The sequence below is a fragment of the Metopolophium dirhodum genome, chromosome 1 (assembly GCF_019925205.1).
Source record: "Metopolophium dirhodum isolate CAU chromosome 1, ASM1992520v1, whole genome shotgun sequence".
Lineage (NCBI taxonomy): Eukaryota > Metazoa > Arthropoda > Insecta > Hemiptera > Aphididae > Metopolophium > Metopolophium dirhodum.
The window spans coordinates 91,898,070-92,186,427 of record NC_083560.1 but is presented as its reverse complement, the minus strand read 5'-3'; the positions used below and the strand labels follow the sequence as shown (position 1 = coordinate 92,186,427).

Genomic DNA, 288,358 nt, shown 5'->3' with positions numbered 1-288,358 from the left:
CCTTATTTTTCCCATACATTAACTGCATAAGCTTGTAGACTTATCATCGTCAACTGTAAACTAAATATATAAAATTAATATTATTACATAATGTACAATATTATTTATCAAATTAGTAATTAAACACATTCTAAAAGCCAAAGTAAAAAACATTGACATTTGAGTCAATGGTGTCACATTAGATTTTAGACTAAGTAACCATAAATTAATAGGTTTCAGATTAGAGTCAATTCAAAAACGGCAACGACTATAATGTGGTTTAAAATAATGAATAATACCTACAATCAGAGTTACCCCACAAAATGTTAATAATAAAGTAAATGACTTGACACTATGTAAAATAATATTTTAAAAAACATTTATATTTCTTGAAATAATGATCATTAAATGATAAATGAATCACTCTGTATATAAGATTTAGTGTTTATATTTCAGATAAGTCATAAGTGTTTGCACCAATGGGTTAATAGGCCTAAGGATGTTGTGACATAATATAACAAACTGGTAATTTTATTTATTTATTAAATATTATACTCAAAAAAGTTAAAATGGTATTATATATTTTTATGTCAAAGAACAGTCACTCATTGCCTTATCCAAAATATATCAATGTTGATCAAATGAAATATGTAAGAAATACCATATTATTATAATTAACCTTTTTAATTTTTTTAATTTCAATTTCGAGATCTAGGTATATAATCTTATTATTTAAGTTAAAAATAATTTGAGAAAGGGTTTCTTAAAATTGTATAGTTACTGAAAATGGCAAAATTAAAAAACACAGGAACATAATGGTACATGTGGAGTAGTGAAAGGGTTAAAATGAATATAAACAGACTTATAAAAATTGGTCTACATACCACTGTATCGAGATAATCTACAATATATTGGCAGCGTCCGGCACGTTCCACTTGTTTGCGGCATGTCCTTATTTTTCCCATACATTAACTGCATAAGCTTGTAGACTTATCATCGTCAACTGTAAACTAAATATATAAAATTAATATTATTACATAATGTACAATATTATTTATCAAATTAGTAATTAAACACATTCTAAAAGCCAAAGTAAAAAACATTGACATTTGAGTCAATGGTGTCACATTAGATTTTAGACTAAGTAACCATAAATTAATAGGTTTCAGATTAGAGTCAATTCAAAAACGGCAACGACTATAATGTGGTTTAAAATAATGAATAATACCTACAATCAGAGTTACCCCACAAAATGTTAATAATAAAGTAAATGACTTGACACTATGTAAAATAATATTTTAAAAAACATTTATATTTCTTGAAATAATGATCGTTAAATGATAAATGAATCACTCTGTATATAAGATTTAGTGTTTATATTTCAGATAACTCATAAGTGTTTGCACCAATGGGTTAATAGGCCTAAGGATGTTGTGACATAATATAACAAACTGGTAATTTTATTTATTTATTAAATATTATACTCAAAAAAGTTAAAATGGTATTATATATTTTTATGTCAAAGAACAGTCACTCATTGCCTTATCCAAAATATATCAATGTTGATCAAATGAAATATGTAAGAAATACCATATTATTATAATTAACCTTTTTAATTTTTTAATTTCAATTTCGAGATCTAGGTATATAATCTAATTATTTAAGTTAAAAATAATTTGAGAAAGGGTTTCTTAAAATTGTATGGTTACTGAAAATGGCAAAATTAAAAAACACAGGAACATAATGGTACATGTGGAGTAGTGAAAGGGTTAAAATGAATATAAACAGACTTATAAAAATTGGTCTACATACCACTGTATCGAGATAATCTACAATATATTGGCAGCGTCCGGCACGTTCCACTTGTTTGCGGCAGGTCCTTATTTTTCCCATACATTAACTGCATAAGCTTGTAGACTTATCATCGTCAACTGTAAACTAAATATATAAAATTAATATTATTACATAATGTACAATATTATTTATCAAATTAGTAATTAAACACATTCTAAAAGCCAAAGTAAAAAACATTGACATTTGAGTCAATGGTGTCACATTAGATTTTAGACTAAGTAACCATAAATTAATAGGTTTCAGATTAGAGTCAATTCAAAAACGGCAACGACTATAATGTGGTTTAAAATAATGAATAATACCTACAATCAGAGTTACCCCACAAAATGTTAATAATAAAGTAAATGACTTGACACTATGTAAAATAATATTTTAAAAAACATTTATATTTCTTGAAATAATGATCGTTAAATGATAAATGAATCACTCTGTATATAAGATTTAGTGTTTATATTTCAGATAAGTCATAAGTGTTTGCACCAATGGGTTAATAGGCCTAAGGATGTTGTGACATAATATAACAAACTGGTAATTTTATTTATTTATTAAATATTATACTCAAAAAAGTTAAAATGGTATTATATATTTTTATGTCAAAGAACAGTCACTCATTGCCTTATCCAAAATATATCAATGTTGATCAAATGAAATATGTAAGAAATACCATATTATTATAATTAACCTTTTTAATTTTTTTAATTTCAATTTCGAGATCTAGGTATATAATCTTATTATTTAAGTTAAAAATAATTTGAGAAAGGGTTTCTTAAAATTGTATAGTTACTGAAAATGGCAAAATTAAAAAACACAGGAACATAATGGTACATGTGGAGTAGTGAAAGGGTTAAAATGAATATAAACAGACTTATAAAAATTGGTCTACATACCACTGTATCGAGATAATCTACAATATATTGGCAGCGTCCGGCACGTTCCACTTGTTTGCGGCAGGTCCTTATTTTTCCCATACATTAACTGCATAAGCTTGTAGACTTATCATCGTCAACTGTAAACTAAATATATAAAATTAATATTATTACATAATGTACAATATTATTTATCAAATTAGTAATTAAACACATTCTAAAAGCCAAAGTAAAAAACATTGACATTTGAGTCAATGGTGTCACATTAGATTTTAGACTAAGTAACCATAAATTAATAGGTTTCAGATTAGAGTCAATTCAAAAACGGCAACGACTATAATGTGGTTTAAAATAATGAATAATACCTACAATCAGAGTTACCCCACAAAATGTTAATAATAAAGTAAATGACTTGACACTATGTAAAATAATATTTTAAAAAACATTTATATTTCTTGAAATAATGATCGTTAAATGATAAATGAATCACTCTGTATATAAGATTTAGTGTTTATATTTCAGATAAGTCATAAGTGTTTGCACCAATGGGTTAATAGGCCTAAGGATGTTGTGACATAATATAACAAACTGGTAATTTTATTTATTTATTAAATATTATACTCAAAAAAGTTAAAATGGTATTATATATTTTTATGTCAAAGAACAGTCACTCATTGCCTTATCCAAAATATATCAATGTTGATCAAATGAAATATGTAAGAAATACCATATTATTATAATTAACCTTTTTAATTTTTTTAATTTCAATTTCGAGATCTAGGTATATAATCTTATTATTTAAGTTAAAAATAATTTGAGAAAGGGTTTCTTAAAATTGTATAGTTACTGAAAATGGCAAAATTAAAAAACACAGGAACATAATGGTACATGTGGAGTAGTGAAAGGGTTAAAATGAATATAAACAGACTTATAAAAATTGGTCTACATACCACTGTATCGAGATAATCTACAATATATTGGCAGCGTCCGGCACGTTCCACTTGTTTGCGGCAGGTCCTTATTTTTCCCATACATTAACTGCATAAGCTTGTAGACTTATCATCGTCAACTGTAAACTAAATATATAAAATTAATATTATTACATAATGTACAATATTATTTATCAAATTAGTAATTAAACACATTCTAAAAGCCAAAGTAAAAAACATTGACATTTGAGTCAATGGTGTCACATTAGATTTTAGACTAAGTAACCATAAATTAATAGGTTTCAGATTAGAGTCAATTCAAAAACGGCAACGACTATAATGTGGTTTAAAATAATGAATAATACCTACAATCAGAGTTACCCCACAAAATGTTAATAATAAAGTAAATGACTTGACACTATGTAAAATAATATTTTAAAAAACATTTATATTTCTTGAAATAATGATCGTTAAATGATAAATGAATCACTCTGTATATAAGATTTAGTGTTTATATTTCAGATAAGTCATAAGTGTTTGCACCAATGGGTTAATAGGCCTAAGGATGTTGTGACATAATATAACAAACTGGTAATTTTATTTATTTATTAAATATTATACTCAAAAAAGTTAAAATGGTATTATATATTTTTATGTCAAAGAACAGTCACTCATTGCCTTATCCAAAATATATCAATGTTGATCAAATGAAATATGTAAGAAATACCATATTATTATAATTAACCTTTTTAATTTTTTTAATTTCAATTTCGAGATCTAGGTATATAATCTAATTATTTAAGTTAAAAATAATTTGAGGAAGGGTTTCTTAAAATTGTATGGTTACTGAAAATGGCAAAATTAAAAAACACAGGAACATAATGGTACATGTGGAGTAGTGAAAGGGTTAAAATGAATATAAACAGACTTATAAAAATTGGTCTACATACCACTGTATCGAGATAATCTACAATATATTGGCAGCGTCCGGCACGTTCCACTTGTTTGCGGCAGGTCCTTATTTTTCCCATACATTAACTGCATAAGCTTGTAGACTTATCATCGTCAACTGTAAACTAAATATATAAAATTAATATTATTACATAATGTACAATATTATTTATCAAATTAGTAATTAAACACATTCTAAAAGCCGAAGTAAAAAACATTGACATTTGAGTCAATGGTGTCACATTAGATTTTAGACTAAGTAACCATAAATTAATAGGTTTCAGATTAGAGTCAATTCAAAAACGGCAACGACTATAATGTGGTTTAAAATAATGAATAATACCTACAATCAGAGTTACCCCACAAAATGTTAATAATAAAGTAAATGACTTGACACTATGTAAAATAATATTTTAAAAAACATTTATATTTCTTGAAATAATGATCGTTGAATGATAAATGAATCACTCTGTATATAAGATTTAGTGTTTATATTTCAGATAAGTCATAAGTGTTTGCACCAATGGGTGAATAGGCCTAAGGATGTTGTGACATAAAATAACAAACTGGTAATTTTATTTATTTATTAAATATTATACTCAAAAAAGTTAAAATGGTATTATATATTTTTATGTCAAAGAACAGTCACTCATTGCCTTATCCAAAATATATCAATGTTGATCAAATGAAATATGTAAGAAATACCATATTATTATAATTAACCTTTTTAATTTTTTTAATTTCAATTTCGAGATCTAGGTATATAATCTAATTATTTAAGTTAAAAATAATTTGAGGAAGGGTTTCTTAAAATTGTATGGTTACTGAAAATGGCAAAATTAAAAAACACAGGAACATAATGGTACATGTGGAGTAGTGAAAGGGTTAAAATGAATATAAACAGACTTATAAAAATTGGTCTACATACCACTGTATCGAGATAATCTACAATATATTGGCAGCGTCCGGCACGTTCCACTTGTTTGCGGCAGGTCCTTATTTTTCCCATACATTAACTGCATAAGCTTGTAGACTTATCATCGTCAACTGTAAACTAAATATATAAAATTAATATTATTACATAATGTACAATATTATTTATCAAATTAGTGATTAAACACATTCTAAAAGCCAAAGTAAAAAACATTGACATTTGAGTCAATGGTGTCACATTAGATTTTAGACTAAGTAACCATAAATTAATAGGTTTCAGATTAGAGTCAATTCAAAAACGGCAACGACTATAATGTGGTTTAAAATAATGAATAATACCTACAATCAGAGTTACCCCACAAAATGTTAATAATAAAGTAAATGACTTGACACTATGTAAAATAAAATTTTAAAAAACATTTATATTTCTTGAAATAATGATCGTTGAATGATAAATGAATCACTCTGTATATAAGATTTAGTGTTTATATTTCAGATAAGTCATAAGTGTTTGCACCAATGGGTGAATAGGCCTAAGGATGTTGTGACATAATATAACAAACTGGTAATTTTATTTATTTATTAAATATTATACTCAAAAAAGTTAAAATGGTATTATATATTTTTATGTCAAAGAACAGTCACTCATTGCCTTATCCAAAATATATCAATGTTGATCAAATGAAATATGTAAGAAATACCATATTATTATAATTAACCTTTTTAATTTTTTTAATTTCAATTTCGAGATCTAGGTATATAATCTAATTATTTAAGTTAAAAATAATTTGAGAAAGGGTTTCTTAAAATTGTATGGTTACTGAAAATGGCAAAATTAAAAAACACAGGAACATAATGGTACATGTGGAGTAGTGAAAGGGTTAAAATGAATATAAACAGACTTATAAAAATTGGTCTACATACCACTGTATCGAGATAATCTACAATATATTGGCAGCGTCCGGCACGTTCCACTTGTTTGCGGCAGGTCCTTATTTTTCCCATACATTAACTGCATAAGCTTGTAGACTTATCATCGTCAACTGTAAACTAAATATATAAAATTAATATTATTACATAATGTACAATATTATTTATCAAATTAGTAATTAAACACATTCTAAAAGCCAAAGTAAAAAACATTGACATTTGAGTCAATGGTGTCACATTAGATTTTAGACTAAGTAACCATAAATTAATAGGTTTCAGATTAGAGTCAATTCAAAAACGGCAACGACTATAATGTGGTTTAAAATAATGAATAATACCTACAATCAGAGTTACCCCACAAAATGTTAATAATAAAGTAAATGACTTGACACTATGTAAAATAATATTTTAAAAAACATTTATATTTCTTGAAATAATGATCGTTAAATGATAAATGAATCACTCTGTATATAAGATTTAGTGTTTATATTTCAGATAAGTCATAAGTGTTTGCACCAATGGGTTAATAGGCCTAAGGATGTTGTGACATAATATAACAAACTGGTAATTTTATTAATTTATTAAATATTATACTCAAAAAAGTTAAAATGGTATTATATATTTTTATGTCAAAGAACAGTCACTCATTGCCTTATCCAAAATATATCAATGTTGATCAAATGAAATATGTAAGAAATACCATATTATTATAATTAACCTTTTTAATTTTTTTAATTTCAATTTCGAGATCTAGGTATATAATCAAATTATTTAATTTAAAAATAATTTGAGAAAGGGTTTCTTAAAATTGTATGGTTACTGAAAATGGCAAAATTAAAAAACACAGGAACATAATGGTACATGTGGAGTAGTGAAAGGGTTAAAATGAATATAAACAGACTTATAAAAATTGGTCTACATACCACTGTATCGAGATAATCTACAATATATTGGCAGCGTCCGGCACGTTCCACTTGTTTGCGGCAGGTCCTTATTTTTCCCATACATTAACTGCATAAGCTTGTAGACTTATCATCGTCAACTGTAAACTAAATATATAAAATTAATATTATTACATAATGTACAATATTATTTATCAAATTAGTGATTAAACACATTCTAAAAGCCAAAGTAAAAAACATTGACATTTGAGTCAATGGTGTCACATTAGATTTTAGACTAAGTAACCATAAATTAATAGGTTTCAGATTAGAGTCAATTCAAAAACGGCAACGACTATAATGTGGTTTAAAATAATGAATAATACCTACAATCAGAGTTACCCCACAAAATGTTAATAATAAAGTAAATGACTTGACACTATGTAAAATAATATTTTAAAAAACATTTATATTTCTTGAAATAATGATCGTTGAATGATAAATGAATCACTCTGTATATAAGATTTAGTGTTTATATTTCAGATAAGTCATAAGTGTTTGCACCAATGGGTTAATAGGCCTAAGGATGTTGTGACATAATATAACAAACTGGTAATTTTATTTATTTATTAAATATTATACTCAAAAAAGTTAAAATGGTATTATATATTTTTATGTCAAAGAACAGTCACTCATTGCCTTATCCAAAATATATCAATGTTGATCAAATTAAATATGTAAGAAATACCATATTATTATAATTAACCTTTTTAATTTTTTTAATTTCAATTTCGAGATCTAGGTATATAATCTAATTATTTAAGTTAAAAATAATTTGAGAAAGGGTTTCTTAAAATTGTATGGTTACTGAAAATGGCAAAATTAAAAAACACAGGAACATAATGGTACATGTGGAGTAGTGAAAGGGTTAAAATGAATATAAACAGACTTATAAAAATTGGTCTACATACCACTGTATCGAGATAATCTACAATATATTGGCAGCGTCCGGCACGTTCCACTTGTTTGCGGCAGGTCCTTATTTTTCCCATACATTAACTGCATAAGCTTGTAGATTTATCATCGTCAACTGTAAACTAAATATATAAAATTAATATTATTACATAATGTACAATATTATTTATCAAATTAGTGATTAAACACATTCTAAAAGCCAAAGTAAAAAACATTGACATTTGAGTCAATGGTGTCACATTAGATTTTAGACTAAGTAACCATAAATTAATAGGTTTCAGATTAGAGTCAATTCAAAAACGGCAACGACTATAATGTGGTTTAAAATAATGAATAATACCTACAATCAGAGTTACCCCACAAAATGTTAATAATAAAGTAAATGACTTGACACTATGTAAAATAATATTTTAAAAAACATTTATATTTCTTGAAATAATGATCGTTAAATGATAAATGAATCACTCTGTATATAAGATTTAGTGTTTATATTTCAGATAAGTCATAAGTGTTTGCACCAATGGGTTAATAGGCCTAAGGATGTTGTGACATAATATAACAAACTGGTAATTTTATTTATTTATTAAATATTATACTCAAAAAAGTTAAAATGGTATTATATATTTTTATGTCAAAGAACAGTCACTCATTGCCTTATCCAAAATATATCAATGTTGATCAAATGAAATATGTAAGAAATACCATATTATTATAATTAACCTTTTTAATTTTTTTAATTTCAATTTCGAGATCTAGGTATAAAATCTAATTATTTAAGTTAAAAATAATTTGAGAAAGGGTTTCTTAAAATTGTATGGTTACTGAAAATGGCAAAATTAAAAAACACAGGAACATAATGGTACATGTGGAGTAGTGAAAGGGTTAAAATGAATATAAACAGACTTATAAAAATTGGTCTACATACCACTGTATCGAGATAATCTACAATATATTGGCAGCGTCCGGCACGTTCCACTTGTTTGCGGCAGGTCCTTATTTTTCCCATACATTAACTGCATAAGCTTGTAGACTTATCATCGTCAACTGTAAACTAAATATATAAAATTAATATTATTACATAATGTACAATATTATTTATCAAATTAGTAATTAAACACATTCTAAAAGCCAAAGTAAAAAACATTGACATTTGAGTCAATGGTGTCACATTAGATTTTAGACTAAGTAACCATAAATTAATAGGTTTCAGATTAGAGTCAATTCAAAAACGGCAACGACTATAATGTGGTTTAAAATAATGAATAATACCTACAATCAGAGTTACCCCACAAAATGTTTATAATAAAGTAAATGACTTGACACTATGTAAAATAATATTTTAAAAAACATTTATATTTCTTGAAATAATGATCGTTGAATGATAAATGAATCACTCTGTATATAAGATTTAGTGTTTATATTTCAGATAAGTCATAAGTGTTTGCACCAATGGGTGAATAGGCCTAAGGATGTTGTGACAGAATATAACAAACTGGTAATTTTATTTATTTATTAAATATTATACTCAAAAAAGTTAAAATGGTATTATATATTTTTATGTCAAAGAACAGTCACTCATTGCCTTATCCAAAATATATCAATGTTGATCAAATGAAATATGTAAGAAATACCATATTATTATAATTAACCTTTTTAATTTTTTTAATTTCAATTTCGAGATCTAGGTATATAATCTTATTATTTAAGTTAAAAATAATTTGAGAAAGGGTTTCTTAAAATTGTATAGTTACTGAAAATGGCAAAATTAAAAAACACAGGAACATAATGGTACATGTGGAGTAGTGAAAGGGTTAAAATGAATATAAACAGACTTATAAAAATTTGTCTACATACCACTGTATCGAGATAATCTACAATATATTGGCAGCGTCCGGCACGTTCCACTTGTTTGCGGCAGGTCCTTATTTTTCCCATACATTAACTGCATAAGCTTGTAGACTTATCATCGTCAACTGTAAATTAAATATATAAAATTAATATTATTACATAATGTACAATATTTTTTATCAAATTAGTAATTAAACACATTCTAAAAGCCAAAGTAAAAAACATTGACATTTGAGTCAATGGTGTCACATTAGATTTTAGACTAAGTAACCATAAATTAATAGGTTTCAGATTAGAGTCAATTCAAAAACGGCAACGACTATAATGTGGTTTAAAATAATGAATAATACCTACAATCAGAGTTACCCCACAAAATGTTAATAATAAAGTAAATGACTTGACACTATGTAAAATAAAATTTTAAAAAACATTTATATTTCTTGAAATAATGATCGTTGAATGATAAATGAATCACTCTGTATATAAGATTTAGTGTTTATATTTCAGATAAGTCATAAGTGTTTGCACCAATGGGTGAATAGGCCTAAGGATGTTGTGACATAATATAACAAACTGGTAATTTTATTTATTTATTAAATATTATACTCAAAAAAGTTAAAATGGTATTATATATTTTTATGTCAAAGAACAGTCACTCATTGCCTTATCCAATATATATCAATGTTGATCTAATGAAATATGTAAGAAATACCATATTATTATAATAAACCTTTTTAATTTTTTTAATTTCAATTTCGAGATCTAGGTATATGATCTAATTATTTAAGTTTAAAATAATTTGAGAAAGGGTTTCTTAAAATTGTATGGTTACTGAAAATGGCAAAATTAAAAAACACAGGAACATAATGGTACATGTGGAGTAGTGAAAGGGTTAAAATGAATATAAACAGACTTATAAAAATTGGTCTACATACCACTGTATCGAGATAATCTACAATATATTGGCAGCGTCCGGCACGTTCCACTTGTTTGCGGCAGGTCCTTATTTTTCCCATACATTAACTGCATAAGCTTGTAGACTTATCATCGTCAACTGTAAACTAAATATATAAAATTAATATTATTACATAATGTACAATATTATTTATCAAATTAGTATTTAAACACATTCTAAAAGCCAAAGTAAAAAACATTGACATTTGAGTCAATGGTGTCACATTAGATTTTAGACTAAGTAACCATAAATTAATAGGTTTCAGATTAGAGTCAATTCAAAAACGGCAACGACTATAATGTGGTTTAAAATAATGAATAATACCTACAATCAGAGTTACCCCACAAAATGTTAATAATAAAGTAAATGACTTGACACTATGTAAAATAATATTTTAAAAAACATTTATATTTCTTGAAATAATGATCGTTAAATGATAAATGAATCACTCTGTATATAAGATTTAGTGTTTATATTTCAGATAAGTCATAAGTGTTTGCACCAATGGGTTAATAGGCCTAAGGATGTTGTGACATAATATAACAAACTGGTAATTTTATTTATTTATTAAATATTATACTCAAAAAAGTTAAAATGGTATTATATATTTTTATGTCAAAGAACAGTCACTCATTGCCTTATCCAAAATATATCAATGTTGATCAAATGAAATATGTAAGAAATACCATATTATTATAATTAACCTTTTTAATTTTTTTAATTTCAATTTCGAGATCTAGGTATATAATCTAATTATTTAAGTTAAAAATAATTTGAGAAAGGGTTTCTTAAAATTGTATGGTTACTAAAAATGGCAAAATTAAAAAACACAGGAACATAATGGTACATGTGGAGTAGTGAAAGGGTTAAAATGAATATAAACAGACTTATAAAAATTGGTCTACATACCACTGTATCGAGATAATCTACAATATATTGGCAGCGTCCGGCACGTTCCAGTTATTTGCGGCAGGTCCTTATTTTTCCCATACATTAACTGCATAAGCTTGTAGATTTATCATCGTCAACTGTAAACTAAATATATAAAATTAATATTATTACATAATGTACAATATTATTTATCAAATTAGTGATTAAACACATTCTAAAAGCCAAAGTAAAAAACATTGACATTTGAGTCAATGGTGTCACATTAGATTTTAGACTAAGTAACCATAAATTAATAGGTTTCAGATTAGAGTCAATTCAAAAACGGCAACGACTATAATGTGGTTTAAAATGATGAATAATACCTACAGTCAGAGTTACCCCACAAAATGTTAATAATAAAGTAAATGACTTGACACTATGTAAAATAATATTTTAAAAAACATTTATATTTCTTGAAATAATGATCGTTGAATGATAAATGAATCACTCTGTATATAAGATTTAGTGTTTATATTTCAGATAAGTCATAAGTGTTTGCACCAATGGGTGAATAGGCCTAAGGATGTTGTGACAGAATATAACAAACTGGTAATTTTATTTATTTATTAAATATTATACTCAAAAAAGTGAAAATGGTATTATATATTTTTATGTCAAAGAACAGTCACTCATTGCCTTATCCAAAATATATCAATGTTGATCAAATGAAATATGTAAGAAATACCATATTATTATAATTAACCTTTTTAATTTTTTTAATTTCAATTTCGAGATCTAGGTATATAATCTTATTATTTAAGTTAAAAATAATTTGAGAAAGGGTTTCTTAAAATTGTATAGTTACTGAAAATGGCAAAATTAAAAAACACAGGAACATAATGGTACATGTGGAGTAGTGAAAGGGTTAAAATGAATATAAACAGACTTATAAAAATTGGTCTACATACCACTGTATCGAGATAATCTACAATATATTGGCAGCGTCCGGCACGTTCCACTTGTTTGCGGCAGGTCCTTATTTTTCCCATACATTAACTGCATAAGCTTGTAGATTTATCATCGTCAACTGTAAACTAAATATATAAAATTAATATTATTACATAATGTACAATATTATTTATCAAATTAGTGATTAAACACATTCTAAAAGCCAAAGTAAAAAACATTGACATTTGAGTCAATGGTGTCACATTAGATTTTAGACTAAGTAACCATAAATTAATAGGTTTCAGATTAGAGTCAATTCAAAAACGGCAACGACTATAATGTGGTTTAAAATAATGAATAATACCTACAATCAGAGTTACCCCACAAAATGTTAATAATAAAGTAAATGACTTGACACTATGTAAAATAAAATTTTAAAAAACATTTATATTTCTTGAAATAATGATCGTTGAATGATAAATGAATCACTCTGTATATAAGATTTAGTGTTTATATTTCAGATAAGTCATAAGTGTTTGCACCAATGGGTGAATAGGCCTAAGGATGTTGTGACATAATATAACAAACTGGTAATTTTATTTATTTATTAAATATTATACTCAAAAAAGTTAAAATGGTATTATATATTTTTATGTCAAAGAACAGTCACTCATTGCCTTATCCAATATATATCAATGTTGATCTAATGAAATATGTAAGAAATACCATATTATTATAATAAACCTTTTTAATTTTTTTAATTTCAATTTCGAGATCTAGGTATATGATCTAATTATTTAAGTTTAAAATAATTTGAGAAAGGGTTTCTTAAAATTGTATGGTTACTGAAAATGGCAAAATTAAAAAACACAGGAACATAATGGTACATGTGGAGTAGTGAAAGGGTTAAAATGAATATAAACAGACTTATAAAAATTGGTCTACATACCACTGTATCGAGATAATCTACAATATATTGGCAGCGTCCGGCACGTTCCACTTGTTTGCGGCAGGTCCTTATTTTTCCCATACATTAACTGCATAAGCTTGTAGACTTATCATCGTCAACTGTAAACTAAATATATAAAATTAATATTATTACATAATGTACAATATTATTTATCAAATTAGTAATTAAACACATTCTAAAAGCCAAAGTAAAAAACATTGACATTTGAGTCAATGGTGTCACATTAGATTTTAGACTAAGTAACCATAAATTAATAGGTTTCAGATTAGAGTCAATTCAAAAACGGCAACGACTATAATGTGGTTTAAAATAATGAATAATACCTACAATCAGAGTTACCCCACAAAATGTTAATAATAAAGTAAATGACTTGACACTGTAAAATAATATTTTAAAAAACATTTATATTTCTTGAAATAATGATCGTTAAATGATAAATGAATCGCTCTGTATATAAGATTTAGTGTTTATATTTCAGATAAGTCATAAGTGTTTGCACCAATGGGTTAATAGGCCTAAGGATGTTGTGACATAATATAACAAACTGGTAATTTTATTTATTTATTAAATATTATACTCAAAAAAGTTAAAATGGTATTATATATTTTTATGTCAAAGAACAGTCACTCATTGCCTTATCCAAAATATATCAATGTTGATCAAATGAAATATGTAAGAAATACCATATTATTATAATAAACCTTTTTAATTTTTTTAATTTCAATTTCGAGATCTAGGTATATGATCTAATTATTTAAGTTAAAAATAATTTGAGAAAGGGTTTCTTAAAATTGTATGGTTACTGAAAATGGCAAAATTAAAAAACACAGGAACATAATGGTACATGTGGAGTAGTGAAAGGGTTAAAATGAATATAAACAGACTTATAAAAATTGGTCTACATACCACTGTATCGAGATAATCTACAATATATTGGCAGCGTCCGGCACGTTCCACTTGTTTGCGGCAGGTCCTTATTTTTCCCATACATTAACTGCATAAGCTTGTAGACTTATCATCGTCAACTGTAAACTAAATATATAAAATTAATATTATTACATAATGTACAATATTATTTATCAAATTAGTAATTAAACACATTCTAAAAGCCAAAGTAAAAAACATTGACATTTGAGTCAATGGTGTCACATTAGATTTTAGACTAAGTAACCATAAATTAATAGGTTTCAGATTAGAGTCAATTCAAAAACGGCAACGACTATAATGTGGTTTAAAATAATGAATAATACCTGCAATCAGAGTTACCCCACAAAATGTTAATAATAAAGTAAATGACTTGACACTATGTAAAATAATATTTTAAAAAACATTTATATTTCTTGAAATAATGATCGTTGAATGATAAATGAATCACTCTGTATATAAGATTTAGTGTTTATATTTCAGATAAGTCATAAGTGTTTGCACCAATGGGTGAATAGGCCTAAGGATGTTGTGACAGAATATAACAAACTGGTAATTTTATTTATTTATTAAATATTATACTCAAAAAAGTGAAAATGGTATTATATATTTTTATGTCAAAGAACAGTCACTCATTGCCTTATCCAAAATATATCAATGTTGATCAAATGAAATATGTAAGAAATACCATATTATTATAATTAACCTTTTTAATTTTTTTAATTTCAATTTCGAGATCTAGGTATATAATCTTATTATTTAAGTTAAAAATAATTTGAGAAAGGGTTTCTTAAAATTGTATAGTTACTGAAAATGGCAAAATTAAAAAACACAGGAACATAATGGTACATGTGGAGTAGTGAAAGGGTTAAAATGAATATAAACAGACTTATAAAAATTGGTCTACATACCACTGTATCGAGATAATCTACAATATATTGGCAGCGTCCGGCACGTTCCACTTGTTTGCGGCAGGTCCTTATTTTTCCCATACATTAACTGCATAAGCTTGTAGATTTATCATCGTCAACTGTAAACTAAATATATAAAATTAATATTATTACATAATGTACAATATTATTTATCAAATTAGTGATTAAACACATTCTAAAAGCCAAAGTAAAAAACATTGACATTTGAGTCAATGGTGTCACATTAGATTTTAGACTAAGTAACCATAAATTAATAGGTTTCAGATTAGAGTCAATTCAAAAACGGCAACGACTATAATGTGGTTTAAAATAATGAATAATACCTACAATCAGAGTTACCCCACAAAATGTTAATAATAAAGTAAATGACTTGACACTATGTAAAATAAAATTTTAAAAAACATTTATATTTCTTGAAATAATGATCGTTGAATGATAAATGAATCACTCTGTATATAAGATTTAGTGTTTATATTTCAGATAAGTCATAAGTGTTTGCACCAATGGGTGAATAGGCCTAAGGATGTTGTGACATAATATAACAAACTGGTAATTTTATTTATTTATTAAATATTATACTCAAAAAAGTTAAAATTGTATTATATATTTTTATGTCAAAGAACAGTCACTCATTGCCTTATCCAATATATATCAATGTTGATCTAATGAAATATGTAAGAAATACCATATTATTATAATAAACCTTTTTAATTTTTTTAATTTCAATTTCGAGATCTAGGTATATGATCTAATTATTTAAGTTTAAAATAATTTGAGAAAGGGTTTCTTAAAATTGTATGGTTACTGAAAATGGCAAAATTAAAAAACACAGGAACATAATGGTACATGTGGAGTAGTGAAAGGGTTAAAATGAATATAAACAGACTTATAAAAATTGGTCTACATACCACTGTATCGAGATAATCTACAATATATTGGCAGCGTCCGGCACGTTCCACTTGTTTGCGGCAGGTCCTTATTTTTCCCATACATTAACTGCATAAGCTTGTAGACTTATCATCGTCAACTGTAAACTAAATATATAAAATTAATATTATTACATAATGTACAATATTATTTATCAAATTAGTATTTAAACACATTCTAAAAGCCAAAGTAAAAAAACATTGACATTTGAGTCAATGGTGTCACATTAGATTTTAGACTAAGTAACCATAAATTAATAGGTTTCAGATTAGAGTCAATTCAAAAACGGCAACGACTATAATGTGGTTTAAAATAATGAATAATACCTACAATCAGAGTTACCCCACAAAATGTTAATAATAAAGTAAATGACTTGACACTATGTAAAATAATATTTTAAAAAACATTTATATTTCTTGAAATAATGATCGTTAAATGATAAATGAATCACTCTGTATATAAGATTTGGTGTTTATATTTCAGATAAGTCATAAGTGTTTGCACCAATGGGTTAATAGGCCTAAGGATGTTGTGACATAATATAACAAACTGGTAATTTTATTTATTTATTAAATATTATACTCAAAAAAAGTTAAAATGGTATTATATATTTTTATGTCAAAGAACAGTCACTCATTGCCTTATCCAAAATATATCAATGTTGATCAAATGAAATATGTAAGAAATACCATATTATTATAATTAACCTTTTTAATTTTTTTAATTTCAATTTCGAGATCTAGGTATATAATCTAATTATTTAAGTTAAAAATAATTTGATAAAGGGTTTCTTAAAATTGTATGGTTACTGAAAATGGCAAAATTAAAAAACACAGGAACATAATGGTACATGTGGAGTAGTGAAAGGGTTAAAATGAATATAAACAGACTTATAAAAATTGGTCTACATACCACTGTATCGAGATAATCTACAATATATTGGCAGCGTCCGGCAAGTTCCACTTGTTTGCGGCCGGTACTTAGTTTTCCCATACATTAACTGCATAAGCTTGTAGATTTATCATCGTCAACTGTAAACTAAATATATAAAATTAATATTATTACATAATGTACAATATTATTTATCAAATTAGTGATTAAACACATTCTAAAAGCCAAAGTAAAAAACATTGACATTTGAGTCAATGGTGTCACATTAGATTTTAGACTAAGTAACCATAAATTAATAGGTTTCAGATTAGAGTCAATTCAAAAACGGCAACGACTATAATGTGGTTTAAAATTATGAATAATACCTACAATCAGAGTTACCCCACAAAATGTTAATAATAAAGTAAATGACTTGACACTATGTAAAATAATATTTTAAAAAACATTTATATTTCTTGAAATAATGATCGTTAAATGATAAATGAATCACTCTGTATATAAGATTTAGTGTTTATATTTCAGATAAGTCATAAGTGTTTGCACCAATGGGTTAATAGGCCTAAGGATGTTGTGACATAATATAACAAACTGGTAATTTTATTTATTTATTAAATATTATACTCAAAAAAGTTAAAATTGTATTATATATTTTTATGTCAAAGAACAGTCACTCATTGCCTTATCCAAAATATATCAATGTTGATCAAATGAAATATGTAAGAAATACCATATTATTATAATTAACCTTTTTAATTTTTTTAATTTCAATTTCGAGATCTAGGTATATAATCTAATTATTTAAGTTAAAAATAATTTGATAAAGGGTTTCTTAAAATTGTATGGTTACTGAAAATGGCAAAATTAAAAAACACAGGAACATAATGGTACATGTGGAGTAGTGAAAGGGTTAAAATGAATATAAACAGACTTATAAAAATTGGTCTACATACCACTGTATCGAGATAATCTACAATATATTGGCAGCGTCCGGCAAGTTCCACTTGTTTGCGGCCGGTACTTAGTTTTCCCATACATTAACTGCATAAGCTTGTAGATTTATCATCGTCAACTGTAAACTAAATATATAAAATTAATATTATTACATAATGTACAATATTATTTATCAAATTAGTGATTAAACACATTCTAAAAGCCAAAGTAAAAAACATTGACATTTGAGTCAATGGTGTCACATTAGATTTTAGACTAAGTAACCATAAATTAATAGGTTTCAGATTAGAGTCAATTCAAAAACGGCAACGACTATAATGTGGTTTAAAATAATGAATAATACCTACAATCAGAGTTACCCCACAAAATGTTAATAATAAAGTAAATGACTTGACACTATGTAAAATAATATTTTAAAAAACATTTATATTTCTTGAAATAATGATCGTTAAATGATAAATGAATCACTCTGTATATAAGATTTAGTGTTTATATTTCAGATAAGTCATAAGTGTTTGCACCAATGGGTTAATAGGCCTAAGGATGTTGTGACATAATATAACAAACTGGTAATTTTATTTATTTATTAAATATTATACTCAAAAAAGTTAAAATGGTATTATATATTTTTATGTCAAAGAACAGTCACTCATTGCCTTATCCAATTTATATCAATGTTGATCTAATGAAATATGTAAGAAATACCATATTATTATAATAAACCTTTTTAATTTTTTTAATTTCAATTTCGAGATCTAGGTATATGATCTAATTATTTAAGTTAAAAATAATTTGAGAAAGGGTTTCTTAAAATTGTATGGTTACTGAAAATGGCAAAATTAAAAAACACAGGAACATAATGGTACATGTGGAGTAGTGAAAGGGTTAAAATGAATATAAACAGACTTATAAAAATTGGTCTACATACCACTGTATCGAGATAATCTACAATATATTGGCAGCGTCCGGCACGTTCCACTTGTTTGCGGCAGGTCCTTATTTTTCCCATACATTAACTGCATAAGCTTGTAGACTTATCATCGTCAACTGTAAACTAAATATATAAAATTAATATTATTACATAATGTACAATATTATTTATCAAATTAGTATTTAAAACACATTCTAAAAGCCAAAGTAAAAAACATTGACATTTGAGTCAATGGTGTCACATTAGATTTTAGACTAAGTAACCATAAATTAATAGGTTTCAGATTAGAGTCAATTCAAAAACGGCAACGACTATAATGTGGTTTAAAATGATGAATAATACCTACAATCAGAGTTACCCCGCAAAATGTTAATAATAAAGTAAATGACTTGACACTATGTAAAATAATATTTTAAAAAACATTTATATTTCTTGAAATAATGATCGTTAAATGATAAATGAATCACTCTGTATATAAGATTTGGTGTTTATATTTCAGATAAGTCATAAGTGTTTGCACCAATGGGTTAATAGGCCTAAGGATGTTGTGACATAATATAACAAACTGGTAATTTTATTTATTTATTAAATATTATACTCAAAAAAGTTAAAATGGTATTATATATTTTTATGTCAAAGAACAGTCACTCATTGCCTTATCCAAAATATATCAATGTTGATCAAATGAAATATGTAAGAAATACCATATTATTATAATTAACCTTTTTAATTTTTTTAATTTCAATTTCGAGATCTAGGTATATAATCTAATTATTTAAGTTAAAAATAATTTGATAAAGGGTTTCTTAAAATTGTATGGTTACTGAAAATGGCAAAATTAAAAAACACAGGAACATAATGGTACATGTGGAGTAGTGAAAGGGTTAAAATGAATATAAACAGACTTATAAAAATTGGTCTACATACCACTGTATCGAGATAATCTACAATATATTGGCAGCGTCCGGCAAGTTCCACTTGTTTGCGGCCGGTACTTAGTTTTCCCATACATTAACTGCATAAGCTTGTAGATTTATCATCGTCAACTGTAAACTAAATATATAAAATTAATATTATTACATAATGTACAATATTATTTATCAAATTAGTGATTAAACACATTCTAAAAGCCAAAGTAAAAAACATTGACATTTGAGTCAATGGTGTCACATTAGATTTTAGACTAAGTAACCATAAATTAATAGGTTTCAGATTAGAGTCAATTCAAAAACGGCAACGACTATAATGTGGTTTAAAATGATGAATAATACCTACAATCAGAGTTACCCCACAAAATGTTAATAATAAAGTAAATGACTTGACACTATGTAAAATAATATTTTAAAAAACATTTATATTTCTTGAAATAATGATCGTTAAATGATAAATGAAGCACTCTGTATATAAGATTTAGTGTTTATATTTCAGATAAGTCATAAGTGTTTGCACCAATGGGTTAATAGGCCTAAGGATGTTGTGACATAATATAACAAACTGGTAATTTTATTTATTTATTAAATATTATACTCAAAAAAGTTAAAATGGTATTATATATTTTTATGTCAAAGAACAGTCACTCATTGCCTTATCCAAAATATATCAATGTTGATCAAATGAAATATGTAAGAAATACCATATTATTATAATTAACCTTTTTAATTTTTTTAATTTCAATTTCGAGATCTAGGTATATAATCTAATTATTTAAGTTAAAAATAATTTGAGAAAGGGTTTCTTAAAATTGTATGGTTACTGAAAATGGCAAAATTAAAAAACACAGGAACATAATGGTACATGTGGAGTAGTGAAAGGGTTAAAATGAATATAAACAGACTTATAAAAATTGGTCTACATACCACTGTATCGAGATAATCTACAATATATTGGCAGCGTCCGGCAAGTTCCACTTGTTTGCGGCCGGTACTTAGTTTTCCCATACATTAACTGCATAAGCTTGTAGATTTATCATCGTCAACTGTAAACTAAATATATAAAATTAATATTATTACATAATGTACAATATTATTTATCAAATTAGTGATTAAACACATTCTAAAAGCCAAAGTAAAAAACATTGACATTTGAGTCAATGGTGTCACATTAGATTTTAGACTAAGTAACCATAAATTAATAGGTTTCAGATTAGAGTCAATTCAAAAACGGCAACGACTATAATGTGGTTTAAAATGATGAATAATACCTACAATCAGAGTTACCCCGCAAAATGTTAATAATAAAGTAAATGACTTGACACTATGTAAAATAATATTTTAAAAAACATTTATATTTCTTGAAATAATGATCGTTAAATGATAAATGAATCACTCTGTATATTAGATTTGGTGTTTATATTTCAGATAAGTCATAAGTGTTTGCACCAATGGGTTAATAGGCCTAAGGATGTTGTGACATAATATAACAAACTGGTAATTTTATTTATTTATTAAATATTATACTCAAAAAAGTTAAAATGGTATTATATATTTTTATGTCAAAGAACAGTCACTCATTGCCTTATCCAAAATATATCAATGTTGATCAAATGAAATATGTAAGAAATACCATATTATTATAATTAACCTTTTTAATTTTTTTAATTTCAATTTCGAGATCTAGGTATATAATCTAATTATTTAAGTTAAAAATAATTTGAGAAAGGGTTTCTTAAAATTGTATGGTTACTGAAAATGGCAAAATTAAAAAACACAGGAACATAATGGTACATGTGGAGTAGTGAAAGGGTTAAAATGAATATAAACAGACTTATAAAAATTGGTCTACATACCACTGTATCGAGATAATCTACAATATATTGGCAGCGTCCGGCAAGTTCCACTTGTTTGCGGCCGGTACTTAGTTTTCCCATACATTAACTGCATAAGCTTGTAGATTTATCATCGTCAACTGTAAACTAAATATATAAAATTAATATTATTACATAATGTACAATATTATTTATCAAATTAGTGATTAAACACATTCTAAAAGCCAAAGTAAAAAACATTGACATTTGAGTCAATGGTGTCACATTAGATTTTAGACTAAGTAACCATAAATTAATAGGTTTCAGATTAGAGTCAATTCAAAAACGGCAACGACTATAATGTGGTTTAAAATGATGAATAATACCTACAATCAGAGTTACCCCGCAAAATGTTAATAATAAAGTAAATGACTTGACACTATGTAAAATAATATTTTAAAAAACATTTATATTTCTTGAAATAATGATCGTTAAATGATAAATGAATCACTCTGTATATAAGATTTAGTGTTTATATTTCAGATAAGTCATAAGTGTTTGCACCAATGGGTTAATAGGCCTAAGGATGTTGTGACATAATATAACAAACTGGTAATTTTATTTATTTATTAAATATTATACTCAAAAAAGTTAAAATGGTATTATATATTTTTATGTCAAAGAACAGTCACTCATTGCCTTATCCAATATATATCAATGTTGATCTAATGAAATATGTAAGAAATACCATATTATTATAATAAACCTTTTTAATTTTTTTAATTTCAATTTCGAGATCTAGGTATATGATCTAATTGTTTAAGTTAAAAATAATTTGAGAAAGGGTTTCTTAAAATTGTATGGTTACTGAAAATGGCAAAATTAAAAAACACAGGAACATAATGGTACATGTGGAGTAGTGAAAGGGTTAAAATGAATATAAACAGACTTATAAAAATTGGTCTACATACCACTGTATCGAGATAATCTACAATATATTGGCAGCGTCCGGCACGTTCCACTTGTTTGCGGCAGGTCCTTATTTTTCCCATACATTAACTGCATAAGCTTGTAGACTTATCATCGTCAACTGTAAACTAAATATATAAAATTAATATTATTACATAATGTACAATATTATTTATCAAATTAGTATTTAAACACATTCTAAAAGCCAAAGTAAAAAACATTGACATTTGAGTCAATGGTGTCACATTAGATTTTAGACTAAGTAACCATAAATTAATAGGTTTCAGATTAGAGTCAATTCAAAAACGGCAACGACTATAATGTGGTTTAAAATTATGAATAATACCTACAATCAGAGTTACCCCACAAAATGTTAATAATAAAGTAAATGACTTGACACTATGTAAAATAATATTTTAAAAAACATTTATATTTCTTGAAATAATGATCGTTAAATGATAAATGAATCACTCTGTATATAAGATTTAGTGTTTATATTTCAGATAAGTCATAAGTGTTTGCACCAATGGGTTAATAGGCCTAAGGATGTTGTGACATAATATAACAAACTGGTAATTTTATTTATTTATTAAATATTATACTCAAAAAAGTTAAAATGGTATTATATATTTTTATGTCAAAGAACAGTCACTCATTGCCTTATCCAATATATATCAATGTTGATCTAATGAAATATGTAAGAAATACCATATTATTATAATAAACCTTTTTAATTTTTTTAATTTCAATTTCGAGATCTAGGTATATGATCTAATTATTTAAGTTAAAAATAATTTGAGAAAGGGTTTCTTAAAATTGTATGGTTACTGAAAATGGCAAAATTAAAAAACACAGGAACATAATGGTACATGTGGAGTAGTGAAAGGGTTAAAATGAATATAAACAGACTTATAAAAATTGGTCTACATACCACTGTATCGAGATAATCTACAATATATTGGCAGCGTCCGGCACGTTCCACTTGTTTGCGGCAGGTCCTTATTTTTCCCATACATTAACTGCATAAGCTTGTAGACTTATCATCGTCAACTGTAAACTAAATATATAAAATTAATATTATTACATAATGTACAATATTATTTATCAAATTAGTATTTAAACACATTCTAAAAGCCAAAGTAAAAAACATTGACATTTGAGTCAATGGTGTCACATTAGATTTTAGACTAAGTAACCATAAATTAATAGGTTTCAGATTAGAGTCAATTCAAAAACGGCAACGACTATAATGTGGTTTAAAATTATGAATAATACCTACAATCAGAGTTACCCCACAAAATGTTAATAATAAAGTAAATGACTTGACACTATGTAAAATAATATTTTAAAAAACATTTATATTTCTTGAAATAATGATCGTTAAATGATAAATGAATCACTCTGTATATAAGATTTAGTGTTTATATTTCAGATAAGTCATAAGTGTTTGCACCAATGGGTTAATAGGCCTAAGGATGTTGTGACATAATATAACAAACTGGTAATTTTATTTATTTATTAAATATTATACTCAAAAAAGTTAAAATGGTATTATATATTTTTATGTCAAAGAACAGTCACTCATTGCCTTATCCAAAATATATCAATGTTGATCAAATGAAATATGTAAGAAATACCATATTATTATAATTAACCTTTTTAATTTTTTTAATTTCAATTTCGAGATCTAGGTATATAATCTAATTATTTAAGTTAAAAATAATTTGATAAAGGGTTTCTTAAAATTGTATGGTTACTGAAAATGGCAAAATTAAAAAACACAGGAACATAATGGTACATGTGGAGTAGTGAAAGGGTTAAAATGAATATAAACAGACTTATAAAAATTGGTCTACATACCACTGTATCGAGATAATCTACAATATATTGGCAGCGTCCGGCAAGTTCCACTTGTTTGCGGCCGGTACTTAGTTTTCCCATACATTAACTGCATAAGCTTGTAGATTTATCATCGTCAACTGTAAACTAAATATATAAAATTAATATTATTACATAATGTACAATATTATTTATCAAATTAGTGATTAAACACATTCTAAAAGCCAAAGTAAAAAACATTGACATTTGAGTCAATGGTGTCACATTAGATTTTAGACTAAGTAACCATAAATTAATAGGTTTCAGATTAGAGTCAATTCAAAAACGGCAACGACTATAATGTGGTTTAAAATGATGAATAATACCTACAATCAGAGTTACCCCACAAAATGTTAATAATAAAGTAAATGACTTGACACTATGTAAAATAATATTTTAAAAAACATTTATATTTCTTGAAATAATGATCGTTAAATGATAAATGAAGCACTCTGTATATAAGATTTAGTGTTTATATTTCAGATAAGTCATAAGTGTTTGCACCAATGGGTTAATAGGCCTAAGGATGTTGTGACATAATATAACAAACTGGTAATTTTATTTATTTATTAAATATTATACTCAAAAAAGTTAAAATGGTATTATATATTTTTATGTCAAAGAACAGTCACTCATTGCCTTATCCAATATATATCAATGTTGATCTAATGAAATATGTAAGAAATACCATATTATTATAATAAACCTTTTTAATTTTTTTAATTTCAATTTCGAGATCTAGGTATATGATCTAATTATTTAAGTTAAAAATAATTTGAGAAAGGGTTTCTTAAAATTGTATGGTTACTGAAAATGGCAAAATTAAAAAACACAGGAACATAATGGTACATGTGGAGTAGTGAAAGGGTTAAAATGAATATAAACAGACTTATAAAAATTGGTCTACATACCACTGTATCGAGATAATCTACAATATATTGGCAGCGTCCGGCACGTTCCACTTGTTTGCGGCAGGTCCTTATTTTTCCCATACATTAACTGCATAAGCTTGTAGACTTATCATCGTCAACTGTAAACTAAATATATAAAATTAATATTATTACATAATGTACAATATTATTTATCAAATTAGTATTTAAACACATTCTAAAAGCCAAAGTAAAAAACATTGACATTTGAGTCAATGGTGTCACATTAGATTTTAGACTAAGTAACCATAAATTAATAGGTTTCAGATTAGAGTCAATTCAAAAACGGCAACGACTATAATGTGGTTTAAAATGATGAATAATACCTACAATCAGAGTTACCCCACAAAATGTTAATAATAAAGTAAATGACTTGACACTATGTAAAATAATATTTTAAAAAACATTTATATTTCTTGAAATAATGATCGTTAAATGATAAATGAATCACTCTGTATATAAGATTTAGTGTTTATATTTCAGATAAGTCATAAGTGTTTGCACCAATGGGTTAATAGGCCTAAGGATGTTGTGACATAATATAACAAACTGGTAATTTTATTTATTTATTAAATATTATACTCAAAAAAGTTAAAATGGTATTATATATTTTTATGTCAAAGAACAGTCACTCATTGCCTTATCCAAAATATATCAATGTTGATCAAATGAAATATGTAAGAAATACCATATTATTATAATTAACCTTTTTAATTTTTTTAATTTCAATTTCGAGATCTAGGTATATAATCTAATTATTTAAGTTAAAAATAATTTGAGAAAGGGTTTCTTAAAATTGTATGGTTACTGAAAATGGCAAAATTAAAAAACACAGGAACATAATGGTACATGTGGAGTAGTGAAAGGGTTAAAATGAATATAAACAGACTTATAAAAATTGGTCTACATACCACTGTATCGAGATAATCTACAATATATTGGCAGCGTCCGGCAAGTTCCACTTGTTTGCGGCCGGTACTTAGTTTTCCCATACATTAACTGCATAAGCTTGTAGATTTATCATCGTCAACTGTAAACTAAATATATAAAATTAATATTATTACATAATGTACAATATTATTTATCAAATTAGTGATTAAACACATTCTAAAAGCCAAAGTAAAAAACATTGACATTTGAGTCAATGGTGTCACATTAGATTTTAGACTAAGTAACCATAAATTAATAGGTTTCAGATTAGAGTCAATTCAAAAACGGCAACGACTATAATGTGGTTTAAAATGATGAATAATACCTACAATCAGAGTTACCCCCGCAAAATGTTAATAATAAAGTAAATGACTTGACACTATGTAAAATAATATTTTAAAAAACATTTATATTTCTTGAAATAATGATCGTTAAATGATAAATGAATCACTCTGTATATTAGATTTGGTGTTTATATTTCAGATAAGTCATAAGTGTTTGCACCAATGGGTTAATAGGCCTAAGGATGTTGTGACATAATATAACAAACTGGTAATTTTATTTATTTATTAAATATTATACTCAAAAAAGTTAAAATGGTATTATATATTTTTATGTCAAAGAACAGTCACTCATTGCCTTATCCAAAATATATCAATGTTGATCAAATGAAATATGTAAGAAATACCATATTATTATAATTAACCTTTTTAATTTTTTTAATTTCAATTTCGAGATCTAGGTATATAATCTAATTATTTAAGTTAAAAATAATTTGAGAAAGGGTTTCTTAAAATTGTATGGTTACTGAAAATGGCAAAATTAAAAAACACAGGAACATAATGGTACATGTGGAGTAGTGAAAGGGTTAAAATGAATATAAACAGACTTATAAAAATTGGTCTACATACCACTGTATCGAGATAATCTACAATATATTGGCAGCGTCCGGCAAGTTCCACTTGTTTGCGGCCGGTACTTAGTTTTCCCATACATTAACTGCATAAGCTTGTAGATTTATCATCGTCAACTGTAAACTAAATATATAAAATTAATATTATTACATAATGTACAATATTATTTATCAAATTAGTGATTAAACACATTCTAAAAGCCAAAGTAAAAAACATTGACATTTGAGTCAATGGTGTCACATTAGATTTTAGACTAAGTAACCATAAATTAATAGGTTTCAGATTAGAGTCAATTCAAAAACGGCAACGACTATAATGTGGTTTAAAATGATGAATAATACCTACAATCAGAGTTACCCCGCAAAATGTTAATAATAAAGTAAATGACTTGACACTATGTAAAATAATATTTTAAAAAACATTTATATTTCTTGAAATAATGATCGTTAAATGATAAATGAATCACTCTGTATATAAGATTTAGTGTTTATATTTCAGATAAGTCATAAGTGTTTGCACCAATGGGTTAATAGGCCTAAGGATGTTGTGACATAATATAACAAACTGGTAATTTTATTTATTTATTAAATATTATACTCAAAAAAGTTAAAATGGTATTATATATTTTTATGTCAAAGAACAGTCACTCATTGCCTTATCCAATATATATCAATGTTGATCTAATGAAATATGTAAGAAATACCATATTATTATAATAAACCTTTTTAATTTTTTTAATTTCAATTTCGAGATCTAGGTATATGATCTAATTGTTTAAGTTAAAAATAATTTGAGAAAGGGTTTCTTAAAATTGTATGGTTACTGAAAATGGCAAAATTAAAAAACACAGGAACATAATGGTACATGTGGAGTAGTGAAAGGGTTAAAATGAATATAAACAGACTTATAAAAATTGGTCTACATACCACTGTATCGAGATAATCTACAATATATTGGCAGCGTCCGGCACGTTCCACTTGTTTGCGGCAGGTCCTTATTTTTCCCATACATTAACTGCATAAGCTTGTAGACTTATCATCGTCAACTGTAAACTAAATATATAAAATTAATATTATTACATAATGTACAATATTATTTATCAAATTAGTATTTAAACACATTCTAAAAAGCCAAAGTAAAAAACATTGACATTTGAGTCAATGGTGTCACATTAGATTTTAGACTAAGTAACCATAAATTAATAGGTTTCAGATTAGAGTCAATTCAAAAACGGCAACGACTATAATGTGGTTTAAAATTATGAATAATACCTACAATCAGAGTTACCCCACAAAATGTTAATAATAAAGTAAATGACTTGACACTATGTAAAATAATATTTTAAAAAACATTTATATTTCTTGAAATAATGATCGTTAAATGATAAATGAATCACTCTGTATATAAGATTTAGTGTTTATATTTCAGATAAGTCATAAGTGTTTGCACCAATGGGTTAATAGGCCTAAGGATGTTGTGACATAATATAACAAACTGGTAATTTTATTTATTTATTAAATATTATACTCAAAAAAGTTAAAATGGTATTATATATTTTTATGTCAAAGAACAGTCACTCATTGCCTTATCCAATATATATCAATGTTGATCTAATGAAATATGTAAGAAATACCATATTATTATAATAAACCTTTTTAATTTTTTTAATTTCAATTTCGAGATCTAGGTATATGATCTAATTATTTAAGTTAAAAATAATTTGAGAAAGGGTTTCTTAAAATTGTATGGTTACTGAAAATGGCAAAATTAAAAAACACAGGAACATAATGGTACATGTGGAGTAGTGAAAGGGTTAAAATGAATATAAACAGACTTATAAAAATTGGTCTACATACCACTGTATCGAGATAATCTACAATATATTGGCAGCGTCCGGCACGTTCCACTTGTTTGCGGCAGGTCCTTATTTTTCCCATACATTAACTGCATAAGCTTGTAGACTTATCATCGTCAACTGTAAACTAAATATATAAAATTAATATTATTACATAATGTACAATATTATTTATCAAATTAGTATTTAAACACATTCTAAAAGCCAAAGTAAAAAACATTGACATTTGAGTCAATGGTGTCACATTAGATTTTAGACTAAGTAACCATAAATTAATAGGTTTCAGATTAGAGTCAATTCAAAAACGGCAACGACTATAATGTGGTTTAAAATTATGAATAATACCTACAATCAGAGTTACCCCACAAAATGTTAATAATAAAGTAAATGACTTGACACTATGTAAAATAATATTTTAAAAAACATTTATATTTCTTGAAATAATGATCGTTAAATGATAAATGAATCACTCTGTATATAAGATTTAGTGTTTATATTTCAGATAAGTCATAAGTGTTTGCACCAATGGGTTAATAGGCCTAAGGATGTTGTGACATAATATAACAAACTGGTAATTTTATTTATTTATTAAATATTATACTCAAAAAAGTTAAAATGGTATTATATATTTTTATGTCAAAGAACAGTCACTCATTGCCTTATCCAAAATATATCAATGTTGATCAAATGAAATATGTAAGAAATACCATATTATTATAATTAACCTTTTTAATTTTTTTAATTTCAATTTCGAGATCTAGGTATATAATCTAATTATTTAAGTTAAAAATAATTTGATAAAGGGTTTCTTAAAATTGTATGGTTACTGAAAATGGCAAAATTAAAAAACACAGGAACATAATGGTACATGTGGAGTAGTGAAAGGGTTAAAATGAATATAAACAGACTTATAAAAATTGGTCTACATACCACTGTATCGAGATAATCTACAATATATTGGCAGCGTCCGGCAAGTTCCACTTGTTTGCGGCCGGTACTTAGTTTTCCCATACATTAACTGCATAAGCTTGTAGATTTATCATCGTCAACTGTAAACTAAATATATAAAATTAATATTATTACATAATGTACAATATTATTTATCAAATTAGTGATTAAACACATTCTAAAAGCCAAAGTAAAAAACATTGACATTTGAGTCAATGGTGTCACATTAGATTTTAGACTAAGTAACCATAAATTAATAGGTTTCAGATTAGAGTCAATTCAAAAACGGCAACGACTATAATGTGGTTTAAAATAATGAATAATACCTACAATCAGAGTTACCCCACAAAATGTTAATAATAAAGTAAATGACTTGACACTATGTAAAATAATATTTTAAAAAACATTTATATTTCTTGAAATAATGATCGTTAAATGATAAATGAAGCACTCTGTATATAAGATTTAGTGTTTATATTTCAGATAAGTCATAAGTGTTTGCACCAATGGGTTAATAGGCCTAAGGATGTTGTGACATAATATAACAAACTGGTAATTTTATTTATTTATTAAATATTATACTCAAAAAAGTTAAAATGGTATTATATATTTTTATGTCAAAGAACAGTCACTCATTGCCTTATCCAAAATATATCAATGTTGATCAAATGAAATATGTAAGAAATACCATATTATTATAATTAACCTTTTTAATTTTTTTAATTTCAATTTCGAGATCTAGGTATATAATCTAATTATTTAAGTTAAAAATAATTTGAGAAAGGGTTTCTTAAAATTGTATGGTTACTGAAAATGGCAAAATTAAAAAACACAGGAACATAATGGTACATGTGGAGTAGTGAAAGGGTTAAAATGAATATAAACAGACTTATAAAAATTGGTCTACATACCACTGTATCGAGATAATCTACAATATATTGGCAGCGTCCGGCAAGTTCCACTTGTTTGCGGCCGGTACTTAGTTTTCCCATACATTAACTGCATAAGCTTGTAGATTTATCATCGTCAACTGTAAACTAAATATATAAAATTAATATTATTACATAATGTACAATATTATTTATCAAATTAGTGATTAAACACATTCTAAAAGCCAAAGTAAAAAACATTGACATTTGAGTCAATGGTGTCACATTAGATTTTAGACTAAGTAACCATAAATTAATAGGTTTCAGATTAGAGTCAATTCAAAAACGGCAACGACTATAATGTGGTTTAAAATGATGAATAATACCTACAATCAGAGTTACCCCGCAAAATGTTAATAATAAAGTAAATGACTTGACACTATGTAAAATAATATTTTAAAAAACATTTATATTTCTTGAAATAATGATCGTTAAATGATAAATGAATCACTCTGTATATAAGATTTAGTGTTTATATTTCAGATAAGTCATAAGTGTTTGCACCAATGGGTTAATAGGCCTAAGGATGTTGTGACATAATATAACAAACTGGTAATTTTATTTATTTATTAAATATTATACTCAAAAAAGTTAAAATGGTATTATATATTTTTATGTCAAAGAACAGTCACTCATTGCCTTATCCAATATATATCAATGTTGATCTAATGAAATATGTAAGAAATACCATATTATTATAATAAACCTTTTTAATTTTTTTAATTTCAATTTCGAGATCTAGGTATATGATCTAATTGTTTAAGTTAAAAATAATTTGAGAAAGGGTTTCTTAAAATTGTATTGGTTACCCCCCTGAACAATGGCAAAATTAAAAAACACAGGAACATAATGGTACATGTGGAGTAGTGAAAGGGTTAAAATGAATATAAACAGACTTATAAAAATTGGTCTACATACCACTGTATCGAGATAATCTACAATATATTGGCAGCGTCCGGCACGTTCCACTTGTTTGCGGCAGGTCCTTATTTTTCCCATACATTAACTGCATAAGCTTGTAGACTTATCATCGTCAACTGTAAACTAAATATATAAAATTAATATTATTACATAATGTACAATATTATTTATCAAATTAGTATTTAAACACATTCTAAAAGCCAAAGTAAAAAACATTGACATTTGAGTCAATGGTGTCACATTAGATTTTAGACTAAGTAACCATAAATTAATAGGTTTCAGATTAGAGTCAATTCAAAAACGGCAACGACTATAATGTGGTTTAAAATTATGAATAATACCTACAATCAGAGTTACCCCACAAAATGTTAATAATAAAGTAAATGACTTGACACTATGTAAAATAATATTTTAAAAAACATTTATATTTCTTGAAATAATGATCGTTAAATGATAAATGAATCACTCTGTATATAAGATTTAGTGTTTATATTTCAGATAAGTCATAAGTGTTTGCACCAATGGGTTAATAGGCCTAAGGATGTAAATATAACAAACTGTTAATTTTATTTATTTATTAAATATTATACTCAAAAAAGTTAAAATGGTATTATATATTTTTACGTCAAAGAACAGTCACTCGTTGCCTTATCCAAAATATATCAATGTTGATCTAATGAAATATGTAAGAAATACCATATTATTATAATTAAACTTTTTAATTTTTTTAATTTCAATTTCGAAATCTAGGTATATGATTTAATTATTTAAGTTTAAAATAATTTGAGAAAGGGTTTCTTAAAATTGTATGGTAACTGAAAATGGCAAAATTAAAAAACACAGGAACATAATGGTACATGTGGAGTAGTGAAAGGGTTAAAATGAATATAAACAGACTTATAAAAATTGGTCTACATACCACTGTATCGAGATAATCTACAATATATTGGCAGCGTCCGGCATGTTCCACTTGTTTCCGGCAGGTCCTTAGTTTTCCCATACATTTACTGCATAAGCTTGTAGACTTATCATCGTCAACTGTTAACTAAATATATAAAATTAATATTATTACATAATTTACAATATTATTTATAAAATTAGTAATTAAACACATTCTAAAAGCCAAAGTAAAAAACATTGACATTTGAGTCAATGGTGTCACATTAGATTTTAGACTAAGTAACCATAAATTAATAGGTTTCAGATTAGAGTCAATTCAAAAACGGCAACGACTATAATGTGGTTTAAAATAATGAACAATACCTACAATTAGAGTTACCTCTCAAATTGTTAATAATAAAGTAAATTACTTGACACTATGTAAAATAATATTTTAAAAAACATTTATATTTCTTGAAATAATGATCGTTGAATGATAAATGAATCACTCTGAATATAAGATTTAGTGTTTATATTCAAGATAAATCATTAGTGTTTGCACGAATGGGTGAATAGGCCTAAGGATGTTGTGACATAATATAACAAACTGTTATTTTTATTTATTTATTAAATATTATACTCAAAAAAGTTAAAATGGTATTATATATTTTTACGTCAAAGAACAGTCACTCGTTGCCTTATCCAAAATATACCAATGTTGATCTAATGAAATATGTAAGAAATACCATATTATTATAATTAAACTTTTTAATTTTTTTAATTTCAATTTCGAAATCTAGGTATATGATCTAATTATTTAAGTTTAAAAAAATTTGAGAAAGGGTTTCTTAAAATTGTATGGTTACTGAAAATGGCAAAATTAAAAAACACAGGAACATAATGGTACATGTGGAGTAGTGAAAGGGTTAAAATGAATATAAACAGACTTATAAAAATTGGTCTACATACCACTGTATCGAGATAATCTACAATATATTGGCAGCGTCCGGCAAGTTCCACTTGTTTGCGGCCGGTACTTAGTTTTCGCATACATTTCCTGCATAAGCTTGTAGACTTATCATCGTCAACTGTTAACTAAATATAAAATTAATATTATTACATAATGTACAATATTATATTTTATAAAATTAGTAATTAAACACATTCTAAAAGCCAAAGTAAAAAACATTGACATTTGAGTCAATGGTGTCACATTAGATTTTAGACTAAGTAACCATAAATTAATAGGTTTCAGATTAGAGTCAATTCAAAAACGGCAACGACTATAATGTGGTTTAAAATAATGAACAATACCTACAATTAGAGTTACCTATCAAATTGTTAATAATAAAGTAAATTACTTGACACTATGTAAAATAATATTTTAAAAAACATTTATATTTCTTGAAATAATGATCGTTGAATGATAAATGAATCACTCTGAATATAAGATTTAGTGTTTATATTCAAGATAAATCATTAGTGTTTGCACGAATGGGTGAATAGGCCTAAGGATGTTGTGACATAATATAACAAACTGTTAATTTTATTTATTTATTAAATATTATACTCAAAAAAGTTAAAATGGTATTATATATTTTTACGTCAAAGAACAGTCACTCGTTGCCTTATCCAAAATATATCAATGTTGATCTAATGAAATATGTAAGAAATACCATATTATTATAATTAAACTTTTTAATTTTTTTAATTTCAATTTCGAAATCTAGGTATATGATTTAATTATTTAAGTTTAAAATAATTTGAGAAAGGGTTTCTTAAAATTGTATGGTAACTGAAAATGGCAAAATTAAAAAACACAGGAACATAATGGTACATGTGGAGTAGTGAAAGGGTTAAAATGAATATAAACAGACTTATAAAAATTGGTCTACATACCACTGTATCGAGATAATCTACAATATATTGGCAGCGTCCGGCATGTTCCACTTGTTTCCGGCAGGTCCTTAGTTTTCCCATACATTTACTGCATAAGCTTGTAGACTTATCATCGTCAACTGTTAACTAAATATATAAAATTAATATTATTACATAATTTACAATATTATTTATAAAATTAGTAATTAAACACATTCTAAAAGCCAAAGTAAAAAACATTGACATTTGAGTCAATGGTGTCACATTAGATTTTAGACTAAGTAACCATAAATTAATAGGTTTCAGATTAGAGTCAATTCAAAAACGGCAACGACTATAATGTGGTTTAAAATAATGAACAATACCTACAATTAGAGTTACCTCTCAAATTGTTAATAATAAAGTAAATTACTTGACACTATGTAAAATAATATTTTAAAAAACATTTATATTTCTTGAAATAATGATCGTTGAATGATAAATGAATCACTCTGAATATAAGATTTAGTGTTTATATTCAAGATAAATCATTAGTGTTTGCACGAATGGGTGAATAGGCCTAAGGATGTTGTGACATAATATAACAAACTGTTATTTTTATTTATTTATTAAATATTATACTCAAAAAAGTTAAAATGGTATTATATATTTTTACGTCAAATAACAGTCACTCATTGCCTTATCCAAAATATACCAATGTTGATCTAATGAAATATGTAAGAAATACCATATTATTATAATTAAACTTTTTAATTTTTTTAATTTCAATTTCGAAATCTAGGTATATGATCTAATTATTTAAGTTTAAAATAATTTGAGAAAGGGTTTCTTAAAATTGTATGGTTACTGAAAATGGCAAAATTAAAAAACACAGGAACATAATGGTACATGTGGAGTAGTGAAAGGGTTAAAATGAATATAAACAGACTTATAAAAATTGGTCTACATACCTATGTATCGAGATAATCTACAATATATTGGCAGCGTCCATCAAGTTCCACTTGTTTGCGGCAGGTACTTAGTTTTCGCATACATTTCCTGCATAAGCTTGTAGACTTATCATCGTCAACTGTTAACTAAATATAAAATTAATATTATTACATAATGTACAATATTATATTTTATAAAATTAGTAATTAAACACATTCTAAAAGCCAAAGTAAAAAACATTGACATTTGAGTCAATGGTGTCACATTAGATTTTAGACTAAGTAACCATAAATTAATAGGTTTCAGATTAGAGTCAATTCAAAAACGGCAACGACTATAATGTGGTTTAAAATAATGAACAATACCTACAATTAGAGTTACCTCTCAAATTGTTAATAATAAAGTAAATTACTTGACACTATGTAAAATAATATTTTAAAAAACATTTATATTTCTTGAAATAATGATCGTTGAATGATAAATGAATCACTCTGAATATAAGATTTAGTGTTTATATTCAAGATAAATCATTAGTGTTTGCACGAATGGGTGAATAGGCCTAAGGATGTTGTGACATAATATAACAAACTGTTAATTTTATTTATTTATTAAATATTATACTCAAAAAAGTTAAAATGGTATTATATATTTTTACGTCAAAGAACAGTCACTCGTTGCCTTATCCAAAATATATCAATGTTGATCTAATGAAATATGTAAGAAATACCATATTATTATAATTAAACTTTTTAATTTTTTTAATTTCAATTTCGAAATCTAGGTATATGATTTAATTATTTAAGTTTAAAATAATTTGAGAAAGGGTTTCTTAAAATTGTATGGTAACTGAAAATGGCAAAATTAAAAAACACAGGAACATAATGGTACATGTGGAGTAGTGAAAGGGTTAAAATGAATATAAACAGACTTATAAAAATTGGTCTACATACCACTGTATCGAGATAATCTACAATATATTGGCAGCGTCCGGCATGTTCCACTTGTTTCCGGCAGGTCCTTAGTTTTCCCATACATTTACTGCATAAGCTTGTAGACTTATCATCGTCAACTGTTAACTAAATATATAAAATTAATATTATTACATAATTTACAATATTATTTATAAAATTAGTAATTAAACACATTCTAAAAGCCAAAGTAAAAAACATTGACATTTGAGTCAATGGTGTCACATTAGATTTTAGACTAAGTAACCATAAATTAATAGGTTTCAGATTAGAGTCAATTCAAAAATGGCAACGACTATAATGTGGTTTAAAATAATGAACAATACCTACAATTAGAGTTACCTCTCAAATTGTTAATAATAAAGTAAATTACTTGACACTATGTAAAATAATATTTTAAAAAACATTTATATTTCTTGAAATAATGATCGTTGAATGATAAATGAATCACTCTGAATATAAGATTTAGTGTTTATATTCAAGATAAATCATTAGTGTTTGCACGAATGGGTGAATAGGCCTAAGGATGTTGTGACATAATATAACAAACTGTTAATTTTATTTATTTATTAAATATTATACTCAAAAAAGTTAAAATGGTATTATATATTTTTACGTCAAAGAACAGTCACTCGTTGCCTTATCCAAAATATATCAATGTTGATCTAATGAAATATGTAAGAAATACCATATTATTATAATTAAACTTTTTAATTTTTTTAATTTCAATTTCGAAATCTAGGTATATGATTTAATTATTTAAGTTTAAAATAATTTGAGAAAGGGTTTCTTAAAATTGTATGGTAACTGAAAATGGCAAAATTAAAAAACACAGGAACATAATGGTACATGTGGAGTAGTGAAAGGGTTAAAATGAATATAAACAGACTTATAAAAATTGGTCTACATACCACTGTATCGAGATAATCTACAATATATTGGCAGCGTCCGGCATGTTCCACTTGTTTCCGGCAGGTCCTTAGTTTTCCCATACATTTACTGCATAAGCTTGTAGACTTATCATCGTCAACTGTTAACTAAATATATAAAATTAATATTATTACATAATTTACAATATTATTTATAAAATTAGTAATTAAACACATTCTAAAAGCCAAAGTAAAAAACATTGACATTTGAGTCAATGGTGTCACATTAGATTTTAGACTAAGTAACCATAAATTAATAGGTTTCAGATTAGAGTCAATTCAAAAACGGCAACGACTATAATGTGGTTTAAAATAATGAACAATACCTACAATTAGAGTTACCTCTCAAATTGTTAATAATAAAGTAAATTACTTGACACTATGTAAAATAATATTTTAAAAAACATTTATATTTCTTGAAATAATGATCGTTGAATGATAAATGAATCACTCTGAATATAAGATTTAGTGTTTATATTCAAGATAAATCATTAGTGTTTGCACGAATGGGTGAATAGGCCTAAGGATGTTGTGACATAATATAACAAACTGTTATTTTTATTTATTTATTAAATATTATACTCAAAAAAGTTAAAATGGTATTATATATTTTTACGTCAAAGAACAGTCACTCATTGCCTTATCCAAAATATACCAATGTTGATCTAATGAAATATGTAAGAAATACCATATTATTATAATTAAACTTTTTAATTTTTTTAATTTCAATTTCGAAATCTAGGTATATGATTTAATTATTTAAGTTTAAAATAATTTGAGAAAGGGTTTCTTAAAATTGTATGGTAACTGAAAATGGCAAAATTAAAAAACACAGGAACATAATGGTACATGTGGAGTAGTGAAAGGGTTAAAATGAATATAAACAGACTTATAAAAATTGGTCTACATACCACTGTATCGAGATAATCTACAATATATTGGCAGCGTCCGGCAAGTTCCACTTGTTTGCGGCCGGTACTTAGTTTTCGCATACATTTCCTGCATAAGCTTGTAGACTTATCATCGTCAACTGTTAACTAAATATAAAATTAATATTATTACATAATGTACAATATTATATTTTATAAAATTAGTAATTAAACACATTCTAAAAGCCAAAGTAAAAAACATTGACATTTGAGTCAATGGTGTCACATTAGATTTTAGACTAAGTAACCATAAATTAATAGGTTTCAGATTAGAGTCAATTCAAAAACGGCAACGACTATAATGTGGTTTAAAATAATGAACAATACCTACAATTAGAGTTACCTCTCAAATTGTTAATAATAAAGTAAATTACTTGACACTATGTAAAATAATATTTTAAAAAACATTTATATTTCTTGAAATAATGATCGTTGAATGATAAATGAATCACTCTGAATATAAGATTTAGTGTTTATATTCAAGATAAATCATTAGTGTTTGCACGAATGGGTGAATAGGCCTAAGGATGTTGTGACATAATATAACAAACTGTTAATTTTATTTATTTATTAAATATTATACTCAAAAAAGTTAAAATGGTATTATATATTTTTACGTCAAAGAACAGTCACTCGTTGCCTTATCCAAAATATATCAATGTTGATCTAATGAAATATGTAAGAAATACCATATTATTATAATTAAACTTTTTAATTTTTTTAATTTCAATTTCGAAATCTAGGTATATGATTTAATTATTTAAGTTTAAAATAATTTGAGAAAGGGTTTCTTAAAATTGTATGGTAACTGAAAATGGCAAAATTAAAAAACACAGGAACATAATGGTACATGTGGAGTAGTGAAAGGGTTAAAATGAATATAAACAGACTTATAAAAATTGGTCTACATACCACTGTATCGAGATAATCTACAATATATTGGCAGCGTCCGGCATGTTCCACTTGTTTCCGGCAGGTCCTTAGTTTTCCCATACATTTACTGCATAAGCTTGTAGACTTATCATCGTCAACTGTTAACTAAATATATAAAATTAATATTATTACATAATTTACAATATTATTTATAAAATTAGTAATTAAACACATTCTAAAAGCCAAAGTAAAAAACATTGACATTTGAGTCAATGGTGTCACATTAGATTTTAGACTAAGTAACCATAAATTAATAGGTTTCAGATTAGAGTCAATTCAAAAACGGCAACGACTATAATGTGGTTTAAAATAATGAACAATACCTACAATTAGAGTTACCTCTCAAATTGTTAATAATAAAGTAAATTACTTGACACTATGTAAAATAATATTTTAAAAAACATTTATATTTCTTGAAATAATGATCGTTGAATGATAAATGAATCACTCTGAATATAAGATTTAGTGTTTATATTCAAGATAAATCATTAGTGTTTGCACGAATGGGTGAATAGGCCTAAGGATGTTGTGACATAATATAACAAACTGTTATTTTTATTTATTTATTAAATATTATACTCAAAAAAGTTAAAATGGTATTATATATTTTTACGTCAAAGAACAGTCACTCATTGCCTTATCCAAAATATACCAATGTTGATCTAATGAAATATGTAAGAAATACCATATTATTATAATTAAACTTTTTAATTTTTTTAATTTCAATTTCGAAATCTAGGTATATGATTTAATTATTTAAGTTTAAAATAATTTGAGAAAGGGTTTCTTAAAATTGTATGGTAACTGAAAATGGCAAAATTAAAAAACACAGGAACATAATGGTACATGTGGAGTAGTGAAAGGGTTAAAATGAATATAAACAGACTTATAAAAATTGGTCTACATACCACTGTATCGAGATAATCTACAATATATTGGCAGCGTCCGGCAAGTTCCACTTGTTTGCGGCCGGTACTTAGTTTTCGCATACATTTCCTGCATAAGCTTGTAGACTTATCATCGTCAACTGTTAACTAAATATAAAATTAATATTATTACATAATGTACAATATTATATTTTATAAAATTAGTAATTAAACACATTCTAAAAGCCAAAGTAAAAAACATTGACATTTGAGTCAATGGTGTCACATTAGATTTTAGACTAAGTAACCATAAATTAATAGGTTTCAGATTAGAGTCAATTCAAAAACGGCAACGACTATAATGTGGTTTAAAATAATGAACAATACCTACAATTAGAGTTACCTCTCAAATTGTTAATAATAAAGTAAATTACTTGACACTATGTAAAATAATATTTTAAAAAACATTTATATTTCTTGAAATAATGATCGTTGAATGATAAATGAATCACTCTGAATATAAGATTTAGTGTTTATATTCAAGATAAATCATTAGTGTTTGCACGAATGGGTGAATAGGCCTAAGGATGTTGTGACATAATATAACAAACTGTTAATTTTATTTATTTATTAAATATTATACTCAAAAAAGTTAAAATGGTATTATATATTTTTACGTCAAAGAACAGTCACTCGTTGCCTTATCCAAAATATATCAATGTTGATCTAATGAAATATGTAAGAAATACCATATTATTATAATTAAACTTTTTAATTTTTTTAATTTCAATTTCGAAATCTAGGTATATGATTTAATTATTTAAGTTTAAAATAATTTGAGAAAGGGTTTCTTAAAATTGTATGGTAACTGAAAATGGCAAAATTAAAAAACACAGGAACATAATGGTACATGTGGAGTAGTGAAAGGGTTAAAATGAATATAAACAGACTTATAAAAATTGGTCTACATACCACTGTATCGAGATAATCTACAATATATTGGCAGCGTCCGGCATGTTCCACTTGTTTCCGGCAGGTCCTTAGTTTTCCCATACATTTACTGCATAAGCTTGTAGACTTATCATCGTCAACTGTTAACTAAATATATAAAATTAATATTATTACATAATTTACAATATTATTTATAAAATTAGTAATTAAACACATTCTAAAAGCCAAAGTAAAAAACATTGACATTTGAGTCAATGGTGTCACATTAGATTTTAGACTAAGTAACCATAAATTAATAGGTTTCAGATTAGAGTCAATTCAAAAACGGCAACGACTATAATGTGGTTTAAAATAATGAACAATACCTACAATTAGAGTTACCTCTCAAATTGTTAATAATAAAGTAAATTACTTGACACTATGTAAAATAATATTTTAAAAAACATTTATATTTCTTGAAATAATGATCGTTGAATGATAAATGAATCACTCTGAATATAAGATTTAGTGTTTATATTCAAGATAAATCATTAGTGTTTGCACGAATGGGTGAATAGGCCTAAGGATGTTGTGACATAATATAACAAACTGTTATTTTTATTTATTTATTAAATATTATACTCAAAAAAGTTAAAATGGTATTATATATTTTTACGTCAAATAACAGTCACTCATTGCCTTATCCAAAATATACCAATGTTGATCTAATGAAATATGTAAGAAATACCATATTATTATAATTAAACTTTTTAATTTTTTTAATTTCAATTTCGAAATCTAGGTATATGATCTAATTATTTAAGTTTAAAATAATTTGAGAAAGGGTTTCTTAAAATTGTATGGTTACTGAAAATGGCAAAATTAAAAAACACAGGAACATAATGGTACATGTGGAGTAGTGAAAGGGTTAAAATGAATATAAACAGACTTATAAAAATTGGTCTACATACCACTGTATCGAGATAATCTACAATATATTGGCAGCGTCCGGCAAGTTCCACTTGTTTGCGGCCGGTACTTAGTTTTCGCATACATTTCCTGCATAAGCTTGTAGACTTATCATCGTCAACCGTTAACTAAATATAAAATTAATATTATTACATAATGTACAATATTATATTTTATAAAATTAGTAATTAAACACATTCTAAAAGCCAAAGTAAAAAACATTGACATTTGAGTCAATGGTGTCACATTAGATTTTAGACTAAGTAACCATAAATTAATAGGTTTCAGATTAGAGTCAATTCAAAAACGGCAACGACTATAATGTGGTTTAAAATAATGAACAATACCTACAATTAGAGTTACCTCTCAAATTGTTAATAATAAAGTAAATTACTTGACACTATGTAAAATAATATTTTAAAAAACATTTATATTTCTTGAAATAATGATCGTTGAATGATAAATGAATCACTCTGAATATAAGATTTAGTGTTTATATTCAAGATAAATCATTAGTGTTTGCACGAATGGGTGAATAGGCCTAAGGATGTTGTGACATAATATAACAAACTGTTAATTTTATTTATTTATTAAATATTATACTCAAAAAAGTTAAAATGGTATTATATATTTTTACGTCAAAGAACAGTCACTCGTTGCCTTATCCAAAATATATCAATGTTGATCTAATGAAATATGTAAGAAATACCATATTATTATAATTAAACTTTTTAATTTTTTTAATTTCAATTTCGAAATCTAGGTATATGATTTAATTATTTAAGTTTAAAATAATTTGAGAAAGGGTTTCTTAAAATTGTATGGTAACTGAAAATGGCAAAATTAAAAAACACAGGAACATAATGGTACATGTGGAGTAGTGAAAGGGTTAAAATGAATATAAACAGACTTATAAAAATTGGTCTACATACCACTGTATCGAGATAATCTACAATATATTGGCAGCGTCCGGCATGTTCCACTTGTTTCCGGCAGGTCCTTAGTTTTCCCATACATTTACTGCATAAGCTTGTAGACTTATCATCGTCAACTGTTAACTAAATATATAAAATTAATATTATTACATAATTTACAATATTATTTATAAAATTAGTAATTAAACACATTCTAAAAGCCAAAGTAAAAAACATTGACATTTGAGTCAATGGTGTCACATTAGATTTTAGACTAAGTAACCATAAATTAATAGGTTTCAGATTAGAGTCAATTCAAAAACGGCAACGACTATAATGTGGTTTAAAATAATGAACAATACCTACAATTAGAGTTACCTCTCAAATTGTTAATAATAAAGTAAATTACTTGACACTATGTAAAATAATATTTTAAAAAACATTTATATTTCTTGAAATAATGATCGTTGAATGATAAATGAATCACTCTGAATATAAGATTTAGTGTTTATATTCAAGATAAATCATTAGTGTTTGCACGAATGGGTGAATAGGCCTAAGGATGTTGTGACATAATATAACAAACTGTTATTTTTATTTATTTATTAAATATTATACTCAAAAAAGTTAAAATGGTATTATATATTTTTACGTCAAAGAACAGTCACTCATTGCCTTATCCAAAATATACCAATGTTGATCTAATGAAATATGTAAGAAATACCATATTATTATAATTAAACTTTTTAATTTTTTTAATTTCAATTTCGAAATCTAGGTATATGATCTAATTATTTAAGTTTAAAATAATTTGAGAAAGGGTTTCTTAAAATTGTATGGTTACTGAAAATGGCAAAATTAAAAAACACAGGAACATAATGGTACATGTGGAGTAGTGAAAGGGTTAAAATGAATATAAACAGACTTATAAAAATTGGTCTACATACCACTGTATCGAGATAATCTACAATATATTGGCAGCGTCCGGCAAGTTCCACTTGTTTGCGGCCGGTACTTAGTTTTCGCATACATTTCCTGCATAAGCTTGTAGACTTATCATCGTCAACCGTTAACTAAATATAAAATTAATATTATTACATAATGTACAATATTATATTTTATAAAATTAGTAATTAAACACATTCTAAAAGCCAAAGTAAAAAACATTGACATTTGAGTCAATGGTGTCACATTAGATTTTAGACTAAGTAACCATAAATTAATAGGTTTCAGATTAGAGTCAATTCAAAAACGGCAACGACTATAATGTGGTTTAAAATAATGAACAATACCTACAATTAGAGTTACCTCTCAAATTGTTAATAATAAAGTAAATTACTTGACACTATGTAAAATAATATTTTAAAAAACATTTATATTTCTTGAAATAATGATCGTTGAATGATAAATGAATCACTCTGAATATAAGATTTAGTGTTTATATTCAAGATAAATCATTAGTGTTTGCACGAATGGGTGAATAGGCCTAAGGATGTTGTGACATAATATAACAAACTGTTAATTTTATTTATTTATTAAATATTATACTCAAAAAAGTTAAAATGGTCTTATATATTTTTACGTCAAAGAACAGTCACTCGTTGCCTTATCCAAAATATATCAATGTTGATCTAATGAAATATGTAAGAAATACCATATTATTATAATTAAACTTTTTAATTTTTTTAATTTCAATTTCGAAATCTAGGTATATGATTTAATTATTTAAGTTTAAAATAATTTGAGAAAGGGTTTCTTAAAATTGTATGGTAACTGAAAATGGCAAAATTAAAAAACACAGGAACATAATGGTACATGTGGAGTAGTGAAAGGGTTAAAATGAATATAAACAGACTTATAAAAATTGGTCTACATACCACTGTATCGAGATAATCTACAATATATTGGCAGCGTCCGGCATGTTCCACTTGTTTCCGGCAGGTCCTTAGTTTTCCCATACATTTACTGCATAAGCTTGTAGACTTATCATCGTCAACTGTTAACTAAATATATAAAATTAATATTATTACATAATTTACAATATTATTTATAAAATTAGTAATTAAACACATTCTAAAAGCCAAAGTAAAAAACATTGACATTTGAGTCAATGGTGTCACATTAGATTTTAGACTAAGTAACCATAAATTAATAGGTTTCAGATTAGAGTCAATTCAAAAACGGCAACGACTATAATGTGGTTTAAAATAATGAACAATACCTACAATTAGAGTTACCTCTCAAATTGTTAATAATAAAGTAAATTACTTGACACTATGTAAAATAATATTTTAAAAAACATTTATATTTCTTGAAATAATGATCGTTGAATGATAAATGAATCACTCTGAATATAAGATTTAGTGTTTATATTCAAGATAAATCATTAGTGTTTGCACGAATGGGTGAATAGGCCTAAGGATGTTGTGACATAATATAACAAACTGTTATTTTTATTTATTTATTAAATATTATACTCAAAAAAGTTAAAATGGTATTATATATTTTTACGTCAAATAACAGTCACTCATTGCCTTATCCAAAATATACCAATGTTGATCTAATGAAATATGTAAGAAATACCATATTATTATAATTAAACTTTTTAATTTTTTTAATTTCAATTTCGAAATCTAGGTATATGATCTAATTATTTAAGTTTAAAATAATTTGAGAAAGGGTTTCTTAAAATTGTATGGTTACTGAAAATGGCAAAATTAAAAAACACAGGAACATAATGGTACATGTGGAGTAGTGAAAGGGTTAAAATGAATATAAACAGACTTATAAAAATTGGTCTACATACCACTGTATCGAGATAATCTACAATATATTGGCAGCGTCCGGCAAGTTCCACTTGTTTGCGGCCGGTACTTAGTTTTCGCATACATTTCCTGCATAAGCTTGTAGACTTATCATCGTCAACTGTTAACTAAATATAAAATTAATATTATTACATAATGTACAATATTATATTTTATAAAATTAGTAATTAAACACATTCTAAAAGCCAAAGTAAAAAACATTGACATTTGAGTCAATGGTGTCACATTAGATTTTAGACTAAGTAACCATAAATTAATAGGTTTCAGATTAGAGTCAATTCAAAAACGGCAACGACTATAATGTGGTTTAAAATAATGAACAATACCTACAATTAGAGTTACCTCTCAAATTGTTAATAATAAAGTAAATTACTTGACACTATGTAAAATAATATTTTAAAAAACATTTATATTTCTTGAAATAATGATCGTTGAATGATAAATGAATCACTCTGAATATAAGATTTAGTGTTTATATTCAAGATAAATCATTAGTGTTTGCACGAATGGGTGAATAGGCCTAAGGATGTTGTGACATAATATAACAAACTGTTAATTTTATTTATTTATTAAATATTATACTCAAAAAAGTTAAAATGGTATTATATATTTTTACGTCAAAGAACAGTCACTCGTTGCCTTATCCAAAATATATCAATGTTGATCTAATGAAATATGTAAGAAATACCATATTATTATAATTAAACTTTTTAATTTTTTTAATTTCAATTTCGAAATCTAGGTATATGATTTAATTATTTAAGTTTAAAATAATTTGAGAAAGGGTTTCTTAAAATTGTATGGTAACTGAAAATGGCAAAATTAAAAAACACAGGAACATAATGGTACATGTGGAGTAGTGAAAGGGTTAAAATGAATATAAACAGACTTATAAAAATTGGTCTACATACCACTGTATCGAGATAATCTACAATATATTGGCAGCGTCCGGCATGTTCCACTTGTTTCCGGCAGGTCCTTAGTTTTCCCATACATTTACTGCATAAGCTTGTAGACTTATCATCGTCAACTGTTAACTAAATATATAAAATTAATATTATTACATAATTTACAATATTATTTATAAAATTAGTAATTAAACACATTCTAAAAGCCAAAGTAAAAAACATTGACATTTGAGTCAATGGTGTCACATTAGATTTTAGACTAAGTAACCATAAATTAATAGGTTTCAGATTAGAGTCAATTCAAAAACGGCAACGACTATAATGTGGTTTAAAATAATGAACAATACCTACAATTAGAGTTACCTCTCAAATTGTTAATAATAAAGTAAATTACTTGACACTATGTAAAATAATATTTTAAAAAACATTTATATTTCTTGAAATAATGATCGTTGAATGATAAATGAATCACTCTGAATATAAGATTTAGTGTTTATATTCAAGATAAATCATTAGTGTTTGCACGAATGGGTGAATAGGCCTAAGGATGTTGTGACATAATATAACAAACTGTTATTTTTATTTATTTATTAAATATTATACTCAAAAAAGTTAAAATGGTATTATATATTTTTACGTCAAATAACAGTCACTCATTGCCTTATCCAAAATATACCAATGTTGATCTAATGAAATATGTAAGAAATACCATATTATTATAATTAAACTTTTTAATTTTTTTAATTTCAATTTCGAAATCTAGGTATATTATTTAATTATTTAAGTTTAAAATAATTTGAGAAAGGGTTTCTTAAAATTGTATGGTTACTGAAAATGGCAAAATTAAAAAACACAGGAACATAATGGTACATGTGGAGTAGTGAAAGGGTTAAAATGAATATAAACAGACTTATAAAAATTGGTCTACATACCACTGTATCGAGATAATCTACAATATATTGGCAGCGTCCGGCATGTTCCACTTGTTTCCGGCAGGTCCTTAGTTTTCCCATACATTTACTGCATAAGCTTGTAGACTTATCATCGTCAACTGTTAACTAAATATATAAAATTAATATTATTACATAATTTACAATATTATTTATAAAATTAGTAATTAAACACATTCTAAAAGCCAAAGTAAAAAACATTGACATTTGAGTCAATGGTGTCACATTAGATTTTAGACTAAGTAACCATAAATTAATAGGTTTCAGATTAGAGTCAATTCAAAAACGGCAACGACTATAATGTGGTTTAAAATAATGAACAATACCTACAATTAGAGTTACCTCTCAAATTGTTAATAATAAAGTAAATTACTTGACACTATGTAAAATAATATTTTAAAAAACATTTATATTTCTTGAAATAATGATCGTTGAATGATAAATGAATCACTCTGAATATAAGATTTAGTGTTTATATTCAAGATAAATCATTAGTGTTTGCACGAATGGGTGAATAGGCCTAAGGATGTTGTGACATAATATAACAAACTGTTATTTTTATTTATTTATTAAATATTATACTCAAAAAAGTTAAAATGGTATTATATATTTTTACGTCAAATAACAGTCACTCATTGCCTTATCCAAAATATACCAATGTTGATCTAATGAAATATGTAAGAAATACCATATTATTATAATTAAACTTTTTAATTTTTTTAATTTCAATTTCGAAATCTAGGTATATGATCTAATTATTTAAGTTTAAAATAATTTGAGAAAGGGTTTCTTAAAATTGTATGGTTACTGAAAATGGCAAAATTAAAAAACACAGGAACATAATGGTACATGTGGAGTAGTGAAAGGGTTAAAATGAATATAAACAGACTTATAAAAATTGGTCTACATACCACTGTATCGAGATAATCTACAATATATTGGCAGCGTCCGGCAAGTTCCACTTGTTTGCGGCCGGTACTTAGTTTTCGCATACATTTCCTGCATAAGCTTGTAGACTTATCATCGTCAACTGTTAACTAAATATAAAATTAATATTATTACATAATGTACAATATTATATTTTATAAAATTAGTAATTAAACACATTCTAAAAGCCAAAGTAAAAAACATTGACATTTGAGTCAATGGTGTCACATTAGATTTTAGACTAAGTAACCATAAATTAATAGGTTTCAGATTAGAGTCAATTCAAAAACGGCAACGACTATAATGTGGTTTAAAATAATGAACAATACCTACAATTAGAGTTACCTCTCAAATTGTTAATAATAAAGTAAATTACTTGACACTATGTAAAATAATATTTTAAAAAACATTTATATTTCTTGAAATAATGATCGTTGAATGATAAATGAATCACTCTGAATATAAGATTTAGTGTTTATATTCAAGATAAATCATTAGTGTTTGCACGAATGGGTGAATAGGCCTAAGGATGTTGTGACATAATATAACAAACTGTTATTTTTATTTATTTATTAAATATTATACTCAAAAAAGTTAAAATGGTATTATATATTTTTACGTCAAAGAACAGTCACTCATTGCCTTATCCAAAATATACCAATGTTGATCTAATGAAATATGTAAGAAATACCATATTATTATAATTAAACTTTTTAATTTTTTTAATTTCAATTTCGAGAGCTAGGTATATGATCTAATTATTTAAGTTTAAAATAATTTGAGAAAGGGTTTCTTAAAATTGTATGGTTACTGAAAATGGCAAAATTAAAAAACACAGGAACATAATGGTACATGTGGAGTAGTGAAAGGGTTAAAATGAATATAAACAGACTTATAAAAATTGGTCTACATACCACTGTATCGAGATAATCTACAATATATTGGCAGCGTCCGGCAAGTTCCACTTGTTTGCGGCCGGTACTTAGTTTTCGCATACATTTCCTGCATAAGCTTGTAGACTTATCATCGTCAACTGTTAACTAAATATAAAATTAATATTATTACATAATGTACAATATTATATTTTATAAAATTAGTAATTAAACACATTCTAAAAGCCAAAGTAAAAAACATTGACATTTGAGTCAATGGTGTCACATTAGATTTTAGACTAAGTAACCATAAATTAATAGGTTTCAGATTAGAGTCAATTCAAAAACGGCAACGACTATAATGTGGTTTAAAATAATGAACAATACCTACAATTAGAGTTACCTCTCAAATTGTTAATAATAAAGTAAATTACTTGACACTATGTAAAATAATATTTTAAAAAACATTTATATTTCTTGAAATAATGATCGTTGAATGATAAATGAATCACTCTGAATATAAGATTTAGTGTTTATATTCAAGATAAATCATTAGTGTTTGCACGAATGGGTGAATAGGCCTAAGGATGTTGTGACATAATATAACAAACTGTTATTTTTATTTATTTATTAAATATTATACTCAAAAAAGTTAAAATGGTATTATATATTTTTACGTCAAAGAACAGTCACTCATTGCCTTATCCAAAATATACCAATGTTGATCTAATGAAATATGTAAGAAATACCATATTATTATAATTAAACTTTTTAATTTTTTTAATTTCAATTTCGAGAGCTAGGTATATGATCTAATTATTTAAGTTTAAAATAATTTGAGAAAGGGTTTCTTAAAATTGTATGGTTACTGAAAATGGCAAAATTAAAAAACACAGGAACATAATGGTACATGTGGAGTAGTGAAAGGGTTAAAATGAATATAAACAGACTTATAAAAATTGGTCTACATACCACTGTATCGAGATAATCTACAATATATTGGCAGCGTCCGGCAAGTTCCACTTGTTTGCGGCCGGTACTTAGTTTTCGCATACATTTCCTGCATAAGCTTGTAGACTTATCATCGTCAACTGTTAACTAAATATAAAATTAATATTATTACATAATGTACAATATTATATTTTATAAAATTAGTAATTAAACACATTCTAAAAGCCAAAGTAAAAAACATTGACATTTGAGTCAATGGTGTCACATTAGATTTTAGACTAAGTAACCATAAATTAATAGGTTTCAGATTAGAGTCAATTCAAAAACGGCAACGACTATAATGTGGTTTAAAATAATGAACAATACCTACAATTAGAGTTACCTCTCAAAATGTTAATAATAAAGTAAATTACTTGACACTATGTAAAATAATATTTTAAAAAACATTTATATTTCTTGAAATAATGATCGTTGAATGATAAATGAATCACTCTGAATATAAGATTTAGTGTTTATATTCAAGATAAATCATTAGTGTTTGCACGAATGGGTGAATAGGCCTAAGGATGTTGTGACATAATATAACAAACTGTTATTTTTATTTATTTATTAAATATTATACTCAAAAAAGTTAAAATGGTATTATATATTTTTACGTCAAAGAACAGTCACTCATTGCCTTATCCAAAATATACCAATGTTGATCTAATGAAATATGTAAGAAATACCATATTATTATAATTAAACTTTTTAATTTTTTTAATTTCAATTTCGAGAGCTAGGTATATGATCTAATTATTTAAGTTTAAAATAATTTGAGAAAGGGTTTCTTAAAATTGTATGGTTACTGAAAATGGCAAAATTAAAAAACACAGGAACATAATGGTACATGTGGAGTAGTGAAAGGGTTAAAATGAATATAAACAGACTTATAAAAATTGGTCTACATACCACTGTATCGAGATAATCTACAATATATTGGCAGCGTCCGGCAAGTTCCACTTGTTTGCGGCCGGTACTTAGTTTTCGCATACATTTCCTGCATAAGCTTGTAGACTTATCATCGTCAACTGTTAACTAAATATAAAATTAATATTATTACATAATGTACAATATTATATTTTATAAAATTAGTAATTAAACACATTCTAAAAGCCAAAGTAAAAAACATTGACATTTGAGTCAATGGTGTCACATTAGATTTTAGACTAAGTAACCATAAATTAATTGGTTTCAGATTAGAGTCAATTCAAAAACGGCAACGACTATAATGTGGTTTAAAATAATGAACAATACCTACAATTAGAGTTACCTCTCAAAATGTTTATAATAAAGTAAATTACTTGACACTATGTAAAATAATATTTTAAAAAACATTTATATTTCTTGAAATAATGATCGTTGAATGATAAATGAATCACTCTGAATATAAGATTTAGTGTTTATATTCAAGATAAATCATTAGTGTTTGCACGAATGGGTGAATAGGCCTAAGGATGTTGTGACATAATATAACAAACTGTTAATTTTATTTATTTATTAAATATTATACTCAAAAAAGTTAAAATGGTATTATATATTTTTACGTCAAAGAACAGTCACTCATTGCCTTATCCAAAATATATCAATGTTGATCTAATGAAATATGTAAGAAATACCATATTATCAAAATTAAACTTTTTAATTTTTTTAATTTCAATTTCGAAATCTAGGTATATGATTTAATTATTTAAGTTTAAAATAATTTGAGAAAGGGTTTCTTAAAATTGTATGGTTACTGAAAATGGCAAAATTAAAAAACACAGGAACATAATGGTACATGTGGAGTAGTGAAAGGGTTAAAATGAATATAAACAGACTTATAAAAATTGGTCTACATACCACTGTATTGAGATAATTTACAATATATTGGCAGCGTCCGGCACGTTCCACTTGTTTGCGGCAGGTCCTTATTTTTCCCATACATTTACTGCATAAGCTTGTAGACTTATCATCGTCAACTGTTAACTAAATATATAAAATTAATATTATTACATAATGTACAATATAATTTATAAAATTAGTAATTAAACACATTCTAAAAGCCAAAGTAAAAAACATTGACATTTGAGTCAATGGTGTCACATTAGATTTTAGACTAAGTAACCATAAATTAATAGGTTTCAGATTAGAGTCAATTCAAAAACGGCAACGACTATAATGTGGTTTAAAATAATGAACAATACCTACAATTAGAGTTACCTCTCAAATTGTTAATAATAAAGTAAATTACTTGACACTATGTAAAATAATATTTTAAAAAACATTTATATTTCTTGAAATAATGATCGTTGAATGATAAATGAATCACTCTGAATATAAGATTTAGTGTTTATATTCAAGATAAATCATTAGTGTTTGCACGAATGGGTGAATAGGCCTAAGGATGTTGTGACATAATATAACAAACTGTTAATTTTATTTATTTATTAAATATTATACTCAAAAAAGTTAAAATGGTATTATATATTTTTACGTCAAAGAACAGTCACTCGTTGCCTTATCCAAAATATATCAATGTTGATCTAATGAAATATGTAAGAAATACCATATTATTATAATTAAACTTTTTAATTTTTTTAATTTCAATTTCGAAATCTAGGTATATGATTTAATTATTTAAGTTTAAAATAATTTGAGAAAGGGTTTCTTAAAATTGTATGGTAACTGAAAATGGCAAAATTAAAAAACACAGGAACATAATGGTACATGTGGAGTAGTGAAAGGGTTAAAATGAATATAAACAGACTTATAAAAATTGGTCTACATACCACTGTATCGAGATAATCTACAATATATTGGCAGCGTCCGGCATGTTCCACTTGTTTCCGGCAGGTTCTTAGTTTTCCCATACATTTACTGCATAAGCTTGTAGACTTATCATCGTCAACTGTTAACTAAATATATAAAATTAATATTATTACATAATTTACAATATTATTTATAAAATTAGTAATTAAACACATTCTAAAAGCCAAAGTAAAAAACATTGACATTTGAGTCAATGGTGTCACATTAGATTTTAGACTAAGTAACCATAAATTAATAGGTTTCAGATTAGAGTCAATTCAAAAACGGCAACGACTATAATGTGGTTTAAAATAATGAACAATACCTACAATTAGAGTTACCTCTCAAATTGTTAATAATAAAGTAAATTACTTGACACTATGTAAAATAATATTTTAAAAAACATTTATATTTCTTGAAATAATGATCGTTGAATGATAAATGAATCACTCTGAATATAAGATTTAGTGTTTATATTCAAGATAAATCATTAGTGTTTGCACGAATGGGTGAATAGGCCTAAGGATGTTGTGACATAATATAACAAACTGTTATTTTTATTTATTTATTAAATATTATACTCAAAAAAGTTAAAATGGTATTATATATTTTTACGTCAAAGAACAGTCACTCATTGCCTTATCCAAAATATACCAATGTTGATCTAATGAAATATGTAAGAAATACCATATTATTATAATTAAACTTTTTAATTTTTTTAATTTCAATTTCGAAATCTAGGTATATTATTTAATTATTTAAGTTTAAAATAATTTGAGAAAGGGTTTCTTAAAATTGTATGGTTACTGAAAATGGCAAAATTAAAAAACACAGGAACATAATGGTACATGTGGAGTAGTGAAAGGGTTAAAATGAATATAAACAGACTTATAAAAATTGGTCTACATACCACTGTATCGAGATAATTTACAATATATTGGCAGCGTCCGGCACGTTCCACTTGTTTGCGGCAGGTCCTTAGTTTTCCCATACATTTACTGCATAAGCTTGTAGACTTATCATCGTCAACTGTTAACTAAATATATAAAATTAATATTATTACATAATTTACAATATTATTTATAAAATTAGTAATTAAACACATTCTAAAAGCCAAAGTAAAAAACATTGACATTTGAGTCAATGGTGTCACATTAGATTTTAGACTAAGTAACCATAAATTAATAGGTTTCAGATTAGAGTCAATTCAAAAACGGCAACGACTATAATGTGGTTTAAAATAATGAACAATACCTACAATTAGAGTTACCTCTCAAATTGTTAATAATAAAGTAAATTACTTGACACTATGTAAAATAATATTTTAAAAAACATTTATATTTCTTGAAATAATGATCGTTGAATGATAAATGAATCACTCTGAATATAAGATTTAGTGTTTATATTCAAGATAAATCATTAGTGTTTGCACGAATGGGTGAATAGGCCTAAGGATGTTGTGACATAATATAACAAACTGTTAATTTTATTTATTTATTAAATATTATACTCAAAAAAGTTAAAATGGTATTATATATTTTTACGTCAAAGAACAGTCACTCGTTGCCTTATCCAAAATATATCAATGTTGATCTAATGAAATATGTAAGAAATACCATATTATTATAATTAAACTTTTTAATTTTTTTAATTTCAATTTCGAAATCTAGGTATATGATTTAATTATTTAAGTTTAAAATAATTTGAGAAAGGGTTTCTTAAAATTGTATGGTAACTGAAAATGGCAAAATTAAAAAACACAGGAACATAATGGTACATGTGGAGTAGTGAAAGGGTTAAAATGAATATAAACAGACTTATAAAAATTGGTCTACATACCACTGTATCGAGATAATCTACAATATATTGGCAGCGTCCGGCATGTTCCACTTGTTTCCGGCAGGTCCTTAGTTTTCCCATACATTTACTGCATAAGCTTGTAGACTTATCATCGTCAACTGTTAACTAAATATATAAAATTAATATTATTACATAATTTACAATATTATTTATAAAATTAGTAATTAAACACATTCTAAAAGCCAAAGTAAAAAACATTGACATTTGAGTCAATGGTGTCACATTAGATTTTAGACTAAGTAACCATAAATTAATAGGTTTCAGATTAGAGTCAATTCAAAAACGGCAACGACTATAATGTGGTTTAAAATAATGAACAATACCTACAATTAGAGTTACCTCTCAAATTGTTAATAATAAAGTAAATTACTTGACACTATGTAAAATAATATTTTAAAAAACATTTATATTTCTTGAAATAATGATCGTTGAATGATAAATGAATCACTCTGAATATAAGATTTAGTGTTTATATTCAAGATAAATCATTAGTGTTTGCACGAATGGGTGAATAGGCCTAAGGATGTTGTGACATAATATAACAAACTGTTATTTTTATTTATTTATTAAATATTATACTCAAAAAAGTTAAAATGGTATTATATATTTTTACGTCAAAGAACAGTCACTCATTGCCTTATCCAAAATATACCAATGTTGATCTAATGAAATATGTAAGAAATACCATATTATTATAATTAAACTTTTTAATTTTTTTAATTTCAATTTCGAAATCTAGGTATATTATTTAATTATTTAAGTTTAAAATAATTTGAGAAAGGGTTTCTTAAAATTGTATGGTTACTGAAAATGGCAAAATTAAAAAACACAGGAACATAATGGTACATGTGGAGTAGTGAAAGGGTTAAAATGAATATAAACAGACTTATAAAAATTGGTCTACATACCACTGTATCGAGATAATCTACAATATATTGGCAGCGTCCGGCAAGTTCCACTTGTTTGCGGCCGGTACTTAGTTTTCCCATACATTAACTGCATAAGCTTGTAGATTTATCATCGTCAACTGTAAACTAAATATATAAAATTAATATTATTACATAATGTACAATATTATTTATCAAATTAGTATTTAAACACATTCTAAAAGCCAAAGTAAAAAACATTGACATTTGAGTCAATGGTGTCACATTAGATTTTAGACTAAGTAACCATAAATTAATAGGTTTCAGATTAGAGTCAATTCAAAAACGGCAACGACTATAATGTGGTTTAAAATAATGAACAATACCTACAATTAGAGTTACCTCTCAAATTGTTAATAATAAAGTAAATTACTTGACACTATGTAAAATAATATTTTAAAAAACATTTATATTTCTTGAAATAATGATCGTTGAATGATAAATGAATCACTCTGAATATAAGATTTAGTGTTTATATTCAAGATAAATCATTAGTGTTTGCACGAATGGGTGAATAGGCCTAAGGATGTTGTGACATAATATAACAAACTGTTATTTTTATTTATTTATTAAATATTATACTCAAAAAAGTTAAAATGGTATTATATATTTTTACGTCAAATAACAGTCACTCATTGCCTTATCCAAAATATACCAATGTTGATCTAATGAAATATGTAAGAAATACCATATTATTATAATTAAACTTTTTAATTTTTTTAATTTCAATTTCGAAATCTAGGTATATGATCTAATTATTTAAGTTTAAAATAATTTGAGAAAGGGTTTCTTAAAATTGTATGGTTACTGAAAATGGCAAAATTAAAAAACACAGGAACATAATGGTACATGTGGAGTAGTGAAAGGGTTAAAATGAATATAAACAGACTTATAAAAATTGGTCTACATACCACTGTATCGAGATAATCTACAATATATTGGCAGCGTCCGGCAAGTTCCACTTGTTTGCGGCCGGTACTTAGTTTTCGCATACATTTCCTGCATAAGCTTGTAGACTTATCATCGTCAACTGTTAACTAAATATAAAATTAATATTATTACATAATGTACAATATTATATTTTATAAAATTAGTAATTAAACACATTCTAAAAGCCAAAGTAAAAAACATTGACATTTGAGTCAATGGTGTCACATTAGATTTTAGACTAAGTAACCATAAATTAATAGGTTTCAGATTAGAGTCAATTCAAAAACGGCAACGACTATAATGTGGTTTAAAATAATGAACAATACCTACAATTAGAGTTACCTCTCAAATTGTTAATAATAAAGTAAATTACTTGACACTATGTAAAATAATATTTTAAAAAACATTTATATTTCTTGAAATAATGATCGTTGAATGATAAATGAATCACTCTGAATATAAGATTTAGTGTTTATATTCAAGATAAATCATTAGTGTTTGCACGAATGGGTGAATAGGCCTAAGGATGTTGTGACATAATATAACAAACTGTTATTTTTATTTATTTATTAAATATTATACTCAAAAAAGTTAAAATGGTATTATATATTTTTACGTCAAAGAACAGTCACTCATTGCCTTATCCAAAATATACCAATGTTGATCTAATGAAATATGTAAGAAATACCATATTATTATAATTAAACTTTTTAATTTTTTTAATTTCAATTTCGAGAGCTAGGTATATGATCTAATTATTTAAGTTTAAAATAATTTGAGAAAGGGTTTCTTAAAATTGTATGGTTACTGAAAATGGCAAAATTAAAAAACACAGGAACATAATGGTACATGTGGAGTAGTGAAAGGGTTAAAATGAATATAAACAGACTTATAAAAATTGGTCTACATACCACTGTATCGAGATAATTTACAATATATTGGCAGCGTCCGGCACGTTCCACTTGTTTGCGGCAGGTCCTTAGTTTTCCCATACATTTACTGCATAAGCTTGTAGACTTATCATCGTCAACTGTTAACTAAATATAAAATTAATATTATTACATAATGTACAATATTATATTTTATAAAATTAGTAATTAAACACATTCTAAAAGCCAAAGTAAAAAACATTGACATTTGAGTCAATGGTGTCACATTAGATTTTAGACTAAGTAACCATAAATTAATAGGTTTCAGATTAGAGTCAATTCAAAAACGGCAACGACTATAATGTGGTTTAAAATAATGAACAATACCTACAATTAGAGTTACCTCTCAAATTGTTAATAATAAAGTAAATTACTTGACACTATGTAAAATAATATTTTAAAAAACATTTATATTTCTTGAAATAATGATCGTTGAATGATAAATGAATCACTCTGAATATAAGATTTAGTGTTTATATTCAAGATAAATCATTAGTGTTTGCACGAATGGGTGAATAGGCCTAAGGATGTTGTGACATAATATAACAAACTGTTATTTTTATTTATTTATTAAATATTATACTCAAAAAAGTTAAAATGGTATTATATATTTTTACGTCAAAGAACAGTCACTCATTGCCTTATCCAAAATATACCAATGTTGATCTAATGAAATATGTAAGAAATACCATATTATTATAATTAAACTTTTTAATTTTTTTAATTTCAATTTCGAGAGCTAGGTATATGATCTAATTATTTAAGTTTAAAATAATTTGAGAAAGGGTTTCTTAAAATTGTATGGTTACTGAAAATGGCAAAATTAAAAAACACAGGAACATAATGGTACATGTGGAGTAGTGAAAGGGTTAAAATGAATATAAACAGACTTATAAAAATTGGTCTACATACCACTGTATCGAGATAATTTACAATATATTGGCAGCGTCCGGCACGTTCCACTTGTTTGCGGCAGGTCCTTAGTTTTCCCATACATTTACTGCATAAGCTTGTAGACTTATCATCGTCAACTGTTAACTAAATATATAAAATTAATATTATTACATAATTTACAATATTATTTATAAAATTAGTAATTAAACACATTCTAAAAGCCAAAGTAAAAAACATTGACATTTGAGTCAATGGTGTCACATTAGATTTTAGACTAAGTAACCATAAATTAATAGGTTTCAGATTAGAGTCAATTCAAAAACGGCAACGACTATAATGTGGTTTAAAATAATGAACAATACCTACAATTAGAGTTACCTCTCAAAATGTTAATAATAAAGTAAATTACTTGACACTATGTAAAATAATATTTTAAAAAACATTTATATTTCTTGAAATAATGATCGTTGAATGATAAATGAATCACTCTGAATATAAGATTTAGTGTTTATATTCAAGATAAATCATTAGTGTTTGCACGAATGGGTGAATAGGCCTAAGGATGTTGTGACATAATATAACAAACTGTTATTTTTATTTATTTATTAAATATTATACTCAAAAAAGTTAAAATGGTATTATATATTTTTACGTCAAAGAACAGTCACTCATTGCCTTATCCAAAATATACCAATGTTGATCTAATGAAATATGTAAGAAATACCATATTATTATAATTAAACTTTTTAATTTTTTTAATTTCAATTTCGAAATCTAGGTATATTATTTAATTATTTAAGTTTAAAATAATTTGAGAAAGGGTTTCTTAAAATTGTATGGTTACTGAAAATGGCAAAATTAAAAAACACAGGAACATAATGGTACATGTGGAGTAGTGAAAGGGTTAAAATGAATATAAACAGACTTATAAAAATTGGTCTACATACCACTGTATCGAGATAATTTACAATATATTGGCAGCGTCCGGCACGTTCCACTTGTTTGCGGCAGGTCCTTAGTTTTCCCATACATTTACTGCATAAGCTTGTAGACTTATCATCGTCAACTGTTAACTAAATATATAAAATTAATATTATTACATAATTTACAATATTATTTATAAAATTAGTAATTAAACACATTCTAAAAGCCAAAGTAAAAAACATTGACATTTGAGTCAATGGTGTCACATTAGATTTTAGACTAAGTAACCATAAATTAATAGGTTTCAGATTAGAGTCAATTCAAAAACGGCAACGACTATAATGTGGTTTAAAATAATGAACAATACCTACAATTAGAGTTACCTCTCAAAATGTTAATAATAAAGTAAATTACTTGACACTATGTAAAATAATATTTTAAAAAACATTTATATTTCTTGAAATAATGATCGTTGAATGATAAATGAATCACTCTGAATATAAGATTTAGTGTTTATATTCAAGATAAATCATTAGTGTTTGCACGAATGGGTGAATAGGCCTAAGGATGTTGTGACATAATATAACAAACTGTTATTTTTATTTATTTATTAAATATTATACTCAAAAAAGTTAAAATGGTATTATATATTTTTACGTCAAAGAACAGTCACTCATTGCCTTATCCAAAATATACCAATGTTGATCTAATGAAATATGTAAGAAATACCATATTATTATAATTAAACTTTTTAATTTTTTTAATTTCAATTTCGAGAGCTAGGTATATGATCTAATTATTTAAGTTTAAAATAATTTGAGAAAGGGTTTCTTAAAATTGTATGGTTACTGAAAATGGCAAAATTAAAAAACACAGGAACATAATGGTACATGTGGAGTAGTGAAAGGGTTAAAATGAATATAAACAGACTTATAAAAATTGGTCTACATACCACTGTATCGAGATAATCTACAATATATTGGCAGCGTCCGGCAAGTTCCACTTGTTTGCGGCCGGTACTTAGTTTTCGCATACATTTCCTGCATAAGCTTGTAGACTTATCATCGTCAACTGTTAACTAAATATAAAATTAATATTATTACATAATGTACAATATTATATTTTATAAAATTAGTAATTAAACACATTCTAAAAGCCAAAGTAAAAAACATTGACATTTGAGTCAATGGTGTCACATTAGATTTTAGACTAAGTAACCATAAATTAATAGGTTTCAGATTAGAGTCAATTCAAAAACGGCAACGACTATAATGTGGTTTAAAATAATGAACAATACCTACAATTAGAGTTACCTCTCAAATTGTTAATAATAAAGTAAATTACTTGACACTATGTAAAATAATATTTTAAAAAACATTTATATTTCTTGAAATAATGATCGTTGAATGATAAATGAATCACTCTGAATATAAGATTTAGTGTTTATATTCAAGATAAATCATTAGTGTTTGCACGAATGGGTGAATAGGCCTAAGGATGTTGTGACATAATATAACAAACTGTTAATTTTATTTATTTATTAAATATTATACTCAAAAAAGTTAAAATGGTATTATATATTTTTACGTCAATGAACAGTCACTCGTTGCCTTATCCAAAATATATCAATGTTGATCTAATGAAATATGTAAGAAATACCATATTATTATAATTAAACTTTTTAATTTTTTTAATTTCAATTTCGAAATCTAGGTATATGATTTAATTATTTAAGTTTAAAATAATTTGAGAAAGGGTTTCTTAAAATTGTATGGTAACTGAAAATGGCAAAATTAAAAAACACAGGAACATAATGGTACATGTGGAGTAGTGAAAGGGTTAAAATGAATATAAACAGACTTATAAAAATTGGTCTACATACCACTGTATCGAGATAATCTACAATATATTGGCAGCGTCCGGCATGTTCCACTTGTTTCCGGCAGGTCCTTAGTTTTCCCATACATTTACTGCATAAGCTTGTAGACTTATCATCGTCAACTGTTAACTAAATATATAAAATTAATATTATTACATAATTTACAATATTATTTATAAAATTAGTAATTAAACACATTCTAAAAGCCAAAGTAAAAAACATTGACATTTGAGTCAATGGTGTCACATTAGATTTTAGACTAAGTAACCATAAATTAATAGGTTTCAGATTAGAGTCAATTCAAAAACGGCAACGACTATAATGTGGTTTAAAATAATGAACAATACCTACAATTAGAGTTACCTCTCAAATTGTTAATAATAAAGTAAATTACTTGACACTATGTAAAATAATATTTTAAAAAACATTTATATTTCTTGAAATAATGATCGTTGAATGATAAATGAATCACTCTGAATATAAGATTTAGTGTTTATATTCAAGATAAATCATTAGTGTTTGCACGAATGGGTGAATAGGCCTAAGGATGTTGTGACATAATATAACAAACTGTTATTTTTATTTATTTATTAAATATTATACTCAAAAAAGTTAAAATGGTATTATATATTTTTACGTCAAATAACAGTCACTCATTGCCTTATCCAAAATATACCAATGTTGATCTAATGAAATATGTAAGAAATACCATATTATTATAATTAAACTTTTTAATTTTTTTAATTTCAATTTCGAAATCTAGGTATATGATCTAATTATTTAAGTTTAAAATAATTTGAGAAAGGGTTTCTTAAAATTGTATGGTTACTGAAAATGGCAAAATTAAAAAACACAGGAACATAATGGTACATGTGGAGTAGTGAAAGGGTTAAAATGAATATAAACAGACTTATAAAAATTGGTCTACATACCACTGTATCGAGATAATCTACAATATATTGGCAGCGTCCGGCAAGTTCCACTTGTTTGCGGCCGGTACTTAGTTTTCGCATACATTTCCTGCATAAGCTTGTAGACTTATCATCGTCAACTGTTAACTAAATATAAAATTAATATTATTACATAATGTACAATATTATATTTTATAAAATTAGTAATTAAACACATTCTAAAAGCCAAAGTAAAAAACATTGACATTTGAGTCAATGGTGTCACATTAGATTTTAGACTAAGTAACCATAAATTAATAGGTTTCAGATTAGAGTCAATTCAAAAACGGCAACGACTATAATGTGGTTTAAAATAATGAACAATACCTACAATTAGAGTTACCTCTCAAATTGTTAATAATAAAGTAAATTACTTGACACTATGTAAAATAATATTTTAAAAAACATTTATATTTCTTGAAATAATGATCGTTGAATGATAAATGAATCACTCTGAATATAAGATTTAGTGTTTATATTCAAGATAAATCATTAGTGTTTGCACGAATGGGTGAATAGGCCTAAGGATGTTGTGACATAATATAACAAACTGTTATTTTTATTTATTTATTAAATATTATACTCAAAAAAGTTAAAATGGTATTATATATTTTTACGTCAAAGAACAGTCACTCATTGCCTTATCCAAAATATACCAATGTTGATCTAATGAAATATGTAAGAAATACCATATTATTATAATTAAACTTTTTAATTTTTTTAATTTCAATTTCGAGAGCTAGGTATATGATCTAATTATTTAAGTTTAAAATAATTTGAGAAAGGGTTTCTTAAAATTGTATGGTTACTGAAAATGGCAAAATTAAAAAACACAGGAACATAATGGTACATGTGGAGTAGTGAAAGGGTTAAAATGAATATAAACAGACTTATAAAAATTGGTCTACATACCACTGTATCGAGATAATCTACAATATATTGGCAGCGTCCGGCAAGTTCCACTTGTTTGCGGCCGGTACTTAGTTTTCGCATACATTTCCTGCATAAGCTTGTAGACTTATCATCGTCAACTGTTAACTAAATATAAAATTAATATTATTACATAATGTACAATATTATATTTTATAAAATTAGTAATTAAACACATTCTAAAAGCCAAAGTAAAAAACATTGACATTTGAGTCAATGGTGTCACATTAGATTTTAGACTAAGTAACCATAAATTAATAGGTTTCAGATTAGAGTCAATTCAAAAACGGCAACGACTATAATGTGGTTTAAAATAATGAACAATACCTACAATTAGAGTTACCTCTCAAATTGTTAATAATAAAGTAAATTACTTGACACTATGTAAAATAATATTTTAAAAAACATTTATATTTCTTGAAATAATGATCGTTGAATGATAAATGAATCACTCTGAATATAAGATTTAGTGTTTATATTCAAGATAAATCATTAGTGTTTGCACGAATGGGTGAATAGGCCTAAGGATGTTGTGACATAATATAACAAACTGTTAATTTTATTTATTTATTAAATATTATACTCAAAAAAGTTAAAATGGTATTATATATTTTTACGTCAAAGAACAGTCACTCGTTGCCTTATCCAAAATATATCAATGTTGATCTAATGAAATATGTAAGAAATACCATATTATTATAATTAAACTTTTTAATTTTTTTAATTTCAATTTCGAAATCTAGGTATATGATTTAATTATTTAAGTTTAAAATAATTTGAGAAAGGGTTTCTTAAAATTGTATGGTAACTGAAAATGGCAAAATTAAAAAACACAGGAACATAATGGTACATGTGGAGTAGTGAAAGGGTTAAAATGAATATAAACAGACTTATAAAAATTGGTCTACATACCACTGTATCGAGATAATCTACAATATATTGGCAGCGTCCGGCATGTTCCACTTGTTTCCGGCAGGTCCTTAGTTTTCCCATACATTTACTGCATAAGCTTGTAGACTTATCATCGTCAACTGTTAACTAAATATATAAAATTAATATTATTACATAATTTACAATATTATTTATAAAATTAGTAATTAAACACATTCTAAAAGCCAAAGTAAAAAACATTGACATTTGAGTCAATGGTGTCACATTAGATTTTAGACTAAGTAACCATAAATTAATAGGTTTCAGATTAGAGTCAATTCAAAAACGGCAACGACTATAATGTGGTTTAAAATAATGAACAATACCTACAATTAGAGTTACCTCTCAAATTGTTAATAATAAAGTAAATTACTTGACACTATGTAAAATAATATTTTAAAAAACATTTATATTTCTTGAAATAATGATCGTTGAATGATAAATGAATCACTCTGAATATAAGATTTAGTGTTTATATTCAAGATAAATCATTAGTGTTTGCACGAATGGGTGAATAGGCCTAAGGATGTTGTGACATAATATAACAAACTGTTATTTTTATTTATTTATTAAATATTATACTCAAAAAAGTTAAAATGGTATTATATATTTTTACGTCAAAGAACAGTCACTCATTGCCTTATCCAAAATATACCAATGTTGATCTAATGAAATATGTAAGAAATACCATATTATTATAATTAAACTTTTTAATTTTTTTAATTTCAATTTCGAAATCTAGGTATATTATTTAATTATTTAAGTTTAAAATAATTTGAGAAAGGGTTTCTTAAAATTGTATGGTTACTGAAAATGGCAAAATTAAAAAACACAGGAACATAATGGTACATGTGGAGTAGTGAAAGGGTTAAAATGAATATAAACAGACTTATAAAAATTGGTCTACATACCACTGTATCGAGATAATTTACAATATATTGGCAGCGTCCGGCACGTTCCACTTGTTTGCGGCAGGTCCTTAGTTTTCCCATACATTTACTGCATAAGCTTGTAGACTTATCATCGTCAACTGTTAACTAAATATATAAAATTAATATTATTACATAATTTACAATATTATTTATAAAATTAGTAATTAAACACATTCTAAAAGCCAAAGTAAAAAACATTGACATTTGAGTCAATGGTGTCACATTAGATTTTAGACTAAGTAACCATAAATTAATAGGTTTCAGATTAGAGTCAATTCAAAAACGGCAACGACTATAATGTGGTTTAAAATAATGAACAATACCTACAATTAGAGTTACCTCTCAAAATGTTAATAATAAAGTAAATTACTTGACACTATGTAAAATAATATTTTAAAAAACATTTATATTTCTTGAAATAATGATCGTTGAATGATAAATGAATCACTCTGAATATAAGATTTAGTGTTTATATTCAAGATAAATCATTAGTGTTTGCACGAATGGGTGAATAGGCCTAAGGATGTTGTGACATAATATAACAAACTGTTATTTTTATTTATTTATTAAATATTATACTCAAAAAAGTTAAAATGGTATTATATATTTTTACGTCAAAGAACAGTCACTCATTGCCTTATCCAAAATATACCAATGTTGATCTAATGAAATATGTAAGAAATACCATATTATTATAATTAAACTTTTTAATTTTTTTAATTTCAATTTCGAAATCTAGGTATATTATTTAATTATTTAAGTTTAAAATAATTTGAGAAAGGGTTTCTTAAAATTGTATGGTTACTGAAAATGGCAAAATTAAAAAACACAGGAACATAATGGTACATGTGGAGTAGTGAAAGGGTTAAAATGAATATAAACAGACTTATAAAAATTGGTCTACATACCACTGTATCGAGATAATTTACAATATATTGGCAGCGTCCGGCACGTTCCACTTGTTTGCGGCAGGTCCTTAGTTTTCCCATACATTTACTGCATAAGCTTGTAGACTTATCATCGTCAACTGTTAACTAAATATATAAAATTAATATTATTACATAATTTACAATATTATTTATAAAATTAGTAATTAAACACATTCTAAAAGCCAAAGTAAAAAACATTGACATTTGAGTCAATGGTGTCACATTAGATTTTAGACTAAGTAACCATAAATTAATAGGTTTCAGATTAGAGTCAATTCAAAAACGGCAACGACTATAATGTGGTTTAAAATAATGAACAATACCTACAATTAGAGTTACCTCTCAAAATGTTAATAATAAAGTAAATTACTTGACACTATGTAAAATAATATTTTAAAAAACATTTATATTTCTTGAAATAATGATCGTTGAATGATAAATGAATCACTCTGAATATAAGATTTAGTGTTTATATTCAAGATAAATCATTAGTGTTTGCACGAATGGGTGAATAGGCCTAAGGATGTTGTGACATAATATAACAAACTGTTATTTTTATTTATTTATTAAATATTATACTCAAAAAAGTTAAAATGGTATTATATATTTTTACGTCAAAGAACAGTCACTCATTGCCTTATCCAAAATATACCAATGTTGATCTAATGAAATATGTAAGAAATACCATATTATTATAATTAAACTTTTTAATTTTTTTAATTTCAATTTCGAGAGCTAGGTATATGATCTAATTATTTAAGTTTAAAATAATTTGAGAAAGGGTTTCTTAAAATTGTATGGTTACTGAAAATGGCAAAATTAAAAAACACAGGAACATAATGGTACATGTGGAGTAGTGAAAGGGTTAAAATGAATATAAACAGACTTATAAAAATTGGTCTACATACCACTGTATCGAGATAATCTACAATATATTGGCAGCGTCCGGCAAGTTCCACTTGTTTGCGGCCGGTACTTAGTTTTCGCATACATTTCCTGCATAAGCTTGTAGACTTATCATCGTCAACTGTTAACTAAATATAAAATTAATATTATTACATAATGTACAATATTATATTTTATAAAATTAGTAATTAAACACATTCTAAAAGCCAAAGTAAAAAACATTGACATTTGAGTCAATGGTGTCACATTAGATTTTAGACTAAGTAACCATAAATTAATTGGTTTCAGATTAGAGTCAATTCAAAAACGGCAACGACTATAATGTGGTTTAAAATAATGAACAATACCTACAATTAGAGTTACCTCTCAAAATGTTTATAATAAAGTAAATTACTTGACACTATGTAAAATAATATTTTAAAAAACATTTATATTTCTTGAAATAATGATCGTTGAATGATAAATGAATCACTCTGAATATAAGATTTAGTGTTTATATTCAAGATAAATCATTAGTGTTTGCACGAATGGGTGAATAGGCCTAAGGATGTTGTGACATAATATAACAAACTGTTAATTTTATTTATTTATTAAATATTATACTCAAAAAAGTTAAAATGGTATTATATATTTTTACGTCAAAGAACAGTCACTCATTGCCTTATCCAAAATATATCAATGTTGATCTAATGAAATATGTAAGAAATACCATATTATCATAATTAAACTTTTTAATTTTTTTAATTTCAATTTCGAAATCTAGGTATATGATTTAATTATTTAAGTTTAAAATAATTTGAGAAAGGGTTTCTTAAAATTGTATGGTTACTGAAAATGGCAAAATTAAAAAACACAGGAACATAATGGTACATGTGGAGTAGTGAAAGGGTTAAAATGAATATAAACAGACTTATAAAAATTGGTCTACATACCACTGTATTGAGATAATTTACAATATATTGGCAGCGTCCGGCACGTTCCACTTGTTTGCGGCAGGTCCTTATTTTTCCCATACATTTACTGCATAAGCTTGTAGACTTATCATCGTCAACTGTTAACTAAATATATAAAATTAATATTATTACATAATGTACAATATAATTTATAAAATTAGTAATTAAACACATTCTAAAAGCCAAAGTAAAAAACATTGACATTTGAGTCAATGGTGTCACATTAGATTTTAGACTAAGTAACCATAAATTAATAGGTTTCAGATTAGAGTCAATTCAAAAACGGCAACGACTATAATGTGGTTTAAAATAATGAACAATACCTACAATTAGAGTTACCTCTCAAATCGTTAATAATAAAGTAAATTACTTGACACTATGTAAAATAATATTTTAAAAAACATTTATATTTCTTGAAATAATGATCGTTGAATGATAAATGAATCACTCTGAATATAAGATTTAGTGTTTATATTCAAGATAAATCATTAGTGTTTGCACGAATGGGTGAATAGGCCTAAGGATGTTGTGACATAATATAACAAACTGTTATTTTTATTTATTTATTAAATATTATACTCAAAAAAGTTAAAATGGTATTATATATTTTTACGTCAAAGAACAGTCACTCATTGCCTTATCCAAAATATATCAATGTTTATCTAATGAAATATGTAAGAAATACCATATTATCATAATTAAACTTTTTAATTTTTTTAATTTCAATTTCGAAATCTAGGTTTATGATTTAATTATTTAAGTTTAAAATAATTTGAGAATGGGTTTCTTAAAATTGTATGGTAACTGAAAATGGCAAAATTAAAAAACACAGGAACATAATGGTACATGTGGAGTAGTGAAAGGGTTAAAATGAATATAAACAGACTTATAAAAATTGGTCTACATACCACTGTATCGAGATAATTTACAATATATTGGCAGCGTCCGGCACGTTCCACTTGTTTGCGGCAGGTCCTTATTTTTCCCATACATTTACTGCATAAGCTTGTAGACTTATCATCGTCAACTGTTAACTAAATATATAAAATTAATATTATTACATAATTTACAATATTATTTATAAAATTAGTAATTAAACACATTCTAAAAGCCAAAGTAAAAAACATTGACATTTGAGTCAATGGTGTCACATTAGATTTTAGACTAAGTAACCATAAATTAATAGGTTTCAGATTAGAGTCAATTCAAAAACGGCAACGACTATAATGTGGTTTAAAATAATGAACAATACCTACAATTAGAGTTACCTCTCAAAATGTTAATAATAAAGTAAATTACTTGACACTATGTAAAATAATATTTTAAAAAACATTTATATTTCTTGAAATAATGATCGTTGAATGATAAATGAATCACTCTGAATATAAGATTTAGTGTTTATATTCAAGATAAATCATTAGTGTTTGCACGAATGGGTGAATAGGCCTAAGGATGTTGTGACATAATATAACAAACTGTTATTTTTATTTATTTATTAAATATTATACTCAAAAAAGTTAAAATGGTATTATATATTTTTACGTCAAAGAACAGTCACTCATTGCCTTATCCAAAATATACCAATGTTGATCTAATGAAATATGTAAGAAATACCATATTATTATAATTAAACTTTTTAATTTTTTTAATTTCAATTTCGAGAGCTAGGTATATGATCTAATTATTTAAGTTTAAAATAATTTGAGAAAGGGTTTCTTAAAATTGTATGGTTACTGAAAATGGCAAAATTAAAAAACACAGGAACATAATGGTACATGTGGAGTAGTGAAAGGGTTAAAATGAATATAAACAGACTTATAAAAATTGGTCTACATACCACTGTATCGAGATAATCTACAATATATTGGCAGCGTCCGGCAAGTTCCACTTGTTTGCGGCCGGTACTTAGTTTTCGCATACATTTCCTGCATAAGCTTGTAGACTTATCATCGTCAACTGTTAACTAAATATAAAATTAATATTATTACATAATGTACAATATTATATTTTATAAAATTAGTAATTAAACACATTCTAAAAGCCAAAGTAAAAAACATTGACATTTGAGTCAATGGTGTCACATTAGATTTTAGACTAAGTAACCATAAATTAATTGGTTTCAGATTAGAGTCAATTCAAAAACGGCAACGACTATAATGTGGTTTAAAATAATGAACAATACCTACAATTAGAGTTACCTCTCAAAATGTTTATAATAAAGTAAATTACTTGACACTATGTAAAATAATATTTTAAAAAACATTTATATTTCTTGAAATAATGATCGTTGAATGATAAATGAATCACTCTGAATATAAGATTTAGTGTTTATATTCAAGATAAATCATTAGTGTTTGCACGAATGGGTGAATAGGCCTAAGGATGTTGTGACATAATATAACAAACTGTTAATTTTATTTATTTATTAAATATTATACTCAAAAAAGTTAAAATGGTATTATATATTTTTACGTCAAAGAACAGTCACTCATTGCCTTATCCAAAATATATCAATGTTGATCTAATGAAATATGTAAGAAATACCATATTATCATAATTAAACTTTTTAATTTTTTTAATTTCAATTTCGAAATCTAGGTATATGATTTAATTATTTAAGTTTAAAATAATTTGAGAAAGGGTTTCTTAAAATTGTATGGTTACTGAAAATGGCAAAATTAAAAAACACAGGAACATAATGGTACATGTGGAGTAGTGAAAGGGTTAAAATGAATATAAACAGACTTATAAAAATTGGTCTACATACCACTGTATCGAGATAATCTACAATATATTGGCAGCGTCCGGCACGTTCCACTTGTTTGCGGCAGGTCCTTATTTTTCCCATACATTTCCTGCATAAGCTTGTAGACTTATCATCGTCAACTGTTAACTAAATATAAAATTAATATTATTACATAATGTACAATATTATATTTTATAAAATTAGTAATTAAACACATTCTAAAAGCCAAAGTAAAAAACATTGACATTTGAGTCAATGGTGTCACATTAGATTTTAGACTAAGTAACCATAAATTAATTGGTTTCAGATTAGAGTCAATTCAAAAACGGCAACGACTATAATGTGGTTTAAAATAATGAACAATACCTACAATTAGAGTTACCTCTCAAAATGTTTATAATAAAGTAAATTACTTGACACTATGTAAAATAATATTTTAAAAAACATTTATATTTCTTGAAATAATGATCGTTGAATGATAAATGAATCACTCTGAATATAAGATTTAGTGTTTATATTCAAGATAAATCATTAGTGTTTGCACGAATGGGTGAATAGGCCTAAGGATGTTGTGACATAATATAACAAACTGTTAATTTTATTTATTTATTAAATATTATACTCAAAAAAGTTAAAATGGTATTATATATTTTTACGTCAAAGAACAGTCACTCATTGCCTTATCCAAAATATATCAATGTTGATCTAATGAAATATGTAAGAAATACCATATTATCATAATTAAACTTTTTAATTTTTTTAATTTCAATTTCGAAATCTAGGTATATGATTTAATTATTTAAGTTTAAAATAATTTGAGAAAGGGTTTCTTAAAATTGTATGGTTACTGAAAATGGCAAAATTAAAAAACACAGGAACATAATGGTACATGTGGAGTAGTGAAAGGGTTAAAATGAATATAAACAGACTTATAAAAATTGGTCTACATACCACTGTATTGAGATAATTTACAATATATTGGCAGCGTCCGGCACGTTCCACTTGTTTGCGGCAGGTCCTTATTTTTCCCATACATTTACTGCATAAGCTTGTAGACTTATCATCGTCAACTGTTAACTAAATATATAAAATTAATATTATTACATAATGTACAATATAATTTATAAAATTAGTAATTAAACACATTCTAAAAGCCAAAGTAAAAAACATTGACATTTGAGTCAATGGTGTCACATTAGATTTTAGACTAAGTAACCATAAATTAATAGGTTTCAGATTAGAGTCAATTCAAAAACGGCAACGACTATAATGTGGTTTAAAATAATGAACAATACCTACAATTAGAGTTACCTCTCAAATCGTTAATAATAAAGTAAATTACTTGACACTATGTAAAATAATATTTTAAAAAACATTTATATTTCTTGAAATAATGATCGTTGAATGATAAATGAATCACTCTGAATATAAGATTTAGTGTTTATATTCAAGATAAATCATTAGTGTTTGCACGAATGGGTGAATAGGCCTAAGGATGTTGTGACATAATATAACAAACTGTTATTTTTATTTATTTATTAAATATTATACTCAAAAAAGTTAAAATGGTATTATATATTTTTACGTCAAAGAACAGTCACTCATTGCCTTATCCAAAATATATCAATGTTTATCTAATGAAATATGTAAGAAATACCATATTATCATAATTAAACTTTTTAATTTTTTTAATTTCAATTTCGAAATCTAGGTTTATGATTTAATTATTTAAGTTTAAAATAATTTGAGAATGGGTTTCTTAAAATTGTATGGTAACTGAAAATGGCAAAATTAAAAAACACAGGAACATAATGGTACATGTGGAGTAGTGAAAGGGTTAAAATGAATATAAACAGACTTATAAAAATTGGTCTACATACCACTGTATCGAGATAATTTACAATATATTGGCAGCGTCCGGCACGTTCCACTTGTTTGCGGCAGGTCCTTATTTTTCCCATACATTTACTGCATAAGCTTGTAGACTTATCATCGTCAACTGTTAACTAAATATATAAAATTAATATTATTACATAATGTACAATATTATTTATTAAATTAGTAATTAAACACATTCTAAAAGCCAAAGTAAAAAACATTGACATTTGAGTCAATGGTGTCACATTAGATTTTAGACTAAGTAACCATAAATTAATAGGTTTCAGATTAGAGTCAATTCAAAAACGGCAACGACTATAATGTGGTTTAAAATAATGAACAATACCTACAATTAGAGTTACCTCTCAAAATGTTAATAATAAAGTAAATTACTTGACACTATGTAAAATAATATTTTAAAAAACATTTATATTTCTTGAAATAATGATCGTTGAATGATAAATGAATCACTCTGAATATAAGATTTAGTGTTTATATTCAAGATAAATCATTAGTGTTTGCACGAATGGGTGAATAGGCCTAAGGATGTTGTGACATAATATAACAAACTGTTAATTTTATTTATTTATTAAATATTATACTCAAAAAAGTTAAAATGGTATTATATATTTTTACGTCAAAGAACAGTCACTCATTGCCTTATCCAAAATATATCAATGTTGATCTGTTGAAATATACAATTAATATTAGTATTCAAACCATGTAAACACACGTGCGTGTACAATGTCGTTTTCTAATAGATACTTATGCAGCTACGATATAGCTGTGTAACACCTTTACTATCGCTTTCTATATTATATACGGATACGGGATGGTCTCGATTGTTCATATAAATAGGGCATTTGATGTATGTAATAATCACTTGCACAGACGCTGTCATACCGAGTGTACGCGGTGTGTGTGTATAGTCACAGTTTAATTGTCCAGTTGTACGTTATATATATTATACTTATACATAATCATATTGTCGTGTTATTACTTATTATATTAATGCTAACATCATTAGTCCGTCAAGCTCCACTTTCAACAGGTTATGGGCCCAGAACAATAGCCCAGGACAATAGCCCAGGACAATAGCCCAGGACAATAGCCCAGGACAATAGCCCAGGACAATAGCCCAGGACATTAGCCCAGTCAATAACCAAGACATACAGTCTAGTGGATTCGTGATCGAAGTATTTTTATATATGTATTAACGCAGAAAACTACAACCAGTCGGAGATATCCTGGATTTCGGAAAACGGCGGAACAGTGTACATAGGTAAAGTTTTGTTATAAATTGTTATACAGGAAAGTATACGGGAAATCATCGGTCATGGAAGACACGGTGAAGATAACAAAATTATGTGCGGAAAACTGGTCGTTATGGAAGTTCCAGATGAAGGTCATTTTAAATGCCTTGGAAGTAGGTGAGATAGTTTCAGGTGAATGGACGAAACCAAGTCTACCTATAAAGAAGTCGGCAGGAGAAACCGACGAGGATGCCAAAGCACGTTGGCAAAGGCAGACAAACGCTTGGCAAAAAGCGGACGGTAAATGTCAGAAAATAATAGTTACCTCAGTGGACGATGGTCCATTACAATATTTGATTAACTGTGAGACTGCATTGGAAATGTGGGAGAAACTTCTGAGTATTTACGAGCAGAAGTCTGAGGCAAGTATACATTTGCTTCAACAACAATTTTTCAGTTATTCAAAGGAGTCGACAGATGACTTGTCGACGCACATTTCTAAATTGGTCAATTTAGGAAGGAAACTGAGAGTAGCGGGTGAACCAGTTACGGATAACATGGTTATGACAAAAATACTAATGACATTACCAAAAGAATATAATCATTTTTACAGTGCTTGGGATTCAGTCCCAACGGGAAGTAAAAATATAAATAATTTAACTAGTCGGTTGTTGATTGAAGAATCACGGGTTATCCAGATCAAAGGTGAAGTTGGTGAACAAGAGAAATCGAGTGCATTTCCAGCCAAATTTCAAAACAGATCCGATGGAAAAAACGGCAGTTATGGTAAAGGTAAAAAGCAATTTACTAATAAAAGTAATGTTAAATGTTATTACTGTGGTAAAATTGGTCATTATAAAAGAAACTGTAAGAATTTTCTAAGTAGTATGAAAGGTGGGAAAACCGGTACTACAGGTACAAATTTAAATGCATTTGTAAGCGAGTCAAGGATAAATGAAACTACAACAGATACGTGGGTTTTAGACTCAGGCGCGTCGGATCATATGAGCGCGAACCTAGAATGGTTTACAAGTTATGAACCATTGAAATATACACAACAGGTAACAATAGGTGACGGAACAAATCTGTACGCAACAGGAAAAGGTAATATTAATATATTATCATACGTGAACGGTAATTGGAATAAAAATTACTTGGCAAATGTATTGCACGTGCCGGGATTAAAATTTAATTTATTCTCGTGCGGGTCAGCGTTGGACAAAGGTTTAGAACTAACGTCAGACAATAAAACGTGTGTGTTCAAAAGAAATGGGATTCCTGTATGCATAGGCACAAGATGCGGTAGGTTGTTTGAATTACAGATCAAAGTCGAAACACCGTCGAAAGCTGAATGTTATGCGAACATTGCAGTAGAAAGACGATTAGAAGTATGGCATAAGCGTTTAGCTCACCAGAATATTCAATACGTGAGGAATTGTTTAGCAAAACATAATATTGATTATTCAACCAATGACGATCAATTTGTATGCAGCGACTGCATAATCGGGAAACAACACCGTCAATCGTTCAGTAAAAGTGAGACCGAATATTTTAACGTCGGCGATTTAATACATGCAGATTTATGTGGACCGATGCAGAGGGACTCTATCGGTATGTCAAAATATTTTTTATTATTTAGAGATGACTACTCACGTTACAGAACGGTATATTTTATTAAAAATAAATATGAAGTAAAAAATATTATGGAAACATTTATAAAAAGTGTTAAAACAGAAACAGGATCTAAGGTCAAAATATTAAGGACTGATAATGGGTTAGAATTTGTAAACAAGGATATTACAGGTATTCTACAGAAATATGGCATACGACACCAAACTACGGTAGCATATACGCCGGAACAGAACGGGAAAGTCGAGCGTGATAACAGAACAATCGTAGAAGCTGCCAGGACAATGATATGTGCGAAAAATCTTGACGTATCATTATGGGCAGAAGCTGTGAACACAGCCGTTTATACACGTCCGTGAAGTTGGCCCTTACACTTTTTCAAAAAAAGTTTTGCACAGTGCCAATATTTTGCAAGTAATTAGCAAGAATTTGCAAGTCCAATCCCAGAATTTGCAAGTCAAAAATAAAGGAGTTATAAGGGGTGGAACCGAGGAAGGGCTAACTTCACGCAGCCCTGACTTGTTGTCAGAAACTTTCAAAACTGGTGTCAAAACACTCGTTATAATTAGCAAGAATTTGCAAGTCCATTCCCGAAATTTGCAAGTCAAAATTCCTACCCCTACGATTTTTCAAAGTATTTTTCCCAGCCCTGACATGTTGTCAGAAACTTTCAAAACTGGTGTCAAAACACTCGTTATAATTAGCAAGAATTTGCAAGTCCACTCCCGAAATTTGCAAGTCAAAATTCCTAACCCTACGATTTTTCAAAGTTTTCCACCACAGCCCTGACATGTTGTCAGAAACTTTCAAAACTGGTGTCAAAACACTCGTTATAATTAGCAAGAATTTGCAAGTCCACTCCCGAAATTTGCAAGTCGAAAATCTCACCCCTACGATTTTTCAAAGTTTTCCACCCCAGCCCTGACTTGTTGTCAGAAACTTTCAAAACTGGTGTCAAAACACTCGTTATAATTAGCAAGAATTTGCAAGTCCACTCCCGAAATTTGCAAGTCAAAATTCCTACCCCTACGATTTTTCAAAGTTTTCCACCCCAGCCCTGACATGTTGTCAGAAACTTTCAAAACTGGTGTCAAAACACTCGTTATAATTAGCAAGAATTTGCAAGTCCACTCCCGAAATTTGCAAGTCGAAAATCTCACCCCTACGATTTTTCAAAGTTTTCCACCCCAGCCCTGACTTGTTGTCAGAAACTTTCAAAACTGGTGTCAAAACACTCGTTATAATTAGCAAGAATTTGCAAGTCCACTCCCGAAATTTGCAAGTCGAAAATCTCACCCCTACGATTTTTCAAAGTTTTAAGATAAATCAAATTACTTTTTACAATGATATAATTAGTTTACTTTAATTCAACTAAATTGAATAATTATATTATTTATTGTTGCTTACCTGTATTGCGCGTGTCTACGTCTATGTCCACGTCAAACTACATCATATAAATAGATCTACACGTTACCTACTCTTGCAAAATGACATACTTGTATTCTTTTTCCAATGAAATTGATAGTTCATATGTATAGTCAAATTGTGCACATACACATAAACATTTTGTATTTAAGGTTAAATAGGTACTTACTTATTCAAAAACACACGTATACATTTTCTTCTTTAATTTGTTTAAAATACTCATAAATTTTCATACATCACTTATACAATAACTAAAAAATAAAATTGTTTCAAAGGTACTCTAACCGCTCTAGCACAAAATGGACAATTAAATAAAAATATCAGTTGTAAAAATTAAAAAATTAAAAACATTACCAAAGCCTAGTGCTGTAAAATCATATAAAAAAACTACCCTTTTATATAAAGTTTTTTAAACATTTTCAAATTAAATTTGTATATACATTAAAATGTGAGGATTACATTTTTAAATATATACATGACAAAATATATATATATTATATTATATTATATATATTACTATTATTATTATTATTTACTTGTCTACTTATTCACTTATAAAAAACATAAAAAAAACTACTTACTAGATCTCGTTCAAACTAATTTTCGGTGGAAGTTTGCATGGTAATGTGCATCATATATTTTTCTTAGTATTATCATTCTCTTATTTTAGAAGTTATAGGGGGGGGGGGGGGGGAAAGACACAAATTTTACCACTTTGGAAGTGACTATCGCGCAAACAATTCAGTTTAAAAAAAAAGATATTAAAAACCTCAATAACATTTTTGAAGACCTATACATAGATACCCCCCACGTATGGGTTGGATGAAAACAAATTATTGAGTTTCAGTATGGGCAACCCCTAAAATGTATTTTTTTTCTATTTTTGTGTGAAAATCTTAATGCGGTTCATAGAATACATCTACTTACCAAGTTTTAACTTTTAACAGTATAGCTCTCATAGTTTCGAAGAAAAGTGGCAGTGACACCATGACGGACAGACAGACAGACATGACGAATCTATAAGGGGTTCCGTTTTTTGCTACGGAACCCTAAAAAAACAGAATTTCAAACTTAATAATAAGATTTTTTAACCATAACTTCCAAAGAAAATTTAACCAACTTTTTTTAAAAGTGCCATTATTATGCTTATAAAAACAAACATTTTAAAAAACAAAATTCATAAAAATCGCTTTGGAGCTAAATAAACTGGTATGGTTTCAATAATTCATATTTTCATGTATTACTTATCTCTTAAATCTCTAGAAAAACAAGTGTTAAATAAACATTATAATTTATAATATTACATTTGACATATTAAAAATGAATACATTGATATCTTTATAAGCATTTAATTTTTTTTTCTTATTATCAAAATAAATTACTGTACATATTAATTAAATAGCTATCAAACTGAAACTCATAACTATGTTAATACCAATGTTAATTTTTTACAAACCTAATGATTCTAAGTAATTATTTGTGGTGGGCTAGTTTTGAAAGTGTCTGACAACAAGTCAGGGCTGGGGTGGAATACTTTGAAAAATCGTAGGGGTGAGATTTTCGACTTGCAAATTTCGGGAGTGGACTTGCAAATTCTTGCTAATTATATCTTATAATATTTATGTTAAACAACCTATAATAAATTCTTAAATGATTTACATTGTAATTTAAATTATTTCATTTTAAATTATTATTTACATTTAATTATTTTAGCATAAGTAAGCTATAGTAAATGCCATAATTATGTAATATAATATGTTAAAGTATAATTTTGACTTGCAAATTTCGGGAGTGGACTTGCAAATTCTTGCTAATTATAACGAGTGTTTTGACACCAGTTTTGAAAGTTTCTGACAACAAGTCAGGGCTGGGGTGGAAAACTTTGAAAAATCGTAGGGGTAGGAATTTTGACTTGCAAATTTCGGGAGTGGACTTGCAAATTCTTGCTAATTATAACGAGTGTTTTGACACCAGTTTTGAAAGTTTCTGACAACAAGTCAGGGCTGGGGTGGAAAACTTTGAAAAATCGTAGGGGTGAGATTTTCGACTTGCAAATTTCGGGAGTGGACTTGCAAATTCTTGCTAATTATAACGAGTGTTTTGACACCAGTTTTGAAAGTTTCTGACAACATGTCAGGGCTGGGAAAAATACTTTGAAAAATCGTAGGGGTAGGAATTTTGACTTGCAAATTTCGGGAATGGACTTGCAAATTCTTGCTAATTATAACGAGTGTTTTGACACCAGTTTTGAAAGTTTCTGACAACAAGTCAGGGCTGCGTGAAGTTAGCCCTTCCTCGGTTCCACCCCTTATAACTCCTTTATTTTTGACTTGCAAATTCTGGGATTGGACTTGCAAATTCTTGCTAATTACTTGCAAAATATTGGCACTGTGCAAAACTTTTTTTGAAAAAGTGTAAGGGCCAACTTCACGGCGGTCGTTTATACACTTAATCTAACCGGGACGAGTTCACAGAATGGTAAGCCACCTTACGAGTTATATTATAAAGTCGTGCCAGATATTAAACATTTACGAGTTTTTGGTACTGCGGTATATACACACATACCAAAGCAAAAACGTCAGAAATGGGATCCAAAAAGTGAAAAAGGAATATTTGTTGGCTATTCGAACAGCACGAAAGGTTATCGTGTATGGTATTCGAAAACAAATAAAATATCCGTGTGCAGAGACATTATATTCGAAGACGAATGTAATAATTATGAAAATGTAATTGCTGACACAATAGAGTTTACAGACACTCAAATTAATTCAACGGGTGTGCGTGAGAAGGACGAAAACATAGTCGATGATAGAAATGTTATGGTTCTACGTGACAGGAATACACTTAAGAAGCCGGACAGGTATAATGTTCAGACTTTTATTGCTAACTGTGTCAGTCCATTGAATTATGATGAGGCAATTACTGGGTCAAACAAAAATGAATGGAATAATGCTATGAACGACGAAATTAATTCATTACACGAAAATCAGACTTGGACTCTAGTCGATTTGCCACAGGATAAAGTTGCATTACGAAATGCATGGGTGTTCAAAACAAAATATAAAACTGACGGTAGTATAGATAAATTTAAGGCCAGATTGGTCATTAAGGGTTGTTCACAGAAATATGGTATAGATTACCATGAAACATTTTCGCCAGTGGTCAGATACGAATCAATTAGGGCGATATTCACAGTAGCAGCTGTGGAAAAATTAATACTACGACAATTCGACATCAAGACAGCATTTCTGTACGGAGAACTACAGGAAGAAATATACATGGTACAACCACCAGGATACGAAGATGGATCGAATAAAGTATGTAAGCTTCAGCGTAGTTTATATGGCTTAAAACAAAGTCCAAGATGTTGGAATATACGTTTTAAGAATTTTTTGAATGCATTTGGTTTACAATGTACCGAAGCGGATGCATGTGTATTCAAAGCTGATAACAGCCAAATTATTCTTGCAATATTTGTTGACGATGGTTTAATCGCGGCAGATAATGAAGATATTATAGAGAAACTTTTAACAAACTTGGAGAAAGAGTTTGAGGTTAAAAAGGGAAACTTAGAATACTTTCTAGGTATGCAGGTAAACTTAATGAAAAATGGTTCATTATTTGTGCATCAGACAAATTATGCATGTAGCATAATTAATAAATTTAATATGCTGGACGCCAAAGAACTTTCAATTCCGATAGACAAATCACATACTATTGAACAAAAGGAAGAATCGGAGATATTAAGTGAAGAAATACCTTATAGGCAGGCAGTAGGTAGCTTACTGTTTTTATCACAGGTAACGAGACCAGATATAGCATATGCAGTAAACTTTGCTAGTCGTTACTTAGCAAAACCAACTAAAGCTCATTGGAACTTGGTAAAACGGATTATACGATATGTCAAACGAACATTTAATTATGGCTTGTATTTTAATCACAATACACAACTGTCATTAGAAATATTTAGCGATGCAGATTACGCAGGTGACGTTCAGACACGACGTTCAACGTCAGGATTTCTATTCAGATACGGGTCAAGCATAATTTCATGGACATCGCAGAGACAACATTGTGTGTCATTGTCATCGACAGAGGCTGAATATATTTCGGCCAGTGAAGCTGTAAAAGGGATCATGTGGATTACGCGGTTGATAATAAGCTTATCAAAAACAGGTGATAAACAACCGACATTATTCATTGATAATCAGAGTGCTATTCGTTTAGTTAAAAATCCGGAGTTTCATAAGAGGACAAAACACATAGACGTACGATATCATTTCATACGGGAGAAATACGAAGAAGGACAATTTCAACTACAGTACATTGGAACAGAGGACCAGATTGCGGACATTCTAACCAAGCCTTTGGTTAAGGAAAGATTCGAGAAGTTGCGGTCAGCTGTAGGAGTGACTTCAATTAAAGAAATAATTAATTGAGGGAGGGTGTTGAAATATACAATTAATATTAGTATTCAAACCATGTAAACACACGTGCGTGTACAATGTCGTTTTCTAATAGATACTTATGCAGCTACGATATAGCTGTGTAACACCTTTACTATCGCTTTCTATATTATATACGGATACGGGATGGCCTCGATTGTTCATATAAATAGGGCCTTTGATGTATGTAATAATCACTTGCACAGACGCTGTCATACCGAGTGTACGCGGTGTGTGTGTATAGTCACAGTTTAATTGTCCAGTTGTACGTTATATATATTATACTTATACATAATCATATTGTCGTGTTATTACTTATTATATTAATGCTAACATCATTAGTCCGTCAAGCTCCACTTTCAACATGATCTAATGAAATATGTAAGAAATACCATATTATTATAATTAAACTTTTTAATTTTTTTAATTTCAATTTCGAAATCTAGGTATATGATTTAATTATTTAAGTTTAAAATAATTTGAGAAAGGGTTTCTTAAAATTGTATGGTTACTGAAAATGGCAAAATTAAAAAACACAGGAACATAATGGTACATGTGGAGTAGTGAAAGGGTTAAAATGAATATAAACAGACTTATAAAAATTGGTCTACATACCACTGTATCGAGATAATCTACAATATATTGGCAGCGTCCGGCACGTTCCACTTGTTTGCGGCAGGTCCTTATTTTTCCCATACATTTACTGCATAAGCTTGTAGACTTATCATCGTCAACTGTTAACTAAATATATAAAATCAATATTATTACATAATGTACAATATTATTTATAAAATTAGTAATTAAACACATTCTAAAAGCCAAAGTAAAAAACATTGACATTTGAGTCAATGGTGTCACATTAGATTTTAGACTAAGCAACCATAAATTAATAGGTTTCAGATTAGAGTCAATTCAAAAACGGCAACGACTATAATGTGGTTTAAAATAATGAACAATACCTACAATCAGAGTTACCCCACAAAATGTTAATAATAAAGTAAATGACTTGACACTATGTAAAATGATATTTTAAAAAACATTTTTATTTCTTGAAATAATGATCGTTGAATGATAAATGAATCACCCTGTATATTAGATTTAGTGTTTATATTTCAGATAAGTCATTAGTGTTTGCACCAATGGGTGAATAGGCCTAAGGATGTTGTGACATAATATAACAAACCGTTAATTTTATTTATTTATTAAATATTATACTCAAAAAAGTTAAAATGGTATTATATATTTTTACGTCAAAGAACAGTCACTCATTGCTTTATCCAAAATATATCAATGTTGATCTAATGAAATATGTAAGGAATACCATATTATTATAATTAACCTTTTTAATTTCTTTAATTTCAATTTCGAGATCTAGGTATATGATCTAATTATTTAAGTTTAAAATAATTTGAGAAAGGGTTTCTTAAAATTGTATGGTTACTGAAAATGGCAAAATTAAAAAACACAGGAACATAATGGTACATGTGGAGTAGTGAAAGGGTTAAAATGAATATAAACAGACTTATAAAAATTGGTCTACATACCACTGTATCGAGATAATCTACAATATATTGGCAGCGTCCGGCACGTTCCACTTGTTTGCGGCAGGTCCTTATTTTTCCCATACATTTACTGCATAAGCTTGTAGACTTATCATCGTCAACTGTTAACTAAATATATAAAATTAATATTATTACATAATGTACAATATTATTTATCAAATTAGTAATTAAACACATTCTAAAAGCCAAAGTAAAAAACATTGACATTTGAGTCAATGGTGTCACATTAGATTTTAGACTAAGTAACCATAAATTAATAGGTTTCAGATTAGAGTCAATTCAAAAACGGCAACGACTATAATGTGGTTTAAAATAATGAACAATACCTACAATCAGAGTTACCCCACAAAATGTTAATAATAAAGTAAATGACTTGACACTATGTAAAATGATATTTTAAAAAACATTTTTATTTCTTGAAATAATGATCGTTGAATGATAAATGAATCACCCTGTATATTAGATTTAGTGTTTATATTTCAGATAAGTCATTAGTGTTTGCACCAATGGGTGAATAGGCCTAAGGATGTTGTGACATAATATAACAAACTGTTAATTTTGTTTATTTATTAAATATTATACTCAAAAAAGTTAAAATGGTATTATATATTTTTACGTCAAAGAACAGTCACTCATTGCCTTATCCAAAATATATCAATGTTGATCTAATGAAATATGTAAGAAATACCATATTATTATAATTAACCTTTTTAATTTTTTTAATTTCAATTTCGAGATCTAGGTATATGATTTAATTATTTAAGTTTAAAATAATTTGAGAAAGGGTTTCTTAAAATTGTATGGTTACTGAAAATGGCAAAATTAAAAAACACAGGAACATAATAGTACATGTGGAGTAGTGAAAGGGTTAAAATGAATATATACAGACTTATAAAAATTGGTCTACATACCACTGTATCGAGATAATCTACAATATATTGGCAGCGTCCGGCACGTTCCACTTGTTTGCGGTAGGTCCTTATTTTTCCCATACATTTACTGCATAAGCTTGTAGACTTATCATCGTCAACTGTTAACTAAATATATAAAATTAATATTATTACATAATGTACAATATTATTTATCAAATTAGTAATTAAACACATTCAAAAAGCCAAAGTAAAAAACATTGACATTTGGGTCAATGGTGTCACATTAGATTTTAGACTAAGTAACCATAAATTAATAGGTTTCAGATTAGAGTCATTCAATAACGACAACGACTACAATGTGGTTTAAAATAATGAATAATACCTACAATCACAGGCGGCTCGTGCCTTGTAATTTTTTGAAACGATAATGTGCTACCATGCATTGGATATTATCTGCTATAACTTATCACAATATATCAAGGTTAAGGTGGTTCTAGTCAGTCATATTCTAAGGAATGTTGTATAGGCAATACATTAGACCTTTGCGATAGGACTTGTTAGTGTGTGAAAAGTAAAATTACATTAGTGTGTGTGTGTTATATTTTATCGCGCCCGCGACCTGTATCAGTTCTCCTATATATCTATAATCTATATATATATGTCAAGCCGCGTGGCGCGTACTGTGTCATTACGGAGTGCTATTTTTAATTTTATCTTATCTAACAAAATCAAACTACAATCAATATAATATACAATGAAGGGTCAATGATCTTTTTATTATTATTTATTGGCGGGTGACACATAACGAGAAAAATGCTTTTGCAAATATGATTTGCTTATAGTTCTTAGATGGGAGACCACTCAGTTTTTCAGTTACGTGTCATCTCTAATAATACATCGAATTACCTATGTTGCCGTGGCTTGGAAAAAAGTTTTATAAAAGCAATAATTAGAATATTATAGTCCATACAGTTTCGTTAATATTTACGTAGATGGTTAAACCATAAAATACATTTCTATACTTATTTTTATTTTTTTAATTCTGTGTCATAGTTTGATGTTTTTTGTGACTATATGTCTATATATTATATTACGTAGTTTTATAATACATTATGCATTCTACACTATTAAGTCACCAATTAATTAGTTTATTATACATACTAACTACGTGTTTAGCTTATTTTCACGTCAACAATTTTTTTAGTTTTTCCGTGAAATCATATTTTCAGTTTGATTGTTCTTATACCTCTTAGTTTGGATACATTAAAACAATAATTAGCTATAATATCAGCTAGGTGTATTACAATTTGAAATAAAAATATATATAATATGCCTTTTGTTCATTAATATAATATACAAATACAATATACATTATTTTATTTTGAACTGAATAAAATATGTTGCATCACGTAAAATTAAAAATACAAATTAAATGATAATTAAATAAATGAAATAATAATTATAAATGTAATAATTTACCAACTAGGAACTATCTTCATTTTCTGATGCAAGTCCATCCCTAATAGGTAAATTTCTATAAAATCGAGAATCAACCATTTCTGGCAATAAACAGTGATAGTAGAAGTTAGTTAATTGTTGTAACATTTTTTCTGACCAAAAATTGTCATCTCTTTTAATTTTTTCATGCAGCATACCTCGAGGTGTCCAAATACAAAAATAACAAAATTGTCTCTTTGAAATATGAAGTTGAGCTTGTACTTGGTAATAAAATGTATCCGTACGTTTCAATCGAAGCTGCCCATTCACAATTTCACAACTTGTAATTTTTTTTCTTGTTATACCTTCTTCAGGAGTTAGATCTTTAGAAGTTATTGGACACTTGATTTCAACCAGTGAATCTCCATCAATCAGACCATCTGGAGAAGCAGCTAAAAACGGCAAATCTTTATCAATAATTAATCCCGACGGTACAATAGTTTTATTTAAAATTCCAGATAATGCACATTTTGCGTTTTCTTCGTTTTGTGTTCCATATTTTGTTGCATTATTTCCACTAAATGAACCGTACAAAATATTCGAAACAGTTTTAGCTCGTGATGTTTTAACTCTAAGTTTGCATATTTTACCGAAATAAGAAGCAGTTAATCTTTTTTTCCTGTGCAGATGCCACTCTGTGCATTCATTTTGTCGCCGTGTGTCTAAAATCAAAATTAATATTATGAAATAACTTTATTTTAAATATATTTTATTTAAAAAAATATGTAAGGTTCAATCATGAATCATATACCTTTTTCAATTTGCTCTATTTGTTCTCCGGTAAGTTTCAAACGAGATAAAAAAATATCTTTTTTAATTTCATATTCTTCTTTAGACATATCTGGAGAAGTAGTTAAATCCGCTGTAGCTCCATAATGTTCATCTGGTCCATGTACTGTTTTATTATAGACAGGAGGATGAAAGAGTCGTCGTTTACTTCTGGATTCACTTTTTAAAATAGATTTTGATATGTACTTTTTAGTAAATATTCCAGGACTACGCTTAGAAATTTTTTTATGTAATGAGTACAAACGTCTAGGGCCTTCATTGTAGGATGTCACCGCGGCATTACATCGTAAACTATATGATCCACGCATTGAAAAATTTACCCGTTTACCGCCAATAAATTTTGCCAAAATGGAGTTATACGACTCTGCTGCATTATTATTTACTTTATACAATAAACTTTCTGCGTGAAATAAAATGAGACTTTTAGCTGCCACTAATTCATCTCAAATCCCTAAAGACTTCATTTCTGGTACTACATTTATTTCACCATCTTTTGTCCCGTTGCAAAAATAAACTCTACAGTTTGTATGCTCACCAAAAACATGACTATGGCCATTTATTAAATCTTTTTTTAAATTCAACAATTTTTCTTCAAACGAGATGTCTTTTTTATTTTTCCAATACTTCACAGCTTCAGTAATTGCATACCTCAGACGCAAAACTCTGTCTTTTATTGTTTGTCTAATATTACCAGGAATATTCACGCCTCTATTTGTTCTTCTTTTTGTAGCAATGTCTTTTAATTTGTTTACGTAATTACGTAAAATATGATTCGAACATTCAATTTTTTTTATAACAAAATCACTTCCATAGGGTTCGGCCAAATGCAGTTTATTCATGACACTACTGTCACCATCACCTATAATAACATTAATTGAAATGTACATTTAACTATGCATTATATATATATTATAAAATTTACGTATTATACTGAATACAATTAAAAAATGACGTGAAACGAATTTATATATAAAAATTATATTTCTATCTCATATATAAGAAAAAGAAGCATAGCTTTAAAATCCCCTATTGGTTATATATAATACGTATATAATTACGTTTCAAGTTTTCTCTATAGCTATTCGAAGGAAAACTTATGGAAAACTTAGTATTGAATTTTTTAACCTTAGATTATTTTGACTAGTTATGCTGTACAGTGTACACAGACACAAAACATTCAAAACACACCAACACAAAAAAACACAAATCATTGTAAAATCAATACATTCATCACTTCGTTCAGAATCAAATATAAATTAAATTTTATTACATAAATGTTATTCATTTCATCTAAATATTATAGTTTTTTGCATGAAATTTTCACTGGTTGTTTATATTTGCATTTTCTATACACGATAAAAATTTGAAAATAATATGATTCTTTTTGAACTGTTTACGGACATTGTCAGTTTTCAATTTTTTTAGTTTTTTTTTCTATAAATATCAATAAAATTTTATTTGTTGGGTAAAAAAGCGTGAAAATTTAATATAAGGCCCCTTATATATTGTTACAATAGCAGTTGAAAAATATAGAAAATACATAGGCATAATTTTTTTTTATAAGCATTTAAAGTTCAAATTTTGCCAAAATTTGTCAAATTTAAAATGTAATAATTATTTTGTAGTTAAAAATTTATAAAATGTTCAAATTTTGTAGCTAAGGATTAAAAATTTAAAACAAGGTTCCACGTAAATAGGTTATATATAAATTACTTTATTCACAATAATATCATCAAATATACTTAGTAATATCATAGGCTGACTGACCGTTTTCGCTCAGAATCGTTTTTCTTATACAATGATATCATTTCTTATATCATTGAATTAAAATTTAACACCATCCATTACAGTGACCCACTTGTCACCTACTGTACAGCAGAGCGACATCCACTTACCCACCTTTTTAACATAATATTTAAATAAATTTAAAACGATTTCCGTCCCTGGTAAAGATATCTGATATTTTTCGTGAAATGAACGTATAAAGAAAAATTCATAATTTATGAAACTTGGACTATAGATAATAAACTATGTGTAGAGTGTGAACTCCAACATGTTGGTGCAAATACATTTTTAATTATTGTATCTAAAAAAGTACTTTTAGAAAACATATAGTATATTATAATATATATCTTAATAATATTACCTATGAGACGTGAATATATCAAATTATGCATATCAAGACTTTTTTTGAAACCATCGACAATGATATCTGCTTATATAGCAGTGGATGGAAAGTTCCAATTTTTAAAACACATGTGTTCTTTAGGTTCTGTGTTGTTTTTATAAGCTCGTTGACATACACAGCAGTACTTATTCCTTACGCCAATAAACAGAATTTTTCGTGTTTTAGCTCCAACAATACAGGCCTAAAAATTAAATTAACTGATATATTTATATTCTACAAAATATAAAATTATTATTGAGTCTAATCAATTGAAACTTACAACTCCAGAAAGAGCATTGTACTTGGTTTTGTATGATCGTTTAGACCAAGCGCCATCTGCAATCACAGCAATCATTGGTCTACCTTCAGCATCGACATCATTATTTTCAACAGCAATTTTCGCTTCTTCTTTGCCAGCTAATTCCATGTCTTCCCATGATAATTCATTCATATATGTGGAAATATCGTTATGAAGTAACTGATATTTACTATTTGACATAGCAGGCATGTTAGTTATAGCTCCTAATTCTTCAAGTTGTGCATGCCTAAAATTAAACATTAAATTATAATAAATTATCATTATACCATAATTAGTTGAAAATGTATGTTATAAAGTGGCATAGGTAACGAAAAAAATTGGAATAAAAAAATATAATATAAAATTCTTCATTTAAAAATAAGGCCACTGATGTAAAAAAAGACGATTTAACCTTACCCTTGTCCTATATTTACAGCAGCTGTCACCATTGCAATATTAGTGTTAAATTTAGTACATGGTACTTCAGAATGTATAACTTCTTTTTGGTGACAAAAATTGCAGGTAAAATAAAATGAACTTATAAAGCCATTTCTTACTTCATGACTAAAAGTTAAATTATTGAAAGTACAATCAAATGGAGAATGATTAATTGATTTTATAGATTTAAATATGTGATTTATGTCCACAATCCGCCTTCCTTCAAGATTAATTTCATCTGCTTTGTCTTCGTCATTACTATTTTCCATCGCCAAAGGTAAAGCCAGATCTTCCATAGTGTCATCAGAATTTATGACTCTAAAAAAAAAGCGGGCAAGTGGATTTTTTGAAAATTTGATAGTGTATTGAGGTTGCAAATATAAAAATTTTGTCAAAATTTCATGTATCTACGATTATTGTTTTTTGTTTTACACCAAAAAGAAAACTCGATTTTTCCAAAAATGTGCGTTGCGTAAAAATTCCCGTATTTTTCTCGATTTTTTGTTTGTTTTTCCCACCGCGTTTAAAAACTTTTAGACATTTTTTAATTTTGACCACCCCAAAGTATCAACTACATTCATTTTCCTATCAGAAAAGTTGCTGGTTGAGAAAATCGGAGCACTTTTACTGCCCCAAAACGTGATAACAGACACAAACAAAATAAAAAAACACACATCATTGTAAAATCAATACATTGTAAATTAATATGAATATTATTATATATTTATATAAAAACACTTCCCTAGTGGCTAAATTATTGTATACTTACACACGAACATCACGATTCAATATTACATTTTCATTATTTTCAATTCGATCAATTTCTTTTTTCTACAAAATAAAAATAAATATTATAGGTAATATTATTTTGAAATTGTTTTTTTTTGGTAAATATTTAACCATTATTTTGGAGTAACGACCTCATAACTAAAACCGATTTCATGAAAATGTAACGGCCCTTTTTCCAGTTTTTACTAAATTTTTCGGTAGTTTAAGCTTATAGCTATTCTATTCAGAATTATGAAAAAGTATTTATATAAAGTACTATGCAAACAAAATTCTCTACCAGAAACATATGTGTCTATACGTACTGATCCAAGCACTTTTTCGAGGAGACAAATATTAAAAAAATAAACATTTTTGTAAAACTACTTATATAGCTTCTTAGCTTCACTCAAAATCTATAAGGATATGAATTATGATACCTAGTAAACTATAACGTTTTTATATTTTAGAGAATTTATTAAAAACTTCAATTTTATAAAAATAATGTATTAGGTACTTTAATTTTATGTACATTTATTTTTAGTATAAGTTATAATTTTGTTAAACAAATTAACACTTACCTTTTTTTGGTTAAATTCAGCTATATTCCCCTTTCTCTTGGGAGCCTTGCTAGGAAAATAACTCTGTTTTTTACCTTTTCGCCAACCACTTTTACTATTCATTTTTCAAATGTAAAAAAAAACAATACAAAAAGAAACGTTTATGACACGGAACACAAGCACAATTTAAATGAACACGTTTAGAAACACACGTGCGTGTTTTGTAATTTGGAAATGAATTGGAACACAGAATAAAATATTTTATTATCCATTTCAAAATGGTAATACAATTTACGAGACAGAAAAGTGTAACACTATCGTTATACGTTTTATACATATATTATGTATGTATAGATTTACTGATTTCCTAGTAAATAAAATTATATTATCGGTATTTATCATTAGCTATCTATAAATCTAATCGCTAATGTGTTTATAAATAATATTCGTCCGACGCCAGTGGAGTCGCGCCGCGTCTAGCATTCCCGCACTCGCATGCACATGTCAATATAATAAAATACGGCCGTGTACTAATTTACTTTTTGAACAGAAATATGCTTCCACTGTGACAATATTGTGAGATTTTGGTTGGTCCTATTTTTATTCTGTAAAAACCTCAAGGTTGCTTGACATCTTTTCCAGGTCTTCACCGAGGAATTTTCCGAAATATGAATTTATGTCTTTGGTATGATGAAAACAAAATGTCCAAATTTATAATTTTTTTAATTGTGGATATCCAAGGCAAAAATTTACATTTCGAAAAAAGCCTCGATCAAGATCTAGAAAAGATGTCAGGAAATCTTGAGATTTGTACAGAATAAAAATCGGACCAACCGAAATCTCACAATCTTGTCACAGCCAGAGGTCTAAAAGCGATAATTTTTCAACCGGCTAGAACCACCTTAACTACTATAAATAATATATTGTAATTAAATAGATACCCGATAAAAACAGAATAAAATAAATAATTAATAGTAAATAATTTGAATTGAAGAATCTTAAAAAAAATGTATTGAAGTTAAGTACGTTATTTTGGGTATGTAAGTATACAGCAGTCTGTATGTATCCTACCTATAAAATTTTTCCCAGTCTACATAGGCACCTATCTTCCAAGCCGCCCCTTCCTACAATAATCATAATTAGGACTCGGGACTTATTGAATTTGCACATTTTTATTGAATAGTCCAATAAATTGCCATGTAATACAGACATTTGTTTCAATTTGTTACAAATTTAATTACATAATGATGTAGATAGCCCAGCTAAATATAAAGAAAAAACATTGGTTTACCGTATACTGCCTATACTCATATATTTTATAGTTAGGTAGTTCACAAAATGGTGGTAGACCGCATATTGGTACAAATGTATAATAGAGGAATAGGCATACATTTAATCAAAACTACTAGATTGGCCTTGAGCCTTGAGCCATCTCATGTAAAATCAACATATAATAGTTAATAAACAAATATATAAAAATTAGTAACTTTTGCTATTGGTGAATTTGTATTTGAATTATTTGTGAGTATACTATTTTTCAAGGCTGGGCATTAACAAGTTAAAAAGTTAAAGTCAAGTAAAAAAGTTAATTTAATTTAAACTTTTTAACTTAACTGTTAACTTAATTTGAAAAATGATATTTTAAAAAACATTTATATTTCTTGAAATAATGATCGTTGAATGATAAATGAATCACCCTGTATATTAGATTTAGTGTTTATATTTCAGATAAGTCATTAGTGTTTGCACCAATGGGTGAATAGGCCTAAGGATGTTGTGACATAATATAACAAACTGTTAATTTTATTTATTTATTAAATATTATACTCAAAAAAGTTAAAATGGTATTATATATTTTTATGTCAAAGAACACGAATCTCCCGGCTTTGATGCCTCTTGGCTACAACCGCGGACCTTATGTTAGCACTAGGTGCTAGTCAAGAGCCGCGGAGGTACACGACCGACGTGCGACGGTTTTACCCGCCGTCCGCAAGCCGTACGTCGTCTAAGGATCACGAGCACCGAGCACGCACGGAGGGCATCTCCGGCGGGCTCGTACCATGCGGCTAGGGCATACAGGTGCCTTTTGCCATCCTGGTGAGACCGCAATCTAGCCTCGTTGCTTCCCGTTTATGGTCACGGACAACCTTCGCTGCATATAGCCCCAACGATAAGCTGGGTAGGCGCTAAGGAGGACCCGTGCATTCCCAGCCGGCTGTCACCGTACGGGTCCGCCCGGTACCGTCACTCGGCAACTTTCCCCTGACCGAGCATGTGGTCTTTTTCCACATAGTTCGCTCCTGCAAACTGCCACTTCGAAACCAATCCGCCGTCGGCCGGGGCAGTGTCCACCGCGACCGACGTGTGAGGGCTCGGCGTCAATCTCTCAACGCCGAGGGGCTCCATCACATCCCGAAGTACAATTATCACTCCCCGTTAGGTAAAGCACATCAATGGTGTGATGCTCGGACGAAGCTTCGTCGGCGACAAGCCTCAGCTTATAGCCCTCCCGTTATTCCGGCCGTTTACCGCGGGCTAACTGTGGGCCCGTGCTGCGCCTCCCAGAGGCGTCACCGGGCGGTTAAGCCGAGTGACCGACCCGCTCTTCGTGAGGTCATGGTCCGAACCTCTCAACGCCCTAGTCCCCGAGGGTTTCGGTGCGTCCGCGCCTTGGGCGCCGGCCCCGACATGGCCTTCCCTTTAAGTCGCCTCTTACGACAAGCAGGGAATACTGCTGCGGAATTCTGGACGGCCGCCCGCAGCAGGGCCGATCTCCTCGTCCCTGACGTATGAGTGCGCCCCGGGTCAGGACGCACTCGAGCGTGTCTCACCGCTTCTGCCAATCACACCCTTGCGCACTCATTCGAGACACCCCGAGTGCACTGCCATCCGTCTTTGACGGTGGCGCGTCCTGACCCATAAGGTCTTCAGACCTAAGTGTTCGGTCAGTTTGCTGAGTTCTTCATTTATGTTTTACCGTTTGTTTTTACTTCCTATTGGTCCGTGCGATTAGTGAGTGCTTCCTTTGCAAACCGAACCAGCGCTTCGTAAGTCACCTTGTTTGTCAGGAAGGCTCCATCTGCGGGTGGCCAGGAAACGCCTTCGTCACTGAGTGCCCTTTTTAACCTAGTTCTGGCTCTCTTTGTCCTCGGGCAGAACCTCACGTGATTTGCTGACTCCGGATTACGATCGCATTCGCAGATCGGGTCCGGCACGAGTTTAAACGAGTGGAGCTTGGCCCGGAAATCGCCATGGCCTGTCAAAAACTGGGTTGTATAATGATCCAATTGCATCGGGAGGTGGTACCTCAACCTAACCGATGGGATCATTTTCTTTGACCAGTTGCCTTTTTGCGTGGCGTCATATCGAAGCTGCCACTCGTCCAGAAGTTCATCTTCCGCTGTGGCAAAGGCTTCAGGCGTTATCACCTGTTCTTGTAGGCTTCGTTTAAAGACATAAAGCCTCACCTCAAGGTCTAGTGGCAGTGTGCCTGAAACTGCAGGGAGGCAGTTTGTGGATGCTGTGTTGTACGCACCTGTCATCGCTAGTAGCGGAGCTCTTTGCGCACTGAGAAGACTTTTCTGGCTTTTAACCAATTTGGTGCCTGACGACCAGACTTCCACGGCGTAGGTTACGCGGGGGAGGAACACGCCTCTATAAATGGTCCTGGCGGCTAGGTGGCCCATGCCCCAGTTCGCAGAACGGAGTCTTCTTAGGCGCCCATACATGTTCTTCGACTTTTTACTTATCATATTTATGTGGTCCCAGTAACTCCTTCAGGGATCGAGGCACACTCCTAGGTAATTAGCAGTGGCTGTTGAGTATATGCTGGGAGCATCTATATCCGAGCCAAAGTTGATGCTATACCCGGGTTTAAGTCCGCCTTTCAAGGACAATAGTTGACTCTTACCAGCCGAGAACTCTAGCTCGAACTTGCAGGCCCAGTCTATAAGTATGTCTAGGTTCTTTACAATACGGGTGAATGCCGTTTTCGGTCTCGCTGCGCCGTTCATTAGCAAAATGTCATCTGCGTATGCTATTATTTTTGCCACTTTTGTTTCTGGGAGAAGATTAAATATCGGCGTCATGGCCACTTTCCAGAGGGTCGGGCCCAGTTGCGACCCCTGAGGGCATCCTCGGCAAGCTTTTTACGGTAGTGGATACCTTCAAAGCTTAAATCGGCCCATCTATTGTTCAGGTACGAGTTAACAATTCTCGTGGTGCCCAGAGTAGCGCCCAAGTTGTCCATTTGTGTTATAAGTGGAGACCACTTAACATTGTCAAATGCGCCCGTAATATCTAGGAACGTTCCGAAGACGTGCTTAGATTTGGACGCATCGACTTTGTCATAGACGCTCCTGATGGCGCTGACAGTGGATCTTCCCGCTGTGAACCCGTGCTGCTCCGGGAATGAGTCCAGACTAGTTTCACTGTTTATATCAGCGATTATGAGCGTCTCTAGAGCCTTGCCCAACACGGGAAGAAGGCTGATGGGCCGAAAGGACTTTACGCTTGACATGTCAGTCTTACCCGGTTTGGGGATCACGATTAGCTTTGCAATTTTCCAACATTCAGGGAAAGCTCCGTCTTGGAGGCATCTCCCGAAGAGGTTGGAAATGATGTCACTTATGACCGGCCAGGCTTTCCTGAGAATGCCTGCCGTTATGCCGTCTGCACCGGGGGCACCATTTGTCCTCATCCGTCATATTGCAGATTTTATAGTCTCCGGGCTGGGTGCGGTTTTAAGTGGTAACGGACCACGGGACACCAAGACACCTTGGGCAGGATCAGCGGGAACGAATGTATCCAGTAGGAGTTCGGCTGTCTCCCTGCAATCCGAGGTAAGAGAACCATCCGGTTTGGTCATTACGTTAGGGATAGAGCTCATAGAGTAGCTGCCTTTTGCCCATTTGAAGGCTTTGCCCCAAGGATTGGAGTTCAGATCGTCCGAGAAACACTTCCAAGCAAGGAGCTTGTGATTCCTGATTTCCTTCAGGAATCCATTGTGGAGTATGTTGTATTGCTGTCTATTGCTTTCCCTAAGACCCTCACGTCTTTTCCTAACAAGTGTCTGGCGAAGCGTCGAGAGGATTGGGGACCACCAGATATTTCTACCGCCGGATCTACCGGGTTTTCTGCGTTGGATTGCCAAGTCTGCAGCTGTGGTCAAAGCCCTGCTGATTCCTACGGCCGAGGACTCGATCGAGTAGTCAGATATGCCGACAATCTCCCCCAGAAGAGCGGTTCTGAAAATCGGCCGTTTTTAGGATATATCGTTTTTCGTGTGACACGGGTTTGACGTTTTTGGCTACCGAGATGCAATAACTAATCACCCTATGGTCACTGTCGGTAAGATCTCTGACCACCCAGTCCCTCACCATGTTGCCGATGTTTTCGGTCGTTAATGTTACGTCAATGTTGGATGTGCGGCCATCTGACCGATAGAACGTGTTGGGCTGATTCACAGAATTATGTATTTTCAGATTATATTTCTCAATCAGTTGCTCGGTTAATCTACCACGGCGGTTTCTGGTGGCCGAGTGCCAACGCGGAGAATGACCATTTGTGTCCACGGCAATTAGAGCCCGAGGAGCGGTTGTAAGTACTTGTTCAAGTCGCTCGAGATGTACGATTGTGGGCACGTTGTACTTAAAGTACGAAGACATCAGTACAACGTGGTCAGAAGGCCTATTTCCGTAAGTGACTTTAACCGCGGTCGAGAAGTCAGAGGTGAACTGGTTTAATACAATACATTGGAACTGGTCCGAGAGAGCAATTATAGCGGCGCCTGATTTTTTGCTAATGTGACATTTGCAGCTTTTGAAGGCATATATTTTGCCATTTGTCACTAGCGGTTCTTGGACCAGGACGAAGTCGATTTTTGAGTCAATGCAGGCCGCTCGGAGTTGGTGACTCGCTGTGCGGTCCCTGTTCAGGTTGTGCTGTATCACCCTGATATCGGCACTCATGGCGGGTTGGTGGACTGGTTTGATCGAAGCCCGAAGTCGGTGCGACGAAGTGTCGTTCTAACGGCAGCTAATTTTGCCGGGAAATTAGCTGAGGAGGCTTTATGTCCTCTCTTTTTGCAGTTCGAACATTTCAACTGGTCAGACTTACAACTTCTGGAATCATGGCTTCCAGAGCAATTTTTGCAGGTTGGCACCTTGTCCCTGCACCTGGCGGCAGTGTGGCCATGCCTCTGGCAGTTAAAGCACTGGGGGACCCTGTCATATGACCTAATGCGGCATTTAGAGAAACCCTGGTATGCATCTCTGTTCTGGAGTTTCCCAAGCAATTCTGGATGGGCTTCGATCCCCCTGTTGACCGTTACCCTGTCACGCGGGCCTGTTTTAAATAGCGGCCTTATTTTCGGTGCATCAGGGCTTGCTAAGCCGAGATTTTCACGGTTCTGGTTGACCAGATTCCAGGGAAGAATATCACCTTCCAGAAGCCGATCCACCCCCGAGATGATTAGTCTCGGGAGAGGAGGCTGCCTTTCAGCGAGGTTCTTAGTCCTGCGCAACGCGGCTAGAGTGTCCTGGTCCTCGGGGAATAGGATAATGCCCGATTCATTTTTGGCAATTCGAACCTTAGGGCAGTTGAGTTTTTGCTCGATCGACTTCCTGATCTCGGCCCAGTTCGCTTGTTCCCCGGCCAGCTCGAACCTCGGACCAACTGGGGCTGCCCTTGCTTTCTTATTTGCTTTTTCGATTTTCATTTTGCTCGTGGGTTTAACCCTGGGTTCTCGTACGGGTGGTACCGACCCTGGCTTAGCCGCCTTTGGGGTACTCCTCGTGTCAGTAGGGGCTAACAGAGGGAAAGGATCCCTTGAACCTAGACCTGACTCTGTTTTCTTAGACTTTACTTTTGTTGTTGTTTTAGTTCTGACTTTGCCTGCATATGAGGTGCTAGGCTTAGGGGTGTCGTCCTCAATGACCTGTATCGTGTTTTCGTCAACCACCATAAAATCAGGTGTTGGAATACCTGCAGGTTCCTGGGAGGACTTTAGCACTTGTTCTTGTAAAGCCTTTTCTAGGGAGCGGATTTTTTCCCTTAGAGCACCTATGTCGGTGTATAGGTCACCGTTGGTCAAATGAGCTTTGCGTAAGTCCTCCTTCCTCGCGGTGATTTGACCTACCGCGTCAGCACTTTCCATCGCCACCTTTTTGGATGAGATCATGATCTCATCTAGAAAGTGTGAAATCTGGTCCTTCCAGGTTTTACCTACCTTGGTAATTCGCGTCATTTCCTCGATGACGGCTCGACACTCGAGGATGTTCGTATCAATGTTAGAAAAGAACGTATCGAACCTTTCTCTGATCGTGCATGGGCTTACATCTGCCTGTGTCTTTCTTTTCCGACTTGGTCCGCTTGCACTTGGGGTTTCAAATGCCTCAGGGCTCTGGGCGCCGCCCCTGAGCCTGAGTGTCGAGTATTCAACGAGGTCATAGCCAGCAGTGTCCAAGAAGGCTACTAAGAATTATTGTCAATTGTCAGAAAGTCAGAAATTTCGCCCGTAGGCACGTCAGCCAGGCTGCTCGGCTCTGGCCGATGATGAATAGCGACTTGCCCCCTCCCCCCCCCCCCCCCAAAAAATCCATGGGCCAGTGCTCCCGCGGGAGGTGAATTTGCCGGCGAAACCAGATTATCACTTGGGGTACTGTTAGTTTTAATCACATTCATCATATCGGATATGATACTGAAGTATTTCACCTTTTTTTTTCATCATTTAGAAGTTGATTAATAGTAGGGTCATATTCAGCTAACAAACGTACTGAACGCATAAAATTACCTAAGAAATAAAAATAAAAAATATTTTATTGTAATTAGTTGGTAGGTATACCTATATAATATTATTTAGTTAGTACTTTCGCCATAAAAATGCTCTGAATTACATTTTTGTTTGTGTTCATGGCCTCTTAGTGCTGTGTTACCAGCAGTTAGAAAAAGAATTATTTTAATTATTCTTTCTAATACATTTCTCCAAAACAAGGCCTCCTCTGAATATTGTCGTTCAGATATTTTGTCAATTGTTTCATTTTGTTTCCATAAGGCACGAGTTTTACTTGCTTCAATATGTTGCAATGACTTTTCATGGGTAGTTATTTTATTAGTTAAATTTGGCCAGTCATTTACACCATAACCTAACCTAACCTAACCTAACCTGTTCAGACTGTTCTAATTTGAACTTAAAATTAATTTCATTACATTTTAGATTCTGAGTGGATGGATAATTGTATTGATTTTACAATAATGTGTGTTTTTTTTTATTTTTTTTTGTGTCTGTCATCACCTTTTAGGACAATAAAAGTGTTTGGATTTTCTTCAACAGTAACTTTTCTGATAGGCAAGTGTTGCCTATATATATATAGGCTAGTTGGTACTTTGGTGACGTGAAAAACAAAAGAAAAATTAAGGAAAAGCGGGAATTTTTACACAAAATCTGTTTTTGAGAAAATCGATTTTGGTTTTTGGTGTAACTCTAAAACAAATGACCGTAGAGACATGAAATTTTGACTGAATGTTTATAATTGCATTTCCTATACACCATAACATTTTCCAAATATTTTGACTTATTTTGAGCTGTTTACGGACATTGTCAATTTCCATTTTTTTTAGTTTTTTTTTTCTATAAATTTCAATAAAATTTTATCTGTTGAGTAAAAAAGCTTGAAAATTTAATAGAAGGCTCCTAGGTTATTGTTTCAAAGGCAAATGAAAAAAATTAAAAATCCTTAGTCACAGTTTTTATTCATAAGCATTTAAAGTTCAAATTTTGACAAAATACGGAAAAATCACGAAAATTAGCAAATTATTTTGAGTTGAGAATTCATAAAAATTTTTCTTTTTAAATCTAAGATTTGAAAATATAATATAAGATTACTCATAAGTTTGTCTACCTTTATCAAAAAAAAAATGTCTACAAGAAACTTAAATTAAATTTTTATGAGCGTCTGAAATTTATATTTGTACAACATTTGATATTCACTCGATTTCTCATGTAACAATTTTCTTATTTTATTGTAATTAAAAAACGAAATAATTGTAGATACTTGAAAATTTCACTGAATATTAGCATTTTCTATATACCATAAAATTTATAAAATATTTTGACTCTTTTTGAGCTGTTTACGGACATTGTCAGTTTTCAATTTTTTTAGTTTTTTTTTCTATAAATATCAATAAAATTTAATTTGTTGGGTAAAAAAGCGTGAAAATTTAATATAAGGCTCCTGATACATCGTTCTAATAGCAGTTGAAAAATATTAAAAATACATATGCACAATTTTATTTTATAAGCATTTAAACTTCAAATTTTGACAACATTTATCAAATTTAGAACGTAATAATTATTTTGTAGTTAAAAATTTATAAAATGTTCAACTTTTGTAGGTAAGGATTGAAAATTTAAAACAAGGTTCACGTAAATAAGTAAATATATAAATTACTTTATTCACAATAATATCATCAAATATACTTAGTTATATCATAGGCTGACAGACCGTTTTCGCTCAGAATCGTTTTTCTTATACAATGATATTATATCATTGAATTCAAATTTAACACCATCCATTACAATGACCCATTTGTAACCTACTGTACAACAGTGCGACATCCACTTACCCACCTTTTTTATATTAAAAATAAAAATAATTTAGTGCACTATTTAGAATTGTTATGGAATTTTAAAGTTTTTTTAGGCCATTACAACTATCAATAATTATGATAATCCACCCAGAAAAAGTCAAGGGGGGAAACTGCCACTACTTTCCCACCCCCTCCTCCCTGCGGACGCTCTTGTACCTATGTATAATATTGTCAAGTAATCCGGCTGATACACCCGAAGCGAATTTATCAGGTACCTACCTATTGTAATTTATAAGTTTATTGTTTATAACGTAGACCATAGCTGTCATTCGTAAATATACGTATTTATATATATCAATGTTTATCGATTATTCTAGACTTAAATAGTTATTTTACTAATGCAAAACACGAAAAAATGTCGGAGGGGGCGGTTCAACCCCCCTCCCCCTTCCCAGGTACGGCCTAACTTATAACATTTATATTGTAATATGTTGGAAGTGATCACTATTAATGTTATATATAAATGTAATTCAAATGTTTAAAAAGTTAATATTAAATAACGTTCTTTAAATTCCGTGCTTTTGATATTTAAAAAATAATAGATTGTAAACGTTACACAAGTATTAATACTAAAATGTCTTTTAAATATTTATAATCAAATATTGAAACATTGATATTATAATATTGAACTTCAAATGTTAATAGTGCAATTATGTAATATTATATTTGAAATATTGAAATGTTAATGAAATATAAAACTTATTCTAACATTGAACATTACAAAATGGTTATGTTGGAAGGGACCTAGAATCCGAACACACGACAAATTATTATACTATATTAATGTATTATTAATAATTCATTTTAAGAATTAATTATTTCGTTTCAAACAATATTGTCTTTAAAATATTAATTTTAATGTTAAACCTATACTCAAGAAACGTAGTCGGTGGGGACCAGTTTTCGTCGATCCACAGTCAGGAAACACCCGTTTATCACCACCATCCAGACAATTATTTGTACACCTGCCGTGTAGGATGCACACATCCTTAACTTGAACTGAGTTAGGTAAGTTACCAGTTACGATAACTGGCAGATTTCATATTTTAAATTTGTATCCATATATATTATTTTAGTGAAACATACCATTCTATAACCATTTTGTTACAAAACCACACAGAATCACAGAGAGAATACATACTATAATAAAATGGAAAAATGGGAATATTTAGGGAAGTTTTCGATTAAATCGATTTTTTTTTGTAGTTTTTTCGTTGTTATTAAAAATAATGAAACCTTAGATTTTTGAAATTGTCCTCAATAATTGTATATCTACCTATTAGTATTTTCTATAACCATTTTGTTACAAAACCACACAGAATCACAGAGAGAATACATACTATAATAAAATGGAAAAATGGGAATATTTAGGGAAGTTTTCGATTAAATCGATTTTTTTTTGTAGTTTTTTCGTTGTTATTAAAAATAATGAAATCTTAGATTTTTGAAATTGTCCTCAATAATTGTATATCTACCTATTAGTATTTTCTAAACATGATATAATTTTTAAAATATTTTTGAGCTATTTATATTATGAAAAGTTCAATAGGTATATATTATACATTTTGTAATTTATATGTGTCATTTCTGATCACATTTAAAAACTATAACAAGTAAACTAAGAATTTTATATATAATATGTTTTTTTTATATTTCGTTCAATAAAATTTGACTTTTAATCCATAAATTTCAGAAACGTAATAATTAGGTAGGTAAGTACTATAATATTTAATTTCAAACAGTCATGAAAATGTAATAATAATATATAAAAACTAAATTAAACATGATACAATAAAAACTATAATAGCTACTTAGCCACTAATAACATAAAGATACAAATTAAAAAAAAAAAACAATTCCTAACAATGTACCTATAGGTAATAGCCAATAGGTATAGGTACCTAAATATAATATCTATTTTGTCTAAATGGTATTAAACAACAATAACAACAATGGTCAATGGCAAATAAAAAAACGAGTAAAATAATTTTCGTACACGGTGGTCTCCCCCCCCCCCCCCACCACCACCACCACCATGTCAACCAAATTTAACCAATATAACCACTCTAAATCTAAAATATAATCTTTCGAATAATGTGCAATAAATTAATGTCGATATAGGAATGTTTTCTTTCACATAGTACCTATAAATTACCCACTCTTTACACCACGTAAATTACATTTTTAATGTTGCGAAATTTTTTATATGTTATAATAATGGATACTCAATTTCCTACTTTTGACCCTCAATCCTCTGTTACAAAGTACGTTTGGGAGTTGGGTCTTGGATGTTAAGAGAGTTAGGGTGGTGCGTTAGGCGATAGAGCGCTTAAAATAGAGATTTTTTGATAGTGGATATTTTAAAATCCTAGTTAAAAAACGCATAGAATTGGGTTTTTGATATAATTTGAAGGACTTTGGATTGGAATTTCTGGATACATTTGGTATTGGAAACATTGGCTGCGTCCCATATATTTAGATGCTGTAAGATCAATTGGGTCTCAGCTGGAGTAATTTTTATAGCAATAGCTTGGTAAAGGTTTTAAGATTGATTTTTTAGAAGATAATTTTTGATAGGTACCTACTTAATAATTTATTTAATTATTATAATATATTCCTAGCTAAAAATATTAATATCCAAAAGGAACGATCACATACTAGTTAAATGATGTTATTTTTGTTACAAATGCGTCAATAAATGCCTATAACAAATCTGTAAAATATAAAGACTGCATATATAATAATCACTAATGAGACCTTCAGTTATGGCTTGTTATGTGATGAAAATGACGGTAACGAGTAACGACCACGGTTTATTTTAACGTAGGTTATTTTACGTTTTTTTAATAATTTCTTTGTACAGTATTACTAATAAATAGGGTTCGTATTTTGTAGTAAAATAAAAATTCAAGAAAAACATTTATTTAATTTAAGTTTGAAAAATACAAAAATTCTAATTATTTTGTCTTTTTCCAAAAGTTAAAACGGTAATTTTTATATAACTACAATAACCTGTATTCCGATAGTTGTTTTACTAGCTATACCTTTTTATACATTATCTCGATGACAGACAAAATAATTTCGACAACGAAATGGGAAAATTTTAACAATTTCTGGTTATAATTTAGTAGGTATAACTTGGCTAATATATTGTTTGTATTAAACAAAAAAATATATGTAATTTTATGAAAATTATTCAAATACGAGCAAAAAAGTATATTTAGGGTGCAATCAGAATGATACGAAACGGATACATTATTTATTATAATTACCTTTTTAGCACACTCCCCTTTACAAAAAAAGCATTTACTACAAAATCTTAGGCTCACAGTAATTAATAATAAAATGTCTTTTTATCGATTTTATCAAAATATTATTTACACGATGACCTTGACCTGTGGTGTTTTTGAAATCAAATTATAATATCATTAGCTGTCAATAAGTGGCATTTAATACAGACCGTAATTTATAGATACGTCATTTTATTTTGCAAATATAGTTTCGTCGTTTAGTGGAAATTGGATTCAAGAAAAAAAAAGAGAATCTACAGCTGCCTGCAATACGAAAAACGGAGCTAATGTGCCGAAACCACCAAAAAATGTAAATAACTAATATTTGATGTCACCGCGATGACGTGAGTTGTTGGTGTTGGCGGGGGAGGGTGGTTTGAGGGTTTCGTACGGGAATGTGTCGATTAAAGTCTTTTCTTTTTCATTTGTGGAAATATTAATTTATCAGAAATATAATAATATAAAATTAAAAACTAACCACACGCTAAACACGACTGGCGTGTAGGGACTATGTATTACCTATTTTGTCTATCAGTAATATTATAATATTATATCGCACAACGCAAACAACTAAAATATGAACGTTCAGCCGATAATGACGATGTTCAACAATAACAATAATAATAATATAGGGTAGATGTAATTTGATGGTTTTCTCATTGGTTGTCGTCGAATTGACTGTCGGGTGCGAGATCGTTGTGGTCTGTTGTGATTTTGGCTTTGTGCTCGTTCAACGTGGCCCAGGCACAATGGATTTGAAAATGCAGTCTCGTCTCCAGCGAATAACCAGAGTAATTTTTTCTGTAAAAAAAAAACGCTGAATAAGGCTAGCAAAACGAAAAGTTGGTTGAGTTAATGTTAATGATAAGTTAAGGGGTCCGAAAACGTTTTCTTTGAAAAGTGAAAAAATTAACTTTTCAACAATATAATATAGTAAATAAAATGCCCTACAATTTTGGGTGGTGGAAATCGGTTTCAAAATTTTTAATGGATATAATTATATTTATAGGACAAACATTTGATAGTATAAATAATATTTATTATATTATTATATTGTCTATAGGTCTATAGGTTATCTATATCATATAACCACCAGTAGCGTAATTTCAGTTTTTAAGTGTGGGGGGGGGGGGGGCAAAATTTTTATAACAAAACTGAAAAAAGCCGCCCGCTAACAATTACATGACATTAAACTACAATATCATTTTTATCTCAATACAAATAGCCTTCTTACATAATTTTATACTGACTATAGTTACTATCGTGGTTATCTCATGGTTATCTGAGATAATCGTGGTTACTATCATAGGCATAAATATCCTTTTTTTTGAGAGATAACAATGTCTAAATATAATTAATACATATGTAGAGGAATCCCTAAATATAACACCTATTATCTATTATATGAAGGCTCAAAACTATCCCATTTACGGCTTGCTAATGGCTAATGACAAGGAAGGGGGGGGACAAATTACGTCACTGATAACCACTAACTTTTGATGCGGACAATATACAGTTCCGGGCTATAGTCGTTTGTCACCAAACGTTTACCACCAATCGATATTTTCTCTATAAAATAATATCCGCCAGTCCACCGCATGGCACGGTACCGACCACGGACCAAGCATTTCATTTTTAAGAAACAAAATGTATTATATATTACATTTACTGTGTGAAACAAATGGTTGGCTAATGATTGATGAATAATGAAACTCTTAAAACTCGTTCGGAAAAGTGCAGACAATTTAGTGTGCCACTAACCGACTTATTATTCAGGATACGAGTATATGACACACACTTTGTGCCATGTATAAATGTAATTGATTTTACTCTTTCGTGCTTAATGTACTAGTATTCTCGTATTACAATATATGCTGTTTGCCTACAGGCTACAACCACGAAACAGCGAGACATGCCGGGTTGCATAGAAAATGTATAAATTAATTTAATAATTCACTAATATTTAATGGACCAATCATTAGCTCACTATCGGTTCATTAAATGTTCAGTTATCGTTCGTGCAATCCGGAATTCGTACCTATTTAATTTATTTAATCATCAACATTGTGTCGCTTCCGTAAATCCATTATGGGATCAGCGTTCTGTACGGACTTCGCAACTTGAACATTTCATTTACATTTTAATATTTTATACCTACAACTGTAATACACTTTTTACTCTAATGCTTATGGTAATTACAACAATTCATATTATGAATTAAATTTTATATATTTTTTTAGTGATTTAGATAATTTTTACGCTCTTAGTGCATGCACATTTCCGTATTATGTAACGAATCAGTAAACTTTTTAATTTTTATCTTGTTTCTAATTTAAAAATGTATGTATTTAATTGTACCTATTTGTTCAATTAATAAATAATAATTAATACGTACTAGAACTTAGTATGACAATATGATATTATTTACTATATTTATTTTAAGGTAAAATATATTTTTTAGAAAAACTTGATTCCGACCGGTAATTATTATATGTTACCTATATTTGCCATTTGGTAATATTTTTTTTTGCTTAATAGTTAAAGCATAAATTGAAAAATGAAATAGAATAATACGGTATATTTTAATAATTCTACTACACATAACACCCTACCTATTTATTATATTATTTTCTAAACTATAATTATTATTATAAGATTTAATAAAAATATTTTTTAATTTTTAGTTGAAATTTTTAACTCGAAATTTGGCTATCGTTCAATATTATTAATTGTTCACCCATCAACTTTTCTTTTTCATTTTTAACTACAATTTTAAGTGTAGGTAGGTACTTCTTTATTTTATATACGTTTCACATTCGATCTCTTTTTAATTAATAAAAAGATAATTGGCTAGGAGTAGTACAACTCTGAATTAAAATTATCGTCGCAAATACAATCCGAAAAATGTGTGGTTACTAATAATAATATATAATATACCAATTATATTTTGATAATCATATTAAAATCTTAGTAAATTTTCATATTTTTTCTCCCAATTATTTAAAAATACAGAGACATTTTTTGACTTTCTAAAGAGGATGTGAAGAGGATGTCAGCACACTATTTGTTTTCTCTTTCTGACCAAAGCGCAATATAGTAAATTTGAGTTCAACAGAACCAATATTGTGTTTTTATCTTTATAATAATATTAGAGTATAATATCAAACTTAAATTTAAGAATATTAATCTAGGGCATCTCTAAGACTTTTATTAATATATTAATTTTAAACTAAATTATAACCATGACATGTCACATTGTGATTTATTACAACTTTTAGTCTTTGAAATGCTTATAAGTAACTGTAGCTCTTGTTTTTAAAAGCTAATAACACAAAATTGGTTCTGATGAACATACATTTACTCTGTCGAGTCGGAGAGAGAAAACAAATAGCACGCTGATATTTTCTCAATGAAATATTTTCCACACTAGATCCATAAATTATTATAAAATAAAATATTTGGTTGGTCCCCCGTTATATTGTATATACTGTATAGGGCAACTGTACGTTTTCTCAAAACCAAAATCCCAAATTAATTTTCTTTGTTTAACAATTGTATTATTGGATTATAGGTATATATTTGGCATGTAATAACTAAATTATCTACTTAAGTTATTTTTTATTCATCGACAATTTTATGTCGTTTTTGTTAAATGTTTAAAAAAAATTACATTTAATAAAATTATGGTATACCTAATGTACCTTATGCTATTATTCCCGAAAAATCTAGACCATTGCCTATCAATGAGTTATCGTTATATTTATCTACTCGATACCTTATAATACCTTTGACCTAGGTACTTAAAAATGTATGGCTATGATATAAAATTAAATTTATCATCGATTGTCCGTCGTCCCGTCAACACAGTCGAATATCCTCGTAAGTATAAAATAAAACATAATTACTGAATTTCGGTTACAAACGATTTCTATCGTGATAAATAATAACATTAACGTTTTCGAATCGTGACAAATAGTAAAGGTGATCATGCAACGATAAGATTCACGACCATACTTTGCCGTTTCGAGGTAATACGCCGCCTTTTCCAGGTTGCCTTTGGATTTGTACAAAAATGCCAGCTCCACGTGCGCGTATGGCACCAGGAAACGGTCCTCTTTGATTTTCTTCTCCATTGACACGACGGACTTGAGACACTCTTCTGCGTGCAGCGGGCTGTTCATAATGCGCAGGCACACTCCTTTCAGCAGACACCCGAGTGCCTTGTTGTCATACTCGTATTCGCTGCCATATTGCCCTGTGTGGGATAAAAAACAAATATCAGTACTTATAAATTATATAGGATATTATAGGTATTACGCAGGCAGCACCAGACTTTTTTTCTATAGGAGGGAAATATATTTTTTTAATGGTTGTAAGAGGATGCTAGTGTACGATGTTTTAATATTATCCTTACTGTTCCCCTTAATTATGATAAACATATTTTCTCATACAACAAAATATAAATAAATCAGGGAAGTCGCTTGTACGTGCCGAGTACTCGAGTGTACCTCGCATTGAGCAGGTAATTTATTGTATTATAAGTTATTACTGCATTATTATAATATGAATGTGTAAAATTTGAATTTAATGATAAATCGTTATATCTACCTATATGAAAAACGGTTCTGAGTATAGAGTGACCGTCTATACTTCTAAAGGTATTTTGTTATATATTTATATAAGTAATTTGTTTTTCTATTAGTAATACAGTAGGTATGTTAAACTAATTTTGACCAAAAATAAATCGCCCATATTATATGGTAGGTAATTACTAATTATATATAATATTACTTTAATATTGCAAATTTTAGTGATGTTGACTTGATATTCAAACCCATAATATAAAACAAATTGAACGTATGTATTTTTAATATTTTTAAATGTTTGTAAACACCTAATAGAAAATGTCAAGTTTTTAATACTACTATTTTTTGAATTACAACAAATTAACATATCGGTTGAGGAAGAATTGTGTTTTAAGTGTGAATATGTCATCAATACTTCAATAATACTCATATAAAATGGATACCTATAGGTATATAAATATATAATAATACTAAACTTTTATTTAATTTCTAATAGGTAACAAAATTGATGAGGAATCTTATATTAAATTGTCGAACTTGTCAAGGTTACGTAAATCAAAAAAAAACTAAAATTAAAAGAAAATTAAAAATGTCTACAAATAGTACAGAAGAACCAAAATATTGTTAAGGCTACTTTAATATTTGGAAAAAAAATTCGAATATCGACTGTTAGTTTGAATTACAATAAAGAAACAAAATCTTTTGTGGAAAACTGATTTTAATTAAAAATTTCCAAAAAAACCTAGGTATATGAAATGATAATAGACAATATAAGTACAAAATAGTGTCTACTATGTCTATCCAAAGTTACCCATTAAGTTTTTTTTAAATATATAGTAAAATAAAATTATTAAAATGATGTGTTTTCAATGTTTTCATATATCACTGCAAAATCCCGTTGTTTTGTAATTTTTTTTCCTGATTATTTTTAAAAGTACTTTTTTACTCTTATCTCTCAAGTATTTATTAAAACCAATTTGCTACATAAATGAAAATATCAAGTACAACCATTGAATTTTAAATTAAAATTGTAAAATTACAGATGGGTTATAGGTGGGGATAATACAAAATATAGAAAGGTACTTGAACTGCCCACTCCCTTTGGCTACAGTATAGTGTTAAAGTCCCCACCCACTGCAGCGGTGGCGGTAGCGGTTACGGCAAAATGAGTCCAGACACAATTTTACCGGCAGCACCACCAAGACAAAAGAATTTTACCACCACCGCTGCAGTCCTTTACCCCGTCTGAGTCAGGGGTTTGTGATTTTCATCGTAGCAAAATCCAAAAATTATGTATTTTATTCTATAATTTTCAACGTTTGCCGTTTGTTTGATGTTATTGTTATTGTTTCACAATCGGTGACTCAGTAACTGTTGAGTTTTATAGATTTTTACATACACTGCACAGTTTGTGTTTAAAATAAAATTTAGTTTACCAATTACCACAGAAAAAACGTTTATAAGTCATCCACAATAGCATATTAATAGATAAAAAAAATCCTCCGACGAAAAATGTATAAGACTTGTTTTACCTTTTGTTGTTATTCTACATTTCTACGTTAATTTTATGACTTTACGATTTTATGAATACTGTCGAGATACCTGTCGTCAACGTGTTTTTACTGCGAGATTTAGCTGAACAATCTGCATGATTACGAAGTGAAATATTCGCAATTAAAAATTAAGTGTGAGCCGTAAGGGCATACTTTTACCTAAGACCTAAGTACTTACCAACATAATATTTGACGTGAATACCTACGTCTCAATGGAATATGAAAATAAGAGAAACTTCGACGAACTCGTTAACTAAGTTTAGACGGTAAGTTCGAGGAAGAACTTTGTAGCTTTTAACTTTTAAGTGACAAATTACATTTCACAAAATAAATATTAAATTTAATACGATGGAAATGGTTTTAAACACGACATTAAAAATAAGCTTTTAAAACTGTTCATTTTGCACTTTTAGAGCAGTAAAAATACACTAAGTATAGTGTAACTGCATAAAGTTTAAGTTATTCCTTTTATTGATTAAACGTTCAATACAGATGGTACTTTAGATGAGTGATTTTTGTGGAATTACCAGTAGCTCCAAGACTCCAAAATAATTAATAAATTAATAAACAACAATATAAGACAGAAAATTGTATTTTGGAACTTTAATATTGTTGTACCTACACAAGATGAAATTTGTTAATTAATTTTAATTAGTAGTGACATCCAAGTGATTTTAAAGAGAAACGTGGGAGGTATAGACACTCTGACTGCACTTTTACATTTTTCTGAAATAAATAGATACGGTCTCAGAGCTCAGCTGCTTACTATAGCTATTGATCTCCCAGCAACCTATTTTACATATTTTTAATTATAGTATTTATTATTTACATATTTGTATATCCTCCGAATCCCTGTTGCGCACATTTTATCAATCTATAGTAGAATAATAATTGGTTTTATCACGAATATCATTTTATATGTCATCTTGAGTGATATAAATAATACACAATTGCACTATGCATAATATAATAATAATTGTATAGTTTATTATATATATATATATATATATATAAAAAACACCAGTCTACTGACGAAGGACAATGAGATAATAATATATTATATTATATTATATTATACGAATATAATTTTAAATAAGTACCTAATTTCGATTTATTTTTTAGTCATATTTTCTCTTTACTTCTAAAAACATATACAACCAAATCTGGTGTAAAACCTCTAACCACCGAGTGCCAGTAGTTTCAGCTCGGCCTTGTAGCACACTATATATTACAATATTTACAAATTTACGTTGATTAAAAATTGGAATAGTTCTAGGTTAAATGTTAGTACAAGAATAAATTTACAGTTGACCTAATATAAAAATGAATTGTTAAATATTGTTGTTGTTTAGTCTGCATTAACTTACGTTAATTATATAAGCACTCAGGTTCATGCATCACCTGAGAATTTTAATAATTTGGATTTTTAAAATGAAAAAAAATATATGAAAATTCCTTCTTTGTTAATTTATAATTTTTTACCATGATTATGCCCAATATAGTAAATACCTATTGTCTTATTCTCAGAAACCGTCGTCTGTCGAATTTTAGTATAGGGTACAGTGATGAAAAAACGGTAATACCACACGTCTATTAATACATTTATTTTGGTCACTAATGATATTATTATTAATTTCGTTAAGGGGCCTTGCTACGGCTATTATTTGAGGGGCAACATTTAGGCAAAAGTTTTAATTTTTACAAAGTGTTCCGTACGATATATAGACAATTTTCTGGCGATTTCGCGTTTCGTTATTGGAACTGATGGTGGGAGAGGGTCCTTGTGTTCATTAATAGGTACTTTTAATTATAAATTTAATTTATACGTCATTTTACCACCAATTGTTTTAATCTAAGCGTTAGCACTCATTTATTCAGAATATAAATTGTAATTATTACCTATATAAAAAAATATAATTTTCAAATAAAACAATATAATTATAAATTTTGCAGGGCTTGTAAAAGTTATAATAACGTTATGATTATAACGTTATATTTGACAAAAAAAAAACTGATTGAAATTTGTAAACGTAATTATAACGGAAGCGATAATCAAAAATAATTAAATACTGCAAAACAAAACATAACGATTAACAAAATATATTAATATATATCATTAAACAAAGCTTAACGGAAAACGTAATTTATAGAATATAATTTAACGAAAAATATCGCAAATCGTAATTTATAGAATTGCATTGAACGAAAAATAACGCAAAACAAAAAAATTAAAAAACCACTTATTTAAAAGTTGTATTGGTTTCGTAGAAATATTTATTTCATGTACACGGGCATTAGAATTGATTATATATTACTTACTCGCATTAGTTATTAATTATCATTAATACGTTTGATAGGTATTAACACTATTCTAAATAACGATAAACGCAAAACTTGTACAACGTTTTAATTTTAAATGATGATAAACGCGAAAATTGTGTAAGATTTTAATTATAAATAACATAGACATATTTTTTTTTCAAATGCAAGCCCTGATTATAGTAAAAATAATTATTATATATTGTTTAAGAAGTAGTGTACATTACACGTAGTCACTGTTATAATTTAAAAATAAATGTACTCGTATTATAAATTATCAAAATATAATCAAACAAAATAAAATATTTATATTTTAACAAAGAAAATTATTTTTTATTTAACTTAAAGGCTTGGGTGTATCAGCGTACTTTTAAAAGGAAATGTTAAAGAGGACGCGGTATAAATGCGGTAACGACCGAATTTCCTCCTACTTAACCCGCCAACTGGTTATATCAATTACAAATGTTGTCAATGCCAAACTCAACATTTTTGTTCAGGATTGCAATTTCAACAGTAGAATTTTGAAGTGTCATCGCTCTTGAAATTATAAAAACTCCAAATTTTAAGTAGTTTTAATATAATATCCAATTTATCATTACACTATCAAAGGGTTATCGTTAACAAGATTGAACAACCTATATATTGTAACTATATATACCTATAGGGCCGTCACAAGGGGGCGGCAAGGTGTATACAGGCACCAACCCCCGTGACCTTACCAAAATATTATACAAACAAAAACTCAAAAATTAAAAATTATTTTACTTTTGAGCAACAAATATATTATATGATGACTCAGTGGCGTATATAGGAGGAGGTGGGCCTAGTAGGCTGCAGCCCCCCCCCCTCCGAAATTACAGTCTTTTTAAATAGAACAACAATATATTTTATTAGGTACTATTAGTTAATATTTCATAGCCTGTTGAAAAATAACAAATACGAATATATTTAAAGAAACTGTTAAATATATAGTAGACAGTAGCCTTTAAGTAACAGATCACTTGCTAGTTTCTATCTACTATAGCCCACCCCAAAAATTATTTCTATATACGTCACGGTGATGACTAGTATTAACTGTGTGGTTTATAACTTGCAACGGTGGCAAACGACGAAGCCGTCATAATGCAGCATGCTAAGTAATTTGGCTAAAATATGTATTGTTAGTTATTACCTATTACGTCGTCTTAGAATGAAATTGTTCTAACGTAAAATATACTTAAATGGACTTACGATGTACAAATGTAGAAACGAAAATCCAAATAGTTACACCGGTACAACCCAATGCCATAACTAAAAAAACAAGTTTGTGGGACACTTGTTATTTTTACGTTCAAAATTTAAAAACTCTTGTACTACTTTTAAAATCTAAAATTATTTTGTAGAAATAAAGACTGACGACAGTCACCTCTAAAAACTGTTTTTTTATCGTACCTATACATTGATTTCTCTTTATATTCGAATTTAATACATCCATATTGCAGTGATTTAATTACTCTGCAATCACAAGGTACGGGCACTGCTTTTGCCATGGGACATTGGCACAAGAATTAATCTGTATTGGGTATAGCCCATTTGTGCCAAATTAAAAAAATATATTTTTAACGACAGTCCTTTTATTATGCCAAAACATGTCATGGCTATAGAAACTTTAAGTATAACTTGCTTGAGCACGGATTATTATGCAATTGTAAATTGTTTTATTTTTATATTTTTGGATTTTTATCAGTATAATCTGTACGAATTGTAATGGTTATTATTTTATGAAATATAATGACAACAAATTTTTTTTTCATAATTGATGATTATATATTGCGTATTTTGACAAAATTAGATATTTATTAAAGTGTAATATTATATACTGTTTTCAAAGCCTAATAAATGTTTAATATATTATTTCATCATGTAGAAAATTTTAATAATATAATTTTTCGACTACAAACCTATCTTTTTTTAGTAAACTTGTATACATTTTATTGTTTTGAATAAGAAGTGAAATGTCTTGTAAAGCAATTTCTCTAAACAAATTATTTGTTTTGTGTAAACTGTAAGAAATGTAGGTACATAATTAAGATGCTCAATTTTTTTTATACTAGTTAAATAAATAATTATCAGATAAACGATTTAATTGTATACATTTTTCTTACTAAACAACCAATTAACAACAATTTTTTTCCATGTTTGTTTTATACTTTTATGATTTATAATGCATATATTATATGGAAAATTTAAATAGTTTTTAGTGCATACAGATCGGTGCTCTAGTTATAACATTATAATAATATAACTGTATTTAAATGTTCAGGTTTATACCGTGTCATTATAGTAAAAACTAAAATGTATATTGTAAGTTTACAGGTACCTGTACACAAGGGCTGTCGATAAAAACGAACCTTTTTTATTTTGGCACTGATGAGTTTTACTCTATACGGCTTAATTTTTTTTTGGCACAAATTGGTAATTCTCTAAGGTAGCTTCTAAAATATTATAAAAAAGAGTGAATTCGGCGATTAACGCCACAACCAACTGTCATGCTGTCTTCATATTTATAGAAAAAAACATTATCAGTTACCCATCAAAAATATCCACTAACAAAAACATTTAAATAGATACAGGTACCGTCGAAATCACTAAATCCTACCGAATAGCCACATATCAATAACAATGTGACCATAGTCCCATAAAGTTACGTATTATTATTATTATAATTTATAACATTGTCGACTTGGTGTATGGTGAATGGAATCAGTACGTGTTAAGAAATATTATAATATTTACTGAAAAAATTGTATATATTATATTAAATCTTCCCGATATATAATAGTACTATAGTTTATAGTTATAACAACGTTAGCGGGTTAGTCGATATTTATTTTAACTGTTGAAATATTTCCGATAATTATCTAAAATTGTAATCAATTCCTCCAAAAACTTTAAAATATAATAATATAATAATTGAATCCCAAAATAATACATTTTGAAATTAGTTAATTCAATGCATTCAAATATTCGAGGTACTGTATTAAGATTAACGTTCCAGTTTATTGCAGTGAACTATAATTTTGTACTTGAGAACATATTATATGGAGTTAAACTAACTCTTCCATTTGTACGTCTGTTAAATTAAATTTCATAGAATTCTAAAATTAATTTTAGACACCGAGTGGCTTTAAGAATATTAAGTTATAACTTTAAAGTTAATAATTAAAAAAATAATGTACACTAAAAGTTTTGTGTTAATAAAAAATAACGTAAATAAAATAAACTTTGATTTCTACAAGCCTGCAAGAAATTTTGTTATTTGCTAAGTACTGTGTACATTTAGGTAGATTTCTACCTCGTTTTTATCAGAACTACAAAAACATTTGAACTGGATGACTACTGAAGCGTTTGGTTTTTGAATAACTTTGTATTATAATAACTATGAGGAACATCGTATACATAGACACACGGTCTGATGGTAAAAACCAGTCATACTCAACCTGTGGCCCTACAACCTTTTTTTCTGGAGCCCTCAAAAACTTAAAACAAAAAATCACACTAATTTGAAAATTATATTTGATGTTATTTGTCATAAAATCCTATATAACAAATCAAACATTATATCATCGTAACTGTATTTTTAATTGTTTCATTTGTTTGCTTTGTGATTCATTACCACTCAGGCAACCCAATTACTCAAGGTTACCTAAGTAGTACGTAATAAACATATAGTAGGTGTCCCAAACAAAATAAAAGTGTGGCTAGTCTAAACGAATCGTCGGCATACCGAATCGCTCAAGACGTCACTCTATAGTCAGAAGGGGTTGCTCGGTTGCAGGACGCGTATATCATACAACCGGCCGCCTAGTATCGGAATTCAGCTGGCGCGATTAAATCCACCACTAATTGACTTTAGACTTATACAGTATACAGTAACCATATATGACTGTATTGATTTAGCGTGGTTCGTAAATCGGTTATAGTACACACACGCGATGGTCAGAAACTCTAGAAGCTTTTGAAGCTCTAGAAAAAGTAAAAAGCAAAAACCTATAATGACTATAATTGTTTAGTCCTGACGAAAATTCTTAAGAAATGTCTACGCTTGTTCGGTTTAACAATAACTCATACGTCAATATTAGCATTGTAGTAGTTATATATAGTAGGAAGGTTTAAGTTTCGGCAGAATGTAAACATATAATATGTAGCATATTACTTCATACGCCCGAAGTCTCATCATCGTCTTAAAATCGCAAACAATACAAAATATAATGGAGGGAAATTACAAAAATCAATCGATCCGACAGTTTTGAACATCGGTGTAACATTATGTAACCTATCCTATATAGGATAATAATATTTGAAGAAAACCCGGTACCTACCTACTTAAATGTTCACATGCTGCTAATGCTAATCGCGACTTATTTATCGGGGTATCTTAATTGTTTAATACTTTAGAAACTTATTTTGAGATTTGAGATTTTAAGAAGCTTTTACGCGTTTAAAATTGTCATTTGTTGTAAATTAAAAATTAAATTAAATTAAATTACACAGAACAAAAAGTAGGTACCTAAACTATATACGAATTTAAATTTGATTCCCTTTGATCATACTTGCTCACTAACACCGACCATCAGTTTATAGAAGAACACAAACTTCAATTTTGGACGTGGATGGCATTGTAAATCTGATATTACCACTTAGGGTTTGATGATATATGATCGAGTTTAAAACCCGATAATAGGTACCTACCTCAATAAATAACATTCAGGGGTCTCCGATATATTTTACTCTTGGGCCACAATATGAAAAATTAAAACACTGTGGCCAAAACACTTTTAATCACATTTTACAATTTTTAGTGATATAGAAATGCAACATATATAATAAACAAATGCAAGTTTTCAATGGTTGTTATGCTAAGGACTATGGCAAGCCATTGCTTAGAGAAGTGTACAAAGAGTAATTTGAATTATAATGGTGTAGTAGTGGTGTACTGTTTTCCCTGAACTTAAAAAATATATATTATAGTTATGTTTAATATTGAATGTAAAACTTTAATATTAATATAGATGCGTTTGCACAAATCCGGTTTTTTTTGCTCAATCTGGTTTGTACAAATCTGATTTGAGCAATAAAACGTACCTATCAATTCGAATAAACGAATATTTAAATAAAACTTTGATTTGTATAAATGGTTTCTACAAATTCAGCCGTTGACTGAAAATAAAGCTGTGGCTGGCACAAATTAAGATGGACGTGTAAATGTTTTTATTTTCAATATTTTTTATCTTAATATCTTAGTAGGGACTGAAAGTAGTATCATATTATCACTTATCATTTATTATTAAATGTATATCTATGGACTGTGATATTATATTTATTTAATAATTCATTTACTATAGAATAAATAATATATTTAGTAGTTAGTAAACATAATATAATCAATTATATATCTATATATTTAGTTATTATTTAGAGAAAATTATAAGTTATTTTTTTTAGTAACCCAGGGGATACTTAACCCAAAAATCGTCAAAATATGCATGCATTTATACCCTAAGCAATCACCAAAATATGACCAGGACTTAAAAAGTTTGATGCCCAATCAAATGAAGTTGAATGAATGTTTTTTGGGTGTGATGGAAAGCCCACACGACTTTATAACTATTATTATAATATATTATCGGAAGTTTAAGCACATCCCTCTAAACGTTACCATGATCTCCGCCTATATTGCCACTGTATCGAGTTATAGCAACAAAACAATAAGTGATAACAATAACGATGCGATGTATAACAATAACTTAAAGACGAATAATAATAAATTGGTTAATAACTGTACCAGGATTTTTTTCAAGATCTTTTGTGTTTCTGTCAATGAGCCTGTACAAATTGTCGCACAATGACTTGCGTTTTCCGAACACGTTGAACAAGTTCCACAAGTACAGCAATTCAATGGCGGGCATGAACAGCCGGTTGTTCTGATTGGTAAACCTTAGAGATCTCTTCACGGCAAATTTTTCCATTGGTAACGATTTCCCCGCGATCCTCTGTTTGTATTTGGGCACATCGCTGCAGTTCACACAAACAATAATAAATAATAGGTAAATTATAAATAGGTACTTAAAATAATTTGCGCATAGAACGAAACCGGCTCAGGCTATGAACCAAAACACATTTTTCAGACTTTCGTTTTGTTTTTGTTTTCATAGGTTTCTCGGGTATTGAAAAAGGCGAGTTTGTTTTAAATACGTAATAATTATCGATTTATTCAGCGTTGAAGTACCTACATATTATACATTTTTTTTTTATTTTGTTATATAACTCACGACATCTATAGACTATAATATTATTATGCGGCTACTATTCAATATTTTGTTCATATTATTAATATTGTTGTTGGTGTTTTAGCTAACGAAAACGATATACCTAATATAAATATTAATAGGTAACAAGTCGAATAATATGAGAATATTAAATAAAATAAAATTAGTACCTACTCAGGTAGGTACTTATTATAGTTGTAATAGTACCTATGTTGTAACGTTTATAGCTGCTGAAGCTTTTTTTTATATTACACTGTTTGGATTGTTTTTGGTTCAAAGACTTGACAATGAAATTTAAAAAAAAAAAAACAACAAGAAACTTAAACTCCAATATTATAACGATATTATCATGTCGTGCAAAGTGCTCGCTTACGCCATTAGCTGGTTGACCGTATTGAGCTCATCGCGGGAGAGACAATTGTATCCTCGCATGAGCATAATGCATGCGCGCTGGTAGTTGTATGTAGTGCGTGACCACTTGCTCTGCTCGGCCAATTTGGCTGCGTACATTTCTGCCCGTTTCCAGTTTAAGGCAACGCTAAAAAGTATCACATTATTATGAACATACCGCGATTTGTATACCGGTACCATGGTATCAATGTATTAATATCTAACTTGTATATAATTAATAGTTATATTATATCCGTTAAATTGTGTCAAGGTGTCGAATCACGAAACAGTGGCGGATCTCAGATTTTTATTAACGCCTTGGAGGAGGGGGTAGGGTGGCAAAACTTTTCAAAATAATATTTAAAAAAATATATATATAAATAATATTCAATACATATTTACAACAATTAGAGCTAAGTGCCGTAAATGCGTATTACTTATTATAGTTATTAGTATAAGGGAATTTAATATTATTAGATAATTATAAAAGTATTAATGTATTAGTATAATTTACTCATAAGTTATATTTTACAACTATATTTGGCCCACCCAATGCACTAGGGGAGAGGCTCCTCTGCCCGACCATATTAAATCCGCCACTATTACAAAATCAGATAAATCCGTTTTTATCACCGCGATGGTCCGCGACTGGAATCAAATAGGTTGATGTCATTTCATTTCAAACCATTAAATACTGTTTGAAGAACCTTAGTTCTAGTTTACTGTTTTACCAGTAAACACATTATCTCGTAAAGTATTAACATTTTTTAAATTATATGTGTATTTTTTTAGATCATTTGATATGATTAAAAAATAACATATTTGAAAAAAGGTAAGTAATCATATTTGTTACAGTTATTATTATTCCAATTATTTACTTTTTTAAATGACAACACACATTTTTAATTTCATATTATCCAGCAGTATATGTTTCTAATATATTAGGTACATTATTATACGAACCAATTAGCCCAGCACAGTTCCCAGTAACATATGTGATGGAATTGCGGCCACGAGTCTTGGGACTCCACCGAAGCCGTGTACCACTTGATCGCGTCGTCTACGTCACCACGCATAAACTCCAGGCGCCCTTTAAAGTACAAGAACCAAGCGCCGTTGGGATACAGCTGAGGACATGATCATGTAAATGTACAAAAATATGTAACGATGGAAAAATACTGATAGATATTATTTAATAAAATTATTTAATAGACATTTATACCTAACGTAAATAACTCCCAACTGGTTTCCGAATACGCGTAGGGTAGATACTAAGGTATATAATATATAAACGATTTATAATAAATCCAATAATTGCGATCCACAGATTATAATATTTAAGGATTATTTCCAATTAAAATATTGATAGAAGAATAATAAATGAAAAAATTTCAATTTTATAAAATATGACAAATGCGACAAAAATGTTTTTCAACTAACTTTTTCACTGTACATTTTTAGACATGATTTTTTTTGAAAATTTAGATATAGGTATCTAAATTAAAATTTGAAGGAGTAGATACTAATACTGTCTAGGTTATTGAAATGTATACCTGTACTAAGAATAATTGTCCTTAAAAATACTTTTATACAAATATAAAATAGATGTAATATTGGATATAGTATTTATTATACTAATATAATCTTTACAATTTTTTTAAGCATTGAAATATTAACATTAGTAAATTAGTTACTAAAATATATCCCAAACCCATTATCATGGACCTTGTTATCCTTATTACACAACGTTAAATAACTCAAAACTACTCATTCAAATTTCGATTTAGATACAACAAAAATACGAAATGTTAAAAAATTCATTTAATTTATAATTTACAGGAAAAAAGAGTGATTCTCATTTACTTGATGAATCACCCTGTATAATATATGTACAATATAAGCGCGTTCTATGATTAATGATACTTAAAGCTCTTTAATTCGATTAGGTACCGTTTTTATTTTATCAGAGGTCCCACTAATTTTCCCCCCAAAAATATATACGTAGGTATACAGTATACACACTATGTATTTTATTATCGCAGTGTATTATACCTACTATGATAAATTGATAAATAATACAATACATTTAGCGATGGAAACGACATTTTACCGTCAGCTGTTGGCGCAGCGCTGCGTCGCAAAACTCCAAGTCACCCTCCTCCTGACTGAAAACGTACACCACGACCAGGTGGTATGTGAGCATGGTTAGCACGCACAGGACGTGCCGCAGTCCATGTGGCACCTGGTAACACAATTCAAGTTCGCCGAGGCCCTGTTCCTGCGGTTAGATTCAATTTTTAATATTTACATTTAGGAAAGCGACACGTAGTATACACGTAAGTATACGTAGGTATATTATAGTTATGGATAATTTAGGAAAGGGTAGAACGTCTGCAGTTACATTTTTTCTGATAATTTAGTTGGAAGGCGTAGATTAACAAGGGAAAAGTAAAAATCCCTACATTTTAGGAAACGCAATAATCGTCTCAATTCTGTATGGACTATTCATAGAAAAATTACAAAAATCAAATATATTGATACCGAATGCAAACTACGTAAACAAAATATTTTCTAAAATTCAAGTATAATAAATAATAATTATAAAATTACCAAATTTACTTTTTCCTTTTATCCACGAACTGTCCAATAAAATCATAAAAAATCGGCACTTGTTTGTTATCACCTCGTTACCTAGTCATGTACAATTTAAGAGCTAGGTAAATTGGTTCCGCGATAATTTGGGTTTGTTTTGAAAGCGGTAAGTTGAGTCCCGGGTACAAAAAGGTAATAGGTAAGTTGGGTCCCGGCTATAAATCATTGGCGCAATTAGGTCTAATTAGGTCTATGTGCAATTTAAAGTATGTACCTATCTTACAAACGTTATTAGCTTATATTAAAATATTGTTAAAAATGTATTTTAATGAATTATTTCCCGCAATATTAAATACTAGCATTCAATTTGTACAACAAAATGTATCGATGAAACAAATTAAATATGCAACATTTGAACCGTCCCGTTTACAAAAGAAAGCATAATATAATTATTTATTAATTAGTAAAAATCAGCATACTAAAAATGTTTTTAATTTAAGTACCCCTGGATTCTGGATCCACCCAGACAACAGACGGTGGCCTGGTGGCCGGGTGGTTCATTTCTTACAGCATGGTAACCATATAGTGGTTAGATTGATAATTTGCTTCTTTTGGCTGCCATTCCGATCACAAAACTTTACACTTTCGTTAAGTATGCATGACATGACGTCCTATCAATTCCTTTATTATCAGTAGTTGTAACTTATAATAATTTAATAATACGTTATCGCGGGCGTCCAACCGAAAGGCACCACCTATATAAACGAAAAAGTGACGTTTTCGCTGTAAATTTAATTTTTTCCTCGTTTATATACGTCAACGTCATCCACAACACTATTATCTATTTATCTGTAACGCACAGTTTTTTCACCGGATGCTGATCGAACAAAATATGGTCGGCAAAAGATAAATAAAAACACGCGATAATTTTATTTCTGCTTTCCTGCTACTATTAGTTGAAATGCGCCAATGTATAAAAAGAATGAATCGGCGGTGCCTTTCAACTGCAGAACTCCCAGTTCTCACGAATTATATTATAAGGTACATTTTATATTTTATATATTCATAATGTAGGTATATTGTGAACGGCGTTTCTAAAAAAAATGATTACTTTGCTCCCGGAAAAACCGATGAATTCCAGTAGTTTGATTATTTTTGATGGCAGTAACGAAATCATCTATACACACGGGAAAAATAAAAATACACAATATAAATTTAAATTCGTATACGTCATATTATATTATAAATGTATAAAGTATGTGTGCAGTGTGGACGTATAATAGTGCCATACACAACGATCGAATCTCGTGTCGACCATTACATAATGGTATATATTTTCAATAAATCACCATGATTCCGTGTGAAATCCATTTTTTTTACTAACGATGAATTTATACGTACATTTCACCAGCCCCCCCCAAACATAATTTTTGACATTTTTTTTTTGCAAAACATTAGTGTGCCATTAGTGTGAATTTGTGTGACTATTTTCAGAATTTGTGCGATACTGGTTTAACCGTAAATTCAAAAATATATATGGGGGGCTGTAGAAATGTTCCCCAGCCCCCCATCATAGAAAAAATTACAATTTTCAAAATTTTCTTTTGCCAAACATTAGTGCGCCATTAGTGTGAATTTGTGCGACAACAACCAGAATTCGTGCGACACCCGTTATACTCGGAAAAATCGTTTTTCCATTTTGAGCATTTCCCCAGCCCCCCCTCATAGAAAAAGTGTGAATTTGTGCGACAACAACCAGAATTCGTGCGACACCTGTTGTACTCGGAAAATTTTGAGCATTTCCCCAGCCCCCCCCCCCTCTCCACCCATTATGGAAAAAATTACAATTTGCAAATTTTTCTTTTGCCACCATAAATTTTTGCGCTGTCTTCCAGGTAAGTCGAAATATTAAATTTTAACATTGGATCTAAATCAAAAATTTTCATATTCAGTCATCACCAATATTATTTAATGTATTCAGATATAAAATAAGACCTTTTATATATTGCATGCTTGTTTAGAAAATAATATCACATTATTGTACTTTCAGTATGATTTTAAATACGATTTTTTTAAATTTTATTTTTAACAAATCGTTGTGGTAGGTCTTATTAAATTTAAATAATATGTAAATGTACAAACTATAGACAACGTTACACACGTTATTAATAACAAAAACTAACTTGCTAATAAGAAGTACCAATACAAAAATAATATAAAGGAGTGATTTAGTCAGTAAAATATTTGTTCGTTTTAATATTCGTGTTCTAAAGTTGTTTGGTGATTATCTGCGTGCAATAATAATAATATAAATATGTCGACAGATCAGTACCTCAAATGTTCGGCAATCTACACTACCATACACCATCAATACCTACAATTATGTATGTGCGAATGACGTAAAATAATAATAAATTATAGTTAAATTATATAAAATGTAAACTATACCATCCTGGTACCCAGGCTACCGAAATTTCCTGATTTCAGTGACCTCAGAACACAGTGATTCAACCATGTGGAGTAAGCGGGGCGGGTTGAATACGATTGCGCGCGAACCTTATTGGTTTACATTGCGCGTATTAAATACTAAAATACGATGTCACCATTGTATAAAGTTGCCAAATTTAATATAATTTATAAGATAAATGTCATATTTATACTCATCTTTTATTGTAATGTTGGATTTTCTATCTATTCATTATACATACATGCACTGCAATTATTGCACTAACACGTAAGTAGTTAAGTTACCAACTAATTTCACTGTATCAGTAATTATAAATTTACCATTATGGATTCAATAAACATAGTACGGTCTATTTTATAAAAAAAAATCTTATTAGTAATTTTAAATATAGGTAATCAATTAATTAACAAAAGAAAATACAACTAGAAAACAGTGTTCTGCTACTTCACTGACGAAATTATATACATTTTATCAACCAATTAAAACATTTTAACTCTATTTCGAGTAACCTGGCAAGACCACAATAATTTTTACTTTCCATTGTATCTTACGCAAAATGTGTATTCTAAAAATCCCCCGTTACCGAGTGGAGCTAGTGAAACTGGCTTCCCACATGGATCTTATAATTTACAAGCTGACCGATACCGAAAAAAATTTGATATATTGAGTTCTTAATTAATACAATTTAAATTAAAGTTGTGTCAAATATTATCAATAATAAAAATTTGTTATCATATTAAAAGGAAAAATATAGAGAATACAAATATTACGCTAATATTATGTTTAATAAATTCAAATACCTACACAAAAAAATCCTTACAGCTTTAATATAACACTATAATTACCTATGTGTCTTGCGAAAATATTAGACGAATCCAGGTTGAATAAACCTACAAACAAAATAATGCATACCAGGCCAAGCATTGATGTTCTTAGATTTATATCGGAAAGACAATGTTGAGAGCAAGGCGCGCATAGCCGATATAAGAGGTCGCAGTGGATCGGGCACACATTACCTTACTCTGGCACAGGCCATATAATTATTTTTACTAAGTATCAAGAAAGTATTTATGAATTCATTATTTTAATTGTAAATAACAAAATTAATTTAGCTTAAATTAAAAAGATAAATTACATAGGTATATAATTTTAGAAACCTTATTTTGATTCATTGATATAATATTGTGTTGTCTATAGTTTGTACATTTACATATTATTTAAATTTAATAAGACCTACCACAACGATTTGTTAAAAATAAAATTTAAAAAAATCGTATTTAAAATCATACTGAAAGTACAATAATGTGATATTATTTTCTAAACAAGCATGCAATATATAAAAGGTCTTATTTTATATCTGAATACATTAAGTAATATTGGTGATGACTGAATATGAAAATTTTTGATTTAGATCCAATGTTAAAATTTAATATTTCGACTTACCTGGAAGACAGCGCAAAAATTTATGGTGGCAAAAGAAAAATTTGCAAATTGTAATTTTTTCCATAATGGGTGGAGAGGGGGGGGGGGGCTGGGGAAATGCTCAAAATTTTCCGAGTACAACAGGTGTCGCACGAATTCTGGTTGTTGTCGCACAAATTCACACTAATGGCGCACTAATGTTTGGCAAAAGAAAATTTTGAAAATTGTAATTTTTTCTATGAGGGGGGGCTGGGGAAATGCTCAAAATGGAAAAAACGATTTTTCCGAGTATAACGGGTGTCGCACGAATTCTGGTTGTTGTCGCACAAATTCACACTAATGGCGCACTAATGTTTGGCAAAAGAAAATTTTGAAAATTGTAATTTTTTCTATGATGGGGGGCTGGGGAAATGCTCAAAATGGAAAAACGATTTTTCCGAGTATAACGGGTGTCGCACGAATTCTGGTTGTTGTCGCACAAATTCACACTAATGGCGCACTAATGTTTGGCAAAAGAAAATTTTGAAAATTGTAATTTTTTCTATGAGGGGGGGCTGGGGAAATGCTCAAAATGGAAAAACGATTTTTCCGAGTATAACGGGTGTCGCACGAATTCTGGTTGTTGTCGCACAAATTCACACTAATGGCGCACTAATGTTTGGCAAAAGAAAATTTTGAAAATTGTAATTTTTTCTATGATGGGGGGCTGGGGAACATTTCTACAGCCCCCCATATATATTTTTGAATTTACGGTTAAACCAGTATCGCACAAATTCTGAAAATAGTCACACAAATTCACACTAATGGCACACTAATGTTTTGCAAAAAAAAAATGTCAAAAATTATATTTGGGGGGGCTGGTGAAATGTACGTTGAATTTATTCCGATTAGGATTTTTCGGAATTTTTAAGTACTTATAAGTTATACTTATGGACCATATTTTCGCTTATTTAGATCTTTATATAATTTTTAGGAATCAAAATTTGAATAAGTAATTTTTTAGTTACTTATTAATATTATGTATATTTTTAGGATAATAGTTCATAAAAATGGTTAGACAAAAATATGAAACGAATGTAATATTTGATTTAATATTTATTATACTCGGACCTTTTTAGTTTTTATCAATCATAAAATTTTGATAGATTAATATTAATTAGAAAGTAAATTAAATAATCATAGACCCAATATTTTTCAAACCCATTATAATATATCTTCTATCATTATTAAAACAGTAAAATAACTCAAAAAGTACTAGTTAGAATTTCAATGTAGATGCTTTAAAATTTACAAAAAAGTCATCTGATTAACAATTTACAGGGAAAAGGGCGATTTTAATTTTAAAAAAAGAAATTGGTATGCTACAGGACACTCATTAAATTATATTAAATTCTAAGTATTTGAAAATATGGTTCTTTAAGTTCAGATTTTTAATACATTTATTATTGAAGGGAAAATGGTGGTGAGTATACTCGGTTAATAAGTAATAACTCTATATGATACAATCATATATCTATATTATTATATTTATTTATGTGCGTATATATTCTTTATAGTTTATTGTACGTAATATTTACCAGATTAAAAGCGCCAATACCTAGGCGCACACCGCTCTCGAAATGCTCTTTGTAAGACTTCTCGTTTTCGGACCACGCGCGCGAGGTAAGTATGACATTACATTCTCTAGAAAAAAAAACATCATGATAGCATGCGTGCTAGATATTTATTAATTTATAAACTAACACACACACACACACACAAGACTACAAGAGGCATTCTCGACTTATACAGTTATACTTATACTAATTTATTAGTCCAAGACAGGGACTATAATATTATTATCAGACAGTAAATATAACCAGTTTTGTGCAAATATTGTGTAAATCACGAAACTAGAACCTTTGTTTTAAATTATTATAATATAAGTCCAAAACCAGAAATCATGTTATTTAAGTTTTAGTAGGTAAGTACAAACACTAAAACACCAAAAACTTGAATTATATTGATTTTAAAGGTTAAGTATTTGATTTGTTTAATATTATTTCTTCTTATATTCTGTACGTGCCTAAATTTAAAATTACATAAGAATGTAAATTGTTTTTCTTTAACAGTGAAATTTTTATGTTATTATTTTTGTGACAAACAATTATATAGAATATAAATTAATACACTATAAAAAAATAACTCAGGTGCCGAAGGTTTCACCTGGAAATAGAACTTTATCCAGAACCATGTACAAATCGCAAGTTGAAGACTGCTTAAGCGAATATAACCATTATTAATCAAAAATATTTATGACGTTATATTGACTAACAAAATCTAACAATATATTATTAATTATTATGTTCAATATGACATTACTAAACTGGTAGTCGCATGGAAGTCAGGGAGGTAAATAATAGAGGCGGGTCGAACTCCAAAATATGGTCTCAAACCGAACTGTTTAATTGTACTGAACCGAACATTTCGTTCAAACATCGAACCACACCTGAACTATATATTTATTATATTTCATTATTGAACTGAACCCAAACTAAACTTTTGAATTAAATGTCAAATTTAACTTGTTGTAGTCCTATGTCAGCCCAAAATAATTAACGACTATAGAGTAAGGAGTAGCCAATAGGACTAAATAAAAGTAAGGACCAATTTTATAAATGATAACGATTTATGAATATTGAATAACAATAATCAGTTAACTTTTAATATTGGTCAGTTAGTTACGAACTTCGATTAAATAAATAGTACAAAGCCAAAATAATTATGTAAGTCTATAAAATATAATCGATACCCGGACAGTATTGTGTATTTAATTTAATTTTTGCAACATTAAAATTAAAAATAACAATACATTCAACACATAGGATTTTTTCATCTTCGAACAGTTCGACCCACCTCTAGTAAATAATATAGGTATTACTCAATATTAGGAAGGTACTTCCTATATCACAAAACCAGACAATAGACTTAAACGTCTTGGTCGTACGATACGGGATGAACACATACTTGTACGAATTGTAGCAAGATCGTATTTTAATGCCAGCGCGGATGAAACTGACTAACGTCTCATCCTCGATGAATGTCAACAGCGCTTTGAGTAACAGTGCTTCTGCAAAACACAGTTCGGCGTGCAACTCGTCTGTACAGGTAATAAAAGTAATAATAATTAACAATAGGTGTTAAACATAAGACATTAATAGTTTCAGAAATAATTTAATGGTACCGGTTCAATATTATATTCTACAATGTTCACATAAAATATTATTCGTATTATTCGCGAATAAGGGCACTCTCTTGAGTATTATCTCTTTGGTTATTACTTATTAGGTGTATAAATATGTATTATTTTTGTTTTAAAAGCAAGATAAAAGAAGTTAAATTTCTTGGAATGATAACAAATTTCGATGAAACACAATTTAAAAAAAAAAACCTATTTGACATAATTTAATGTCGATATATACTGTAGTACAACGCAAACAATTAGATAATAGATATACAGGATAGGCAAGAAATACAATGAAGGAATGAATATATCGCGGCAAATAACAATAAATGGAATTTTAACTATCCATCGCGCATAATATATTATATCTATAGCATTATTAGCCTATAATATTATAATAAATTAGCCTATAATATATTACGGTATATTATGTTTGTTTGGATAATACATGTATTATTATTAACACCCAACTCTAACTAAATACCTATAGGTACCCTATGGAAACAGTATTGTACGAATATATAATATATATGCATATAACCAGCAAGATTTAGCTGATTTACAAATAAGATGGTCAGTAAACTCTAAACGGGCTGTCACCAAAAAAATATGACTCAAATGCAAACCAAAGCCCAAAAGTACCTACTAAGTAATAATATGTTATCGACAATATTTTTCATACAAGTAATAATATTTTATACCTGGACAATTTAATATGGTGTTTACGTATTTTATAGGATCATAAAAACATTAAATTAATTAGTTAAAAAACCTGTTGAGCTTATTTTTAAAAACGTATTATGTAAAATAGAATAATTAATACCAATAATACTATTAGTTTATTATGTCTATATGTTTTTGTTTATACGTAATATTATATTGCCATTAATAATCACCTATTAAATAATTTTTAATTTATAATAGATATTTTAATAATCAGAGTTATAACTAATTGAGTAGGTACCTTAAAATCAATTTTGAAATTCAATACTGAAAGTTGGTTATCAATTAAAGTATAATGGGTTTAAACTTTTAATTATACTAAATAATAAAATTGAATTTTTCGATTTCATCCCATTGTTAAGGTACAAAAGATCATATTATCTATTTTGCGCTTTTAGGCTGTCTAATAAATAATGCGATTTGTGCTTTTGGACACCACTGGATAAAACGTATTTTTGAAATTAAAACCAATATTATTATCAGTGTGTATTCTCATCGATCGCGTTTCCTTGAGTGTATTGGTAATAAAATATAAATAATAAATATAATAATACGCAACTTAGTAGTGTTATATTGTGCCATCCTAAAATATCTTGATCGATAAAAAAAAAAAATAGAAGAAAGTTTATTATTCAATATTAATGGCAAACTATACTAGAGTTCTGTTCAAATGGATCATAAAAATTATACTTTTTTAATACGTTTTAAAAATACTTATCTTTTGCATTTAAAAGAGCACATTATAGTGGCAATTAGTGATAAATTATTAAACTTGATTTTGAAATTTTTACGACTCAAACAAATTGGTAAAAAACACGTTCAATTAAATCGCTAATTGTTATTTCAATTAGCTATAAAACTACTATTGTAATAGTCTATACGTTCTGCTACAATCAACATTTTTTTTTTATCAATGAAGCATGTAAAAAATATAGGAGACAAATGAGTAGGTACTTATATAAGTACGCATCTAGATCGTTTCTAGAAGTATTAATCTTAGCAATAATAACGATATTAAATCGGTTTTAAATACATGTTAAGAAATTGAATGTATTATGTTGTACCTAATGTATGTTATTTTGAAATGCATACAAGCAGTATACGATATTTGATAGGGTTTTATTTTTTTTGTTTTATTTTATTTTATATTAGTTTTATTTTTTACTTCCAGAATGTACAACGAATGTTTGATCATTTTTATATGTAAAATTATCAGATCATACCTGCGATACATCCTATCTGTTTATAATACGTCCATACGTGCCTTACAACTATTTAGTTCCCTTGTTAACTCTCTTAAGAGTTAACAATTAATTGTTGCACTAATTATTGTACCAATAGGTTATTAGGTAGGTATTTTGTACCTACGTATACATATAAGGAAAATCGATAACCGTGAATTTTTTCAACGAGTGTTTATATGTACCGCTTATACATATTATTTGCAATCATTTTAGATCTAAAATTAAAATATAACTTCAATAACAAATTATATGTACTAGGTAACATTAGTTTTTGATTTTTATTAAATTTGAAATTAAATATGCTATAATATAGTTATCAACGGTGGCCGTGGTCACACGTTATATAGTAATTTTCAGGAAACTCATGAACTCGAAACGCTCTGATCATCTGCTGCTGCAGGAGTCAAGCCCAGATTAAACAATTATGAGCCCTAGGGGCTAATATAGCCTAACTTTTTAGTTAGCCCTCATGAAAAAAAGTGTTAAAAGGTTTATATTTATTATTTTAGTATATATAGGTATTATAAGTACCTACATAAAAATTTTATTTAGCTTTTACATATTTTTAAAATTCTTAAATAATTTCAGTTTCTATCTTGGTTAATAATAATTTTCAGATAGGTATCAATATAATTAAGGCAGATACTTATGTAATGGAACGTCAATTTTAATGTACACCAAATTAATGGTAATTAATATTCCATCGATACAACCTGCAGCAATACACAAGGAAAACTGCATTCTCAAAGAACATAATATAGTTTTTATACTTGATTCCCTACATCTGGGCTTATGTGTGGTAAGGTAATGACGTTAACATCTACGTCTCTACAATTTAAATTTAAATTTTATTTTTATTTCGTTTGCCTCATATTTTTCTGGTTTCCCGATTGGTACGCTATTTTAAAGTTATTTTAAGAACTTATTACAATATCTATATATTATGTATGTGCGTACATGGGTGGTTAGAGGGTCCACTAACTCACCCCTGAAAATATTTCTAGTCAGGCTACAGAATTCAAAAACGTATTAATATAAATAGCATACCCGGCGTGTACGAGTCGTAGTTAGGCTTTTTCATTATGTTCCCGATGGACTGCGTCAGAGTGGTTTTTCTGCGATACGAATTGCACAAACGGATACTGGATTTCAGCGCCGCGGACGCTTTCTGTATGCTCGCCTGCATAAAGAATTATATGTATTCGTAAAAAAACACGATATTGTTATTATTTCTGGTGAAATATTTAATATATATCACCGGTGTTATTATACTGCAGCAGAGTGATTCATCAAGTATGCTCACTTGTAGGTTTCAATTAATAACGAATTTATTTAAATTCTGATTTTGGGAATTTTTTAGTATGGGTACTATTGAGAACCATATTTTAAAATTTTTAGATTTTTATGCCATTTATAAAGTGCCGTGGGGCGATACCATTTTTCATAAATCATCCGCTTAAGAGGATGTCTCACACCCGTATTTCTATCCTATAATAAGTCAGAAGCTACTCTTTCAAATGTTGATTTAGATTTTATATGCATAAAAGTTCAAAAAAATCATCAATACAATTGACAGAAAAAAGGTTGGTTCTCGTTTGAAAAAAATAAGTGTGTATGTGTAAACAGTAGTTTTGTATGTGTAAAAAGTATTTTTCAAAGTATATTTTAAATACTTAAACATTTTAAAAATTAGAATTTAATTAAACTCATTATTAAAGGAAAAAATGGAGGTGAGCATGTTTGGAGAATCAGTCTGTATACGATGAGCTATTCCGTTCAATGTCATAATATGCGGTATTAAGATCGATGTCATCAATTTAAACTTTACTTTTTTACCGGCATGAACATTCTCAACGTGCCAATTGTGTTTGGTGTATATAATTAAAAGTGTATTATATAAAAAAAAATATTAGCAGAAAGATTGTACAAATAACATTAAGTACAAATATTAATAAATACAACTAAATTATTATTTCAGTGGACGAGGCCTTGACACAAACTAGACCTACAGAATCATATCGCGGTTTTGATTTTTGTTTTTTGCACACAAGTCCTTGACAAATAAACAACATATTTTTAGTCAAAACACAAATGACTAGAATAGGTATATGTTTAGTATGTGATTTGCATAGTATAAAAATTAAAACAACATTAACCTGTTCAAATGTGAGTAAAGCTTCTAGAAACAGAAAAATTGATCTCCCAATGGTGTGATACATGCTCGTTCCAACCCTATAAAACCATAATTAAAATTATAGATTAAACGATTGACAAACATATTAATTCTTAAGCACATAACAATTCAATAGGCAATACAAATTATAATATTACAAAGTATTATTTTCATCAGATGTACATTACATACTTAATAACGTCCTATGGCCTATGTTGCCGCGGGTTACCCAATAAATAATAACGTCGTAGGTAGTACGGTATAACTTATAATAATAAACATATCAACATTTATCGTGTTATACTATTTAACCATATAAGTCCCTACACTAACATTTCCGGTATGGCAATAATTATTGTGATATTTTAAAATTTTAAATTGAACAACATTGAAACTATAGGTAGAAACATACATAACAATAATAATAATACCATTGGCGTCCATTGCAAAACAACAAAGTGAACAGAATATATTTTTCAAATTATTATTCAAATCTTCTTATTCATGCTACATAATACAATAATATATATAACGTGAATGTTTTAAATATGTTTCAACCATTTTTCATTTTGTGGACAGAATCAGCAACTATATGATAGTTATACAGTCTATATCATATTTTTAAGGAACGCTTAATTTTTAAGATACAATGTATAAAATTATATTATAATATCAATAATAACATGTAACGTTCAGCGTTCCAAATGCGTAGATTATTATTACCGTTTATTTTTTATGGCCTGTTTACACAGCTGATTTATTCAAAAATGTTACAAATATTATGATACACATTATAATGTCAACGCTATGCCAGTACAGCGCGTGAATACAAATTAGGTATTAAAATCGACTTTATATGGAAATTAGTGAAAACCCATTAAAGTACCATTTGCACACTGCTTGCCAAATGGAGTAGTATTAAGGGCCAAACTCAGATGAAGGGAGCCTAACAAAATGTCTTGCTTTTTTATTTTAAAACTTAAGTCTCGCGATAAAACCACAACAATACTGGTCTACGTAATAGTGACCAGTACGTCTAGGTACTCGAGAATTTTCTGAAAGCTTGCGTTTATGATGAGCATAATATAAGTGCAATCGGAATTAGTCAATGGGATTTTATAAAGGAACGTGCAGTTTCCAAGCCATGGCAGAAAAAAATTTTGTTAAAACTTAAAATAATTACACTATTATTTACGTTTTAAAAGTTGTTAAATACTTAAATGTACCTATTACCTATGTTTAATTTTTATTTTGCGGACTCAAACCCATCATAAATAATATTATACCTATATTGACTATATTATAAATATGTTTATGTACAAATCAGGCGGATTTAACATATACTCATATGACTATATTGATAACAATAAGTGTAAGAAAAGATTGGATAGCTGCAGCCGTTAAGTGTTAAAGTACTAATTATAGATTTTACATTTATATATTTTACTTTTTTCTTAAATAATATAGTGATTAATATATAATTGATGAACATAAATTGTTTTAGTTTTTAACTACGTTGGCTATAATTAAATACATTTATACCTTAAAGTGTGATTATATTTTTTTTTAATGTGTAAAAGGGTAAGTAATAAAGAGTGGTACATAAAACTTTCTACCAGGTCTGCAAATTTGTTAACATGGCACTGCGTTATAAATTATAGCTATAGAGCAACAATACTTGTTACTACCTATATACTATAATACTATATATAGTGTGTAATAATTTTCAATTAATTATTATTCATTACTTTATACGTAGGTACATACTTTATTGTGATCACAGCCAAATGAAAATATCACACTGAACCAAATTATTTAAAACGAATTCGGTGCGATCCACGACCTATGCACTTAATGTATTTAGGAAAATGGTAAAAAAAGGTTCTCTCTCAAAACTTTTCTATGGTTAAAACTTTTAAAACTATTACCACAAACAGCTATAATATTTCGGGAAAAATTAAATTTATGTTTTTGTGTTACTTATACCGATATACAAATCTGCAGAGGTACCTACTAAGCCAACTATTTAAGTATAGAGTTAATTAAATGAAATATTTTAGAAATCGAACAGTTAATTTCCGTTAAATATTGAAATATAGCTGTTACCACTAACCTACATAGATGTTAAAGTAGATATATATTGGCAGGACTGCAGGAGACAGTTATAACTTATTAGCGATAGCCGATAGGAGATGGGAGACTACACTATGTTACAAGGTGATTCGCCTGCATGCTTACGCCTTTTCTTAAATAATGCAGTCATTCATAATCTGATTAATATAATTTTAAAATATACTCAAAGACCATATTATTTAAAATGCTTGAGATTTTTTGTAATTCAGGATAATAATGCCCAAACCCACGGATGAATACTGATAACTAAGCCACCGGTAGTTATCTTAGGTAAGGTTAGTAAATACAATAATATAATATATACCTACTATTGCTTATTTGCTTGTATTCGATCTTACTATCACCAAAGAATAAAGATAACTGCCAGCGGCTCAGTAATCTGCAATCATGCACGAATGGGGTTGTTCTATATTGCTACTAACTTCTGTTTTTCAAATGAGAACTCTACAGTAAATTATTTAGCGTATAATTATTCTGAAAATGTTGACGTATTAGAATCAAAATTTGAACGAGTAGTTATTAATATATTTAACTTTGGACGCCAAGGATAATAGTTTCATGTTTCAAAGTTTTATTTTGAACGTTTTAGTAAATTATTAATGATTAATCTATCAACATTTATAGTTTATCAAAATGGGCCAAGTATAATAAATACCTACTAGATTCAATATTACATATAATATTTTAAATTTTAGCTACTCGTTCAGATTTTGAATTAGGTGTATCTAAATGTATACAATAACATTTTCGAAAAAATTATCCACTACGAATAATTTACAGTGACAATGAGGTTCCTAATTTGAAAAACTGAAGTTTGTATCGCCACAGGACATTCCTTAGAAGTACTTGATATGAAAAAAATCAAGAATTTAAAAATATGTTCTTTGGCCAATGGCTATACTTGAAAATTCCAAAATCAGAATTATTATTAAAGGAAAATGGAGGTGAGCATGCTTTTTGGTGAATCTTCCCGTATAATTTTATACGAAATGAAAATAAATAAACTTTATGTATTAGATATTGTATTAGAAAATAAACAGTATAGACGCGTGTGATTACAAAAACGGGTGAAGAAGATGAATAATATAAATTTTTCAGTAAAACAAGGTCTATACTAAGTCCAAGAGTAGATTACGGTTTAATGCAATTCTGAGTATAGAATTCGCTATGGAATGGGCCGATAGGTAATTCAACAAGTCTGTTGTAGTGCAATTAAAAAAAGTACATATTATTAAAATTTAAATAATAAAATATATTATCCGCTAACACCATGCCGTTTATACTCGTCTGTATAACGACTATACATTACATCGTATACTTGCAGAAAGGTGACTCATTACTTAAGGGTTTACAGTTGTCTTTCATTATTTCAAAAAGTTAGATGTCATCCCAAAACAAAATTTTGCAAAAAAATTTAGGTTTTTGAGTATTTTACTCCTAGTAAATTCTAAAAGCGGCGCGCGGCGGGAAAAACAAAAAAAAAAAAATTAAAGTTGGTCATTAATGTGAAGAAAAAAGTACTTGGTCAAAATCAAGTGTAACAAAGATATCTTGAATTTCAGTCAGGGCATTCTCATTGGGATTCACGTCCGATCCATCAATCAAGAATCTAGCTTAAATATTGTAATTGAAAAACGTACTAATGTATTCAAAAAAGAATAATTGCGTCAGTTAAATACTCATAATCTACATTATTAACATCAAGCGCGCGTGGGTACGAGTTTAAATTTAATACGAATATGTACGTAGCTTATAATAATTGGGTAATAATATGTGTTTATACATTAACTTAAATACGCTTATTACGTATGCCTATATAGGTACCTATATAATATTATAGCAATGTAAAAACTATGTGAAATTATTCAAGAAACGAGGCAGTACTTCATGTCAATTGCGCAATGTCAAGGTCAGCGTAATATAATATAATATGTACCTATATGCAAAATATGAAATAATCATTTTTTAATATGCCTAATAGAAAAAAAATGCAATTTTGTATAAAATGCATTTCCCATACTTATAATCCCATTGATTATAAATACAATACAAGCATTTACAATGATATTACACTTTTCCGAGTACAGTACCTATACTGGCGATTATTAAATTTCTCGTACAGCACTCTCATAATATACATTTTTGTTCTACCTCCGTGTTATTCAATATTTATCAAACATAATAAGTTTATTTTTTACAAAAACTTTTGTTCCCGAGGTACACATACCGTCATACCCACTCAATTGTCCTTTCGTTTTTATATTATAGAACGATGCAGCCATATACTCCATTATAAGGCCCGATCATTATAATATTTTAGTACAGTAGATTATTATTGTGTTAAACGTCGATATCTCGACTCAACTTAAATCCAAATGAAATAATTACCATTACAATTGTATTAATTAATAACCTAACACTCGATATCTCGACATTTAATCGGTTCTCATTAAGTTTCGACATAACGAGAGTTTACTGTAATTTAGTTTCAGCTTGAATTAACAATATATCAAACAATTTAAGTTGAACCCACAAATGTATTTTGGGCTTTTTCAAAAACAATATATACAATATATACAATATATATTATAACACTATAGACCATAAGTCAAAACTATTTATAATTGATAAAATGATAAATATGTTTTATTTAACATGTAGATAGGACCTATATATTTTAATTTTAGCCCTTCATATCCAGTTAATATTTAACTAACATGACAACTATACAACATTAAAAATCAAATTTTCAGAAAATTTCAAGAAAATTTTTTTTAAAATTTTAAATAACATCTCTAAAGATTCAAATACCAAATATTGGTTGTCAATTAATGATATTATTATTTTCATTTTTCTTTATAGGATATAGGTGCAGCATATGCAATATTATACAGTCTTGTTATAAGTACCTACTTGAGTAAAAGTACTCAAATACATTTTAAGTAGGTAATTACTCTGATACATACCTATTTTAAATACTTTTAAAAAAGTGCTCGGGCGTAATGTGTTATATATTTTCTCAAAGTATGATACCTATCAATCAGTATTTAAAATCAAAAACTTTTAGTTAATTTTAGTTTATAATTTTATAATTTCTATAAATAATTAATTTAATTACATTAAAAAAAATGACATGGATACTTGCATGATAGTCTTAACATAAAACCACATAAATATTATTCAAATTTGATAGAACCTTTATTTTTATTCATATACATTACACATAGTTTCAAATTTACATATGATCATTTTCAAGGGTATAGCCCATATATTTAATTTAAAATACCATTATTGTTTATATCTATATTACAATATAGAAATTACAAAAAGTGTGCTGAAACAAAGGTAGGTTCGAAGATAGTAGGAAATCACTCTTCGATTTTATAATAAAATGGTAAATATCTTATAATAGAAATAAGCAATTCTAATGCATTTTTTCACAAGTGATATATATTTTTTTTATGTTTCACATACTTCACTGAACTTTCTAATAAGAAAAATAGATGGGTAAGTTGGTAATTTATAGTTACACAAAACGATTAAGTACCAATACAATTTTCCATAAAAGTAATGTACTTACTAGAAAATTTCATAAAACTTTGTTTTAAATTGTTTTTAAGGTAAACAAAATTACATTAAAAATTTTTAAGTATTTACAAGTATCAGCTATAAATGCTTGTTTTATGGATTTTCACTCTAATATAGGTATTTATTATTTATTATTTTTAAAGTAAGTGTCTGCAGTGTACATATAGTACCTACATAAATATTTAAAAAAAATATCTTTTATAAATTATAAACACAAAATTATTATACTGTTTTCCGTTTAAAACAATAGGTATACACCTACTTTACTTCTATCGTTTTTCTGCGCAGAGCTTTTTCTAGCCAACAGGATGTACGATATAATCTATATACTAATCCATAAGGTTTTTTTTATAAAACCCCCCCAACAAGACGAATAATACTTTATTTAACTTATGGACTTTAGTAAATCCTTAGAATTAACTCTAGATATGAGATCCGGCTTAGATAATATGTATACCCGCGTATAAAGAAATATATACAACTATGAACTGATCTATTTACATATTTATAAACGTAATAGTATAATTTTCTTATCTTAAATGCAACTAACTATATTATAATTACATTTTATATTATTAACACTGTAAATTCATATGATACATCCGTTTTATGAATATAACGTACATTATAGTATTAAAGGTATACCTATACATACCATGGTTCCAATATATGTTGAGCCTCGTCGAATTTATTGTTGAAAAACAAATGTATAGCAATTTTTGAATCCGATAAAGCCGTATTCAAGTCCATTTTACAGTGCCTGAAAATAACAAAACTGATTTAAAAAAACATTATTAAGTGAAAGTACATATTATTATAATTTAAAATTTCTTTTAAACGTTATTGCTAATGTACTCGCATATCTAATAATATAATCCATCAACATTAATGAACCTTGTGTAAGAAATTTTTAAAAGTTACATTTTTATTCATTTACATTTTAAACAAATGCAGATTATTATAAAAAATAAATTGATTCTTCATACTTAAATTATCTATATAATAATTGAATTATTAGTTTATTTACTTTTACATTTAGGCATTCTTATAATTCATAAACTAAATAATAAATATAGGTAATATAAGTTTATTTGCAATCGAAAATTAAATTATTTCGATCTAAATAGGTCAACAACTTTGTTAATATTATTGAAGTTCTTTTTATGATATTAGTTTCAACAATTTAATCTATGCGAAAATTTGTCTGGTTTATCATATTTCATCGTTTCTAGTTGTATATACCAGAATTGTATTTCATAATTTTATCAATAAGAATCCGACATTTAAAAAGTTATAGTTTTTAATTTAATTTAATAAGATTAAAAGTTTAATTCCACTTGTTTCCCTCTTTGGTTATTATTCCACATGAAATAATTATACGGATTATCCAAATTAATGTCTCAGTTTCGTTATATAACAAATACGTATGTAAGGTACATTCGACTAGTCGAGTAGTTGTGAACAAGTGAAGGGTTGTCTGTAATACATTATAAGCATATAGGTATCATTATATAATTTATAAAAAGGGAGTTTTTGATATTTGTTCTATTTTATTATCAAAGGAATACCATTCGTTTATTATTTAGTTCTTAGTAATTTTTTTTTCCTGTATTTTAATATTTTAAATCTGGCATCCCCGAGTAAAAACGGGAGTTGGTAAACTGGTTCCAAAACACCTTTTTTGTAGTAAACTGAGTCCCGAAATCGAAAAGGTTTAAGGTAAACCTCCAAAAAGCTCATTTTTCCATATCACTTTTATAGGCCCAGGAATTTCCATGTTAACATGCGTGGTAAATATAAGTTTATTTGTTTTCTCAATTGATTTTTAATAATTATTTTCATTTATAATGTTGTCATATTTATATAAAAAATCGTAATTAAGTATGTACTTTTAATACATATATACGTATATATATTCGGTTATATGTAACTATTTTTTGTTATTACGTATAGCATAAAACTGTATATGAATTCTTTCACCATATTTCACCATTTTTTGTCTCAAATAAATGTCTTTTTCTATTGTTATTATCTTATTTTTAATAACCTCTTAGCTACATATTTCCATGTATGCTGTATGCATCTATTTAAATGTTTTTGAATATATCAATACAATTATAGATGTTTGGATGAAAGCAATTAAACATTCCATTAAACAATCGGTAATCACTAATTGGTTTATCTAGAATGTAGAGAACTATTATATTTCAAAAAATTTAATTATATTATTACTGGGATTCAACTTGTCTATCGGCTAACAAGTTAAAGTTTTTTGGACTCAATTTAAATAATATTCACCCATTTATTTTATATAGCCCCTATAAAAATAACACCAGAAATCTTGGGTTGGATTTTCAAGCTATGTATTAGGTACCTTTCAGTTTTCAGAATATTTTACGACTCACATACACACAGTTACAGTCGTAACTAAATACCTATACTAAGATAATATTGTGTACATATGTGTTTGCAAGTACGTGCCAATTATAGGTCGTCGTCGCCTATTTAATTTCTGTCTAAAAAATAACAATAAGAAATAACCGCTATATACGATAACAAAATTATTTATTCAATATAATTTATAATGTATGTAATTTATGATAAATGACATTTCATTATCAGCAATCGGTATGACGGTAAAACAAAGGTTTCCCAAGAACACAAGTTTCTGGTATAACCCATTCCTTGGAGTAGGAGGTTACACCTGGACCTGGATATGATTTAATGTTATAAGTTGGACATGGAATTTCTAGGACTCTTCCATTCCAAAGTGTCTGGTCGCCTGTGATTGGCCGAAGGACCGCAAATATGAATTATTTGAACAGTGTACGACATTATATGAATACTATATTTCTTATAGAATAAATCTAACTAAAGTTGAATTTTAGTTAATGGTAGGAAATCCATTTATATTTGACGCGATTTATTAATTACCAGTTCAGCCATCGCCGCCGACCAGTAAACGCCTACCGGGCGTCTACCCCCAAAGGTATCTGCAAGATTCAAGCGCAATCCGCTGATACCCAAATAAAAATTAAACTAAAAAAATTAAATTAAATAAAATAAAAAAACACATCGTTGTAAAACGAATACATTCATCGCTCCAAACATAATTTAAAATTAAAAGATAGATTAGGTATCATTATATAACTTTCATACATTTTGAATGACACAATAATACATTTTTTTTAAGAACATTTCAAATTAAAATTTTGGACTTCAAAATTGTAAGTTTCTTATAATGGATCATCAGAAAATTAAAACAGTTTATATACAGGGTGATTCCCCAAGCATGCTCACCTCCATTTTTCTTTTAATAATAAATCTATTCAAATTCTGATATAGGTATGTAACATATGACAAAAATATGTCTAATTTTAAGTCTAGAATTTAAAAAACATAGTAGTCTGTAGACTTAATGTATATTTGCAAATTTGAAAATCCGTTTTTGAACAACACAATTATTAAAGAAATAAGGGGGTGAGCTGCAACTCTGTATATAATAATATGTATGTATTATATATATCTAGGTTTGAAAAATACTCTTGATTTCTATATAAATAATTGACTTATGTTGTAAAATTATTATTATATTATAAATAAAATGCATAGTTAATTTTTAACTACCTAAACAATGTGTCGGCAAAAATCGAGTTGTCAGCTAATTACACCGTCACCGACCGGTACCCTCCATCGTCTCGTGTCTATATATTACATTAATACATTATACCTAATGCGTTTTTTATGTGAAATTTCTCGGGATATGAGTGTATTAGCGATTCGGGATTTTGCTAATCAACATAATATGACATTAAATGAAGATTCGATTTAGACTAACAGTTTGAAATATTTACTTTTATTATTTAAATTATTAGTAATAATTATATTATGTAGGTACATTATACACGTATATTATGTATATTATATGTTGTAGGTACATTCAATTTCTTAAATACATGACTGTTTTGTATATGTTCAATGTAATGTGTGTCCAATAACCCAGTCAAATTAGACGAAAATTAGGCTTCTGTGCGGAAAAAATCCCGTCAAGCTGAAATTTGGCATACCGCATACACCTTTATAACGTCGTCATAAAATGTATAAAGTTTTCCACGAAATCGCGTGCACGTCAAAGGTTATTCAAGGCCAAAGGTCACGAAAATGACTTAATATCTCGCTTGTTGTTAGGCATACGATAAAAAGTTTCAAACAAAAAATATAGAGGAGGGAATAATCTACAAAAAAAGTATTGTAATATTTTCACGTAAGAGTTATTGTTTTTGAGCTATAAAGCCTTAAAAGTACATAAAGAAATTGGATTTTTTCACCAAGAACAAACAGCCTTTGCGTTAATATCTCACTTTAACCTGGTTGTGTAAAAATAAGTTTCAAATAAAAATTATAGAGGAAAAAATTATCTACAAGATGGGGTTTTTTTAAATGTATATATGTTATTTCACTGCCCCATACTGACAGTATTCACCTGTAAGAAAATTACGAGTACATAATATAACGATATTAAGAATACATTTGTTTATGCGTGGTGTATCATTTAGAATATTGTCATCTGGAATCACCAGTAGTAATGAAATTAACCTACTGTTCTGATACTTATAACGTTGGTTTGGTGAAATGAATAGTAAGGTTGGATTAACATTTGATAACTTTAAATTCAAGCGAGCGACCAGAGTTCTCCCGCTTTTGAGGGTTAAAAGCTTTGTTAAAGTACACGATTTTTCAATTTCTATATAGATCCTTTACTACTGTTTCAAAGAATTTGTTTAAATTAAAATTCCAAGAAAATATACATGAATATTTACAATTTGAATTATCTCCGTACCCTTTGGCTCTATTTGACGAAGTAGGTATGCAAAAAACTAATAAATCCGCAGTATTCAACTGTTTCAAACCAAGTCTTATTGAATTGGTTACTTCTAACTCAACCTATATCATTGACGGTGGATTCTTTTACATCGTGCTGTATGGCATCAGATATTCAGATTGGAACTTTTAACTGTATATAAAATAAATATATATGCAATATTTGAAAAGACATTTTGGGTCCCATATAGCCGTTGTATTTTATGGATATGACGATAATAGTAAAAACATAAAGGCGATGAAACCGTGTCGACGGTGTGCGGTAGTTATAGGGTATTTGGAATTTGTTTTTAATGATTCTACTATGGTCTATGACCTACAAACCAAAAAACATTTTTATTAGTTTTTTTTTTAATAATTTAACTATTAAATTTGATTATTTATACAAGACGTATTGCCTGACACAACGTCTCCTCTCAGAATCATTTTTCGTATACAATGATTTATCATTGAATTCAAATATTTATCACATCCATTACAATGACATGCTCGACAACTACTGTACAGGCGTACAGCAGAAACTGTTAACTGAAAACTATTAAGTATATTTCAAAATAACTAGGAAAAACAAAAAAAAATTTGGGAAAACCGATATTTTTAAATAAATTTTGTTTTTTTCTTGAAATTTAAAAATTATATTATAACTGTAGAGAATTGATTTTTTCACCAAATATTTATAGATGCATTTTATAGATAATATAATATAATTTTAAAAATAAGTTGGTTCTTTTTGTGCTATTTATAGACTTTGAAAATGTCGTAAATTAAATACAATATAAATTTTGCCATGAGTAAAAATCCTGAAAATGTAATAAGTTGTAATATTATGTAATATTATATGAAAATTTGAAATAACTTAATTATTATTATACAATAAGTATATACGATCTATTTTTGATTACAATTAGTCCAACCTACCGGCTACCATTGGCATTACTAAGAGAACAAAACTATTAATAGCAATTAAGCAATATAAATAATAAATATATAGGCTGACAGACTCCGCTCAGAATCGTTTTTCGTACCTATGGAATGATTTATTTTGCATACCATTCTTAAATATCAGATAAACTGTTTTCAAATTAGAGAAGCCTATTTTGTAGGCAGGGTGGTGTGGTATGCGCTGTTCATTAGTTTATAGGTCTATGGTTGTTGATAAGTAATTATAAGAACAGGGATGTCAACGAAATATTTAAAAAAATGGCTGCAGATTCAAAAGTTGCGCACTTTATGGGACCCCCTTACTTAATTTACTCTAATATTTAAGTTGACAACACAAAATTAGTTATGCTGGACTCAAATTTGCTATGTAAGACAATTGTTTGTACGTTTTTAAATTGTAAGACGGAATATTGTGTATATTAACTATAATGATATAATATTTATTTTATCCAATGCCAAAGCCCTTGAAACTAGTGATGTATATTATATTATAAACATACAGCGAAATCAAGAAATATTAAAAAAATAAAATCGTCCCAATGAGTAAAGGTAGATATTAATATTTCTTCTTTTATTGCCAGTCGTCGAATGAAAATATATAAAATCCATTATAGTACGATTTTATATTTCATTACCTCTATACATATTTGAGTTAAGCCTGTTCATTTTTTAAATTATGTTTGTTGTACATATTTGTTTATATAAAAAGAGTCTTATGTAAATAAAAATAGAATATGGGCCATAATATTTAAAAAACTGTGGGTCTGCTTTCCAACTTCCTCAATACCCCAACTAAGTATGCCCCTGTAGGGTAGGTTACCTACTTACGTCTTACTTACCATATTAGTAATAGAAAAATAAATTATTTATGCACTAATATAAATAAATTATGAAATAATAAAAATATTCTTAGAAATAGAAGCTAACACAACAAGTCTTACATCGTTTCCATTCAGAATCGTTATTCCTATCTTCACTGAGCAACTTCCCAGTTTTTATAATTGTTTCTATAGGTAGTTTAGAAGTGTATGTACCATTTATATTATGCACAGTGGTTGTACATACAAATGTATTATAATATCTGAGTAAGCAACATATAAATTAATAATAATCAATAATAGTTTATATGATTTTTATGTTTATTCATACAAGTTTATGTTTACCTGTATAGTTATAGTGTTATCTAATCCAATTAGGTAGTCTATTTTTATTATTGAGAATATATTCTACCTGCAAGTCAGCTGATTCACTATAAGGGACTTTTTATAAAATGATTTGAATAAAATGTTCAACAAACAACAATACTATTGCGCTTAAAATTTAATGAGTAGGTAGATGTTAAAATATTCCAGTTACTAAACTAATATAGAGTAGGTATAAAATAATGTATAGATTTATAGTTTCATGGATATACGTCATACTGTGATGCGTGTAATTAAATAAATATGTTATATATATTAACGGCAGACATTACCCAAAATATTACAACTATTTGTTTTAATTTCTTTGGAAAAATGAGTTGATTTTAATTCATTAAAGTTTAAATACTTGTATGAAATATTAAATTGATTTTTAAATGTATTTCTAAAATTATTGCAAATGGTAGAATATAATGAGTATAAATAGGGCCGTATTTAGAACTGTGAAACTCCGAGACAATTATAAAATGCAACCTCCCCTCTTTTAGGAATGAAAGGGATCCAGTATTAAATAAATACAAATTATAAATATAATTAAAAACTAAATAAAATAACCAAAAAAGGGGGAAATTAGGTAACCGTACTACATCATCCCTGCTGTACATTAGGATTAGGATTTTGGAGCCGAGTGTACCTCGTCATTGAGTAGGTCACTATAATCGATTGTATACATTATTGCATACGAAAAACGATTCTGAGGAGAGACGGCTTGTCAGCGCATTATCATATAAATATTAAATAAATGGCTATAAATTATTACTATAGTAATTTATTTTACCATTTATAGTAATATGATATGAACTAATAGCATTTAATAAATCCGAATGTTTTGAAAATATCATTGTGTATATAAAATATAATAAATAATAATATAAGTAGGTACCTACATAAAAGTTTTGAATCCTCACGAAAAATAATTTTGAATTACTACAAAATAGCTATAATCGTTATTCTTTGTTTAAATGTCAAATTTAATCCAAATTAAAACTCCACGTCCATAAAAAAAAATCAAGAGCTACTAACCTAACCTAACCTATACAGATTTTAGATTTTTTGGTTCCAATATAAACTAATATTAATGAAGAATCATTTATTAAATTTTAAAGCTTCAACTATATAAACAAAACACTTTAAATACTATTGCCTACAAAATATTTTGCAAAATATCGTGGTTTTGACTAATTTTGTTAAAATTTGTACTTCAAATACTTATACAAAAAAAAACATTCTTACGTATCTTTAATATTTTTTAAATACTATAATAAAACTTACGCGGTACCTTGTATTAAAACTTAAACATTTTTACCAAGATACAATTTTTTAAAGAATAAAAATTTTTTTAAAAAAATTAAAAATGTCAAATGTCTTTAAATAGCTCAAAAAGAGGCAAACTATTTTTAAAATTATACGATACCTATATAGATAATTTGAATATAAACATTTGGTGAAAATTTAAAATACTTACCTACAAATATTTATTTTTGAATTACAATAAAACAACAATAAAATAAAAAGATGTTCAATGATAAATGGTTATTTTACGCGTGAACTAATGTCTTAAAAATGACGTATAGAACACCAATAATAGAACAGTGTGAATAATGAATAGGTTCATGGTATAAATAGGAAATAGTTTAAAATTAATCTAAATATTTTGAAAATGTCAATGCGTATAGGTAAATATAATATATGAAAAAGTTTTAAATCCCCAGGAATAATGATTTTAAATTACAACAAATTAATTTACCAACATCTGTATTCTCCGTTTATATGATTTCGCCGAAATTTGAACTTTAAATGTCTATTAGCAAGAAGGTCAGTATATTGACAAGAAATTTTGTTTTGTATATATTACCTAATTGTAATTGGTATTTTTCTCTGATTTAATATAAAAATATTTATAGAAGTACAAAATCTTACTTGTATTTTATATAAATTGTATGTATATAATTTTATATTTGTATGTATTATACAATGGTACCATCGGGTTTTCATAACGCAATGATAAATTCACTTTTTTAATTTCCACCTACAAATTGCCATTACAATAATACATATTATAATAAACAAAATATTAACATTATTTTATTTTGTTATTAGTTAAGGTAGTTAGCTAAGAAAAAAATACAAAAAGTTATAAAAAAGTATCACCCCTAAAATTCTACCCTGGGCCCAGGCCACGGAACTGTAAATAAGATAATGTATTTTAATAGTACTTAAAGCCCAGACACCTCGGAAAACAAATATCTTCAGGTTCCTCTATGTCCTGGTTATAATGCGTATAAATGATACGTATACAGAACTGTATACCTACACCGAATGCCAATATTTTATCACATCATTTATTCCGGCTTGTATCGTCAAACATTCTAAGCACAAGTCACAAACTATAAGATATACTAGTACCTATAGTTTATCTTAGTTCGTGGCATAAGTGGCTATTAGGGAGTGATGTTTTGTATGTCTTATCTTATGATACAATTTTTAGATGAATTTATCACAGATATTTACAATATACATTGTATACATATCTGTGGCATTTATTCGTAAATATTTTGATACGTGTACACCAACATGACTATAAAATATATTAGTGTTTCTTTTTTTTTTAACGATTGTTTTGGTTTTTTTCAATGGTTATAACACTAATAAATAATAATGATTTAATGAGGGTACCTAATATGAATTATACAAACATAGATGCGTTTTCCATTGATGTCATTGTTTGTATGCTACATTTATATTACTCGATATTACCTATGTTAAGTTATAAATGGATTCGTATTTTTTTGTTTAACTCTATACGGCATACGCACATAAACATCGTATAATATTTTCATTGAAAACAAGCTATGGGTACCTAAATGAAAGGTTATTTTTGGGAGAAAATGACGTTGCTTTTAAACTGGATTGTAATGTATATATAGGTATTTATATTGTATAGTATAGTGATGGTATTCAGAAAGGTCACTTATTTGGCAGAAAACAGGTGGACTAATTCATACGAGAATACAAGATGAAACAAACAACACAACAAATGTCACTTGAAAAAAAGTAAAATGTGTATAATAATTATTATGACAGTTGTGTGAGCTTTTAATATTACAAATTAAAATGTATAACTTATTAGTTATTACTATAATTTATAAAATTGTATATTATTCATATACTTGAAACTTGAAAGTATCTTATACATCAAAATAGTAATAAATATAAAATAAGTAATGGTAGATATTTTTTAATAGAAGATTCCCCACAAATTATTCTCTTTAGCAAAAAAAAAAAAAATTACTGGAAAGTAACACTCATTTTTACGGACGTCTAAATTTAAAATTTTTACGATATTTTATATTCAGCGAAAATTTAACGAATTCCTATCAATCGATTTTTGATATTTTGTTGTAATTCAAAAACGAAGAACCGTAAATACTTAATTTTCACCAAATATTGATATTATCATTTTCCATACATGGTAAACACGATTATATTTTATACGCATTTAAAGTTCAAATTTTGACAAAATTCATCAAAATCCCGAACATTTTCAAATTATTTTTCAGTTAAAAATTCATTTAAGTTTTTCTTTTCATAGCTAACATCAGGAATATTAATAGAAGATTTCCCTTAAGTTTTCTACCTTAAACAAAAAAAGAGTACCGAAAAATTACGCTATTTATAGTCAAATAGATCATTTCCACATTTATAAATTTTTTTTTAAATACCTATTAAACTTGAATACTTGTACAATAATTTTAGGATGACACATTGTCTCTGCTCAGAATCATTTTTTTTATGCACATCCATTATAATAACATACTCGACAACTACTGTATGGCAGAGCAGTACCCACTTGTCAAACTTTTCTTTATTTCAATTAAATGTACAAATAGATAAGTGTCGGGTTATCACACATGTGAATTAACGACTCGACCACGTATTGAATTTTGAAATAATGATAATATAACTAATTAGTAATTATTAAACTTATTACTCAGTTATACACATAATTTTTTTAATTTTTTATAGTTTATTAGGTATTTAAATACTATTTATAATTTATATAATATACATCTAATATATAAATGTTTACTTCTATTCGTATATTAGCTTTTTATACTTAAACATACAGTACCTACCTAGAGTATGCGCATGCAAACCCTTTCTTAGGTAAGCTTAAATGTATGGTTTCTTTATACTCTGCCATAAACATTATAATAACTGTATAACGCTATATAGGCTTCAAACATTAAACTTATATAGTTATATCAAAATCATTGCCCATCGTAGTTCTTACTTTTAAGTACCTACCAGCTATCTCGTTAGTTATTATTGTTATTGGTCATTAAACACATATTTGTTGTTCCTAAACAGTGTTTTCAGATATTATACCTTTTTTCTGAGCTGTCACATACAGTGATCCATCTTTATCATCGCGTGTGTTTAATAACAAATTATAATACAATTATAATGGGAAACAAATCAACAATTTAAATTTAAATCAGTAGTTATTCAACACTTTAAATCAACTAGCTAACCTACCTAACATTACGTCATTGCCTACGTCCTACAGGCTACGAGTTACTGTATTAATATTGCCTAATTTTGTTTTGTTTTTTACTATTATTCATGTTTATTTGTGTAGAAGTTAGGTTGTTAGGCTTTAACTTATAACTGTTATACGAGTATACAATACCAGCCAATGTATTACTTGTATTAATTCAATTAATTACGAATTACCCATGTAATCGAATGGTTGTTTATTGTTTATAGTCACAATATAAAATTGCTATAATAATAATTGTACTCGTCGATTCGTTACACCTTGCACATATAAGCCGTTTAGCCGTAAGATTAATTTGTTTTTCATTATCCAAATAATAAGTAAATATAATGCCGAAATTTACATCAACATCTACCTATTATTGGATATAATAATTATATATTTAAAGTTTACATTATTGACAATTTAGACTCCATTCACTAGCAGTCACGGTTCAGTAAGATTTAGCAGTATTGTGATATAGCTGGAAGGTAGGTAGGCACCTACCTACATATTATAACTTACACTAATAATAAATACAACGTCTAATTATGAAATAACTAGGTCGGAAAACATAAATATTTTATAAACTTATAAGTTATAATGTATATCAATATCGTGTATGCTCAATGAAAAATATGTGTAATATCTTATACTCACGCCGGAATCACCTCCAGAGCGTCTTCAAACTGTAACACAATAATACTGTTGTTAATAATATTGATCTCAGTATATTTCAGATAAGCGTTAATATGTATATACTATTATGTAAAATAGACATCATAATAATATAAACCTAAGTCTAGAATAATTAAACTATTAAATATGGTAGGTACAATATGTCAAGATGTGGTGCTTTATATTCTATAATCTTGTCATTTCAACAGTTGAAATTCAACTAGACTTTTGATCGGAATCTCGACGATTCGATATTATAAAGACAAAGGTCGTATAATTATTTACCTCGTCCTCAGCATCGCCGCAGTCACCCATCTTGACGGATAAAGTGTGTTGGCCGTTGGGGGAAAATGCTCGGCGCGGGAAGTTGTATATAATATTATTACTATGTTACCGTCCGGCGGGAAAAATATGCATATAAATTATAATATTATAGAGTATAGGTAGGATTTTTGACTACGAAATCGCTAAATATGCCACCAGACTCTGTTTATATTGTGTAGAAAACGAAACGATGGCAAATCAGTGTGATGTACAATATAAATATTATATTCAAACGAAAAGCGATTGTTCGACCGGACGGCGGTGCGGCGCAGACGTACGCGTGACCCGGCAAACTGCAACTGACGTCTGACTACCAAGTACCAAGTACACTGGCGAACCAACGCGGCGCGACGCGAGCAGCTGCTTCGCTCACGGAATGATACGATGCGCGCCGACGCACTGACGTATTATTATTATTTATTATTATCATTATTATTACTGTTCATAATAATATTATGATCATTGCGTCGCTCGTCCGTATAACAACAATAATATTATAATACATCGTTATAATATTGTGTTGTACGGTCGTAAGCTTTTAGGTTTTTTTAATCGATGCCCCTCCCCCCACACATGTACATATACATGACAAGACTAAATCACAATCCAACCCGCGTAAAAACCTCGACAGCCTTGACCCGGTTAGCCGGTGTGAAAGCAGTGCGGCAGATGATGATAAATAATAATATATAACATATACAATGTTGTACAATTATATTATTGTTTTAATATTTGATAAGAAAAAATAATAATAACAACGACAACAAAATATTGTGGTACCTCGGTATCAACACTGTTATCATGGGCCGGACGGCGGACGGCGGCGCAGGACACCCATCCCGAGGCGGCATGTTATCACTGCGACAACTTACGCGTAGGTTCGCGAACCTATCTACCACTGCGGCGATTACCATGATATTATTTTCATATTTCGCTAAACAGTTTAAGTCCCAGAAGGTTGAATTAATTTTTGCCGAACAAAATGTTCTGTTTTCGATTTTGGTTTTCGGTGTAACTCTAAAACAAATAACCGCAGGTACATGAAATTTTGACTGAATGTTTATACTAGCATTTTCTATACACCATAACATTATCCAAATATTTTGACTTATTTTGAGCTGTTTACGGACATTGTCAGTTCTCAATTTTTTTAGTTTTTTTCTATAAATATCAATAAAATTTTATTTTATTTGTAGGGTAGCAAAGCGTGAAAATTGTATGCAAGGCTCCTGATATATTATTACAATAACAGTTGAAAAATATTGAAAATACATACGCACAATATTTTTTTAAAAGCATTTAAAGTTCAAATTTTGACAAAATTTATCAATTTTAAAACGTAATAATTATTTTGTAGTTAAAAATTTATAAAACGTTCAACTTTTATAGCAAAGAATTGAAAATTTAAAACAAGATTCAATTTAAGTAGGTTATTTTGTAACCAAAATATCTAAAAAATATAAGACGGTTTTTATCGTTATTCTATGTTCAAATTTGGACGAAATTAAATATTTAACTGACGAGGAACGATCTTAGTTTTGTGTTATAATTTGAAAATATTATTCGTGGGTGTTAATATTTATTAATATGCAAATAATATTAATTCAACTTACCGGCTACCGTATTAATAATAACAATATAAATATAATATAAAATAATATCCTAGACTGACAATCCGTCTTAGATAAAACCGTTTTTCGTATACAAAGAATATACATTGAATTCAAATGTAACCCCAATCATATTACAGTGACCTACTTGTAACCTATTGTACAGCAGAGCGTCATCCATTTACCCGCTTCTAATACATACAAATAACCAGTACTAGAAAATATAATACATAATATGAAGTTAAAATTATAAAAATACATAGGCACAATTTTTTTTTATAAACAATTAAAGTTCAAATGTTGACAAAATTTATCAAATTTATAATTTATTAATTATTTTGTAGTTAAAAATGTATAAAATGTTTAACTTTTATGGCTAAGGATTAAAAATTTAAAACAAGGTTCCGCGTAAATAAGTAAATATACAAATTACTTTATTCACAATAATATCATCAAATATACTTAGTAATATCATAGGCTGACAGACCGTTTTCGCTCAGAATCGTTTTTCTTATACAATAATATTATATCATTGAATTCAAATTTAACACCATCCATTACAGTGACCCACTTGTAACCTACTGTACAGCAGAGCGACTTCCACTTACCCGCCTTTTTTAATATTTAATTTAATGTGTAATTTATTAGTAACTAATTAGCAACTAAATTTAATAAATGCTTTTTTTACTTTTTTTGGCTACTTAAAATGCTTTTTTAAGGATTTAATTTTGCTACAAAATCCAAGCCCTACTTATGAGAAACCTTGTGTTAAATTTTCAATGCTTAATTTTACATAACAAAACATTTTATACATTTAAAATATTACAATTTAATTTGCTAATTTTCTTTTTTTTGATAAATGTTGTCATAATTTAAATGCTTGTAAAAAAAGTGCATAAATGTCTGTAATATATTTAAACTTCTATTATAAAAGCTTATAGAAATACATTGAATATTACATTTTCAAATTTTTTTACAAAGATCACAATTTTTAATCGACATTTATAGGAAAAAAACTAAAAAAATTTTTAATTTATGTATTAAAAAAATATTTTTTAAATTTTACCATGTATAGAAAATAATCATATAAATAGGTATTTGGTGAAAATTTCAAATGTCTACGATTATTCATTTTTGAATTGCAACAAAATAAGAAAATCATTAATTTACAAGTGAATATACAGTATACACTGCAAAGATTTGAACTTAAAACACTTATAAAACATTAATGAGACTATCCAATAAACTTTTTTGTTTGTGAAAGGTTGAAAAACTTATGAGTAATCTTGTAATAATTCTTCAATTTTTAGATATAAAAAAAGAAACATTTTATGAATTTTTAACTCAAAATAGTTTACAAAATTTAGTTATTTTGTTGATTTTTATTAAAATTCTAACTTCAGACACTTATAAAAAAATATTGTAACCATGTATTTTCGATATTTTAATATTTAAACTACAGTTTGAGTTAACGAAAGTCTCAATTTTGGTTTAAAAAATACCAGATGCTGCATTAAAATGCGCGAGCGATAAAATTTGGCACATAATTACACGATAGTAAGTTATCACGATAACAGATCACGTTCACGTAGGTATCTAAAGAAAATTTATATCAATCATTGTTTCTTATTTTCGTCAATAAAAGCATTTTGCACTTAATATTGTTTACATTTTACATTTTACATTTGTTTACATTTTAGATCATACAATATTGCATTAACTCTCTTTTCGAGACGATGATAATAATTATTTTAAATAATAAATAATAAATTGTTTTTTACATCAAATTTTAAATGTTATTACAAATATTAAATTAGTTTAAAGCGCATCCATTTATTATAGGTTCATTAAGTGTATAATTTATCTGTCTATTTTTGATTTTATCATCAGAAGTTTTTTCATGAGTTTTTCAATGTATAAAAGTTATATTTAGGAAACAGCAGCTATAATATAATAGAAAAAATCACGTCATATACAATATATTTATGATAATACTTAATTTTTTTATGAAATATCTTTAATCCAGATATTTGAAAACAACTATGGGTAAATAAAGAAAACCATAAGCTTTAAGGTTACTTATAACACTTTTAAATACTATTTATGGCTAATATTATAATATTCGTATTAAACAGTTATTAAATAGGTAGGTACTTCGCTTTATTGAATTTTGGACGTTTAATAAATGTGGCCTTGTTGTCACGGGACATAATAATAGTAAACACCAGGATGTATACCGAATTCGACCACGGATCTTCCATTAAAAAAAAATTGAGTTAATTTTTGAAAATTGAAGTTTTTGAAACATCATAAAAAAACATATTTACTTATTACTTACATATCTAATTACAAAATCCAAGTAACAAGAAATAAATAACTAATTAAAACTTTTAAACCGATTAGTTGTTTCCAAGTTCAAGTTCATCGATGTAGCACAACGAATTTATCGTGAATTTGATTTTTAGCTCTCCTGAAAAATTTTGTTTATGACGGATATGGCTGTTTGTCTGTTAGCCGTCGAATTATACACTGCAAAAACACCCCTGCGCACGCCTATGAGGCTCTCATAATTATTTAGGCTACTGTTAACCATGCACGATCACTCGGCTATTTAGGTTATAGCTATGATATGATCCATAACAAAAAGAGTACATAGCTTTAAAAAATATCAAAAATTTTTAACCTAAGTAATAATTAAAAATATATATATATTACCTACTTCAATCATGTAATTTTCATTACAAAAAAAAATCAATAGTTAATAAGCTTTTAAATTTTTAATCGAGAAATACTATACTGATGTATAGTATCCGTGAATTTCTTTAAATAACTTTTGATCAACATATTAAACATTTCATAACAAGTTTCATCAAAGTTTGTATAAAACTGAATTACTGTTTTAATGTTTTGTTTTATAATTTTTCAAAAGCGTCGGGAAAAACAAAATAAAAATTAAGGAAAAACGTGAATTTTCACGCCCAACTGATTTTTGGTTTTTGGTGTAACTCTAAAACAAATTACCGTACATGCAACATTCCCTGAATGTTTATATTAGCATTTTCTATACACCATAACATTTTGAAAATATTTTGACTCGTTTTAAACAGTCTACGGACATTATAATTTTCCATTTTTTTACTTTTTTTCTATGAATGTCAAAAAATTTTATTCTCTAGGCCTAAAAGCTTGAAAACTTAATACAAGGCTCTTGATATATTGTTACAACAGCAGTTGGAAAAAATTAAAAATACACTAACCCAAATTTTTTTATATGTATTTAGAGATCAAAATATTTTTACAACATTTATAAAATTTTAAAACGATTTAGTAGTTACAAATTTATAAAATGTTCAACTTTTATAGCTAAGGATTGAAAATTTAAAACCAGGTTCCGCGTAAATAGGTAAATTAATTAATTTATTTACAATAATATTATCAAATATACTTAGTATCATAAACTGACTAACCGTCTTCGCTCAGAATCGTTTTTTCTATACAATGAAATTATATCATTGAATTTAAACTGAACACCATCCATTACAGTGACTCACTTATAAGTTATAACCTATATTGTACAGCGGAGCGACACCCACTTGTCCACCTTTTATAATATTAAATTGAAGTTGTAGAAAATTTGAAAAAATTAAGTAATTTTAAAACATTATTCCATTTGATATTGTTTGATCATTTTAAATAAGTACATTTTGGTGTACTTCAGCCATTTATTTAGGACAATAAAAGCTATAGAACATATAAATAATATTTTAAAAATAAAATACTGTCCTTCTAATATATGTACGTTTATAGCTTATATCTACAATAATAAAATGATATAATTTCTATATAATAATTGTACATAATATGTAATACAAATTATAGTATATACATTTAGAATATCCTATGTTTATTTTATCTGAACCAACATTTGGCATTTAAACATTAAATATGAATGGTTATTATTATGATTTATGAAGCCAACTACTGCGGACGCGTGTATTTTTAGTATTATAAAAATACTTATCTACAAACTAATATTATTTTAAAATACAAACAGTTATTTAAAAAAATTAAATAAAAGAAAGCTAAGGTAATTACGCTATTAATACTTAATAAAGTAGTAATAAGTTGTTAATATTTAATTAGTATAATATTGTAATAAACAATAGTATAATATTCTGTTTTATACAATTTCAATGGATTTTCGGACTTTAACTTTAACGGAGACGATTTCATATCCATACGTGTTATAGGTATAGACTATAGTCATGATATAACAGGCGCCATCTACAAACAGTAGCTACGTTTTTAAATACGTGTTTTATTTGTAAGGATACTCACACATTTTTATTCTATCATAATCTTAGTTAGCTACTATTGGATGACAATTCGTTCTGGTATTCAAAATTGGAATAGATTTAGTATTGAGTCGAAAGTCGAAAGTTTTAATTCCGTATATGACCTCGACGGACCTATCAGACAAGTGTAGATCTATATGAATAAATTGGGCTTCATAGTCTCGATGGTGATCGATCCCCATTAAGCCTGAAACTATTTCTAACTTCCAACTACACTTCCTCATTAAAGATGAATCATTGAATCAATGAATATCCAAGTATCTAAAAAATAACAATAAATATTGTGTGACAGCATAAATGGCCATCGTTACAATAGTGAATACGCCACTGACCGGCATCATCCGACTGTCCGAGACATTATGACAGAGGCCCAGGAAATGTCTAATAACATATCTATATGACTTTGTGAATTATATTGGGCTCCCGGCCCGTAAATAAATAAATGAATAATATTATATTATTACAAGCTAGTATTTACTTATAGATAGATGGATTGAAGACAGACATGTTTTAATTAATTAATAGTTATATGCGTACTGATGTATTATTAATTGTACAATGTACCTATATGACGTATGCGTACCTAATACCTATATAGTGATACGTTATGTCACCTTTTTGGGTAGGTAGTCCAAAATATTGGATATTAAATATCTCGGTATAATATACTAGCTTACTACTAACTACTTACACTTACTTAAATGTCTTAAATATATGGTGTTTACTGTTTTATTCTGCCCGGAATCTAAAATTAATTCAACCAACCACGTATTATTATAAATTACTATTAATAATATAAAATAAATATATATTTTACGCAATCAAATATTGGCTGACATCCGTCTCCGCTCAGAAACGTTTTATCTATAATATTCATTGTTGTAAGTACCTACAAACTGGTGTCCATCATTTTTCAAACATTCGGTAATTTGTGTATGTATTTGATATTGGAACCAATATATTTATTTGATTATTTCTAACATAATATTATATAGGTAGTTACACACCTACACAACATAATACTTCCAGTTATAGAAAACAAACAAGAAATAAATTATATTTATATTTCCGTCACATACTATGATGATACAAGTTATAGCATTTTATCATAGAGGCCCGCAGAAATTTTTCAAGGGGGGGGGGCGAGTTTTTTTATAGTTACATAATAGTACATAAAATCCATTAGGTATCCATAATATATTTTGTTAACTTGGCTTAACAGGACTTTTTATAATGGTAACCATTTTTTCGTATAACGCACTTTCAATTTGTAATACCTATATTAATTTATCATATTACCTATACAGTGAACTCAATTTAAAATACATTTCCGAAAAGCCAGGGGGAATACCCCAGCTTTCCATTCCCTCCGGGCGCCTATATGGCTTTTATGTAAGTAGGTACACGGTGGTGTTTTTTAAGGTAACAGTGATGCTCCCCGCTCCCTTGGGACTTGGTTAATTCCTTTTAATATGTAAACATTAAAAATAATAATTTATGGCAATTATTAACAATAAATATAATAAATGTATTAAAATATAACAAGAATTATCTTAGTAGTTACGCTTAGACAGTCTTCGGCAAGAGGATGAAATTTATTTTTGCATATTTTTCTGTGCCATGGTACTAATTTACCCACTCCCTTGCCACTTCTGTCTTATACAAATCCAAAGACAAACACATAAGTTATATTACTCAATAGCTTATATGGAAATTACCGTAAAATCTGTTTTAGTTAATTTTGCAAAATGTACATAACAGACGGATTAATTTAGCATTGTAAAAACTTAATGAAATATAAAATAAATAAGCTTAAATACGTTGTCCAAGATTATACATATCACATTTTAACCATGAGATGTGAGCCTGTAAAAAATATATCGCCCTGATGGTTTCTTTGATAAAAATTATTCATGCCTTTTAGGGCAGTAAAAGTGTCCAATGTTAAACTTTGAGGGTGGCTATTGGAAGAAAATTGTACCTAATTCTTTCTTTAGGTCCAAAGTATAAAATATCCAGTACTTTATAAAATAATCAGAAAAAACTAAAAAAATTACGGAAAATTGGGAATATTTACATTACACCATTTTTCTAAAAAATCGATTTTGTTTTTTCGTTGTAATTCAAAAATGACTCACCGTAGAAACTTGTAATTTTCACTAAATATTGTGAAACCTTCTCCAATGAGTATCGCTAAATAGTAAACACTTCCAAATAGGGGTTGTATTATAGGGAACGGGGACATTTTCACTATTTGTCTACAGGAAAACGAAAACCTATAAATACGTGACACTCGACTAAGCAACGGACACTTTAATGAAATGAAATTTTTGATTTTGATAATTTGTTTCAACATTTTAGAATAATTGTAGATTGTATAAACAAAAGTCTACACTATTAAGTAAAATAAACCATATCTAGGTAAGCTGTTCCTCTATCACAGTGTTGTGTAAAAAATGTTTTTCTTGGTTTTAATAATCAGGATTTAGTATAGTTAGTATGATATTGGTCACAGTTATTTACATGAGGTATTGAATATTGATAAGCACTGTATCCACACGTCGATCGAGTTGAAATATTACAACTTAGATAACAGTACCTAACCTATGACATATTTATTCTATTGGTCATTAACGTGAATTGACCAATCAGGCGGAGTATAGTTTCACTGCAAAATTACGCGAACGCGGCCAAACTGGAATAGCGCCTTTATAGTTATTTACCTTATCTTGAATGTCCAGTCGTTAAAATGTTATCGTGTAGTAGAAAATAGGCAAAGCAAAAAACCATGACCCTTCAAAACATTGAACAACTTTGTCATTGATTGCGGTAATGGTACAAAAACGCCTAAATATGAGCATTTTCTAGACATTAAATTATATTATATAATTAAAAAAATATTTGGGTTATTTTAGTGCTTTTTATAGACATTTGAAATTTTCCACTTTTTTGTTTTAAGTATGATATACCTAATTTTTGTTTTAAAGTAAAGTAGCTTGAAAATGGAATAAAATTATTCTCAAAACTAGATTTAATAAAAACCTAAAAAAAATGTAAACTACATACCTGATTAGTATGCACAATTTTTTTTTTAAATAATTATTTCAAATTCAAATGTTGATATTTTAACGAAAAAAACGATTTTAGTTATTAAGTTTTGTAACATGAAATCCAAAAGTTATTAATCTTAAAGACTTGAAACTTCTAAAATTAAAATTTCATATAATTTATAAAATATACTTAGAAATAGAAACGAGCACTGTCTTCTCTCAGAATCGTGTTCATGCTATGGAACATTTTTTCATTGGTTTCAAATTTAACACATATCCATTACAGTGACCTACTCAATTACGAAGTAGGTACACTCGAATTCTTACAGATCGAATTCCACGGTTTTTTTTTTACTTGCGTTCAAGGACAAATGTAAACTTGGCCCGCGTTTACTTTTTTTGATGTATACTTGGCCCGGAAATTTCAGATAGTAAACTAGGTATATTGTAAACTCGGCCCGGGAATTTAAGATAATTTTGACCCAATTTAACCATATCAATTTCCAAATTCAAAAACTAAAAAAAAAAAGAATTGTTAGAAATAACACTTAAAAATATAAAAATAAAGAAATATCAGTGAGTGAATACGTCAACCGTGGCTTTTTACTTTAAAAAAAAATAGATTTTATACTTTACATTATTACGCTACAATTTTATTCATATTTTTTGCACTGAATATACTCAAATGAAAATATGAAATCCAACACTGAAACATTTTACTTTGCACATTTTTATATGATTTTATATTTTTTTATATAAGTAGGTAACGTATTTTATACTATGAATAATAATATGAAAATGAAAATAAAACAAAATAATTTTTGTAGGCTAATGAAAATCACCTCCTATCGTAGTGTCCTCTGGATAATGCTAAATGGATCTCAAGAATATTATAAGACAATTATTATTAATTAGGTATTAGAAGATATTGTCAATTTTGCATAATATTTTTATTCGGAACGAGTTTATACGTCGATCATTTTCACATGAAAAAAAACCGGGCCGAGATTACCATAGACCTTTTAGACATTTTTTTTCATCAGCCGAGTTTACAATCGCCCACGCTCAATTATTGGCAATGGCCGAATCGTTAATAAATAAAATATCATAATATCTGTATTTATTATAGGTAATTTATTTTAATTTGAACCACAATAAAAAATAATTATTTTAATTTGAACCATAGTAGATAATAATTATTTTAGTTTGAATCACAATGAAAAATAATTAGTTGAATTTGAATTTCATTTTAAATGGTTTGTATGCGTGTAATATTTGTATTGGTATAATATTATAATATTAGGTATAATAGTTGTCCATGTATTCTATTCGATATAGTATTACGACTAAAAATGATGATTGTGTACAATCGTGTAAATTATGCATGGCCTATTATTTCATTAATATATGTATGATGTAGATATCTACCTAAACTAGATTTATATAACCACGGTTTATTCTCATCAGTCATTTTTGAGAGCGAATGGGTGTCTAAATAAAAAAAAGGACTATATTATAATGTATTATTATAGCAGCCAGGGAAAGGATTTGTAGTATCAGCTCGCCAATCTTCATGCTTAACAATATAATATTATTTAGGTTTTTTGGACAAATTTTGAAATTTTTTCTCATCGGAGATTTTTTTAATAGTTTACTCCGAACGACTGCAAGTTTGTGTACATATTAGTACAATATTACGAATATGGAATAATTAACAACAATTATTGCAGGCAGTAAGTACCACTTCTTCCCTTTCCTATTATAATTCTCCAACTGACCAAATCTAATATTAGGTACTGCATCAGTAAGCAACAGATTATAATATGACTAAATATCACATAAGACTTTAGAAGCACACATTATTCGAAAATATGTCAATTCATAGCCACATGTATACCTACCTACTTAATATTTATAAATAACATTTTGCAATCGTATATTTCGAGTAAATCATAAATTTTTTTCGTATATTTCAACGTTTCTGCGAACATATTAATTTATATTGAAATTCATATAATACGATATTATTAGGTTTTACATTTTTTATACTTAGAAAATTTTCGATTTCGCATTATAAAATTAATATGAATCGGTAGGATAAAAGGTTCTGATTGGATCTATCCCCATCGTGTCCCTTTTGCCGGCTCCCCCATACCTACGTTTATAATTGTGAAGCTCCACTTCCAGTCTCAAGACATTTGTTATGTTATGGTTATTTGTAATGAAATTCTGTCAATCAGACGTGCAATGTATCGCGAAATTGTTATTCAAAAACCCGTACCTATATAAGTATATAGGTACGGATTTTTGAAGTAGTGGAAATTGGTTGTTTGATAAATATGGTAATATTAATAACAATAATAATATTCATTATAAATTATTGAATAACAGTTTAGTATTATATGGGTATGAATGTATGATGAAATATTTGGATACGTATTTCAATAAATATTTCGCATTCAAATAAGCAGCTTAATTATATTTTAAATCATTTCACGCATAAACGCATAATTTGATGGATTTTTTTAGGGAGAGGGAGACATTGCTTATTTGATTAAGTAACCCACAGAGGCATTGCCCCTGCATTCTCAATATATACCCATAAATACTAGGCATTAAAAAAATAAACATTAATAATAGTTTATAATATTAGATAGATATATAATTTATTTAGTGATTGTTTTAGGCAAAATATATTTATTTTTTGATGAAAGTATTCTAAAATTCTTTCGATATCAATATGCAAATCTTTTTCTGTATATAATATTAATATAGAAGAATTTAAATCTGTTTTGTAACATATCTATCATATATAGCCACTGTGATGACACAATAAGAAAAAATTTCATGGAGGATTTTTCAATAGCTTTGTTTTCTCTAAAAATGTTTATCACTTAATAGGATACTATTTATATTTTTTGGGAGATTTTTAAGAGGTTTTTTGGAGAGGATATAGCCCCCCCCCCCTCCATACACCCAATTTACGCCACTGACGTAGCCAAGTTTTTATATTTTGCGCTGAGAAACTGTGTTCATTAGTTTCTAAGTCTCGACTTTCGAGGTAATTGGCAAAGACATGTAAAAGTTTTAATAAAGTTAGGAAATAGATTTTTAATTATTGTTGCCTTTAAAATATAACAATTTATTTCAATTTTGTAAGTTCCTGATTGTATGATAATGTTTTTAATTACGGTAGTTCCGCTGAATATTGATTTTGGACAAAAAGTTTTAATAAATAATTGATGAATTACTTATTCGTTTTTGTATCAATATTTTAATTTAGTGCAAGTATCATAAAATTATGATTATTCTATTGTGTATGGAAATATTAACATCACCACAGTAGTGTTATCAGATATCACTTATCATAACTTTTGAGATCAATGCGATTTAGGTACCTATGTAAAATTAATATTTCATACTCTGAAACAGAAATTGGGGGGGGGGGGGGCTTTGAATATTTTTTGAGAAGTTAAGCCCCCCTCCGACGAAGAACACATAGATCAACGCCTATGATCACACGATTTGTTATTCTTATTTGTTCCAATTTTATTTGTATTTTATTATTCTATACATTATTATTCATTCTTACTGTACATAACTTTGTATGATACGTAAAGTCGTCATCAGAGGTCGCGGTATGAGTTATTACGACCGTAAAAATTATTTTAACTTTGAACGTTTTATCTGAACTAAATAATTAATTAACAACAGTAACAAACAATAAATGTATACAATTAGTAGAGTTTAAAAAATCGTACATCCATTTTCCACAATCTTTATTAAAAATTTGAAATCAAATTATTAAACACGTTTCCTTATATTTGAACTCTTTTTATATTTAGAAATATCAAATATGTCTATAAATATCAATAATAGAGAGCGACAATTGTAAAAGTCTCATATTATCCATTTCATAAATCATACATAATAATATAATATTTATATATAATTGCAGTGTTATATTATTGTGTTTTTTTCGAATCACGGTGTTTCGTTTATCTACGATGAATGTTAAGGAGTATATGGACAAACCAACTTATTGTTTAAAAAGTCAGGTCCTATTCGAAAATAGATAATCAATATTATATTATTAAGTGTTATTTCGTATGCGATACCTACTTGTGAACGATTACTTACTGAACAGGCCCACAGGGGGTCCCCAACTTCTTGTCAAGCATACAATTTTCGCCCCCTTTTATATTTTTCCTACAAGTGAGTATGCTTTAAGTTGAATCAAAATAATTAATATATTGAGTACCTACTATACCTATACTTAGTTTAATCTATTTTATCATCTCAATATTCTACATATGTTTGATTAGGACAATTAGGTATACATTTTTATTAAATTTAACATAGTCACATAGGTAATCATTTTATTATATTTGACTTAATTATTTTATGTGTATGAAGCTAATATCACATGATAAGTACGTCATATAAATGAAATATAATACTGTTCATTATAGTTGGTATAGGGATAGCTATAAGGTTAGTCAGATTTACTAAAATATCATAGTCAAGTTATTAATATTATTACTATAGTTATTGGAACTGAAATATGCCATTTTAACTATATTTTTTAGTGAATTAAAACATTAAAAACTGCGTTAACTATAAAATATAGTAAACATTACCATAATAAATGACTATATTGACTAAATCATTTTAGTTATTTTTCCTATTAAATAGTTATATTTACTATAATTTATTATATTTTAGTAATTTTTTTTTCCGTGTATATATTATGTAGTTGAAATTCTGAATATACGGGTACTTATGAGTTTGTTATGTTTGTAAGATAATTTGCATATGAATTTATTATAGACCATTTTTAAATTAATAAATTAATAAACTAATAGTTACTAATTATTGAGCTTGTGGATTCTCAATTTTGGTTTGTCATTGGTTCAAATTTAAAAAGATAAAAATATATTTTATTATTATTTTATTAGAGTTTTTGCCTTCTGAACCCTTGGAAAACTTGGAAGTACCGTTGGTCTGTCATAAATTATTATGCTCATTGTCCTCAAATATATCATGATACATATCAAAAAATCCTTCAACAAATAAATGTTTAAAGTTTGAACAATATGTTTAGGTAATACTATAATAGGTACTAATTAAAAGTGGTATATACTGTATTCTATATGTATATACTATATAAATAAAAAATTAAAACTAAAAAATTAGATACCTACTAACTATAAAATATTTATTAAATATGTTAGTACCATATTGATTAAAAATGTATCGACCCCCATTTTATTTACAAGGATAAGCGTAAAAATACTACCTAAATAAATAACTTAAAATAGGGTGCCTTCAAAAGGGACACTATGGTGCCATTTGCACTGGTTAAAATTTAATAATCAGCAATTTCTCATGTTTCTTTATATAACACTATAGAATACTTACGATTGGTACCTACTATGTATAAAGAATATGGATATATTTTATATTTGCATATTAACGAAGTCTATTAAAATAATCGATTTTCTGGACGCAACTAGGTTACTTATATAAAAAGGAGGTATAGTGGGACGTAAGTAGTCTACGACCTGTTTTTGACAATTTTGATCCGAATTCAATTTACTTATTAAACAAATTCTGGGACGCAATTATAGTATAAACCGGAAATACTGGAACCTTGTTAATAATAATATTATATAAATTACAGTCTAAGCAAAAAATCAATTTATTTTGTATATCTAACAAATATGTAAATTTTTTAATAATATAGGACTAATATTTTGAATAGGCATATAGTATAAATGTGGTAAAATTTGAATTACTAAGTTTTTCTGTGTTTAATAGGTTTATATTTTAAACAGACCACAGTATATTATTATTATTAACATTCGTTAAAGACTTAGGTATAATATAGTGTATATCTAATAAAATTGATCGAAAACGAAAAGTAACTATGGTTTTCCCGTTTCCGTATCCCATCATAACGATGCAGTAGGTACACTATATTAATTTCATTACCACCATCCACAGGTCATAATATATTATGTTTAGGCGATAGGCCGTTTGTATGAAAAAAATGGGCCTGTAAAAATCAGTGGCGTGGTGAGCATATTTCAAGCCCTAAGCAGAGTATTTAAACAATGATCCACCCACTACCACCTACTACATAATATATAATTTAAAGCTGTATGCTCATTTAGAATTTTTATTATAGAACGTCATCAATAATTTAGGATAAACAAAATACTATAATAAGTAATTATACATTCATCCATGCAAGTTTTAATTTAATTTAAAAATAAAATACATTTTTATGGCTAGGAAATTGCATTAGGTAAACGTTCACCACGCCACTGATAAAAATGTTCGATGCCGCTGACTTGAAACTCTGCGCATGCCTATGAGATAGTTATTGATGATGTTAACAATAGTTACAAAAAATTATTTTACGATCATTACCTATGAAATGTGATGCAATGTATTTTGTATTCATATTATTAGTAGAAAAATTCAAAATCCCAATTAATTTCCAAAATTATGATTGGAATTGTGTTTGCATAAAAATTAAAAATTGAATTTAGATATAATTCGTTTAAGATAAAATTGGATGATTTCTGTGATTCTATTATTAAACCACGAATCCAATGAGCATTGTTTATACTTCTACAGGTATTTAGTATTAAGTTACTTAGAAAAAAAAGTAATTATACATTTTAGAATGATTATCGAATGTATTGTTTGTTACATATAGGTACTTATTAACCGTGGTAAATGACTACACCACCCGTTAGGTAAGTATGTTTGTCAAGTCTCGCCTATGAATGGTTCCTTCATAACACTTAACTAATTTTTCTGAATCTATTAGCATATTATTGTTCCATAATAATCAAGACTTTCTAAAACAGGTGACATTATGTAGCTAGGTACCTAGCCTATTGAATGTTTGTGCATATTAATTATATATTTTTTAGTTTATTTTGTAACAGAATACCTATTAAATGTACGGACTGTATTAGTATGAATTATATTACTATCCAATATCTTGGGACCTATAGGTTAAAACATTTTTTTTCAGCTTTTCAACATTATTATATTAACTTTCACAAATAAGAAATAATTAAATATTAAACTATTTTTTTATCACCAAATCACTGTAAATAAAATTCCAATGACATTTTAAAAATTAATTATATTTACTTTGAAAGTTTAAACTATTTATAAATACCTACCTTGTACGCATATTTTACCTGACATTTAGTTGAATCACTGGAATTCAAAAATGCCCGAAACCAGGAGAAACTCGAAGTATTGAACAGCCTGAGGGACCAAGGTTGAATGTTTCACTGTAGCCGTGAAATTAAATTGGCATGCCTAAACATTTTTTGTTTCAAATTTCAAGTATTTATATATTAAAATAGGGTTTGCTAACCAAAATATTCTGAAATACTATCGGCTAAAATACTGAACTCTCTTCGGCCTTCAACAACTATTGAAAATGTAAATATATTTGATATTTTAATTTATAATTGTAACTTTTCAAGATATGGTTGATAATAATTCTCATTTTAAAAACTATTTTCGTGTTGATTAATATTGTATATATTGTACCCACCAATATACTTAAATAATGAGTGCATTTTTTATACTCAATTTATGATTTAAATACATAGAACAAGTAAAAACTTTAAACAATAAATAATATACGGATTTACAAAAAACATTTTTTATTAGGTATAGGCACTCTGTATTGCGTGGGATGAATTCAATACAAAAATATATTGTATTTTTCTTTTCTATTAAAAATTTGGACTTAAAATGGCTTACAGTCTTGAAAACTTAATGATTAAACTAGTGTGACGAAACCTACGAAAAAATATCATACCTATTACGAGTAGATTATTATTTAATGTGCAGCTAAGCAGCTTATTACAACAAATGTCCGGAACTTTTATATCGAGGTCCATAAAAAAAATTCATCGGCTTTTTCTACCATTTTACCACGTAAAAAAATATTTTCAACTGTTGCTATAGTAATTTTTTATCAAAATTAATAGTACAACGAAACCGATTAAATATGTTCAGCTCGTTATAGCTTATCTGAAATCATAACACAATCAGAAATATTATGTAACAACAACCATAATTTAATCAGCCATCACATTATGGATTTAAGATTGCCAATAAAAATAATTTGATTATTTTAGTTCTTAACGTTTCTCATTCATTATTAATATTAGGTAGCTATTTTAAATTGTTTATAAGCAGTAAACACAATTACATTTGTAGTACGTAGTATACATTTAATATTAGATGATAAAAATGCTGTCTGGTAAATAAAAAGTACTATACAGTGTGTTCAACGATAAAAGTAACACGAAATATTTCAAACACATGACGCTGAATTTAATTTGGAATTTGTTACCGCTTAAGAACTATATATATTTTTGAAAAATTTTAATTGAATTTTTTTAAGCTCTAACTTAAAAAGTAACTTATAAGAATGAGGTAAAGATTTAGATTTATTTAAGTTATTAACCAAATTGTACGACACACTAGAAAAATTATTTAATAATTTGGTGAAAATAATATAAATGTGCTTTATTTACAAGATCACACTTAAGTTTTAAAAAAATATACGAAATCACAATTAACAGATCAGCTGTTAAAAAATACAATAAATATACAACATGCATAAATTGAAATTTTTACCACTCCCAATAAGCCAATTTCTAAGATGGAAAAAAATTATTAGATGAATTTTGCTTAAAAATATTTTACTGACTCAAGACATTGTACTGTACAATTCAAAAAAATAAATAGTTCTGTTGAGTATGTGCTGAACATTTTTCAAACATAGTTGTAATAGGACTTATAATAATCCTTTATTCAGTAAAAAAAACTGAAATGGAATTCAGCGTTGATACGTCATGCGTTCAAAATATTTTATGTTACCTTAATAGTTGAACAACTTTAGGTACCTACAGTATTTTACCTTTAGGCTCTAATACACTACTACAGTTTGCCATAGTATTAAATCATTTAAATTTATATTTTTTAATTGCCATAAAAAAATTAAGTAAGCAATAGTGAATTGTCATTACTTACTTAAATTACATTTTATAAAACCCTAATAATGGTTAATACTGTGTAGTATATATACTGGCTATACTAATTAGCCGTTTAGTAATTTCTGATATTTATAATCAACGATGTTACACAGGTATTATATTGCATCATATTGTTGAAATTATTTGTTTTACAGAATTAATTTTAAATTTGTTCTTAATAATTCTATTTAAAACTTAAGGAAATAATACCAAAAGCAAAAATATTTGGGTAATAGATATAAAAAAACGAAAATGAAATATTGTATAACATACAATATGCAGTAGGTACCTATAGTTTGTACCTGGTAAATTTGTTTTAAGTAATTAGGTAATTATTTTAAATGTAAATACTATAACATAGAGAGTAGATGTAAATACTTCACGTGTACCATGCTCATATGGTCTTATATAATATCGTTAAATTATTCAATACCTCGGGTATTGTACCTATGTGTACTGATTACTGAATGATATACCTACTTAACTGTCTCAACTCTCAACTATTTAATTAAATAGAATAAATTATCCATAACCCCAGATTAACTAAATTGAGATTCGCAATCACATTAACACACTAATAACAATTATTGTAGTAGGTATTAATTAATAATATATGAATTTAATTCAGGGGTTGCATTTGATAAAAAAATTCCGTTTTATACTTATATCTTATTCACAATTAAAACGTTACACAATTATTGTGTTTATAGTTATTCAGAATCAAAACGTTATACAAGTTTTGCGTTTATCGTTGTTTAGAACAGTATTAATTAATAACTAATGCTGGTAGGTAATGTCCCGGATACGGAATATAATATAATCATTTCTAATGTCCGTATGCATGAAATAAATATTTCTACGAAACCTATGTAACTTTTAAAAGAATGGATTTTAGATTATTTCGTTTTGCGTTATTTTTTGTTCAATGAAATTCTATAAATTACGTTTTGCGTTATGTTTTGTTAAATGATATATAATATATTTTGTTAATCGTTATGTTTTGTTTTGCGGTATTTAATTATATTTGATTATCACTTTTCGTTATAATTACATTTACAAATTTCAATCGTTTTTTGTCAAATATAACGTTATTATAACGTATTAACGTTTGCAAACCCTGCTGTTCTCCATACTGTACAGTAAACTTAAATAACTCTAAAAACTTAAATTGTAATTTTATTACGTTATTACAACCGATGGTGAAAGAGGGCCCTTGTGTTCATTAGTAGGTAGGTATTTCTAATTTCTAAATTAGTACTTCATATTATTAATTTAATTTATGCGTAATTTTGCCACCAATTTTTAATTCAAGCGTTAGCACTTATTTATTCAGAATATAAATTGTGATTATTATGTAAAGAAATATAATTTTCAAATCAAACAATATAATTATAAATTTAAATTGTATAAAATATGTACCTAACCTAATAGTAAGTAGTAGTTAGGTACCTACAATAATATTATAATAAGGTAATAACCAATAGGTAGGTTAAGTAAGTAATAGGGTTTACTGTTGTAATCGAAAAATATTTATTTAAAAGTAACAATCAGCAAAGTTATCTATCGATAGATTATTATGCTACCTATGAGTTGAATAAAGGTCTAAAGCAAGGATTCTCAATCTATTTTACTTGACGACGCACTTGATCCTTTAATACATTTTCTCGGCACACACACAAAGAAATAAAATATACATATTATTTTACTATACAAAAATTTAAGGAACGGCTAATACCGCCATTTAACGTAAATCGAGAACATAATTATAAAAAATACTTTTAAATTTCAACCTTAAAATTACACGACACACATGAAAAATGTTGCGGTATACTTTTGTGCCGCGGCGCAGTGATTGGGAATCCCTGGACTCTAAGGACTAATAGGTCAATTCGTTCTAATATCGAAGCCAACAAAAGAAAATTACTATTGTTGAACGAACATTTGCTACGTTGTACATTGGTAACTGGTAAGACGGATACAACACGTACGCACACGCATTTACAAGCACACGCACACGCACGTGGAGTCTTTTTAAAAATGATTGAATGGAAAATTATTATCTTATCGTAATTTAAATGTTCGGAGTTTTATTTTTAAATGTTAAAGGTACTGTAAGTCTGTAACCAAGCGCGAAAGACGATCATATTATATTATCTTATGTAATATAATATTATGTTGATATGATAATTATTATGTTGAAAAACAACATTATTTTATTTTATTTTTATTGATTCTTAAGCCCGGCATCTATGGCCATTAGCTGATCATTATATTATTATACTCTTTAATTATAATTTTATTTATTTAATGTTATTGGAAATTTCAATCACGTGTTTGTTTCTTTTTGATATTTTAAATTATACTGTAGGTAATATTATATTATGAGCCATGAAGAATATTGTATAACATTTTCAAGCCTAAATACCGAGAAAAAAAAAACTAAGCTAATTTGAAAAATTGTATACACCTATAAATAGCTTAAGATTAGTATAAGTATTTTTAAAATGTCATTGAGTAATGAGTATAGAAAATGATAAATACTAAAGTACCTAATTGTTGAAAGTTTCAGTTCTCCATTATTATTATTGTATTAATTACAATTACGTAATTTTATTTGAATAAAATTCGATTACAAATTACGATTAATTGATAAAAATGTTTATTTATTTTTATTTTCGATAAAAACAACGTATGAGCATCCTTAAATTTTTAAGCCTTTTAGGTACTTAAATTTATAATTCTATACTTTTTTAAACACCATACAATTTATTTTTTTGTGATTTAGAATAGGTATAAGAGGTAACTTTATAAAAGAAAAAGAATTGTGTAATGTTATATACCTATTACCTACATGGAATTTAACAATGTATTTGAGCGAAACTGAAAAACTATTTTCATCGTATATTATTAGCTCTCCGCTCCCAATCATTTTACCCGATTTCCGCCTGGTTTAATTGGTTATTGCATCACATTTAAGTGACAATTTTATGGGTAGGTATACTGATATAGACTATAATATTTATTTTTGTAAATGTTATAACTATTATTTTGAACAGGAAAATTCGGCAGAAACACATGTTAACTTTTCACTGTATTAGACTCGTGTGGAGGCGGTAGTGTAATTGGTACTATGGTGGTGTGCATGTCGTGTTGGCGTGTGGGCCGCGGAGAGAGGGTTGATTTCGAAATAATATATTGTATACAGTGTATACTGTGTATAAATTTTTCATACTACGTAGGTAGCTCGAAAAGAAACGTATCGTTAATTCGTTCATATTATATGATCTTATCTCACATCCGAGCTTCCAATATAATTACTCACCCTTCCTACCCCCTCTAAACCACTCACGTGTATGCCAACGACACTGGTTTGGACGAAGCCAGTTGTACAGTAAATCGTTTGGCATATGGATTCTATAAACATTAAGATAAAATTGAACGAGTAATTTCTGAGTTGTTAATGTGTATATATCTATTAAGAACAATAGTCCTTTAAATGGTTTTACATAACCATACAATCGATTTGCAGTATTTATTATATTCGAACAATATTTAAAAAATATTATGAATTGTTAATAAATTATAGATTAATATAAATTTTAAAAAATTTTAAATCAAGTTTCCATATATTTCAAACCCATTATCGTGGAGTTATATTATTCTTATTACATAAAGTTAAATAGCTATAAAACTATATACCTACTCAGTACTCATTTGATATTCTATTTAGATACATCAACACTTTTAAAAAAAACCATCTGCCTAACAACGTACAGTCAAAATGGTTGGTTATTCGAAAAAAAGAAGTTTGTATCGCCACAGGCCACTCTTTAAGTGGTATAAAAATCTAAATAATTGAAATTATGGTTCTTAGGTACGCTTAAAAATTCTAAAAACAAAATTTGAATAAATTCAACCTATATGTATAGGTAAATCGTTAAAAATATTTTACATATTACAGTTCTATATTATTCGCAAAGACGTGTTGGATACGTAGGTACCTACTTATATATGACGTGTCATAATATTCTTGTTATATAAAAAAAGCATACTTATATACGACGCGTAACAAAAGTTTCACTTTACGTCTTTGTGTACTTTCAGTTGTCAATTGCCGATTGGAATAATTTGCATATTGAAAAAAAAAGGCTGCGAGGGGATACGACACCCATCATACATCCGACATTTACTTAAAAACGTCGTATCAACCTATATGTATAATAGTTTCTGGTAGATAGCTCTCAAACTTCCGGACTTGAGGCGACAAACATTCTTTTTTTGGTCAAGTAGAAAGGTATTGTATATTGAATAGTGTTGCATTTATACATATTTTATTCCGTATTTTTTATGTTTTTTCCTTCTCAGAACAACATATATATATAATATGTTATATTATGTATACATAATGTGTACAGTGTACAAATATAATATATATTATTATAAGTACCTAATATCAACGTATCGTTATTTAGGGTCTGCTGAGAAATACTCCATTCAATATTAAAACAATTACCTATTGCATTTACCTCGTAATTGATCGCGGTTGACTGAAAAGTATAGCTGTAAGTATTATATATATCTTTATTAAATTCGATGTTTAAAAAATAATTATATAGGTACTGCATACCTAATACCTATTGAATTTATAAGTCATATTATGTTCCGTATCTTTATGGTTTTACCCTCTCGAAACTTTCTACATGTGCATACATAAATACATAATAATTGTATAGGTAAACTGTGTCACTGTACATTTATAATACATATAACAACACCTAATATCAACGTATCGTTTAATGCCCGATGAGGGATACTTCATTCAATATAAAAACAATTATAGTATCATTATAGTTTTAAATGATAAACTGATAAACATGACGTGACCAATGCGGGCGTACTTCATAAAAATACTTAACAGCCATTACCCTGGTTCTTATTGTGATTATATAAAAACCAGAAATCTTTTAATTAATCTCTCTTCTGTAAACGAAATTAAAAGTCGAAAAACCTCACTCACCTAAAACAATTACACAAGGTTCAAAACGCCAGGAATACGGTCACACTCGAACGTATACCGTGGTTGTTATGTCCTCTGTGTCCGCAGTGAAGCATCTTACGCATAGTTTTGAAAAATCCAATGGGTGCTTGAGGTGTAGTTTTACTTATTTTATATTTTTTTATCGCTATAATAGTAAATTGTTTTACTATAAGTACGACTACAGTAGGTGGATTTAATTTTTGCGGAATTAACATTGCATATTTTATTATATTATTATAAATGTACTATTATAATACAGTCGAACTTATTTAACTCGAAAATCGAAATCGTCGATACTTCAAACTCTTCCCCGGTTTCTACTTCGACACATCCAAATCTGACTGTAGTATGTATTTATAAACTATATGACTGTATGTATCATATACTATTGTTAACCTAACTTTTTAGTTGATACCGTCATACCGACTTCCGTAAAACGGTGTGCATAGGTTCGTGGTGTAAATAGGCAATAGTAAATAATCTGAAATGTCATTATGTAAATAAAATATAATAATGTATACTTACGTAAGTTTCAAGTTACTTTGAAATAACTTTTTATACAAATTCAAATCTCAAATGTCTATGTGACCCAAAAATAGTCAAAATATTTTGAAAATTATACAATGTATAGAAAATGCTATTATAAACATTTGGTAAAAATGTTGAGTATCCACAGTTATTCGTTTTTGAATTACAGACAGAAAAAAAATCGATTTTGTCAAAATCTGGTTTAAACTCCCATTTTTCCATCATTTTAGATTCTGCAGATGAGCGGAACAATGAGTATATTATTATTGATTTTACAATGAAGTGTGTTTTGTTGTGTCTGTGTACACGATAAGTAGTCGAAAGATTCAATTTTCAAATTCAGCATCTTTTCCGATGGGAAAATGAATCCAGTTGGTGCATTCCAGAGGTTAGAATTTGAGCTATTTATAGACATATGCAATTTTCGATTATCATTATCTTTATTTAAATTTAGGCTGTTAAAAAAATTTGAAAATGTAATACATACAAGGTTTCTCGTAAGTCGCTGTTAGTGGATAGTAAAACAAATTTGAGCATCAAAAGTAAAAAGTAGTATAGTTGTCTAATTTTATCGAACAAAAAAAATGTCTACCGGAAAGTCAAATTTCAATTATATGAGTGTTTGAAGTTGAAATTTTTACAACATTGGACATTCGATATCTCATGGAGTGGTTTTTTTATTTTGTGTAATTAACATTGCCGTATTACCGTAGATACTTGAAATTTGCACCATATGATTATTCTATCATTTTCTATACTTGTTAAATTTTTTTACATTTATTTCAAAATATTTTGATTCATTTTGAGCTGTTTACGGACTTTATGAATTATATTTTTTTATAGTTTTTTTTCTTTAAATATCAATAAAATTATATTCGTTGGGTAAAAAAGCTTGAAATTCTAATACAAAGCTCCTCACGCGTTGTTACAACATCAGTTTAAAAATATTAAAAATGCATAAGCAAGAATTTTTTTATAATCATTTAAATTTCAAATTTTGACAACATTTAACAAATTGAAAATTTACAAATTATTTTGCAGTTAGAAAATTGTTCATTTTTTATAGCTATAACGATTAAAAATTTAAAGCATTTTTGTTGTTAAAATATCATCAAATTTTTGATATGCATACCTAAGATTTAAAATGTTAATATTAAGTCCTTATTACTGAAATTAAAAAATAAAATTGAGCGTAATTCCACAAATATTTCGGTCCGATGTTAAAAATTTGATAAAATTGGATATTAAAATAACGTAAAATAACGATTTATCATCAAAAAATTTTTTTATTGTATTGTAATTAAAAATGAATAATCATAGATATACCTATAGGTACTTGACATTTTTACGAAATGTTTATATTAGAATTTTCTAAAAGCATCTGAAGTTCAAATTGTTATGACAAAATTCGTCAAATTCACAAAAATTTGCTAATTATTTTAAAGTAAAAAATTTACGAAATATTCAATTTTTACCTATAGTTTAGAAATTTAGTACAAAGTCCCTCCTATAAGTAGTTCATACTGGAACCAAAAAATATTTAGACACAATTTCTTTTATAGAAATGTTAAGTTAAAATTTGGTAGACATTTAATATCTAAACATAGAATAACTATTTCAGTTATTCGATTGCTTCCAATTTAAAAATATTTTTCATAAATATTCGACATTTGTAACGTGTATATTGTGATATTTTATACACACAATGAAAACGTTTTAAATGCAAAGTTTTCGGTAAAAATGAATTCAACCTTCCAAATTTACTACTAAATACCTACTAACATTGATCATAAATACTAGTATTTATAACCAATGCTACTAATAACAAAATACATTTCTTTCTTTGCAATATTAAAAGGTAGGTATGTCATAATAGTATATTATGTGGCAACGGTGGGAATTGAAGTATTTCAGTCGCGGGCGATGTGTGCGGCACGAGCCACACATACTATTTACGGGCCTCATCTGCGTTCATCGATCACGGCAAAGGTAATGCAGAGATCAATGCATACACTATTCTAAGAAGAGATTTTCACGAAAGAAAAATGTTTTCATGCAAGGAGCTGTTATTATTATATGAATATAAGATGAAACCAATAATGTTTATGTTTTGTAAGGACATAGTGGTATAGATTTCAGTGCCTGGTTGTGCAGGATACGCTCGGCACTTTTGGGGATTTCCATTTTGCCACCCGGCACTTCTTGGGATTTCCACTTTCCCGCACTATGGCCGGGGAATATACAGCGTTTTTCGAACGCGTCACCAGCGTTTTCCGCTGTGGATGAAAACGCGGCGCATTACAACAGTCGTGTATAGCTATATACTCCGATATAAACCAATTCATTTTTAATTCGACGGAAAACGCTGCAGAATTCGCCGTGTATAGTCCCTGCCTATGGGGATTCCCACTTTACCGCCCACCGGAGACTGGACGTAAAAAGGTCGCTTTCCAACGTTTCAACCGTCATCGAAAACTAAGCTTTCGGTGCAGTAGTGACCAAAAAAATATTTACTTACTATAGTTACTATAATTAGTAAGAATATAGGTTATATAAGCTGACAGGTCGTTTTCGGTCAGAATCCTTTTTCGTATATATTACAATGATTTATCGTTGAATTCAAATTGAACACTAACATTATAGATAGTGACTTATTCAATGACAAGTACACTCGAAACCTACAAGTTACAACTGAACAGAAGAGCAGTTACCTACTTCCTCCTTTTTATTTTTTTGTTTTTCCAATTATTAAGATAACCGAAAAGTAGGTACTATGAATTTTTTACTTTTGACCCCTCAAAGTACCATCTATTCTATTATAGATTCCCTTTCATACCATAAAAGATATTGAAATTGAAAATCTAATCATTTTTATTACTCCAAAAGGTGATGACAGACACAAAGGACACATAATCGTAAAATCAATACATTCATAGCTATGTGCAGAATCTAAAATGATATTATCGAATCAAAAACGTACCGTACATAATTGAGGGGTGATATTTCAAAAGGTATACTATTTTCTATTTTACACTTTTTTTCGGGATTCGCAATTGTTTAATCCAAGAATGACTAGAAAGTTGTAGAAACGTTCTAAAATACTCAACAAATTGATAGAACGAAATTTACTGGAACTGAAATGCCGTACTTCATAATGATTTAAATCCCCTAATTGCATAAAAATAACGTCCTACTTCCAACTATTAGTGTATTAGAGGTACTCTGCATGTTTTGGTAATATAGTGCATTTTGTATTCTGTACTCTGAATTGTTTGTTGTGCTATTTTTTTTAAAACTCAAATTGTAAAATAAAGCTATATATTTTTTCCCGATTAATTTTTTTTCTTGCAGAAATATTTAAGTCCGTCAAATGTTTGAATTATTATTTTTATTTATTTCCATAAAATATATTCCAAAAATAAATAAAACTCCAAATTACCATTTTATTATTAGTTACTAAATTACCTGACATTTAATAATACCTACCAATATATATTTATTTAGATGAAATAAACGTTTATCAAAGTTAATTTCAAAATACAATTTGTTTGTGGTACATTTAATTAATATACTAACCTAGCCAAATTATAATATGCGGTATATTTTGTGTTTAAACAAAGTTTATTCAATGTTTACTAAGGACTTTTCTAAATAAATTTATTTAGAAATAACCTTTTTTTAATATATTCATAATAGTTGGCTATTGAAATGGGTGCAGTAAATCGAGCGTAGAAACATTTTCAGAATTTTTGTTCCCTGCAAGTGATAATCTCACTATCTCAGATCGTGATACTTACTTATTAAATAAAAGTTATATTATTCTATCAGTCCCTCACTCCCTCGTGCATTTCGTTGCTCGTAAAAAATACTACCAATTATATGATTCAAAATTTATTTTAAATTCGTTACTTAATATCCGGTGTAATGATGCTCAAAACTTAAGAAAAAGAGATTTAAGTTTAACTTTGATTTTTATTTGATTACTAGCTGATCCCGGGCACTTCGTTGCCCGTCAAAAATGCCAACTCTATAAAATTCAAACTTTGTTCAATTTGATACTTAATACCCGGTATAATGGTGTTCAAAACTTAAAACTGTTCATCGATCATCTAGAATCTCAAAATACTTGTGCAAACACTTTAAAATGCGAATTTTTTAAAATGCTTTCTTAGTGTAAACTTACATTATGGTGATCCCTACAAAGGTACCGTGAAAATTGCAAGCATCAATCTATATTATTTAGGCTCTACGTTGATCAGTCAGTGAGTCAGTCAGGTCACGTTCGATTATATAAAAATTGTATATTATACTATATCCATCCCACACGGCGTTGCCCGTGAGATAGGTACGCTTGTGATTATGCGAGTAGTATATTTTTTTAACACGTTGAGTACCACGGGTTAACTGTAGAACAATTAGCGTTAGGAATACCTTTTTTACCGGTCAAGCCGTTTTCGAGTTTTAGCCAAAATAACGAACACTTTTTAATTCTTAATTTTTATATATATACAAAGAATACCACATTCATCATAAAATCGTAACATTGCACGTTTAATACTTAGAACTGGTTTATTTTTGTAAAATAAATATATTTTTTTTTAAACACAAATAATGTTATTATGACTTTAATATATAAAAGCTAGGTGTATCGTGCCTCTGACTTTTTTTTTAAATCTATTACTGACTGATGTTTTTGTAGTAGGTATACCTACATGGTTACATTGTTTCAAGTAGTTCTAGAGATTACCCTGAACAAACAAACAATTTTTCTTCTTTATAATATGAACATAGGATAGATATAGATTAATATTAGTTTAATTATTTTTGAATAAATTAAATAATTTAATATTTAATAATTAATAATAATTAAATAAATAAATTTATTATTATTATTATTCAATGTAATTTTCACTATTTTCTATTTTATTTTTTGCTTGTCTGTTTTTAGTGTTTTCATATTTGAATTGGGGCGACCGAGTTGCCGCAACCTATATAGTATATATATTATATATATTATATACTATATATATTATAAATAAATAATTATGATAGCTATTATAGTATCAACTTACAATAAGTGTATATAAAAAAGTATCAATTGGAGCGATCGCCACCCTTAGCGCCACTCTAAATATGTCTCTCAACGGATGCCAATAACAGCTCTAATACATCTAGAATCTATAAATTTTTCGTACTCGTTTTAAATAATTGATGGTAGGTATAAACATTTTGGTGAAAATTCAGTTAATTTTTCATGAATAATCCGGTTAATTTGTCAGTGGCATTCGATTCGAAAATTAATATATTACGCAGGTAATCGTTATCGGGAAAACGAGATTAACATGTAAATAAATATGGGGAAAACAAACACACCTGTTCAATGACAACGTATACACGCAGCAATCGAAGTGCTAAATTTTTACACCTATGAAATAAAACAAAAAAAATGGTTTATCAATACCAACCCATATCTTTGGAACATTGCAATTTTAAATATTATATCTAATAATATAATAAAATATAATATAGTACCTGTATTACGTACAGCATGAAAACAATTTTAGTAAAACACCAAAGAACTCACTACTAATGAGTATTGCTGTATGGTAGATTTTAAGTGAACCTATATTGTCTTTCAATATATCAGTGTAGTGGGTTATAAGGGAGGGGAAGAATCAAGGGGATTAAGCCATGATTAAATAGCGCACCTTTAAAATGTTCTTCTAATAGTGGGTACCTATACGCTCAAGCCCTCAAGTTGAATCTAAATTATTTCCTCCGTTAAAAATAATTATTTATCTTCGAAATATTATTATTTTAATAATATAAAGTTATTGTTGTTTTATTACATTTTTTTAAAGTTCAAATAAGTACTTTGGCACTTAGTTGTATATTACTTTTTCATTAAATTAAATTTTGTTATTTTAGTATATTTTATGTGTAGGCATTAAGATCATTAATATTAGTTTATGTTTACATTCTAAAGTGATTAATGTTTCTTATTATATTTAATATTTATATTATTGTTTTTTTAAGAACATTTAATTTTGGCTAACACAGAAATACAGAATACTAAATAAAACGATTATTCAATTTCTGTAGTTGGCAATAATATTTTTCCAACCAAATATTTCGAATAAAAATAAAATGTTCGAAAAAAAAAACCAAAGCATTTAATAGAAAAAAAAGTATTAAAAATACCATTGAAAATACTTCATGCTGAAAGTATGTAAAAAGTTATTCAATACTTAAAAAAATATTTGAATACATTTACTCAAATACTTTACAGAACTTCCAGCCTCCAGGTACCTAATATACTTGTCGATTATACAGGAAAAAAAGGTACCAGGTACCTATACGAAAAATTATTCACATCGAAGGAGATGGGTGGATCAGAATCCATATAATCCATATCATCTAAGGATAGTGTTTATGTCATAAGCCTTCATAATGACAAAAAAAAACCGAAGTGTGTTTGAGAACTTCTCGTGATATTTCTAATTTTTAAAATTAATTTTTATTAATGAGACATTTAGTATTATTAATTATTATATAATAATATTATTACAAGAGATAAAAATATTTACATTACAATTTATTGTAATTCACATATTCACAATAAAATACTTGTTTTTACATTATTCTGTGTTCATAAACTTAACGAATGATGATTATATATAAATCAAAAACGACGGTGGACGTGAACAGACTACTAACAATAGGTACGCAAACGCAATCATAAACTTTTCGCCGTCGTCAAATAATAAAAATCGGTATTTACGACGAATACGTCCGTATGGCCTTATAAATTCTTATCGTAATATTTTAGTTGTTACATTTTATTTTTAACTATACATTAATGCCTAAATAAAAGGTAATACCATTCGCGCCCCCCCCCCCCCGTGTATTAGGTATTAGTTACGGCACAGGATATAACTCCCCCAAGCACCTCCTCATATGTATTAGATATTTTAGCCCAATTTGTATATAGGTAAGCTATACATAAATAAACGAGGGCAGCAGAGATGTATATAGTAAGGTTCATACCAGTCTTCTGGTTAAAAAGGATAAAAACACCTTCCCATAAATTATGTGCGTTTAGTATTTTCTGAGCTTGTTAGGTTGAATCAGAGGCGTGCTCAGGAATTTCGGATGGGTGGGGTGTGACATTTTTTTCAAACAAAATATTTGTTAAATTTAGCGTTATAAATCTAGTTTAGTGCCCACGTGAATTTTTCAATCAATTTTTTCGGACACCTAAGTATTACAACAAGTTGAGAACAATGGTGCAAAAATTAATCACCGGAAATCGTTAGTTTTTTGAATCAGAATAAGCATTTTTTTTTTAAATGTTTACTCAAAGTGTCATTTTTTATTTTTTTAGAGCATTTTAAGGTTATTAGAGATTTTAATATTGAAATGCGGTTATTCAAATTAAATTTTAAGATTTTTACATAAAAAAATATCTTTGTAACGGGCTATAACAATGGTGTTACCTGATTGAATATTCAAGATTACAAGTGGCAACGTAAAATTAAATAAGAATACTTAATTCTTTTTTTTAGATTAAAAGTCCACATAGAAGACTTGAAATTGTGCAGTCCTGCAAAACTTTTTTTTTAGTTTAATAAGTGCATTTTATATGTGCAATATTTTGAACTTTTAGGGCATTATATTCCCAGCTTTACTTATAAGTAAATACCGTGATGGCGTGTCGGCGTGATGTAAGTATACCGTAGAAAAGTGTATACATTTATTATTTTTTTTATTTTTATTATTTTTTTGTGTCTGTCATCACCTTTTAGGACAGTAAAAGTGCTTAGATTTTCTTCAACAGTATATTTTTTGATAGGAAGTGAATCTAGTTGGTATTTTGGGGGGACAAAGGTAAAAATTTCCCACAGAAACGGGTATAATGCAAAATCGATTTTGAACAAACAATTTGTAACCTACTGTACAGCAGAGTGACACCCACTTGCCCACCTTGTTTTCTGTACGTATTTTCAAAAAGTGTTCTTATTGACTTGCCGATTAGGATGAATATAGGAACATCAGGAAAATCATATAAAAAATCGTTTATCTGTTATTGAATGTACTGCCTACATATTGATATTATTATATGATGGTAAAAAGAAACAAAATGTATATTTTTTCTAAAATAATTCAGTATTATAACTTACATCAGTTTCAAGGTTAAACAAGTTAAACATAAGTCTCAACAACAAAAAATATGTATTTAGGTAACTTCCTTTTTATACTTAAAAGTTTTCCTTTTTCTAGTAACAGTCTTTAATTCTTTGAAACTTTATAATTTACATGAGTCTTAGGTTAAACATAATAGTTTGACCTAAAAAATAATAATAAATATTTAGGTAGGTTACTTCCTTTCTCATACATATAACAGTCAGACTAGTCGAATTCAAAAATTATGATGCCCTTTTTATGAACAAAAAACGTAATAATAGTACCTACCTCTTCAATCTAATATTCTAATACTATATGTCTTATAATAAAATATAGTGTTCAAACATATTATTTATAGATCAGGGGTCTCCAAACTACTTATAATCGGCCCTCTGAAGGACGATGAATAATTTAAAAATATGTATAATAATCGAAACCGTCATCGCATGTATTTTTCACCATTAGTCGCGTGTCTTACGTTGTAAACCTAACCTGTATCATAATAACTATTAACAATTTAACAGTTAAGAATTATATGGTTTTATAATATTTTGGCCCACTAAGAGCTTTTCATTATTGTATGTAACCCACGAATAAAAAAGTTTGGAGACCCATGAAATTGGAGTTCTTTTAATAATAAATTGTCAGTGATCATAAATACAGAAGAACAAAATATACCTACTCGTTGAAATATACTCAAAATGTAATCATTGTAAGGCTCGGATTTAAATACCCTAAAATGTATCAAAAAATATTTTTTTTAACTATACGCAACCTATAGGAAATCGATGGTTTAACTTTTGACTTTTTTAAGGGCCGAATTTATAGTCGATTTCTTAACCGAATTTGAAAAATAAAAATTTGTGATAATAACTTAAATAAATGATGGTAGACCTCGACCAACCTTAATTAAAGTGATACTTTATTTTTCTTAAGAAGTCTCCTTTATGAATCTCCTTTGAGTCATAATTATAACTCAGAGTATAACTTAAGCAATACTTATTCTTAATCATCGACTATTATGAATACGGTCCTTAATCTTAACTAAACTAACAATAATATAAAAACTAAATACCAAACTTAGGCACGCACAATAAATAAACAGTAGACAATATAGGTACTGAAAATAAATCAATCGCATTTCTAACTGACCAATAATTAGTTGTTAATTCTTTTTAGTCCCTTTATAACTCCACATCCGCGATAATCGCTGGAGATAGATAAAAACGATATTGATTTCATACCTATGTAGTAAAATATTATAATATCAATAAATATAGTTTTCATTATATTTTCTTAATTGTATCAAAAGATTTTAAGTATTTTTCGTCCGTACCAAATGTCAGTCGTTCTACGTCGTTCTAATTATCGGATGTGAAATTTTAAAGGGACTCCAAAAAATTACTAAAACTAATTATTGGTCAGTTGGAAATAAATAGCGATTACATTTATTTTCAGGTACCTACATCTACTGTTTATTTATTGTGCATGCCTAAGTTTGATTTAGGCGGTTAGTATGGTGGTATATTTATCGTGTACATTTTTAACATTTATTATGTAAGTATCAAATGCAACACTTTCATGATTTCCAAATGGTGCAATATATTTATTATTATTATATTACCTAATAATAAAGACAAATATACAGTATACATACAAGTTTCACCATATAATTTTAAATTTAAATTATTTTTATACACACTTTATTTATTATAAATGTCCGAGTAATTTATTAAATTGAAAAAATCTAAACGCCGTTTAATAGCTATATTATATGAAAACAGCAGTTCCCAATCGTGCACACACGGCCAACGAATACGATTAAATAGATTTATTAAATACGTCATATTATAATATGTAGGTACTATTCTTTAATTTTTCTTTGGATAATCATGGCTATCAACCACAAAATGCATAAATATAGATTTTATTATTTTTACTTGCGTATATAATATAGGTAATTAAATACTACTTGAAAAAAAATTAGACTTGTAGAATATATATGTGTGGTGCAAGCGGGGGCCTTGGCCCCTTGCCCCCTCCCGCCACCATTGGATCCGTCCCTGACTGGAGTATGGTATAGAAAGTATTTATTCACTCCGAAACGACGGTATGCACTCGATTTTATTTCATCAGTGCGTTTTTTCAGCACATACCTACACCCGAAAAATGTATTACATATATAGTTGAATAAATAGACGACGTAGCTGGTATATAGGTATAATAATATTAAAGGTTCTCAAAACGAAACCTACACGGCGAATTTCCGATCGCATAAATAATTATTATCATCGACATCGATATAATATCATGGTGAACCATTTTGAAGGGGACTATAATATTATTACCATGTACCTATGTAGGCGATTTTATATACCGCGTATACCACGATAACTATAGCTCGTGTGCGGGTGCGAAAAGTAAATAATTATTCGTGCGAGTTGATGCGTGCAGGACAATCAGCCGCGTATAATATCTGTAGACTGTCCACCGTGTACGCCCATCGTGCATAATATTAATATATTTGAATATTACATCGCATTATATTATATTATTATTTCGAACAAACGAAAACGCTTTGTTTCAAAAACCCAACCGATCGTTATATATTATAATATTATATTACAGAGTACCGGTCAGAGTACCCACGAAGATTCTTTGAAGTCATCATCGGGTCGTATTAATATAAATATTCTGTATAACAATTTGTTGATGATAATATTTTGGGTCATGATGGGTTAGGCTTAATAAGTTAGCTATCTACAGCCTCTCCCCCTCCCATACAATATCATTAAAATTATATCTAAATGACTGTGCTTACAAACATTTAACAAAATATTTTAAAGTATTTTTTTTTTCTATCTCTCCCCTCTCTCCATATTAAATTCTTGCATACGGCCCTGGCTACCCAATGTTGATCTCGATCGACGGTTTTCTCAGTCGATATAAATTTCATTTATGATGCAAACCAATATTATTGATTAAAATATACTTAATTACACCAAATGTTTATTTTACCATATACTATATTTGATAAAATTATCAAAATATTTTGACTCGTTCAGAGCTGTTCACGGAGATGTTCAATTTTTTAGTTTTTTTTTCTATAAATGCCAGTAAAGTTGTATTCGTTGGGTCAAAAAGCTTGAAAATTGAATACAAAGTTCCTCATAAATTTATGTAATAGCAGTTGAAAAATATTAAAAATACATGTACATGATTTTTTTATTTATTTATTTAAGTATTTATAGTTCATATGTTGACAAGACTTATAAAATTGCAAATTTACAAATTACTTGGTAGTTAATAAAATGTTCAAATTGTATAACTAAGTATTGAACATTTAAAACAAGGATTCTCATAAATAGTTCATACTGTAACCAAAAAATATAAAAAATATAAAAACAATTATTTTTACAGACATCAAAAGTTCAAATTTGGCCGAAATTACATATTAATAAAACTATGAATAACGATTTTAGTTATTTTGTTGCAATTTAAAATCTTATTAGTGGGTATATACAACTTTTACAGTATTTTATTATATTTTAATATATAATATTTATATTTATATTATATAATATTAATATTTCTAACAATAGATATAGGTACTAAAAACGTAACACTGAAAAAAAAATTCTATGCACTAAAAAAGTATTACGTGATATAATATGTATATAGGTACAAAGTTAAAATCGGCATCATATTTCATAGGTAGTAGGTACCTACCTAACTTATTAAAATGTATCTCTGACGAGTCTTATTTAAATAACTATTTCTTTAATTAAAATTATGATCTGGTCATATTTATCACGTGGGGACTGACTGTTCTATTAATTCTATTTCCCACTTATATAGATGTTCGAATTACATGCTATAAAATTCCTTGCTTTCAAATTTAAAATTTGTAAATATAAAATCATACTAAAATTGATTTCATCCAATATTTATTAACAAAAAACCTTCCAATTTACCTGTCAACTGTGGATGATAATGGTCAGTATTATTATTTAATAATTGTGAATTTAATCAGTCACTATTTAGTATTTTTTCTCTAATATCATTAGCATTAATACGGAAACTTTTTAAAAATAATTTAATATTCTTATAAAACAACGTTTTTTTTTAAGTTTTTGCTTTTTTTGAATGACAATACATTTATTTTTAATTTCATATTTCAAATCAGAATATTTTTCTGAGTACTAATATACACTTATAGATCAAATTTAAAACGAGTTATTAATTCAAAAAGTTAATAACTTGAAAAAAAAAATTATAACTATAAAACATTATAAAAAAATATAATATTTAAGGTATGTCAAAAAAATGTTTTCAAAAAAGTTTAAAACTTCAAAATAATAAATGTAGACACTTAAAATGGATCACCGCTTGCAGTATAGACTATATAGATTCTATACAACAATGGGTGGCCTCGGGGGTATATGTTCAGAATCCACAGCACGCTATTGGTAGTTTTCGACTTTTATCTCTCGAGTGCCTACTCTCATTGTTTTAGTGTGCTTCGTTGGATGCATGATTTTTATTTTAAAAACTACGATGGAACTTGTTTTTTAGAAAAAAAATCATTTGTTATAATTTTGAATATAAAATATAGTATCATTACAGTTATTTCGATTGTAACCGCCGAACAATAATTGGACGGTCGTATAGTTATAGTTAAGTAGGTATATTATGTAAGTTAACCGAAATAAACGATTTGAACACCAGATTTTTAAGACAAATTAACCAAGTCCAACTAATTATTAATAATTTACATAATGGTGATAATGAAAACACAATTATTGTTTTTGACATGTACAAACTAAACGCAGGTCTGCGTTGTGAAAATTTAAAGTTTAAATATAATAAAATCGATATTTATAAATTTTACTCCTCGACATTATAAACACCGTGTACCCTTAATACACGCAGAGACATAATAATATAGGTATAATACATGATATTATACACTCTATAACTTATACTTTTGGTTACATTGATGATACTCCTGAGAGAGTTATACGGTGTTGATTTACATCAGGACCTTTGAAGTTTTTTTCCATATAAAACTTACAGTTGACAATTTGATTAAGTACTCTCGTATATAGTATAGGTGTCTAGATGAATATTTTTAATCTTAACTTTGGGAAACACAATATCATATGTTAATAATATAAAATATAATTATTATATGATATTGTATTAATATAAATATTATAATTGATGCAATTAAATTTGCAGAGTCTTCTGCACTTTCTAATTGTTTGCAGATGAACTCTTTTTTTTTCAAGGAAATTATACCTGTTATTAGCGATTATAATATTGTATTGTTTACGAAATGACTTTAACTCTATGTATGCAATTATTTGTTCAACGGGCGAATACGCGGTGGTAAGACAATATATTGGTCTTTCGCTGATATACTGGGAATTGGGAAATGTCAAGCTTTTACTCGACTTTGTTCTCCATTGGTTAAGTCAGAAATTCGAGATTTAGTTTTGAATCATATATTGCTGACCTATATAAGGGTACGTTTTACTGAGATCCTTTACCATAGTTTCCACGTTTAAGTCGAAATGTGTGCGTTCTAGAAGTTAAAATCTATAAAATTTTTCATACCGCATTCGGTGCCGTAGCCTTTGTGGGGGCTTTGACCTCCATAGTTTCCATACATCACAGATCATTTAAAATACTACATAATATTATGTAACCACGACAACCAAACATCAGCCATACGACTGTTTAGATCTATACCAGCAAATTATTAAAATAAATTATCAAATTTTAAGAAATAAACCTAGAATTATTATAATACCTGATCAAATTAATAAATCAAAAAACAGTTCACACCATATAAAAAGCCAGGAAAGTCACTCTGCTGTACCTGTATAGTAGATTTCAAGTGCACTTCGTCTTTGGGTAAGGTAACTGTGGCGGTGGCGAACTCAGCTTTTTTGAAAGAGATGGGATTGACTTTTGACTTATGACTTTTGACTGTTCACAGGCCCCGCTGTCGTGAAGAAAGAAAAAAATCATATTCTTGCGTTAACCTACAAATACTTGTTAGTTATAATAATAATACTTTAAATACTAAAATGTTTTAAATAGAATTTATAAAGTATATTGAAATAAAATACAATTTAAAAAATCACCCAGTGGTGGAGATAAATATGCTTTTGTTATCTCAATACATATATTTTATTGTTACCAATCAACTTAACTTGAATTAAATATTAAAATTCACACAGAAACCAAACGTTGAAAAAGTAAATTTTTATTTTAACAATAAACTATATTGTTTTCCTATATATATGTTGATGAAAATTCAATAGATAACTTTCATTTCTTGAACACATCAAATGGGTCACAGTAATGGATACAATTAGATAAATTGTTCAATAATTATTGCTCAGTGAAAAATAATTCAGATCGCAGTTTCTATTTCTAAGAATATAATTTTATAATTTATAATCTATTATATTAAAAACTATTATTATTTAAAATTGTATTACGCTGAATAGTACCCAATTTTTTCCAAAAACTTTAATAAGTATATAGTTTATTATTATTGTTAAATTACTTATAATTCAATACCGACGTGCCGTATATAATAGCGTCGTTAGGTTCGTCGTCTAAATAACTTAACATTATGGTCAAAATATTTTTAAAATATAATTGCGTATAGAAAATATTTATATATTAACGTAAAGGCAAAAAGTTAAAGTTCCTTCGATTAATTAATTTTAAATAACAATAAAATAACTAAAATCGATAAAAGAAAAATTTATTGAATATCCAATGTTATCAAAATGTATATTTCAATAAGTTTAAATGTCTATGAATATATTTTGTAAAATTTAAAATTTAATTCATTTTTCAAGTCTTAGCTATATTCCATTTTGAAAATTGTATGAATGTTTTCATGTTTAACCAAAAATAATAATTTTATCAACATAAACTGATACAATTTTTAAAAAAATTCAAATATTTTAACTGTGGAAATAGCTCAAAATGACACAATTATTATGAAAATGGCAGTATAATTATTCGGTAAAAAATAAAAGTTTTTACGGTTATTAATTTTTGATCTACCACAAATATAACTAAAATCGGTTTTGTCAAAACCCGGTGTTGTCTAAATATTCCAATTCTTCTTTTGATTTCCCGATTATACTAGGAAAAAGGAATTATTTACATTTTACCCACTCCCTAAAGTACCAAATAGATCTAGTTTTCTACCAGAAACATCTCAAAGTTGAAGTTATTGAAGCATTTTTACTGCCCCAAAAGGTGATGATGGCGTAACAGCAAAACTGACACATAAAAGCAAAATATAAACCAATAAATGTATATGTTTTCCGAAAATTCATTGAAATTACTTTTAAAAATATATAATATTAAAACAATATTAAAACGTATATTGTATACCTACATTTTTAAAAGTTTCGTGCTACAAAAACACCCTTTTTGTTAGGTATATAATTTATTTATTTATTTATTACTCATATTATTATGGTAGCAGTCCAAGAACCAAAATTAGTAACTATATAAGAATGCATAGTAATTAATATAGTATACATAATACAACATGCGAAAAAAGCACACAAAATAAAACGGTAAAAAATGATGACCCTTTTTTTAGAACTAATTTGAATATAAAAATGTATTGGAAATCGGGGTCAACATTTGCAAGACGCCGGATGAGGTGGCGTTACAGGTGCATTCGAATTTAGAGATAAAAAAATTGTTGAGGTAAATGGCACGGAGAAAAGAAAGTTTAATATTGTCTGTCGGGTTATATAGTTCCTAAATTTTATCTGTGCGAATAACTCCTGTGAGTCAATTCTACCCGACAGACATTTGAAAAGAAATGAAAGTTTTGCTGTTTATTACGGTTATAGTTATAGTTAAGCTGAACAAATAATATTTAAAATTTAAACGACAGCAGTATACCCGTGAGAGGGGGGGAAGATATTTTTTCATGTAACCACTCTTAATTATAATATGACGCAAATATGCGTTTTGTATAATATATTATATTATATTTTTTTACTGTTGATTTGTAAGTAGAAATCTAAACAACTAAATAGCCAAAGTGTATTATGAGGTATTCTCTAAAATATTTTTTAATACCAACGATTCCTTGGAAAACTGATTAAGACATTACGCAGAACGCAGATCAAAGCTGGCGCAGGTTAGTTGCAACTTGTTACACTGCAAATTATAATAGGTACAACACCATCATAATAATATTATGTTTAAATGTAAGCCTAATATTATTATGCAATGAAATATATTCTGAGCATTAAATTTTACTAAACTTTTACGCAATATTAGTTTTTGTTCTGTAGTTTTATCAACGTTAAGACGACGAGTGCGTATGATACCTTATTTGGCTTATTCCATTCAATAAAATTAATTAATATTCATATTAGAAATATGGTAGGTATAAATGTATAATACAGGGTGATTCACCAAGCACGCTCACCATAATTTTCGTAGTTATTGAATATACTTAAAGATATTATTTTCAAATTCTCAAAATGTATTGTAGGTACTATTTATATAGTACTGGTATACTTAAAGAGTGTCACATGGAGATACAAACTTCTATTTACATTTTTTTCAAATGAGAACTACCATCTTCTACATTACCTTTATTTAGCTGATAATTTTTCTGAAAATGTATACCTATCAGATATCAGAATAAAATTCGAATGAGTAAGTTTTGAGTTATTTAACTTTGTACATTAAGGATATGATAGTTCCGTGATTAATGAGTTTGGAGGATATGGACTATGCAGGCTATAGTGATTTGAAAATGTTGGCGATCAATATTAATCGACCAATGTTAATAATTTATAAAAATGGTCAAAGTAAAATAGAAACCAAATCCAATATTACATATATTTTATACTTTTGTAAAACCATTTTTAAGGACTATTATCCTTAGTATAAACATTTTAATAACTGATAAATTATACTCCTTCAAAATTTGAATTAAGTACACATACATCAACATTTTCAAAAAAATTATCCACTTAATAATTTACTGTAGATGAGGGGGTTCTCATTTAAAAGAAAAAGTTAGTATTTCCACAGGAATACAGGATACCTACTCCTTTATTAGTTCAAAAAAATTCAAGAGTTTGAAAAAAATGGTCTTAGAGTAAAAATAATTCAAAATTCCAAGAATCATAATTTGAATAAATGGGGGTGAGTATGCTTGGTGAATCACTCTATAAGAATATTTATAATTTTTATTACAAGAGTAAATACATATATGAACTATGAATTATCCATTATGATATTCTATTATTACCTATAGGGTAAGGTTTTTATACTTTTATAGTTGTATGTATTTAAAATTTTTATTTATCGAACACTGAGATAGAGGAATCAAATATTTTATAAGGTCTATGGGGATGCCCTAAAAAGGAAAAAATGTAATAGATTATACTATTTTTAAGTTTCCTGAGTCTCAAAATTCTAAATTCGGCCCTGAATTACTGAGACAGTATAAACATTCCTCAGATAAGCCTATAGTTTGTTGAAATGTACGTTTGCGATTGCGTCTATGTTACCTACATGTTTACTTTTTAATTTTTTCATAATATTTGGACATCTTAATATCTTATCAACGAATATAAGTTAACAAAAAAAAAGCGTGATTATGATGCATAAGAATGCCAAGGAGACTGGAATGTGAATAAAGTATTCGATGCAGTCTTTAAGTTCGAAATTCGAGGAAGGTATTCAGTGGTATTATTAATAATTATAAAATAAACATCAATGAACACTTTCCATGCATTTTGGATTTTAACTTTATAAATAGTTTTGGTCAAAACTCAAAATGATAACAATGATTTTAAATTTTTATGAAAATAAACAAGAACATAATTTTGCAGAGAGCAAAATTATTTGTTAATTACTTATTTAAGACAATTTTCAGACTTATTATTTTAACTATCGTCCATAGGTATAGGTATGATTAAAACAGTCTTCTAGGATTAATTATTCTTACTGACTACTAAATATTTTTTTATATAAACGTTTATACGGATTTATATAGGTGTAAACGATTTTATACCACCTACGTTCTATATACTTAAAAAAAAATAGTGTGCTTACATTTGAATAAGATTGTTGTATGCAATAATATTTAAAATCAATCATTTCTTTGTAAAACAATTGGATCTCATTTAGATTTTTACTTTTTAGCCGTGTCAAAGTTACCTATACGTTGGTAATTTAACCAATTTATTAGTATAAAATATTATGTCAACTTCAATTGTGTATATTTTGATTTAATAAAAAAAATATATAATACAATTATTTCCTATCTTGAAAGGACGATGACTGCGCGGCACGGTGTAATGAAAAAAAAACACATACCTACAAATGTTCCGTATAATTAAATTATACTTCTTGTTTTATAGGTTTTTAAGAGTTAATTTGAAATAATAACAATAATAATAAAAATAAGAACCGGAGAAGTCGTTCTGCTGATAATAGGTTTTGATGGTCTCTGAGTAACCTAACTGTAATAATGTAATGGCTGTGTTAAATTTGAATTAAATTATGAATAATATTGAATACTAAAAACGAGTCTGGGCGGAGACGGTGTGTCGCCTCCATTTCTAAGGATATATTTTGATCATTTAATTGTATTACAATTAGACATTAGTAATTTATTTTACAAGGCATTAAAGTTATGTATAATGTACGGTATGTTCAAGTGTTCAACTAATTTTTTCCAAGAAACAAATAATGGCCTTAAATATATAATAACACTATATTATTAAAATATTATATCATATACGTCATTCTTATTAACTTATTTACTTATAAGTGACTACCACAAGGGTAGGTACAGTACAACGGTGTAAATAGGTTTGTGGTATAAATAGTTTAAAAAGCTTAAAATTAGTCTGAATATTTTGAAAATGCTTTTGTGTATAGAACATTATAATGCACGTAATGGCTGAAAAGTTCCATTCCCCTACGATTAATATTTTTTGAATTGAAAAATGATAAATAGTAATTATCTAACAACCGTAAGAAGAAAATCGTTGTTTTTCATTTAAATATTGAATTTCGACAAAATTTAAACTTAAAATGTTTTTACAAAAAATTGTGAATACGTATTTTTGATATTTTTAAATCATTGTATTAAAAAAATAACTTACGAGGAACGTTGTATCAAATTTAAAAGTCTTATTGCATAAAAATTTAAATTAAATGCATTTTTAACAATAAAAATAATAATTTTATAAACACGAATCGAAAAAAAAAAATCATGTCTAGCCAATGTTAGATAACACACATACCTATTTTCTGTAAGTATCAAGTATATCTACGGTTATTCTAGTTTTTGAATTATAACAAAATAGCAAAATCGATGTACTCTCTCTGCTGTATAGTAGGTGTTGAGTGTGCTTCATCATTATTTAGGTCCGTGTAATGTATGTGTTAAATTTGAATTCAATGATAAATCAATGCATACAAAAAATGATTCTCAGTAGAGACTGTCGGCCAGTCAGCCTATACCTATATCTAAAGATTTTTTATTGTATAAATATTATATTACTATTAGAAGCTATAGATTCCATAAGGAATACCATTGACTATATATGTAGCCTCTATAATTATACATTTTGAAAAATTTCGAATTTTTAATATTATCAAAAAGTTCTTGTTTTCCTTTTATCTTTTTTAATTTTTTTCCGATCATTTTGAAAATTTCTGGGAACTACCTATTCCCCAAAACTCATGAGTACCAATTACACCCAATTTTCTAAAAACTCCGTTAAAGTTAAAATTTAAAGTATTTTTGACACTCTAAAATAGTCAATGACAGACGAAAGTGGACAGTGTACAGACACAAAAAACTAAAACAAAGACCCATGCATTGTATTCATTGCTTCGATCGGAATCTAAAATAAGTTAATAAACCTAAATTTTTTTTACAGAATTGAATTTGGTTAATTTTACAAAATAAATTATCATAATAAACACAGCCAATGCACAGATGAGCACACCCAACATTGCGTATTATACCTACTATAGTCCAAACTCAATACCTACTGATAAATTATAGAAGCAGGCCACCACACATCAAATATCGGGTCTCTGTACTAAATGTTTTTTACGGGCACGATACAAAACTTCAAAATACGACCGATATAAGAGTGTACACAATAAACGATAATTTCTAAGTACCCAATCAATGATTATGCCACGCATCTTAAAATATCAATATGACTTAATATATTATATATATACCTATCATAAAATATTATTTAATATAAAATAAGTATACCTACCTATCAAAATTTCAAAAATAACAATTTAATTTCAATGGGCCTGTACCTGGAGTAGGTAGTCTTTGTAGCGCACCCAAACCTACCAATATAGTCTTAGACTCCGTGCGTTTATGTCATAAAAAAAATTAAAACGTTGCGTTTTTCTAAAAAAGCTGTCGACGTGGTGGCGTGCACTCGATCCGTGGGTTCTTGAAAATTAAATATGGTAGCAAAACTGCACTAGGTCGTTCGAAATTGAACCGTGTCCTCTGACCAGTGTATGTTCTTATAGGTTTGTTAAATTCATTCTATGTATATAGTTCGCTCTTCGAATGTGATCGTATTCACTGAAATCCGAGCTCCTTAATCGTCTTCTTTAGCCGACTGAAGAGCACATCAAGGAAAGCTTTTTTCTCACTCGAATACAATCATATTAATCATCATTCCTGACCAATGACCTGATTACTGAAGTGGGTTTTGATTTCCTGATCGATCCACTATTCCCATTGCTTTTTTCTGCAGTTTTTTTACATCATGGCTGGTTGATTACAGCCATAGAAATATCATAATAGACGGCCTTGATTTTGTTCATTGACAATATATGGAAGATGTTATAATATATTTAAATCAAAAGGTTTACTGAATATTTAACGTGTATTATTATTATATATTTATATCATTATATATATATTATAAAGGTAGACGGTATGTCAAGTGACGTTTTAAAACATGTTAATGGACATACTGTTAACCAAGGCTTAAGGCACCATTCCGATTACAATAAACTTGTATTTGTTCGCAACAGTATAAAATATAGAGTTTTTTTTAGTTTCAAACAATGTTTCATAATGATTCGAAGGATCGGTTTAATCGAATTCTGTTTAATCTATTCAAGTAGTTACAACTTTAGTACCTTCCGATATTTTGAACGTTCGAATTTTATTTTAATTTTGTCTTGGAAAGTTTGAACAAAACTATAATTCACTTAAAAGTTACAAATTAACCTCGATAAAGTTGTAAACAGTAATTTGGTTGTCAATAAAAAATACTGTATTTTATAAATTCTTTAACAACATGCAATTGATAATTTGAAAAAATATTCACTTAATAAATTATTTAATTATTTAATAAGGCGCTAATATTAACGAATCATATAGATTAGTCTGAATTCGATCAAACAAACAAAAATTTACATAATAATCTACGAAAATATTTTTATTGGAAAAAATAAGGCAAATTGCTCTGTTGAGTGCTGACTTCTGCAGGTACTGTGTTTCAAATTTCGAGTGTTCTTCATCATTGAGTAATTCTATGTGTTTAATTCAAATGCAATGCTCAATCATTGCATATAAACTTCAGTGGAATTTATAGTCAACACCGCGTACATTAAAAATACTTGAATAGGTTATCGTGGTACTTATAAATAAATTAAAATTGGTATAAATATTTTGAAAACTACATTATGTTCCCATAGAAAATAATAATATATACGTAACGGTAAAAAGTTTCAAGTCCCTATAGGATTAAAAATTTTGAATACTGCATAATAGTATAATAATACCAATAAAATTATTGGCGGAAAAATCGTATTTTCCGATTAAATATCTAGCCAATTTTGTCAAAATTAGAACTTCGAATGCTTATAATATGATATTTCGATATTTAATATTTTTTAGAATGCTTTAACTTAAACTACAATGTTAAGAATTTAAGCTTTTTGACCGTAACTGTAACTTACATACCTATAATTGTTTACCAACATTTATAAGAAAAAAAACTAAAAAAAACATTAAAAACATCAAATATTATAAATAGTTTAAAATTCGTTGTATGGGCAAAAAAAAATAATAAATGAAGTAATAGTGGAATTTTAAATTTTCTACTAATACTTTGAATATTCATTGTCAACATTTTAATTTCAAACGCTTACAACTTATAACTTATAAGTTATAAAAATGTATGTGACTGTGTTAAACTTTTTTTACATATGAAAATATTCCATACTAGCTATGTATCCTATGTAAATTGAAAAAAATACTAAAAAAAGAGCATTTAAAATGTCTATAAAAAGCTCAAAATATTTTAATAATTGTATTGCCTAGAAATAACGCTGAGACAAATATATAAGCTGAAAACTAATGAAAATGTCTACATGGACCAAACATTTTTACTGTTCTTAAGAGTAACGTTTGACTGTCAAAAAAGTAAGTAAATAAATATTACTAAAAAATCCAGTCACTTTTTAAAACACACTGATACAAAAAATGTTCTGACAACCTTTGATTGTTGTTCAGAAATTCTGTTTTTCTTTAACTATTAACTAAAAAGTAAACATACTATAGTATATATTATACCAGTGACCTAAATAATATCATACACCAAACATGAAGAAATCTTATATTGAGCAATTTTAGTCAATACGTTAACTTATTAGTCGTACGTGGGTACACCTAATAAACCTAGTTTAAGAATTTAAGATATTTCTTCACACAATAAACTAAGAGATACAAATTCTCAAACTGCAAAGTTTGTTTAAGTTATATAATTATGAACAAGATATTATATTAAAGGTATTACATATAACATTGATTGTTTAAATTTCGTTATGTATCTGTGATGACTGATGAACGTCACGATGTCATATATATATATTAACAAAAAATCAATAATGAAGGACCCAGCCCATTCGAACTTTATATTTTGAAACAAAAGAAGCTAGTTTTTAAATAACTTATAAGTGCTCCTATAACTAAGTGCTCTAAGGCTGTTTCTAAACGTAATCCACCATAATATAATATAAATAATATAGGATTATATTGTGAGGAGTTAAAGCTCCCATAAATGTAATATATAATATAGACTATTTAATACGAAACGATCTTTGTAAGTTTGAAATTTTTCCCATCTATGCGTTTGGCATAAACTGTACTTAATATGCTGTATGTTTCCTAGGTACTTTAAATCCACTAATTATTTTTAAAATGTTCTACCTACCTATAGAGGCTAGGCTATACCTGTCGTCACTATAGTTTCACGTTGCGCTTAGAATACCGCATGTTAACAATATAATAATATTAATTTATATAAAAAAAGATTTTAGTTTGGTGCGTAAAGAATAAAATATAGCCCGCGATGATTTAGAATATTGAGCTTAATCCTTCTCATAATTGTAGATTTTGGGCCGAAAGATTTTACAATGTGTGTGTGTGTGTGTTTTTGTGCCTGTCGTCACTTTTTGGAGCAGTAAAAATGCTTCAAACTTTAACTTTGAGGATGGTTTCTGGAAGAAAATTAGATTAAATTGGTATTTACTATTTTTGAGGGAGTAATCGGATTAGGTAAAAAGGTAAAAACTCCAAATATTCAAATATTGAAAATGATGGGTAAAAACTAGAAAAAAAAAACTGAATAACGAGTTTTGGTTTGGGCTTAAATGTGTGGGGGGAAATTTTAGAAAATCCCCTTCCAGTTTTGAATCCTCCACTTACTATTATTAAAATAAATTTGAAACCAGTGAAATAAATATACAACATAAACGCGATTTTAAGTGGTGGAACTCATGTTTCTTTGTACCTATTGGCTATTAGTTATTACAATGCAAAGCTACGAGTGTGAAGTTTCTCATAATCCATTAAAATAAATCTAAATAATTACATTTATAACCATAATGGTTAAACTATACTCTGTTTATTTAAAAAAAAATACATTGAACAATTTCAAAAATAACTTCGACGCAGTGTAGGTATATCAACACGCCTACGTGCAGAGCCGTGTTAAGGGGGTGGCAAATGGGGCAAGTGTTCTAGGGCGGCCAAACTTGTAACATTTCAAAGGGCGGCACATGTTTAAATATGTATGTTTATTAGGGGCGCCAAATATTATTGCCAATGAGAGTAAGCACGGCACTGCCTACGTGATATGTACTTGTGATTTGTGATAACTTTCTTTCTAATCAGACTACGTATGGTATTTGTGAGAATTTCGCGCCTTTTCGAAAAAGTGTTGTCATAATTAATTCAATAAAAAAAAAATCAACTGTAACATACTTATTATAATATATAACTATTAATAATTATTATAAAACAAAAACACTCATCCAGCTTTAAATGATAATCCATAAACTGTAACTAAATATAAACAGTTACCTACCTATATAGTTGGCATTTATTAAGGGGGGGGGGAACTATTTTATATTATGATTATATAATATATAAAATATGATAGAACTAATGTATTACGATAAATAATATCATTGTCCGTCTAGTAGCAATATAGAAGTAGTGAAATGAAAATAATAAACTGTACGTGTCAAAGAATTTAATCAATAAAAATAAAATCAATAGATATAGAAGTAAAAATACGGACGATTACGACGAATTCAGTGTCGTCAGTCAGTTGGAGCGATATACCAGTTTCTTTTGTTTTTTTTTTTTAGACTTGGGAGCATCACCATGACCCCCCCCCCCCTTGTATCTGCGCCTGATAATATAATATAGAGACACGGATTTAAGAATGTTTGAATTACAAAAATTAAGCAAACATGATATAATATGAACTAATAGGTAACAGTTTAAGTTTCAACATAGTTCTATAATTTCAGGAAATTAGACAAATACGATATATTTTACTGATTTATAGTCGACAAATTTTCAAAAACAATTTTTGGCACCAGCTTTTTTAATCTGTTTTTACAGTATTAACGACTAATAACGAAAATATAATAATTTTAATTGCATGATAATATTATCATTCGATAGGTAATATTATTGCGCTCGACCTATGGGCGGATTGCATTATTGTAAATTAAAAAAAGGTGGGCAAGTTGGTACTGCTCTGCTGTACAGAAGTTGTCGAGTGGGTGGCGTGGGCCATTGTTGTAATAATGTTGTGTTAAATTAGAATTCGATGATGGGTATATCATTGTATAGGAACGAAAAACAATTCACAGCGGAAACGGACTATAATATTTGCCATTGTAAGGTTATATTTATATTTTATATTGCCATTAGTAATTTATTATACTATTAATATTATAATACCTAGATTAATTTAATTTGGCCGAAAACATTGCATTTATTAAATTATTATTATATAATTGTATATATTTATATCATGTATTATTGTTATTAACTATTGATTCGATACCACCGTAAAATGATGTGAAAGGTTTGTGGAATAAATATAGGCTATAGTATAAAATTAATATAAATGTTTTTAAAATGTCATTGCGTGTATGTAAAATGTAATAATATATACGTAAATGTATCAAGTCCCCACAAATAATATTTTTGAATTACAACAAAATAATTAAAATTCCTATTCTTCGTTTAAATATCTAATTAGATTCAAATTTAAACTTAAAATGTCTATAAAAAAAATGTGATTCAATATTATTTATAGATTGTTTTGTTCCATTATAAACTACTTATGAGAAACCTTCTATTAAAATATTAAATGTTCAATCTTGAGCTATAAAAATCGAATATTTTATACATTTATAACTACAAAATAGTTTGAATTTGATCTTCAAATGCTTATAAACTAAAATCGTGCTTATATTCTTTAATATTTTTAAATAGCTACAATAACAACTTATGAGGAAGCATGTGTTTGGTTTTCAAGATTTTGACGGAGTGAAAATATTTTTATCGACATTAATAAAAAAAAACTTAAAATAATCAAAAATGTAAAATATCAATAAATAGTACAAAAAAACTAAAAATATTTTAAAAACTCTATCATGTACCTTAGATAAAATGCTAATATATGTATACAAATCATTTCAAGCATCTATATGCTTGTGCATAGTTATTCGCTTTTGAATTACGACAAAATAAGAAAATCGTTTGATGAGGAAATGTTTTTTTATGCGTGATTACCCAATTTTGCCAAAATTTAAATTTCAGACGTTCATAAAAAATATTTGTGAAATTACGGTCAATTTTATTTTTATTTCCAATAATAAAAACTTACGAGGAATCTTATAATAATATGAATATTAAAAATGCTTTGAATTTTTAACAATCAAATAGTTTGCAAATTTAATATTCGTGATTTTATGACTAATTTCTAAAATATTTATATTTCGGACGCTTATAAAAATAATTATGAAATCACACTCAACTTTTTTTTAATCCACTAATTACAAAATATTATGGGAGCCTTGTATTACTTTCTCAAGCTTTTGACTGAGTGAACAGTTTATCGAAGATAATTGCAAATAATACCATCTATAAAAAATGCCTATAAGTTATATAGTAAACTTTTTGTGAAATTCAAGTACCTAGCTACCTACCTATGATATGGTTATTAGTTTTTGAATTACAACAGAATATGAAAATCAATTTTAACTGATTAGTGTAAAAGTTCCCGTTTTTCCCTAATTTTTTTGTTGGTTTCCCCAATTATTAAGAAAAGTGAATAATGTTTTACTTTTGACTCCCCAAAGTATCAAATAGCTTCACTTTGCTACCAAAAAGATGCTGAAGTTTAAAATAGAATCATATTTTTTTCTTCTATTAAAAGTATCTTCAGACATGAAAAAAACACCCGCACACACACAACACACACACACACACACAACATTGTAAAATCAATACATTCATTGCTCTGCTTAGAATAGTACATTTCACTTCAGAATTTTGAATTACTTTTGAATAATTGGCGTATAAAATAGTGTAAATAAATATTCTAACTTTAATCTATTTTAAATGCATTCAATCATTAATGAATATGACCGTCAAACTATCGAAGTATATGTGTCAGTGAGCTTGATAAAAACAATTCACTCTAAATGATAAAAAATATTTTATTATTTTATACGATAACAATTTTTTTTTTAAGAATAATTTTAATATACGAATATTACAAAAATAGCGGTATATTTAACATATTATACTATACAGTATACACATCAGATATTTTAAGCAATTTTCACTCGGCAACATTATACGGGGTGATTTGTTAAGCGTAAAACACCCATTATTATCTCAAAAAGTATCAATGTTTTTGAAAATATTTTTTTACATAGTTTCATATATTCCAAAGCAAAATATTTTTCTAAGTATTTTGAATCATAAAAATCGAACTTAAGGTGAGTAGTTTATGAGTTATAAGTATTTAAAGTTTAGATGGGTGGAGTGGAGTAGTATGGGGTTACCCCGCAAAATGTTTGTCCACTACTCCGCTTGTCAAAACTTTAAGATACTTATAATTCATAAACTACTCGTTCTAAATTAAATTTTTACGTATCAAAATACTTAGAAAAATATTCTGCTTTGAGAAAATGAAACTAAAACTCTATGTTGTCATTAAAAAAAGTAAAAAATTAAAAAAATATAAGGATAAAAAATACTTAAAAATATGGTTTTTTGATAAAAACGTTGTTTTTTAACAACTTGAAACTATGTAAAATAATATTTTCAAAAACATTAATACTTTTTGAGATAATGAGTGTTTTACGCTTAATGAATCACCCTGTATAATATAGTAGGTAAAAAATAGCACATCATTTATAGTTTCATGGTATATAGCATTATTTTTTGGCTTAAGTTAAAACTTAACTTACCTACCCTACCTACCAGCTACCTACAATTTTGAGAAATTGAAATAAAGATTTTATTAGAGATTGCCAGTTTAGTAGCAGCAAAAAAAGAAAAATTCAAAGTATATTACCTACCCAATTATTTTATACCATTTTATTTTTTTTTTCAGCATTTAGGTACCTAGTTACTATAATTTTGTATAATATTTTTCTAAAATAATACAATAATAAATTAACGAACATATTACTGTATAACTTGACGTGTTATAATTATTTAAAATCAAGATGATCATTTTTTTTTTAAAACAGTGTTTTAACGAGTATATTTTATCGCAATTTTATTCATTTTTAGATACATTAAAACATACTTTTTAAGAATATATTTCGTGATTTTTTAGTACATAATATAAGCCAGAGGCCAGCTATTAACCTTTAACATTCTTGATAGACGTAAGTATTGAGAATGTCATTCGATATAAATAAAAAAAAACCGGAGAACTCGCTCTGCCGTATAGTGGGCATCGAGTATACCTCGTCATTGAATAGGTCACTGTAGTATTTGATGTATTTAATTTGAATACAACTATAAATCAATGAAAAACCTTTCTCAGTGGAGAATAATAATAATAATAATAATAATAGTTGAATATTTCTGTACCTAATTCCATTTCAAAAGACTCATTTTACTTCTATCCTCCTATATTATACGTTATGAATATTATGATTAAGATGACTTTAAGGTATGCTAAAATATTTGAAGTGGTGTTACTGGACAGGGCCCCCCGCCCTCCACTAGCAAGCCGTTAGGCGTTAGCTTCGTAATTTTTTTTATGTATATAGTACCTATTGTTTTTGATTATACAGATTGTAAATATTTGTTTTTCATAATGAATATAAAAGGCATGCTAATATATAAAAAATAATCGATGTCGCCCAGTTATTAAAAATACATCCTACTAAGGAACTAAAATATTTCACTGCGCGACAATATGTCGCCAAGCTAGTATAATACTAAAATAACAAGTATAAAGTAACTGATACAGATTTTACGATGCTTCCAGGCCCGGATAGAATTAGCGACGAGTCACAGAGTTCAACTCGGTGACCGAGCAATATTTTGATAGATTAAGTATTAAACTTATTGTTGTTCTAACCCATTTTAAAGGGTTTTGGGCCAAATTTTAAACACGGTGGACTAATATATTTTGACCTATCCGGCAATGTACCAATATATATCTACTTCCTACGATGGATCATATTGATAATATCGGAAAACATTTAACAGGTAATTATAGAACGGTTGTGTCGTATTATATATTACTATTTATTAGTAATTTCCGACAAATAATATTCGACCGCGACGCATGGATGTTTCATTATCGCCATATTATATTGATTGATGTGTATTTAAACACGGCATTTTCACCGTTAAAAATTACCTTTCCGAGAACCTTTGTCAAACGGATCAAACGTGGTACGTGATCAAAAGTCGTGCAATCAAATGGCTGTACAAGTAATCATCTAACGGTTTCGGTATCGTATTAATATTTAAATTACATCAATGATTACTGAATTACATAATGTGTGTACAGCCTACATAAATAATGTAAAAAATATTTAGATGGTTTGTTCACACATTTAAAAAAAAAATATTACATTAATATGGACATACATTTTATTTAAGTAATTTGGACAACTGGCTTGACAGTGATATCGATGAAAAAATATCTTTAATTTAGTTTAATATTTAAACATAAATTTAATCGATCTGGGAAATGTTATTTTCTAAAAATAAATATTTATATAAAGTTATAATAAGTTTGTAAGTGTTGACTGTTTTTTTTGTATTAATATCATAATTCATTATTATTATTATTATTACTAGTAAAAATAAAATAAAATTACGAATGCCTAAATCTTTTATATGTGTGTGTGTGTGTTTATGTGGGGGGGGGGGGGGGGGTTAAAAACAATTTTACGAGGGCGGAAATATGTTAAATGGCCAGGAGCGCTAACGAACATTCTACGGCTCTGGTTCGGACTATCGATCTAATTGGTACATAGTTTGAAATTAAATTAAATCGTCACATTTCAATTGTACTTTTTATGAAAATATGGCTTTTACAAGTTCAACCAACTTACAGTCTGTTAAAATAATTGTTTATATCTTATTTCCAACTTCCGATTTCCATTGACTATGTAATAAAACAGAAATCAAAAATATAAACGAAACATGTGGGGTAGGTACATATCTAATAAGGGTCCATTACAATAATTACTTGAAGGTACTTATTGCGTGTTTACGAGCACTTAAAAATGATTTATAGAGGGTAATAAAGACACCCATGACAATGCGATCGCCAGCTGGGAAGGAGCACATTTAAGATCTTCCGAAGAATCGGTCCCTATATTTATCCCTTTTATAATGATGTTATCCTTCTATTTTGTCTGTTGTTAATAAAAAGGGCATAATAAAAATCATTTTCGATCACCTCGATGACAGTTTAACAATATTTTTAAACTATTAAGTACCTACCTAACAGTATTTCAACGACCGTTATATTAATAACCATTGACATAATTTGTCAAAGGAATACAATAATTTTGGTAAAATAGGTGTTTAAAATATGGGTTTAAATGTTTAATCTCTCGAGTTTGTCTATAAACACGCACGGAAATAAAGCTGTCAATTTGCTAACTGCTATACATGAAAGCCGACGGGTAACTAACGATTTTTCAAAAATGTTATCAAGTCCCTAATATTATTATGTTAACACAAAATTAACACAATAACACAATAAACCGTAAAACGATATGATTTGTGAAACTACCGTACTAATATTTTCCGAATCAATCTCAATAACATAATTATAATAATAATTGTAATGCGATTTTACTCAGATTGGGTGTACCTAAGTGTTATACCTATATATACTAACCGTCATCACTCTCTTAAGACAACTGACGGGCCCTTTCATATTATAATATATACTAGCGTAATAAGACTGTACACATGCAGTGAGTAATGGACAACCGAGTCTAAGATGAGTGCTTAACGATGGAATGAAGAAGGAAGTGAGAAGTGGGTGCGATAATAGGAGTGCAGGCCTCTTAAATAGATCCAGCAGTGACCGATCCCCAATATTTTGATTTTTGGTTCAGTTCGTCAGACCTGTATAATACTTATAGTGCACGTAGAGTCGTAGAGATACATAATATAATAATAATATATACTAACTGTTCTGTGGGGAGTAATGACCGGTGTATTCGGCATGTCAAGGTTAATTTAAGTTAATGGGATAAATATGTGTATGGTTTTAGTTTAGTCGTATGGATTAAGTTTTGTTAAATTTATCATCATCGAATACGCATATATGTTACACCTGCTGGCTAGAACATCTATACGGCATCTTTATTGACCCATCGACGATTCTAGATATGCTTGCCCAAACAGAAAATATTATGTAGAATGTCTGCTTTTTAAATCAAGTTGAAGTATTTTGAATACAGGATTATATGAAAATAAGCTATCAGTATTATGTTATTAGATAATGAGTATAAAGAGTTAATGATGGATAATATATTGTTGACTGTGAAATATAGAAATAGAGTATTCTATAAAAGTTTGTAACACTCAATTTTAGATAATAAATCAATACCTATGCTAGGATTCCATTATTTTAAGTTGTTAATAAATCAGATAATTCATCTGATAGAAAAGAGTGCATTCTATATTTAAATTACTTAAACATTAAATGGAATCTATTGTGATCTTAATAATGTATATACTTAGATATTTCTAAATGAAAAATAATGACGTTCACGAAAAAAACAAACTCCATGCCATAATAATTACTTAAAAATGCTCAACTCATTCGTGCTTACCAGAACATAGATTTAGGTAGGTATACTTTTCGAGCTGTCTCTGTCGTTTAACGCACAACGTATCTATATAAATATGTAAAATAAAGCCTCCTCTGTGTTGGGTCTTGTAGGCGGAGTTGTAAGTACTTTGAAAATCTAGCTGCACTGAAAGGCACGTCTATATAATATACGTTCTGTGTTTGACTAATATAATTCTGTAGTTTCAGGTCACCACGAGCGCTCTAAATTCAATACAAATAATTGAGTCTATTCAAAGTCGTTTTCCGAGAATAGTATCCTTTAGATGTGGTACGCACGTGTACGTCAACCTCACTCGTCTAATCAGCCATTATTAGCTTTTTTTTTTTAAACCCCGAATCATTGAAAACAAGAAGGATATCTCGTTTATCTTTGCTTTATTTTCAAATTACTTAACGGACATATTTACTGTCCAATATTACTTGTTAAATGAAAATTTTATTTCAGTCAACGAACTTACGAACTTATAAGTATATAATAACTAATAATATAATGGTCTCAATGATCCTGTTAATATAGACGTATAGATTTAGTTAATACGTTTTATATTGATATAATATATAATATGTATATCCATGTGTGATGTGTACATTTTAATGTTTTTTAAATAGTTAACTTTCTTAATTTGTCTGTACTTACATTTTTATCTCACATAAATTGTACTAATAACTGTAGTCTATAAATATAACAATCAACAACTAATGGGCAATTTACCATACGATAAATAAATAAAAGTTGATTATATTACAACTGCTTAATATATGTTATGACAATTATTTAATTATTGCTATATTAATTCACTATCCTGAATTGGATACATTACTATGATTTATCTATAGACTATTTCACCGCGTTACTGAAATGTGGTAAAAAAATGTCCAAGGTAAAAAAGTTCTAAGAAAAACAATCTGGATAGAAAAGTCTTAAGTAAAGTCGGGAGCATAAAAAGTCAGTAGTTTTAAGTCCGTGATGAAAAAAAGTACGGTATCTTTGAAATAAAACTAGAAAATATTTATTAAAAATATGAAATACAATCATTTATTATAATTACTAAGTCTTGTTCAAAAAAAAATTAATTAATTATTCATTAAAAAAAAAAAATTATATTATGTGTAAACTTGATAAGCCATATAGTTGGATAGTTCGATTAGATTAATTTTGCAACCAATATTGCATGCTCCCAAAAGTCAAGTACTGTTCAAAGTCCAAAGAAAATAGTTTACTTAAAAGTTGTGATATTGAAGGTATTGGTAGGTAGTCACCTAAAAGATTAATTATTGCTTTCGTCAAGTAAGTAAATTAATTAAAATGTATAAATAATACTAATTTTTCATCGCATTGCATTTATTTCCTTTTATCAACTAAATATAATTAAGGCACCAGACTCTTTTTACCATAGACTTGTTAGGCTTCGTATTTTTTACCACAGACTTTTTACTTGGAGTTTTTGATATTCTATCATATTAACTTATGACTATAATAACGCTTATATCAACCTAACCTATGTTTACTTTAATTTACCTATACTATTTTTATTGTGTGAGTTTCACATTGCGTACTTAAAAAAGATTAAGTTTAAACACAAATTATTAAAAACTATTATTATAATTAGTAATTTCGACATACCTTTCAAAACAATAACCGTATTTAGAAGTAGGTATATTAGGTTCCCAGGAACAATATAAAATTGTGACCTCTTGTAATTATTTGTCTCTCTTTTAAAGTTTAAACGATAAAATGGAAATAAAAGTTTTAATCAAAAACACACGTTTTTACGATATACCTTTACACGTTATACTAAGTGTCTAACGAGTATACATACTATATGTTGTACCTATAACATTTTATCTCCTTTAGTTGAATTAGGTTATTGCATATATCTAAGTTATATAACTAATACAACTTATAAGCTATAATATCCACGTGTGTTATTGACTATTGCCATAGTAAAATATTTGTTGAGAAATAAAATATTAAAAAATAATCTTCCTAATTATAACTTGTATAATAGGTACACCACACAACTTATTAAAAACTTTATTTTATTACTAAAATCATTCTAAATTTTATTACTATCAATAAATTTGTTTTACTGCATGTGGTATTGCCATGCAGTGAGTAGGTAGGTAGATAGTATAAAAAATTGAAAAACAAAAATATCATAACAAATAACTATGAACTAATAACCAATCACGATATCAGGTAGTTGACCGTAAAGTAATAATGAATTGCTATTGTAAATTATTTTATGTGACATCTTTCTATTTGCAATACCACAGTGTATAAAATATAACCATAGGGTAACAATTTTAAAAAACCGAAAGGAAATTAATAAATACCGAACTATGTAAAATACACTGTAGGTATGAGTATTGAGTACTCGAAAAGTCAAGAGTCAATTGAGTCGTAGTACATAATTGTATAGATTTTTATAATCTTTATGTATTCCCGTAGTATGTCGGTCTGTCTGTGCTAACGATTTATTGTCGTGATAAAAATATTGATAAATCGCTTTTATTTATGCATTCATATTTTGAATATAAATTCTTTACTACGCTTTATTTTAATAACTACGTAATTATTAATTACTTATTTAAAATAATTATACACAATTTTCTCTCAGAACATATACATTCATATGGAAATCAGAAAATCTAACACAATCGATAAAAATATTTTTCCTAATTTTATTAATTAAATTTTTCAATTATAAAACTTTATGTAATATACATATTATACATATACACATATATATAGCGTTATAGCCATGACATTATTATGGGAACCTATAGGTAGGTAACCTACACAAGCAATTATTGAAATTTATTTTATTATTTAAAAACGTAATTAAAAAAAAATATTAATTATATTGCGTAATACATTAATTTCATATAGTCGTGTGCAGTCCAGCGTCGTATAATATGAGTTGGGTAGGCAAGGGGTGGCACTCGGTTTCTTTTTAGCAGTGGTATTTTCATAAATTATTAATTTTCCTTGCGAGTGTATTGATCATTTGTCGTTATCGGCGTTTCGAAAAAGTAGTGATAAGGATATTGCCATTAAGTTGTACCCACAGACATCCACGTACATATAGTACTAGATAGCGAACTCTCACCGTGAATTGAAGCATCAAGGTCGGGGGGGGGGGGGGGGGGGGGCAATTGCATGGTATTTCATATGACAAATAAGATTAATTACGATTTATTTCGTATTGTATTTTATTATCCCCAAACCTATAGTTTTAAAAACAAAAAAAATATTTTATATAAGTCATTTTACATTTACTATTTTATTTTACCATTAAAAACGATGTTGTCCCTAATACATTTTGTATAATGAATGAAATGTTTTGCCCCCCTTGAAACGTTTTAATTAGCGTCTTCCCTTAACTATTTAACTTTAGATACCACAGTATGTGCAGACACGATAAGCAGGTCATGCAATACAAAAAATCCTCTAAAAAAAAGTGCAATAATAAAATCACAATATATCGTCATTAAAATATGAAATTTGTTAGTAACTTTTTATAAATAAAATGTTCAATTCACATTTACCTAACCACGGCACAAGAGGTTTGAGCTCGTCTGTAACTTCTTCAATATCTATATGCAAAGACATTTTTTGAAAACTTTTTGTTCAAAACTTTTAAATCTTCATGGCGTATATATAATTATATAAATAACTACCAGAGTATCAAAATTAAAATGATATGATTAGTAATAACTGCGCTCTGATAACAAATTTTAAAACAATACATAACAATGAAATATAAAACTATTCTGGTAAAATGTCAAATTAACTAATATTGAGTTTTCTAAAGAAAAAGGCCCTGCCCTTTAGTTTTCAAGGCGATAAATTTGATACCTTTGTGGCTTTGCCTATCTAAACACTAACTGCAGTACACCCCTTATATGGCCTTATACTTAAATAGGTACCTATAATTTTATAAGTTTCAATAAAAGTTAAAAATATAACATATGGTATAAAATAATTTCAAAACGAATCGGATTAGATGTATTAAACCACCTGCATATAGGTGAATCATAAAAAGGTGAATAATTTACGAAATAACGAATTTTGTAGGTATATATTATATTTCTTATTTCTACACCTACATACATAATTTTTTTATAATGTTAGAGGATTTAAATACCTATGAGTTAAAAATAGTTAAAAGTAGTTTATAATAAAGTTAAATCTATCATTCAGTTAGGTATTATAAATTATTGTTAAATTATAAAATAATACAAACAATAATATAATTATATTGTTATTTATGATGACTATATAGCAACTCGTATAAATAGGCGGAAGCCAACTTTTTTGATTGATTGTCGATTTATTATGTTTAGTATATATACACAAGTACCTACACATTAAACTCCATGACACCTTCAACTTTACATAAAATAAACTAATTTGAATATTGATATTTGATAACGTAGCTTACGAATATTTTAATTTTTGTATAAACGAATGTATTGAATTTATTTTATGAAGTATAGTCCGACGGGGTCGCACTCGTATAGGTACATGATAATATATATTATATTATTTAATATTATTATGCACACTCGCTATATAAGTACTTGCAGATCAAATAATACATGGTTATAGTATTATGATTTTATGAATATATTTAAGAGCCATATTTTTGGTTACCTTTTGCGTGCGTGTGAGTAATTTTTTTACCGCGATTCTTGTCTACTATATAACAATATAATAAGTTTGTGTGTAGGCATAGATGTTTGCGTTAAAGTATTAAATGGTGTTATTTCATGAAATATCTAGGCTGCAGGTGCTTTACCAAATTAAGCCGATAAACCATATAATTTATAATATTTAACTAGGTAGATATTTGATAAGTTCCCCGCGATTGGTCAGTTATATTGTGTACAATAGTACAATAATATTATATTTTTTTTACGACTTCAGTTTTACGAGTAAGTATCACGTAACAGTATAAAGGTATTCAATGTTTAAAATATACCTAGTCAGTAGTTAATAAATTACCTAACTTAATTTAAAAAAAATATTTTAAACAATAGTTAGGTATGTTATACAGAAATGTATTGTTGTAGGTATTTATTATATAGGTACTGCAGAAATTGTAAATTTTTTTATTTGTTCAGATTTTCATTCTGTCCTAAATACATCTCATCGGAAAATATTTCTGTAGCATAAAATATATTATTATTCCTGAGTATTTAATCAATATTTTTGAATATTAATAACTATTAATTTTATATCCACATACTTAAACTATATATTTTCAATCGAATGCATTATATAGAATAACACTATCACCGGTAGAAACATTTATTTCATTACGCACGAATTTGTGTTAAAATAACTAAGATGGCGTGTAGATTTTCACTTACTAAAAACTTGGTGTTGATACCATATAAATAGTATAGTCAAAATAAGTTCTTTTAAAGGTAGTAATTTTTAATTATTTTGGAGTTAACTCAACATCTATAATTGTGTTACCATTACACCAACTATTGTTTAAGATTTCTCAATTTATAGATAAAGTATAAATTTCATTTTTAAGTAAATACAAAACACTTTAACTTACGTTAAATTATAAAATAACGGATATCATATAGTTTAGTGGTAACTTAAAACAAATAAGTGGTATATTATTGCCATCAAACATTAAGCAGCCTATAATAGCGAAAAATCAAATCATTTGGTCGAATTTGTTTTAATTCGTTTATTTTTCACAGCATTCCCAGACCTTTATAATAGCTTATTGTAACATTTTGTAATTTTTATATTTTTTTTATATGGACTTCAGTGCAGTAATCTGCAAAATGCAAACGGACTATAGCTGTCTGTGCTGCAGTTGTGTGAACATGTGGCATAATAATATTATTATTATTGTGGAACGTAACGCGGAAGGCAAAATATGCTTCACGATAATAAACGATCTTCAAAAAAATTTTTAAAATTATTACGCGTCACATATGTTTAAAATCAAAAATCTCTAATTTTCATCTCGCAACTTCGTTAAACATTTTAATATTATATTGTACCTATACATGAGCACGCACTGGGATCGGGTGGAAGGTCAAAGCCAAAAAAACACAACGAGGCGATCATATAATTATTATAATAATATTCTTAAATCCGTAACATGCATATTATATTATTATATAAAGCCACGCCACCTATAATATATAGGTAGGTACCTACCTAAGTAATTAGTACAAAACTAAAAAAAGACTTAAATAGACCTAATTTTTTGGATCGATTAAAATAAACTTGGCCCTTGCATCCCCCAACTATATACATGACGACATACAAATACAAACTATTACCATTAAAATTCAATATCTATATATTATATCTTCTCTTATTTGGTACGAAAATAACTTTTTTACACTTAAATCGAAATGTCAAAGGTGTTAAAACTGTTTTCTCCGTTTTGTATCATTCAAATTTAAATTCCACGGCATTCTGATTGTGATGATGGTGTATTGTTATATTTCAATTTAAAATCAAAAGAAGAAGTTACTTTCATTATGTATTTTTTACAAAAAAATATTAAATAACTCTATATACTGTAGATTATTGTTATTATTATTTGATGGAACGATTATATTTTCGAATTAATATAATATACTACATATACTAGAAATCAAGATAGTTTTTATACAGGAAATACTGTGGACAATAAGTTTAGTTGATAGTTAATTATACAGTTATACAATTAAATTTATATGTAGGTACGATATGTTTATTTTGTCATATTTATGGAGAGCAAATTTTAATATAATTTTGTATTATAGCTATATATAGTTTTTATTGTATTATTTATATAGGTATACATTTTATGTAAATAGAGATTGTAATTGAGTTTTTTCTGTCAATAAATAACTAATGATTACGTAAAATAATAATAATAATATTTATCAAATGGAGTAAAAATACAGCTGATGCCTGACAAACTCACATAATATTATCTATGATAAAATATTTATACACTATCTAGTCACAGGGTCATATTATTATTATTATTATCATCATCGTATTATTCTCTCACCACATGTGTTTCGCCAAATGCAATTGTCTACGTAGGAAACACACAAAAACTATATTATCGTTCGTGTTTATATCGCCTATAAGAAATACTGTACCACAAAAAAAACTAGTGGAGTACGATTGTGCGTGTTTTTCCTTTTTGGGTACCTATACGATTTTTGCGCAGTGCTGAAATAACAAAGAACAGAATTTTGAGTTTTAACTCTTCAAAGGCTACGCGTGCGACGTTGCCAAATGTTTTATAGTAAATGTTTGTTATTTCACAATTATTTTTCAACGTTTAAACTTTAAATACAGATACAACTTAATATACATGTCCTAGGACATCCATTCAAAAAGTATTTAATACATCTACTCGAATACTTTACAAGAATGGTATAACATTATTAACTTTAAAAAAATAATATTATACTACTAATAGTGTATAGATTCACACTCATTGATAATTGTGCAAACGTATAAATACAAAAGAAAACACAAAGAAAAATTAGGTATTATATAGGTAGGTACAGAGGGACTCATCAAGAGACTCAAAAATCCATTCAATCACATATATTTTGACATTTAAGAATAATAAAAAGTTATTTTTTAGTCTGCAATCAATGAATTAGGTATAGATAGATTCTAAGTGGGTCAAAGATAGTTCACGACTCTCTGACCAAAAGTTTTTTAACAAGACTTATATGTTGGCAAACTAAGTATGTGCTTATTTTCTCTTTTATTATGAGAGTTTTTATACGTAGTAAGCCCAGTCATGTAATAATATTATAGTTTAAGGATTTTTTTTAAAAAGAAACTTAAACATTTTTAAAATGTTGAGTCCTATGTACCTAATCATCTAAAATGCCTGCATATATGTTTACAAAGACAGACTCTAATAACTGAATATATTAATATGCAGATACCTATTAAAGAACTATATAGTTCTGTGGTTAAAAAATATAGGGTCTTTTATAGTACTATATATATATTATAACTTACAACTTTTATACACCTTTCCAATGTTTATAAGTAAATAAAGTATAGGTACGCGATAGCAGTCGGACGGTGTGTAATAAATAATAATTTAATCAAAAATAGTCCGTCTACAGTACCTATAATGGCCACCGCGCAGCTGTTTTTGATTCTAAGCTGAGTGAGAAACTAACAGATTTTAAAATGACGTTTGTTCTTTATTTTAGATTCTGAGCGAAACGATAAATGTGTTGCTATTACAATGATGTGTGTTTATTTTTTATTTTTTATTTTTTTTTTGTGTCTGTCATCACCTTTTAGGACAGTAAAAGTGCTTGGATTTTCTTCAACAGTAACTTTTTTGATAGGATAGTGAATCTAGTTGGTACTTTGGGGGGTCAAAAGTAAAAATTTTCCCAGTAGTTTTCAAAAGCGACGTGAAAAACAAAAGAAAAATTAAGGAAAAACGGAAATTTTTACGCAAAATCTGTTTTCGAGAAAATCGATTTTGATTTTTAGTGCAACTCTAAAACAAATGATCATAGGTACATGAAATTTTGACTGAATGTTTATATAAGCATTTTCTATACACCTATAAATATCAATACAATTTTATTTGTTGGTTAAAAAAGGTTGAAAATGTAATACAAGGCTCCTACTATATTGTTACAATGACATTTGAAAAATATTAAAAATCCTTAGTCACAGTTTTTATTTATAAGCATTTAAAGTTCAAATATTGACAAAATACGAAAAAATCACGAAAATTAGCAAATTATTTTGAGTTGAGAATTCAAAAAAATTTTTCTTTTTCAATCTAAGATTTGAAAATATATAACAAGATTATCCATAAGTTTATCTACATTCATCAAAAAAAAATGTCTACAAGAAAGTCAAATTAAATTTTTATGAGCGTTTGAAATTCATATTTTTACAACATTTGATATTCACTCGATTTATCGTGTAACGATTTCCTAAAAATATCAATAAAATTTTATTTGTTGGGTAGAAAAACGTGAAAATTGTATTCAAGGCTCCTGATATATTGTTACAATAGCAGTTGAAAAATATTGAAAATACATAGGTACAATTTTTTTTTATAAGCATTTAAAGTTTAAATTTTGACAAAATTTATCAAATTTAAAATGTAATAATTATTTTGTAGTTAAAAATGTATAAAATGTTCACCTTTTGTAGCTAAGGATTGAAAATTTAAAACAAGGCTCCACGTAAATAGTTTATTTATAAATTACTTTATTCACAATAACATCATCAAATATACTTGGTATTATCATAGGCTTTTCTTATACAATGATATTATATCATTGAATTCAAATTTAACACCATCCATTACAGTGACCCACTTGTAACCTACTGTACAGCAGAGCGACATCCACTTACCCAACTTTTTATTTTGTGACGTTTCAATGCAGCTATGAGGATTATATGCATAGTAGACACCTACTCGACAAATATTCATGCTCTAAGACGTATTTGTAAATGTCATATATTGTGGTTGGTGCCTATATATGTACCAATTACCAGTAGTCAGTGGACACTGCAGGTAGATTTAACGGAGCAAAATGCAAATGGCCTTTGCGACCCTTTACAATTTTTTTAACCATACCAAAAGCAGAATGGAAAATGATTCGATCTAATAATTCCAAGAATGTCATGTGTGCATCGACCGTGGTATAATCAGTGACGTAGCCAGGGAGGTACCTATTGTGTGTGTTGACACACCCCTTCTGGTCGTATTTTTGCAAAAAAAATATACTTCCTATTTATATGCTATGTATTTCTAAAAATTATGTTGTCATAATATTATAGTTCTATAAATTCTATTTAATTTTTGATATTGTTAATATGAAGATTGGTGACTACAACTGATAGTGTGTACAACCTCCAATGGTTATATACAAAATTAAAACACTGCCTACTCCGCTCATAAAAACAAAATCTTGGCTACTAGTCTGGCAGTAATAACTAAAATAACTACATCTCAAACAATTATACTTACCTACTCGTATATTAACAATCTATATGCATGTATTTGTTTTAATGTAGATGTAAATATATACAAACGACAGAAGAACAGAGAGCAAGAAGAAGAGCTTTACAACCAAGTATAGTATTTATACATTGTTTTATTCATCTTTGCGTATTGTTTTCTAAAACTTTTATCACATTATGAATATTTCACTTGAAATTAAAATACTTAATTACAATTTTTATGTTGAATTTTATAGACAGTTACTTGGGCGTATCTAGGATTTAATAACTATCTATATAGTTACATAGTCTAAATATGTACGTTTTAATTATCTTCGTATAAGAAAAATAACTGAACACAATTTATATTTTAGTATGTTGCTACGAATGTATCTGTGAAAACTAAAATAACCAATAAACATAAAATATATTAATATAGATTATTTCTATCTTTTTAAATTTTGTTTCAGTTGAAATATAATAATATAAATATAATATAATATAAACTCAATTACTATTTACGATGATTAGTTTTATGATTTTCTACTTCTTAATATTCTGGACATATTTTTGATGGAAGCACAAAAAACTGTAGTAAGATTCTACTCAAAAGCCAATGTAAATCCAACATCATTAAAATTAGTATTCGTATTAATAATATAATGTGTTTATACCAAAAATATATCGAGAATTGAGAACGCATATTATAAAGGAAATTATTGTAATTGTGTTCAAAAGTATTTGATTTGTTTTTTAAAAATAATATATTTGTAACAATCGTTTATGTCATATTTCTACTAATTTTAATAGTAATAAGGAAAACTGCAACCAGTGGCAACCGCAAACAAAAAAATATTCAATTTTTTTGAGCTAAAACTAAATTTGCGTGTGTCTGTGTATGTCATCCTTTAATAAACTTATATATAGGTTGAAAAATAAGTCATAAACATTAAACAGCCTACGACTCTCAAGGAATCTATCGATAGAACTTTTATTGAAAGCGGTCGAGTAGTTTTTGAGTTTATAGAGGACAAAACGAAAAACAATCATTATATATATATATATATATATATTAGGTACCTATATACATAATTTATGTAATTAATAATTATTAATTATTTTACACATTGAATGACAAAGTGTTTTTTTCTAAAGGATTTGGGGTAAATATACCATTGGGGGCTTAACCCGAGCCACCTTTAGTTACGCCGATGGCCTAATCGGAAAAATTATGCACATATATTTGTATGTAGTATTATATTGAAAGCGATGATCCAAAATATATTTATATACATTTATTATTCAGTGGGAGGGGACTCAACAGTGTACATAATAGGTTTGTCAGCAAAATAAAGATTATATAGCGACTGCACATTTTTTTAACCTGCAAGCACCTAAAATATAATTCAGAATTACCCTTGGTTCAAAGGGATTTCATCGATTACGGCAGACCTTTTTATGCTAGGGGGGCATAAGGTATATCGATTCCGATAGAAAAGCAATATATAAAAACAACCGATCGATTCCGCCACCGAACCAGAGAAAAAATTATCTTACCGAACAAAAATTATAGTTTGATTTTACTTACATAGCTATATATTATATGAAATACCTGTATAAAATATAATTAAAATTGAATTTGTATTATTTTGTTTGTATTATAGGTGCCTATTGTATTGCGTATTTATTATATTTCTTATTAATATTAGTATTACTATTTTATTTTTTTTTTAAATATTTAAATGATCAGTAGGTAACTGTTGTTTTTTTTTTTTATTATTATTTAAATAATACGCCTCAACTACCGTGGTTATTGGCGTTTCAAAATACATATTACAATTTATTTAAATTTTACAAAAGAATGAGGTGTATACAATATAATTAATATGATACAATAAGTCTTCGGATAATCTAGTGATATATCTAAGTGTTCATGTTATATTTTTTGAAAAAGGTTCGTCTCTTTGAGAAGTTCTAGAAGTGACTATGTTCTTTCTGTGTTTGGTGCTAGTATTTCACAAAGATTGTTGGGTAACTGTTGTATTGTTCTGTAGACTGGTATTATTATTATTATTATCGTATGGTAGGTTAACGTATGAATATCATATCATGTACATTTTATTTATAGCATATTTATTTTAACTGTATTTTTATGTAAGTACCTATATACTTGAGTTATTATCTAAGTTAGTTTTTAATTAATTAATTGTTAAAAATATATGTAATAACGGACTACCATAGTCCCCCGCGGGTCTTCCAAACCTATTACTTCATGGACCTATTATTTTAAGTACACAAAGTTAAATAACTCTAAAACTACTCTTTGGAATTTTGATTTCACTACGTCAATATTTTCAGAAAAATCATCTGCCAAATAATTTACCGCATGGAAGGTGGGTTGTATCTCCACTTGTTAAGCGTAGTACAACAAAAATCTCAAGAATTTGAAAACATGCGTCTTTATAAGCATATTTAAAAATCTGAAATATTATGTTTTGAATAACTGCGCACTGTTAAAGTAGAAAAAAGAGGGTGAGCTTGCTTGGTGAATCGCCCTGTATACCACACACACAGCCACCGAATCATCGACGCGCAGCAGCTTATACGATGGGACGTTACAGGAGCGCCCTTTGCTGCAGTAGTGGAGTGTAGATATAGATAGACCACTCTACATAATAAAGTAGGCCACCGTTTTGGATGGGACGCAATAATAAGCATATGTCGCGATAACTCAGCGTTGTATATTATTATTATTTTTACGAATATTATAAAAGCGACGATAACAATATTGTTATTGTCACGTCGGCATTGGAAAAAAATAAAACGATTGTGAACAGATCTCAGCCCATACTGTAATATTATATTGATGACAAGCTATGGGCATGCGGGCAACGTTCTAATCTCTATATCAACCGATCCCCTAAAAACAAATGGTACCCAACTCGTTGACATACTTACTACGTTCGCATGATAGTGTAAAATGTCCGATGGCTTCTTTCATCATAAAAATAATTGTTCGTGAAATATTTCAGAACACATATGTTTAATGTAAACGCTCATATTTAACAGATTGCGGTATAAATGTATAATATTGCGGTTCATAATTCATATTATTAGAAAAAATAATGATAATGATAATAATAATACCATCACCGCCGTGAAAATGACTACGTATTATTTTCATTAAAACCAAATGGCGCAAACATCGTTTTTTATTGTGAATATTTAATAACGTCCTACTCCAATTTCCAACACATTCAAAAACCTTTTTTTTTTTTTAATATTTACCAAATATTTCACTGTTTTATGCGACTTTTTACGATTCGCTTGTTACTTGTTAGTAAGTCTTCTGCGGCACAAACTGCTAATAATTTAAAAAACATTTTAATTTCAGATAGGCACTTATTAGGTATAGCTGTGCATACAAATATACAAGGCAAGAGAAAATTCTGCCCAAACAATTATTACCGAAAAAAATAATTGTAATGAGAAAACAAATCAAAAAGAAAACTATATATTTTAATTAAAAAAGAAACGAATTACATTTTATAATAGGTGCAATATGCAGTGCTATACATAATTATGAATACCAATATAACTACATTAATAAAATAACTGAAAACTTAAAGTGTACTCAGTAAGTGTGTTTTATTATTTATTTCATTACAAAAGAACAGACAGAAAAAAATACTATTGTTAATGTTAGGTGAATATTTTATTTAACAAAGGACGAAACTGGTACGATTTCATTTCGTTTATTTTTGGAAACAATATCCTTATTGATTAGTTCTTGTCTAGACAACAAATTTGAATATGAAATAAATTTCAGAAAAATAAAATATAATATAATTTACAGTTTGATTGAATGATGTCCGTTAATATACCCATTGTGTGTAAAGGTAGGTAATGCAAAGTAAAGTGTTTTTAATATTTTTTCTACAAAAAATGTTTAATTATTATTATATGGTTGGATAGAATTTAAAAATATGAATGACTATAACTTAATATTAATAAATGATTAAGTATAAATGTTTTGTATATTATGACAAAAATCCAAATTATCATACAGTGAAACTTGCATATTACGATTTACGAAGTCTTATGGGCAACAAAAATAATTTGTTAAATATAATTACATATATTTGGTTCTAATTTGATTGTGGTTCTCAAAAATATTTCGTTAAACAGAAAATTTCATTAAATGAAAGTCACTGTATTATATTATAAATTATAATAAACTAAAGGGACTTCGTCTTCTGATCTCTATACGTTCAGCAAACCCTTAAGATGTTTTATTTGGGATTATTTTTATATTTTATTACTCATAACTATCGTTTTTTTTAAAATTATTATTAATCTTTTTGATTGCAATATGGCATTTATAAAACACTGAATAATATTTTTAAAACTTTTTTATATAATAGAGAAATATTATAATTATTTCTATAGAACAATCACGATATTTTAATTTTATAATTTTCATCATTGTTTTATATTATTTCGGAATGATAATGTGGTTTTATTTTAGCTCAGCCCCTCATCCGAGTCCCACTTAATTACGCCTATGTCCATGGCAATTTCAAAATAGAGATCTGCCACAAACAGTAGAGGAACCAACGCCCTTAACGCACAAAGGCTATACGCATTTCTATTATTTTTTATAGTTCCAAACAAGTATACTAATTAAATTAACTGTTATCGGATTATATTACATTTTACATTCATAAATTAAACCACAAAATAAACTTAAAACATTATACGTTTAATAAAAATTATTAATGAAATATTATACAGCCATATCATTGCTAAAATATTCATTACACAGTGACACTTATTGTAGGTACATAAATTCGTTTAAAAATGAAAACCGTACGTATTTTATATTTATATGAGTTCGGAAGCAATTTGTTAATCTTAATATATAATAACGGTGTCGAAAAAACCATTACGAACGCAGCCGTGCTAAAATGTTGAGCTTTTCAGCGATTGTCGATAAGATGACACTTTTTTAATATACTTGCGCGTTTAAAAAACTACTGAAGCAATATTGAAAAACTAAATACCTACCTATTCAAAGTGCCATCTAGACTCGATTTGCAATTAACAGATAGGCACCGTTACAATAAAATATTGTACTGCTTGAAAAACCTTAAAACGGAAAAAAAACATCGTTGTAAAACCGATATAATGCGTTACTAATCGCTTTACATTGAAAAGCTAAAATCCAAATAAACCACTTAGACGATTGTATTATAGGTAGGTGGGTACTTTACCTAACTCGTTATGCATCATCATAATAATATAGTATAAAATATTACGTTCTATGTTTGTAATTTAAACGGTTTTGAATGAGCGCTTTTTATTTTTCACATTTTAATAGGAGCAAATGTATTGAATACCTAGTAAATAATATAATATATTGTGTACTCGAGTGCGCCTTTTATACCTATTTAATATATAAATAATATATATTATGTGTATAGCTCAGGTTTGTGAAATACGTTGTCACTTACACTCTCTTACCTCTTTTAACTAGGAATATTAATATTTAATTGAGGGAACTCACCCATTCTTTGTAACTTAGTTTTAACATTATAATGTCAATTGTCATCACACATGGATAATATTTTGATGAATATATGGCTCGGAAGTCGTAGGATTCGACTGTTTTGATTTTTCCGATTTGTAGACATGCAGCAAAGTCAAAAAATTAATTTCATTTGACGACAGGTGAAAAAACGAAATTGAATTATGCATATTTTTGCATATCTCAATAATTTAACTTGGGCGCGATTTATATGCATAATATATATTGATCATGCATGTAATATGTCAACCATATTATTGCCATTAAATATTGAATATATTAAAATATATATTTTAAATATAACAATACACGCTATCCAACATGAATGATCACTCGTATACAGACCACAATAGACTATATGTATATATATAATAATATGTTTATCTTTATTGAATTATTGGTGGTTGTATATTATAATAATATATAGGTATATATATAATATTATGTATGCGTATATGTTTCGATTTTCGAAGATATATTTTTAAAATAAATTAATTTTTTCAGTTTAGAATAGTAAATGTACATACGCCAATGTTACAAGGACACAAAGTAAAAGTCGATATAATAATATATTTAGTAGGTATCTATATATATATTAAGTGCAGACAAATATGCAAAACATTTTTAATTATATTGTAATTAATAAGTTGTTAACCTAATGCACATTTAACATTGCAATGGTGTATACTTCAATTCCGATAACTGTTGAGCCTATTATAGTCTAATGACTATACTATAATATGTAACTTCCTGCACAAGTAATACAATGTAAATTGTCGATATATAACGTTTAACAACAAACACAAGCTTTGTGTAATAAAAAATAAATAAACAGCGTTTTCGTATATATCGTGTTTCTTGATTTGAACTTTAAACTAACTTTGGTTCTCGTCAAGCGTAGGTACTATATAAGTATAATATGTATATGTCAACCGGAGAAGAAGTCAAATAAAAGAGCAGTTAAATCGTTGGTATAGCATAAACGCCATAAAGTGACACGAGTGGTAACGAAAATCAATGTAACCCGAAAAGCCATGGCTGATTTTAGACTTTATGGTACATATACGATTATTATAAGCAAGGTAGTAAGATCAGGTGACCTAGGAAGCCAGGGGCGAAGCATCAGATGATTCGTTTTGAACGGCCCTGTGTACTAACCATTATTAATTAATAAATATCATACCCATTGAACTGAACTTGACAAAGTTTTTTTTTCCCCCAAACCTCGGTTAAATGCCAAACGGGGGAGAAGAGGGCTGAAAATGGTTTTGTGGAGGGGGGGGGGGGGGTAGAGCCTCTCCTCGTTATGCTGATGCGCTTTGGTTTCGTCGGAACACGGTGCACCTATACTATATATATCATATGGTCGACTCGTACGCGCAACGTAGGCGGCGGCCAACTTCACGGACGTGGCGGCGGCGGCGGCAGCAGCCACTGAGCCGCCGCCGCCGCCGCCGACGTCGACACTAATTCGAACGTAGGTAATCAATAATAATATTATGCCGTCGGTACGGCGTGTTATTTTTTTTTTTCTATAGTTTTTACATTTTTCCCGCCAATAATTCCACCACACATGACAAAACAACAAAAAAAATTTAATAACAAACAAATCTCGCATTTTTATCGTAATAATATCGCGTCTTGTAATAAAGCGAACACGTTTTGAAATCGAATTACGGCCGCACCGAGTCGGCATTTTATGGCATACACGCGGACGATTAATGGGAGGTACTTACGACGTCGCGACGACGGGCCACAACATAACGCGACACATGTGTGTGTGCGTTATAAAATATAAAACGCGTTATTTATTGCTACTCGAATTCCGCATGTATTGTTTATTAACATTATTTACACCAGTAGACGTGTATTATATAAGCAATACCAATAATATTCAGCAGCCCAAAAATCCAGATCGTTTTCCGGAAAAATCGGAAACATTATCATTCTGTATAAATCAGCAGGTATTTGATTTTAAACACAGATACCTATTTAGGTTCTTTGAAAAGTATTTAAAATATAGGTAGGCACTACATTGAAAATTTTTTTTATCAAAAACGTATTTTTGTTAATCAAATGTCAATTGAATTTGACCAATTTTACACAAATACTTTACAAGCCTGCACAATTCAATGATGTATTTTATGTTATACGATGTAGTCATTAATCAAGAAGTAGATTTGTGAATTTAACCTACTACCGAACTTTTATTTTCTCACAAAACTCCTCCAATATCACATAATATATCAAAACCGTTTTTGCGACATTGTTGAATTACTTATCATTATCATTAATCATTATAATATTAATCATTACGCATTACCTACGAAGCATTATACTCAAATAATAAATTGCAATTATTGCTAGTGCACTTATAGGTAATGACACTGAAATCGTATAGCTTAATCAATAAACTTTATTACACAATATTATTAGAAATTGAATTCTATTTGTGTCTTTTCTAAAAGTTTTTTACAGACAAATATGGTATTTTTTATTCTAAAAAATTGTTTATAGAACTTTTATATCTTGTTATTTTTAAATAAAAAATAATAATCTAATATTTGAAAATTTTACTATACATAAGTAGAAAGACATGCCATATTGTTTATCGTTATTCGCTGTGTAGCTAGTTATAGAAGTTCGAATCAATAAACTTATGGATTAGTTTTGAATAAAACATTTAAAGCACCTTCATGAAAAAATCCAATAATGGTCTGAAAAAACGGAATACTATAATTTAGCAGTAGGTATATACTATAATGTATACTCGTCAACAAATTAATATTTAGTCGGCACATGTTATATTATGTACTCTATAAAGTTACTCTAAAATCTAAATCGAATTCATAATCTACCTCGACACCTGCAGATAACACAACTACGTAGATTATAAGCGTAAAACTTATTTTCAATTTGTATTATGTGATTCATAAAGGTTAGGTTATAACATATAGAACAAAATGTAAAAATTTAATTTTTCTTTTTTTCTCCTTTTTTAGGCTAATTTTGGATTTTATGCTTTTTATAATTTTCAATGTCTCTTTAAAGCTTTAACCAATCTTATTGTACTTAATAATTATTTTTAATAAACATTTAACATACTAATATTATAGTATATATTTATTTTTTATTTTTTAAATAAAATTGAAATCGAATTTCATTATAGTTGACGTAGAACGTAATTTTTCAAAATATAAACATTAATATATTGTCTGATTGTCCACAGATTTTTTTTTTTTTTGAAAACTTAAAAATATGTTATGGTTAAATCGTTAAATGTAAGTTAGAGGATGTAAGGAAATTATTTTAGTAGATACCTACTAACTATTAATTCATATATTTTTATATATTACCGTAAACAATCTATTAAATTTACAGATTAACTATTGGAAGCAATATTATAGCAATATTAGTTAGTATAATCATAATATTAATTATACATTTTTTTAAATAAACCTATCTCATAGTTCTTTTGTTAAGTTTTTTAAAAAGAATTTTAAAACTTTATTGTCTTATTTTAAATGCCTTATCTATAGTTTTTTAGTGCTTCAAAATCCGTTTTCTAGTGTTATAAAAATATCATATAATATATAGTCACATAAATTACTTTAATTTTTACTTTTGTTTTGACTATACAATGAATTTCATCATAAAACATTTTTTAAAACAAATTAATTTCATCGATTGCGGTTGTCTTGTCGTAGAATTTCTCAATTCTTGTAAACATTGAGGTAGTCCAGTTGTTTTTTTTACCGTCGTATTGGTTCACGATATAAACGATAAACACGCCGTAAAACTTTATCTTTAAAAGTTTACTCAAAGGACTGCAGGGGCAGACAGAGACAGTGCGGGGACGATACGAATGACGCTCCCCTCTCGTCGAGTTTTATTTATATTTTAAATTATAAAGAAACTATTAACTTATTATGCAATCTTATTCGAATCCGATATATATGATTATAAATGTTTTGTTTTACATTTTGATGATATTTAACAGGTTTTAAGTAGAGAAAATATTATTTTAATAATAAATAATCCAAATGAAGGGTATACAAATATATAGTATTATACGAGTGAAGAAAAACAATGTGTAAATATTTAAATTCAATCACCCTCCCCTTTCCATCCTAATATAAAATTGTAATTTTGGCGTACCTCTATGCGACTTCACTTATTTAAGGGATGCGGTAAAGAGATAATGACGTGTACATGGATACATGACCACAGAACAGCTAAAAAAATACAACGGGTATGCATGGAAATGTGGAATGAGTTCCGACTAGATACTGTTCTATTGTGACCAAGGGAAACCACATGGAATATATTATTTTATAGGTACCATTAAATAATATTGAAATCTTATTAATTTATTTAATTAATATAATGATTTGCATATTATATTAGGTACTCTAAACAGTGGCACCGAAGTTTTTAAAATGTGGTCGGGTAATTTTAAAACTTCGCGGCCTCCAATATCTTGACTATTTAATATAGGTACCTACCGTATTATACATTTGCTCATAATCATGATTCATCATGGCTTAAATATACTAGTGCTCATAATAAAGTTATGATGTAAATAAAATGTGGCCCGTTGGCCACATTTTTTAGAAAATAGGTCTGGTCATGGCCCGACGTTAGAATGGACTTCGGCGCCACTGAGTCTCTAAACCTTAAAACTAAAAATATATAAGCAATTGCAATCGGATGAATGACGTAGAAAAACCATGTAAAGGGTAAAATAAAAATATAATGTATGGTTATTGGTTATTCCAGGTTTCGCAGAAATAATCGTATTGCGATTTGTGACGTACAAAATATAGTAATAATATAATTAATTATTTTTTTGCAGTACCTGACTGCTATGAGGAGAATTAAAACTTACATCACGTCGACCATGTATCCATGTCATAAAATAGACCAAGCTATACTAAAAATAAAAAGAGATATTTACGATTGTAAAATATTAAATATGCTTACTGTAGAATAATAAATACGTACTGAAGTCAGCTAAGTCTACCTACTTATTTTATTATTTATATTAGATTTTTAACGACTAGGGGGGGGGCCTTTTGATTCTATTTTGTACTTTGGATTTCATTAGCCCCTGCATGTAACCAGTAACCACTAAATCCTAGTGACGCCCATGATTTCGTCAACAATAACAACAACAACAACAATAATAACGATAATAATAATAACGACGATCGTAAAAACACAATATTAATGTCGTAATAATATTATCGTTATTACTATTACCGTGTAGAGCCAGAGAAAAAGCGGCGTTGCCCGCCGACCCGTCTAAACTTTTGCATGTAAACTTTTGCTCGAGGGAGGGGTGGTCGTTCAGTGAGCGTTTTCTACCCTCCTCTACTACCTACACATATATAATATTATAATATACCGCAGCATTAGCCCCGGACAACATTATTACATATATGAATATACGATCGTAAAAATAACGATATTGTCGGTGGTGCGGTTACGACGAGCCGCAGCAGCAGCTGATGGTCTGGCTCGGAAATCTACACGGTCGAGGTGTTTAGTGGGAGGGGAAAGCTAGGGGGGCACCTGTGCGCGGTAGAAACCGCATCTCCGAGACCGGCGGTATATTTTTTACGGTAAGCCGGCAACACTGTCGCGCGGCGGCGGCGGATCGCTGGCCGCTGCTGCAGTCGCCGCCGCCGCCGCGTACCATATTGATTATTTTCCAGGTCATATTTCGTCCCGACCAATGAGCTGACATTTTCCCCGACGCTCGCCGTCCGTCACCGCACCACAGACGCCGCCGCCGTACACCGGTGCCGAGCGTGCGCGTACCGAACGCATGAGCGCGCCGCGCGGCCGTGCGTGCGCGCGCGCGCGAGTGCACCGGCGCGCGGCAGTGTGCGTGTGCGAGCGTTACGGCGACGACGACCGTGTGCTGTTGTAGTGCGCGTTCACGTTTCTCCCCGCTCACTCGCTCTCCGCGTGCGTGTGCACGACCGTATCCTCTCGCTCTCGCTATATCCAGTCCCCCGGCACTCACCAGCCCGACCACCATACACCGCACCGCACGCTCGCTCACTCATTCGCGTCGAACGTTAGCGCTGCCGGTGGTGGGGGTGTCGTGCGACGTCAGTGAACGCGCGCGCAGGCACAGCACGTCCGATCTCGGCGGAATTTATCGCGTACTCCTCCGTGGCGGACGCCGATAACGCGTCGTTTTGTTAACAATTTTTTTACGTTTTTGAAAAACGCGTATGCGCGCACGTAATCAGGATAATAACAAAAAAAATCGTACACATACAGTCGCGCAATCGCAACTAAAACGACTGCAACAATAATACGATATAATGCCCGTTTTGCGCCGGGTACGTTCGCATCGCACGTCTCTAGAACAGCTAACGATTAATGATAATAATAATAATGTATTGTGATAAAAAAAATCAAAAACAATTTCACACAGGCCACAACGTTCGTGTTGAGGTATTATAAAATATCGTGCGGCCGTGACATAATAATCATACAATAATATTATATATATAAATATTAAATCTCGTCTACGTTCGGTGTGTGCGCCAGCCGGCTCGCTTGGGACGACGACGACGGAAAAGCCTGCCACAACGAAAAGGCGACATCCGTTTCTCGACACCGGCGAAAAATATTATTATTAATTTTATCATAATCGCGAAAAATGCCGCGGCGATCGACGCGTACGAACGGCGCTGTTGTGGAAACGCCGCGGCGGCGACGGTCGTAGTGCGTTCGCGCCGTGTGCGTGTGCGTGCGTACGTGTGCCGCGCGCGCGTAGGCAGTGTACGTGCGTGTGTGTGCGCCGCCACCGGTGTGCGCCCGCGCCAGTGTGTACGTGTGTGTCGGTGTGTGTGCGTGTCAGTGTGCGTGCGCGTGTGTGAGTGTGTGCGACGGCGGCGTTCGTACGGACGCGACGCGCCTTGGGTGAGAGCCGCTCGCAATAATAATATAGTAATCGCGCGTACCGGATAACGTAATAACAATAACGACGACGGCGGCGGCGGCAGTGCAGCAGCAGCACCTCCACACGGTCGCCGCGGCAGCAGCAGCAGCAGCAGCAGATTGGAGCGGCTGCTGTTAGATGCAGGTGGCCACTTTGTTCCGCGAGTCGGCTAAATCTACTCGGTGCCGCTATGGAACCCGGTTCGTCGACGGACAGCAATTCGCCCTCTCTGAAGCAACAACAGCAGCAGCAGCAGCAACAACAACAACAACAACAGTAAGCACCGAGCTTTACGGTTTTTTTTTTTTTTTAAGTTTTTCTTTTCGTTGTTTTTCTCACGAAATTATTTACCTGCCCATTTTTACGTGTATATTATCACACCTCACGGCCAACAATCATCATCATTATTTTTATCATCGTCATCGCTGTATTATCATCACATGCTCAGTGCCGGGGGAGGGGACTACATAGTGGAGATATGCGTTAATATTATTATAACAACTCTCTACACGCTAACGCCCCCGCCTAGGGGGGAGGTGGCCGATGTTGCGGTAAAGGTGGAGGACGTAGAGGTGGCGGCGAAGACAAAGACTGGTTACCTACACGGTTTTCCGTTTTTCCGAGCTGGTTTTTGTGGTGGTTGGAGGGGGGTCGAACTCTTACCGGGGGGAGGGGGTGTGTGTGTTTTGCGAGCACTCGAGACCGATAGTTGTGCAGTCGGTGTTGGCGTGTGTAGTTTATTTTTTGCCATTTTTAATAATATAATATAAATATATTATATGCATATTTTTTTTTCCACCGGATACGGCTCTTTGGCTTGTCGTGTGTGCGTGCGAACGGTACGTGTGTGTGCGCCCGTCCGTCCGTCTGCGTGTACGTGTGTGTGTGTGTGTGTGTGTGTGTGTGAATGTGTACGCGAGTGTGCAAACTGCAAAGCACACGCGCCAGCCGCCCGATTATACACGGCCGTTTGTCGGTGTATGAGTGAGTGTTCGAGTAAGTGACTAGTGAGTGTGAGCGTGTGTGTGTGTGAAAAATATAACGCGACGACTATTATAATGTACACGGTTACCTACGATTTACCCGCACGCACACGTAATCGACGACCCACCGAGGCAGGTAGTACTTATACGCATAATAATAATAATAAATAATAATAATAATGTACCTAGGTAACGTTAAAATAATGTCGTGAACACGTACCTGTATTATATAAATTATAGTGTACAGTCTAAAATAATATGTAAAATAGTAATCCGTCGGTCGGGGTGCGCTTGGGCAGTATTATAGTCACTACTCTTTGGCTGATAACGCGATGTACAGGTGCTTGTGCTTCTGCTTCGGCGGTGGTTCCCTATGAAAACCGCTTGCACATTCGGCACGGATTTCGGTAAAGTATTGCGAGTGCGTCTGGTCATTTATTTTGAGGGGAGTGAATCTCTCCTCGTCGTCCTTGGCCGTCTTTGCGTAGGCTAAGCGCCGTGCCATTGGTCTCTTACCCATGTCTATGTTGCAAAATATTGGTAGGTATAAGTTTTATACCTTTTTTTAAACTACGGTGTTTGGTAACCATTTAAAAAAAAAAACTCATGTTCCGTTATCAGTGTATAACATAATGTCAGATTGGTGTATCTTATCTTCATAAATAATTATTTATGTATTTCAGCACACCATTCCTACTAAATTAGTTACCTATACAATGTGTAACAATATTATTATAAGTATTGGAAGGCGCTTGAAATATATATCAGCGTTTTAATTATACCATAGCTGTTATATTATATTATATACATGTACATGCACACTAATACTACTTGTTCCTGTTGATATATTATGTTTAGATTAGGTATGGTTGCACTTTTTGCCTGTTAAACAATAAACATTAACAGTTAGTGTCTTATATGATTCAAGTTTAAACTTGATAGGTAAAATGCTTTTTAACATAGAACAATCCAACATTAATACATTTTCATTTTGGTGAAGTACTTTTGCACTTTGATCATGTTTATAACCAGAGGTGTTATCATTCATTTTTTAGAGAGTACTAAATTACCAAGCCGTCGAGTACCAAACTACTAGGTACCACAAATTTGTAAAAATATCTTGAGAGTAGGTACACAAATTACACGTAGTATACCCCATGGGAACATCCCTATTTATAACACCAGTGTATCAAATACAGGAAGAATAGGTGTTACCATAAGTCTAAAACTCTAAAATCCTTTTAATTTTTTGGTTAATATCACTAATTAACGTTTATTGCACATTAAATAGGCCATATGAGGTTAGCGTTATATTATATTTGAAATATACTATCAGCTATAGATAAGAATTTACTATAATGTCTATCTATATATAATTTTTAACTACTCATTAAGTATTAATATTTAAATTAATTTAGATTATTTGAGAATTATTATATTTCACTTACTATTAGTAAATAGGTACCTATGTCAGGAGTAACCTTGAATTAAAGTGTATTAAACTGGCGAGCCTCTTACCAACTAAATGACAAATTTTTTTATAATTGCAATTGTCTGAGTATATTCTTGGAATTTTCAAAAGTAATCTAGCAGGTAACAAGTAGGTAATTGATAGAATCTGTTTACTGTACATACCCATACTGTTCAGGTTTTGGAGCATAACACTTATTCATTCACAAAATAATATTTTTTGTTCTTATTATTTAATTAATTATAACCATATTTTTTTTTTTGACATCTCATCAACTAATGAAACACATAGGTGCCTATTACTTACTTACATATTTCTCATTAGGTTCTCTAATTTTAACATTATGCCTACTTTTATTAAATATAATTTTAGAAATGTAAGTAGATACCTACATAGTTTACAATTTATACTACTTTAAATCGAAAATATGTGGTTGGAAAGTGAATATTAAAGATTGATGTTATTGTAAATGTCAACATGTTTATGTCTATCTTAATGATGAGTATTAAAATGTAAATCAATAGTAAGGTATTTATTTAAATAAGTGATAAGTTTGATATCTTTAGTTCATGGTTGTGAAAGAAAAGTAACTAATTGTATAAACATTATATATGTATATACCTTTTGCTAATCTATAGAGTTTTATTTTTTTGTAAGTACATTAATGAATTGAATGTCTTAATGTTTATCTCGTAATGAAAACATTGTACTGATGTTTAATACATCCATTAAATGATTTATTATAAAACTTAGATAATAAATTAAACAAACAGAATCCACCTAATACATTGTTCAGCAGGTCCCTTGTTCTACTGTAAGTAAGTAGATCATTTAGTGTGACAATAATTGTATACAATCTTTTAATTTTTATTTCTATAGTTAACTACTTACATAAATTTAAAAAAAAACCATTATTTAATTGTCTATCATGTATTTTATTAATTATATTGATTATAATTTTTCAAGTAAATATCAACTATCCACCAAGGAAGATAAAATAAATTGATAAGCATAGATTAGGTATTTGCAAATTATCATAATTTATTTTAATTAATGAAGTTTAATAATGTCATTTTTAAGAGATGTATATTAGCGAGGAAAATGTAAATATTGATATTATTTAATTTGTTTGTTTATTCAATATAATATAATGGTGTTTTTTTTTTTTTTGAATGGAAAAGTTTGAGCTGAATTGTTTGTTTACCTATTAATGGATGTTTACCATTTTTCGGATTTCTCTTATTTTGCATAAATTATACAATATTTTGTTAAATATTTCATTAAAATATTCGGTAATAAATAAAAGGAGACAAAATATTTTAGAGAATAATGGCTAGTACTTTGAACTTTAATACATTCTGATATAATGTAACTTCCACAACACATTTAATTTCTCTCTAAGAACACTTGTACATTTTCTTCAAAAGTATATTTTATATCTTATACTCAAACAAAAATATTTATTACATATGAGTAGGTATTGTATTTTATCTAGGTATATTACCTATTTTAGTTTTAAATTATACTTTTATAATTCCACCCTAGTAATTATTTAATCCATGTTAGGAAATATATAAAATAATTTATTATTTCAATAGACTAAATACACATGTTTAAATTGTAACTGTACATTTTACAATTTAAAATTATAACTACTGCAGTTTATTGAGTTGAAAAAAGAGATTATTCTAAAATAGTTGATAAATTTCATTCAAGATGTGCAATATTCATTTAAATGGATCTTTTTTTCTACAGCTTATTTATATGTTTTTACTAAAAATGTATTATAGTTAAATAATTATAATTATTTAATGTATGGTGTTACTCTAAAAACATTACAATTTATCTTGCTTGATATTTACCAATATTTACTTATAATTTAATATGAAAGATATTCCTATAAATTCTTAAAAAATGTTATTAATTAATAGGTTCCAAATTAATATTTGATTTTAATAATTTTTAAGTATATTACCCAACTTAATCTAACCACAATAAATTACAAAAAATATAAATTTTCAACAAAATTGGGTTTATTTAAATGCACCTTATTAGTAAAGTGCTTATGTTTTCTCAAAATATTTATAAAATTATAATTATTTAAATGGGCGAATTGAATAAATAATCTAGTAGTATAATATCATATATATTGTCATTTAAAGTGCCATTTTGCCATAATCATTACCTATGTAAATATTGGTACCTATAATACTTACTAAGTATTAAATACTTGAGGCTGGGATTGTTATTAATAATTGTAAGCCACTTAAATAAGTTAAATAAAAAAACAAACAAAGTTTGCTAACTTAAAATCACTTTTTATTAAGTTCATTGATAAAATATTATTTGTATGTTGTATCTATTCATTAAATACAATTTAGTTTTTATTGTTGGTACCTAATTGGGACATTGTCTCTCAATACCTATATAAAAATCAATTCATTTGGATTATAAAGTAAATTAAAACACACAAGTGATAACTGTACAAAAAAAAAGAACAATTTTAAAAATAACGAGTATATTATTGTAAGAATATACATTTTTGAAGTAATTTAAATTAAACATATGTGTAATCCTGTAGGTTTAAGGTGTTATTTCAAAATACATAAATATATTATAATAAAAAAATAAATAAATCCAATAAGATTATTATTTCTTACTACACATTATATTGTTGATAATTAATTTAGATTCTTTTAGAATTAAGAAGATTACTATGATGCATTCAGCTTTGTATTACTCTGTATGAAAATAGTATAGTCATAATATTTCAGTCATAAAAGCTTTTAAAATAATTTTAGGTTAGAAATATGGTGTATTAACCAAAAATGAAATTTTTTTAATAAAAATATTGTTTTTCCAAATATTTACTTTTATATGCAGTTATTTAATATTGTATATTAATTATAGTTCATGAAATAATAATAATGTTACAAATATAAGTATTATTTAAAAATATATTAGTATCATTCAGTATTTTTCGAAATGTATTATAATATACCTAAGACCTAATCTTCGAGATTGATAGATAATATATTTATTTATGCACGAAAATAGAAAAAGTTTATTATATTTCGATGTTAAGCATTTCAAAATACTGTACCTACTTAATTTGAGTTATTACAGATTTGTCAACAAGAAAAAATAGTTATCAACATTAAGTGTTTCAATTTATTCACTTTTCGACGTTAGTATTTGCTACTCTATAAAACACCGAGTGCATGTGCGACTAGAATTCCCAAAACGGGTTCCATTTTTTTATCTTTCGTTTCTACATTTTATTTTTCAAAACGGGTTGGATCTACTTGCCGGTCGTGGTTATGGTTGGAGGGGATGGGTTGTAATGTAACGAATTGATACAAGACGTGTGTATAATATAGCTCCGACTTTCCGTTTCGAGCGGACTCCGTGCCGAATAAAAATACCTACCTATCTGATATGTGAATAATTCTACGTTTTTTAGAAATTCTTATCGCGCTCAATACACTGCAGTCTTAATAATATATATTTTTTTATCATCCAAATAATAATAATAATAATAGTAATAGTACCTATTATAATATAATATTATTATTGCGTTCCTGAAAAATGTTTCGTGCGATCGAATGTGGTGTGCTCGCATCGACCGCCACGTTCATGCGCGTGCGCGTAACACATCGCCATGGTGTGGCGCAAGTTGGAGGCTACTACTATGGCGAATACACACGAGCTCACACGCACACTAATTATTATCGTTTACACGTCACACGACTGCGATATCGTCGCAACATTAGTTTTGTCCGCTTTCGACGCTATTTCTCTCGGTGATGGTTTGCCACGGAACGACTAGATACCGACGATTTAGAAAACATATTGTATAATATTATCGGTTGACAATATGAGACGGACAACGTTCCCTGGTCGTGTTTTTTACTCCTACACGGGGGAGACAATAAATTGACATAATAATAATATCCGTCTGATTTTCATCATTGCCGCCTCCCATAATATTGTAGTAATTCGTTTTTTTTACCGATTTCCGTAGTCGCTTAATTATTATTATCGCCGTATCGCCGTGTACTCGAGACGCGGTGACCCGTTCTTATACGATATAATAATATTATTATTATGTATACTTCGTCGCATCTCTATGTACATAATTTATTATTGTTATTATGTCATCCTCGCTTGGAGAATAATAATATCTTCATTATCTTCCGTTTTGTTTAACCGCCCCCCTCCCATTTTCATCTTGCTATCTGTACAGAGTAAAGGCTTAACCTAATGTTTATATTATTATTGTTGTTGTTGTTGTAGTAGTACCGTGTCCCTTCAAAGAGTTTGTGCTACCGCAGTAATAACGCGCTAGTTTCCCGGGAGGTTTTAAAATCGATTAGTAGCAAAGATTATAGAACGAATTCGGTGTATTTTAAAGAGACGTGTGTGTGGTTCTATTAATAGGAATAATACGTTGACGATGTTATAATATTCTTAACTCGCTATTGGGTTTTTGGGTGTGTGCAAAATGTCAGCGTCTCTTGTCGACGGCAAAACGCAAAATGCTTGTACAGGATGTGCGTATGTCCCTCGGTGTTCCGGATTTTCAAGTGGCGGGGACTATGGAAACTCCATCACCCCGCCACCGAAAAGAGCTCCCGGACGCCGTAGGATACCACCATCATATACACACAGCTTTCAAAAAAAAAAATTAATCAATAAACTTCCTCGATTATACACCACCCACCCCCACCACTACAACCACTCACCAGCAGGGATGATTTAAACTACACATTCGCCATATTATAAGCATGTATTGCGTTTTTGGTTTTAATAAAAATACATTGTTCCTATTAAATATATACTACGGTAAATATGATAATATGTCGTCGTCGTGTCGTCTGTAAATTGAGCCGATTGACCTGTACCGATTATATACTTAAGTGCATGAAAAAAACCATTTATTATAGGTAGGTACCTACAAAACCCCTTGGCGTTTATTGTTTCCGCTTTGTTAGCAATCAATAAATTTTTTTTTCTAATACATTTCATACCTACAAAATATGGTTGGTACTTTGCTCATAACATGTACCTAACCTCTATGTGACCGTTACTACTAATAGAAACAATATTCAATGTCATGTTAATTTTATATAATATACAGGTACAAGTTTTATTAATTTCAAAGTAATCGTTTTAACGACTGTCTATTAGATTTGTAAGAGTTAGTTAACAATTTTCAGTATTGAAAACTAACTTTATTTCATTAAGAAAATACTCCGGAAAAAACAATATATTCAGGATGGCGGATTTTTAATTGGGTTCGTTTTTAAATTCTTGACGTTTTAATTGTATTTTTTTTTTAATATTTAGTTCTTTACCCTTAATTACCTGTTATATTTAAAAACCATAACAAGTTTAGTCTGGTTAGTTTACGTACGGTAGGTATTAATAATAAGACAGCGTGGTGTATACAACAGTTCGAGGAACTTTATATAGCTTATACATCTATATAGGTGCGTTTAAAAAACTTTTTCACTTTGCAAACTTTACTGCAACACGGTGTACCAATAAAACTCTTTACAATATTTCTATCGGTTGTTTCAGTTTGACGTATAATATTATGTATTGGGCGCCTATATATAACACCGTATTAGACTCCATTGTATATTCATTTTCAAATATCGTAACATTACTCTTATTTTATCGCTGGACAACGAAATACAATGAAATATTTCGCTTTTGAGTGTGTGCCGTTAGGAATGCACACGGGTAAATTTTTTTTTTAAATACCCCATATTCCGCAAAATAATAATAAGTTCAACGACCAATGTGTATAAACCCCGGTGCGGTGGCGTTCAGTTCTCTACGACCTCTGTTCCTGCAACCCTGTGCACGTATCCTGACCAGGTTGCCTGTTGTGTTGGCCGGAATCATAAATCAATACACCCTGCCGCGCGCGCCGCCGCCGCCACCCAGTTCGCTAATCTCCCTCTTTCTTATTCCCCCACCCTTCACGGTCCCGCCAACCCCACGACCCATCATATACCCGACGCCGCCCCTCCTTTCCCCGCTTCTGCATTACTCTTCCCCTCATCCCCTAACCACTCCCACCATCACGGAGGAAGTCCCGCGTGCGCAAAACTAACTCGCTTAGCGTCGGAACCGGTACGAAGTTTTGATCAAACAAAACCAGACGGGACGGTGGTCCTAATACAGTACCAGTACACTACGATATGATATTATTGTTGTCGGGTTGTTAAGTCAGGCAGGTACCTGCGTCCTTGCACCGTAACTTATCGGTACTATCTCCATAGAAATGGATTGAATCTGTACCGTCCAATCTAATGTCGGAGCCACCGACGGGAACATCCCCTCCCGAGCACATATAATTTAGTCCAACCCACCATACGAAACTCTGCTCTCACTAACAGTATACGTACGTACACCCGCAGGGACTTGAGTGTCTCGTTACTCCATTCGATTCACAGAATTTTATTTTATAACAATGTAAATTGTCAGTAATAAATATCAATCCAAAATTTTGGACTCGAGTCTGTAACGATTATCCATCGGATGCCTAATAAGAGATACTAAAATAAAAAATAAAGCATTTTTTCCCCATGACCTATTACGTGAAAGTTATCTATCGACGTGTGAACGGAAAGCTATCATTCTGCTGCAATACTACTGGGGTAGAGTCCATTCCATAATGTTATATAATCGACCGTGGGTATGAACTTTTGAATAAAAAAACCTACTTAATGCGTGTTTATGATAATCGTTGTTAGGTACGTTCTCTGGGCGTTGGAGTAATACGCATAATATTATAACCTACGTTCTTCCATCAAAATGTTCTCGGAAATAATATAACACACGGTCAACACCTACCTACCCGCAATAATGTGCTCGATGTTCGTTTCATGCTCAAATTGACCGTATTTATTCAACGAGTTTTGTTTCAATATTTAATTTAGCCATTTTTAATGCAGCAATTCCGTTTCTTAATACTTTTCAGTTGTATTGACGTACTAAATTATAATATTCAATATTCTAATGTGGACGACAATAACATCAATATTTTTATAAAATCATTTCTCTAATAACGAAATATTGAATTAATGCGAACGTGTCATATTATTAGTTATTGTCGTCATTACATAACACTTTTAGAGTGTAGGTAGTTTCAACTTGCATTTGTTAGGTTAAACATAGTTCATGATGTTCTCGATGTATTAAAACTATTTCTAGACATACAAAATAATTGGATGCTTGTATTTATTACACAATCTATGTTAATAGTACATGATAACATATGTAATACGTCATGTTATGAATTAAAAAATACCCTACACAACAGATTTATACAATAGAAAATATATGTTTCTTAAAACAAATTCAGTTTTCCGTAGTTAACAATTATTGTTCTTAAAAAAGTAACAAGTAACAGTTATTGCTTGTAATACTTTGTAGTAAATTAACCTTAAATTAAATTATAGTATAAGTAATTAAAAATTATTTTGTTTGGTATTTTTAAAACTAGTAGAATTTATAATTGAATAACCAATTAATTATATTCAGGGCTGTTTCATAGATGCTATTGATTTACCATTAAATTAAAATTAGAAATAATCATATCAATTCAACACACCTGTTCTAGTGACACTCGACCCTTGCATCAATTCATTTTTACCTCTTATTTGTTTGTAATAGATTGATTATTGTAATTAATTAGTTGATTTTTAAATGTCTGCAGGTCTAACAATTATGGTAATTGTGACGTTGTTAACAATGGACCTCAGCCAGCATCTTCTGTAAAACAAGAATCTGCTTGTGCGGATGATGGATATGAAACTAGTGGCGGTGGTACCGATGCTGAACAAGCTGCAGCAAAACATTCGGCCGCAGTAGCCGTTGCAGCAGCTACTGCTGCAGCTGCAGCCGCAGCAGCTCAGCATCATAATAATATTATGAACCAGTTACCTCCGATGCATCATCATCAACAACAACATATGAATACACACATGCATCCACATCACCATGGTCATGCTCATCATCATCATCAAATGAACAACATGCAACAACATCAGATTAAGTATGAAATGCCTGATGATCCATATAGTTTTGTTGATGAAGAAATGCAGCATCATGGTCAACAAAACTTGCAATACACTGAAGAAATGATTTTACAACACATGCCAAAGAAGCGAGGCAGGAAGAAAAAATTTAAACCTGAGGATCAGATGAAGTAAACTAATCTATAATCTCTATTAATATATATTTTTTTGTTATTATTAAATGCATATTTAAGACATATAAATTGTTAAATTATGTTTAGTTTGCAATGCTTAAATCCTGATCAAGCATTTGGGTTAATGCAACATATGTTGCCAAAAGATAAATTATTGACAAATCCTGCCAAAGTTTACAAGGAAAGAAAAAAACATGACCGTTTTAATGGCATGCCTGAAGAAGAGGTATCAAAGCGCACTTTACCTGACCATCTCACCAATAATTTGGATATTGTGATAGTGAGTATAGTACATTTTTGCTGTCATTACTTTATGTGTTCAATTTTGTGATGATTTTTCTAGTATTTTCATATTGCCATAAAGCTATTAAGAACTGTATATTATATATATTATCTTGTCTTTTAACATTTCAAGTATTACCTAATGTTATTTTACATAAATTAAATTAATTGATATAAAATATATTTTAAAAACTTTTTTATGTAAAAACAAAATATTAAGTTTATTTTCTAATATAATTAATAATTTAACTAATTGAACTTCCACATTTTCAGATTGGTATCAATCCTGGTTTATTTGCTGCTTATAAAGGTCATCATTATGCAGGTCCTGGAAATCATTTCTGTGAGTAAAATATACATAATATTCTAAATAAGTTTAATTTTTTCACACAATGAGCTATGGATGATGTTCTTAATTTATTGACATTTATGTATGCTATATTACTAATTTGTTTTACATTCATTTTACATTCATAGGGAAATGTTTATACCTGTCTGGTCTTACACCAGAACCCATGACTGCTGATGATGATTATAAACTACTTCAAAATGGTATAGGGTTTACCAATATGGTGGAAAGAGCTACAAAAGGTAGTGCTGATCTCACAAGAAAAGAAATTAAAGAAGGTTTGTTTTCTATAATCTGGTTAATAATGTATTATTTTAATTTTTGTAGGTATCAAATATTGTATGTTGCCAATTATTGTTATATATACAGTTGAATCGCAATAACTCGAAATACTTGACAACTTAATTTTTTTATTCCCTGGAGGTTAGGTTAGGTTAGGTTAAATTTGAGTTAGGGATCTCGAATAATAAATATCTTGCAGAGACTTTTTATCTCCCTTTGACTTAAGTTATCGTGGCTACTATTATAATATTACATCAATATTATCTCAACTAACATTATAATTGTTAAGTATTATTAAATAAACCATTGTATATTGTAAAATTAGTAGTTGTTCTTGTTCTTGTATATATAAATGTGTTAGGCACTATTATTTAAAGGGCTCAGTCTGGCGAATTTTAATAAATAAATAAATATCTTCTATTATTTTTTTAATTTGAAATATGACATGCATATATAATATTTTATAATTATTGCATGTAACTAAATTTCTTGAAAATATTACAGATCGGTTTAGAATAATCCACTTCCCACCATATTATTTTTTCTCATTGTTAAAAATGTGATTAGAACTTATTTGACAATCAGTATTATGTTCATTAATCCAAAATTGTTTATTTTCCTTAACATTTTTTTTATGTACAGTACTTATCTACTTCTTAAACAGCAAGAAGTAGCAATTCAACAAGAATTAAATATTCTTTAATTCAATTTTAAAAATTATTTCTATTTTTTTATTTTTTTTTTCACAATAGGAAGTCAAATTCTTCTCGAAAAGCTACAACGATTCAAACCAAAAATTGCAGTATTCAATGGAAAACTTATTTTTGAAGTGTTTTCTGGGAAAAAAGATTTTACATTTGGTCGTCAACCAGAACTCGTAGATGGAACAAATACGGTAAACTTTTATTTATTTACTTTTAATACTTGATATTTATATCATGACTTTACTAACTTTATTTTGAATGTGTCTTTCATTTTAAGTTAAGTATTAGGTTTACAATTTATTTTCCTAAATTAATAAGTTCTCAATTCATTAAGTTATGCTAGCTCAAGAATCCTTCTGTTTCATCATGGTATCATGTTAATAACTACAATATTCTTTTGCAGAAAAAACATAATTTTAACAAAAATATTTAATGTTTCAAGTATTATAAAAATAATTTTAATCTAATGTTTAAAAATAATCAAACGAATAGATACAACATATTTCAGCAACTTTACATGTCGTCATCATCAGTACTGGACATAGATATTAGCATTGGTGATGTCCACATTGTTATTGCATTATGTATTAAGTTTTATAATAGATCGTATTGTGTTGTGGATTCCTCTATTGGTTTCATGTAATTTATGAGGAACAATTATTATAATAATTTTCACCAATATTTTGTGTATGTTTTTACATTTACACACTATGGATATTGTTATTTTATTTATGAAGTAAACTAATAATTTATAATTTAATTACATTACAATTAAACATATTTTATATTTCTTATGTTTTTTATGTCATACATATATTAATTCATTTTTTTTTTACCATTTTTATAGTATATGTGGGTAATGCCGTCATCTAGTGCCCGATGTGCACAATTGCCACGAGCAGCTGATAAAGTACCATTTTATGCTGCGTTAAAGAAGTTTCGAGATTATTTAAATGGTCTGGTGGCCGAAATTGATGACAGTGAAGTGGTATTCTCATTTACTAAATTAAAAAATTATTATGAGCCAGATATCAAAGAAGAACCTAAAGATGAAGTGCCATCTGTGTATTTCAACAATTATAATTCGGTAGTTGAAAACCAAGAAACAATAGAAAATATTGCTGATGTTAAAGATGAACCACCTGTGGTTCAAAAGAAAAAACGAGGGCGACCAAAGAAAATAAAAACTAAAGATGGAATACCTGAAGAAGTGAAAGTTAAGCGCCCTAAACCTCAGGTAGTGGAAGAACGAGAAGGAATGCCTAAAAAGAAAAGAGGGAGGCCGAAAAAAATTAAGCCTGACCCAAATCAGTTACCACCAACAAATAATGTTGTGCCACCAGTTTTATCTTGTGAACACAGTAACCCATCAACTCAATTATCAAATTGTTTCTCTCCACCAATTCAGTCTCCGATGAACTTGTCACAGTTATATGGAGGAAATAATGTTATAAATAATATATATAACAACCAAAGCTCTTCACATTCACCTATATCTAATAGTGGCGGTGGTGGTGGTGGCGGTGGTGGAGGTAGCAGTGGTGGAAACAACAATGCAAATTTTCACCATCATCGTTCGCCTATTCAATCGCAACAACATAGGTATTCTCAGTCACCACAAGCTCCATCCTTTACACATTCTGATTTGTCGTCAGAAATCAGTGCAGCTATCTCTTCAGAACATAATTTAGGATCACGATCTCCAGCATCACCCAGTTTGGGTCCACCTGATTTCGAGCCACCAGCTAGCCTGCTGGCCGAAGATAATAGTCCTCACAGCAGTCAACATAGTGGCGGTGTAACCAAAGAAGATCTAATTGGAGTTGACCAACACTCTAGACCATCACAAATGGAATGTCAGTTTAATAATACAGTCGGTGGATCTCAGCAACCACAAAAAACAAATACAAAGATGGATATGCATCATTATCCTCAATCGCATGGATATGATGAATACTCAGGCAATGTAGAATCTGTAGCAGGATCTCCGGCCTATCCTCCAGCAGAATCTCCAGTATATCCCCCACCACCAACTGGATATCCACAACAACAACAACAACAACAACAACAACAGCAGCAACAACAACAACAGCAACAGCAACAGCAACAACAACATCCACACCAACAAAAGATAACAAATAATCAAGATGTTACAGCAAAAAGTTTATCAGGCTTGGAATCTTTAGTTGAACAAATTCCTAATATGAACGATAGTGATGTACAGCATAGTGGACATCACCATCATCATCATCAGTATATGGATGAATCAAATTCAGGTTACATGCCTAGTGATTACTCATGTTCTCCCTCTTTAAATTATTCTTATTCGTCATCGCCTTGTGCACCCCAAGGAAATATGAACAACTTTTCAGTAAGCTCATTAACAAATGGGGCAAATCACCATCATCAACAAGCAACAATGTCTCAACCTTCAACGTTCTCTGTTAGCAACCTTACATCTTCATCATACCCACCACCACCACCTACAATAAATTATAATCATCATCATTCTGGTGGTGTTATGATGGACATGGATAGACTACAACAACAGTACCAACAGCCATACAACAATCAGTATGCCAGCTCAATGCAATTTAATGGGGGATTAGGACCACCTGGAAATGGTTATTCACATAACACACATAACATACACATGCCAACTCCAAATTTCCCTTATCCACCTCAAAACTCCATGTCGTATGGTAATAATAATAGTGGTAATGGAGTTTCACCTTATATCCAATCAAGTGGTGGGTATTTGTCTGTAAACCGTATGGATATTGGATATGGTGGTGGTAACTATTAAACTCGCGGAAACGCTGTAAAAAGACTGCGATATTTTCTCTGATATTTTTTCAACCATCGCGCATTGTATTAATCTCTTTTATCAATTGTTTATAATAATATTATTTGTAAATATTATAATACTTGGTTATATATTCAGGGAACGGTTCATTGACGACTTGTATGCAACTATGAGAATAGTTTGAGTTATTATCTCTCATGATATTTATCTTTTATCAATCATATTACATTTTTTCATATCCTGAATTCGATTTAATAAAATGTAAATACTCTTTACTTTAACATTTTTATTTAATAAATTTGAGTAAAAAAATACGCCGAAGTTACCACAGAGTATTACATTTACTAACTTCGTATACAATGGCACATTAGAATCTTATAATAAATTTATATTTTTCTCTTTTTATGAAAATTCTACCTAAAAAAAAAAATAATCTGTTAAATAAAACTATTCTCTATATGTTCGGCGATATCGTAATTTTGCGATTTTAACTCGAATTTGTTCAATGTCATCTTTTTGCTCAACCAATATTATTGTTATATTATTAGAGTAATACAATATTTTCACGTTACCAATATTTTTCCTCCTAAGTATTTTTTGTTTTCGTGTACATTGGTATTTTATTTGTTCAAATGGTTCGTGGGTTCCTATCAGTTGATTTATGATGTGTCTGAAAGTATTGTGATTGTTATATACATTTTGACTGGGTTTGTGCAATTAAATCAGTTACCTCCGGTTCGTATAGATTATATTGGTCCAAGAACCGCCAAATTCATGCTATAATATATATAAATATTAAAATGTTATATAGATAAAATACATCAAATTATTAAATTTGACTTAGATTGGACATTCCAAAAAAAAAAAAAATGGAAATTCTTGTTAACAAATGTATGTAATAAATCATAATAAAGGTTTGATACAAAAATCACTGTGTTTCACAACTGTTTCACTTTTAAATAATTTTAAAATGTACAAGAATTATTTTTTTTCAACACAATGGTTTTCCCCCAGCAAATATCCAATTTCAACTGATAATATTATTGCGAAACTCCATAACGATCACACTTTATTGTAATTATATTATTTAGTAAAATAACAACTTCTAAGATCTATATTTAATTAATAAGATAATGTTCTATATTCGCATTCTGAAACTGCATAGATCATGTATGTCAGTTATTATTAATTTAACACTTTTTCATTCGATTTCTATGTTTAGTTTACACCATTAGTAGAATTTTAAGTGTATATTATAAAATAGAAATTAATTAATAACATAAGTGGAGCAAATATAATAGCATAGTAAGAGTATTATATATACCATCTGTATTGAGAAGACATTTTGTTTATTGAATGAACATAATTTGATTTTAAATGTGCTAAAATGAAAAATAATACCCATTTCTATTGAATTTTTGAAGATTTTGTTAATATATAATGTTTGTATTGAAAACCGATTTATTAATGACTTCTAAAAAAATGTTTGTATTTAAATGAAAGTATGATGCATGGGTGTATTTAGGGGACTTTGGGGACTTAACCACCGCCCTGTGAGAATCATAACAACGCCCTACCCCTCCAGAATTTTAATCCATCTAAATTCAATATTGCGAATTTACAAATTTAATTTTACAAATCTATTGATAAAAAACCATTTAAATCAAATTTTCTGTTTAATGTATCAAATTATTATTACATTTATAAATTTTTTCTTTGTTTTTATAAATATAAAGTCTTCATTAGAAATAAATTTAATTAACAAAAAAATTAAAATTGTCAAACCATATTTAATGTGTCAAATTAAATGAAAAAAAATATTCAATGTACATTTATATTAACATCAAAATGAAACTTCTCTAATCTATTCATTTATTATTTTCTCCGTTACCATTTTGCGAAAATAACAAAACAATCCCTATTATATTCTTTCATTGTTCTTTGTTATACTTATATAATATATATACATACTTACTATATATATATGTATTTAATTATTTAAAGAAACATTTATGAGAGTAGACTTGATATTATAATTTGCTTGTAGTAAAATTATATTTAATTTGTTTTTATTATTATGATTATTATTATTATACCAATTATTTCAATAGCACTTAAAATATGTTACAATTATTTTTTGTTTGTTTTTTAATAATTATTGAATTTTAATTTTACAATTTTATGAATATATGATCCCTATCAATTTCTTTTGTTGGATTTTATGTTTGATACATAATAACAATGCATTATACATCTTTAATACAATTCCTATATACATTATTTATTACGAATAATACATATTTATATAAATAATTTTTCCCAGTCCTCTTTTGACTTTCATAGAAGTAATATAATGCATGTACTGTTATATTACTCTATATAACATGGTTTTTAATATTACAGTACACAATGTAAAATCTATAAGACATTTTTTAAGCTTAGAACAAAACGTGCCAAAGGATAACACACAAATTGTATACAACTAATATTATGATGTGATTTGGCTCAATTCCGTTCCTTATTTTTATCTTGTGTGCGCGTGTATTTGGTCAATGTTTTAGGGTTCATTAGATTGTCTTATTTTGTTATTGTTTTTTGTCTTGCATACCCATAGTATTTTTTTTTTATAAACCTTGTTAGTGTTAATTCATTCAATGTATTATTTCAATACTTATGTTGTTAAAAGTTGTTTTTTTCTAAATGTTTGTTACTCTACATTTTAGCTATTCTTTGTATAAAATTATAACTTTTGGGGACTAAAATGGCAAACCGAGCATCATTAAATAACACATTATAACTTCTGCAAAATCCTAAATTATAACACATAACTAACATATCTTTTTATTAAAAATCACTTCGGACATGTTTGTTTTTATGAATACAGATATAATAAAGATCATATCCCACAAATTATTTTGCACTAAATAAAATAACATAAATTATAAATTAGTTTGATTTTATTTATTTATAACCGTATACATAAAAATGAATTGACTGATTTTTAATCAGAATTTCATAAATTTTTCATCATAATATAAAGTTTTAATTTCTATACATATTAAATTGTAATTTTCTATGAGTTAAATGAATAATGAAACAAATCTAAGATTATTGTAGCAAAAAACAACGCTTTCTCAAAAATAAATAAATAAAGTAAGATCAAGTTATGCATTTCATTAGTTTTTTTCATGTTTGTACTAATGTGTATTTATGAAATTTGAATAAAAACAAAGATTAATAATATAGACAAAAAAATCTTGAGAAATAATCACCGCGATACACTGAACATACTCCTATTTGAAATCTCATTTTTATTTTATTATTTTAAGATGTATGTACAACGTTTCATTTCAAAATAAGTATGTGTTTAATACGTATATAAATATATATTTTTCACGTTGTAATTATAATCCATACTTAATTTTGTTTAAGTTAAGATATTAATGTAATAATATTTTTTTTTTATAATTTCATCTAATTTAACACTAGACGTTTAGAACAGATATCCCCTTACATTACCTAATAAGAGTGTTGATGTCCAGTTACAAATAATATGTATCGCTCATGGAATTATGAACCATAATAATAATTATCTGATGCTAAGATTTAACAATTTCCCAATATATATGCATACAATTTTTTATAATTTTGTGTATATTATTAATCTTATAAACAAGTCATTAAAATAAAAATACAATTGTATTGTTATGATGTGCTCTTCATAGCAGCGTATTGTAACTATAATTCTAGTATTTTATTATTGCATCAAGCCGACATTTTTGATTCCAAGACTTAACTAACTTTGACTAAAAAGAAAAAATGTACATTGTGTATGATATATAAACGAAACAAGGTGCATTTTGAATTTTTATTTCTTTTTTAGAAATGTATCCTAGTATTAAACTGTGAATATTTTTCTGATTATTTATTTGTTAATAGTTGAATAGCCAGAAAGAGCTATGTATGTTTGCCTTGGGTCTATTATAATGTATGATATAATTTAATAAAATAATATCGTTTTAGTTTTATTGTTTTATCTGTGGAGTTGAATTGAAAATTTAAATGCATAAAGTTGTGTAATTATCATAATTATCATATTATTATTTTAAATATATGAAGCGTCACATTCAGGAAATTGATTAAATTATGTGTATATAATACTTGTATCTATGTTTTTTAATTAATAAAACTATTTGTATTTATATTTACGTCAGGATAATATTATTGTTTTGATATATATTATAATTATAATAATAATTATTATTACTTATTATATTTAATTATTTACTATCCATAAACAATAATTGTAAAATGTCTTTGAAAAATGTTATAATGCAATAAAAATTGAAAACAATGAAAAAAAGTCAAATAAATAAGTAATCCATACAAACGACATTTAAATACTTAAACTAACCTAAAGCTGGGCACTTACTGGTTAAAAAGTTACTTTCAAAGTAGCTTTCTTAATGAACTCGTTTCTGATACTTAACGTGAATTAATTATGACATAACACATGCAAAATGAAAAATAATTAGATATTATTCATTTATATTTTGTTTGTTAAAAAAATAATCATCGATAAATAATTGTATTATTGACCACTCCTTATAGATTAACACAGGTTATTGAAATTAAGTTATGATGTACCTATTATTATTTAAGATTTTCATTGATAATAACTAGTATACTTGAAAGAAATATAATATTTTAACAGAAATATAAATATTTGATCATGACATCATGGTTGTTTATCTTATCTCCAAAGAATAATATTCAGCGAAAACTCTAAGTGATTATAGCATTTATTTATCGATATTTCTGTATTTCTTAATAATAAGTAAGGATTGAAACCATCGATAGAGAGAAAAAATAAGTAATTGGTTATAAAATGGTAATAGTGTAAAATAAAAAGAAACTTCATCAAAAAGAAAAATTAATTTCCCCCATTAGATTCACTGTGTTAAAAATGTTACAACATTTCTATACCTTATTTCTAACCGAATTTTATTGGTATTTTGTATTTTGTACTGTAACTAAATTAATTGTTGTATGTTCAAATAGGTCTTGCCCAGCTTTGAATTGAATGAATGGAAATTCTGTGCTTTATAATGAATACTACAAAACATATTAAATCTGTCAGTTTCAAGATGGTCTTTTAATATCTGTATACCTTTATTTAGATTTAGTATATAGTTGTATGTAACTGGTTAGGTAATTGACCTAAATTGTATCTTAGTTACCTACAGCCTACAGCGATAGATCTAGGACTATTTTATATGGAAAGCTATGATTATAATTATTTTACTCATTTATCAGATACTAAAATGATAATAGTTTCCTTACTGTATGAAAATAAAGGTTAACGCGGGCCAGGGGGGTTGCTATAGAATCCCATCACCATTTAATAGTTCCATCCCTGAATGCCTAATATATGCAAACACAAAAGGTAAAAAATATGATAAGAAAAACTATCCAATTATTATATAATATTATAAACCTATATTTTAAATTTTAATTAAGAAAAAATTATTTTTATAATTTATACAAATTGTATAATGTGTATATTGTTCCTTATTCCATTCACCATGGGTTTGTTACTGGATTTAAAAAAAAGTAATACCGTTATATGTTTAAGGAATACATAAAAATAAATGTATTAGAGCCTTAACTACTATGTTTAATCCTAGCTATTAGCAATAGGTCCAAATAATATTGTTAATTTATTTAAGAAATCCAATTTCAGGTTTTGTTTTGTTTTGCAAAAAGGTGGTATTTTGTATTTAGACTTTAGACCTAATTATCCGACTAAAATAATGAAATTTGGTTGGTTTAGCTAATTTTGATTAATTATCATGTTTATTATTATTATTATTATTATTATTATTATTATTATTATAGGCTTATTCTAGGTTAGATTTTTTAGGCCCATTGCCAATTATCATGTTTGCTATGTCTTAATCAAATGATTTTTAATATTTATTTTTTTGACTGAAACACTGTCAAACAAACAAATTGTACCTGTTTTTACATTTTAAATTGTTGTATTATAACAAAAACTAGTTTCTCCAACATTTAATATCGCTTAACTATTGTTGATGAATAAAAATCTGTTCAATCAAATGTGAAATGGTCAATCTGCAGTTAATTGGCTGGCTATATCATTTTACACTGTTTTGAGTGGACAGAATATAGTGACTTATTAGTTATTATTACAGCTCGTAAGTTAATGCATTTGCATATCAATCTTGTTAAGTTGGATTTAATGGTAGAGGATATAGAAATCAGTTTCAAAGTAACATGGTTAACTATATGAAGTTTTATTTTTCATATTTAGAAATTTTTTGACCATTTGGCATATTTATGCTTTTTTATATTTTATTGAGCATTTTTTTCATAATTTTGATATTCCTATAACCTATAACGAATAATGATTATGTTATATTAATGTGAATTTGTTCTGGATATAATGCTAAGAAAACCCCAAAAATTGATGAAAAAATCAAATATTCATGTTTTTTCACTGTATAAAATACTAGCCAACCCGTCACAGCTTCGCCCGTGATTGGTTGTTTATTTTGTCTCCGGAGGATGATATGTATAATTTTTTATTCAAATTTTATCGTTTAATGTGATCGGCAAGTAAATATTATAAAAAATGGTTAATGAAAACGTATTGAAATGTTTCTAGCGGTATTAATGATAAATATATTTTTATCAAAAATAGCTGATCCCGTGCACTTCGTTGAATGTAGGTACCAACTCTATATGACTCAAACTTTGTTCAATTCGTTATTTAATAATAGGTGTATGGTGTTCAAAACTTATCTTAACTTTTCCGTTGCCCAGAATAAAAATTCTGCTTCGCATCAGTATATTATCAGGTAGGCGATCTACCTGCGGTAGATCGCGGACCCCGTGCTGTTAGTACGTAAATGTATAATTTAACTCTTAAGTATCAAAGTTATACGAAGTTTGTCGTTTTTACTTAATTCCACCTACGGTGGATTAATATAATTAATTAATACAAAATTCTAACCTAACCTAACCGTACCAAAATCCAATGAATAAAAAAGCCAAATTTAACCCTTTTTAAATTAATCTATCTTCTTCCCAGAGGTCTAATCTACATACAAACATTCTTTTATATTATATACATATATATATATATTATATATTGACGAAAAATAATAGTACAAATCAACAAAAATGCCCGAGTAACCAATAGCAACCAATATATAGTACTATTATATATACGTACTATTATATATATGTATTATTATATATACCAATATATATACTATTATTATTTTAATCTGCAACAATAAACTACATTTTTTATTATTTAGTTTATTTTTTTCTGGACAGATGGCGCCACAGTTGTATTTTTGACATCCCTATTTCCTTATTTTCTGGTGGATTTTTCAAAATATTCTTTCATAAGAACCTTGTCCTGACAATTGCGAACACAACAAAAAAAGAATCAGCTAAATTGGTTCAGTAGTTTCGGAATTTATCCCGAACAAAAAAAACCAACTTAATTTTATAATGAATAATGATAATGTTATATTAACATGAATTTGTTTTCGATACAATGCTAAGAAAACCCCAAAAATTGATGAAAAAATCAAATATTCATGTTTTTTCACTGTATAAAATGTTAAAATGTATGGGAATTGTAACAGAAAACTTTTAAAAATACGAATAGATATTTCTTGCAAATTCAAAAATTGCTTATGATTTCTTCTTATTTAATCTGCATATTTTTAGATTTTTAGTGCATATAAATGCATATTTCTGAACTTTTTAAGGAATATTTGGCCATTTTTTAGTGCCTAAGCTAGTATTTAGGCATTTTTTAGGGTATGAACTTCTGAGCCGTTATTATAATAGCTTAACCATTGATTATAAATACTAATATTTATAATAAATGGTTTAATTAAATTAAATATATATTATCTTCTCATTATACGCATGCGCGTAGAAATGTGCAACATATTAATGTTTAAAAAATGGGCAAAAAATGTCCCAAAAATGGGAATTTACTAAATTTTATAATTAACTTGGCTCATAACTAAATACTAGTCAAAGTATTCATTGTATACTGACTTAGCTTTTTCTAGTAAATTTGATAAATAAAACGTAGTTAAAAACTTAAAATCATTTCATACAAATCTTTAATTACAGTACCTACCTATTATAACTTACAAATCAGTAAAATACTTTTACTTTAACCACAGTAAGTATATACATAGCAAACAAAACTTACTGATTATTTCTTTTAAATTATATTTAATGTTAAAAATTAAATTAAACTATAATATGATGTAAAACTTGACGATATAGAAACTTTTTACAAAAGAAGGACAATTTTCAAAAATAATAAGCAAACAAAACTTACTGATTATTTCTTTTAAATTATATTTAAGGTTAAAAATTAAATTAAACTGTAATATGATGTTTGATGTTGTTTTTACATACATAATAAAAAAATAATAAAAAAATACGTAATTCTATTTAACGAATTCCTCTATATAACGAATTTTTTTTGCTGCTTATTCGACTTCGTTATATGGAAGTTTCACTGTACTATAAATCATTTTTAATAAAATTAAACTAATTAATATGCCTTGATTTAATAATTAAGTTTACACAAATATATAATTTCCTAAACCCCTAAGTAGAGCTAATGTGCTATAAGCCTTACTTTTTCTTGGTAGTTTAGTTATACTAAAAATCATCATACAACATTTTTATAAAATTCTTCTTAATTTAATTTTAGATTCTGAGTGGAGCGAGGAAGCTAGCTGTTTTACAATGGTGTTTAATTTTTTATTATTATTTATTTTTTATCCTGTATACAAAATGTCTACCACAAGGAGTGCTTTGATTTCAACATATAATATCTTATCTTTTAGCAAATTAGATCAAGGTGGTACTTTAGAGAGGACATTTTCTGTTTTCTTAATAACTATTTAATGTCGCGGGAAAAACCACCGACAAATTACAAAAAACCGCTAAAAATGGGTTTTTTTTTATTTCTAACGCTTTGTTTATCACCATAGAAACGAATAAAAAATTATAATATCAATTTAAATTACAGGCTATAATAAATAATACCAATATAAAATATCCAGACTGACAAACTGTCTCGCTCAGAAACGTTATATATATCATTAAATTCAAGTTTAATACAATCCATTATACATTGACCCACTAGTAACCTACTGTACAGCAGATCGACATCCACTTACCCGCTTTTTTTAATTGTTTATTTAAGTTACATTATTTTGAATCAAAAAAGTAACTTTTAGGTTTTATTTTTAAATATATTGCTGGAGCTTAATGAATATGTTTTCAATATTCAATACATTAACCATTCATAACAATCAACAATATGATATTACATAAAATGTATGTTTAACAACTAAAAAAGGCAATAAACTGTTTAACAGATTATTCTTTATTTTTAAATAAACAACAAAAAAGCGGGTAAGTGGATGTCGCTCTACTGTACAGTAGGTTACAAGTGGGTCACTGTACAATGGATTATGTCAAATTTGAATTCAATGATATCATATCATTGTATACGAAAAACGATTCTGAGCGGAGACGGTTTGTCAGTCTAGATATTTTATATTGTTATATATTTTTATTATAGCCTGTAAGTTGAATTAATATACAACAAAATAACTAAAATCGTTATTTTTATTCGTTTCTATGGTGATAAACAAAATTAAAATCCCATTTTCAGCGGTTTTTTTTGTAATTTGTTGGTGGTTTTCCCGTGGCATTAAAATAACTATTGAGAAAATCGAAAAATGCCCTCTCTAAAGTACCATCTTGATCCAATTTACTAAAATATAAGATACGAAACACTCCTAGTAGAAATTTTGTATACAGGATTAAAAAAATAAACACCTTTTTAAAACCACTAGATCCTTTACTCCGCTCAGAATCTAAAAATAACTTAAATAACGTATACATTTTTTCCAATAAAACATCATTCTATTTATTAAAAAGTAATTTTGTTACAACTAGAGCTTACTTTTATTTAAAAAGTATTGAAAATTGCAGTCACTATAATATGTCGTTACGTGACCTAAGTGGTGATTAAAAGTTATTTGTTTATTTGTTTTTTTTCTTGTTAAGCAATATCTAATAGGTAAGAATATGTTGCGATGACCAACAACCATAATATTATTATGTACTTACATATTGTCTATATTCAAAATACTTATATAAATATGATAGGTACAAGTTATGTAATTATTAATTGTTACATATTGAGAACTAAGTATTTTATAATTTGTATAATATTATCGCCTTTTTATTCAAACATATTATCATATGGTTTTGTTACTTTAAGTGCCCTTAGCCTAACCAGAATGCAGACTGCAAACCCATAGTTATCAAAAAGTAGGTATTCTATAGACATGTTTAATCATGACTTTAATTTTATGTGAAAAATAAAAACAGGAACTCAACACATGTTAACATGTACACGATGAATGATGGACCTCCAAAAAAGTGGTAATTACCTACTAGGTAATTCGTCAACGTGGATTTATGGTCTTTTCAATTTACCAATAAGGTCCTTCTATATGTCCATGAATTTGACCCACCCACTTTCTATGATAAGACCCAAACCAATACCAAAAGTTAGCAAATAGTTAGCAAATAATAGCAAATTTACTATAGAAGTTAGCAAATCATTATTGAGGCAGTTATAAGCATTATTTATTTGGGTGGGCCAAGTTCAGGTAACCCACCCACTTTGTCCGATCGTCTTAAAACAAACGCCGGTAGTTAGCAAACAGTTAGCAAATAATAGCAAATCAATTTTTGAAGTTAGCAAATCAAAATTCTATTTTTGGCCAATTTTAGAAAAAAAAATTCCAGCCCACCCACTTTGTCCGATCGTCTCCAAACAAACGCCGGTAGTTAGCAAACAGTTAGCAAATAATAACAAATCAATTTTTGAAGTTGGCAAATCAAAATTCTATTTTTGGCCGATTTTGGAAAAAAAATTCCAGCCCACCCACTTTGTCCGATCGTCTCCAAACAAACGCCGGTAGTTAGCAAACAGTTAGCAAATAATAGCAAATCAATTTTTGAAGTTGGAAAATCAAAATTCTATTTTTGGCCGATTTTAGAAAAAAAAATCGGGTGGGGGTTACAAAAATATTTTCATATCTACATTATATGGGATTTGACTATGTTATAAATAGTATAGTTAATACCTACTTCACTTTCACGAACTTCACGCCCGTGTATTATTTGGCTGTAATAATATTATATACTAATTAGTGACATAAAGCAAATAAACGTGTTGTGTTATTTTACCACCTCAATCCAAACTAGTGGTGAAATGCTGAAGTCCCCAACAAATATTATTTGTGTTCCATAATCCTGTATAATATTAATATCTTAGTCCGTTAATAGATTTACATTTGTCGTGTTCATCTTATTAGCATTAACCACGATATGTGATGATACCAGAAGACATTAATCGTGTGAAAAAAACACAGACTACAGAGTGTGATGCATACACGATGATTGAACACTGGTTGATCATGATCCGGTCGTAGTGTTAATTTTGGATTGAGGTGGTAAAATAACACAACACGTTTATTTGCTTTATGTCACTAATTAGTATATAATATTATTACAGCCAAATAATACACGGGCGTGAAGTTCGTGAAAGTGAAGTAAGTATTAACTATACTATCTATAACATGGTCAAATCCCTTATAATGTAGATATGAAAATATTTTTGTAACCCCCCACCCATAAAAAAGGCTTATGTACGCTACTCAAGCAGATTGAGAATATTTTAGAAGTTTTCATATCACCAAGGATACAAAATCATACTCATACACGTATCTATTTTATAAAACACTAAAAATTACACCTAATAAGTAATAACTAATATCGTATATGAGTATATGAGTTTTATTATGGATATTATCGCAATTCATAATCTAAAAATAATATAAAAGAGTCATGCAAAAATAATAATTAATAATTTGCTATTATTTCGCTAACTATTTGCTAACTACCGGCGTTTGTTTGGAGACGATCGGACAAAGTGGGTGGGCTGGAATTTTTTTTCCAAAATCGGCCAAAAATAGAATTTTGATTTGCCAACTTCAAAAATTGATTTGCTATTATTTGCTAGCTGTTTGCTAACTACCGGCGTTTGTTTGGAGACGATCGGACAAAGTGGGTGGGTTACCTGAACTTGGCCCACCCAAATAAATAATGCTTATAACTGCCTCAATAATGATTTGCTAACTTCTATAGTAAATTTGCTATTATTTGCTAACTATTTGCTAACTTTTGGTATTGGTTTGGGTCTTATCATAGAAAGTGGGTGGGTCAAATTCATGGACATTCCTTCTATACCTATTCCTTAATAAAATAAAATACATTAATACTATAATATTATAATACTATACTCTTAGATAGGTTTTATATAGGAAAATTGGAAAACAATATAGGCTAAATGGCTAAATGTATTGGTTATATGAAGACATACTTTTTTCTAATTTATGCTTTCACAATGTTTTGACTATTTTGAATTTTTTTGCAATTCAGAAAATTAATGTTCTGTAGTAAGTATAGCAATAAATGTACTAGGTACCCATCTACCTTAGGGTAGGTGGATATAGGTATTACTTTTCCGTTGTACAATTTAAAGTAAAAAGTTTTTTGTAGGTTGCCTCCTAAACAAAATCCAACGTAGATACTGCAACCAGCTTTTTATTACACTCGTAATGTATCTCGACAATAATTAATTATTAGCTGGATATTTGTTCGCACGAAAATATTGTTCACGTGTATAATTATTTCTTGCCAAAAATTGATTTTTATTTGCATTACCTAGGTAGGTAGTACCTATTGTGGTAAATCTTTATTAAACTGAATTAAATAATTAAATATACAAATATTAAAAAATGTAGGTTGGTACATATTCAAATAATATTACATATTGTGTCAAGAAATCTAGCACCTCCATATATTTTCGGCTAACAATAATTGTCGCATAATATGGGCATGACTTATTCTACTGGAACAATCCCTATATTATATTTATTTTTTTTGTTTGTTCAATAGGTAGGTTATTTCTTTATAGTTTGGTTAGTGGCCACCACATATTTAATACAGCCAAATACCGAATGATTTAATTTTTCGATTTCTACGTTTATTAACGAATTGACAATAATAGTTAAGTTTAACACAATCTCTTCATTATAAGGCTTACTTACTACCTTTTCAATGTTTATATCGACTGTCGATCGCTCTATCTGCGGTATCAATTGCAAGATGCAGTTTATTTATAGGTACCTAATGTTAAATGCGTTCTGATAAGTTTTGTCATCCGTCCAGATGAAAGTGTTTTTTTTTTTATTTTTTTTTATTAGAATAAACTCCAAACGGCTTTTGGAACAATATAAACAAAGTAGGTAGTAAAAATTAACAAATCATGTGATAACAAAAGTAAGATAGGTATCTATAACAAAATAAATTGTAATAACATATAAAATTAATTTTACAATTAGTTTACAGAGAATTACCAATAACTAAAAATATAATGTGCAGTCAAAGACATTTTAAAGAAAAGATTATTCCATATTTCCATACCTATAGTTGAACTTAATGAAAACTACTTTGGGTCTCGCTGGCGGCGAAGTTTTAAATTTTACTTTATGTAACCTACCTACCACTTACCAGTATATCATCTCTGAAATACATTTTTCATTCACTTCAGTATCTACGTCCAACTTTTTCGTCATGACGTCATCTCATAATTTTTCGTCTATAATGATAAAACTGTAAAACACTGTTTTTTCTTTCACTGATGTGTCTAATGTAGTTATGTGGTCAAAAAATGAGTCGTGTTTTGGTCTGGATCCAAGTAGGTACTTAAAGTTGTTCTGAATAGGTAAATATGAGAAAAAAAATCTTGATAATTTTAATATATCAATTATAAAATTGTTTAACTTAGTAAATGTTTTGTAAGTTGCAGTTAATGTGTATGAGAAACTGTCAAATGTTATGGGCATATAAAGGTATCGCACAAACCATGACGAAAAAACGGCTAAAATAGGTAGGTACCTACTACCTACAAATTACAATACATATAGTCCCTCCTCGTTTATCAATTTCTTTGGTAAATTTTTATTCTAAGGGAAACAATCAATACATTTTAAGACAACTGTTTAGTGTTCGCCCCCCACCCCCCCACAGAGATACAAATAGTTATTTTAAGAATCTCAATAAGGAGAATAAGAAAGGTACTATTTATAAATTCTTTCCATATTTAATTTAAGTATAATGGCTAAATTAAATGTATAACAGTTTAGGTAAGTATCTAGGTACCTACCTACCAATACATTTTACACCGAAAACCGCAGACGCAAATGACTTCATCCAAAATTTATAATTAGAATGTTGAAAAGTTGATAACTCGTACTATATCATAGGCACCTTACATGGCTGTATTATAGGTGTTATTTAAACATAATTTAAAGGTGGAAATTGGTTAAATTTATTTAGCACCTAAATATAAATAATTATTCTATTACTATAATATTATAAAAGTTTAAAATTACTTGTAAAATATTTTATAAGTCAATAGATAAACGGTTTAGATACATATATATATAAACACATATACATATACATATAGATATCATCTTCTTTTTAAATGTGAATAAGACAGACAAAAATATGAAAATAAAAAGGGGGCAAATAGGTATAGCGGCTTTATATGTCAGCTGTGGCCTATCGAGTGTACCTCGTCATTAAGTAAATCATTTTAATGTATGTGTTAAAGTATTTGAATTCAATCAAAAATCATTGCAAACGAAAAACGATCCCGAGTGAAGATGGCCAGTCAGTCAATATTATTAAGTAGGTACCTACATAATATAGTATCTACGTGCATTTAATGTGCGGGGAGGGGGGGGAGTCTTACACCTCCAAATTAAACTTCTGCCCCCTGAATGTCTCATTATTATTGCATAATACATAATAGGTAATTAATAACTAGTTAGAAGGATGAATCATGTTTTTACGAATAATTTTCATCTAGATATAGAATCAAATTTCTGATCACTGCTGTGGTGGTATTATATATTATAGAAAATTACAAAATGCAAATTGGAAGTTGAAAGTTTATAATTATTGTTTAGCGTGTACGAAATAGGGCCCAAACCATTTTAAACATCATAATAATATAGTATAGGTATGTAACAATTTATATAGATGAACTTCGTCTATAATGTCAAACTTTTGTTAACTTTTTGTTCCGTTTGTTATTATGACCTTAGGGACGTCTCGTAAATAAAATGACCACTGGTAATGAAAACATATTATATAATAGGTACCTATATAATATACATGCCTACCGTCCATGACCCACACAGCAATTTGAAAATATTTATATTGTAGACATATGTTTTCCTTGTTTTCTTGAAAATATTTTGTTTAAAAATATTTTGACAATATGTTTATATTATGAGCAACAATATATATATAAATTAATATCTAAAACATATTGTAGCAGTATGTGTTTTATGTGTTGAAGAAAATATTGTAGAAAACATCATTAAAATATACGTTGACAATATTTTTTTTCATTGATTGAGATCATATGTTCTGGTAGATATTGTAACAATGAGTTTATTTAATGGACAACAAAATATTGTAGGAAACATAATTAAAATATATGTTAACAATGTTTTTTTTCATTGATTGAGAGCATATGTTCTAGTAGATATTGTAACAATGAGTTTATTTAATGGACATCAACATATATTAAGAAACATTAAGGAAAAATATTGATACAACGTATTTCTGTATATTGTTGATAAAATATGTTCTGGTAGATCTCATGACAATAATATTAATTTATGACGGCTTCTACCTACGCATTTATATTTTAATTATTATTATTTTTTAGTCGGTACCTACGATCTACCTATCAACGCCTAAAATAATTAATTGTATACATGTTGACACATGCTGAATGCTGATACATTAAAATATTATAGTTTTACTTGTTTTATTCCCTGTTTAAATGTGTAGGTAATAAGTATTAATAGTAATTATAATAATTCCTTTAGATTATTAAAATTGATATTAATATAGTTTCAAACTTGTAAATTACCAAACAATATTGTTTTAATATTATCGTTTCTCGTCATGTTCGATTGACTAAAAAACAGACAGATTTAATATGTTTTTGCAGTGTTTTATTTTATTATGAGTGGAAAGCACATACGATAAATTAATAGTATTGCCGATTTCGTAAAATAACCTATAATAGTAGGTAATAAAATAAGAAAACTAATTATTGAATTATAACCCAGATACTAAAAATTAAGTTTCTTTAAAAAAGTAAAAACTAACATATAATTATAAAATTATACATTTATAATAAAAACAAAATAATAAAACATACCTATAAAGTATAGTATTTTATAGTATAAAATTGTATATTTACTTATAGGTACTCGTAAATTACCTAACTATATAGGGACGTACGTATTTGAGTCGAAATTAATTGATATATATATACAATATACTATAGACCCCACAGACATATTAATAATTTTTATATTACGTTGCATAATAGGTATTAACTTCACCAGACTTGGTAAAAACGTGTTAATGTTATTATTATCATATTAATATATTTTGAACCAATAAATTAGGTATATTCTTACATGAACAAAAGTAAAAAAACGTCGTTAGGTATCTGGTATACTAATGTGAATATGTACCCATTTCGATTTTTAATGTACCTACCTACGTAATTTTAATCTATCAATTATTTATTGGCGTCATGGCAATAATTTAATAGTATGTAATAATAATAATTATTATTTTAACCATTATTTGGAATTTAACATTTGTAAACGGACTAACGGAGACTCCCCATCGGCGATCGCTACCTCCGATACCTATATTATTGATACAATATAATATTTATTATTAGGTATTATGATTTATTATAATTATACGTAATTTGACAACGTATAATATTGTGCCTGCCGTCTGCCGAGTACCGGACTGGCGGTGGCGATTACTTGATGGGATATCGGACAGGAGAGCGAAGTAGGTTTACACACTACACTACTACAGTACTACACAGCCGCGATATCATTCAATTATTATTATTACACTAAAAATGTTCGAATTTCGGAATTACCCAAGATAAGCCGACGACGAACCGCCGTTGTAGACGGCGATCGCCGACCGTCAACCCCGCGGCCCGCAACATAAAACGAATGAATCCCTACACTCCATCCCTGCACCACTATACAGACACACAGTAACAGTGAGCAGTGAACACGTCATGTTTATTATTTTTCTCATACAGCGTTCAACTATTGATACTTACTATTTTGCAGTTTCCCTTAGTTTTCAATTTTAGTGTTATACCTATTATTTACTACAGCGACGGTAAAAAGTATTTACCTATAACAGTTCAATATAGTACACAACATACATCACATCGGTAAGTACCCTATTTTGCTATTTTATTAGATACCACATCATTATATTTTATTAGTTTATTAAAATGTTACTATGTATTATAAACCTAATACTTTGTACACCTAATTTATAAATTCAATACCTATTAAAATGGCACAAATATTGCAGAACCCTCAGTACATACATTACATAAAAAAAAAATAATTTTTCTATTAAAGTATAAGTAAGTAATAAAATATGAATTTCTATTTAGATATAGGTAGGTATGTAAATAAAAATGATATTTCAATGATAAATTAAATAACAGTACATTTATTTCATCAATCAAATAACTTTAGGTACCTACCTATGGTTCTAAGCAAATTAATTTCTTATGGTCTCAACATTGTTAATTAATGTTATAAATTTAATTTTTAATTATTTCTAATAAGTACACAAATAATTATGATAGTTTAGTATTCATTAAATAAATATAGTATTTATACTGAATAAAGTTATAGTTCTTCTAAAAAATATTATAATTATGATTTATGCTAAGTACCTAAAGCTATATAATCCTACAAATCCAGTTATAAGGATAATAATATCATGCATACACCATAGTACATGAAAAAATGAATATCACAATATTATTATATGAAACTACATAATACCTAAATCAATCACCAAATTTTATAAAACTATTGTATCATATTTTCCTATTGTTATTTTTTTTATCTATTTTTTAGATTGTTTAGAAGTAATCAATAGTCCTGTTGGAAAGTGGAAAGTACTAGATGGAGCAGCAGTTACTATTGCAGATGATTCATTAAATTCCATTAAAAAAAAAGATACTCCAGATTCAAAAGTTCAAGTTAAACGCAAACTATTTGCTCAAAGTGATGATGATGATGTGCTGGAGAAAAATGCTGGTATGATGATACTATTTACCATACTTGTAATTATTATTTAAGTAGAATTTCTATAATTTTTAAATTTAAATATATTTAATAATTAAAAAAATACAACTTAATAATATTAATAATACATACATTTGTTTTAAAACTATCTACTATAGTTTTTATGTTCTCTTCTTAAAAAAAAAATTATACATAGATTTTGAAATTGAATTATTGGACATTGCTTATAATAATATTATTGCTATTACTACTATTCCCATTGTGTAAGACAAAATGTATGAATTTATATTATATTCTATAATGTTAATTAAAAACTTAGCCATTAACTTTAAGTTCATTTTTCTGAAGGTAATAACAGTAAAATTGTACGATTGGATACTGAAAGTTTTAAGCAAAGTCTTATTGAACCTGCAGATGTAGTAAAGGTGGATGATTTTAATAGTGAGTTATTTATCTATTATGTTATAATGCTGTAATACCGTATTTTTTTTTTTACAACTATAATAAATAATGTTATTAACTTGATTTTTAATATTGTAATGATTTAATTATAATTCAATGTGTTATATAGTTGACTGCATTTATTGATGTACTTAATTTTAATTTTTTCAAGGACTCAATGATTATGTTAGAACATCATTTACCAATTTAAAATATGATATTAAACATTTGGTATATGTATCAGAATCAGTTAAGAAAATGCTCGAAAATGTTAACAATATCTGCTCAGAACTGGGTGTGACAAAAAACTCTAATTTAACTGCTGTATCTGTATTAAATAATGAAAACCTTCCTATATCTAACGAAGAAACTATAAACAATTTTGAAATGTTACTCGAATCTTCTGCTTATAGAGATAAAGTTGTAAGTATCAACATTTAGATATCAATTTAACCTATTACTTAATTTCAAAATTGTATGTTATTGCTTATCTTTTAGGTTTCAGAATTATCACTTTCAGTCGGAAAAACTATTCCTGAAACCATAAGACGCATGATGCAAAAACTATTTGATGATGATTGGTTACGCAATTACTCCTATATTGGATTTAAAGGCAAAAACAAATTTTCTTCTTTGCACTCGTGTAAAATAATATTTGGTGAGAGTTGATAATTTTTTACTTTCTGATTGTACTATTTATTTATATCTATGTTTAACTATTTATGTTATTAGAAGCTGTTCGAAGCTGTTCAAAGTTTGAAAAAGTTCCTGATATGGAAATAGCACTTACAATAAGCAAGTGGATGGCTCAAGCAACTAATCGTATTACTAAAAAAACTAAAGAAAAATTGTAAATAACATTAAAGTGTAATGTTTTAACATGAAAAAAAAAAAACTTTAAAATAAAAATTTTTAAATAAATAAGAAGATTTGTATGGCATTTTATAGTTACACTTTGAAATATGATTGATTTGGATTTTAAATTATTGAGTAATAATTAGTAGTACAGTAAAACCTCGCTAAGACAGAATCGCTTAGGCCCGTCCAATTTTTCCATCTTTAACGGAGTTTCTGACTTGATAGAGGGCTCACATTTATTTGAATCGCGACTATAGAAATTATTCTTTTTATCGTGTTCCAATCTTACAAAAGTTCTGTCTTACCATAGTTTTACTGTATACGAATTGATTGTGGATATAGAAATTAAATGGTTGTTGATCAGTAAAAAAAATAATCTTAAAACCTGAACTTAAATTGGATTGTATCCAAATACTTAATAATTAATTATAATGTGAACAATATTTGGATTTTATTAATAACTTCAAAACTAAAAATTAAATTAATGTGAACTGAGTTTCCATTATGAGGTGAATAAACAGATATATTAATACATTAATTAGTGTACCATGGTTTGTAAGATTAAGGCATATACATAAAATGGAATATAGTTTAATATATAGTAGTAACTGTAGTATAGGTACTCAATTATATAGCTATAAGCATCAAATAATGAATTGTCTCATTAAATATTTGAGTACATTTAGAAAAAATATGTTAACAACACTAATCAATTATTATTGTAAAAATATGTTTATTTACATGTTTCTGAAATATATAACTTAACTATATCTTAGAAATCTGTGGTACCACATATTGTTAAAATATCTTAAAAAACATAATTCCACAATATGGAATTTTCTGCCACGAGTCGTTGTCACAATATTGCTTCATTATTGTTAACACTTAAATCACATAATTAAAACACAAATTTAAAATATTTTCGTGTTCACAGAAAATATTGATAACATATATGTAAAATATTGTAATGCTGTCTGGGGATACGTCATTATGTCACATGTGTTCATAGATCATGTTTATTTAGATTATATTTAGGCTATTTTATAGTTGTCTACAAATATATGTATTCATTATTTAAGTGCGTTGCACACTTGCAAGTGATCATATCCATGGGATGATTCGGGCAATTTTAATTTCTCAATCACAACCGAACTTAAAATCGTTCTATTCTAATAGTGATTAGTGAATAGTCCGTACCTACATCACATTCATTTTAGATTCTGAGCGAAGCGATGAATGTATTGATTTTACAATGATGTGTGTTTTTTTTTTTTATTTTTTTTATTTTTTTTATTATTTTTATTTTTGTGTCTTTCATCACCTTTTAGGACAGTAAAAGCGCTTGGATTTTCTTCAATAGTAACTTTTCTGATAGGAAAGTGAATCTAGTTGATACTTTGGGGGGGGGTCAAAAGTAAAAATTTCCCAGTAGTTTTCACAAGCGACGTGAAAAACAAAAGAAGAATTAAGGAAAAACGGGAATTTTTACTCAAAATCTGTTTTCGAGAAAATCGATTTTGGTTTTTGGTGTAACTCTAAAACAAATGACCGTAGGGACATGAAATTTTGACTGAATGTTTATATTAGCATTTTCTATACACCATAAAATTTACAAAATATTTTGACTCTTTTTGAGCTGTTTACGGCCATTGTCAGTTTTCAATTTTTTTAGTTTTTTTTTCTATAAATATCAATAAAATTTTATCTGTTGAGTAAAAAAGCTTGAAAATTTAATAGAAGGCTCCTAGGTTATTATTTCAAAGGCAGATGAAAAAAATTAAAAATCCTTAGTCACAGTTTTTATTTATAAGCATTTAAAGTTCAAATTTTGACAAAATACGGAAAAATCACAAAAAATAGCAAATTATTTTGAGTTGAGAATTCATAAAAATTTTTCTTTTTAAATCTAAGATTTGAAAATGTAATATAAGATTACTCATAAGTTTGTCTACCTTTATCAAAAAAAAAATGTCTAGAAGAAACTTAAATTAAATTTTTATGAGCGTCTGAAATTTATATTTTTACAACATTTGATATTTACTCGATTTCTCATGTAACAATTTTCTTATTTTATTGTAATTAAAAAACAAATGACTGTAGATACTTGAAAATTTCACTGAATGTTTATATTAGCATTTTCTTTACACCATAAAATGTTGAAAATATTTTGACTCTTTTTGAGCTGTTTACGGACATTGTCAGTTTTCAATTTTTTTAGTTTTTTTTTCTATAAATATCAATAAATTTTTATTTGTTGGGTAAAAAAGTGTGAAAATTTAATATAAGGCTCCTGATATATCGTTCTAATAGCAGTTGAAAAATATTAAAAATACATATGCACAATTTTTTTTTATAAGCATTTAAAGTTCAAATTTTGACAACATTTATCAAATTTATAATTTATTAATTATTTTGTGGTCAAAAATTTATAAATTTATAAATTTTTAACTTTTATGGCTAAGGATTGAAAATTTAAAACAAGGCTCCACGTAAATAGGTTATATATAAATTACTTTATTCACAATAATATCATCAAATATACTTGGTAAAATCATAGGCTGACTGACCGTTTTCGCTCAGAATCGTTTTTCTTATACAATGATATTATATCATTGAATTCAAATTTAACACCATCCATTATAGTGACCCATTTGTAATATTCTGTACAGAAAAGCGACATCCACTTACCCACCTTTTTACGATTTAAACCATTCATTTACCTATATAGTATATACCTTTTACCTGCAGTATAAAGTTTATATCTATATAAGCTAAAAGCTTGCATAAGTTAAGCGTAATATTAATAAATAATAATAATAATTACTCATAAACGGTTTTCATTTACTTGATATATATTATATTATTTGTAGCCATCACCATGCAGCGATTAAAAACTTTTTTTAATAACATTATAGCGGAAAAAATTGAGCAAAAAAAAATCGAATACTATCAAACAAAATATATCAATAAACTTAATTTAAAATTAATATTAAATAGGTAAATGTATAATATATTAAATTACACTTAAAACACCTAAAATTACAAATAACGTTTGTGCTTGTTTTTACGCTATACCTAAGACATTTATCATAATTCTAATACAATTTTCAATTTTATGATTGTGTAACTATTTACAGATTTACTAACTCATCATATTTTATAGTAGCGCATTTTGAAATAACGAAGAAGAAGTGTTGCAATTTATGAACAATTCAAATTGTTTAACTTGTATCAACAATGTAGCCATATTATAATAATATGTTTATATTTTCTGAAATATTATATTATTGTTTTTTTTTTATTATTTATATTAAATGTATTTAGGTACTAGTTTATTTCTGTTATGTAATTATGTTCAATTTCATCTCAAAAGCTGAATTCTACGTTTCTAATAATATTCTTCACTCAGATTCCAAAGTACCCACACTGTCACTGAATTAGCAAAGCTCCATTATAAGGGCTTCTCTAACAGACTAACTTACCATTTCAATCCTCCTATCACTCGAATATTATCCATAAATATTACAGGAAATCCCAAAAGTAGACTAGAAAGACCTGCTTATCTAAAACAAAAAAATTAAAATTAATGTAGATCACTACGTCTATACCAATATGACAATTATTGTTATTATATAATTAATACTTCATTGGAAGACCCCTCTTAGGTTGGGTTATGTTCACTATTTTATTTTCATATAATTGTTTATTATTATTTTATATATTATCAATTAAGCTTACCTATTATTCAGTTATGTAACAGATGGCCTAATAAAGAATTCCGTTAAAACAATTTTCAATTTCATTGGTAATTAATTAATAAGTAATTTATTTTGTTTTGTTTTCAACGCTAAACTTAAAACAAAAAATGAAAATAACTAAAAAACTGAATACCCTAACGTTTAAAAATACAATAGCGTTTAACATTAAAATTGTAGACTTTAAATACCCAAAAACGTAAAAGCGATATGTAAATATTTAAGCGTTTAAGGTTATTTAGAATAGTGTCAATACGACAATACCTCTTAAATGTATTAATAATAACTAATGTGGTAGGTAATGGTCCGGATACGGAATATAATATAATCATTTGTAATGTCCGTTTGCATAAAATAAATATTTCTACGAAATAAACATATAACTTTTAAATAAATGGATTTTAAATTATTTCGTTTTGCGATATTTTTTGTTTAATGATATTCTATAAATTACGTTTTGCGTTATGTTTTTTTAATGATATATATTATATAATATATTTTGTTAATCGTTATATGTTTTGTTTTGCGGTATTTAATTATTTTTGATTATCGCGCTTTCTGTTATAATTACGTTTACAAATTTCAATCGTTTTTTGTCAAATATAACGTTATAATCATAATGTTTGCAAGCCTTATGATTTAAGCCAAATATATAATATATATTATATAATAATAGAGATTGTTTGTGTTTAACCATATAGTATTATTATAAGTAGCCCGAGGCTATAATCACAAATGGTTTGCGTATGGCCGTTCAGATACGTTTCGGTAGGAGTGAGTTATCAAATGCTCTTCAAAGTTCAAATACATTTCAAATAATAATAATATTATTAGATTCTTGTACGCCTACACCATCAAGGCACCAACTGCGATTTGGTCATATTTATCACGTGTTAAATTAATTGATTTCCTCTGAAATTGGATAAAACGATTTGTATACCTATATAATATGAACGGTAAATTTTAGCAGTGATGACGCGAAGTTCGCACTGTTGAATTTCGTCGCAATTCGAAGAGCTTATAATTTTTAATCGAAATCAGTGGCGCGTATATTATGGAGTGGTCATTCGTCCCGGATTTTCCGGGGCGTTACTGCAGGTTAAGGAACTCATGTCCCGAAGAAGTTCTGCGAGACTTTGGTGTCATTGGCAGCGGATTATAGGCATTACCAATTACCATAATATAATATCTCGGTAAGTCGAGTAAAATAGGTTTTTGTACTTTTTTTTTGGTTGATAAATGTTTATCGATAATTTTTGATCGATGGTGAAAATCATACACGAATAATATAAATTTAATGAAATCAATTGTGAACAATTATCAGATAAAGTATTGCAATTTGCAATGGTTGGGGCTATTGGAATTGTTTGTCTCAGATTTTATACCTACAACATAACGTAAGTAGGTATTCTTCAATATACTTTACCTTATCTGACTTGGTAAGATTTGGTTAGTTAAATATAACTGAAATAATCTTATTTTACTAATAAATATTATATAGGTACTTATTTGGTAAACAGCCGTCAGCCGATTTAAATACCTATACTCACTTATCGACATTAAATTGACATTACATTTTGCTTACCACCTTCGTACAATAAAACACTTTCATACAATCTTATTTAATAGATTGAACATTTATTTCATAATTATATTAAAATGTTTGTATTGTATTGTCCTATATAGTGGTAATCGACTGTGTTTTTTCTACGTATTTCATAATTTATTTTTAAAATATTAGCTAGCGGAAAGCTCTAAGGCGTTATTAGAGGAAGTTTGTGTAGGTTTTTAAGGCTTATAGTTTTATACATTTATCCATAGCCTCCCAGTTTTTAAACGTTTTTTAGATTATTAAAATAAATTTTCAGGACCTTTTAATGTATACAAATTATCTATAAACAAAGGAACTATAGAATTTATAATCAATAATTATAGTATAATAAATGGTTTAGTACTACCTATCTGCCTAGTACCTATATCCAGTATTTATTTATTTAATAAAGATTTTTTTAGAGATTGCTGGGCCTCACTGAGACAACTCGTGTATGGAGTTACAAGAGTTACAATTTTTTATTTCTCTGAAAGATGAGAATTTTTTTTTGGTCGGATTAAAGCTCGAATTTTCATTTTACTTTAAATAATAGTATAAAAATACGTTTTAAAAAGAACAAATATTGTGCATTATTCAAATGCATATTCCAGCTTCTATAATTATAATTCTCAAAATCGGGCTTTGATCCGATCTATAAATAAATGTTCTCTACTTTTGAATAAAAAAAATGAACAAAATCCGACTATTCTACAGGGCGTGAAAATTTTCTTGTAAGACATGTTTTTGTATCAAAAAACACACCGGCTCCAACCCCCTTAAGTGTAAATTATATTATATTTTAATGTATAGTCATATCGACCGGCGTTGTCCGTGGACCGTGAGATTCGCAGCAGTATATTATGGGAGTTACCCGTTTCCGCCTAAATAATATTGGCCGTTTCCGCCAAAAACGAAAAAGGCACAATTCCCGTTTCCGCCAAAAAAAGTTTGGAAACCATTGGTTTTAGTTTTTAAGCAATATAGGCATGTTGTGGTATGTATAAAATATAGTAATGCCGCCATCCCCCCACCCGGGGCATGGCAGAAACCTACGGGTGCCCAATTAGAAATTCTGCCAAAACACAACACACACGTGTATCAACCTACCCGATTTAAAAACCTACAGTTCCCTCCCCCACACCCAATGACCTATGTTGCCGTGGGTTATCCAATAAAAAAAAATATAGTAATGTAACATGTAGGTAAAAGCAATGACATTTGTAAATAATTGCGAATATCATAGGTACAATAATAATATATACATCGATAATATTTGATAGTTGTTGATAATCGTCGATAACGGAAGAAAGCATACACTGTATCATAGTTTATTTATAATTCGCACACAATAATTATCTGACAAATGTTAAATTCTTATATTTCGATTCAGTATACTCTGTACTGTTCGTCACCAGTTTAACAACAGTTAAAATGGAATTCGTTGTAAGCAATAGAGGTAAAATGATGTTGATTTTTGATGGTTTTAAATATTATGTTTATGGTTATACGTCACAAACAAATGTGACTCGGTGGAGATGTTTCATGAAAAATTGTCCGGCAAAAGAAAAAGTAATACTTGAAACAATATTCTATTGCAAATTTTTTTTTTCTAACGGTTTGTTTATCACTATAAAAACGAATACAACTTTAAAATATACAATAAAAAATGAAAATGTATGAATCAAAAATTAATTAATTATAAATTAATATAAATATAAATTCATATTTATATTTATTCAATTTACTATTGTACATAAACATAACTTATGAATCTAATTTCAAATTATATAACATTATTTATACTAACATAATATACTAATTTCTATATATAAATTGGCTTGCGTCTAAAAGGGTCAGTGTAATTTTTTACAACTTTTTTTTATAATTGATATACTTTTTAAAATTCAATGTGTAATACCTATTAAAATGTTATTTATAAATTAGTATTAACAAAAAAAAGTTAGAGAGTTACACCCAGATGAGATTGTCCCTTTTAGACCCAAGCCACAGATACATTGATACATATAATTACTAATTGTTACACTGACGCTTAGAATCGTTTTTTATCGAATGAAATCTTTGCATTCAAATCGAATACTTTAATAATACACTATCCTGTTCGAGGACCGGATGATGAGAGACGATGGACAAACTTCCAACATCACTGACATATTCCACATTGGACCCTTGCACTTATCCGATTTTTTTTATTATAAATTATATAATTATTATTTATTAGTTAAAATCAATTTTTTTAAATTATGGTCTGAAAGTTTTGACCTAGTCGCGGAACATGAATGAAGCTGGCCGCTAAAAACATTCTTTCGACCGCGGTAAAAATATTTAGTATTTACTTAAATTATTTTGTTTTTTAAAATGCTAAAAATTAAATACATTAAATTAAATTAAATTAGTATTTAAATATAAGATACAAAATGCCTACTATAGAAGAACACCCAGTAAATACTAAATACAAAATTAAAATTGTATTTGAAATATTTCCCACCCCTAAGTGTATAATACATTTAAATCTAAAGTATCAGAGTTATACCAAGTTTGTCGTTTTTATTTAATTCAACCTACAGTGGAATAATACAATCAATGAATACAAAATCTTATATTGCTTTAATAATAATAATTGTTACTAAAACAAATAGTAACCATTAACAAACAAACATTAATTCCATCGTAAATCTCAAAATCTCTGTTTAAACACCTCCCCGAATTGGACCTCTAATTATTTACCCTTTTTAAATAAGCCTATTTTCTTAATAATTCTAAATACTTAATAGGTTATTAAATTAAATGTTGATGAAAAAAAAAAGAATTCTTTGAAGGGGTTACATTACAAAAACATAAAAAAATAGAGGTGGGGGGGGGGGGGGCGTCACGATTCGAAAAAGGTTGAAAACCACTGCTCTATACGAATATACCAACCCAGGACCCACCATCACCATATAAAAACGCCACTGAAGCCAAAAATAAAAACATATATTGTACAACGCGACTCGTATTAATTATGTAATAATTTAAGTACCTACTTATACTTCAATGATGAGTTCAATCTCCCTAGCATTGTTTTAATCTCATAATTCTTCGAGGATTAACGAGTAAACGCCATAGCGGGCAGTGCAGGGCACGTATCCAAATAGTTTCCCCTGTGGAATAGGCCGTCGGAGAGATGAAAATAAAAATAAAAAAATAATTTTATTTTTTAACCCATTATATACTAAATACTCTATTTCTGCTTATTTACATTAATATTAAAAAATGATTTTAATTTGATAAATACATAATATATTAATCCACTGCAGTATCGACTAACACCGATATCTATTATAATATTATATAATTCCTATATTTTGAATTTCAGTAAATTCAATTTGAAATGTATAAAACAAGGAAACTACATGTAAATTTTAAACGAATATAGTTAGTATTTGTTAACAGGTAATGTTAATTTATTATAAAACACCAAAATACGACCTAAAAACTTGAAAACGTTAAAAGAATCAATATTTTAAGTGCTTAGATTATATGTGTTTGAGAATGTTGAGTATTAAAATATTAAAATATTCTGTATTTATATACCTTCCTCCTGATGTTTGAGGAGCTCTCAAAGTCTTGAATTCGAGAATTTGATCATAATAATACACGGTACAATCTAATTGTATGTATAATATATAATATATAATGTAATATAATATGTAAGGTTTTAAAATTTCATGAAATTTATTTTCTTGAAATATTTCATTTTGATGAAAAATAAAAATAAAATGTTTATTATACCTAAAAGTTTATAGTCGTCAACTTCTAAGTGAATATTTTTAAAAGTTGGTTTATTGTATGAAACAAAAAAAATATGTAACATATTATTTATATATAATTTATAAGTTGTTTAACAAATCTTTAATAGTCATTACAAACTATAAGTATTAAATAATGAGCCCAGAGCACCTTCACATCACATTACACATTCTATACACACATTTTATACGACTTTTGTACACTTTATAATTACTGAAAATGCACTCTTATTTCATTCATTGTTGGAATTGACTTCAACTTTATAACAAACCATTATCTTTTGGATCGCTGATATACAACAATATTTTAAAACTCATGTAAAAAAATGTTTTTATTCTCAAAATAATGCCAGGAATATTTTTTAGCACTATATAATATATAATATACAAATATGAAATAATAAATCAACAAAAATAATATGTTTTTTTTAAATTCTAAGTGTGTAATCAATTTATTGTTTCTAATCATCTATAACCGAACACGTTTAAAAGAAGAAAAAATATTTTTCATAATTTCATTGAAATATTTCGAGAACAGTGAAATTTTCAAGTGAAATATTTCAAATTTAGAACCCTAAATATATGTGATGTGTATATTATAAGCGTCTTACATCCTTACCTGGCCATACAATTTTAAAAGCTATTTAAAAACCTAGGTTTTGTGAAAAATGTTTTTTTATGTTTTTCCTAATTATTAAATGTCTAGGCATTTTTTGCTTTTGATCCAAACTAGATACAATTTAAAAATTGAAGTTGAAAATTGAAGCATTTTTACTACTATAAAAAGTAATTTCAGACTAAAGAATCTAAAACAAATAGGTGATTCAAAATTATTGCTGGTATATTATTAAAACTTTAATTTTGTTTTAATTAAACAAATTCACTAAAATAATTTACTTTATTTAATTTAGTTATAACCCAAGTTAATAACTATTAAGTTAGATAATATAGGAAATATAGAGTTAGGTAATCTCTTTTTATATTTTATATATCACGATATACCTACTGGTATAATTATACTACAAGTCTACAATACCCTAATTAACTCCCTAACTACCTCGGTATCTATGATACAGTTACATATTTTTCATTATAATATTAACTTCATATTATGTATTATATTTTCTAGTACTGGTTATTTGTATGTATAAGAAGCGGGTAAATGGATGTCGCTCTGCTGTACAGTAGGTTACAAGTAGGTCACTGTAATATGATTGGGGTTACATTTGAATTCAATGTATATTCTTTGTATACGTAAAACAGTTTTATCTAAGACGATTTGTCAGTTTAGGATATTATTTTATATTATATTTATATTGTTATTATTAATACGGTAGCCGGTAAGTTGAATTAATATTATTTGCATATTAATAAATATTAACACCCACGAATAATATTTTCAAATTATAACACAAAACTAAGATCGTTCCTCTTCGGTTAAATATCTAATTTCGTCCAAATTTGAACATAGAATAACGATAAAAAACCGTCTTATATTTTTTAGATATTTTAGTTACAAAACAACCTACTTAAATTGAATCTTGTTTTAAATTTTCAATTCTTTGCTATAAAAGTTGAACGTTTTATAAATTGTTAACTACAAAATAGTTTTTTAATTTTATATTTGATACATTTTGTCAAAATTTTAACTTTAAATGCTTATAAAAAAAATTGTGGCCTATGTATTTTTAATAGTTTTCAACTGCTATTGTAACAATATATCAGGAGCCTCGTATACATTTTTCACGCTCTTTGACCAAACAAATAAAATGTAATTAACATTTATATAAAAAAAAAAATTTTAAAAAATAGAAACTGAAAATGTCCGTAAACACCTCAAAACAAATCAAAATATTTTGAACATTTTATGGTGTATAGAAAATGCTAGTATAAACATACAGTGCAGATTTCATGTATCTACTGTTATTTTTTTAGAGTTACGTACACCAAATTCCCGTTTTTCCTTAATTGTTTTTTTTTGTTTTTTCCAGCGCTTTTAAATACTACTGGTAATTTTAAATTTCAACCTCAGTTAATGCACCTACCAGATTCACTTTCCTGCCAGAAAATTGAAGCATTTTTACTTTTATCCCAAAAGGCAATGATAGACACGAAAAAAAACTTAAAACACACATTATTGTAAAATCAATACATTCGCATCGCTCCGCTCAAAATCTAAATTATATGTACAATGGGTCACCGGTCAATATAATTGTATAATATAGTATAATATGGCCGGTATATCACCTCGTAAAATGACTGGTATTATCCTTCTCGTATCTATTTTATAAAAATAATAATAATTATATCTTATCATAGTAAGTATAAGTACTTACCTATTTATAATAAATTATAGTTTAAATACAAAAACGTATTTTGGTTCGTATGACACTTGGACTAAGTTAAAATACCGTACAAAATGTCTGGGGAAAAATCATACCATGATCATAGTGACATCAAATTGTATCGTTCGATATCATCATTTATTAAAACCAACGCTTTGGTATACTTCAAAATATTATATTTTTTTTTATGGACACCTGTGACCGGTGTCATCTGCACTGACCACTGATTAGTGTCTGGTATTCCCACATTCACCCCTATAAGTTCATTCATGATGATGACACCAGACGGTCCAGTTACCAATCACAAAAAGTCCAAAATAAAACAAAACTTTTCGATCCATCAATAGTATTTCAAACCAATTAATTGTTTAAATCGATATTATAAAACCAGTTTTTAAAACACGTGATTTAAAATTAATATAAAACCATGCACTGTGCAATACCTATATATGTATACTTTTCGAGTGAAATTATTACCAACAACTCTTAAAATTACGCTGTAACCATCGTAATTCTGTGAATATAAAATTAAATTATTATTAAAGGTTATATAAATTCATATAATATTATTATGATATAATATTAGCAATGTTTAAAGTTGGTTAGTAGGTAATTAACCTTAGTACCTACCTATAACTTATAAGTATACAAATATTACAAACTACAAAGAGTAAAAAAAAAATACCAAATGATCATTTTTTAATCTGAAATCAATCAGTTACAATTAATGACTAATACTTAACCGCTTTTATAAAACGACTTATTAATACCTACCTAGTTTATTACACATCTTGACACATCAAAACTGCAGTAATTATTTTTGGTATTGGCATAATGGCCTTATTTAATTGTTTACTTCTAAGAAAATCATGTTAAAGGTCATATAATAGGCAAATATCGTAAGTACTTTAAAATTTAAACCATTACAAAAATGTGCGTTTGAACTTGAATTATTGTGGTATTGATTACCTCAATATTATTATCTGAATAACAATTGCAGCATTACTTATACACATTTTAAAAGACACATTATTATAGTTATTACTTATTACTTATTGCTATATTCATAGTGGCTTATTTATTTTGGGAAATTTTTACTCTCTTTCTCTTGAAAAAAAATCATAGCTTTTACCATTGTTGTGTCCTAAAGAAAAATAAGAAACCATTTTGAATGACGGACATAATACATAATATTCATATTTACATATAATATACGTATCAATAATTTAAATCAACAATTTTCCTTTTATGACTTTATATTAATATATTATGACGTATTTTCATTGAACATTTTCTTTTGAATGTAGCACCCTATTAGCCAAACACTATAATAGCTTTTGTAAATACATTTGATGGAAAATTATGAGCAGTTTTGGAATCGTTTATAATTTTTATTTACTTGATTCAAAAGCAGCTATCTGCGTTGGAAAAAAAGAAATAATAGTAGGTACCATAGAAAAAATAAGTTTGAAACCGATAAAATTCCAACATCACCTCACAATTTACATTAAAATGTATAATGATCGTCTTAGAAATCTCGACATCTTAACAATAGGCATTATCGCACAAATAGTGTGTATGTGATATTCGAATGACGTGTATTTTCTGTCGTAACTCGTAACGTAGATATAATTTTGAGATAATATTTAGATATAATTTTGTGAGATGCCCACCGCGGCTACCGAAACCGCAGTGGTTCTACACTAATTGTTTTCTATATCACAAGACAAAATATAGGTACCTACTACCTATACCTACTTCTTGTTTGATACTATACTTATAAGTAGGATTGTTAATGTAATGCCCTAAAAATTAAAATAATGCACATATAAACCACATTTTTTTTATTTCACACAAGTTATGGAGAAAAAAATATTTTTATGAAATTTAAAAAAGTTTACCAACACTGCAGCACAATTTAAAGCATTCATTACGTAGACTTTCAATCTGAAGAACGAATTATTCTCAATATTTGTTTGTCACTACTCATAATCTCAACGAATACATCGCATATTGCACAGATTTGTTCGTAAAATAACGATAATAAATAATAATAGCCGAGTAGGTATTGGTGTGTTAAAAGTATACAAATTGGCAATTAAAACATCGTAGCGCTGCGTCGTCTATACCTTGCAATAATGTAGTTGGTATATATCCATCGCAAAGGTAGAGGCGCGAAGCTAAGTTAAAAAAAATAGCGTATTCGCCACGAACGTTTAATAACAGGAGCCAGATTTGTACCACTGAGAAACCTTGGTAATTTGTGTTAATCCATCTACCAGCTCTACAGGGCAAGCGGCTGAACATATAAGGTCATATATAAGTTATCAATCAGTCAGAAATATTGTGCAGGTGAGAACAGGGTAACTCGCAAGCAGATTGATTAAAAGTTACAATCCACCAAGAAACCACCAACAAATGATAAAACAATATGGAAATGCGTGGAAAGCAAAAATGTTATGTGTCGCGCGAGAGTCCACACTAATGGTGAAGAAATTACGAAAGTTATGAATGTGCATTCCCACCCACCTGATCCAGCCAAAATTAGTGGTAAGCGAATTTTTTCTAAATTGAAACAGTTATCTATGGATGTGGGATTATCAACTCATACTGTAGTCGCAAATGTTTGCCAAGACATTACACCAGGAGTTTCTAGTGTATTACCCAGTATCAGTTCTTTAAAACGCAATGTACGGCGATATAGGGTATGCTTAGAAACTTCCCACTCTAATCCGTCTTCCCTAGAAGACTTAATAATACCGGAAAAATACTTACTGACAACGGGGAAAAAACCGTTTATGTTGTATGATAGTGGAAAGGAAGATCCTCAACGATTACTGATTTACTGATTTACTGATTACTGCACATCCTTCTATTTGGAAAGTAATTAATGCATTCAAACAAGACGAAAATCTGACAAAGGTGAAGATAGAAGGTTTTATTCAGGGGAAGGAAAATGCGTCTCAGAAGAAACGTTATCAACTCTTTAATGCAAGAATAGAGTCTATTTGTTCTAAATTTGAAGAGACACCAACTCTTGACTACCTACGTGGTATTGCACATAATTTGCAATTTAATGTTTAAAATAGTAAATAGATAGTAAATAGTATTAGAAATTAGTAAAATTAGTAAATTTTCCAAATGACAAGGACCATATTATATGGAACTACGATAATAAATAAATAATAAATCTTAAACAACTTTTTAAACACGCCCATTTAATGAATTTTATGTATCTTTAAAATTCGCTATTGGCCAGTCCTAAGCCTGGTAAAGTGTGAAGGAAAAGTTGATAACAAAACAATTTATGAACTTTTTGCGGTATTTCGTCCTAGCGGGATGCCGTCCGACGGGATTTTGTCCAAACGCGATTTAGGCGGCGGGATTTCGTCCGGCGGAATATTGCTGGCGGGATTTTGTCCTAGAATCATTTCGAACGGCGAGAAGCGTCTCATACCGTAGATAGTAAACCCCACTCACATTAAAATTCCCCCTGTACCCGTGCGCCCATAATTGGGAGACGTCGCGTTTGCGTCGCAACGTCACTTTGATATGATACCATATTTGGAATAACCCGCATCGCCAGCTCATACCACAATTTAAAATAGTAGGTAGGTATTTAAGAGGATGTCAGCGCACTATTTGTTTTCTCTCTCTAACCCACGCACAACATGGACAAAATGCATTTGCGCAGAATCGTTTTTTCTATATTGTTTTAAGTAATCTTAGAGTATCACTCATTACAAAAAAGATAGAGAATAACATTTTTGAGGGAATGACATATCGATTTCTCTAAATATTGTTTCATAATTTAAATTTACAAAATTGTTTTGTTTATTTTGAAAGTCGAATACAAAGTCAAACAACAATAAAATATAAAACCGATATGTCATTCCCTCTAAAATATTATTCTCTATCATTTTTGTAATGGGTGGTTTTACTCTGTAGCGCGTGGGTCGGAGAGAGAAAACAAATAGTGCGCTGACATCCTCTTAAGTTACGCCCGCATGTGTTGTCTCCGTCTTACAAATGTACAACATAGCAAAAAATGTTTTGCGCGGGAAAGAACAGAGAAGACTATAGTCATAACTAAGAAACGAGATTTGCACAACATAAAAATGAGAACTTTGGCTGTGCAACGTTTTTTTTGTTTTTTTGATATCACTTATATGAAAAAGTTCTTACTGTTTCAAAAACCATTATTTTTTCAAACTTGAAAAACTTTTTTCATATAAATGATATCAAAAGAATAAAAAAAACGTTGCACCAATGGTGTCCGCAGGGGGGGGGGGGGGTCAAGTAGGGGCAGTTGGCCCCCCCACCCTTGGCTTTTTCTGGGTTGATTATCATAATTATTATTGATGATTTTAATGTTCTAAAAAAACTTAAAAATGCCCTAACAATTATTCTAAATAGTACACAAAATTATTTTTATTTTAAATATTAAAGATATACATTTTAAAATAAATTATAATATACATTTTAAACTTTTAAATGATTGTATAAAAGTTTTAGTCAGAACTTATCATTTAGACTACTTATTTAATCTAAAAATTAACTATTTTTTTTTTTATAGCTATAGGTTTAGACTTTAGATCATATATTTATTATAAAATTCATGTAAAAATATGTACAAAATTTAAAATACAATTTAAATTTAGAAAAAACTTAAAATGTCTCCAAAAATCTTTAAACGCAAAAAAAACCTTAACATTTTAAATTGTCAAAAAATTCAATCTAGGTATGTTATAAAATAAGTATCGCGTAGCTAGATTTGGAAAACAATGCAAAGTGCATCGTAATCCCAACCTCAATTATTACCGTTGTAATATAAAATATCGAGTTTTTACAGAGTGATTTTTATTACACTTAATTATGATCGCCAGAACTATAGATTTATAGATTATGAGATGTAGAGGTGGGACCAAGTGCAATACTGCAGTGTCAACAAAGTTTTTACTTTTTCAATAATAAAATTAAATGTTCATATAGATGGCATATACCTACAATAGTTTAAACTTTTCAAGTTTGTGGTATCAATGACTGAATAAGCTAGAAATATTTAATTTTATAAATTACCTAAAATAATAAAATCAACCGTAACATTTCATTTATACAAAAAAATTGTATAATAAAAACCATTCTGAGCGAAGACGGTCAGTCAGCTTATGATATTACCAAGTATATTTGATGATATTATTGTGAATAAAGTAATTTATGTATAACGCTATAATCTATTTACGTGGAACCTTGTTTTAAATTTTCAATCCTTAGCTATAAAAGTTGAACATCTTATACATTTTTAACTACAAAATATTTATTACATTTTAAATTTTATACATTTTGTCAAAATTCAAACTATAAATGCTTATAAAAAAAATTGTGCCTATGTATTTTTATAATAATTTCAACTGCAATTGAAATTTGAAATTATTCATAAACAGCTTAAGACGAGGCAAAATATTTTCAAAATAATTGTATGGTGTATAGAAAATGAAAATATAAACATTCAGTGAATTGTTCATGTATCTACAGTTAATCGTTTTTGAATAACAGCAAAATAACAAAATCGTTACATGAGAAATCAAGTCAATACCCAACATTGAAAAATATGAACTTTAGACGCTCATAAAAATTTAATTTGACTTGCTTATGGACATTTTTTTTTTTTTTTGACAAAGATAGACAATCTTATGAATAATCTTGTATTACATTTACAAATCTTAGATTTAAAACGAAAATTTTTTATGAATTCTCAACTCATAATAATTTGCTAATTTTCGTGATTTTTCAGTATTTTGTCAAGATTTGAACCTTAAATGCTTATAAAAAAAACTGTGACTAAGGATTTTTAATATTTTTTAAATGTCATTGAAACAATAATATAGTAGGAGCCATATATTAAATTTTCAAGCTTTTTTACCCAACAAATTAAGTTTTATTGACATTCATAGAAAAAAAGACTAATAAAATTGGAAACTGAAAATTATCACAAACAGTTCAAAATAAATCAAAATATTTTGAAAATTTTATCGTGTATAGAAAATGCAAATATAAACAACCAGTGAAAATTTCATATACGACGTCTTGCTGTGATCTGATATTTGAATTTTGAGAATTGAATGAACATTGATCCAGTGATAACACATTATTTTGGCGGTACAGTGTTGATAACAATATAATTTTACCATAGAATAACGTCATATTCTGTGATACTGCCATAATAAAATACTGAATTCCGTGGTTAGTGGTTACCATAGATAATTAGATTATTATCTATGGTGATTGTACGATATTTTAGAATTACGATGTAGAGAAGATACCAAACTGCCAAACTGCCGAGAAAATTTGCGACCGGAATATGTACAAGTGGTGTCACCTTATCTTCTCTACATTGTGTTTAGAATATAAATAGGGTAATAATTTAAATAATAATGTTTAATACACCACAAATTCGCTAAATTAGACCCGTTTAAAATTATCCTACATTATCCCGCACCGTGATAATGATAACCATGTAGGTAAACGATATGGTCCAAACATCTCGGTGCATTATTTTTCACACCGGTTTAATCTAGCGATTTTGTAGACATGCACGAAAATTACTATTTTGTACCTATATATATATATTATATATATTTCAATGATTTTCTGGTAATACAAAAACATATCTTTGCAGTTAGCACCATTTTATATGTGGTGGTGCAAGTGCTGCATTTGCACCACCCAGTTTACGCCACTGCGTATCGCTCCGAGCGCCCACCAAAGTAACGTGACGTGTGGCGTGGCAAGTGATATAGCAAACACGTAACAACAAAATGTCGAATGGTGTGACACAACGCCTAATAATAATAATTATTATTATTATTAAAACCGATAGCAACCATTTACAAACAAAAATATACGGAAACAAAGTAAAATAAAATTTCGTAATATTACAAATACCTATGACGATAAGTCGACAAATATATTATATATAAAACTTAATCAACTTATCGTTTATAAATTATTTATTTATTTACTAAATTTATTACGGTAGTTATTTATTTGTATTTACTTACACGTCCTGCCAAGTAAACAATATGATGTTGATTAAGTGTTAAATTTACAATTAATCTTATTTGTCGTCATATGTAATTGTAATATTATAAAATGGCATTTTAGACTTTAGTTAGTTTCCATATTAGGTAATCACGTCTTTTAAAAGTTTAATCATTACTAAATGTAATTTCACTACATAAACTATTTTTAAACTAAGCCTTTATTAGTTAACGAGCATAAATGAGTGAGAAAGTTAAAATTAAGTTACTTTTAAATGTCAAAACAAATCAATTTTTTTCCAACAGTATTTTTTAACTTACTGTTAAATCGTTTTCCACGATAAATACGATAATATACATTATACAATTCCTAATCAGTTAATTTATTTTATAGTCATCTTAAGTTATTTTTTTCTGAATATAACTGATTGTCAAGTTATTTCTATTTAACTTAACAAGTTAAAAAAAAGTAACTTTTAACATAATGCTTTATTTTTTATAGAACTCAGTGAGTTAAAAAAAATAGTTTACTTGCCCAGCTTTTTGTGTGTGTACCTATATTATAATATTATTCATAGGTGACTGATTGGTAGTCAAATCAGTAGTGTAACTCCCCGCTCCCAATGAACAATATTGGAGTTGCAAGTGTCATTACTACTGTCATTACAATACTGAATACTACATAGTATACGATATACACGACTGAATATTTTTAATTAACTTCAGAAAATGGTATTAGTTAAAATAAAGTAATTAATAAATTACCTACCAACCTAATATATACATGTTTGGGGTTATAAGGGCAATGCCATATATGTATTGGTAAACTTTGTCAAATACTCCCTTAACTGCCGGCTATGTAGATAAATAAGTCATTACCGACTACCATCCAGCGCGCACTTACACGTAATAAGATCAAGTCATCGAGTACATCGATAACAGATATATATTACAAAGCGTCAAAGCTGGTATTCTGGTTGGTATATTTGCAGCAAAGTAGGTATTATTGTATTAACCAGACCCAGAAGGCAAAATCCCAAACAGTGTACTACGGATTTTAGAGATCGAAAAAAGAAATAAAATAGTTATGATAATATTATACATAATATACTATATAGGTATTATATAAGGTAGACGGCGTAATAAATGCAGCATGGAGTTGACTTGCAGGGATTGGTTTAAATATATCTGTCGCCGACAATAAAATATAATAAAGTAAACGTATACAAAGTCGAAACGTTTAAACTTTTGAATTAATTATCTGCTGAAACTTTCAACTTGGATAATTAATATAATTTAATATCATGGTCCATCTACAATGATTACTATGGCATTATTATTATTATTATGTGTATGGTTCAGAATACGTGCCCATACGTGCTTATTATACTGCTGCAGCAGCAGTCGATCGTTAACGTTAATACGTGACGCAACCATTTTTAAAGGATTTTGTGTAGACGATTACTTGTGCCGAATCAGGATAAATGATAATCGAAAACTTGAAAGATGTTTTGTTCTGTTTGTAAATAAATTCACGAGTAATCCCATGTCGGTACCACTTTTATATATTGTTATATTGCGCAATCTATATGCGTTCTTACCGCAAAACCGTTCGGTGTGGGACAGAACACTAAGCCTAATGACATGTATTTACGTATAATATAGCGTAAAAGACGATGAAACCAATTCAATTAAGTTTACACAAGATGGATGGGAATTTTTTATAATATGTGACTTTAGTTAGGTATCTAAGTATGGAACATTTACAGTTTTGATAACGTGATACGACATCGTTGAACATGCGTCACACAAAACACGTACATCGACATACATTGTTTTCAACAAAAGTAAAATATTAATATAGATAGATATATTTATACAGTTGTGTCTAGGCAGTAGGCAGTAGGCACCTACCAGTTTACCTATGCTATTTTTTCGTAACTATAGAATTACCACTCATAATGGTCAGCACTTTACGACAGAGATACGTTTGTAAGGCATAAAAACTAACTTAACTTTAGTTGTTAAACGTTACAAATCGAAATGAGTATAACTATTTACGGACAAAATTATCAATTAACGATAGTAGATTACAAAAATTATCAAGGGGGAGCAGGAAACTGAAAAACAACGAACATAGTTATTCAGTAATAAAACCAAGTCGGGAAAATAATTTTAAATAATTTTTATAATTTTGTCATGTACAACTTGATTATTTTATTAATTTATCAAAACAATATGGTTTTTCTGCTAGAAATTTTTAGTAAAAGACAAAATGAGAAAATGTTAACATAAATTACCTATTAAAGTTTGAATCCAGGACAATTGGCCGTCCTGAAATACTTTATCGTGACAACGGGATGCTACATTCAAAACCGCGGTACAGTCCCGACCAAACCGGGGCGTATGTTGACCCTATTTATAACCATGTATATGCGATAATATTTTATATCAGGAGATGACAGAAATAGTCCTTCTCACGCCCAAAAACCTGAAGTTTCCCCTCGATCCTAACCTTACATACATAAGCTCTGTTTTCATAAAAATTAGTCTACATATATAATATATAATTCATTGTCTTATATTGATTAATATATATAAGACACAATCTTAATTTAAAAAAAAATAACATAGTTGTACCATTTATCAGGAGATAGGCAGTAATAAAGTAGGTAACAAAAATACATGAATCTTGTATCACGATACTTCCGTTATTACTTATTATAACAATTTTTCATTTAATGTATGGTATCCATAAATCATATGAAATAATAACAAAAAATCATATATATATAAACTATGAATACCTGAAGTAAATTACTGTATTAAGAGGACGTCGCACCCGCATATTATATTGTCTCCGTCTTACACACGTAAGGCATAGCAAAAACGTTTTGGCGCGGGAAAGAACCGAGACGCTTACAGTCAACTAAGAAACGAAATTTTCACTGCATATAAAAGAGAACTTTGGCTGTGCAATATCGTTTTTATTTTTTTGATATCACTTATACGAAAAAAGTTCTTATTGTTTCAAAATCCATTATTAATTGTGTTTTTCAAACTTTAATAACTTTTTTTGAAGTTCCGATGACGAAAAAATTAAATAAATAATATGTTCTCTATAAAATATTTTAGACAATTATATCATTTATAGTTTATACCTATTACCTATATAATCTATTAATCCAATAGTTTAATAGTGACTATAGTAGAGGTATCTACATAAAATATTTAAAAATCATACAAACACTTATACTTTAGAATCACCATTCTTCCAAAATATATTTTTACTGGGACACCATACACAGGGTAAATAAAGAAAAGTATAAAACTGAAATAATTTGATGGGAAAAATGTCATTTGAAATGAAAAGAGACAGAAGAATAAATTATAATATTTACTTTGATTTTTTTTTTAAACGTAGAAGTTTGATATTTAGTAGAAAAATAGAAATAGGTGCAAGTACTTCAAAAGATTCACTGATCAGTCACGCGTACCAAATTATTGGAAATTGGACGCAAATTGTACATTTTAAGTGGGTATCAGAAAAAAATTCAGTACTTCTGAGAAAAACTTTATAGTGTATACAAATGATGTTTGTTATTGTTATAGGATTTGACATTCAAACACCCTCAACAAGTGGGATCAATTATTGCGTGCGAAATACCTAATATGTAAGTTTGACACGTTTTATTCACAAAGTTTTTTTTAGTTTTCTTACACAAATAGCCAATAGGTACTTTTTACAAGTTTTACTGCACGTGCATACGTAATTTTATGTTATTATAAAAAAATATGTGTTTAAACTATACACCTAAACACTTTAGGTAATATTTAATAAATAATAAATAATTCATAGACTGGTTCTTCAGACAATATTTATCGAAACTAATAAACAGATGTTAATAAACAGCATATTACGCTTGTTCGTGAAGTTGAAAACATAAAAATAAAAATAAATTCGTGATTATTATTATTTGGGCAAAATTAACACGAGGTTTTTTTTCATAAACACGCGTAATCTTTTATTAATTGAAACATTGTGCCAAAAGCACAAAGCATTCGTCATTTCATAAATTAAATATAAAGCATTCCAATTTATTTGCAATAAAGTCGTTGATGCAATCACATGATGCCTGTTAAAATATCAAATATGTAAATGTTATTTTACATATAGATACGAACTTCGAGAAGAGCTTACAACCTATAGCATTTAGCAAGCCTTGAAACCGTTTAAATCGTATAAATCGTTTTAAAACCGAAACCGAAATCGTAATCAAAAACGAAACTGAAAAAAATTGGATACCGATATTAAAGTCAAAACCGAAACCGGAAAAAATTGGATATCAATATTATAATTTAAAACCGAAACCGAAAAAAATTGGATACCGGTATTAGATTCAAAATCGAAACCGTAAAAAATTGGAAACCGGTATTCAATTTAAAACCAAAATCTGAAAAAATTGGAAATCGTTATTTTTTTTTTAATTGACGTGTTTTTAAATACGTAAATTTCATTAATACGCAAAATTAATACTCAAATAACCTAAGAATATTGAAAATTCCCTCTCAAAAAACTGTTAAGCCATATATTTACCAAAACAAATAATACGTTTTCGTGTGCAAGTATAATATTTTCATATTTGTTAATATACGCCTATGTTGTATGCAACGACGCTAAGTCATTACATTATAATATAATGGTAAACCAAATTTAACATATAAAATGATTATACATAGGCACATTATAATATACCTCAATTGTTAAGGCATCATTTAACAAGTCTGATAGTGCGGTCGTGCGGATGAGTTTCATAAAGAATGTTCGAATTTGACAGGGAATAACTAACTCTGTTATGACCAGCTTGTGAAATTGAACGATAATGAAAACGTTTCCATGGCAGCCTTTAATAAATACCTACCTACGTAATTTAAAATTGTATTTTCCGGTTGCCACAAAACCATTAGTGACATATTCTTAAACGTCTCGAGAACAAAACAAAGATCAATTTATTTTTTAATAGATACACAGTACACTGTGAACTTTTTGTACATAAATATAATTATATAGGAAGTTCTATCATAGTTTCGTTAATTACCTTGCATATAATATAAAAATATAAACTCATCATAATATAGTGCCTATAATTGCATAGTAGGTAATCGGTAGGCACTATAGGCTAGTAAAACAATATTTTAGAAAGTACCTACCTCAAGTTAAAGTATAAATTAACTTTTTAGACATTTTACAGTCAAAATTCCCAGATGTTTTTATCCAAATATGAAATAATATACCAGCTTATAGGTTCACTAAACATTTTGCTTGTAGCCTATTACAGTTGTACCTATAATCAGTCAATGGTACTTAGGCCCGTCTTGCAATTTAAAAACAGTACTTGGATATAATTTTATAAACCATAAAATAATCATTATCATTATAAAAATGATGTTATTCTTTATTTTTTTAAATATATCTATGGTAGATATATATAGATCATACAATTTATATCATTTAAAAGTATACAAGTATTATGTCATATTCTACATAAATACCTAATAATAATTAATTGTGTTCAGTGTTTGGTTTTTAAAATATAATCAATTAAT

At 28.2% G+C, this 288,358-nt stretch overlaps 4 protein-coding genes across 6 annotated transcripts; 2 read left to right on the top strand and 2 right to left on the bottom strand.

The window, feature by feature from the left end:
• Positions 1-86,012: 86,012 nt before the first annotated feature.
• LOC132945529 (uncharacterized) lies at positions 86,013-87,125 on the bottom strand. Its single transcript, XM_061015306.1, has 2 exons — positions 86,779-87,125; positions 86,013-86,689 (listed from the first exon to the last, which is right to left on the bottom strand). The coding sequence occupies exons 1-2, from the start codon at positions 87,122-87,124 to the stop codon at positions 86,013-86,015; spliced, it is 1,023 nt and encodes a 340-aa protein (XP_060871289.1). The 5' UTR covers position 87,125.
• Positions 87,126-100,469: 13,344 nt separating this feature from the next.
• Positions 100,470-208,643, bottom strand: LOC132934916 (tetratricopeptide repeat protein 39B-like). 3 transcript variants are annotated; one of them, XM_061001336.1, is made up of 15 exons: positions 208,493-208,643; positions 189,000-189,125; positions 150,926-150,954; positions 139,359-139,463; positions 132,966-133,041; positions 131,857-131,989; positions 128,626-128,758; positions 127,197-127,302; positions 122,842-122,907; positions 121,249-121,416; positions 120,102-120,265; positions 119,122-119,286; positions 118,265-118,494; positions 107,997-108,237; positions 100,470-104,783 (listed from the first exon to the last, which is right to left on the bottom strand). In XM_061001336.1, exons 4-15 carry the CDS (start codon positions 139,451-139,453, stop codon positions 104,639-104,641), a joined length of 1,722 nt encoding a protein of 573 aa, XP_060857319.1. In that variant the 5' UTR covers positions 139,454-139,463; positions 150,926-150,954; positions 189,000-189,125; positions 208,493-208,643; the 3' UTR covers positions 100,470-104,638. The 3 variants fall into 3 exon arrangements, with proteins under 3 accessions (XP_060857319.1, XP_060857318.1, XP_060857317.1); XM_061001335.1 differs by lacking the exon at positions 189,000-189,125 and having other exon boundaries at positions 208,493-208,642; XM_061001334.1 differs by lacking the exons at positions 189,000-189,125; positions 208,493-208,643 and adding an exon at positions 151,229-151,617.
• Positions 208,644-228,332: 19,689 nt separating this feature from the next.
• Positions 228,333-248,777, top strand: LOC132953786 (uncharacterized). Its single transcript, XM_061026154.1, is given in 8 exon segments — positions 228,333-229,578; positions 229,580-229,683; positions 239,594-240,085; positions 240,176-240,368; positions 240,644-240,713; positions 240,848-240,997; positions 241,754-241,896; positions 242,553-248,777. Coding segments are annotated over 8 exon segments (3,144 nt in total). The 5' UTR covers positions 228,333-229,545; the 3' UTR covers positions 244,512-248,777.
• Positions 248,778-258,389: 9,612 nt separating this feature from the next.
• On the top strand, positions 258,390-264,234 carry LOC132945510 (uncharacterized). The gene is made up of 6 exons (XM_061015287.1): positions 258,390-258,429; positions 262,745-262,927; positions 263,264-263,356; positions 263,529-263,779; positions 263,855-264,014; positions 264,089-264,234. Exons 1-6 carry the CDS (start codon positions 258,390-258,392, stop codon positions 264,208-264,210), a joined length of 849 nt encoding a protein of 282 aa, XP_060871270.1. The 3' UTR covers positions 264,211-264,234.
• Positions 264,235-288,358: the final 24,124 nt, after the last annotated feature.

Bases quoted from the DNA above. Each gene is read 5' to 3' on its own strand.
- LOC132945529 (XM_061015306.1), bottom strand. From the start codon at position 87,124: ATGCGTGGATCATATAGTTTACGATGTAATGCCGCGGTGACATCCTAC. The intron at 86,690-86,778 runs GTATATGATTCA...TTTTGATTTTAG, and splicing joins AATAGAGCAAATTGAAAAAG to ACACACGGCGACAAAATGAA.
- LOC132934916 (XM_061001334.1), bottom strand. From the start codon at position 151,258: ATGGGTGACTGCGGCGATGCTGAGGACGAG. The intron at 119,287-120,101 runs GTTCGTATAATA...GATACTTTTTAG, and splicing joins GAACTGTGCTGGGCTAATTG to CGTTGCCTTAAACTGGAAAC. The intron at 108,238-118,264 runs GTACAGTTATTA...TATCCCACACAG, and splicing joins AGATCTTGAAAAAAATCCTG to GGCAATATGGCAGCGAATAC.
- LOC132945510 (XM_061015287.1), top strand. From the start codon at position 258,390: ATGTGGTCAAAAAATGAGTCGTGTTTTGGTCTGGATCCAA. The intron at 263,780-263,854 runs GTAAGTATCAAC...CTTATCTTTTAG, and splicing joins CTGCTTATAGAGATAAAGTT to GTTTCAGAATTATCACTTTC. The intron at 264,015-264,088 runs GTGAGAGTTGAT...TTATGTTATTAG, and splicing joins CTCGTGTAAAATAATATTTG to AAGCTGTTCGAAGCTGTTCA.